The sequence below is a fragment of the Bufo gargarizans genome, chromosome 9, assembly GCF_014858855.1.
Source record: "Bufo gargarizans isolate SCDJY-AF-19 chromosome 9, ASM1485885v1, whole genome shotgun sequence".
NCBI classification, from domain to species: Eukaryota; Metazoa; Chordata; class Amphibia; order Anura; family Bufonidae; genus Bufo; species Bufo gargarizans.
In genome coordinates, this window is record NC_058088.1 from 17,889,669 (window position 1) to 18,113,126 (window position 223,458).

At 46.1% G+C, this 223,458-nt stretch overlaps 1 protein-coding gene and 1 long non-coding RNA gene across 2 annotated transcripts; one reads left to right on the forward strand and one right to left on the reverse strand.

Annotated features, from left to right (window-relative positions):
• Nucleotides 1-42,941: 42,941 nt before the first annotated feature.
• On the reverse strand, nucleotides 42,942-184,132 carry LOC122946787 (complement factor B-like). Its single transcript, XM_044306597.1, has 20 exons — nucleotides 183,984-184,132; nucleotides 170,199-170,402; nucleotides 168,959-169,162; nucleotides 167,718-167,921; nucleotides 148,211-148,396; nucleotides 146,259-146,432; nucleotides 144,550-144,645; nucleotides 141,839-141,972; nucleotides 115,132-115,270; nucleotides 114,030-114,161; nucleotides 113,477-113,569; nucleotides 87,014-87,151; nucleotides 86,586-86,686; nucleotides 58,123-58,240; nucleotides 57,826-57,970; nucleotides 55,234-55,313; nucleotides 53,354-53,457; nucleotides 52,170-52,302; nucleotides 51,838-51,887; nucleotides 42,942-43,200 (listed from the first exon to the last, which is right to left on the reverse strand). The coding sequence occupies exons 1-20, from the start codon at nucleotides 184,036-184,038 to the stop codon at nucleotides 43,045-43,047; spliced, it is 2,646 nt and encodes an 881-aa protein (XP_044162532.1). The 5' UTR covers nucleotides 184,039-184,132; the 3' UTR covers nucleotides 42,942-43,044.
• Nucleotides 43,213-44,507, forward strand: LOC122946790. The gene is made up of 3 exons (XR_006391263.1): nucleotides 43,213-43,840; nucleotides 43,923-43,988; nucleotides 44,071-44,507. It is a non-coding gene; the product is annotated as an uncharacterized LOC122946790 (long non-coding RNA).
• Nucleotides 184,133-223,458: the final 39,326 nt, after the last annotated feature.

Here is a 223,458-nt window from a genome sequence, read left to right on the forward strand (position 1 = left end):
ATAAATAGGGAATGTTAAATGACCACAATAGCAACACCTGGAGGTTAAGGGTGTGGCCAGTACCAGAAACAACACAGACGCCTATTGATCCACAAGGTAAACCTGTCAAATCAAACCACTTCTCAAAGATCTCCTACCACTCACTGTTTGGGGACATCCATATGTCTCAGTACGTACCTGACAGAACCCCCCCCCCACCTTCTACGAGTGACCTCTGGGCACCCAGGACCGACCTTATCTGGTTGAGACCTGTGAAAAGCTATCACCAAATGACTGGCATTCACGTCAGATGCCAGTACCCACATCCTCTCCTCAGGTCCACAACCCTTCCAGTGAACAAGATACCGAAGAGATCTACGGAGAGTTCGAGAGTCAATTATTTTGGTAATCTGGAATTCCAAACTACCATCCACCATGAGAGAAGCGGGTGGCAAGGAATACGGCTCCAAAGGTTCAACATATCTCTTCAAAGATTTATGAAACACATTATGTATTTTCAGAACCTGAGGAAGTTCAAGACAAAAAGCTACAGGATTAATAATGGCCATGATCTTATATGGACCAATAAACCTTGGACCCAACTTCCAAGAAGGTACCTTTAACTTAAAGGGGTAATCCAATTTCAAGTAAACCCCTGTGGTGATGTGTACAGTAAAAGTCCTGGAAGGGGTGTATATCTCACCCAGGTTCCTCAACTGGCTGAGATAAGTAAAACCTAGGAAGATGTTTGCTGAAGCTATTTTGTTTAAGTACAAGGTCTGGATTTTATTTAGACTGAGAAGGTAGGTTTGGTAGAGGGACCTTCCCAGTCCACCCCAATTCCACGGCACGTCTTTCCCCTAACCTAAGGTCATCAAAGGTGAGGCCTGATGTAATTAAAGAGGAATAAAACCAACCCTCTGTGTGTCAGTCTGGGAAGAGAAAACTTGGAAACAGAGGCCTACAGAGGCTCTGTGTGGTCTCAGCCAGGAGCACTGAGGGGCCATGAGGCTTTGTAAAGCCTGAACTTTGGGGGGCCCAGCGATGCCTACAGAAAGAGTGTCACACGGTCAGAGTCGGGAGAACTTCTGGACCATCTCCCCCCAAGGGTGCTGGTGTGGTCACAGCCTGGAGGCTGCTAGACCGTAGATGGCTGAGGAAGCCTGATCTCTTCCCGGTCTGGACTTGTGTCTGATGAGCAAACCTGCTAAAGCTTGGAGCCTGAGACCCTGTCTATAAGCTGTGCTTAGAGGTGAGTCAAGGAAAACTACTGTGTATTAGTTAGAGCCCAGACGGGCAGGTGTTTGTTTTGCCACTTTTTGTGTGCTGGTGCCAAAATAAATGACCATTTTGGACTTTAAATCCGCTGTCTGACGAGATGTCTGTTATTGTGACCCCCTGAGAGAGAGCGATCCCTTACACCCCCCCCCCATGTGCCAGGCCCGTCACCGGTACTATACTTACCCCGCTCCCCATGATATGGGGGCTACTGGCACATGATATGGGGGCTACTGGCACATGATATGGGGGCTACTGGCACATGATATGGGGGCTATTGGCACATGATATGGGGGCTATTGGCACATGATATGGGGGCTATTGGCACATGATATGAGGGCTATTGGCACATGATATGGGGGCTACTGGCACATGATAAGGGGCGGCTACTGGCACATAAGGAGGGTTACTGGCATATAAGGGGGCTATTGGCACATGATATGGGGGCTACTGGCACATGATATGGGGGTTACTGGCACATGATATGGGGGCTATTGGCACATGATATGGGGGCTATTGGCACATGATATGGGGGCTATTGGCACATGATATGGGGGCTATTGGCACATGATAAGGGGGCTATTGGCACATGAAATGGGGGCTATTGGCACATGATATGGGGGCTATTGGCACATGATGTGGGGGCTATTGGCACATGATATGGGGGCTATTGGCACATGATAAGGGGGCTATTGGCACATGATAAGGGGGCTATTGGCACATGATAAGGGGGCTATTGGCACATGATATGGGGGCTATTGGCACATGATATGGGGGCTATTGGCACATGATATGGGGGCTATTGGCACATGATATGGGGGCTATTGGCACATGATATGGGGACTACTGGCACATGATATGGGGACTACTGGCACATGATATGGGGGCTACTGGCACATGATATGGGGGCTACTGGCACATGATATGGGGGCTACTGGCACATGATATGAGAGCTATTGGCACATGATATGGGGGCTATTGGCACATGATATGGGGGCTACTGGCACATGATATGGGGGCTACTGGCACATGATATGGAGGCTACTGGCACATGATATGGGGGATACTGGCACATGATATGGGGCTACTGGCTCATGATATGGGGGCTACTGGCACATAATAAGGGGTGGCTACTGGCACAAAAGGGGGGTTACTGGCACATAAGGGGGCTACTGGCACATGAAATGGGGGCTACTGGCACATGATATGGGGGCTACTGGCACCTGATATGGGGGCTACTGGCACATGATATGGGAGCTACTGGCACATAATATGGTGCTACTGGCACATATGGGGGCTACTGGCACATGATATGGGGGCTACTGGCACATAATATGGGGGCTACTGGCACATGATATGGGGCTACTGGCACATGATATGGGGGCTACTGGCACATAATATGGGGGCTACTGGCACATAATATGGGGGCTACTTGCACATAATAAGGGGTGGCTACTAGCACATAAGAGGGGGTTACTGGCACATGATAGGGGGCTACTGGCACATGATATGGGGGCTACTGACACATAATATGGGGGCTATTGGCACATGATATGGGGCTACTGGCACATGATATGGGGGCTACTGGCACATGATATGGGGGCTACTGGCACATGATATGGGGGCTATTGGCACATGATAAGGGGGGTTTCTGGCACATAAGGGGCGGCTACTGGCACATAAGGGGGGTTACTGGCACATGATAAGGGGGCTATTGGCACATGATATGGGGACTACTGGCACATGATATGGGGCTACTGGCACATGATATGGGAGCTATTGGCACATGATATGGGGGCTATTGGCACATGATATGGGGGCTACTGGCACATAAGGGGGGCTACTGGCACATGATATGGGGGGGTTCTGGATGCTGGCACATGATGGTGGGGGGGCTCTTATTACTGGCACATAATTGGGGGGCATCTTACTGGCACATGATTGGGGGCATCTATGGGGACACATCTTACTGGCACATGATTGGGGGGCATCTATTGGGGCACATCTTACTGGCACATGATTGGGGGGCACTATAGGGGCATCTACTGAGGCTAAAAAGAAGGGGTATTTTATATGGGGGGCGCTGTATAGGGGCATTTTATACTGGGACATATTATGGTGGGGGGAAGGGGGGAGGAGCACTATGGGGTCATCTACGGGGGCACTGAGAAGGGGTATTTTATATTGGCACATTATGGGAACATTAGCTCAACTGGGGGCATTACAAAGGGGTATGTTTTGCACATTATAAGGAGAATTATTTCTACTGGTGGGGCATTATGGTGGGCTTTATTACTCCCCCATGGTATGACCCCCTAGTAGCAGCACCAGCCTCTCCCTGCTCTGCTATCCCTCTGCCCCTTCTCCAAATCCTTATTATGAAATCTTTCTCATTAGGATAAAACACAACATCAGCTCCGCCGAGCCCCCGGCCAAAGTGTTGAAGTGGTGTCCGAGATCCCCAAGGGCCAAGCCAAGTAACTGTAAGTTTTCATGTGAAATATGTTTATGTTTGTGGTTGATCTTTATTATCGATTTTACATTGCAGATTTTTATTTTTTTTGCAGCATATGGGTGAGATTTTATAAATATTTTTATTATTTGGTCGAGAGGCTCATTGGGGGGGGGGGATTGTAACAGGACTGCCGTAGAGTATATAAAATAGCTGGTCAAGTAAAATGTTGCATGCAACAATCATTAAATTGGTGGCCAACAAAAAAGGGGCGGGTCAAAGGGCGTGGTAAAACACTGTCTGAGCATGCTGAGAGTTGTAGTTTTGCAACAGTTGGAGGCATCCTGGTTGGGAAAACACTGTGATAATATGAACAATGGGGGTTCTACAAAAGAGCTATCGTGGGGCAAAGTTCATATTCGTGTTTACACACGTGTTTAAAAATGAACGCTTTCCCCTTTTATAAACAAGTAAATAATGACGCGATGCTGTGGGGCTGGTATGCAACTTTTTCCAGGGCTGGTTTTTATCCCCAGTCCGGCCCTGCATACTGTAGCTGTGGTATACCGCAATCTGATATCATCTGCTAATTGGTAATATTCTGCCCTTTTCATACCAGTAACCCCAGATATTGCTGTTGATAACAACTATTGATATTAATAAGTAATATCTATCCCTTAACATTATATTATATACATACACATACATAATGTAAAACTATATCCCCACTTAGCCATTCAGGGCCTATATATATATATATATATATATCTATACACACACAACCAGTGGCGTACCTACCATATAGGCAGACCACGCAGCGGCTATGGGGCCTGTGAGGAAGAGGGGCCCGCAGTGGAGGAGAATCCCCGCTCATCTTCCGAACAGTTTCCCGTCTACTAGCCCCGCCTCTTACCTCCTAGCTCCGCCTCCCGCCTGCTAGCTCCACCACGTCTGATTCCTCTGGACTTCCACAACCCCACCAGTAATGAAGTAAGTGACGACTTGTAGGTGAGGACAGTGCAGAGGTGTATGTGTGTGGAGGAAGGGGGTCACTCAGCTTTCCCAGGCTATTCCTCTGCACATAGGCCATTCAGAACAGGAGGAAAGCTGTAATGTGACTCCACTTTCCTGATGTCCTGCATGGCACAAGTGCAGAGGCATGAGAAGATATGGGGGTAGGTGGGAGTAGTGTTACTCAGCTTTCTCAGACTATTCTCATGTCTCTCCACATGTGCCATGCAGGACAGCAGAAAAGCTGGGTGCTATTACATCATGTGATGTCCCTCAGATTTCCTGCTATCCTGCAAGGCCTAAATGCAGATAATAAGAACATGGAAAGGCAGGGGGGAGGGGTTCACCCAGCTTTCCCAGAGACTCCTGTCTCTGCACATGTGTCATGTAGGATAGCGAGTAATGTCAGTGTCTCCCAGCTGTCCTGCATGACACAGAGGATGGGGGAGGGGGGCACTCGCTTCCTCACACTTTTCTCATGTCTGCGCATGTGCCATGCTGGACAGCAGGAAAGTTGGGTGTTATTACATCATGTAACGCCCCAGATTCTTGTCAAAATATGCTGAACACCGCCAGGACTTACCAGATCCCATTCACTATAATGGGTCTGTTGGGTTCCGGCATGAGTACTGCCAATTTGTAGAGCAAAGTACTGCTGCATGAGGTGGGCAGGGAAGAAGTTAGGGAGAGTAGTGAGAGGAGCCAGGGCGTATAGTGGGAGAGACTAGGAACGGGCATGGGGGCCCAATCTAAATTCTTGCTATGGGGCCCAATGATTTCTATGTACGCCCCTACACACAACAATGGGGCATAAATATATATATATATATATATATATATATATATATATACAGTACAGACCAAAAGTTTGGACACACCTTCTCATTCAAAGAGTTTTCTTTATTTTCATGACTATGAAAATTGTAGATTCACACTGAAGGTATCAAAACTATGAATTAACACATGTGGAATTATATACATAACAAAAAAAGTGTGAAACAACTGAAAATATGTCATATTCTAGGTTCTTCAAAGTAGCCACCTTTTGCTTTGATTACTGCTTTGCACACTCTTGGCATTCTCTTGATGAGCTTCAAAAGGTAGTCACCTGAAATGGTCTTCCTTTCACAGGTGTGCCCTGTCAGGTTTTATAAGTGGGATTTCTTGCCTTATAAATGGGGCTGGGACCATCAGTTGTGTTGTGGAGAAGTCAGGTGGATACACAGCTGATAGTCCTACTGAATAGACTGTTAGAATTTGAATTATGGCAAGAAAAAAGCAGCTAAGTAAAGAAAAACGAGTGGCCATCATTACTTTAAGAAATGAACGTCAGTCAGTCAGCCGAAAAATTGGGAAAACTTTGAAAGTAAGGGCTATTTGACCATGAAGGAGAGTGATGGGGTGCTGCGCCAGATGACCTGGCCTCCACAGTCACCGGACCTGAACCCAATCGAGATGGTTTGGGGTGAGCTGGACCGCAGAGTGAAGGCAAAAGGGCCAACAAGTGCTAAGCATCTCTGGGAACTCCTTCAAGACTGTTGGAAGACCATTTCAGGTGACTACCTCTTGAAGCTCATCAAGAGAATGCCAAGAGTGTGCAAAGCAGTAATCAAAGCAAAAGGTGGCTACTTTGAGGAACCTAGAATATGACATATTTTCAGTTGTTTCACACTTGTTTGTTATGTATATAATTCCACATGTGTTAATTCATAGTTTTGATGCCTTCATAGTCATTAAAATAAAGAAAACTCTTTGAATGAGAAGGTGTGTCCAAACTTTTGGTCTGTACTGTATATATATATATATATATATATATATATATATACACCTACCTGGCACTGATGAGTACTGTTTGTATAGCTGGGGCTAAGGTCAAGTGAATTCCTGTAGAAATAGTTCAATGTCACAACAGGTATTTGCAGAGAGGAGAGACAGACAAATCACTCAGTTCACCAAAAAATGGGGAAACTCATCCTAATTTACTGTGGAAATCTTTGAGATTTGCAGGTGGTGGGGAGTATCAGAACATTATTATGAATAGGACAACCATACATTATTAACACAACCTGCGTAGGTCCCACTCGTGCCACCAAAACAGCTCTGACTGATTGAGGCATGGACTGCAAAAGACCATACCGCCCAACTTCTGAAAATCACAAACAGGGACAACAGCAGAGTGGCAAATATCTGTATAATAAGCCACACCTTTAACTCTGCCCAATGCATAACTACACACACCCAATCCCACCTAGTCCCTTTAGTGCCCCCACATAGTAATTATTCCTCCTTTGTGCCGCCACACAGTAGTTATGCCCACATGTGCCCCACCATTGTAGCAATGCCCACATTGTTCCCATTCACCGTAGTAATGCCCACATTTGTTGCCACTCAGTGTATTTATACCCATATTGTGCCCCCTCACAGTACATATGACCACATTGTGCCCCCTTCACAGTAGTTATGCCCACATTGTGCCCCATCACAGTAGTAATGCCCACATTGTGCCTCCTTCATAGTAGTTATGCCCACATTGTGCCCCCTTCACCGTAGTTAGGTGCCCATAAGAGAATTATTACTATTGGTGTGACTTTTTGGAGCTCTCTGGGGACTATTTGTATGACACTGTTATTTTATAAGTATAGTATTTGGGGTAGTGGAGGGCACAGTATTGGGAGTGGCAGTAGGATCACAATGTTGGGGCATCAGGAGTAGGAAGATGATGGAAAAAGAGAGGGCTCTAAGCTGTGTGATGATGGAAAAATTTGCCATGGTGGTCTGGTCCGAATGGAGGAGATGAGGAAAGAGAATGTCTATATCAATGTCACGCTCTAGTGTGGGAGGGAAACCCCACACCGAACATAGGAGGGAAAGGGGGAAAGGAAATAAGGCCTGAAAACTAGGGAAGGAAGAAAAACTGGATGTTTTCATTTGTGTGCAGGTAAAAGCAGCAGCAGCGATGCAGGGACCAGGAGCGGCGCTGGAGGCGGGTTAAGAATATTACTGGTGAGGGGCCCGTCACATGTGGGGGGGGTTTCTTGAAATTGGATAGCCCCTTTACTGTTACTTTTGGACAGCCACACCAAATCACCCACTCTTAGGTCCAGACCCTTCATACGTTTCCTGTCAGCCACACGTTTATACTTGTTGCCCATATTCGTCAAGTTATTTTGAATTTTCCGCCATATAGATGATAATGATGCCGAAAAAAAATTCTCCTCAGGAATACCAGAAGTATCTGAACCAGAAAAAGTGCCAAACTGCGGGTAAAACCCATATGCCCAAAAAAATGGCGACTTACCAGTGGACTCCTGTCTACGATTACTTATGGCAAACTCTGCCAAAGACAAAAACAAGGACCACTCCTCCTGGTTCTCAGAGACAAAACATCTTAAGTGAGTCTCCAGACTCTGATTAGTTTGCTCCGTCTGTCCGTTCAACTGAGAATGAAAAGCCGAAAAAAAAGACAGTTGTACCCCCAGCTGAGTACAGAACGCCTTCCAGAATCTGGACACAAACTGAGTCCCACGATCTGAGACCACGTCAGAGGGAACGCCATGGAGTTTCACAATGTTATCAACAAACACTTGCATTAGGTAGGCCAGACAATGCTATAAAGTGCACCATTTTACCAAAACGATCAACCACCACCAAAATAACTGTCTTTTCTAACAAATTAGGTAGATCAGTGATAAAATCCATAGATAAATGAGTCCATGGTCTGGATGAGATAGGCAACGGAAGTAGGGATCCGGAAGGCCGAGTATGTGTCACCTTAGCGCGTGCAAAGACATTACAGGCCGACACAGTCCTCAACACACTTACGCAACCACAGCCACCAGAATCTACAAGAGATGAGGTTGGCAGTGGATCTGATCCCAGGGTGTCCCGTAAGAACCGTACAGTGATGTTCCTCAAACACCTTGTAACCCAATTCCGATAGCACAAACAATTTCCCAGAGGGGCAAAAATCCGGTGCATCTCCCTGGGCCTCTAACACCTTAATTTCTAGGTCAGGGTATAGGGCGGATATCACCACCCCTTCCGATAGAATAGACTCGGATTTTCAAAAAACACCACCTCTAGGAAAACTACGTGACAAGGCATCTACCTTGACGTTCTTAACCCCAGGACGATAAGTGACAGCGAAATTGAATCTGGTGAAAAACAAAGACCATCTGGCCTGCTTTGAATTCAGTTGTTTAGCCGACTCCAAGTAAGCCAGGTTTTTGTGATCTGTGAACACCGTGATCGGATGAATCGCCTCTTCCAACCAATGACGACATTCCCCGAAAGCCAACGTAATAGCCAGTAACTCTCCTACATCATAATTTTTCTCTTCGGAAGAGAGTTTTTTTTTTGAGAAAAAGGCACATGGACGCCATTTACCAGGTGACGGGCCCTGCGATAAAACTGCTCCTACTCTCACCTTGAACGTGTCCACTTCCACAATGAAAGGTTGTGATATATCCGGCTGCACCAATATAGGGGCAGAAGAGAAGCACTTTTTAACCGCAGAAAAAGCTCGCAACGCCGAATCGGACCACACTGAGACATCCGTCCTTGGCACCAACAATCTGGTTAAACAAATCAGGAATCAAAGGAAGGGGGTAAGGATCACGGACAGTAATCCGATTGAGTTCACGGAAATCCAGACATGGCTGAAAACTAGAGATGAGCACACTTCTAAAAAATTCGATTCGGCCGGTTCGCCGAATTTTCTGAAAAAATTTGGTTCAATCCAAATTTATTTGTGGCGACTCGCGTTAAAAAACTGCTATTTCCTGGCTGCAGAGAGCCTTTTATAGTGGTGTAGAACACTGTGCCTTGCAGTAACACGCATAGGGAGTCTGCTGTGATAGTGAAACAATACTGTGAGTCAGTATGACCTGCAGATGACAGGCGTCGCTCTTAGAATCACTGCATACTTCACTTATTTGGGTAGTTACGAGGACAAACTGACCAAATCAAATGCTAACTCAGCCTTACAGGTCAATGTTAGCGCCAGGTATAAAGAACCATGCAGAGGCCCAAGATCCTACTATAGCGCGAAAGAGCGCACTTCTTTTACACCAATTCACTGTCACTGATTCCACATACATTTCTACAGAACCTGTTCTATTAAACGCTTATACAAGTAGAGCCCCCGACAGAGTGGAGAGGGTGTCAGCAGTAAGTTTGTGTTGACGTCACTGATTATTCCCTTCCTCTGATCCGTCAGAATAATAACTCCCAAAAAACGGATCCTGTCTGTGGAGCATCCGCCTTCACTCGGTCAGCATTTGGTCAGTAATCCATCAGTATTGTGCAACAGAGGCTCTGTCCGCAAGGGGTCCCTTTAAGATGAGATAAGTATTTTGTGACGCCAGCTGCAACAACGGGACAGAGTCCCTTTAAGAAATGGTGTTGCTGGTACCCAGGTGTAGGAATGGCCTAGTGGTATAGGGTGGCCTATTGTATAAAGTTCACAAGAATGGAGGGCACTCAAATGACTGGGTATATATAAGGAATCGGATAATAGATATGGTATATAACTTATTATTTATTGTTTAAAATCACTCAATATGTCTATATTAATAGTGAGGGTCACAAGATGAATTGACAAGATGAGGTAACAAATTACCCTATATAATTGGCAAAATGAGCATACATCAGGTTAAATGATAAGCATATATTAAAAGAAGAAGTGACCTATTTGTGCAGGTGATCAGTCTGCATATAGGTCCTATATAAAATTCGGAGGTGTGCACAATGGAATAAAATCGAAAAAAATTCGGATAAAATTCGTACTAATGTTGATTCGATTATATCCTGGAGAAGCAGTCACTGTATAAAGAGAAGAGGAGAGGAACAGTCTTACCCCATATAACTGGATCCCAGAGAGCTGTTACAGAGGGGTGTTTGTGTGGAAGATAGTCCTATCCTGTATGGCGTTGGTGCGCACGTGGTCCTCGGCGTGTTCCTCTATAGCGGCTTCCGAATCTCTGCTGTCTTACTCGTATTACAGGAAATGACGATTTTGTATAGCCGGAAGTGACGATTTTTTCTGTTTGTTCCGATCAGTTGGCAGATTTCGGAGAGTTGCGATCTGTTTACTAAATATTCATCTGTAATTTCTGGTCTCTCTCGATTTCTTCAAAGTCCATGCACTATCCTTTATCGAACCAAACTCGTTTCGGTACACACTTGTACCTTCATCAGTGGTACAAGTGTGTACCGAAATGCGTTTGGTTCGATAGAGGAACACGCCGAGGACCACGTGCGCACCAACGCCATACAGGATCGGACTATCTTCCACACAAACACCCCTCTGTAACAGCTCTCTGGGATCCAGTTATATGGGGTAAGACTGTTCCTCTCCTCTTTTCTTTATACAGTGACTGCTTCTCCAGGATATAATCGAATCAACATTAGTACGAATTTTATCCGAATTTTATTCGATTTTATTCCATTGTGCACACCTCCGAATTTTATATAGGACCTATATGCAGACTGATCACCTGCACAAATAGGTCACTTCTTCTTTTAATATATGCTTATTATATATGCTTATCATTTAACCTGATGTATGCTCATTTTGCCAATTATATAGGGTAATTTGTTACCTCATCTTGTCAATTCATCTTGTGACCCTCACTATTAATATAGACATATTGAGTGATTTTAAACAATAAATAATAAGTTATATACCATATCTATTATCCGATTCCTTATATATACCCATTTATTTGAGTGCCCTCCATTCTTGTGAACTTTATACAATATACCCAATACTTTGGCATTAGGTACTGCCATATTGGAGAGAGCACCTATCCGTATTTTTGTTATCAGTAGAGCCTCTGTAATCCTTCTATAGGGTGGCCTATAATGTCCCTTAATATTTTGTGCATGTGTCACGGTGCTCCTACCTGGATAGGCTGGAACCCCAGGCGTTGGCTCTGAAGCAGTTGAATTGTGGGATGAAGAATAAATTGAGTCGAGATATTGTGATGAAGTATAAAAGCAGCTTTATTTTGGTAAACATTTCTCCAAACAGTTTACAGACTTTGTTTTGGTTCCCAGCAGGCTTTAGTACATCGGTTGATCTTTGGCTCTTCTGTACTGATAGGCTGGCTATATAACTCAGCTTTTGCTGTATGCTGCGCTTTCCTTCTGTAGTCTGTCTCTTAAAGGGGTATTCCCATCTTAGACAATGGGGGCATATCTCTAGGACCACCGCTGGGACCCGCACCTATATCGAGAACGGAGCGGGGAGCGCTGTGGCTGGAGGACCCCAGATTTCCCAGGGTCCATCCACCACCAAGCGCTAATCCCCACCTCTCCTATAGAAGTGAATGGGAGCATGCCGCTCATGTGCGGCCCATGCTCCCATTCATTTCTATAGAGCAGACAGCAATAGAAATGTCCCGTAGAAATGAATGGAGTGCGGCTGCACATGTGCAGTGTGCTCTCCTTCTTCACTTTCAAGGCTCCGTTCTTGATATAGGTGCGGGTCACATCGGTGGGACCCGCACCTGTAAGACAATGGGGGCATATCCTAGCGATATGCCCCCATTGTCTGAGATGAGAAAACTCCTTTAAGTTATACCAGGGAACTTTCTTCCTGGCTTATGAGGCTTCAAGCTTCTGCCTCCATGTTCAGCTGAGCATAGGGTGCTCTGGCTGGCTTGCTTTGGGCTTGGGTACGTCCTGAAGAGACGTGGCCCTGCACGCCTTCACCTAGCTTGGGGTAAGCTAGGACTGACCTCTAACTAGTCTCCACCCTTCCTTAGAGAGAGAGTTAGAATGGAAAGAAAGGTTCCATTCTTTCTAACTGTAGCTCTGCTATGCTTACTGCTACCTACTGGTGAGCCATGTACATTACATGAACATATACAGTTGCATAAAAATAGGAAATGCACAATGTGGAGGACATGGAATAAATGCATAGATTAAATTATATTATATGCATACACAGATAGAAGCAGGGCGTAGGAGTGGTAATGCCACTCGGGGGCGTTACATTCATCCTTACTTAAAACCAAGCCGTCCTCGGCTTGTGCTTAGGATGTGCTCTAAGGGCACCCAAGGAAGGTTACAGTGCTGCATGAGACTATTTTTCTATTACTAACTGATATAGCAACGGCTACCACTAGGTCTCTGCCCGTATGAGTAGGGTGTCTATACACAGTTTTCCCTCTCGGTATAAACCAAAGAACCAAAGAGTCTGCACCAAACGCTCATTTCTGGCTTCCTTTTGAGTATCGTGGCCACTAATACCAAAGAAAGCATGGGGGTGTCATCACTCTGTAATCCCACCACAATGCAATGTAAGCCCGCAAACAGAAGAGTGGCTTTATCCTGTATTCCCTAATAGCACCTTGATGTCTGAACTGGTAGCTTTTCACAAATTTTTCCTAAGACAGTGCACAGTACCTTAAGGCACCTAGAAATAGGAGGAGGAACCAGCCCACCTCCCATAGCTCCCATGAGGGCTAATCCCCTCTTAACTCACATTTTAGCAGCGGGGTTACCCTTTAAAGATGTTTAGACTGCTTGTGACTTTACCACATGGTCCTCCCTGTATAGGAACAGCACATGAACCCAAAGACACAGGACACACTGGCTCCTTCCCCTCCCAAGTCTGTGGAGAGAAAAAGGTTAAGGGCATATGCAAATCAGACAATATAATACCTAGGTTTTCTAAACTAATACAAGGCAAAATAGAACCATTAGTATTTTTAAGTCCTCAGAGGTAGTCCATATGAGCAAAGAAGCAAGGATGCTAACTATCTAGCTAACGGTATAAAGTCCATACAAAAAGTGCATAGATCACATTGAAGTACCTATATTAGAGTCCAGACAATGGGCTAAAGTGCTTAAACATTGCAGAACCCATAAAACTACAGCAAAAATAGTGAAAAAATATGACAATAGAAACCACAAAGAGCCCAGGTACACGTTTGAGTCCTTTCTTTGGGTGCAGACTTGTAACGTTGCAAAACTGGAACATATAATGCAAAACGAAAAAAAATGTAATATGTAATCCACAAGAGGTAGTACGCCAACGTGCGCCACCTGGAGATAGTTACTGGCTGATGGTTGGAGTCTATGAAGTCCAGGCATAAAATGGGTGGATGAAAAAAGCCAAAATATAACCACAAAACAGAGGGCAATGTTTCTCACCAGTCAAAATGTGTCCGTAGCTTGGCTCCTATAGTCTCTGTAGCGAAATATTAATAAAAAAAAAAATTCCCCATAACGGGCAGGTGGATTACCTTTGTTGGTCTGTTGGGATCTCTGCAAGGACAGTTCCGAGTCTCCGGGGCTGGAGGTAGAGTCCGGGACTTGCGACGGAGGATCAGCCGCCTGACTTGATTCTGTAGACGTAGTAATCCCAGCAACTGGCATCAAGACTCGGATTTGAGGCTGAAAAAAACACTGAAGGGGGTCAAGCATGGACGTCATCTCTGTTGGAGTCTCATTTTCTGAAGACAATGGCAGTTCGGGTGACTCATCCACTTCTCTTGACTGCTTCTGAACAGGTTCCTGCAGGCATTTCTTTCTCGCTGAGTACCTTTATCTTCTCTCTGGATCTCATAGACCTCCGATGAGGGAACAGCCACTACTGTATAAGGCTCGCGATCCCAGAGACTTTCCAGCTTGCTCACTGGGTGATTGTTTCTGAGCCGGACCTTGTCTCCTGGTTGTAAGGGTTCAGCATGTGCATGTAGATCAAAGTCCTGTTTTTGTTTTTGCTGGGCCTTCTCTATTTTGGAATCCACTATTTCTCTGGCATCCTCTAGGTGCTTCTGATGCTCTTTGACCCACTCAGATTGGAGAAGGAGTGGTTCAGAGTCTGGCACAGGGACATCAATGGCGGCCCTGTCTTCCAAACATGAGGTAGTATGGGGTGTACCCGGTGGAGCAATGAGTGGTGTTATTGTACACGTACACTAGTTCAGGAAAAAGCAAAGGCCACTCGGCCCTCTTGTGAGGCGACACAGACTTGAGCATATTGATCAGTGCCTGGTTCATCTTTTCGCACAGCCCATTCCTTTGAGGGTGATATGTGGTGGTCCTCAGTTTTTTGCAGTTGTACAGTGCACAAAGTTCATAGAACAACTAAGACTCAAATGCGGATTTTTGATCAGTGAGTGTCTTGTCAGGACACCCATAGAGCAAAATGAAGCTCTTTCACATGGCAGCTACTGTAGTTTTAGCAGTTAAGTCCTTTACAGGTACAGCCACAACGAATTCGGTGTAGTGGTCTACGATTGTCATAGCATAGGTGTATCCGGATCTGCTGGGTTTCAGTTTCACGTGGTCGATAGCCACGATTTCTAGAGGACTCCTACTCACTATTGGATGAAGGGGGGCTCGCTGATCATGTCTTTCTCCCCTGGCCACCGCACAGGTGGAACACTCCTGGCACCAGGTTTTAATATCACTTCTCATGCCAGTCCAGTAGAAACGCCGCCTGATGGTGGCTTCCATTTTTTGGGTTCCAAAATGACCAAACCTGTTATGGTACATGTCCATTACCATCTTAGCATCTCTTCGGGGCACTACTATCTGATGGAGGCGCTCATAGGTGACTGGATCGAGCGTTCTTCTGAGGAGCAGATCTCTTTGTAGGAAGAGTTGTTTTCGTTGTCGCCAGAGGCGAACCAGCTCCGAGTCGGCTTTTCGCTGCCGGATTCTCTCCGGTACGTGCCCACTGGACAAATAATCCAACAGTTCTCCAATGACCCTACTCTCTGTTTGTAGTTTGAGCCAGAGTTCTTTCTCAACTGGTGGTGAGGGACCACAGGGCTTTGGAGATCTAGTGGCTTTGGGGGCCTGATGCCTAGTGTGTAGTTTCCTGCCAGGCAAATCGCTAATAGAACATTTGCATTTCCACATTTTCCCACTGATCATCTTTAGAAATTACTTCCTTCTGGGCAGGTAGCCTGGACAAGGCGTCGGCATTGTCATTAGTTTTGCAAGTTCAGTACACAATGGTGAAGTCGAAATTCACCAGTTTAGAGGCCCATCTTTGCTCCAGAGCTCCCAGACATGCAGTGTTCAAGTGAGCCAGCGGGTTATTATCAGTGTAGACAGGTGTGACCGCTGGATAATCCTTAAACTTCTCAGTTACAGACCATACCAAGGCCAGGAATTCCAGTTTGAAAGAGCTATAATTCTGGTCATTCTGCTCCGGCTCTCGTAAAGACCTGCTGGCATAGGCGATGACTTTTTCAGTTCCGGCTTGTGTCTGAGATAGTACGGCTCCTAAACCTTTCTTACTGGCGTCAGTATAGAAGCAGAATGGCAGGCTATAGTCAGGGTAGCCCAGGACCGGTGGTTCTGTAAGTTTTTATTTTAACAGTTGGAAAGCGGTCTCTCGCTCTTCATTCCACTTTACTGGTAATTTAGCATCCTGACAGCCTTTAGGGTGACCTTTTAAAAACTCCTGGATAGGCTCCGCAATTTGATCGAAGTGTGGGATAAATCTCCGGTTGTAACTTGCAATTCCAAGAAAGCTCTTGACTTCTTTGACTGTATTAGGAGCTGGCCAGCTTTGTACTGCAGCTATCTTATCAGGGTCTGGTTTCACGCCCTCCGCACTCACATGTCCGAGGTATTTCACTTGGGGCTTCAATAAGTGGCACTTTGAAGGCTTTACTTTCAATCCATATTGGGCCAGAGTCTGGAACACCTCCGCCAAGTGCTGTAAATGCTCTTCATAGGTCTTGGAATAGACAATCACATCATCCAAGTACAGCAATACGGTTTCAAAGTTTTTGTGTCCAAGACATCTCTCCATGAGTCTCTGAAATGTCCCAGGGGCATTGCACAGCCCAAATGGCATGTAGTTGAACTCGAACAGACCCATTGGGGTAGTGAAAGCTGTTTTTTTGAAAGCTTATCGTCCGGTGCCATGGGGACTTGCCAATAACCACTGGTTAGATCTAGGGTTGAGAAATAAGCAGCAGATCCTAGGGCTGCTAGAGACTCCTTCGTGGCAGGGGATCCGCATCATTGTGCATAATGTTGTTGATCTTGCGGTAATCCACACAGAAACGGATGGTTCCATCCTTCTTTTTTACCAGGACCAGAGGGGCAGCCCAGGGACTGTGACTATCCTGGATGACATTAGCTGTCTTCATATCATGAACCATCATCTTCACCTGCTGGTATAGGGCTGGAGGCACTGGCCTATATCTCTCTTTGATCGGAGGATGAGTGTCGGTTGGAATAGTGTGCTTTATTAGGCTAGTTTGACCATAGTCCAGGGGGTGTTTACTGAAGACTTGGTGGTGTTCCTTGGCTAAGTCCAGCACACCTTTGATCTGTTTGGCAGAGGTTGGGGCATCTCCAATATGTAGTTCGGCCTACCAGGGCTGCTCAGGCGGGTCTTTGGCTGCATCCGCTGTTTGGAGTGATTGTTGGGCCGCAGCAGTAGGGGGATCCAAGATATACTGCTGACAGACGTGATATAGACCCGCCACTGTAAAGTACTTTTTAATTCTACTGCTTTGCCACTTAGATTAGCCAAGCGAATGGGTACATTTCCATGCGACACAGTGACCAAGCTCCTAGCGACTAGGACAAGGGGATGATCTTGTAGATGCAAGGGTTCCACGAGGGCCGGGTAATCCTTACCTTGGACACTGATGCAAGTCTTGCACCATATCAGGGTCTCTGCTCCAGGCTGGAGTCTAATAGGCTGAGCATCCTTGATGCAAACACAGCAGATTTCACCCTGTCGGTTGCTGAATTTTTGTTGGGCAGCTACTGTAGCACCTGGATGGTCTGGTTTATGACGCGTTGAGTTACACAGGGTGTAGTCAGTAGGGTTTTCTTCAAGGCTTCAAGCAATTCAGTGTAACAGTTGCCGAGTACATTCATCCCCAGGACCATAGGGCAATTGTCATCTTCCGGGACCTGGATCACGACTACCCCTTGGTTTATGAGTTTGGTATCTTCAATCTGTAAGGTAGGTTCCCAATAGCCTAATATACCTGTAGGTACTAGTTGGCCATTGGTAGCTATGATGTGGAGCCAGAATTCCAGGAGTTGTGTCAGCTGGGCTCCGTTCTGGCATCTTTCAAATAAGAATTGACGGATGGTAGTCACTTGAGATCCAGTATCAATCAAAGTAGAAAACATTACTCCGTTGATGCTAACTGCAACCACGGGGTGGGAGTCCACGGACCTAGGCATAAAGGCGGGATCTTTGGGACCTAGTATTCTTCCTCCCGAGGGGCGGTCCTTGGCCTCAGGGGATACCCGTTTAACTGCCAGCAGTTCTTTTCAGTGTGTCCACGCTTCTGACAATACTGGCATACATGCTTTCTGGTGTCTTGATACCCGGGGTCTGGCAACCTACCAGTCTGCCAGCGCTGATCTTCTCGCGGACCGGGTGTAGGATGGTCTCTTGGTGCAGAAGTCTCTTTCTCAGCCTTGGGCTGCTGTTCCAGTCAATCTAGCTGCTTCTTTTTCCTCTCCATATTCTCAGCTAGGAGGGAGACTTGAGCAGTCAGGGCTGCGACAACATCTGGCACGGGCGCCTGAGCCCCATGCTCAGCTATCCGGCCATGGACAGCAGGTTGCAAGATGGACCATGCCTTCTTGTCTTCCATGGGTTCAGAATTGGGACTTTCCCCCAGGATGCCGATAGCAAGCTCCTTAAAATCCAAGAAAGGGGTATCTGGGTGCTAAGCTGACAGCATCTTCAGCTGACGTTCACCTTCAATAAACTGCTCTCTGAGTGTCTGATCTTGTCCCTCAGCGTCCCTATGTGGATAACAGGCCTCAGGGCTTCTTGTAGGGGCATGGCAAAGTCTCTCAAAGTCTCCTTTGAGTGCTGTCTCTTCCCAAAGAAGCGCATCTTAAGCTCGGAGGTGGTCCTAGTTTCAAAGGTGGTACAGAGTCGGTCTAGGATCTGCTCGGACTTGACCTCCCAGAGCGCAGCTCCCTGTAACTGGTCACTGGTCAATCAGGATTTTAACTTTCTGGTCCTGAGATACTGGATATAGCTTAAAGGTAGCCAACATTTTATCACGGAATTCCCTGAGTGAATGGGGTTCTCCTGAATAACGTGGGAGCCAAGGTGCTCCAAAGTAGTACGGCATAGTAAGAGGCATGATGCAGGTGGATGGAGCTGCTGTTGGCGGATCACTGCCGTCCGAGTGGATGTTATCTTTGCTGTCAGACATGGCTTTTGATACCCTGTACCAAACTAGAGGGGTCAATGTAAGCTAAAATGCAATTTAAGTACACGTTGCTATGGGCAACGGCAGCAGAATTGGTGCATGGCTACAACTGCTTAATTTTGGGGAGTATGATGCTTTGGCAGGTAGATGATAGCCCCTAACAGTCTTTAGCAAGGTTATTTTGCCCAGCAGTACTCACTCAGACCTCTGGCCATTGATTCTCAGAATCCAGGGAAGAAGGAACTGCATTTTCCCTTTTCCAAGATGGCTTCCACTTCACTTCCTGTAAGGGTGCAGTCGATTTCTTTGTACTCCTGGGAACTTATACGGAGCACTTTAGTTCCTTCTGCAAGAATGGTTCCTCTGTGGAGGTGGGCTGTTTGGTTCCCTCCCCTTGCTGGGTGGATGTCTTCCTATCAACACACGATGCCCAGATCCAAGATGACCGATTAACCCCTGTTTTGCCACAGTGCTGTAACTGATGCAGATTCGCACTCTCCAGCAGTAAGTAGATGCTATAAAATCCTTTGTAGGGGGTTTTACAGATGGAGGGGGCCTTCCAGGCGCAAATGTAGATCCTCTTTTATACGCTTTGTGGTACAAGGACACATGCGTAAATCCTGTTCTAAGGATGCCAAATTCAACAGTGGCGCTGTCTGCAAGGGATCCCTTTAAGATGAGATAAGTGTTTTGTGATGCCAGTTGCAATGAAGCAACAACGGGACAGAGTCCCTTTAAGAAATGGTGTTGCTAGTACCCAGGTGTAGGAATAGCCGAGTGGTATATAGTGGCCTATAATGTCCCTTAATGATTTATGCATGTGTCACAGTGCTCCTACCTGGTTATGCTGGAACCCCAGGCGTTGGCTCTGAAGCAGACAAAGGGGGTAGTTGAATTGTGGGATGAAGAATAAATTGGGTCCAACTATTGTGATGAAGTTGAAAAGCAGCTTTACTTTGGTAAGTGTTTTCCCAAACAGTTTACAGACTTTGTCTTGGTTCCCAGCAGGCTTTAGCATGTAACTCTGGCAGGCAAACTCCTCTCTGCTACATCGGTTGCTCTCTGGGCCTGGTGTACTGACAGGCTGGCTATATAACTCAGCTTTTGCTGAATGCTGCACTTTCCTTCTGTAGTCTGCCTCTTAAGTTATACCAGGGAACTTTCTTCCTAGCTTCTGAGGCTTCAAGCTTCTGCCTCCATGTCCAGCTGAGCTTAGGGTGCTCTGGCTGGCTTACTTTGGGCTTGGGTACATCCCAAAGAGATGTGGCCCTGCACACCTTCACCTAGCATGGGGTAAGCTAGGCCTGACCTCTAACTAGTCTCCACCCTTCCTTAGAGAGACGGTTAAAATGGAAAGAAAGATTCCATTTTCTCTAACTGTAGCTCTGCCATGCTTGCTGCCACCAACTGGTGAACCAGGTACATTACATGAACATATAGTTACATAGAAATAAGAAACACACAATGTGGAGGACTTGGAATAAATGCATAGATGAAATGATATTAGCATACACAGATAGAAGCAGGATGTAGGAGTGGTAATGCCACTCGGGGGCGTGACACAATTGACACATGAATGGAATATTTGGCTACCAAATCATAAGCCAATTCTGATGCAAAATAGGGACCATGTCATGCTTAGTCCTTACAGCTGTTACATACAGGTGAAACTCAAAAAATTTTAATATCGTGCAAAGTTCATTTATTTCAGTAATGCAACTTAAAAGGTGAAACTAACATATGAGATAGAATCATTACATGCAAAGCGAGATATTTTAAGCCTTTATTTGTTATGATTTGGATGATTATGGCTTATAGCTTATAAAAACCCCAAAGTCACAATTTTGAGGTACCCTTTGCTCAGGGGATATGGATTGATTAGCTGACTAGAGTCTGATACTTTGAGCCTAGAATATTGAATCTTTTCACAAAATTCTAATTTTAAGCTCTATTAATGCAATTTCTTTTTAATTTGCATTACTGAAATAAATGGACTTTTGCATGATATTCTAATTTTCCGAGTTTCACCTGTAGACAGGATCCGTTGTGATTCTCAAGGTCAAATAAATGATGATGTCAGCTAGGCCGAAAGGCAAAATAGTGACCCAGTCATGAATTAGGGAGGGTGGGAACAGCATGAGAAGTCCACAGAGTGGCTCTATGACATAGTGGTAAGGTGGAAACAGCATGAGGAAACCACAGAGTGGCCCTATGACAGTGGTGAGGTGAGAGCAGTATGAGGAGACGACAGAGTGGCCAAATGATAGAGTCTGGAGGTGGCAGATGTAAGCCGTGTACCGGGGTGAGCTCCCCAGGATACAGTGAAGTCACGAACGAGGAAACGAGTTGGCAACCCCAACACCAGCTTTTGCCAAAACAGAATTTTACTTAAATGTGGCAATAAACACAACCACAAATGCTGGGAACATATGTAACATCCCAGAGTTATGTTACTAAACTCTTTTTCCCCGCTACTATTCGTTCAGTGGCGTAGCTAGAAATGACTGGGCCCCACAGAAAATTTTTAAATGGGCCCCCCTCTCCCAGTAATTTTTTTGCAACCCCTTCCTTTCATGCCGCCCCCATTCCTGTGGCTAGTAAAGATCGCTCTCAGACCAGGCCCGGCAGCTGTTCCATCCATTTTCTACACTGTCTATACTGCCACTGTATATATCATTGTGTAATACTGTTCAGGGGGCCCTGACAAAATCTTTTAGTCCTCCTCCTCCTGGATGGGCCCCTTCTGGGTCAGGGCCCCAAAGCAGTCGCTTCCCCCGCTTCCCCTATAGTTACGCCCCTGTATTCGTTGGTAACATGTGCCTTGTCATCTAATGTGATTTTATGTAATACTCCTCACAAATGTGCATTTTCTAAGCCTGTTATATATATTTGCTGTAATTTCCATGCACACCAGCAGCTAGCAGCAATGTGTTCAGCGGGTCTTAGTTTAGTTTAGCATATCTAAACTGGAATAGTGTATTCCAGTTTAGCTCCCCCCTCTTTGAGCAGAGTGGGCTCGTCCATGTCCTGTCTCATGGGGAGGAAAGGAAGTTACAGTTAGTGTGCCAGCCACCCCGTCTAAGGGAAGGCTGTGCTGGTAGGAGCTCCCAGTTCTAGGGATCCCAACCCAGGATCGAGTCTCGGCTGAGACCAAAGATCTTCATTCCCAGTCTGAGCCCTTCAGCCTCAACTTGTGACAAGCAAGCAGCCATCTCCAGAACTCCCTGTGAGCATAACTGTGAGTAACTATATAAAGACCAGGAGAAGCCAAATTCCTCCTCAGCTAGTCAGTTCCATACACAACAGAAGATAGACAGAGCAGAAGACAGATTCCTGCCATATTCTCCAGGCACATGATAGGAGCAGAAGAGATATTGATCCCTGCCATACATTGTCAATACCTGCTGGGACCCAAGACTATTGCTGTACCTCATATGGATTACTGCTGCACCAGAGTAAAGACAAGTTTGAATTATATTTCAAGTCTGGATCTCATTTATTGCTACCAAGTTCCTCAATTACTCCTGCTAGCAACACACTCATTTATTGCAAGTGAGCCAGGAGTCCAGCCATACCCAGGTAGGAGACACCGTTGACACTATACCTACTGCTATACAGAGACATTACACCACTCTGGCATTCCTAACCTGGTACGTGAGTTGCAACACCTTAAAGGGCCCTGAGACTGTACCCTGCGCACGCTGCAATTGGTGTCACAAACAAAAAACATAGACTATTGACACTGACATAGACTATTGACACTGACAAAAGTAAAGTTATGCACATGGGAAGGAATAATGCAAGTCACCCGTACTTATTAAATGGTAAAACACTCGGTAACACTGACATGGAAAAAGATCTAGGAATTTTAATAAACAGCAAACTAAGCTGTAGAAACCAGTGTCAAATAAGATAATGGGTTGCATCAAAAGGGGCATAGATGCCCGTGATGAGAACATAGTCCTACCACTTTACAAATCATTAGTCAGACCACACATGGAGTACTGTGTACAGTTCTGGGCTCCTGTGAACAAGGCAGACATAGCAGAGCTGGAGAGGGTCCAGAGGAGGGCAACTAAAGTAATAACTGGAATGGGGCAACTACAGTACCCTGAAAGATTATCAAAATTAGGGTTATTCACTTTAGAAAAAAGACGACTGAGAGGAGATCTAATTAATATGTATAAATATATCAGGGGTCAGTACAGAGATCTATCCCGTCATCTATTTATTCCCAGGACGGTGACTGTGACGAGGGGACATCCTCTGCGTCTGGAGGAAAGAAGGTTTGTACACAAACAAAGAAGAGGATTCTTTACGGTAAGAGCAGTGAGACTATGGAACTCTCTGCCTGAGGAGGTGGTGATGGTGAGTACAATAAAGGAATTCAAGAGGGGCCTGGATGTATTTCTGGAGCGTAATAATATTACAGGCTATAGCTACTAGAGAGATATCGTTGATCCAGGGATTTATTCTGATTGCCTGATTGGAGTCGGGAAGGAATTTTTATTCCCCTAAAGTGAGGAAAATTGGCTTCTACCTCACAGGGGTTTTTTGCCTTCCTCTGGATCAACTTGCAGGATGACAGGTCAAACTGGATGGACAAATGTCTTTTTTCGGCCTTATGTACTATGTTACTATGTTACTATGTTATTATAACCATATCCGGACCCACTGCATATTTTGGCGTCCGCCTAACCGTACCACGGTCCTGCTCATTGCACATACAATAAATTTACATACACCCAGCCTGAAGGCTGAGACCCTTGTGCTGCACAGCACAGCGCCCTCCGATGGATGAAGGAGGAAAGTGCAGAAATTTACCTACTGGCAGGCACAACTAAACTGCCACATTTTAAGAGTTATTACCCCAAAGACAAGAACTAATGTATGGGTGTGTGTTACGGGCTATCCTGCGGTGCAGCACAACAGCTTACAATCTAAGTTCTACAGTATTCCCCCTCCTATAACTTGTCCTGTAGCACGTGCCTGAGTATACTACCTGAGTAAAAACACCATCCTGGCTTGAGTTTGTGAGAATTTTATCAGCTCACCAATGTGAAATGTCACTTTAAGTTATGGTGTCCTTGCAATGAACAGTAGTAACACTTGTGGCCTGACACAAACAGAAACCCTAACTAACTAACTAGAGGCCTGGTCTCAGTCTCTAGGCGCCAACGCTGTAATGAGGTGCGTGCACAATTTTACCGACCCAGGTCTGCTTTGCATCCACTGGTGACTCTGAACAGAACAAATGTCTCTCCAACAAGCATGCGGTACCGCAGTGTATGTTGCTTTGTTCATCTGCTCTCATCAGCGTTCCTGACAGATATCCTCCTTCCTCTGGACAGGATCAGGGTCTTGGACACGATCAGCTTCACTTAGCTGCAGCTCTGGTCACTGAGGGATGCTCTCACACCTGGATCCCGTCAGATTCTCTGCTCACACAGTTCTTTAGTTTCACCTCCCTCTAAGATGGCTGCTCCCTACTTCTCTTCTCTCCAAACTCTGTGTAAACCCCACCTCTCTCATGAATATGGAGATGTATATGCAGTCTGTAGCTGTGTTTAGGAAACAGCAGCATCTTGTGGCCAAACAGCAGAATGTCAGTCCAGAACATTTAAAGGGAACCTGTCACCAGTTTTATGGTGTCTTAACTAAGGGCAACATAAATAAGTGACTGATTCTCTCAGCAAAATGCTGGGTCACTTTCTTTAATTGACCCAGTCAATCTGCCAACATCTTGTATTGAAAAGCTCCAGCTCATAATGATGAGTCCTGAATATTCATGAGCTCCTGACTCTCCCCGCCTACCTGCTGCTGATTGACAGTTATTTTCCATATTAATCAGCAGCAGGTGGGCAGGGGAGTGGCTATAGCTGTTAATTAAATAAACGCTGGACTCAATGACATCACGCTGGACTCCAATTAACTCATTAGCATACGGCATGTGGCAAGTTTGTATACATATTATGAAGTAACCATCTGTCAAACCAGTAAGTCAATACATCTAAAGTACTTTTTAGTAGTTAATGATTGTATATAATTAGTTAGATAATAATCAAATATCTACATGACAGGTTCCCTTTAATTTAATCTACACAAACAGTGTTCAGACAAGGAGAGCTGTTTCCCCATCTCACACAGCAGCATCAGGAGAAGGCCACAGAGTGGCACAATGACAGTGTGGAGGTGGCAGCAGCATCAGGAGGCCACAGAGTGGCACAATGACAGTGTGGAGGTGGCAGCAGCATCAGGAGGCCACAAAATGGCATAATGACAGATTGTGGAGGTGGTGGCAGCAGCAGCATCAGGAGGAGGCCACATGGTGGCACAATAACAGTGTGGAGGTGGCAGCAGCAGCATCAGGAGACATGAGTACTGAAACTTGTATATCTCATAAAGGAAACAGGTTCTTGTCAATAACCAAAGACATTTACCTTTCCCAACTGGTTCAGGACCCAACTAGAGGGACGGCCATACTGGATTTAGTATTAACCAATAGACCTGACAGAACAACAGATGTGCAGGTTCGGGGACACCTGGGAAATAGTGACCATAAAGTAATAACCTTCCAATCGTCATTCAAAAGAGTGTTTCTTCAGGGAGGAACAAAAATACCAAACTTCAAAATAGCTAAATTTAGCCAACTAAGACATGCCATAGGCCTAACTAACTGGGACAAAGTCCTCAAAAATTAAAATACAGCCACAAAATGGGATATTTTTTAAAAGCAACCTAAAATCTAATTGTGAGAGGTGCATACTACTGTGCATTTCCAAGTCTAATTCTGTCAGTAAATCCATACCGGTCACCCAGCGCCTAAATACTAGGCCTCAAATTTATATCCCGCTAAATCTGTCGTTACCGCTGTACTGTTGTGGCTGGGCAAGTTATTTAGTGTCCGTCAAAGCACATTTTTTGTTCTGGGTTGCAATACAATTCCCAATTTAGCAATTTCATAATTTAGTGGTTTCTGCTGTATCAGAGCTATTTGAAATCTATCCCTAAAAGGGTATATAATATTCAAGGTGCACATAGGGTCATTCAGAATAACTTCACACACACGCTACTGTGCATTTCCAATTTTAATTCTGTCAGTAAATCCATACCGGTCACCCAGCGCCTAAATACTAGGCCTCAAATTTATATCCCGCTAAATCTGTCGTTACCGCTGTACTGTTGTGGCTGGGCAAGTTATTTAGTGTCCGTCAAAGCACATTTTTTGTTCTGGGTTGAAATACAATTCCCAATTTAGCAATTTCATAATTTAGTGGTTTCTGCTGTATCAGAGCTATTTGAAATCTATCCCTAAAAGGGTATATAATATTCAAGGTGCACATAGGGTCATTCAGAATAACTTCACACACACGCTACTGTGCATTTCCAAGTCTAATTCTGTCAGTAAATCCATACCGGTCACCCAGCGCCTAAATACTAGGTCTCAAATTTATATCCCGCTAAATCTGTCGTTACCGCTGTACTGTTCTGGCTGGGCAAGTTATTTAGTGTCCGTCAAAGCACATTTTTTGTTCTGGGTTGAAATACAATTCCCAATTTAGCAATTTCATAATTTAGTGGTTTCTGCTATATCAGAGCTATTTGAAATCTATCCCTAAAAGGGTATATAATATTCAAGGTGCACATAGGGTCATTCAGAATAACTTCACAAACACGCTACTGTGCATTTCCAATTTTAATTCTGTCAGTAAATCCATACCGGTCACCCAGCGCCTAAATACTAGGCCTCAAATTTATATCCCGCTAAATCTGTCATTACCGCTGTACTGTTGTGGCTGGGCAAGTTATTTAGTGTCCGTCAAAGCACATTTTTTGTTCTGGGTTGAAATACAATTCCCAATTTAGCAATTTCATAATTTAGCGGTTTCTGCTATATCAGAGCTATTTGAAATCTATCCCTAAAAGGGTATATAATATTCAAGGTGCACATAGGGTCATTCAGAATAACTTCACACACACGCTACTGTGCATTTCCAAGTCTAATTCTGTCAGTAAATCTATACCGGTCACCCAGCGCCTAAATACTAGGCCTCAATTTTATATTCAGCTGAATTTGAATACAATACATTGGGCCAAATAATAATTTTGTTGTTGTGGTGAACGATAACAATGAGGAAAACATCTAGTAAGGGACGCGGACGTGGACATGGTCGTGGTGGTGTTAGTGGACCCTTTGGTGCTGGGAGAGGAAGTGGCCGTTCTGCCACATCCACACGTCCTAGTGTACCAACTACCTCAAGTCCCAGTAGCCGCCAGAATTTACAGCGATATATGGTGGGGCCCAATGCCGTTCTAAGGATGGTAAGGCCTGAGCAGGTACAGGCATTAGTCAATTGGGTGGCCGACAGTGGATCCAGCACGTTCACATTATCTCCCACCCAGTCTTCTGCAGAAAGCGCACAGATGGCGCCTGAAAACCAACCCCATCAGTCTGTCACATCACCCCCATGCATACCAGGGAAACTGTCTGAGCCTCAAGTTATGCAGCAGTCTCTTTTGCTGTTTGAAGACTCCGCTGGCAGGGTTTCCCAAGGGCATCCACCTAGCCCTTCCCCAGCGGTGAAAGACATAGAATGCACTGACGCACAACCACTTATGTTTCCTGATGATGAGGACATGGGAATACCACCTCAGCATGTCTCTGATGATGACGAAACACAGGTGCCAACTGCTGCGTCTTTCTGCAGTGTGCAGACTGAACAGGAGGTCAGGGATCAAGACTGGGTGGAAGACGATGCAGGGGATGATGAGGTCCTAGACCCCACATGGAATGAAGGTCGTGCCACTGACTTTGACAGTTCAGAGGAAGAGGCAGTGGTGAGACCGAGCCAACAGCGTAGCAAAAGAGGGAGTAGTGGGCAAAAGCAGAACACCCGCCGCCAAGAGACTCCGCCTGCTACTGACCGACGCCATCTTGGACCGAGCACCCCAAAGGCAGCTTCAAGGAGTTCCCTGGCATGGCACTTCTTCAAACAATGTGCTGACGACAAGACCCGAGTGGTTTGCACGCTGTGCCATCAGAGCCTGAAGCGAGGCATTAACGTTCTGAACCTTAGCACAACCTGCATGACCAGGCACCTGCATGCAAAGCATGAACTGCAGTGGAGTAAACACCTTAAAACCAAGGAAGTCACTCAGGCTCCCCCTGCTACCTCTTCTGCTGCTGCCGCCTCGGCCTCTTCTGCTGCTGCCGCCTCGGCCTCTTCTGCTGCTGCCGCCTCGGCCTCTTCCTCCGCCTCTGGAGGAACGTTGGCACCTGCCGCCCAGCAAACAGGGGATGTACCACCAACACCACCACCACCTCCGTCACCAAGCATCTCAACCATGTCACACGGCAGCGTTCAGCTCTCCATCTCACAAACATTTGAGAGAAAGCGTAAATTCCCACCTAGCCACCCTCGATCCCTGGCCCTGAATGCCAGCATTTCTAAACTACTGGCCTATGAAATGCTGTCATTTAGGCTGGTGGACACAGACAGCTTCAAACAGCTCATGTCGCTTGCTGTCCCACAGTATGTTGTTCCCAGCCGGCACTACTTCTCCAAGAGAGCCGTGCCTTCCCTGCACAACCAAGTATCCGATAAAATCAAGTGTGCACTGCGCAACGCCATCTGTGGCAAGGTTCACCTAACCACAGATACGTGGACCAGTAAGCACGGCCAGGGACGCTATATCTCCCTAACTGCACACTGGGTAAATGTAGTGGCAGCTGGGCCCCAGGCGGAGAGCTGTTTGGCGCACGTCCTTCCGCCGCCAAGGATCACAGGGCAACAGTCTTTGCCTCCTGTTGCCACCTCCTCCTACTCGACTTCCTCCTCCTCTTCTTCCACCTGCTCATCTAGTCAGCCACACACCTTCACCACCAACTTCAGCACAGCCCGGGGTAAACGTCAGCAGGCCATTCTGAAACTCATATGTTTGGGGGACAGGCCCCACACCGCACAGGAGTTGTGGCGGGGTATAGAACAACAGACCGACGAGTGGTTGCTGCCGGTGAGCCTCAAGCCCGGCCTGGTGGTGTGTGATAATGGGCGAAATCTCGTTGCAGCTCTGGGACTAGCCAATTTGACGCACATCCCTTGCTTGGCGCATGTGCTGAATTTGGTGGTGCAGAAGTTCATTCACAACTACCCCGACATGTCAGAGCTGCTGCATAAAGTGCGGGCCGTCTGTTCGCGCTTTCGGCGTTCACATCCTGCTGCTGCTCGCCTGTCTGCGCTACAGCGTAACTTCGGCCTTCCCGCTCACCGCCTCATATGCGACGTGCCCACCAGGTGGAACTCCACCTTGCACATGCTGGACAGACTGTGCGAGCAGCAGCAGGCCATAGTGGAGTTTCATCTGCAGCACGCACGGGTCAGTCGCACTACAGAACAGCACCACTTCACCACCAATGACTGGGCCTCCATGCGAGACCTGTGTGCCCTGTTGCGCTGTTTCGAGTACTCCACCAACATGGCCAGTGGCGATGACGCCGTTATCAGCGTTACAATACCACTTTTATGTCTCCTTGAGAAAACACTTAGGGCGATGATGGAAGAGGAGGTGGCCCAGGAGGAGGAGGAAGAGGGGTCATTTTTAGCACTTTCAGGCCAGTCTCTTCGAAGTGACTCAGAGGGAGGTTTTTGGCAACAGCAGAGGCCAGGTACAAATGTGGTCAGCCAGGGCCCACTACTGGAGGACGAGGAGGATGAGGTGGAGGAGGATGAGGATGAAGCATGGTCACAGCGGGGTGGCACCCAACGCAGCTCGGGTCCATCACTGGTGCGTGGCTGGGGGGAAAGGCAGGACGATGACGATACGCCTCCCACAGAGGACAGCTTGTCCTTACCCCTGGGCAGCCTGGCACACATGAGCGACTACATGCTGCAGTGCCTGCGCAACGACAGCAGAGTTGACCACATTTTAACGTGTGCGGACTACTGGGTTGCCACCCTGCTGGATCCACGCTACAAAGACAATGTGCCCACCTTACTTCCTGCACTGGAGCGTGATAGGAGGATGCGCGAGTACAAGCGCACGTTGGTAGACGCGCTACTGAGAGAATTCCCAAATGTCACAGGGGAACAAGTGGAAGCCCAAGGCCAAGGCAGAGGAGGAGCAAGAGGTCGCCAAGGCAGCTGTGTCACGGCCAGCTCCTCTGAGGGCAGGGTTAGCATGGCAGAGATGTGGAAACGTTTTGTCAACACGCCACAGCTAACTGCACCACCACCTGATACGCAACGTGTTAGCAGGAGGCAACATTTCACTAACATGGTGGAACAGTACGTGTGCACACCCCTCCACGTACTGACTGATGGTTCGGCCCCATTCAACTACTGGGTCTCTAAATTGTCCATGTGGCCAGAGCTAGCCTTTTATGCCTTGGAGGTGCTGGCCTGCCCGGCGGCCAGCGTTTTGTCTGAACGTGTATTCAGCACGGCAGGGGGTGTCATTACAGACAATCGCAGCCGCCTGTCTACAACCAATGTGGACAAGCTGACGTTCATAAAAATGAACCAGGCATGGATCCCACAGGACCTGTCCGTCCCTTGTCCAGATTAGACATTAACTACCTCCCCTTAACCATATATTATTGTACTCCAGGGCACTTCCTCATTCACTCCTATTTTTATTTTCATTTTACCATTATATTGCGAGGCTACCCAAATTTGAATGAATCTCTCCTCTGTCTGGGTGCCGGGGCCTAAATATATGCCAATGGACTGTTCCAATGTTGGGTGATGTGAAGCATGATTCTCTGCTATGACATGCAGACTGATTCTCTGCTAACGTGAAGCCTGATTGTCTGTTACGGGACCTCTCTCCTCTGCCTGGGTGCTGGGCCTAAATTTATGCCAATGGACTGTTGCAGTGGTGGCTGACGTGAAGCCTGATTCTCTGCTATGATATGAAGACTGATTCTCTGCTGACATGAAGCCAGATTGTCTGTTACGGGACCTCTCTCCTCTGCCTGGGTGCTGGGCCTAAATATCTGACAATGGACTGTTGCATTGGTGGCTGACGTGAAGCCTGATTCTCTGCTATGATATGAAGACTGATTCTCTGCTGACATGAAGCCAGATTGTCTGTTACGGGACCTCTCTCCTCTGCCTGTGTGCTGGGCCTAAATTTATGAAAATGGACTCTTACAGTGGTGGGTGACGTGAAGACTGATTCTCTGCTAGGATATGAAGACTGATTCTCTGCTGACATGAAGCCAGATTGTCTGTTACGGGACCTCTCTCCTCTGCCTGGGTGCTTGGCCTAAATTTATGACAATGGACTGTTGCAGTGGTGGCTGACGTGAAGCCTGATTCTCTGCTATGACATGAAGACTGATTTTCTGCTGACATGAAGCCAGATTGTCTGTTACGGGACCTCTCTCCTCTGCCTGGGTGCCGGGGCCTAAATATCTGAGAATGGACTGTTCCAGTGGTGGGTGACGTGAAGCCAGATTCTCTGCTATGGGACCTCTCTCCAATTGATTTTGGTTAATTTTTATTTATTTAATTTTTATTTTAATTCATTTCCCTATCCACATTTGTTTGCAGGGGATTTACCTACATGTTGCTGCCTTTTGCAGCCCTCTAGCCCTTTCCTGGGCTGTTTTACAGCCTTTTTAGTACCGAAAAGTTCGGGTCCCCATTGACTTCAATGGGGTTCGGGTTCGGGACGAAGTTCGGATCGGGTTTGGATCCCGAACCCGAACATTTCCGGGAAGTTCGGCCGAACTTCTCGAACCCGAACATCCAGGTGTTCGCTCAACTCTACCCACGACAGATGTTAAACTTACTGGCCTATAGTTCCCGGGCTCTGTTTTTGGACCCTTTTTGAATATTGGCACCCTTTACAGAGTAGTGTTGAGCACGAATATTCAAATAACTAATTTTAATCGTGACTATCGGCACTTCGAGAATTCGCGAATATTTTGAATATAGTGCTATATATTCGTAATGACGAATATTCGTCATTTTCTTTCCATCTGAACACATGATTCCTCCCTGCTTCTTGCTTGTGTGCCAATGACGTCATTGGCCCACAAGCAAGAAGCAGGGAGGAATCATGACTTCAGGTCGAAAAAAATGACGAATATTCTAAAACATGAATATACTGTATAGCACTATATTGAATATAGTGCTATATATTTGTTTTTTAGAATATTCATAATTTTTTTTTCCATCTGAAGACATGATTCATGACTTCAGATGGAAAAAAAATGATGACTATTCTAAAAAACGAATATATAGCACTATATCAATATAGTGCTTTTATAATCGGTTTTTATAATAGTAATATTCGTTTTTATAATGATTCCTCCCTGCTTAAGTTGCTTGTGGGCCAATGACTCTTTGGCCCACAAGCAAGTAGCAGGGAGTAATCATGTGTTCAGATGGAAAAAATGACGAATATTCTTAGGGTACTTTCACACTAGCGTTAAACTTTTCTGGCATTGAGTTCCGTCCTCGGGGCTTGATACCGGAAAAAAACGCTTCAGTTATATCCTAATGCATTATGAATGGAGAGAAATCCATTCAGTATGCATCCGGATATCTTCAGTTCAGTCACTGAACGGCGTTTTGGCCGGAGATAATACTGCAGCATGCTGCAGTATTATCTCCGTTCAAAATTCCGGAACACATGCTTTAATTTCTGTTACAATGCATTAGTGCCGGATCCGGCATTAAAAATACTGCAATCACGGATCCAGCATTCCGGTCTGTGCATGCGCAGACCTTTAAAAATGTGAAAAATAAATAAATACAGGATCCGTTGTGCCGGATAAAAACGGATCCGGTATTGCAATGCATTTTTCTGATCAGTCTGAAAAATGCCTGATCAGTCAGAAAAAATGACATGTGTTTGCATACAGTTTGCCTGATCAGGCAGGCAGTTCAGGCAACAGAACTGCCTGTCGGAATCAAACAACGCAAGTGTGAAAGTACACTAAAAACGAATATATAGCACTACATTCTATAGTGCTATATATTCGTTTTTGACCCACGCCTGTATTGAGCACGCAATATTCGCATATTGCGCGATCGTTACTTTGCCGATTTTCGCGTAAAAAAAAAGAATGTAGAATATAACGAATATGCAAATTTGCAAATATATGATGAATATTCTACAAAATATTCACAAAATATCACGAATTCGAATATGACCCCTGCCGCTCATCACTATTACAGAGTAATGAGGGGGAAGTTGCAGAGAGCTATGAGGAGAAAGCAAAGCTATTAAATATTTTTTTCTCCACTGTATTCACTAAGGAAAATAAACTGTCAGATGAAATGCAGAATGTAAAAGTAAATTCCCCATTACAAGTGCCCTGTCTGACCCAGGAAGAAGTGCAGCGGCATCCTAAAAAGATTAAAATAGACAAATCACCAGGACCAGATGGCATACACTCCCTTATCCTAAGAGAATTAAGTAATGTTATAGCCAGATCCTTTCTGATATTTAAGGACTCTATACTGACAGGGAGTGTTCCACAGGATTGGCGCATAGCAAATGTGGTGCCAATATTCAAAAAGGGTCCAAAAACAGAGCCCGGGAACTATAGGCCAGTAAGTTTAACATCTGTCATGGGTAAACTGTTTGAAGGTTTTCTAAGAGATGCTATCTTGGAGTACCTCAATGAAAATAAGCAAATAACTCCATATCAGCATGGCTTCATAAGGGATCGGTCATGTCAAACTAATTTAATCAGTTTCTATGAGGAGGTAAGTTCTAGACTTGACAGCGGCGAATCAATGGTTGTCGTATATCGGGACTTCTCCAAAGCATTTGGCACTGTACCACATGAAAGGTTAGTATATACAATGAGAATGCTCGGACTGGGATAAAATGTCTGTATGTGGGTAAGTAACTGGCTCAATGATAGAAAACAGAGGGTGGTTATTAACGGTACACACTCATATTGGGTCACTGTTACTTGTGGAGTACCACAGGGGGTCATATTGGGTCCTATTCTCTTCAATATATTTATTTATGATCTTGTAGAAGGCTTGCACAGTAAAATATAAATTTTTGCAGATGACACTAAACTGTGCAAAGTAATTAACACTGATGAGGACAGTATACTACTACAGAGGGATCTGGATAGACTGGAGGCTTGGGCAAAGAAGTGGCAGATGAGGTTTAACACTGACAAATGTTAGGTTATGCACATGGGAAGGAATACCGCAAGTCACCCGTACATACTAAATGGTAAAACACTGGGTAACACTGACATGGAAAAGGACCTAGGAATTTTGGTGATCAGCAAACTAAGCTGTAGAAACCAGTGCCAGGCAGCTGCTGCCAAGGCCAATAAGATAATGGGTTGCATCAAAAGGGGCATAGATGCAGGGCCGGACTGGGGATAAAAACCAGCCCTGGAAAAAGTTGCATACCAGCCCCACAGCATCGCGTCATTATTTACTTGTTTATAAAAGAGGAAAGCATTCATTTTAAAACGCGTGTGTAAACACGAATATGAACTTTGCCCCACGATAGCTCTTTTGTAGAACCCCCATTGTTCATATTATCACCGTAGACCAGCTTTTCCCTACCAGGATGCCTCCAGCTGTTGCAAAACTACAACTCTCAGCATGCCCAGACAGCGTTTGGCTGTCAGGGCATGCTGGGAAATGTAGTTTTGCAACAGCTGGATACATCCTGGTAGGGGAAACACTACAGTAGACCATTATCCCATCCAATTGGGTCAGAACTAAGAATAATCAAAGAACTTTACTTTAAAGTAGAGGTGGGACGAAACCAATTTTTTTCGAATCCGAATCCAAAAAGGTTCTCGAATCTCTCTAATCTTTTGAATCTCAAATCCTGTACATAAGGATTGTGTGAACGGTGTAAGAAACAAAGTGATCCAAACTCAATATTCTTTTAATATGAAAAAATAAAGAGTCCTTTTTTAACAAAGTATTCGGATTTGGATTCGAAAAAAATTGGAAATACAGGTTAAAGGGAACCTGTCACCAAAAAAATCGCTTATTAAGCTGTTAATAGTACCTTATATAGTGCTGCATAGTAGTGTCCTAATGCACTTTTTCATCGTTTAGCTGCATTTAGCCTCCTTGAGAAATCGATGTTTTATTCAGCCGCTGCCCCCTGCTTCAAGTCAGGTTTGAAGTCAAGGGGGCAGCGGCCTAGGCGTCTCCAATGCTGCTCTCCCCCCGCCTCCCGCCGCCTTTATTGACAAGCCGGATCTCAGTGCTGGGACCACGCTCCCAGCCCGCATGCGCAGTAAAGGGCTGTTGTAGCGCGATCCTGGCTCCGGCTCGTACACTCAGCTGGCTTCATTTTAGCTACTGCGCATGTGCCCGCCAGCCTTACATACTAGCGCAGTTACAGAAGATGCCGGGCGCATGCGCAGTAGCGAAACTGAAGCCGGCTGAGTGTACTAGCCAGAGCCGGAATCGCGCTACAGCAGCCCTTTACTGCGCATGCGGGCTGGGAGCGCGGTCCCGGCACTGAGATCCGGCTTGTCAATAAAGGCGGCGGGAGGCGGGGAGTCAGCATTGGAGACGCCTAGGCCGCTGTCCCCTTGACTTCAAACCTGACTTGAAGCCTGGGGCAGCGGCTGAATAAAACATTGATTTCTCAAGGAGGCTAGATGCGGCTAAACGATGAAAAAGTGCATTAGGACACTACTATGCAGCACTTTAAGGTACTATTTACAGCTTAGTAAGCGTTTTTTTGGTGACAGGTTTCCTTTAATACAGCGCACATACCTCTTACATCCAGTGACGTCTCTTTGATGTAGATGTTCTCTTTCCTCATCTTCTCCTTTCAGACCTTCAGACCAGACAACCATTTTTCAGCCATTTTTCGTCTCTGCAGTTTGACAAACAAAATCTTAGTTTACTACTTTTCCATCATCCTCCCATCTTCTGGACAAATCATCCTACCACCCCCAATACTGTGCCGCTGTGCTCCCCAATACTATACTGCAGAAACAGATAAACCCCCTGATAATACTAGTACCACACAGAGCCCCCCATAAAAAATACCCCTTCTTTGTGGTCTCAGTAGATGCCCCATAGTGCCTCCCAATAATGTGCCAGTAAAAAGGAACCCCCATAATGCCCCCCCAATGTGCCAGTATCAAGTGCCTCTCTCCTTCCCACCCACACCCCCATGTGCCAGTATCATAGTGTCAAACCCCCCCATGTGCCAGTATCAAGTGCCTCTCTCTTCCCCCCATGTCCCAGTATCATAGTGCCATCTCTCCCCCCAATGTGCCAGTATCAAGTGCCTCTCTCCTTCCCACCCTCACCCCATGTGCCAGTATCATAGTGCCAAACCCCCCCATGTGCCAGTATCAAGTGCCTCTCTCCTCCCCCCCATGTCCCAGTATCATAGTGCCATCTCCCCCCCAATGTGCCAGTATCATAGTGCCATCTCCCCCCTCCCAATGTGCCAGTATCATAGTGCCATCTCCCCCCTCCCAATGTGCCAGTCAAGTGCCTCTCTAGGCCAAGGAGCCTCCTTGCTGTCGGCACAGCCGGCCGTGCGGCAGTGAAGGCTACCGGCCTAACGAGAATTTTCCTGGTATCCCGGTAGGCCAGTCCGGCCCTGCATAGATGGCGGTGATGAGAACATAGTCCTACCACTTTACACATCGCTAGTCAGACCACACATGGAGTACTGTGTACAGTTCTGGGCTCCTGTGAACAAGGTAGACATAGCAGAGCTGGAGAGGGTTCAGAGGAGAGCAACTAAAGTAATAACTAGAATGGATGGACCCTGAAAGATTTTCAAAATTGGGGTTTTCACTTTAGAAAAAAGACGATTGAGATCTAATTACTATGTATAAATATATCAGGGGTCAGTACAGAGATCTCTCCCATCATCTATTTATCCCCAGGACTGTGACGAGGGGACATCCTCTCCGTCTGGAGGAAAGAAGGTTTGTACACAAACATAGAAGAGGATTCTTTACGGTAAGAGAAGTGAGACTATGGAGCTCTCTGCCTGAGGAGGTGGTGATGGTGAGTTCACTAAAAGAGTTCAAGAGGGGCCTGGATGTATTTCTGGGGCGTAATAATATTACAGGCTATAGCTACTAGAGAGGGGTCGTTAATCCAGGGAGTTATTCTGATGCCTGATTAGAGTCGAGAAGGAATAATTTTCCTCTTAAGTGGGGAAAATTGGCTTCTACCTCACAGTTTTCTTTTTGCCTTCTTCTAGATGAATTTGCAAGATAATAGGCTGAACTGGATGGACAGATGTCTTTTTTCGGCCTTATAAACTATGTGTAACAGGGAGCCGGACACGTGCTTCCTCCTTGCGGCGCCGCCGGCATCCTGAATCTGTGCAGGAGCGAGGGCGCGTCCTGCGTCCTCATCTCCAGGGGGGGGGGGGGGGGGGACCCGGCCGTGCATGCCTCCTCAGCTCAGCCGGCATCCTTCTAGCTGAAAGAGGTGCTGAGCGCCGATCACAATTTATCGGCGCTTAGATGGTTTGGGCTGAACTTGGGTCACATGACGCTGGCCACATCATTTGACCCACTTGTTCTGCTATTTAAACAGGCAACCTGCTGGCCACAGCAGGTTGCCTCGGCTCCGTTTTTGACCTCGACCTTGTGACCTCCCTGGTATTGACGTGACCTCTTGGCTTTTGACTCTGGAATGTGTTTTGACTTCGTTATCGGATTGCTCCCTGTGTACCTGCGTGACCTCCTGGCTTTGACTTGTCTGAATCTGTTACGGTACTTCTGTTATCTTCTTAGGCCCCTGCACATATCTAAGCAAGGGACTACCGCCAAGTTGTACGCCGTCGGTTAGGAAGGGCCGTGCAAGTAGGCAGGGAGACAGGTGGGGTGGAGTTTAGGGCTGCACTTATCCCTACCCTCTGTCATGACACTATGGTACTAAACTATGTAACTATGTTATCAGATGTGTGGCATCAGGCGGGTGGCAGCATCAGAATAGTAGCTGAGGCAGGCAGCCAGAAGAAACAGGTCTCTTTTGTCTAAGTGTTGGTGTGGCACTGTAGCGGTCTGGTGAGGTAGCAGTGGAATGACGTTGTTCATCCCGTAGTCCTGGTGGCTGACAAATAACGTGGCCTCCTCAAAGGGCCTGAGCAAACGGCAGGTGTCACGCATGAGCTGCCACTGGCTGACATCGAAGTTACACAGGGGAGTACTCCTATCCGCTTGGATAATCAAGAAATCGTTTATGTCCTTTCTCTGTTCGTATAGTCGGTCCAACATATGGACGGTGGAAAGCCAGGATTCGATTTCTTGATGAAGGACACAGAGCAGTTCCTCCCCTGTGTGACTCAGTTCACCCAGGTAAACGAGGTGCAGAACAGAGTGACACCACCGTGCCCTGCACATGTGGTATGCTGGAGGGGCACTGTGACTTGTCCCTGCAGTGAAGGCTGAGGACACGGTGGAGGACGAGGAGGCAGAGGCGGACATTGTCACAGGACCAACAGCATGAGAACGTGGAGGCAAAAGCGGCGTCATCTGGCCAATTTGCTGGTGTGGCTGTGCAGGAACCACGGTCACCCAGTAGGCCGTAAAGGACATGTATTGTCCCTGACGGTAGTTACAGCTCTACACGTCGGCGCTGCCGTGCACTTTGGCAGACACCGACAGGCTCAAGGACTGGCCCACCTTCTGTTCCACATATTCCACATACTTGTGCAGGCCTGGTACTGCCTTTTTGGCAAAGAAATGATGGCTTGGGACTCTCCACCTCGGCTCGGCACAAGCCATCAGTTCTCTGAAAGGTGCAGAATCCACCACTTGGAAAGGGAGGGACTGCAGCACTAGCAACTTGGCCAGGAGCACGTTCAGCTTCTGCACCGTTGGATGAGTGCACACATACTGTTGTCTCTTGCCAATCGCTTCGGTGATCGATTGCTGATGGAATGACTGATGAGGAGTAGGAGGAGGATCAAGAGCATTAGGACCAGCAGATAATGGTAAGGACAGACAGCTCCCTTCGACTGAGGTGGTGGAGCCTTGACTGCCTGAAACCAGGTGAATGCCACTGGGTGATGTAGCGGTTACTGCAGCAGGCTGGACCACCACATAAGAGCCAGGGTTCTACCAGGCCACTTTATGGTGACGCTGCATATGTTGACGCAGGGCCATGGAGTCAAAATTGGCACCCTGGCCACGCTTCACCTTCTGCCAACAGATTCTACAAATGGCCATGTTCACCTCCTCCGGCGGCTTAACAAAAAACTGCCACATCGCAAGTAGGTGATTTTACCCTCAACACTCCGCACTGACTGTCTGCTACCGCCGCTGCTTCTGTGAACCTGTGCACCACTACTTTCCAGGCAGGTAGGCTCCTGCAAAGCAGGTGGTCTACCCCGGGCACGTTTGGTTCCCAACCTCCCACTGCCGCCACCCTGCTGACTCCCGGCCACGTTAGCAACTTGCTGGCTCCGCCGTTGCCTCATGGGCAAGCTGCCACCCTCTTCTCCCGATGATGATGAAGCCCCTAAATTCACCCAGCTCCCAAGTGCGATCAGCTAAATTATCATCATCGAGTGCTGTCTGTACGTCACTTATGTCCTTCTCAACAGTCTCTGGGTCAGGAACCTGACCGCTCGCAACACCAGCTCCCACGCCACTCTCCTCATTACTACTTGGCCACCTACCGGAGGAAGCGGCGGATGTCTCCTCTACATCTTGACTGGCCAGTAGCTGCTGACTGTCCTCTAGTAGCTCGTCCTCACTGTATAGTGGAGCTGAGCCCACAGCATATAGTACTTCTCTGGCTGAGGGAAAAGGACAGAGGCAGGTTGAGGGCAGGTGAGGGCACAGGGCCTGCTCCCGGGCCATGCCAACTAAGGGTTGTGTCTGACGAACCCACCGACTCATGGCTGGGGGTGTCTGATGTCACTTGGGATAAAGTGGCTGACGAGTCAACCATTCAAGAACCGCTGAGTTGCTGGTCAAGACACGACCACTAGATGACACCGGGAGCTCAGGCCTCTCTCTGCAACTCCTGCTTCCACGGCCCCTTACTCTGCTGCAACCTGTGCCTGCGCCAGAAACATTTAGGCCTCTGCCACTCCCCTGTGCATGGCTTGGCACTTCTCTGTCTGACCTACTGTTAGATCAAATAAGTAAATAAAAAGGAAATTAAAACTCCCCAAAAAAGTCTGTAATTTTCTCACTTCACCACACAACAGCTAATAAGCCCTTTTTCCCACTAATACACACCAAAGAAGGCTTTAGAACATATAACTGCACCGCTGAACGGCAAATAATATATATTTTTTGCCACTAATACACGCTAAAAAGGGATATCATTTTCTCACTTCACCACACAACGGCTAATAAGCCCTTTTTTTCCCAACAAGCCCAAAAATGCTTTAGAACATATAACTGCACCGCACAAGGACAAATAAGACATATAAATATTTCCTTGTAATAAACCCTGTTAATGCCTGTATCACACAGCACTTGCCCCCCAATAACAAGAACGGTTTGCTGGAATTACAGAGCTGTATAATGGAAATTTGGATCCCCAGTCAGTGCAGCAAGGTATAATACGATTGTTCCTATTACCCAGGCTGTAATCTCCCCTACTGAACCCTGTTCTGCTTCAATACTGTGGAATGATTCATCCCTATCCATTCCCTGAACTTCTATACAGCAAAATAAAAGTTTTAAAGTCTTTCCTAGCACTGTCCCTAGTGCCTGCTGACGTCTCTCTCCCTGCACTAAGTACACTGGCAATTTATAGGGCTGTGACATCACAGGGCTGGCTGGCTTCTGATTGGCTGCATCTATGGCATTGTGAGTGATCCCTCATTCCCAGAGTTCCTTGCTCCAAGTCCTAACATGTGCAGCAGCCATTTTAGGGAAAAATGTGATTCGTTACCACGAAGCATATCTGTAAAGAATAAATCAAGGCAACTGGACTTACTGTAGATTTCTACAGTAAATAAATAAATACATGGGGAAGCTCCTCCATGTATTTATGGACTTCCCAAGATACATAAGGATGGGACCCCTCTCAGGCCAATTGTCAGCAGCATCAACTCTGTGACCTACAATGTGGAAAAATACTTAGCCAGAATCATAGCGCCCTTGGTTGGAAACACACAACATCACATACAGAACTCTCAGGATTTCACCACTAAAATCCAGAACTTGGTATTGGGCACAGAAGAAACAATGGTCTCCTATGATGTTACATCCCTCTTCACCTGCAAAGAGGAAAGGAAACAGTTGCTACTAGACAACACCTTAGGCTGCAGAACAGAACTTAGCCCAGACCAAGTGTGTGCCTTACTGGACCTTTGTCTGAGTACCACCTACTTTAAGTATAAGGACAAATTCTACAAGCAAAAACATGGCTGTGCTATGAGATCGCCAGTCTCACCTATTGTAGCGAACCTGTATATGGAGGAAGTAGAAAGGAAAGCCCTGACCACTTTCATGGGAATTACACTGAGTCATTGGTTCAGATATGTTGATGACTCTTGGGTTAAAATTCATAAACAAGAGTTACAGGCTTTCACCGATCACATCAACTTAGTGGATCATAACATCAATTTCACGCGGGAAGATATGCAGAACAACAAACTGGCGTTTCTGGACTGTCTTATAACAGTGGAAGAGGGAAGGAAGCTGGGAATAGAGGTCTATCAAAAACCAACACACACAGACCAGTACCTGCTATTTGATTCCCACCATCCTCTAGACCACAAACTGGGAGTCATCCAGACTCTACACCACTGGGCAGAGAAAATCCCCACCAGCACAGAGGCCAAGGCGAAGGAATTCAAACACCTCAGAGGGGCACTTAAAACTTGTGGGTATCCAGATTGGGCCTTTGTCAAAACAGAAGGAAGGAGAAGAAAGAGCACCAAGACTACCAGTGAGGGCGAGAAGCATGACAGACGCAAGAATATGGTTATCCCATATGTAGCTGGGGTGTCTGAGAAACTCAAAAGGATTTTTAATAAACATCACATCCCTTTGTGCTTTTAACCCAGCAACACACTGAGGCAACAACTGGTTCACCCAAAAGACCCAACGCCTAAACACAAGATGGACAACATTGTGTACGCAGTCCAGTGCAATGAGGAATGCTCAGAACTGTATATCGGTGAAACAAAACAACAACTACATCAGCGTATGGCTCAGCGTAGAAGAGCCAAAACCTCTGGTCAAGATTCAGCCGTCACACCTTTGAAGACAGATAGTCAACTACGTGTTTTGGATAAGGAGGCTGATTGGTACAAACGAGGTGTGAAGGAGGCCATCTACGTAAAAATGGAGAAGCCAAGCTTGAATAGAGGCGGAGGAAAGGGGGGTTAGACATCTATTGTCTGCCACATACAATGCTGTCTTGACACCTGTTTCTGGGAGGTCATTATCACCTACTGACTCCAATTAGGATAATGGAATTAACACCTTTGACCCCATGCTGGGTATAATGACCTCTGACCCCATGCTGGGTATAATTACCAGATGTTGATTCAGTTACATATTTATTCCCAGAGAATTCTTGTACAGTCACTCAGAATTGAGAAAGCTCGCTGGAAGAACGAGTGAAACGTTTTCAAGAAATCTACAGTAAGTCCAGTTGCCTTGATTTATTCTCTACAGATATATACCATGACCTGGATAAATGAGAACCTTCACAGACGTTACCATGAAGCGTGAGAAAATTCGGATTCGGTGTGAATCAAATTTTTCCTGAAATTCGGATCGACGTCTACTTCGTCATCTTCGATTCGCTCATCTCTAATTGGTGATTAAAATACATCTTTCAGGCAAAACTGAAGTTTTATTTATTTATTTTTTTGTCAGAAATGATCCTCTCTCAAGTAAATAACTGGGAAAAAACATTATTAATAAAAAAAAAACAGGTAATATAGGGCCTCTCTGATAAACATTAGTTCAGAGAATAAGCAGGGGTGTTACCGACAGGAGCCAATCAGATTACAGCTCTTGTATCAGAAGCAGGCAACATCGCCACCTACTGACTGCACTACTTATTATACAGGAGCCATAAATCTTACATATCATTAGGAAGTCAGAGGGTCAATAGAGTCAGAGGTAATTTCATATAATTTCAGTAGTACATTTATTGTATTTGTGCAGATGATTGTTCGTAACATTTCCGAAAGCTCTCTGAAGCACGGCGCCATCGCCTGGAAGCTTTATTCCAAGAAGTCCAACTCATACGCCTTTTCCTTTAGCCAATCCAACATGTGGAACAGGTCAGTATGGAAGTCCCGAGACAGAGACGGCACCGGACCTTTATTTCTTCTGGTTCCCGTACAGCTGTTGATCGTCCTCCAGCTAATAACACCCACCTAAACGGTGAAGAAGAAATGAAGTCAGTGCAAACAGAAAACCCCTAAACCTTACAAAAACTAACAAAAATACAAAGAGCGGATAGTGTAATATGTAATAAATAATAAGTGCTGCCTCTGGCACTCCAGCAGAGCATGGGGGTATTCCAATAAAACGTCTGTCATACACATGGTTAATCACAAATACGCATCCTCATGATATTTCATACGGCTCTGATACCATAAGTACCTATATGTTGGGGATCCGGAACCGTATCAAATATTCCTTAAACTGGGCTACTATGCTTTGATATGTATGTGAACTTCAAAACAAGTTATTTGGTTATACTTTTGAGCGGCTGTCCAGTGAAGATTAAGTACACTTAAATGAACGATGCAACGTCCGGAAGCGAGGTGTCCGGTTTCCTAGCAACGAATATAACAAACTAGGGACTCTCTGGGTGATAAACCGGATATGACGGCCACATGCGTTCCAAGGACCGGATATGACGCGCGCCTGCGGTCCAAGGACCGGAAGTGACTGTTTTGGCGTTCCACTAAGCGCCAATTTCAAACAGCTGGTAAGGGGGTATTTAGGGAAGTGAATAACATAGTGTGTGACCTTCTGGAGGAACAGGACGATACCAGAGCGCAAGGGAGCGTGAGTAAGGACCCTTTAACTGAACTTGGCAAGTTATAATTTTGGTCTGCATTGGAGCTTTATATACTATATGTCTTTACAGTTCTGGACACATTATTGGTCCCTATCTGAATGGGCTCCTGATACATATGACCGTGTCTGATGCTAAGTAAGTGCTATAAAAAGTAGGGGATATAACTATCATTAGGATTAAGTCTTTACCCTGATACATCTCTACCTTCCATCCACAGGTGGGATGTATGTGATTGGTCCCCTTGGGTCCTTGCACCTATCAGTATCTGCGCTATCTGGTCCTGTTTCCTCCACCTGTATCATAAGTGCTGCTACATTAGAGGACACTAGTATTACATATTCAGCATGGTAAGTAGGGGCCCTGTTACAGATTTTGCAATGGGGCCAATAAGTTGCTAGTTTGTAAGCCGGCCTCTCCGTTAGATGACATTCATGATGATGACACAGCCGTCTATCATTTCACCTTACTCTGCCGCCATGGGTCTCCACGTGTGCACCAGTAACCTAGTTCAGATATTGTCTCCACAGGTCCTTACTGCCAAAACGTCACTTCTTTTTGTGGAATCCTGACTACCCTTCTACACAAGATGCCCATTGTTTTGCAGAACACTCAGAGGATTTAGCCCTGCAGAACCCCAGTGTAAGGCTACATGCACATGACTGTTCAGTTTTTGCGGTCTGCAAACCACAGATCCGCAAAACACGGATTGCGTCCGTGTGTGTTCCGCAATTTGCGGAACGGCACGGACAGCCTTTAATATAACTGCCTATTCTTGTCCGCAAAGCGCGGCCAAGAATAGGACAGGTTATATTTTTTTTTGCGGGGCCACGGAACAGAGCAACGGATGTGGAAAGCACACGGAGTGCTGTCCACACCTTTTGCGGCCCCATTGAAGTGAATGCGAAATGCACACGGACGACATCCGTGTTTTGCAGATCCACGGTTTGCGGACCGCAAAAAAGGGAACAGTCGTGTGCATGTAGCCTTACTGCGGCTCGGATGCGGACCAAAACAACGGCCGTGTAATGTTATACTTTGTTTTGCACCCAGCATAACCATGGATGGATGGCACAGCCAGGGTAACAATCCTGGCTCAGTCCTTGTAGAATGGTAGCTGTTGGCTGGTCCTATCCCTAACTGTAAGTTAGTTCAGAGTTTTCAGAGGAAGTGATCAGTTGTGTTATGCCATCTCTGCGTGACTTACCAAGAAAGAGACCTTGACGTTGAGATACAGAGAGATAGGAAAAAAAATGAAAAAGTCGAAAACCTAGAGTCTGCATGGCTGAGCAATGGAGTAGTAAAGTAAGCTGCTAATAAAGCTGTTAATACTTTACTGCCTTGAAGTACATCGTTAGGGCGCTCTATGCACCTGGACACAACCTGGCCAGCTGTAACTCTAAAACCCTGTAAGTGAACATTACTGCCACCATTACAAGAGTACAATTGCCCACCATAGATTCTGCAGGAAGAAACTTGAGAAAGATAGAGACGCAAGAAGGCCATAACTCCCATCCATGCGTAAATCTGTACATTGTTGTCTGGGAAGAATTGCACCGTCTACAATTGGTACAGTGTTTTTTGCTATAATTGGATGCACTAAAACTCCCATTTTACACTAAAGTAAACAGAGATGATTGTTCTGCTACAAATGGCCTTGTTACTGACTCCTGCACCATATTCTGGCTATTGTTCTCTACGGACCTTGTCTTGCACCCCCTACAAACACTCAACATCACAGGCACTCCAGCTATTATCAGGCAGGAGCCCCAAAGCCAGGGTGTGCCCTCGTTCCACTGCATGGGTCCTAGGGAGCAACAGTATGAAAGCCGCCATGATTGACTGTAACAGCCTGAGCCAAAACTACTGCTATTTTCTGCTCCAGCTCCTCAGGGGCGTGCTACAACAGCAACTCTCTAATCTCTATCCTTTTTCCATTCCAGCTCTGGGCTGGGACACTCGCAGACCATTTTTAGGCTCGGACTATGCAATGACTTGTGGCCTTGTAACATTAAGATTGCAAAAGTCACGCTGAGGCTACAGTCAGGCGTCCGCAAATTGCAGATCCGCAAAACACAGAACGCACATGGACGGCACTCTCATAGAAAAAGCCTATTCTTGTCCGCAATTGCCGTCAAGAATAGGACATGTTCTATTTTTTTTGCGGAAGTGCGGAACGGAAGCGCGGATGCGAACAGCACATAGTGTGCTGTCCGCATCTTTTCCGGCCCCATTGAAAATCAAGTGGTTTGCACCGGTTCCAAAAAACAGATGCGGACCCATTCATGCGGACGTGAGAATGGACCCTTACCCTGGGTTCAGACCTGAGCGTTCTGAAACGAGCGCTCTGTATGCGCGATTGTACGGGCGTTTACAATCGCGCATACAGAGACAGGCGTGCACACATTGTCGCGCGTTCCCGAATATCTATGTGCGGGAACGCGCGACAAACGCCCCCAAAAATGCTCAAGAACTTGTTTGAGCGTCGGGCGTTTTACAGCGCGATCGTATGCGCTGTAAAACGCCCAGGTGAGAACCATTCTCATAGGGAAGCATTGGTTTCTCCTTGTTGAGCGTTTTACAGCGTGTAGGAACGCGCTGTAAAACGCTCAGGTGTGAACTTAGGGTTACAGTGAATGAGGTGGTGCAGAAATGAAGCAAAGGCTGTCCAGGCATGCTGGGAGTTGTAGTTTTGCAACAGCTGGAGGAACGCTGGTTGGGAAACACTGCTCTAAATGATTGTCTAAATACATTAAGGATAAGTTGGCAGGTCACAACCTCCCCACAACCCTTGATGACTTAATTTTCCTTGTTTCTAAAGTGGTCCTCCGTTTCTGAGAGAGGTTTTTTGAAAGGGAATAGATCTGTCGACATTCTACACTTGAGCCCATGCAATTGGGTTGATTTGTCCTAACTCCACAAGAAAGGAGCAATGAGCTAACCCCCCAGACTATTTCTGTATTGTAGAAAAGAACATCACCAGTGTTGCAACTGTCTTGTATGTCCAAAGATGTCAGAAAACTACTGGGACTAGGTGACCGTGGGGACATCATCTTATACCTGACTGCTACATGCTATGATGACAAATTTCTGGTGTCTGCCACTCAAAATAACAAGACCAATGTTCATTTTATGGCTTTACAAGATCCTGGATTCATCAATCTTAACCTGGTAAACATACTTCAAATTCTTCTGCTGTTACTTCAAAATCCTGTTTATTTAATTCCTATTGATAGATCTCCATTTTTCCTGGGCCATGTTGTCTACCATATGGGCCCAGTTCATAATCAAGTGGGTGCCCTTTATTCTGAAAATATTCCAGTACTCTAGGGTATGCCCTGGCTCAGGCGTCATTCACCATCTGTTGACTGGTTATTCACCCAGATCAATCACTCAAGTACCTTCTGCTTCCATTAATGCTTCCCAAGCTTAAGTCATCTTCATTCTCTTCCATTAGGATCTGTATCCACAATTCAAAATCCTTATCTGGATTTTTGTGATGTAGTTATGTATATTGATCTAAACAAAGGGTGAAGACTCTACTGAAACATCATCCCCTTGATTATCCCATTCCAATTTTCCTTGTGGCAGCGGCAGCCCGCTCTCCTCCAGCTCATAAAGGGCAAGTACACACTAGTCTTCAACCTTGGGGTACTTACAGGATCTTCCAGTGTAGGAAGGTTCCTGAGCATTAAGTTCCTAGTTCTCTAGTGTTCTGCTAGGTGTGCTGTCATACTTTGTCAGACGAGTACCAACTTCTGCCTGTTTTCCCGATTTCACCCTTCTCTGCCTGTTCTGACCCCTGCCCGATTCCTGTACTGACCCGGACTGCCTGCCCAGACCTTGAACTGTTTTTTGGATTGCACATACTCTGTCTCCCCTGATCTGGGCTTGTCCCCAACTATCACTTTCTATTGACTTCCCCATGGGTCAGCTGTCAACCTAACTGAGATTACTCCAAGAGATAGTGGCCTGGTTGTTCCCCTTAAGCAAAGTCCAGATCCTTGTATAGGGTTTAAAAGATGAAAACCAGGGAGGGGGGCAAGTGAAGGCTCTTAGGCGTAACCCCAAGTCAAATCTGTCCCATTGACACAGTGGTTCCACACCCTCTGTGTAACACTCCCTGGTCTTGAGCTTCCCAGAAGAAGGGTATATCCTCTGTCTCTGCCTAAAACCAAAGGCAATGTCACCTTATTTTAACGAAAGCCTAAAGAGAGCCTTCATCTGGAAAAGTTTCTTGCCTGCCAAAGCAGCATACCTCTTATTGAAGAAGGACGAATCTCTGAGACCCTGTATAAATTATCATGGTCTGAAAAAGGTCATGGAGAGACCAATAACCACCACCTCTTATCTCCAAGCTTTTTAACTTGATCCAAGGGGCTTAATTTTTTATCAGACTGGATCTTCGTGGAGCCTATGATCTGATCCAAATTAAGGAGGATGACAGGTGGAACCCATCTACTCAATGTTAACTCACTTTTATGAAGGTTACAGAAAAATCTTTATTCTTCTCCCACTTCCTAAAACTCAACATGGAGAAAACTGAATTCATTGTCTTTCCCCCATGTCACTCAGCCCCAATACTTGACCTGTCCATTACAGTTAATAGCACAACGCTTTCTCCACACTTGAGGGTCTGCTGTCTGGGAATAACATTTGATCCTGCCCTGTCCTTTAAGCCACACATCCAAACCCACCTCCACCTGCCGTTTCCAACTTAAGAATATCTCTTGTATTCGCTCCTTCCTCACCCCTGAGTCAACTAAAATACTAGTGCATGCTCTCGTCATCTCCCGTCTGGACTACTGCAACATCCTCCTGTGTGGCCTCCCATCCAGCACTCTCGCTCCTCTCCAATCTATTCTCGACTCCGCTGCCCAATTAATTCACCTATTCCCTCCTTTCTCCTCTGCCTCCCCCCTTTGCCAATCTCTTCACTGGCTCCCCACTGCCCAGAGAATACTAACAACTACATGTAAGGCTGTCCACAACCTGTCCCCTCTTCACAACCTCCTCCTCTGTTCTCCTCTTGTAGTGTACGGGAGAGTAATACCCCGTCACTACAGAAGGGTCACTTGGGTATTGTCGTTCCCCCTGTATTTATGGGGAGGTTGGTATAGAATATCTTATAATGTCATGCTATGTATTTTCCTGTTACTGTGAAACGTGCATATGCAGGCCGGCTAGGGTGTTATTCCAGCTCTGAGTCACTAGAGGGAGCTAGGGAGCCCTAGGTTATATAAGGCCCAGTCAGGAAGTAGTAGCAGGAGACAGACAGTGGGAGCAGAGGTCAGAAATGATCCTGTGTCTGAGTGAAGGCCAGGCTATGGGCCTGTGAGAGCAGAGCAGGCCTGAAGCCTGCCGACTAGGAGAGGGTAGTAAAGGCCCTGTAACCGGGTTCCGGATCCAAGGAAAAGGTTCCCCTCCTGAGTCATCATCCGTTTAGCTGAGACAGCATAAGCAAGCCATCAGCCAAGACACAGAATACCACAGAGGCCGATCAGATAAAGCAAGAGGTACTCAAGATAACAGAGGAGGTACTAGATAAGGACAGCTTCAAGGGTACGCCAGATAAAGGGCATTAGACCTTGGAGAGAACGTCACATGTGTCAGGACCAGTCAGGAATAGTGTGCAAGCCGCCTGTACTGCATCTCCTGCAATCAACACTCTGTATAAAACATTGCTGTGACCGGCCATTCTGTAATTCCAATAACCACCTGTATTCTTATGGAAAACCAACTGTCTTTCATGGAACGGCGCTTCCAACTGCGTCCATGTATTACTATTGCTGATATTCAGTAAAGTTCCAGTTTTTGTTGGCTACCATATGCTTGCTTCATTCTTCCACCATACCATACACGGCGTGTCACCGTTTAATTGACACTGGCGTCACGAACTTTTAATCATCTGCCTGTTCCAGTATCTGACCAAAATTGAAGACGACAGTGGATCCCAGGTTAGTGAGTCAAACTGCACTACAAAGCCCAGCATACACTACTGACCCCCTGGGATACTGCACTCTCATCTGTTTTTCACACAATCGACTACAAGCAGGGGCGTACATACAGGGGTCGCAGTTGCGACGGGGCCCGGCACTCCAGGGGGCCAGGCCGCCTACCCAGGGCCCGCCGCCCAGTGTTGCGTTTCTGCGTTGCAGTGCCAGGCCAGCCCTAACCTCCTTGAGTCTCCTCCCCCTGATTCTCCTCCCCGTGCGGGTGCGGCATGCCTCGTCATTTCCTGTTGGGCGGCCGCACCGGACATGACGTTTCCCTAGGCTGTGCAGGCGCACAACAACGCCTAGATGCAGCAGGGAGAAAGTGCCGGAAAATCTTTCGGGAGAGCGCGAAGAAGCCGGTGCCGGTCCGGAAGTGAAGATAAGATTTGTAAAAAAAAAAAGGTCTTCATAATTGCTCACCACATTTATGGTGAGTGAGTTCAGAGTAGGATCTGATGGGGGCTGGCTTTATAACTAGCTCTGATATATTTCTGTAGCCTGCAACCTCTGACTGCCCAGTTGGGCTGAAACTACTACACCCAACATGTTCTGGCAGTAATAGTAAATGGATATTGGTGCAATTCTGAGCTACTAGTCTATATAATACATTTGCATTATAGGTGCAGATCCGTCTGTGCAGATACCAGACGGGTCCGCACCTAACGCAGGTGTGAAAGTAGTCTTAGTTATAAAGCCATTGATAGGCCAATGAAGTATTTTACCATATGAAGGCAAAAGAAATGCATGACAAAACCAGCTCTGCTACATCATTTTTTTTCATTCTGCGTGCTTCTAATGACAAATAATGTACATACCTCCCAGCTCTTGCCCTTGGCGAATCGCACAGAGGTAGAGCTTGGCGGGACAGCAGGATTGCCATCCATGGTTCAGTTTTGCACCGGGGCCCCATGGATTGTGTGTACGCCACTGACTACAGGATTTCTCACATGCCTTTCCCCTACTCTGGAACCCTCTACCCAGCACATTAGGCTCTCCCCCAACATCCAAACCTTCAAGAGTAACCTGAAAACCCACCTTTTAAGGAAAGCCTACCATCTGCAATGAGCCTGCTGCCACCGCACAGCCACATGAGCAGCATTTACCCTCACCTACTGTGTTCTCCCCTTCCATTATAGAATGTAATCTCTTGCTGGCAGGGTCCTCTACCCCTTTGTACCTGCGTGTTAATAGTTTCTTCTTTATTATATTTTTATATTTGTGTAACCTTGTCTGGATATACAGCACTATGGAATTAATGGCGCTTTAAAATAAATAATAATCTGTGTCATCATTCATCAGAATAACTGGCCGACCGACTGTGTCAGTGGCGACTGTGTTACAGAATGGAGCTGTATGTTAACATTTATTCCTAGAGCAAACCGTGAAGTGGAACGTCTCTCCTGTTATTCCAATGTGAACACTGGTCGAGTGCAAAAGTATTTTATTTTAGTTGTGACTGTGTACTTTAAAGAATGTGGACTCTTTTCTTACTACAATTGCTGTACCTGGAGTTTAGTTGTGTGATTTTTTTTATTTTTTTTGAGGGATGGATAATATTATTATATTGGATCTATTAAGGTGCTTTATAAAAACTTTAAAATTTGGGTCAAGATTGTTCATAATTAGGAGTGGTGCTCACAGGACTTTTCACTGGTTTCTAGTTTACACCCACCTAATGACATGAGAAGAGAACATGGCATCTATTCCCTCACCCCTAGTGGAGTAGAGGGAAGCATGACCCTGGGGTTGGATGTTCCTTCCATGGTTTGCTGTGAAGAGAGGGAGCCATGTGGAACAGAAGGTGTGTCCAACTTGGGCCAATGCCTCCCTCTCCATAGACCATAGAGGCTGCCTCTAGGCATGCAGCGAACATTTGGTTTTCCCATTTGAAATCCTATTACAGTATGGTGGACAATAGACCCAACATGTAGCAAACCCAGCCCTAAAACCTGAAGGGCAAAGAGATGAGCTTCTATATGAAAGTCACTTACCTGAATGTAGCGTTGCTTGTATTGCACAATAACAGGACCTCCAGAGTCACCTTAAATAAGACAAAAATACATTTAACGCTGGTCTCATGGTTGTACTAGGCCTTTTCCAATAATGACCAAGTATTTCTCAATTGAGGGGTTCCAGCTGTCCCCAAGCTGCCATTCAGGAGTATGTAAATCCCTCCTCTTGGTGTTCCTTAATCCCATTCCCCCTAATGCCGTAGGGAGGTGATGGGGGATGCAGTTGGTAACCATAATACTAAATTACCGGTGGGTTGTGGTCATGAACACACCCAAAGGAAGTTCTGAAACAAAAGACTATGAATGTTTACCTTTGCAGGTTTGTGGATCCACCTGAGGTTCTATTCCCCCCGTACATAAGAAATTGTCAGTCACAGCGTCTCTAATGTCTGGAATATCCTTGAATTTATACATTTTTTTGGTATCATCTAGACAGGCTTGTCTCTGTGGAGGAGAAGAGAAGTTGCCATTGCAAAAAGGAAACTGTTTATTGTACAAAGCAAATTACATCCTTAACCAGCTCAAGACCGGGCCTTTTAACGTCTTCCTGACCGGGCACATTTTCCATTTTTTTAGTACATGCATCTTTGAAAGCCATAACTTTTTTTTCTATTCAGTTATGTAAATATTTTTTGTGCCTTTATTCAGTGATACATGGGGCTTTATTTTTATGTCATTTTTAGTATTTTTTGTCTATTTTTTTTATAAGATGGAAATATAAAATAAAGGGGGAAATAGTCTATTTTTCATATTTTTAAAATCTAATATTTTCTTTTATTATGTCACCTTTATATATTAGTCGCTTTGATATATGGGTTGTATGGATTATGGTCACTGGGAGGGAGGCCTAGAAGCTGCGGTATGGCATGTGGTGGTGTTTTTTGTCTTTGTGTTTAATTCACTGTACAGCCTCACTGGAGAGCTGATCTGGTTCTACTAAGACCCAGCAGCTCTGGCAGACTCCGGGGCCCCTGAAATCACATGACCGCTGGGAGCAGAGGAAGAAGCGGCATTGCTGTTTTCTGTTCTCTATACAGAATGCTCACTCAGCACTGTGTATACTCTGTGTCTGTGAAAAAAGTCCCTGCCTCCTCTATGCGGAGCCCTGCTGTCACTGACAGCCGTCTTCCTGCTTCTGCATTTTAGAAAGGCTGTGCAGAGATAGAAGATGACCGGCCGGACACGTAAAGTCAACGGACTGAATCTCCACCTTTTATAATAATAAAAAAAAATAACTAAAGGAAATGTTCACTTGATGATATATAAAGGCTGAAAAATAGGATGCTGTTTTCAAGAAAATTCAGCATGAGAAATGTTTTGTAGGTGTGTTGACCTGTTTTTGATGCACGGACTGATCAGTGCAGAATGCCGGCCAAGAGCTAATACTTCTAATCAGCAGCATAGAAATCAATAGAATGTTTTTTGAGAGCGTAATCCACACAAAACATCCAGTAAAAAATATGGTGTGAACATGTTCATTGCTCATTCTTCTTACCTTACTCCCTCGCTTTATCAACACATCCTTCCTTTCCAATTGATTCTTTCTTTCCTCTGCAACAAACATGGCCTTCACCGCTTCAGACGAGAGGATTTCCTTTTCTAGAAAATAAAAAACATTTATGGGTTCAGACTTTTTTTTTTCTTTCATTTTCATTGCTCAGATTACTATGTTTTCATTCTACTCAATGGCACTTTAGACTGTAGACCTAGTGATTTTGTCTGCTGACACCCACCACTAGGGGGAGCTGATTGAAGACATTTTAATACAACTCCCATTGAACTCAATAATAAATCTGTCTCCCCCTAGTGGTAGCTATAGACAGCCAGAATTGGCTGTGTGAGGGGAAGCAAATTATTTGGAACTTTGTATCATAAAAATGAACTCTGATTCCTTTACAGTGCCTTGAAAAGGTATTCATACCCCTTGAACGTTTCCAAATTTTTTTCATGTTACACCCACAAACTTAAATGTAGTTTTGGGGGATTTTATGCGATAGACCAACACAAAGTAGCAAGTATATGTGAAGTTAAAAAAAAATGATAGATGTTTTTTAAAATGTTTAACAAATAAAACATTGGAAAGTGTGGTGTGCATTTGTATTCAGCCCCCCTGAGTCAATACTTTGTAGGACCACCTTTTGCTGAAATTACAGCTGCAAGTCTTTTGGGGGATGTCTCTACCAGCTTTGAACATCCAGAGGCTGACATTTTTGCCTTCTTTTTCTTTACAAAATACAGTGGCTCGCGCTCAGTCAGAATGGATGGAGAGCATCTGTGAATGGTGTCAACTCTTTTGCAGACTCTACCAGGTTTTCCCCCGGGATTGCCCTGTATTTATCCATCTTCCAAACAACTCTGACCAGATTTCCTGTCTATGTTGAAGAAAAGCATCCCCGCAGCATGATGCTGCCATCACCATGTTTCACTGTGGGGATGATGCCTTCCGGATGGTGTGCAGGGTCAGTTTTCCACCACACATAGCGTTTTGCATTTAGACCAAAAACTTTGGTCTCATCTGACCAGAGCACCTTCTTCCATATCTTTGCTGTGAGCCCTACATGGCTTGTGGCAAACTGCAAATGGGACTTCCTATGGCTTGCTTTCAAAAATGACTTTCTTCTTACTACTCTTCCACAAAGGCCAGATTTGTGGAGTACACCACTAATAGTTGTCCTATGGACAGATTCTCTCACCTCAGCTGTGAATTTCTGCAGCTCATCCAGAGTGACCATGGGCCTCTTGGCTGCTTTTCTAATTAGTGCTCTCCTTGCTTGGGCTGTCAGTTTAGGTTGGTGGCCATATCTTGGTAGTTTTACAGTTGTGCCATTCTCCCCCATTTATGGATTATGGATTGAACAGTGCTCTGTGAGAAGTTCGGAGCTTGGGATATTTTTTTATAACCTAACCCTGCTTTACACTTATCCACAACTTTATCCCTGACCTGTCTGGTGTGTTCCTTGGTTTTCTGTTACATCACTAATGTTCACTAACAAACCTCTGAGGCCTTCACAGAGCAGCTACAGTTATACTGAGAATAAATTACAAACAGGTGGATTCTATTTACTAATTTGGTGACTTATAAAGGGAATTGGTCACTCTATTTTATTTAGGGGTATCAGAGTACAAGGGGCTGAATACAAATGCACGCCACACTTTTAAGATTTTTATTTATTACAAATTTTCACTTTTTTCACTTCACACATACTTGCGTAACGTGAAAAAAATGTGGAAATGTTCAAGGGGTATGAATACTTTTTCAAGGCACTGCAAATTTACTGTAAAATTAATCAGAACAGAATATTGAACCTAAACATGAAACCATGTCTATAGCTGGAAGCAAATCTATTGTGTTAAATTCTTCCTTCTGACACTCACCGTGATCACTGCATGTTACAGATTTCCCTAGTTTCCTCAAAGCCCAGGATGTCCCCGATGTGCATGGAAGGCAAATGGGTCTGCAGGAAAAGCAAGCAGAGTTATATTTGCTTTCTAAATAATTATATTCAATTCCACTCTATTTAAATAAGCTGTAAATCAAATTTATAGGACTTATCTAGTCCTATAGATGGCACTGTCTGCTCAATACAGACTTTCTCCAGCATGCCTGCAGTGGGTTTCCATCTCTCCAGTGTCTAAATGAAGCCATATAAATATTATTGGAAATGGCTACTTAACCCTTTAAGGACATTGCCATTGTTCGCCAAATTTTGGAAATCTGACATGTGTCACTTTATGTGGCAATAACTTTGGAACACTTTTACTTATCCAAGCCATTCTGAGATTGTTTTCTCATGATACTATGTACTTCATGATAATGGTAAATTTGAGTCAATATAAATCACCTTTATTTTTATTTATTTTTTAAATCCTAAATTTAGAGAAAATTTCGAATATTAGAAGCAGTTCTTAATTATTTTTTTTTAAAGTTCCAAAACCCACTTTTTTAAGGACAAGTTCAGTTATGAAGTCACTTTGTGGTGCTTACATAACAGAAACCACCCATAAATTACCCCAATTTAGAAACTACACCAAACAAGTTATTAAAAACTGATTTTACATTTTTTTTTTTTAACCCTTTAGGTGTTCCACAAGAATTAAAGGAAAATGGAGATACAATTTAAAAATTTCACTTTTTCCATTTTAATCCATTTTTTTTCTCTAACACATCAAGGGTTAACAGCCAAAGAAAACTCTAAATCTATTACCCTGATTCTGCAGTTTACACAAACACCCTATAAGTGGCCATAAATTGCTGTACAGGCACACGGCAGGGCGCAGAAGGAAAGGAGTGCCATATAGTTTTTGGAGGGCAGGTTTTGCTCTACAGTTTTTTAGACATAATGCCTCATTTCTAGCCCCCCTCATTCACCCTGCGGTAGAAACAATCAAAAAGTGACCCGCATTTTGGAAACTACGGGATGAGGTGACAGTTTTGATACTATTTTGGGGTACATATGAATTTTGATTGCTTTATATTACACTTTTTGCGAGGCATGGTTACCACAAATGGCTATTCTGGCATAGTTTTAATTTTTTTTAAATGTTCACCTGACAGGTTAGATCAGGTGAAATTTTTATACAGCAGGTTGTTACGGACGTGACAATATCAAACATGTCTACTTTTTGTTTGTTTGTTTGTTTCAGTTTTACCCAATAAAGCATTTTTGAAAAAAAAATCATGTTTCTGTGTCTCCATTTTCTGAAAGACATATTTTTTCTATTTTTCTGCCGATTGTCTTGTGTAGAGGCTCATTTTTTTGTGGGAAGAATTAACATTTTTATTGGTATCGATTTTGGGTACATAAGATTTTTTTGATCTTTCAATATTACACTTTATGGGGCAAGTAGACCAAAAAATTGGTTGTTTTGGCACAGCTTTTATTTAATTTTTTATACATATAGAACCAGGCAAAGAGCTTGCCCATATAATCGTGCAAACCACAGTTCCTGATGGTCACCTTAACATTGCTATAATGTTTTATTGCTAAGTTACATGTTCTGATTTGTTATATTTGTGTACCTAATAGCATTTTTTGGACATTAATGGTTAAAACCTTGCCTCACTGACTTAGGTTTCCAGGAGATGAACTGGGTCCCCCCCCCTGGTTATTCAGTGCAGTCTGTTCTCTAACTGTGCTACAGTGAGGACCTACATGTGCATGCTCCTCAGAGCTAGGCCCAAGTTCAGAGAATCCTCATCTCAGAGACTTCTACAGCTGAAGAAGCAACTTTAACATCAGAGTGCTCCAGAGAGAATAAATTAGAAGATCTAGGATCCTGAAGGCCGTGCATTGGAGTCAGACAGCAACGTATTGTGCATGGTTATGGTCTAGAAACTTTGCCTCTGTGAGAGGGAACATTGCTGAAACATCCTTTGAAACTCAGAGATAATTTGGCCAACCATATCTGAAATCTGAACCCCCTCAGCCCAGGAACTGCCAAAACATTTAACAAGAACCTCATTGCCTGTCTATGGTTCTGTTGAGAGACTTTAGAAAGAGATAGAGAGACATGGAGAAGGAGTTCTAAACCCTCAAACATTGCTGCCGTCCATACATTGCTATTAGGGAAGGATTGCGCTGTGTTATGTGTTATTGCTGGATGTACTACTACTCCCAACCTGCACTTTAGTAAAGAGAGAGACGTATTTATTGGCATCAACTGTCCTTGTAAATGACTCCACCATTTGCTGGCCACTTTACCTACTCTCCTGCCTTGCGCCTAGACCAATATAACAGGCACCCCAACTACCATCAGGCAGAAGCCTCAACTTTAGAAAGTGCCCCGAGGGAAGAAAGGGTGTGCCCTCCACTCACTGCACGACCCTGGGGAACCATAATCACTACTCCTATCCTCCAATAACTCCTCCTGGCCACTGCACATCCAGCCACAGTGCTCATAATCACAATGCCTCCACACTCAGTCCCTGCACCCTATAAGTTAGTCATGGTGCTCCATGACTTTTACCTGCGATTTGAGGAAAATTCAATCTTCGTTTTCAGTTCAATGAGAGCCAAATCATAATCAAAGGATTTCTCCACTTTCTTGTCCTGTTTGCCAGCTGGGTTGTACTTATTATGACGGTGGAGGTTCTTCACTTTGTATTGCCTACCTACAATAAATGGAAGAAAATAGGGTAACATGCGCAGTCCTGTGCGCCTCACACTTTGAAATGGCCCCCAATCTGCTCATATCTCTGCCAGAACACGGAGGTTGTAGATGGACAACAGCTGGAGATTGAATGAAATCCATGGGAGCACTTACCTCCGACTTCTACACTAATAGCATGGAGTTCTTCATCTAGATTAAAGCAGTGAGCAGCAGTCAAGATAAAATCTCTGCTTATGATAGAGCCTTTACATGTTTCTTGAGAACCAGGGCGCTATAATAAAAAAAGGGAATATTTTTTATTAGCAGTTCCAATGAATACCTGTATGTGATGTTTGCTGTCTTCTGGCACCAGAACACGTTTTCTCCAGCTACAGCTGACGTCCATCCACCTTAGTTCATTAGAACTCAGTTTTTCACAATCTTGCTCATGTTCTCTCTCTTCAATCAGTTTAGATCACTACTGTATTTGAAGAATGTGAAATGTCAGAATAAAAACAAGACACGAGGATTTACTTAAAGGGGTTGTTTCACTTCAGCAAATTGCATTTATTATGTACAGGAAGTTAATACAAGGCACATACTAATGTATTGTGATTGTCCATATTGCTTCCTTTGCTGGCTTCATTCATTTTTCCATCACATTATACACAGCTCATTGCCAAGATTACGACCAACCTGCAATTCACCAGCGGTGGTCGTGCTTGCACACGATAGGAAAAAGCAGTGGCCTGTGTGCACTCCAGAGAGGCCAGTAGCTGGCCAGCTAAGACTTGTCTTAGGTTGCTAGTATAGCTTATATGTGTATACAGCTAGACCTGCCAATAGCCTTAATACAGTTCCTATGTTTATGTGTTAAAGACAAAAGCAGAGTTATTTACTGTGACATCATGTTTTGGATGTCATATACCTGTTATATATTTTGTGTTCACGGAAGCAGAAAAAGATAATATGCCTTTAAGATTCATTTTGTAATGAAAGGTAAGCTCAGTGACACAGCAAAAACAGAAAGTATAGTGTTAATCTGTTGTTGCTGGGCAGAAGTCTTGACCAATCACAGGAAGCGTCTCACACAGCAAGAGTTTTCACCAATCACAACCAGCCTCACACACAGCCTGTCTGGGAATTCCCCCTGCTCCTGCTGCTAGAATCATTATTCACCAGACACAGGAGCTGAAGAGACATTCACTCCACTGAGAGCTGAGTTTTATGGGAACAAGAGGCCAAAATAGGTAGTTAAAACAGTTATATAATGTTCATATTTCTAGTATTGTGTTTAGAACTGTATACTGAACTAGATTTATATGTGTTTACTTACAGTTTCACCAATTCCAAATCAATTGCAACCATACAAATTGCAAGCATACAATTGCAAGCATTCAGATTCCATATTGCAATCCAAATTGCATTCAACCATACCAGATAATACTCAACCAATCTGCAAATAGTTAATGCAAACTGCAACTCCAGTTTAGCCAGTAGAACTGTTAAATCTCAGATATACCTCTCAGAGAGATCATAAAGTGCTTAAATAACTTTAAGTGACAGTACAGATAGTGAAGAGAGAAATATATCCACCATTTTATGTTGAATGACAAGATTGAACAGTTGAACCACCATCTTATGCATACCGCCATTTTGTGATATCTTTTCAACACGTGTTATGTACATAGACTATCTGCTGCGGAGGTGGCAGGGTTATATGAAGAAAAGTTAAAGTTAATAAAAAAGTTATTTTAAGCATTTGGTGTGCTCTTTAAACCTAGTGTTTCCATAGAACGGTGCTAGAGGAATTACAGAGTAATAGACAGTCTGGTTAGACTAAAAGTCAGAGATATCAAAATTCTTCTAATGCCACAGCGCAAAAAGCACTTCATAGTGCTGTTCCTGCCACAGTGGAACTATTTTGCAACTTGCACAGTAAAGAGCGCATTAGAGCAGCGGAGTGCCAGCATATACCGCCACGCAGCAACTGTTTTCTGAGTGAGCAAACAAAGACATCTCATAAAGGCCATATAATGTGTGCATTTGTCAAACTGCAGCCGACTCCTAAAGTGGCAGAATGGCAAAGGCAAAATAGTCAGAGAAAGAGTGCCAACCCTCCTGCGATCCCGAGAGAGAAAGACGCATGGTGGGAGGCCAAAATCCAGTGCCTGAACCGCTATCCACGGAGAGACCATGTACTGCAGCCAGCTAGTTTCCCGCCACTAGGCCCAAAAACTGCAGCAGCGTATCCAAGCCAGCACATTGCAAGTCAGCACAAAGCATTGCAAGTCTGCACAGAGCATCGCAAGTCATCACAGAGCATCGCAAGTCAGCAAAGAGCATCAAATCACATAAATAAGACAAGAGACAAGTCTCCTTTAAGACAGACATTTGTTGCCGAAACCTTCAGATTGCAGTATCCTGCTCTTCAGAATAAGGTCAAAGCTTTCCTTTTATTACTTATCATTGCATATAGGCTTTGGCATAAAGAGACATTTTTGTGTTCAGATGAAGACTTTAAAGTAAAACAAAGGACAGTTTGTATTACACAGACTCTATTGCATTTAAAGTGAAAGTCATTTATTGCCTGCATTTATTGCTGTTGTATTTAAAGTGACAGTAATTTATTTCTGCATTTGTCAGTATTGCATTTAAGGTGAAAGGACTCTTAAAGGGAACCTGTCACCTGGATTTTGTGTATACAGCTGAGGACATGGGTTGCTAGATCACCGCTAGCACATCCGCAATACCCAGCCCCCATAGCTCTGTGTGCTTTTATTGTGTATAAAAAACAATTTGATACATATGCAAATTAACCTGAGATGAGTCAGAGCTTGGAAATATGACTCTTCTCTGGTCACACAAATAAGATATGACTCTTTTATGTTAATTTGCATATGTATTAAATCGGTTTTTTTACACAATAAGAGCACACAGAGCTATGGGGACTGGGTATTGCGGATGTGCTAGCGGCGATCTAGCAACCCATGTCCTCAGCTCTATACACAAAATCCAGGTGACAGGTTCTCTTTAATATTCGTATTGATTGTCAGTACTGCATTTAAAGTAAAATGTCTGAGCCTAGTATTACCATGCCACTGTTAGAGGAAGCAAAGATAGATAGAGTAGAAGTTGAAGAGCAAGGGAACCTGTCTGAGGTAGAAGAGTCTGATATAGCATTAGTCTTGCCTCAAACAAATATAGCCCAAGCAGATGAACTATGACGTTTATCACGTGCCAGAAAACTGACCCCAAAGATGCTGGAAAATTTGGAGCAAGAAGCAACACTGAAAGGAAAAAAGTTAGCCAGAATGTATGATAAATGGAAATTATACATTAAAGACATTTGTAAAAAGCTAAATCAAGAAAGTATAAAAGGGAACTTGAGTGATATGGTAGAGACAGTAGAAGAATCTGAATCAGAGCTTATGGCAGCATATGTCAACCTGCGGTCATTTACAACATCTTCCCAGGATATTGTAAGGAACATGGACAAATGTACTGTGGTCACTAAAGATTTGGTAAAGCTCATGAGAGAACTATCATCTGCAGAAAACTATGATGAAGTTAAAGCAAGAAGTAGAATGAATGAGCTTTTTATGAGAGACTATGCTAGATCCTTAGGTGGTACCACAATCTCAAGTGTGACTTCCTTCGCTAGCAGAAGTGCCACCCATATATCAGAGTCCTCAAATACTTCAGCCAAAAGAAAGGAATTAGCTGAATAACTTGCTGTCAAGAGAGCAGAAATTGAAATGAAGCTGCCATCGAGGCGTAGCGCCAACTGATGGCTGAAAAGAAAGCTGAAAAGGATGCAAAATGCCATCAGATGGAAGCTGAAATCGAGGCACAGCGCCAACAGATGAAAAGTCTGAAAAGGCAGAAAGAAGTTAAGATCATAGAAGCCAGACTCAGAGTACATGAGGAGGATATGAGTCAGAGTAGTCTCAGGTTAAAATCTGTACTAAGTGAAGAAACAGGCTCCGTCTTTATGCCCAGGAGAATGGAAGGACATCTCAATCATGAAGTGAAGAAATAAGTTATTATCCTTCCATCCCTGCTCATAAAAACAAAGAGAGGCCTAGTCCAGTGTTAGGAAAAAGGTGTGTGAATTTACCTTCTATCTCAACCGGAAAAGATGAAGAAAAGGACTCACCTAATTTAGAAGTAAGTGAGAAAATAGAACCGGATGATTCTATTCCTAGATGCCATGGGAATGCTCAGGAGAGTATTAGAACCATTGTCACAGCAAGACCACAGAGAACAGTCCTAGCTAGACATCCTGTTCTGGAACCCACTGTATTTTCAGGAGACGTACTGAAGTTCATAGAGTGGAAGGCAAGTTTTGAAATAATCATTGAGCATCATTGCTTCAGTCCAGTTGACAAGTTATTCTACCTTCAGAGATATGTTGGTGGAGAAGCCAAGGAAGTTCTTGAAGGTAACTTCTATAGAAAAGATGAAGAAGCCTACAAGCAAGCTTCGGAAAAATTGAATGCAAGATATTGTCATCCTTTCTTAGTACAAAGAGCCTTTAGAGAGAAACTGAATAACAGGCCTAAAATAGGTCCTAAGGAACACTTCAGAATCCAAAAGTATGGTGACTTCCTGCAAGCATGCAGCAATGCCATCCCACATGTTCAAGGACTGGAAGTACTGAACGACTATCTAGAAAACCACAGGATGCTGACTAAGCTACCTGAAAAAGTGGCTTCTAGATGGAATCGCTATGTGACTAAATAGTTAGATCTAGGTAAGAACTTCACAAGTTTTCAAAAATTCTCTTAGTTTGTCAATGAGAAAGCACGGATAGTATGTAATTCAGTAACATCATCCTACGTCTTAAAATCCTTAGAAGAAAGGCCTGCAAGAGAGATAAGATGTGCAAGAGCAACTAGCTTTGCAACCAACACAGCAGCTAAAGGTCAAGATACTTACGAGAACAAGTTCAAAGTCACTACTGGGATCAGCAGAGAGATAGAACCGACAAATCTTCAGACTACCTTCAAGTGTATGTTCTGTGGAGAGAACCACTCCATACATGTGCCAACAATTGAAGGAGAAGTCCCCAGATGAAAAGAAAAAAAATTGTGCTGGATAACCAACTGTGTTTCAGATACCTAAGAAAAGGCCATGTTACTAAGCAGTGGAAGAAAAAGGCCACATGCAGCATTTGCAAAGGACGCCATCCTACACCACTACATGAAGAACGCCCAAAGAAAGATAAATCCTCAATACCTAAAGATACTGAGGAAGGAAAGAAAATATCTGTATTCTCTTGCAGAGAGAGAGAGAAAGAGAAAGCAATGGCACATCAATGGTTGCACCAGTATGCATAATTAATCCTAAAAAGAGGAAGAAGAAGGTATACGCCTATGCGCTACTGGATGCCAAGGATGATGTCACCTTCATTGATCAAGAAATCTGCAAGAAATTACAAATGGCTACAGAACCAGTGACGCTCAAACTCGCCACAATGATGGGAAGAGACACATTAGTGAACAGTCAAAGGGTTAAAGGACTGAGAGTTAGAGGACTTCATTCAAACTACACATTAGATCTACCTCCAGCTTATACAAAAGATGATATACCTCTAGATCGAGATCGCATTCCTACCTGTGAAACAGCCAATGAATGGGAGCACCTATCTATCATATCTCATGAAATGTCCCCGCTGAAAGAGTTTGGTGTTGGACTGTTGATAGGCTACGATTGTCCCGGAGCCTTGGTACCAAGAAAGGTAATCACAGGAGGAAAGGGTGAACCCTACGCTTTTTAAACTGATCTAGGATGGGGTGTTGTTGGAGGAAAACAGCAGATCGCAAACTCAATACAGGTGACAGGATTGTGTCATCGAATAAGAGTTACCAACTGTAAGTCCAGCAAAAGTAATCAAGATCCTTAAATCCAACTTTGCAGACATAAGTTCTAAAGAAAAGAGTGTATCTCATAAAGTTTGTACACACTCTAGAAGAAAGTATTCAGCAGAATCAACAAGGTCATCTTGAAATGCCCTTACCCTTTAGAGAACTACCTCGTCTACCAAATAACATAAATCTTGGCCTAGCAAGATTGAAATGTTTGAAGAAAAGGTTGGGAAGAGATCCCAAACTCAAGAATGATTTTTTTTTTTAATTCATGGAAGGCATCCTTGAAGAAGGACATGCAGAGAAAGTTAATAACCAACCTAAAGAAGAAGTGTGGTACATACCACATCAAGGTGTTTACCACTCAAAGAAACCAGAAAAGATTAGAGTAGTATTTGATTGCTCAGCAAAGTACAATGGTGTTGCATTGAATGATTATCTACTAAAAGGACCAGATCTTACAAACGCTCTGCCTGAAATACTCTGTAGATTCAGAAAGTATCCCATAGCGGTCATGTGTGACATTGAAAAGATGTTCAACCAGTTTCATGTGAAGAATGAAGATAGAGACTTCCTGAGGTTTCCATGGTGGGAGGATGGAGATACAGATACAGAGCCAGCAGAATACAGAATGAAAGTACACTTGTTTGGAGCAGTATCATCTCCAGGTTTGCGCCAATTATGGTAAGAAGTACCCGGCCAATTAGAATAAAAAAGGATTGCCCATCAGCAGCAAATTTTGCGAAGAAAAACTTTTATGTAGATGATGGTCTCATAAGTCTAGAGTCCACAGAATCATCAAACTACTGAAAGAAAGCCACGAGTTATGCGCAAGAGGAAACCTGCGCCTTCACAAATTCATCTCAAACAATAGAGAGGTACTGGAATCCTTCAGTGACTCTGAAAGTGCAGCAACAATGAGGAATGTACATCTCAATTATGATCATCTTCCAGTTCAGAACGTACTTGGATTGGGATGGAATGTAGAGAACGACAAGTTCTTCTTTGAAGTATCTATTGAAAAGAAAGTTGCAACTAGACGAACCATTCTTTCCGCAGTGGCTTCTATATTTGATACATTGGGATTCTTGGCACCAGTAATCCTAAGAGCAAAAGGAATACTGCAAGAATTATGCAGACAGAAGTTTGGAAGGGATGAGCCCATACCTGAAAATTTAAGGCCAATGTGGGAGAGTTGGATAAGAGACTTGCAAAACTTGAGAAGTTCGGATACCGTAGATGTTTTGTACCTGATGATTTAGGAAAGTGCAAGAAAATAGAATTTTCTCATTTTTCAGATGCCAGTAGTTATGGTTATAGTCAGTGCTCCTACATGAGAGTAATAGGAGAAGAAAAGATACACTGTGCCCTTGTTATAGGGAAGGCCAGAGTTGCACCTACCAGTATTCAGACAATACCAAGACTTGAACTGACAGCAGCCGTAGTTTCAGCATCAGTAAGCAGGTTTCTGAGAGAAAAATTGGAATTGAAAATAGATGAAGAATATTTTTGGACAGACTTACAAGTTGTCATAGGATACATAAAGAACGAAGCTCGAAGATTCCATATGTTTGTCGCCAACAGAGTTGAGAAATTTCAGGAAATAACAAATACAGAACATTGGCATCAAATTGACACAAAGCATAACCCAGCAGTTCATGCTTCAAGAGGCCCGAATGTAACAGATTTGAAAAATTCTAACTGGTTCACCGGTCCAGAGTTCCTTTGGGAAAAGGAAATCACGCCCAGTAAAGGTTACACAGAATTGTCTATGGGTGATCCAGAAGTAAAAGTTGTACAAACATTGAGCACTGCTGCCAAGTGTCTAAATGACATACTTGAAAGACTAGCCAGATGTTCAAAATGCAATACAGTCATAAACATAGTAGCTCGAATTCAACGTTTGGCAAAGGGAATCAGAAAGAAGGAATTGTTGAATGTAGAAAAAAGACTCATTCAACTGAGATTCTACAGTGAAGAGTTGAAGAGACTTAGTCAAGAACCTAAAAGGCTTCCAAACAACCACCAATTGTACAAGCTTAATCTTGTTCAGCAGGGTGGTATACTGAAGGTGGGAGGGAGATTGGAAAGTGCATTGTTACCTAGCAGAGTGAAGCATCCAGCAATTCTACCCAAAAACTCTACCTTCACAAGATTGATTATTGATGACTACCACAACATATCCTTGCATCAAAGAATAAGCTTTACCCAAAGCTGTTTGAGAGAAGGTGGATACTGGATTGTGAAAGGAAGCAAAGTTATAGCAAAGTGTGTAGGCTGCAGAAAGGCACAAAGACCTACAGAAGAACAAAGAATGGCAGATTTACCGGCAGATCGTGTAAACCCATCACCACCATTTCTTTATAGCAGAATGGATTGCTTTAGCCCATTCATCACCAAGCAAAACTGCAAGAAGTACAAGCGATATGGACTAATATTTACATGTCTAAGTTCCAGAGCGATTCACCTAGAAATGTTAGAAGATATGTCAACTCATTCATCAACGCCTTGAGATGTTTCATAGCCATTAGAGGTACTGTCAGAGAGCTTAGATCTGACCAAGGATCAAATTTTGTCGGAGCAAAGAATGAATTGAAGAAAGCTCTAAAAGAGATTGATAAAAAAAAAGTAACTGAGTATTTGTTAGAGAAACAGTGTGATTTTGATTTGAATGCTCCACATGCAAGCCATACAGGAGGAGTTTGGGAAAGACAAATCAGAACTGTAAGAAATCTGTTAGGTTCAGTGTTGAAAAAGAACGCCGGAAAAATAGATGATGCTTCACTTAGGACCCTATTCTATGAAGTAATGTCTATTGTTAACAGTCGTCCACTTACAGTTGATAACATCAACGACCCAACAAGTTTGGACCCTATAACTCCCAACCATCTACTTTACCTTAAGCCTGATTACATACAGCCACCACCTGGCAAGTTCACCAAAGAGGATTTATATGCCAGAAGGAGATGGTGAAAAGTTCAATATCTATCAGAACAGTTTTGGAATAGATGGAGGAAGGAGTACTTACCATTTACTTCTTAGCATAAGATTGGCTAAGTGGCAGAGCAATGTCTAGGATTGATTTAGCATTTACTAATGAGAGCAACCTGAGAAATATCCGGAAGATACGATATGGAGTAAGAACAGTTTCGGACCACTCACCCGTACTAATTGAGGTTCGCACCGGGGAGAACAAGGACAATAGGGGGCTGGGATTCAAGTTGAACCCATATTGGCTCACTATTATGGACAACCATCAGTCTATTAAATTATTGATATCCTCCTTTTGGGAGGTAAATCTCCCCTCTGCTAACATCAATATAGTATGGGATGCCCTGAAAGCATATTTGAGGGGGGTCTTTATAAGCGAGATTGCTGCAGCAAAGAGAACATTTAAGAAAACAGAGGAGGAATTGGCCAGAACTGTTGTACTTACAACTGAGCGATTTACTAGTCAACCCACCGAATATAATAGGGAAGAGATGCAGAGGGCTAGCTGCTCTTTGGAGAAATACGTTATTGAGAAAGCAAACCATAGAGTTTTTTTTAAGGGCTTAAAGTATTTCTCGGAGTCTGGACGCCCTGGCAAGCTTTTAGCCAGAATAATTACACAACAAGACAAGATAAATAAATCTATTCTCTCGATTCGCAATGCAGAAGGGGAAACTATAACAGATTTAGAAGGAATTAGGGATACCTTTTTACAATATTTTGCTCAGACATATAGATCCTCTCTTGGCTTGTCATCTGACCTGGCGATGCGATTCTTGGAGAAAATTCCACTTTCGATCCTAAATGAAGCTCAAATAGAATATCTGGAAGAGGAGCTGTCTCTCTCGGAGCTGCAGGAGGCTCTGGGGTCCATCTCGGGGAACTCATCGCCAGGGTTAGATGGCTTGCCATATGAATTTTACCGCAAGTACAGCGAGGTGATTCTTCCTCAGATGTTAGAGGTTTTTTCTCAAGCAATACAGGGAGGGGGCTTACCATGCTCTATGATGGAGGCTCTTATTGTCTTAATTCCTAAAAAGGATAAAGACCCAGTAGAATTGAGCTCCTATAGACCAATTTCTTTATTAAACACTGATGTTAAGTTACTATCAAAAGTTTTGGCTAGGAGGCTTTCTCGGGTTATATCTACCATCATTCACCCAGATCAAAATGGCTTTATGCCAAAAAGGGGCACTCATCACAATCTGCATAGACTTTTCATGAATATTCAGTCCCCTGGGTGCGGCGCCCGCTCCATCCTGTCGTTAGACGCTACTAAAGCCTTCGACAGGGTGGAGTGGACCTTTCTCTGGGAGGTAATGAAAAAAATGGGCTTTGGCCCAAGATTTATGGCGATGGTTCAGTTATTATACAACTCTCCAGTTGCCAGGATTAGGATTAATGACATGATGACTGAGAGTTTTATTTTAGGAAGAGGCACCCGTCAAGGCTGTCCTCTTTCCCCCCTTTTATTTAATATTTATATTGAACCCTTAGCAGCTAGTATAAGGCAGGACTCAAAGGTGGTCGGTTTTGGCATAATGGGGAAGCACGACCGTGTATCCCTCTATGCAGATGACATTTTGTTTTTTATCCAGCAAACAGAAACCACTCTTCCTCGCATAATGGACCTGGTTGGTCTTTTTTCCGAGCCGTCTGGTTTGGAGATCAACTGGGAGAAGACTGTTCTCCTTCCTATAGACGAGTTGCGGGGTGATTGGGACAACCAGTTAACGATCTCTGATTCAATAAAGTACCTGGGCATAACAGTTTCTGCCAAACCTCAGGAATATCTACAACGCAATCTGATTCCCTTGCTGAATAAGTTGAGGGCTAAAACTAAGATATGGCAAAAAATTCTGCCTGCAAGAGCGGACAGAATTTCATTAATAAAAATGGTAGTGCTGCCCCAGGTCCTCTACGTCCTGCGCAACTCGCCTGTATGGATCGCAGACAAGTACTTTAGATTGATAGAGCGGATGCTTAACGATTTATTATGGGGGAGGAAGCGCGTGAGATTGAAGTTACTCTACTTCTCTATGCCCTACAATCGGGGAGGTCTTAACCTCCCCTATTTTAGGTGCTACTTTGTGACCTCCCAACTCTGCCTTTTTAACGACTGGGAAAATAGCCACTTCTGCAGTAGAGTGGTGAAAGACTCAGGTTTTTCGGACTTTTTTACCGTACTGGAGTCTGACTATTTATTAAACACACAGATCGGCTATACTCTTTTCTGCAGAATGGTTACAAAGACTTGGTTGGCCATAAGGAGTTGGTGCGGAGTTAAGGCATCACTCATCTGCACCCCATTATGGCATAACTCAAAGCTTTTGAATTTACATGACTTAAGTTGTCGCCAGTATTGGAGGACCAAAAATGTTCAGTACCTACATCAAGTGGTCAGTGGTGGACAAATTTTTTCCCCTCATGGAGTTAAAGCAAAGGGCAAATTTGGGTGAGGTGGCTTGGTATGCATATCTTCAATTGAGGTCAGCACTTTTTAGCACTTCTAATAGTAAATTTCTTAATATAGATACTCCTGAATTTCTACATGATTTAATTTGTAAGAAAATTGCCACGAGAGTTAAAGTATCACATTGTTATAGACACTTAATGCAAAAATTCTTCCTGGAAATTCTCTCTCCAGGACAGAGATCCTGGTCTTCTTCACTTTCAGAGGTGGGCTCTCCAGATTGGGAGAATATAGGGGAAAGCTTAAAGTTTGTTTCACATAATTTCAATCACACTGTCGTACAATTTAAGATTTTGCACAAAATCTATGTGACACCTATTTGGCTATATAGGAGGGGACTTAGAGCCTCCTCTGACTGCCCACGCTGTGGTGATCCCGAGGCAGATCATTTACATCTGTTTTGGGGCTGCCCAGGGGTGAGCAGGTATTGGAGATTGGTCCAAACTAATCTGGCTCGTAAACTTAACATTGACGTTCCTTTGTCCCCCAGGATATGGGTCCTGGGAGACTTATCGGAGGCCAATTATCAGCCTACAAAACGCCGACTGCTGATTAAGGTGATGTTTCTAGCTAGGCTTCTTATCTCTAGATCATGGTTTTGCTCCTCTGCTCCAGATTGCAATAATTGGCTGGGCTTGGTTGAGAAAGTGAAAAGCTATGAGAAGATATTGTACAAACAAAGAGGATCCTACTCAAAGTGGGGCAAACTGTTTTGGGACACTGTTAAATAAACAGGACTCTCGGTGGGGTGGGATGAGGAAGATCTTCGTAGTCCGGTATTTTCTATATGAATTGTAATTGTTGAAGATTGTGAAGTTTTACCCGAGCACTGGAGTATCTCTAGGAATGCTGGAGGAGGGCAGGACCTACCGGCATTAAATAACGGTTAAAGTGCTGATCTGTTTATAATACTGTGCGGTTTATGCCCTATAAAAAACGCACACCAGTTCTGGGTTTGCTTTTCACAAGAAGCATTGCCTGATGTGAATGATGCCTCACACAAAAGAGCTCTCAGAAGACCTACGATTAAGAATTGTTGACTTGCATAAAGCTGTAAAGGGTTATAAAAGTATCTCCAAAAGCCCTGCTGTTCATCATTCGACGGTAAGACAAATTGTCTATAAATGGAGAAAGTTCAGCACTGCTGCTACTCTCCCTGAAAGTGGCCATCCTGTAAAGATGACTGCAAGAGCACAGCGCAGAATGCTCAATGAGGTGAAGAAGAATCCTAGAGTGTCAGCTAAAGACTTACAAAAGTCTCTGTCATATGCTAACATCCCTGTTAGCGAATCTACGATACATAAAACACTAAACAAGAATGCATTTCATGGGAGGATACAACAGAGGAAGCCACTGCTGTCCAAAAACAACATTGCTGCACGTTTACAGTTTGCACAAGAGCACCTGGATGTTCCACAGCAGCACTGGCTAAATATTCTGTGGACAGATGAAACCAAAGTTGAGTTGTTTGGAAAAAACACACAGCACTATATGTGGAGAAAAAGAGGCACAGCACACCAACATCAAAACCTCATCCCAACTGTGGAGTATGGTGGTAGGGGCATCATGGTTTAGGGCTGCTTTCCTGCGTCAGGGCCTGGACGGATTGCCATCATCGAAGGAAAAATGAATTCCCAAGTTTATCAAGACATTTTGCAGGAGAACTTAAGGCCATCTGTCCACCAGCTGAAGCTCAACAGAAGATGGGTGTTGCAACAGGACAACAACCCAAAGCATAGAAGTAAATCAACAACAGAATGGGAGCAACGGAGCTAGGCGCAGCCTTAGCATAGTGCTGTGTGACTTGGGGGGAAGTTAGGCAGTTTAGGGTTAAGGTTTACGGTGCTCGGGGGAAGAAGGAGAAAGTTTTTCCTCGTGTCTGGCGAGCTATGTGAGTTTAATGGCGGCTTTGGAGGAGTTATTGGGGGCAGTGAGGACGGCGGCGGAGAGACATGGGGCCGACTGGTTGCAGCAGAGTCTGCAGGCTGTTTTGGCGGGTCCGGTTCCCACACCGGCCGCCCCTGTTGCGAGGCCCAGGGCTAGGAGGTCTGTACCCCCTGAGAGACTGAGCCCTGAGGCTACCCCACGGGTGCGGCGGCGCTTAAGGAGCCCCAGCAAGGACCCTCCGGTGAGGGCAGTGAGTCCGGTTCCTTGCCGCCACAGCGGGAGGAATCCTGGTCGGCGCCGGGCATCATTGGGAGAGGACCGGGTTACCCCCGTTGCCTTGTCCTATTTGCGGCGTGGGGGGAGGTATGGCGGAGAGGCGCCTCCCCTGGAGGCCTCGTCTGAGGGGGAGCGAGCCAGGCGTCGTCCCTTACCTGTGGAGCGGGCGGAGAGTCGGCCGAGGTTGGGGGATGTGCGTGCGGCCCCACAGTCTGGCGGTGGGGGCCTGGATCTTGGACTGTCGCCAGCGGTGGAGCGGGTTGCGCTGCGGCCCCTGTCTCGGGGCCGGCGGCATTCTTCTGTGAGACAGCGGGGGAGCGGGCGGAGCACAGCAGCGACACTGGTGGCTGTTCCTGGTACTGCAGGCGGGTCGGTGCAGGAGGATGATCTGGCTGTGGGAGATGGATCCGGAGGCTCTGCAGTACAGGACGACGCCAGGGAAGGATCTATTTGTGTGGCGGCTGCCGGTGAGCCTGGACGGAGCCGGGTGGCGTCGGTTGCCGGGGGCGACGAGGTGCAGCGGCCGCCTAGCCGTGGGCCTGGACGGCTGGCGGATGTGGAGGTGGAGGACGGCAAAGTAAGTCAGAACGACTGGGAAGCGGACGACGGGCGGATGGACGAGGATGGAGCCGGTCCGGTGGCGGCGTCGCTGAGCGGACCATCGATGGCAGGAGCATCTGGGCGGACCGCAGCTGCTGGGTGGATACCTCAGGGCCGTTCAGGTGAGGGACCTTCGGGTCAGCAACGGGCTCCTGTTGAGCAAGTGGTGGGGGGTGGTGTTTTGCAGGGACAGGGGTTGGCGCAGGAGTTGCTGGAGGGGATGGTGTCGCTTTTATCTAGATTGGGGTCGGGTGTTCGGGAGTCGTCGACGGCGGTGTGGGCTCCGGTAACGTCCGGCGGTGTGGGGTGTCAGTCTGGCGGGGCCGGCTCGAGTAACGTTGGGGCGGATTTGGTGGTTCCGGTGGCTGGGAAAGTGTCGGTCGGTGTTGGTGGGAAAGGTAAGGTTGTGGACGAGGTGCGGTTGGCGGACGCGGCTAGGGGTGAGGTTTACGTCTGCTTTGAGGGGCCGCTGGGGGCTCATTTGAAGGCGGAGGTTAGGGAGAAGATTTGGAGGGACGAGTACGTGGAGATATTCTCGTTGCTCCAGTTGGAAAAGTTTAATTTGGATAGGGATAGTAAGGATTTTAGAGAGGGTAAGATTCTTGAGTTTGCTGGTCCACAGAAAGATAAAAATACGAACGAGAGTGAAACAGAACTATCCTCCTCTGAATACAAAATGGACCCTGAACCCGGGTCTGGCTCAAACCAAAATAGACGCGGTAGAGGAAGAGGCAGAGGTAGGGGTAGAGGTAGAGGCGGCAGGGGCCGTGACGGCAGTGAGAGAGGACATCGAGGAGGTTTTTTAGGGACACCTTTGGGATCCCTGGAACCGACCCAATTCACAAGCGATTACTCACTCAGAAACAGAAGAGGCAAAGTAAGAGGTGCGAACTAGTGGACACTTCACAAATTATTAACCTTTCTAAACGGACTCTGACTGTCGCGGAAATGACAGTCTTAAGTAAAGGTTTATCCTTTGTACCTGAGTGTAAATTTAATCCTTTTACATGGGTGAAAGACATTAATTTATTTATCAGAAAACTGAAATGGAAAAAGTTTTTTTGCACCCATGATAAGGAAGAGTGTGAGAAGTTGGGTATAGATCAAGACGATCTTCCTGATGTTAGATTACTTGCTGATCTTCTAATGGAAAGCGAGAGGAATTCAGGGGAAGGACCATTTACTGACCTTAAACCCATTTCAAAAAAGTTTCCTCCGCTACCCAACAATTCACCTCTAGATGTCTTTCTCACTGTCGTCACTGAACGTTTAAGATCATTACACGTTCAGAATCCATATCCTAAAAATCTGTCAGAGCAAGAGCAGCTGGCATTAATGCAACTACAACAAGATACCACCGTTATCATTAAGCCCTCAGATAAGGGGGGCAATGTAGTTGTTCTTGATGTCAGCTGTTATGTTCAGATGTGTAAGAGGATTCTTGATGATAAAACCTGCTATGCCAAGTTGGATCACAATCCCCTTGAGGCCTTTAAAAGAGAACTAGGCCAGATTCTCAGTAGGGCGAAATGGCGCAAGCTAATACGTGCAAAGGAGTTGGCATATCTTTTGCTTGCCTACCCGACACTACCGGCCTTCTATAGTCTACCTAAAATACATAAGGGGACTAACCCTCTAAAAGGGAGGCCGGTAGTGTCGGGTATAGGTAGCCTTACTGAAAGAATAAGTGTTTATGTCGATAAGATTTTGAGACCCTTTGTGTCTAGTCTACCGTCCTTTGTGAGGGACTCGATGGACGTCCTCAGAAGATTGAATGACATCAGATGTGAGAAAGATACCCTACTCGCCAGTTTGGATGTTGAAGCATTATATAGCTCCATCCCACACAAGCAAGGCTGTGATGCAGCGAATGCTTTTCTACTGGAAAGGGGATCACAATTTTGTGAGCACAATGAATTTGTGATCACATTGTTGAATTTAATTTTGCATCACAACATTTTCTTGTTTGACCGTTCCCTCTACCGCCAGCTCAGGGGGGTGGCAATGGGGAGCCCGTGTGCTCCGACCTTTGCTAACCTTTACCTGGGCTGGTGGGAGAGGGAGGTTGTCTTTAACGAGGAAATGGAGCAATGGACCTCATCCATACTATTATGGATGAGGTTCATTGATGATGTTTTCATTTTGTGGAGAGGCACGAAGGAGGGGTTTGTGAATTTTGTTTCAAGACTGAACAGCAACTCTTTGGGTCTGTTTTTTACATCAGATATTGATGAAAAACGACTCACCTTTCTGGACCTTACGATTGAGATTGACCCTTCGGGTCATATTGCAACAAAGGTGTTCCGTAAACCGACGGCCACGAATGCCCTCTTGAGATAGGAGAGTGGACACCCTTACCCGCTCAAGAGGGGCATTCCAAAGGGACAATATCTCAGGATGAGACGTAATTGTTCCCAATGGTCCGACTTCAAGGCCTCGGCTGATGACCTTAAAGTACGGTTTACAGATAAAGGTTATCCTAAACCTATTTTGAAGGAAGCATATCAACATGCAGCAGCATGTAATAGAGAAGAACTGTTGCATCCTAGGAATAGAACATCTGAAGAGGCACAGATACGAATTATCGGTACTTTCGACACAGCAAGTAGCGAGATACGCAGGCTACTCACTGAAAATTGGGACATTCTGAAAACTGACCCGGATGTTGGTCATTTGGTAGGCAGTAGCCCCATGATTACATATAGTCGAGGGGGCAACATCAGGGACAAACTGGTTCACAGTGCCTTTGTTAGCCCCAGGGATGCCACATGGGAACCAACAAACCCAATGGCACCTATCAGTGTGGGAGCTGCGTTGCTTGCAGAGCTATCTTGAAAAGTACTAAATTCAGGAGCTCCATCACAGGACATGAATATTCTATCAAGTCCTTCATTAATTGTAGAACAGTTGGAGTGGTGTATTTAGCTACCTGTATCTGTGGCATTCAATATACAGGCAAAACGAAATGTGAATTTAGGAGGCGTGTTGGTGAGCATCTCCTAAAAATCAAAAATTCTGGAGACACCCCCGTGGCACAACATGTGGCCACTTGCCATCCTGGCAATTTGGACTGTTTTAAATTCCAAGGTATAGAACATGTTAGGCCACCACCGAGGGGAGGTGACATAGACGCGCTGCTGCTTAAGAAAGAGGCACAGTGGACATTCGTTCTTAATACTGTGAAACCTAATGGCCTTAATGACGCAATTTCTTTTGCCTGTTTTATTGAATAACCTCTAGTTGCGGACATCACTCTCCATATTGCCGTGAAATCATCTTTACGATATGACATCTGTGGAGTAGTGATATATTGACCTTTTTTTGGGATCCACTATATCCGATATACATACTGGATGTGCTAAACTGGATAATTCTGGTGTTTATTCTTATACATCTCTTTTCCAGTATTGCTGTCACCTTATTGTAATTTAGTATGGGAGGTATGGGATCATCCTCCTTGAATAATTATAATAATGAATGGGTTCATATTGCTGGCTATGCATCCTGTTATTATTAATGCCCTCTGAATATGTGAAACTCTAGCAATCATTGCAGAATTGATATATTTCCTCCTTTCTGCTTTAACAACCAATGCAGTAAAGAGAGAAGACATCCGTCATCGGTTCCTCCCCTCCCCTATGGATGACGCGGAGGGGTGGGTGGAGCGATAGCTCTCCCAGTCCCTTACTGATGACGAGATGGGATGCGCGTCATCCGGTTGCGACGGGACAAATGATGCGCAGCCGGATGACGTGCCCTGCTCCGGATTGGGCATCTGGTGAGGTGGCCTCAGAAATGGGAGGTGTTTCCTCCATTTAAACAAGTCCGTGCTACGCGCAGGTCACGGCCACATTGCCGAAGGCTCTCTGCTGCACGCACGTCATCAGTGGCGTTCAGCACATTGTATGTGAAAATACTGAGTTCGCTGTTAACCGCTATCCCCAGTGTAAGGGGATGATATCGAAACGGTGACAGTGAGCCTGGTGTGTAATACAGGGCTACATGCAATATACCAACTGCATGTAGTTCCTATTCAGTCAGATAATCTCTAAAGCTTCTTGCTGCTCTGTAATGCACCCGGTGTGAGGGGGTGACATGCGGTGACAACAGAGGCTTTAGTTACTTGCTCCTGATGAACCAACAAACAAGTTGGACAAGAGAAACGCGTCGAGCAAATTATTTCTGTGGAAACAGCTACAGACTGACTTGCTGACTGTAGAAGCCTAACGGCCTGTTCCTACATTTCATCATCGATTGGGGATTGGACCATCCTAGTAGTGCTACCTGACACTGTGTGGTGTGCGGAGTCTCTCCTATAAGAGACCTGTCACATTCACCCACTGTTTCAATCAGGTGCCTATGTATGGATGCTACAAGTATACCCCAGACAAATAGAGGACACGCCACATATCATTGACTCCTTGTATTTTGGAGTTTTAGTGGTAGGGATGATTGTAGGGATCAGCATCATCAGTCTGAGATATCCCCTCTCACCCTACCAAGCCTAACGTGTTGCAGATAATTTTAATAATTAATATAATAAAAATAATTTTAACGTACTTTATTTAGGCAGTAAAAAGATACACATTGAGTTAGTACGTAAACGCTATTGTGAATCACCAGTTAATTGGATAGGGTTAAGCCTGATGAGTCTAAAAAAGAAGAGGAAGAGAAGCGTTGATACCGTGGACGTATTTGAATTGGCTGCAGGCTTTTGCCATTCTGGCAGAGAAAGCGCCGGAACACTGTTCTGCTCTTTTCTGCTACATGGATGCCATTGGTGAGGCCTACAGGACTTATGGGAGTGTGGCATGGCTGAGGTACGGCGAACAATTTCGTCAGCGAAAGGTGGTCCGGGCGAGTATTCGTTGGGATCATAAAGATATCTGTCTTTGGATGCGGCTTATGGCCGCTCTAAAGGTGGGTCATCAGTCCTTTCGTGGGGCGGCCGGGGCTTCCTCGGCGTCCGAGCCTGGTAGCGGGCAGAAAAAGGGTTGCTGCTGGCAGTTCAATGAGGGTTATTGCAGATACCTCGCTGACTGCCGGTTCAAGCATGAATGTTCCGGATGTGGTGGGGCTCACAGTCTGTCACGGTGTTTCAAGCGTGGGCGAGGTAAAGGAGTTGATGGGGTGCAGAAGAGGGGTGACACCGGTGAAGGCGGAAGAGATGGTGCCGTGGTTAGAGAGGTACCCAGATAGGGCTGCAGCAGCATTGTTGTTTGTTGGTTTCAGGGATGGTTTTCGGATCCCGTGTTTTTCGGTTAGTCCGGTGGTGGCTCCCCGTAACTTGGCGTCGGCTTTGCATAGGCCGGACGTGGTAGCGGAGAAGATTGGAAGGAGATCGCGGCTGGGCGGGTCGCTGGCCCGTTTGCGGAATCCCCGTTGTCGCGTTTGTGGGTGTCACCTTTGGGTTTGGTTCCTAAAAAGGAGGCGGGCAAGTTTAGGCTCATACACCACTTGTCGTTTCCTGAGGGTAGTTCTGTTAATGATAGTATTGCTGAGGAGCTTTGTTCGGTTTCGTATACTTCGTTTGATTAGGCGGTTTGGTGGGTGCGTCGTTTTGGAAAGGGGGCTTTGTTGGCGAAAACATATATAGAGGCTGCCTTTCGTTTGTTACCCATTCATCCGGATAGTTGTCATTTGTTGGGGTTTAAGTGGGAGGGCAGTTTTTATGTTGATTGTTGTTTGCCGATGGGTTGTGCAATTTCATGTTCTTTGTTTAAGAAGTTTGCTTCTTTCTTGGAGTGGGTGGTGAAGCAGGAGGCGGGTTGGACTTCCGTTTTACATTATCTTGATGATTTTTTGTTTATGGGACCTGCTGGGTCGCGAGTTTGTTCGGTGTTATTGCACACAATGGAGAGCATAGCTGGTCGTTTGGGGGTCCCTTTGGCGCCGGAAAAGACGGAGGGTCCAGCGACTTCTGTAAAATTTTTGGGTATAGTGATTGATAGTGTGGCCATGGAGTGTCGGTTGCCGGATGAAAAGGCGGCGGATTTGCGCGCCGATATTAATTTTTTGAGGAAGGCGAGAAAGGTGCAGTTGCGATGGGTGCAGTCTGTTTTAGGGAAGTTGAATTTTGCGTGTAGAATTCTGCCAATGGGTCGGGTTTTCTGCCATGGCGACAGCAGGGGTGCAGAGGCCTTTCCATTTTTTGAGATTATCGTCTGAGGTCCGGGAGGACTTGCTGGTGTGGGAGTGTTTTTTGGGGGAATTTAATGGGCGTTCGGTGTGGATGGGGGCGCCTGTTGGCAGTGTTGACTTGGAGCTGTGTACGGATGCATCGGGGTCTTGTGGTTACGGGGCCTTTTGTGGGGGACAGTGGAGTGCAGGTGCCTGGCCAGATGTTTGGGTGGAAGCGGGGTTTTTGAGGAATTTGGTTTTGTTGGAATTGTTTCCAATTGTTTTGTCTGTTGAGTTGTGGGGGGATGTGCTCAGGAATAAAAGAGTGAGATTTTGCTGTGACAACATGGGGGTGGTTCAGGCGATTAACAGTTAGTCTGCTAATTCGCCCCCGGTGTTGCGCTTGCTTCGCCATTTAGTTCTTAGCGGTTTGCGGTTGAATTCTTGTTTTGTGGCTGTGCATGTCCCGGGTGTCGATAATGACATTGTTGATTCACTCTCTCGTTTTCAGTGGGATCGTTTTCGCGGGCTGGTGCCGGATGCGGACGAGTTGGGTCTACCATGTCCTCAGTGGCTCTGGAACGTGGCCTTGGGGTCTCCTCTGAGTTGATTCGCCGGTCCGTGAGTAGGAGTACATGGTTGGCGTATTCTTCAGTGTGGTCCCAGTGGGAGCAGTTGCTGGATCAGGTGGGGGGTTGTGAGGTAGTGGAGGATTTTCAGATGTTGTTAGTGTATTTTATCGGTTTGTCTTATAGTTCGGGGGTGTCTGTTTCGGTGGTTTCCAAGCGGGTGGCGGCTGGCCCCTTTTGGTTGCGGTTGCGGGGGCTTGTGGATGTGTCTAAATGTTTTCTGGTACGGCAGGCTTTGAAGGGTTATAGTTGAAGTGCCGCTCGGCCAGACACTCGTAGGCCAGTTTCGTGGGCAGTGTTGCAGTCGTTGTGGGAGACGGTTTGTGTAGTGTGTTTGACGCCTTATGAGGTTTGTTTGTTTGTAGGGCTGCTTTTTCCCTGGCCTTTTTTGGGGCCTTGAGGGTGTCTGAATTGGTGTCGGGAAGTCGGTCGTGTGGGGGCTGTTTGTTGCGGCAGGATGTGTTTTTCTGGGGGAGATTTGCGTTGCGTATTGCGCAGGTCTAAAACGGATCAGGAGGGCAAAGGGGCGGTTATTATACTGCGCCCGTTGCTTGGGTTGGTTTTGTGTCCGGTCAGGAGTGTGGAGGAGCTGTTGGCGGTTAGGCCGGATGTAGTGGGTTCATTGTTGATGCATGTGGATGGGTCGGCATTGTCACGGTATCAATTTGTTGCGGTTTTGCGGAAGTGTTTGGTTGCAGCGGGTTATCCGGCGCAAGACTTTGCGTCTCATTCCTTTAGGATTGGGGCGGCAATGGAGGCGGCCAGATGGGGCCTGGGGGAGGAGGTCATTAAGTGGATCGGCCGGTGGGAATCTAGGTGTTATCAATCGTATGGTTTTGTGTCCGGTCAGGAGTGTGGAGGAGCTGTTGGCGGTTAGGCCGGATGTAGTGGGTTCATTGTTGATGCATGTGGATGGGTCGGCATTGTCACGGTATCAATTTGTTGCGGTTTTGCGGAAGTGTTTGGTTGCAGCGAGTTATCCGGCGCAAGACTTTGCGTCTCATTCCTTTAGGATTGGGGCGGCAATGGAGGCGGCCAGATGGGGCCTGGGGGAGGAGGTCATTAAGTGGATCGGCCGGTGGGAATCTAGGTGTTATCAATCGTATGTTCGTCCTCATATGTTGTGAGTGCCAGGGGGAACAAAGTTCAGTTGTTTATACAGAATTTTTGTTAAGCTGATTGGTGAGTTGGGTTTTTGATTTTATGTGTTTACAGGGTCGGCTTGTATGGCATGGATCTTCGGACACTCCTACGTGTACTGGGGAGCATTGCGTGCGGACGTGCGGAGGAACGGACGGCAATTGGGGTTTGACCCGGCTGACATGCAAGTGCGCTGGATTGGCATACGGGGCCTTTTGTGGGGTAGGGTGCTTCCGAAATTTCATTCTTCAGTCTCGTTGGACAGGTCACCTGATATTGTTGTATTGCATGTTGGGGGAAATGATCTGGGGGTTCGCAGTACTAGGGAGGTGATTCGGGATATGAAGTTGGACCTACTGTGTTTGTGGTCTGATGTTCCGGGTATGTTGGTGGTTTGGTCCAAGGTGGTGACTCGGAGGGTGTGGCGTTTTGCGAGGTTGGTGGACCGTCTTAACAAGGCCCGGGCTAAGCTTAATAGGGAGGTTGGGCGTTTTGTGAGATGCCATGGTGGAATTGTGGTGCGGCACTGGGAGCTGGAGGCGGCATCGCCTCAGTTCCTTAGGTCTGATGGTGTTCACCTGAACGAGGTGGGAATTGATATGTGGGCCTTAGGGATTCAGGAGGGTCTGGAGACGGCTCTTCGGGTGTGGCGGGACTCCCATAGGTGAGGTGTCTCCTATGGTCATTCGTGGCGTGGTAATGGAGGGTCCTGGAAGGCAATGATAAGTTTAATAGGTGCATGCCAAGGTGGAGTGTGCATCTCAGGAGGTTCGGTAACCTTGTGCATGGGGCTCCTGTTGGGCAGATGGGCCTACAGGGGAGATCAATTACAGTATGGAGGATTCGGTGCTCTCGGGTCGGTGACCGCGGCCGAGGGTAAGGCGGTATGACAAGTGGAGGTGAATGGTGGAGAGCACAGCTTACCTGTTGCCTTCTAGGATCCTATGCAATGGTTCATATGTTATGGTAATTGATATGTTATGCGTGTTATTACGTATTTCTGTTAAGTGATAATTAATGTTGTGTTATAAAATGGCCGAGAAGGCTCTTTTCCCAAGAAGATGTCTCTGTTTGTTAATTGTGGGATAGGTGGGTGCAGTAAGGTAAGGGCAGGTTTATGGGCCAAAGTATCTTCCATCCCATAAGTCATGGCTTAAACAGAAGAAAATACGCCTTCTGGAGTGGCCCAGTCAGAGTCCTGACCTCACCCTGATTGAGATGCTGTGGCATGACCTCAAGGAAGCGATTCACACCAGACATCCCAAGAATATTGCTGAACCGAAACAGTTCTGTAAAGAGGAATGGTCAAGAATTACTCCTGACCGTTGTGCACGTCTGATCTGCAACTGCAGGAAATGTTTGGTTGAAGTTATTACTGCCAAAAGGGGTTCAACCAGTTATTAAATCCAAGGGTTCACATACTTTTTCCACCTGCACTGTGAATGTTTACATGGTGTGTTTAATAAAAACATGGTAACATTTAATTCTGTGTGTGTTATTAGTTTAAGCAGACTGCAATTGTCTATTGTGGTGACTTAGATGAAGATCAGATCACATTTTATGACCAATTTGTACAGAAATCCATATCATTCCAAAGGGTTCACATACTTTTTCTTGCAACTGTATATGTGTTTACTTACAGTTCCACCAATTCCAAATCAACTGCAACCATACAAATTGCAAGGTTCAAATTGCAAGCATATATTTGCAAGCATTTAGATTCCATATTGCAATCCAAATTGCATACAACCATACCAGATAATACTTAACCAATCTGCAAATAGTTACTGCAAACTGCAAACCCAGTTTAGCCAGTAGAACTGTTAAATCTCAGATATACCTCTCAGAGAGATCATAAAATGCTTAAATAACCTAAAGTGAGTGTACAGATACTCAAGAGAGAAATACTGTATATCCACCATTTTATGTTGAATGACAAAGATTAAACAGTTGAACCACCATCTTATGCATACCGCCATTTTGTGATATCTTTTCAACACATGTTATGTACATAGACTATCTGCTGTGGAGGCGGCAGTCTTATATGAAGAAAAGTTGAAGTTAATAAAAAAGTTATTTCAAGCTTTTGGTGTGCTCTTTAAGCCTAGTGTTTCCATAGAACGGCGCTAGAGGAATTACAGAGTAATAGACAGTCTGGTTAGACTAAAAGTCAGAGATATCAAAATTCTTCTAATGCCACAGCGCATAAAGCACTTCATAGTGCTGTTCCTGCCACAAGGCCAGCACTTTTTCCTACACTGTACAAGCACGACCACCACTAATGGATTGCAGGGTGGTCGTAACCATGGATACGAGCAGTGTATAATGTGATGGAAAAATTAATCAAGCCAGCAAAGGAGGCAATATGTAGAATAACAATACATTAGTAAATGCCTTGTATTAACTTTCTCTAAACGATAAATGCTATTTGCTGAAGAGAGACAACCCCTTTAACTTTCCAAGTGGCTCAGAAGTTTACATACACGTGGTTAGTATTTGGTTGCGTTACCTGTAAATCACCTAACACGGGTCAGATGTTCTGGGTTCTGTTCCACAAGCTTCTCACATTAAATAGCTGGAATTGTGGCCCATTCCTCCTGACAGATTTGGTGCCACTGTGGTCAGGTTTGTAGGCCTTATTGACAGTAGACGCTTTAACAGTTCTGCCCATAAATGTTCCTTGGGATTGAAGTCAGGGCTTTGTGAATGCCATTACCTTCACTTCGATGTCCTTATGCCATTTTGCCACAACTTTGGAAGTTTGCTTGTGGTCATTGTTCCAAGCTTTGTTTTTCATGCTGATTTCTTGAGATACTGCTTTAATATCTCCATATACAGTACTTTGCCTTCCTCATAATACCATCTATTTAGTGAAGTGTGCCAGTCACAACATGATGCGGCCTCCCCTGTACTTCATGTTGTGACAGTGTTTTTGTCTCGCAAGCCTTCCTTTTTTTTCCTCCATACAAAACGATGGAGGAAAAAGTTTCATTTTCTTTTTCATCAGATGAGAAGACATTTCTCCAAAAAGTAAGATCTTTTTGTCTGTGAAGTTGAAATCAGCAGCCTGGCTTTTTTGTGGTAGTCTTAGAGCAGTGGCTTCTTCTTTGCTGAGTGGCTTCTCATGTCCTTTCGATAGAAGACATGTTTTACTGTTGACAGAGATACTTTTGGACCTTTTCCTCCAGCATCTTCATGAGTTCGTTTGCTGTTGTTCATGGATTGATTTGTATTTTTTTTTACAAAGTACATTCATCTCTAGGAATATAGAGTGTGCGCTTCTTTAAGGGTACGATGTTTGGTGGCTCCATGGTGTTTAAATTTCCTTACTAATGTTTGAACAGGTCAACATGGTACCTTCTAATGTTCAGAAATTGCTCCCAAGGATGTTCCAGACTTGTGGAGGTCCGCCATTAATTTCCTAATATCTTGGCTTATTTCTTATGATTTTTCCAACAATGTCAAACAAAGTAGCAATCTTATGGAAAGCTTCTCAATCCATGACATTGTTTTCTAGAAGTTTCCAAGCTATTTAAAGGCACAGTCAACCTCTGAGCCACTGGAAATTTGATAAGAGAAATAAAAGCTGAAATAAATACAAACCGGATTCCAAAAAGTTGGGACACTAAACAAATTGTGAATAAAAACTGAATGCAATGATGTAGAGATGGCAAATGTCAATATTTTATTTGTAATAGAACGTAGATGACAGATCAAACGTTTAATCCGAGTAAATGTATCATTTTAAAGGAAAAATACGTTGATTCAAATTTTCACGGTGTCAACAAATCCCAAAAAGTTGGGACAAGTAGCAATAAGAGGCTGGAAAAAGTAAATTTGAGCATAACGAAGAGCTGGAAGACCAATTAACACTAATTAGGTCAATTGGCAACATGATTGGGTATAAAAAGAGCTTCTCAGAGTGGCAGTGTCTCTCAGAAGCCAAGATGGGTAGAGGATCACCAATTCCCACAATGTTGCGCAGAAAGATAGTGGAGCAATATCAGAAAGGTGTTACCCAGCGAAAAATTGCAAAGACTTTGCATCTATCATCATCAACTGTGCATAACATCCTCCGAAGATTCAGAGAATCTGGAACAATCTCTGTACGTGAGGGTCAAGGCCGTAAAACCATACTGGATGCCCGTGATCTCCGGGCCCTTAAACAACACTGCACCACAAACAGGAATGCTACTGTAAAGGAAATCCCAGAATGGGCTCAAGAATACTTCCAGAAACCATTGTCAGTGAACACAATCCACCACGCCATCCGCCGTTGCCAGCTGAAACTCTACAGTGCAAAGAAGAAGCCATTTCTAAGCAAGATCCACAAGCTCAGGCGTTTTTACTGGGCCAGCGATCATTTAAAATGGAGTGTGGCAAAATGGAAGACTGTTCTGTGGTCAGACGAGTCACGATTCGAAGTTCTTTTTGGAAATCTGGGACGCCATGTCATCCGGACCAAAGAGGACAAGGACAACCCAAGTTGTTATAAACGCTCAGTTCAGAAGCCTGCATCTCTGATGGTATGGGGTTGCATGAGTGCGTGTGGCATGGGCAGCTTGCATGTCTGGAAAGGCACCATCAATGCAGAAAAATATATTCAGGTTCTAGAACAACATCTGCTCCCATCCAGACGTCATCTCTTTCAGGGAAGACCCTGCATTTTTCAACAAGATAATGCCAGACCACATTATGCATCAATCACAACATCATGGCTGTGTAGGAGAAGGATCCGGGTACTGAAATGGCCAGTCTGCAGTCCAGATCTTTCACCTATAGAGAACATTTGGCGCATCATAAAGAGGAAGGTGCAACAAAGAAGGCCCAAGACGATTGAACAGTTAGAGGCCTGTATTAGACAAGAATGGGAGAGCATTCCTATTTCTAAACTTGAGAAACTGGTCTCCTCGGTCCCAAGACGTCTGTTCAGTGTTGTAAGAAGAAGGGGAGATGCCACACAGTGGTGAAAATGGCCTTGTCCCAACTTTTTGGGGATTTGTTGACACCATGAAATTCTGATTCAACATATTTTTCCCTTAAAATGGTACATTTTCTCAGTTTAAACTTTTGTTCCATGATTTATGTTCTATTCTGAAGTTGGCATCTCCACATCATTGCATTCAGTTTTTATTCACGATTTGTATAGTGTCCCAACTTTTTGGGAATCCGGTTTGTACTTGTCTGTATTATTCTCGAAATATAGTAGTCAACTGAAGAGAAGGAATGTGTGCTAGGATGATATATCAAGAATTATGAAAAACTGAGTTTTAATGAATGTGGCTAATTGGACTGAAATGTTAGTATATGGATGTTCAGTATATGGATTTCTGGCAACTTATTGTCACTTTATGTGCTGCTGCCTGGCATTAGAAGACTATGGCATGCTGATACTGTTAATATACAGTTTTCTGATTCTAGGTGACTTTCCGACAGTTCGCGGATGCAGTTCAACCTGTTTTTTTGCGCTAGATGGTTATAGCTTGCTGACAACTTTAGTCTGCCGCTTTTTGGCATTTGAGGCTTTCTGACAACTTACTGAAACTGTTTATTTACAGTTTTATGATGGTTGGGGACTTTCTAAAACCATTTAATTCAGCCAACAGCTTCATGTTGCCTATTACATTATACGTAAGGGATTGAGTTAGTGAATTTCATAGCTCACTCTTAGTGGTGGATGGTCAGAGAGATGAGTGCTTGAGGTCCGTATATAGCCTTCTGCTGTCTGTGGCTTCCAGTGACGAGGCCATCTACCATTACCGATTATAATTTTAGAGAATCACTTACACTCCATGAAGGAACTCCAGGGGTTCTGAAAAACCTAGTTTGAGACACTTCACTAGATAATTGTGGCTCTCTGACAATTTACTGCCACCAGACAGAGGTTTCCTTGTTTTCTGTTCATCTATGTTTTTTTTAAATAATGTGGTTCTGCATCTTTTGGACTGTGTACATTTATGCCATTCTTACCGATCTATCACTTCATGACACTACCTCTCTTCTTGTGTTGTATGTCTATAGTCTGCCATACACATTCAATAGCTATGGGTAGCTGCATAGCTGTTTCTAATCAGCTTCTGCTATATATGCTGTACTGTTTCATTCTCTGCCTGAGCAATAAAGTAGCTTACTAAGGTGTTTGTTTCTGTTGTCTGCCTGTGTACTGACCTCTGCCTGCTTACCGGATTCTGATCCACTATATGACCCAACCTTTGCCTGTTTACCATAGTGACCCTCTGCTGCCAGCCCTGACCTTGGTCTTGTTTCACGTATTAGCACATACTCTGCCTGCACTAATCTTGGTCTGTTACTGACTACAAGTTTGGCCTGATCCCTTGGTGCTCTGCACTAGTGTCTCTGATCCCTGTGGGTTAGCTTTCAACCACATCAGGACTACTCCAGTAGGCAGAGACATAGTGGTTCCCCCGCAGCAAAGTCCAGATCTGTATAGGGGTAGAAATGTGAATACCAAGGTACTGCCAGCATGAAGCCCTTAGATTTAGCCCAAAGTCAAACTGGTTGATGGACACAGTGGTTCCACATCTACTGATCATAACTGTATGGTTTTGACACACGTAGAAGAAATGCACTTAAGTTATGAAGTACAAAATGGTGCATTTACTTCTTAAGAGATAGGTGATGGCCACTTACAGTGATGGTAATTTTAGCAATCCAGGGATACTTCACGTCCACTTTTTCATCTTTAGATGGTTCTTTGGCAAGTCCACACATATGAAGAGTTCCTGCACTGTCTAAAAGTAAAGTGCAAGAAGAGACATACTTTATAACAAAACCATTCTACCCACGAGACTCAAACCCCACTAAAGTATATTTATATATCCCCACAGGCATATAAAGGAGAGGTACATGCCTGTGGCCATCGCCATTGATGTTTACATGGCACCCCCCAAATAGCCATCACTATAGTGTTGTCTTTCCCACATCGGCATACAGAGGTGCAGATCACAGGCCCATTCCAGACCACAGACATGTAGCCCGGGCTTCCTGCAGCTCGACACAAGCCGGAGCAAGGCATCACATCGCAACAATAGGCAAGGAATAAATCTAAGTTTACCTACCTATCATTTCATCAAAGGCTTTCTTCATATCGTCTACTGTTTCCATACTGAAGACATGCTTCTGACTACTTTTCTTGGATGCAATATCATTGATTTTATTATGGCTTATCTCTTTACCCATACCAAAGACATAGATATCTGTAAGTGGCAGAAAAGAGCTTGAATGTGGGATCATGTAAAATGTCGTGGAACACTGAGAACATATATTTTATTAATGTAACATTATATATATATCGTTAAGTAATAAAAGTTCTAGTCAGAGATCCGTCAGGATTGGTAAAAACCTGTTTCAGCTGTATTGAAGATGCCTAAGAGACTCCGCAATAGCCTATGCATTTCAAGTGTTGACCACCCTTAATTATAGCCTGACTGCTGTGCAACAGTGTAACAATAAAACAATGTACAGAGAATATATATATATTACAGAGAACAGTATAATATATATATATATATATATATATATATACACACACACACACACATACCGTATTTTTCGCACTATAAGACGCACCTCTGTTTATTAAAATTTAAGGAAAGAGTTACTTTGTAACAATTTACTCAATTATCTAATAAATCAATGTTTAAACCTCATACAATGCCATTGGTTAGGGTTAGGCTATATTAAGCTAATTATCAACCTTAATCAGTTTAAACAAACTCCCTTTCCCTTATTAACCCTTTAATTCTACCCATACTATTTTATTCTATTAGCTTTTAATAAATCTTATTCAATTTATTCTATGTACACATTTGCTTTGTTAACCATTCTATGCTTTTATAATCTTTTCTCACTTATTCGTTTCCCGCTATCATTATTATGCTACCTTACTTTATTTTTACAGTTATTACCTTATCTATCATTAATAACTTTTATTATAAATATTATCTTACCTATCATTAATAATTTTTGTATGGATGCTATGTTATTTTTAAAATAACAATAAATCATTACCTATAACATACAGACAATAATTCAAAAGCTGTATGCCAAAAGCCAGGTGTGCAAGCCAACAACCTATCCATAAGACAGGTATAGCCAGCATACCTTCCAATGGCAGCCTTGTGCACTATGAAGCATGCAAGATTGGCTCTCTATCCAAAAGGACCCGAGAGCCAGTGAGTAGTGATGGACGAACATCTGCCGGGACGATCAAATGTTCACGAACCGCAAGTTCGCGGCGGGACCCTTTCATTTTAATGGCAGGCGAACCTGAAAAACCTTCAGCTCCTATTTGCAGCCAGGAAATAATTACTAGAAGTACACAAATAGTCCCACAACATGGACAGTGACATACCAGATGTATCATTTGAATTTGCAATCTCCGTTCATTATTTTTTTCAATGCAAAATATCGGCAATATAATTTTCGCGTACGCGCATGCGCAAATGCACTATAACTATACAGTACCCAAATGCACTATAAAGAAAGTATATTGCTATATAACAGCCCGCTTCAATCAGTTTTTTTGGGGAGTGACTGGTATATCACACCAGTAGAAATTATTTGTTCCAATAACGCTTGTCCCCCTATATACCTGTGGTATCGCAGCAGAACCGCACACAACTGCCGCACAATACAAATGCACTATAATATACTAACATAGAAAGTATATTATAACATTGTAAAAGGAAGGCAATCCATTAGAATATACATAAAGGTAAAACGTAACCTTTAATAATGTTACTATGAGAGTCCATTCACACGTCCGTAAGTGTTTTGCGGATCCGCAAAACACCGACACCAGCAATGAGCATTCCGCAATTTGCGGCACTATAATAGAAAATGCCTAATCTTGTCTGCAATTGCGGACAAGAATAGGACATGTTCTATTTTTTTGCGGAAATGGAAGCACGAATGCGGAAGTGCGGATCCGCAAATGCAGATGTGAATCCGCGGATGCGGACAACACATTCCGGCCCCATTGAAAATGAATGGGTCTGCACCCGTTTCGCAAAATTGCGGAACAGATGCGGACCCATTTTGCGGACGTGTGAATGGAAAAGATATCCCTCCAAATGAAAATAAATTAAATTATTAAAGTTAAGCAAAAAGCATAGCTGTGGTCGGCAATAACAAGTGCTCGGCGGCTCTAAATCAGGAGCTCGGCGGCACCAAATCAGAAACCATATGTCCTACCGCACTCCGGGGGGTTCCAGTGCACATCCATGAATCCCGGAGGGAAAGCAAAAAACATCTATCCCTGGGCTAGATGATGATGTGGTATTGAAGGACAGGGTGGGCAAAGAACTGTCCCTGATATTGCCCTACAAGGGGGTATTATTCTGGCCCTGATAGCCTAACCCCAGACCACCCGCCCTGATAAGAGCGACCCCGTCCGGAACCTTACCCTATATAAAAATGGCGCTAGTAATCCCCTAGGCCCCTGACTTGCAGGTGATCACTATATAGATCAATGTGTTTTTGGCTCATTATAAAAGTATATTATAAGTATATCGCACCCCTCTGTGTATCACACCTATCGATAGCACACCTATACTAGTCCTAAAAAAGACTTTTGTGGCCCTATTAGCTAGTGTTTGGTGTCCCTAACAGCCTGTCCCTGTGCCACACAGCAACCTCTCCCTACACTGGCAAAACACTGAATGTAACATGGCGGCCAGATCAGGTTTATTTATAAGGTAGGGGGTATGTCCATGTGCTGAAACGTCTCAATTGGCTGTCCTGTACCACCTGATGGATGTGTCATGGGTCAAAGTTCTTCACAATGTAAAAGAATATGGCGGGCGCTAATATCTCCCTATGTTCACATGTTTGGGGAATCGCGAACACGCAAAGTTTGCCGCGAAACGACCGCTGGGCGAACCGCAAGGCCATCTCTACCAGTGAGCCTCAAAGTTGTTTGATTTGAGTTGGATGGCTTGGGGGAGCTGTGCGCCCTTCTCATTATCATTAGGGTGCCAAAAATTGAAAACTCATTTTTGTATGCCAGCTAACTCTTCTCTCACTGCCCAGGAGGGCTGCCGAAAATTTTTCAGTTTTCTAATTGTCCTAACATATTCAATATCCTCTCTATACTGTTTTGTCATGTAAACTAATTTGCATAAACTTGGGCATATAGGAAAGACATGCAAATTAGTGTTTCAGCTGAAAACTAGGGTGATTCTGCCAATTTGCATGTCTTTCCCATATGCCCGAGTTTATGCAAATGAGTTTACATGACAAAACAGTATAGAGAGGTTATTGAATATAATGTTAGAACAATTAGAAAACTGAAAATTTTTCTGCAGCCCTCCTGGGCAGTGAGAGAAGAGTTAGGCTACTTTCACACTAGCATTTTTGCTGGATCCAGGGCTTCCATTACTGATAATATAACCATCTGCATCCGTTTGAACGGATCCGGTTGTATTATCTTTAGCATATTTTTAACATTGCCAAAACTGATCCGTCATTAAATTAATTGAAAGTTAATGGGGGATGGATCCGTTTTCTATTGTGGCAGATTTTTGAGCATTCCGTTCTGGTCAGTTCAGTTTTGTCCCCATTGACGATCAATGGGGACAAAACAAGCATTTTTTTTTCTAGTATTGACCCCTATGATGGAACTCAACACCCGAAAACTTTAACGCTAGTGTGAAAGTACCCTTAGCTGGCATCTAAAAAAGAGTTTTCAATTTTTGTCACCCTAATGATAATGAGCAGGGTGTGCAGGTCCCCCAAGCCTCCAACTCAAATCAAACAACATAGAACCTACACAGAGAATTGCCAGACCGCTTATACTATTCAAATTCTTTATTACAAAAAATTACAATTATTTGCATGATTAGACATAAAAACAATAAAGTGCAGGAGATAAAAACGACATCACTGGAGGAGATCTACAGCGGATCTAAGTCCCCCAGACGAAGGTACGCCGAAACGCGCGTTGGGGTTGGCGCCATCCTGGAGGAGAAACAGCATGGGTAAATGTCCAAAGACTTACTAAATATTTACTATACATTTATTTGTCATTCTGCTGCACATGCACTTTAAAAAGTGAAAATCATGTCGAATACATATGGACTTAGATCCGCTGTAGATCTCCTCCAGTGATGTCGTTTTTATCTCCTGCACTTTATTGTTTTTATGTCTAATCATGCAAATAATTGTAATTTTTTGTAATAAAGAATTTGAATAGTATAAGCGGTCTGGCAATTCTCTGTGTAGGTTCTATATATATATATATGATAGCTGCCATAGGCTTAATCAATTACTTGGATAAAGTAATCATCCCTCGGTTGAGGTGGATATCGGATGTTGTTTCAAATCAAACAACATTGAGGCTCACTGGCTCTCAGGTACTTCTGGATAGAGTGGATTGGCTGCACAAGGCTGCCATTGTAAGGCGTGCTGACTATACCTGTCTTGTGGATAGGTTGTCGGCTTGCACACCTGGCTTTTGGCATGCAGCTTTTGTGTTATTGTCTGTATGTTATAGGTCATGATTTATTGTTATTTAAAAAATAATATAGCATCCATACAAAATGATTAATGATAGGAAAGATAATATTTAGAATAAAAGTTATTAATGATAGATAAGGTAATAACTGTAAAAACAAAGTATGGATGATTGGTAGCATAATAATTATAGGGGGGAACTAATAAGTGAGAAAAGATTGCAAAAGCAGAGAATGGTTAACAAAGTAAATATTTACATAGAAAAAATTGAATAAGATTTATTAAAAGCGAATAGAATAAAATAGTAAGGGTAGAATAAAAGGGTTAATAAGGGAAAGGGAGTTTGTTTAAACAGATTAAGGTTGATAATTAGCTGAATATAGCCTAACCCTAACCAATGGCATTGTAGGAAGTTTAAACATAGATTTATTAGATAATTGAGTTATTTGTTACAAAGTAACTCTTTGCTTGAATTTTAATAAACAGAGGTGCGGGTGAAAAATACGGGTATATACATATAAATATATATATACTATAGAGGAAAGTATACTGTATATATATCCTACAGAGGACAGTATACTATAGATATATATATATACTACAGAGGATGGTATAGTGTATGTATATATATATATATATACTACAGAGGACAGTATACTGTATATATATACTACAGGGGACAGTATAATGTACATATCAACTACAGAGGACAGTATACTGTATATATACTACAGAGGACAGTATACTGTATATAAATACAAACCGGATTCCCAAAAAGTTGGGACACTAAACAAATTGTGAATAAAAACTGAATGCAATGATGTGGAGATGGCAAATGTCAATATTTTATTCGTAATAGAACGTAGATGACAGATCAAACGTTTAATCCGAGTAAATGTATCATTTTAAAGGAAAAATACGTTGATTAAAATTTTCACGGTGACAACAAATCCCAAAAAAGTTAGGACAAGTAGCAATAAGAGGCTGGAAAAAGTAAATTTGAGCATAACGAAGAGCTGGAAGACCAATTAACACTAATTAGGTCAATTGGCAACATGATTGGGTATAAAAAGAGCTTCTCAGAGTGGCAGTGTCTCTCAGAAGCCAAGATGGGTAGAGGATCACCAATTCCCACAATGTTGCACAGAAAGATAGCGGAGCAATATCAGAAAGGTGTTACCCAGCGAAAAATTGCAAAGACTTTGCATCTATCATCATCAACTGTGCATAACATCATCCGAAGATTCAGAGAATCTGGAACAATCTCTGTGCGTAAGGGTCAAGGTCGTAAAACCATACTGGATGTCCGTGATCTCCGGGCCCTTAAACGACACTGCACCACAAACAGGAATGCTACTGTAAAGGAAATCACAGAATGGGCTCAGGAATACTTCCAGAAACCATTGTCAGTGAACACAATCCACCGTGCCATCCGCCGCTGCCAGCTGAAACTCTACAGTGCAAAGAAGAAGCCATTTCTAAGCAAGATCCACAAGCTCAAGCGTTTTCACTGGGCCAGGGATCATTTAAAATGGAGTGTGGCAAAATGGAAGACTGTTCTGTGGTCAGACGAGTCACGATTCAAAGTTCTTTTTGGAAATCTGGGACGCCATGTCATCCGGACCAAAGAGGACAAGGACAACCCAAGTTGTTATCAACGCTCAGTTCAGAAGCCTGCATCTCTGATGGTATGGGGTTGCATGAGTGCGTGTGGCATGAGCAGCTTGCATGTCTGGAAAGGCACAATCAATGCAGAAAAATATATTCAGGTTCTAGAACAACATCTGCTCCCATCCAGACGTCATCTCTTTCAGGGAAGACCCTGCATTTTTCAACAAGATAATGCCAGACCACATTCTGCATCAATCACAACATCATGGCTGCGTAGGAGAAGGATCCGGGTACTGAAATGGCCAGTCTGCAGTCCAGATCTTTCACCTATAGAGAACATTTGGCGCATCATAAAGAGGAAGGTGCAACAAAGAAGGCCCAAGACGATTGAACAGTTAGAGGCCTGTATTAGACAAGAATGGGAGAGCATTCCTATTTCTAAACTTGAGAAACTGGTCTCCTCGGTCCCCAGACGTCTGTTGAGTGTTGTAAGAAGAAGGGGAGATGCCACACAGTCGTGAAAATGGCCTTGTCTCAACTTTTTGGGGATTTGTTGACACCATGAAATTCTGATTCAACATATTTTTCCCTTAAAATGGTACATTTTCTCAGTTTAAACTTTTGTTCTGTGATTTATGTTCTATTCTGAATAAAATATTAGAAGTTGGCACCTCCACATCATTGCATTCAGTTTTTATTCACAATTTGTATAGTGTCCCAACTTTTTTGGAATCCGGTTTGTATATACTACAGAGGACAGAATACTGTGTATATATATATATATATATATATATATATATATTGGTAAGGCTGATTAGTCAGCCTGCATTTGTGGGAGGGGCGGAGGCTCTTCATATACGAGCCACAGCCTCACTCACAGGCGTGTGTTCTCAGGTGCACAGCTGCCGCTAGGTGTCATTAGCAAACTAGCTTCTCTGGTGGTAGGAGTCTTTCTTTGCAGCATGGAGCTCGTTATTTTGCTCTCTGCTACTGTAGCATGCACGCGCCATATTACGTAAGCAGGTTGGGCCAGGGCCGTCTCCTGGCCGGTCGGAACCGACTTTGCTAGCGAACGGGAGGCTTCGCCTCAGAATCTGCTACCTCAGGTTTGCTCGTTGGGGCTTATAAGGCAATTCGTCTCTTCATCAGGCATCCCAATACTTCTATTTTTTTTTCAACTTTGTTCGTTGGTAATAGGAGTTAGTTCCTATAAGGCCTCATGCACACGACCGTTGTGTGCATCCGTTGCCATTGTGCCGTTTTCAGGTTTTTTTTTGCGGACCCATTGACTTTCAATGGGTCCGTGGAAAAAACGGAAAATGCACCGTTTTGCAGCCGAGACCGTGATCCGTGTATCCTGTCCGTCCCAAAAATATGACCTGTCCTATTTTTTTGACGGACAACGGTTCACGGACCCATTCAAGTCAATGGGTCCGTGAAAGAACACGGATGCACACAAGATTGGCATCCGTGTCCGTGATCCGTGTCCGTAGGTTGTTTTCATACAGACGGATCCGAAGATCCGTCGGCATAAAAGCTTTTTCAGAGCTTCGTGAAAACTCAGATCCGACAGTATATTCTAACACAGAGGCGTTCCCATAGTGATGGGGACGCTTCTAGTTAGAATATACAATGAACTGTGCACATGACTGTCCCCTGCTGCCTGGCAGCACCCGATCTCTTACAGGGGGCTGTGATCCATACAATTAACCCCTCAGGTGCTGCACCTGAAGGGGTTAATTGTGCGTATCATAGCCCCCTGTAAGAGATCCGGGGCTGCCAGGCAGCAGGGGGCAGACCCCCCTCCCTCCCCAGTTTAAATTTCATTGGTGGCCAGTGCGGCCCCCCCTCCCTCCCTCTATTGTAATAATAACATTGGTGGCACAGTGTGCGGCCTCCCCCGGCCCCCCCCTCCCTCCCTCTATTGCATTAATAACATTGGTGGCAGTGTGCGGAGGAGAAGGGAGGCCCCACACTGCCACCAATGTTATTAATGCAATAGAGGGAGGGAGGGGAGGCCGGGGAAGGCCGCACACTGTGCCACCAACGTATTAATACAATAGAGGGAGGAAGGGGGGGCCGGGGGGGCACACACTGTGCCACCAATGTTATTATTACAATAGAGGGAGGGAGGGGGGGCCGCACTGGCCACCAATGAAATTTAAACTGGGGAGGGAGGGGGGTCTGCCCCCTGCTGCCTGGCAGCCCGGATGTCTTACAGGGGGCTATGATATGCACAATTAACCCCTTCAGGTGCGGCACCTGAGGGGTTAATTGTGCTGATCACGGACCCCTGTAAGAGATTGGGTGCTGCCAGGCAGCAGGGGGCAGTCATGTACACAGTTTGTAGTATATTCTAACTAGAAGCGTCCCCATCACCATGGGAACGCCTCTGTGTTAGAATATACTGTCGGATATGAGTTTTCACGATGTAACTCATATCCGACAGTATATTCTAACATAGAGGCGTTCCCATGGTGATGGGGACGCTTCAAGTTAATATATACCATCGGATTGGAGAAAACTCCGATCCGATGGTATAAAAGAGACTCCAGACTTTACATTGAAAGTCAATGGGGACGGATCCGTTTGCAATTGCACCATATTGTGTCAACGTCAAACGGATCCGTCCTCATTGACTTGCATTGTAATTCAGGACGGATCCGTTTGGCTCCGCACGGCCAGGCGGACACCAAAACAACTTTTTTTTCATGTCCGTGGATCCTCCAAAAATCAAGGAAGACCCACGGACGAAAAAACGGTCACGGACCTACGGACCCCGTTTTTGCGGACCTGTAAAAAAAACGGTTGTTTGCATGAGGCCTAAATCTTACAAGTTTTACTTCGCTTTGCTCATCTCGTATGAAAACTTCAGCTGTAAAGGAAGAGTTACCCGGGCTGCACGTGACGTCATGTTTGGAGATCGGACGCAGCGTTTATTGTTTAGGCCTCTTGCTGTAGCTGTTCCTTGCCACGTGTCTCCCCCCCTCCCCCCACTACCACCATCTTTAGAATTCATGTATTTCACTGCTCCATGTACTTAAAAACCCTGCCGCACTTTTATGCTCTGCGGTTATCCTGTGCGGCATTTAAGCTTTCGGCTTTTATTTCATGTCTTATGCTGCACACGCACGTCCTTACTGTCCTGCACTTTCCTACTCTTGGTTCGTATTCACTCAGATTGGTCTCACATTCAAGCTGTGGTCACCTGTTGGCTGTTACATCTCATTCCGTACACAGCTGGATCCGCATTACACGCCTGTTATTACATGTATACTCGGCTTACAGCCATAGCTGCTACTGTTACTCCATTTTTATTCTCTGGACACACCACCCTGGTGTTCACACCTTGCTCCACTCACAACCATGTCACAACATGTTCATACTAGGCTTGTTTCAGAGCTGCATTCACATTCACTGTTACATCATGTTTATGCTCCACTCACATTTAGAGCTGCTATTCTACCAATTTCATTCTCGGTAACACCCAGAGGTGCATTGATGTAATTGCGGCCGTGCTGTGTGTTGTGGGGCAGGGGAGGGAAAGGAGTGTCCCTCCCCTGCACTAATGCCTGCAGCCTATCAGAGGCCGGCTCAGGCAGCGCGATGACGTCATTATCATTGCGACGTCTGAGCCGGGCAGCACACAGCAGGGACACAGGCCGGAAGAGGCTTGCATCGCTGCTGATGGAGGTAAGTATTAGTTTTTTGTTTTTTTTCTTCTTTGCGGGAGGCTGGCACTATGGGGGGGGGGGATCTGGCACTATGGGGTCTTGCACTATAGGGGGATCTGGCACTATAGGGGGGGCTGGCACTATGGGGGGGGGCTGGCACTATAAGGGGGATGGCACTATAAGGGGGGGGGCACTATAAGGGGGGGCTGGCACTATGGGGGGGCTGGCACTATGGGGGGAGCTGGTACTATGAGGGGAGCTGGCACTATGGGGGGAGCTGGCACTATGGGGGGAGCTGGCACTATGGGGGGAGTTGGCACTATGGGGGGGAGCTGGCACTATGGGGGGGCTGACACTATGGGGGCATTTCTTACTGGCACATTATGGGGGAGCACTATGGGGGTATCTGGGGGCTCTAAAGGGGCTTTTTTTTAATTATTGGCACATTCTGGGGGGCACTATAGGGGAGAGCAGCACTATGGGGCATCTGGTGTTACTATAGGGGCATTATTTGGGGGCACTATGGGGAAGTGGGGGCTCTAAAGGGGCCTTTTGTATTGGAACATTATGGGGGGCAGTATGGCATTTGGTGGCACTAAGGGGGCATTTTTTACTGGCACATTATGGGAGGCACTATAGGGGAGAGCGGCACTATGGGGCATTATTTGGGGGCACTATGGGGGAGTGGAGCACTATTGGGGCATATGGTGGCACTAAGAAGGGGCATTTTTTTACTGGCACATTGTAGGGGGGAGAGGAGCACTATAGGGGCATCTGCTGGGGGCACTAAGGGGAATTTTTTTACTGGCATATTATGGGGGACACTATGGGGAAGGGGGAGAGGAGCAGTATGAGGGCATTTACTGGGGCACTATATAGGGGTATTTTTTTTTACTGGCATACATTATGGGGACATTAGCTCAACTGCGGGCACTAAGCGGGGGTATTTCATGTACTGTCATATTATAGGGAAAATTAGTACTACTAGGGGGTATTATGGGGAGCTTTACTACTACTGGGGGGCTATGAGGAACATGATTACTAGGGCACTATTACTACTAAGTGTGCTCTGGCAGAGAATTATTTCTATTGGTGGGATTTTGGGGAGCACTGCTACTTTGGGGGCACCCTGGCATAGTATCAGCTTAGCACAATTATTTTTGGGGGACATTATCTTTATACTATTAGTGTCTGGGCGCAGTTATTAGGGTTAGGGTTAGGGTTAGGGTTATCTGTGTGGTAGTAGTATTTCCAGGGGGACTGTTTCTGCAGTATAGTATTGGGGGCACAGCGGGCACAGTATTGGGGCACTATCTGTGTGTTAGTAGTATTTCCAGGGGGACTGTTTCTGCAGTATAGTATTGGGGGTGGCAGGAAACTAATGTCTGTTTCTCAATCTCTGCAGAGATGGGAGATGGCAGAAAAATCATCATGGTGGCCTGGTCTGAATGGAGAAGATGAGGAAAGAGAACGTCTACATCAAAGGTGACATCACTGGATGTAAGAGGTATGTGGTGATATGTAGGAGAGGAGATGCTCCAGCTCCTCCTCCTGCCATTTGCAGAAGGAGGATTCAGAGCTGGGTGAGGACGACGAAAGGGGGCAGCAGGCCACGGGCGGGTGGCAGATGGTGGGGGGGGGGAACCACAGGCCTTGAGCAGGATCAGGGGAGGGAGGAGAGCGGAGGAGCTTCCTGGCTGTAGCTTGTTGTATAAGCAGGCAGTGCAGCCAGGACAGACCCCCCCCCCCCTCTCCGTATGATATGTAGACAGGCCTCAACTATAGAATGTCAGCTGTACAGTGTGTGTTGGGAGTGGCCTATTATATGTAGGAGGGGCTTTTAATAATGGGCGGGGCTAAAAATGGGCCACTTGACTGGATTTGCCCCCCAGGATCAAGGCTGCCAGCCCTCCCCTGGCTCCTCCCATAAAAGACTTGCACAAGTGGCTGTTCGCTTATAGGACCTCACGACTGGCATCGTCATTCGTAGTTTGCACGGCCATCTGATACTTTTTCCGCCATAAGGGACTCGCACGCATGGCTCCCACCATATGGGACTCGCACGCATGGCTCCCGCCATAAGGGACTCGCACGCATGGCTCCCGCCATAAGGGACTCACTGGAATGGCTCTTGGCTTAGAGGATTTCACAATTGTCATCGACATTGGTAGGTCATACGGCCATCTGATTCTATTTTCCATGGCACACCTTTCAGAAGTTTTCTTTTTTTCATTTATATTTTACAGATTAGTACTTGCGGTTCATTTCAGCCTTATTTCATTAAGAAGCTTTACCCCATGTCATTGTCTTTCTAGGTTATCGAGTCCCGGTTGATTACTAAACCCGTCGGGTTAAGCCCCAATCTTTTCCCCAGCCGTCCTTAATTCTAAGGTTTGCATCCCGGTGGCTGCCCGGCCCCATGGGCCCCTGGTGGTTGCTTTGGCCCCATGGCTTCAGGGGTCCGACCAATGGTTGTCTGTCCACCTGTGCAGCTATGCTTTTGGTTTTGAATGAGTCACATCTTTGCCTGCTTGCCAGCTTACGTTATTTAGGTTTCATTTTAGTTAATGTCCGTTATTATCTCAATTTTTCTGTCACGTTTCCCTTCGTCTTTTCAGGTTATGCAGTTGAATTCATGTTGGGGGTCACCTTCCACGTCGGTCAGGTCTCGTTCCTAACGATATTTCGCCTTGCATGTTATTCAGGCCACGTAGTTTATCTTAGGTATCGCCTGCCACATCGGTCAGGCTCATGGTTTAATTTCACCTGCACCTTATTCAGGTCACTTATTATAGTTATAATTTCTTGATTAAAAAAATAATAATAATAACTCTGCCCGATGACAGCTTCGGCCCCATGGCTTCGGGGGCCCGATGACAGCTTCGGCCCCATGGCTTCGGGGGCCCGATGACAGCTTCGGCCCCATGGCTTCGGGGGCCCAATGACAGCTTCGGCCCCATGGCTTCGGGGGCCCAATGACAGCTTCGGCCCCATGGCTTCGGGGGCCCGATGACAGCTTCGGCCCCATGGCTTCGGGGGCCCGATGACAGCTTCGGCCCCATGGCTTCGGGGGCCCGATGACAGCTTCGGCCCCATGGCTTCGGGGGCCCGATGACTGTTTTCAGTCCTGCTGGGCTGAATGCCTGGTTGGTTGTGCATCTGGGCTGATTTGGCCCGTATATATCACATACATACCTGCTTCCCTAATTTCCTAATAATCCATGTTGATCGCTCACTTTGTTTTGACCGCAAACTGGTCCGCTTCGCCCTACAGCATCATTGTCATGTCTTACGCAGATATTTCGTCTTGCTTTAATTGTTCATGCTTTTGTTCAGGTCCTGACAGAGGAGGAACAAGTAGGGTAATTCCCTCTAGCATTTCAGTCTCTGATCGTAGTCGATCATATCTTGTCAACCAGGTCCCCGCGCAAAGTCTTTGCCTTTTTACCACGACCAGGAATTCATTTTTGCCGGTAGCTTCATTGCAATTGCATTCCCTCACTCATTGGAGGGCTTAGACAGAATCTTGTATATTATGGCTTCGTAGCTTCTTGGCGCACTAACTCAGACTCCCTACAACCACGTTGAATCTGGTTTTGGACAAGCATTTCCTCACGGTAGAAGATTCAGATAGTAGGTCGGTCTTCACGTCTCAAGCGTTAAAACAATTCTCAGGGGCACACAGTAGAACAACGGGCGGACCATGGCTAGCAGATAGCTGTTGTCTGGGGAATTATTCAAGGATTCTCTTCCTATCTACATAGTTCTTTTTGGCCCTCATTCCTGCCTAGTCTAGGCAGTTAGGTTTCGGTCCCACGGATCTCCTAAAGCTAGGTCATTGCCAGTACTCACACTAGAACCAAAACTTTACAAGGTTCAGTTGGTTTTCATGATCCATTTCACAACGTTTTCCAGGTCCTCCATTCCGCTTTGGGGCGGTATCCGCAATATTGAGCATCATGTCTCTGGCCTTGTCATCCAAAGATGGTCTTGCCTCATACACCCCGAATTTTCGCTCTAGATCCCTGACGCCTTGCAGTTGGCTTGGGGATTAGTTTGCACATGCCATTCGAGTTCCTTTTCTACCCTACTTGGCTTGGTTATTGCCCACTTATAGGCCTACCCACGATCATGGCTTAGGGCACACAACAAGCCATTTAGTCAGGTCAGCTAAGACACGCCTAGCTGGGTTCCCGTTGTTTCTCTCCCTAAGGTTCTTCGGATATCTCTTGGCCGTAGCCATGACCACAAATATATATACTACAGAGGACAGTATACTGTATATATACTACAGAGGACAGTAAACTGTAATATACACTACAGAGGACAGTATAATGTGTGTGTGTGGGTGTGTATATATATATATATATATATATATATATTTTACTACAGAGGACAGTATAATACATATACTAGAGGACAGTATACTGTACATATACTACAGTATACTGTGTGTGTGTATATATATATATATATATATATATATATTTCCCCAGTCGTCTCCATGACAGCACAAACTGAGATTGCCTTCCTCTGATAGGACAGGAAAAAGCACACAGAGAGGTTAACCCCCCACCCCTCATCGCCAGTGTTTTTTCCTGTCCTGTCAAGGAAGGAATGCCAGAGAGGTGCTGGGAGCCCTTCTGGGTTCCTTAGTTTTTTCATCTGATTTTTTACCTTTTTCTTCTCACCCTGCTACGGCGGGGTATCATCTGTTAGACCGGAGGTTGGTTCCGGGGTCCGGCTCTCCCTCCTCCAGGCGCGGTCTATGCCCGGGTCACCCTCATTCATGGTGATGCCGGCGAAGTTCCCTCTGCGGCGGCACAGGCGGGCTTAAAGCAGTGAGGTAGGGCGACCGTAAGAAGGGCTTTCCAGTGGACAAATCCAAGTCCAGGAGACAGTTTTTTCGGAGGCCCCAGCAGGATCCCAGGGCCGATAGGAGGAGCCGCGAGGGTCACGGATTTACGAGAGGCGGGAGAGGAAAAGGTTTTTTCCTTAATCCCAACAGGGGAGATCCCTCTCCCTCTTCATCAAAACAATGACATCATCCCGGTCGGAGGAAGGCTCAGCTCCTTTCTAGGGGTTTGGGAACAAACTATCACGGATCCGTATATATTAGGCATCGTAGAACATGGCTACACTATAGAACTGGATTCCTTTCCTCCGCAGAGGTTCGTCCTGACCAAGCTCACCAGGGGCCTCGAGTCTCCCTTATCCGAGGGCGCAAGAAACTTATTACGCCTGGGGGCAGTAGAAAAGGTACCTGCCAGAGATTTGGGGAGGGGTCACTATTCCCCCTTATTCCTGGTCCGGAAATCGAATGGCAATTTGCGGACCATCATAAATTTAAAAACCCTGAACAAACACATCATTTACCACAAGTTCAGGATGAAGCTCATCAAAAGAGGGTCTATGATGGCTACAATAAACCTCTCCGACGCATACTTCCATATCCCAATACAGGTCCGTTCTAGAAGATATCTGAGGTTCGCGGTGGAGCAAGGCGGGACAGTTTGCCACTATCAGTTCAAGTGCCTCCCGTTCGGCATATCATCGGCACCCCGCATATTCACCAAGGTGATGGCGGAGGTCATAGCCTCCCTAAGCAAGGAGGGGATAATAATCGTCCCTTACCTAAACGACCTGCTAATAGTAGCAGAAACCTCAGATCTCCTTCACAGACACATCCAAGTGGTTCTCTCGCGCCTCCAGAACTTGGGCTGGTTGATCAACCGGGAGAAGTCCGACATGTTCCCAGACCATCGGAAGGTATTCCTGGGTATTCTCTTGGATTCAGCTCTTCAAAAATCTTTTCTCCCTCCGCTAAAGGTACAGAAGCTGAGGTCAAGGGTCCTCCACTTCACCAAGCAGTCCCATTGCTCAATAAGGCAGGGCATGGAAATGCTGGGCCATCTCACCTCCTGCATCCCCGCGGTAGCCTGGGCCCAATTCCATACGAGACCTTTACAGAAGCTGGTTCTAAAACAATGGAACAGGTATCAATCATCCCTGGACCAGGAGTTGTCAGTGTCCCGGGAGGTAAAGGCTTCACTGGGCTGGTGGCTCAAGACCAAGAACCTGGAATCGGGAGTTCCATGGAGGCAGGAAAGTGTGTTTTCTTGTGGCTGGGGGGCCCTCACGGCTTCAGAGACTTTTCAAGGGATTTGGTCCGAGGACCAGAGAAGGATGTCCTCCAACTACAGAGAACTCTGTGCGGTGTGGGAAGGCCTCAGGTCCATCCAAATACAGGCCAAAAATCGCCACGTCCTGGTCCATTCGGACAATTCCACAGCAGTGGCATTTATCTAGCACCAAGGAGGAACAAGACACGGTCATCTCCAGAGGCTCTCAGACCAAATCTTCCTTTGGGCAGAGAAGAATCTACAATCCCTTGCGGCAGTACATCTAAAGGGATCCCTGAATCTCCAGGCGGATTACCTCAGTCAGCAAAGTCTGGATCCAGGCGAGTGGTCTTTGTCCCAGACCGCTTTCCAACAGATTCGGGATCGTTGGGGGAATCCCATCCTAGACCTGTTCGTATCAGCAAAGAATCGCAAGGTTCAGAATTTCTTCTCCCTCAATCGAATAGACCCATGTGTGGCAATAGACGCTTTTACCCAGAGCTGGACGACGGGCGATACCAGTAATCCCAAGAGTGCTCCAAAAGTTTCAGTCTGAAAGGTGCAGACTGATTCTGGTGGTACCATTCTGGCCCAGGAGAAGCTGGTTCGGATTCCTCAGGTCCCTCAGCCCGGAAGATCCCATTTGTTTCCTGCCGGAGGAGAGTCTTCTAACCCAGGGTCCCATACCGCACCCCAATACCAACCTCCTCAAGCTGTCCGCTTGGATTCTGAGCAATCCCTCTTGCTAGGGCTAGGGCTCTCTGAAAGAGTAGTTAAGACCCTCTTACTCAGTAGGAAGTCAAACACCTCCAAAGCGTACCTCAAGGTTTGGAGGAAGTTCGCCTCCTGGGGCGGAGTCAGGTTCAACCAGTCCACCCCTAATATCCCTCTTATCCTGGAATTCCTCCAGGATGGGCTGGATTTGGGTCTTGCTCCTAACACATTGCGAGTTCAGGTGTCTGCCTTGGGGGCCCTCTATAATACCAGCCTTTATGAGGTCCCCTGGGTAGCAAGATTCCTGAAAGCGTAAGATCGACTAAATCCCAGAGTCAGGAATATGGTCGCACCATGGAACCTCAACACCGTCCTTTTAGGGCTGTCAGATCTTCCGTTTGAGCCTCTGCTCACCCTATCTATTAAGTGACCTTGAAGAAAATGAGGAAGCAGCACACTGTATAAACGAGGGGTGCATGTCCGGCCAGTGTGGACCAGCACCTAGGTCCAATGAACTGGAAGTAGAAAAACAGCCAGCAGCACTCCAGATTAGCAAAGAAAGCGTGTAGTTTATTGACCCAAAGTCAAGTGACGTTTCAACAGCTTGTTGCTGTCTTTATCAAGCTGTTGAAACTTTATCAAGCAACAAGCTGTTGAAACGTCGCTTGACTTTGGGTCAATAAACTACACGCTTTCTTTGCTAATCTGGAGTGCTGCTGGCTGTTTTTCTACTTCCCTATCTATTAAGTGGCTCACTCTGAAAACCATCCTCCGCAAGGAGGGTTTGCGAGCTCCAGGCTCTGTCCATACAGGAACCCTTCCTCAAGGTGCTAGACGACAAGCTCGTTTTCAAATTAGACCCCTGTTTTCTCCCCATGGTGGTCTCCTCCTTTCAAAGGTCGCAAGATATAGTTATCCCGTCTTTTTTTTTTTCCTAACACTAAAGACGAGCAGGAATCTAGATTCCACAATTTAGATGTTAGGCGTTCAGTTCTTCATTATTTACACGCCACAGAGGAGTGACGTATCGACAAGAATTTATTTAACCAGTTTGCAGGTCCAAATAAGGGTAGGAAGGCAGCTAAGAGCTCTATATCCCGCTGGATTAGATGCACCATTTCCGAGGCCTATAAAGCCTCCGGTAGGGAGGCTCCTCCATCCCTTAGAGCCCACTCAGTTAGATCGGTCTCCACTTCTTGGGCTGAAAGAGCCTCTGCTTCGTTAGAACAGATCTGCAGGGCAGCTACCTGGAAGAGGGCCCACACCTTCACCAAGCATTATAGGGTGGATGTGTTTGCTGTCGAAGACTTGGCCTTTGGACGTAAAGTCCTAGGTGCTGTAGTCCCCCCCTAAGTTACTTTGTTAGCTCTCAGTTTGTGCTGTCATGAAGACGACTGGGGAAATGAGTATTACACTCACCGGTAATCCGGTTTCCTGGAAGTCTCCATGACAGCACAACTTTGTACAGCCCTTGTTTTTCTTTGTCAATAGACTATTTGGCTAGTTTTACGTTCTACCCCTTGTCCTAGTCCTGTTATAATACACTGGCGATGAGGGGTGGGGGTGGGGTTTTTAACCTCTCTGTGTGCTTTTTCCTGTCCTATCAGAGGAAGGCAATCTCAGTTCATATATATATACACATACACACACTACATAGGACAGTATACTGTACATATACTACAGAGAAGAGAATAATGTGTGTGTGTGTGTGTGTGTGTGTGTGTGTGTATAAATATATATATATAAGTAGAAAAAAGAAAATTCGGCGGCACCAGTAAACTGGCTCAGGTGCAACGTCCAAGGGAATGAGCTTCACCCTTAATATATACCAGAAATAGGACAGCACTCCAAGACTTGAAAAAACGGTGTCTTTATTCACCCATGTGAAGCAGTAGCGACGTTTCAGCTCACAACTGATCCTTTCTCAAGCAAAGAAATACAAGCTTGTGCCTACCTTAAATAGCACTCAGATAATCAGGTGACCAATGAACATACAGATCAAAAACATGTGGCCATTTACCATGTGAAGACCATTTACCTAATTGAGTCATGTGAACAATTACATATGCAAAATATCCTGACATTTGATACATAAAATTGCACATATTTGTGTTACATCCAAACACTTTACATTTAATGGTGCATTTATCAAAGTGCGTATATACGTAAACACAGTGAATTTAATCGATGTGAAATTAATAAATAGTATATAAATCATTAAAATCATCCACCACGCAGACTGGGAGAAAAGAGCGTTTGACTATGTCCGACAATATCGCGCGTCCATGTGAATACTGGCCAAAAATAGCATTTTTAACTAATACTGCAGGTACCACATAGTGTCAAAGACAAACCTCTAACGCAAATATGCGCACGCAGCTCAGCTCCACTACATCCCCAGTAGCCCGGCTCCGTTGTATTCCTATGTGAGAGCCAGCGCATGCGCATAATGCGGCATTGACTTAGAAGTGTCATCTTTGTTTCTGGAAGGGTACCAGTATTACCAATGTGTCAACCTAACTATCCGGGCCAATCGGAGAAGGATCCAACCTCCCGGATGGATCAACCCCTCCAAAGTTGTGGTCAGGTAAGGGGGACACCCCACGTGAATGTGGTGTACCCCGAACCATCTCACCGAGTATCCTATTCTTTTATGTCCAGGCACAGAATGGTCATGGTAACGATGTACACATTCGGCAAGTGAACACGTGCAGACATTGCAAACCCACAACCAAATAAACAAGCACATATTAATCCTCTATTGATACCACGGTCACTTTTTCTGGGGACAAATTCCATACAGAATTACACACTAAGCCCACTGACAAAAACACCATATTACGGTATGATAGTAATCATCCAAGAAATATGGTTAGACATCTACCGTACTCACAATTTTTGCGGGTACGAAGGATAACTTCAGAGGACAGCAATTTGACGGAGCCCCTTGATAAAATGTCAAAGAAATTTGAGGACAGGGGCTATCCGCCAAAGTTGCTGTACAAAAATAAATAGAGGGCTTATAACATGGATAGAGCAGAAACCCTAGCGGGTAAGAATATTGATAATCCCCCACGTCGGATACCTTTTATCTCTATACATACGGAGGAAAGTGCTGCTATTGTGGAATGTGAATTAAAATGCTGGATTGTAGATCATGTACCTCCCCCCAGGAGATGGGGTAACAGACTCAAAATATTGAAAAATAAAGAAATGTGGTGGATATACACCCTAGACAGCTTAAAACCTAAAGGATTAAATGTTGAATATAACCCTGGATGTGTTTAGATGGCTGCTTGCCTGATATTCCATGATTGATGCTTTCAAATACAATCCCTGTAGTAGAGGTGGAATATAGATTTACAAGCATATGAGTAACTCTCTCTTTTCTCTTTTCCTTTTTAGACACCATGTAGACTGATGCGAAGATGGCGAATATAGAAGTTTGAACATATGTGACAGTTCGCGGTGCTCCATGCGTATAGAATCAACTGGATGGATTTTCCTGCGTTACTGTATCCACTCTGTGTCAAATCAATCTCTGCTACCAAGCGATATATATGGGAGATCCCCATTAGACTATCTATGGACCATAATGGTGAGATGGGTCGGGGTACACCACATTCACGTGGGGTGTCCCCCTTACCTGACCACAACTGTGGAGGGGTTGATCCATCCGGGAGGTTGGATCCTTCTCCGATTGGCCCGGATAGTTAGGTTGACACATTGGTAATACTGGTACCCTTCCAGAAACAAAGATGACACTTCTAAGTCAATGCCGCATTATGCGCATGCGCTGGCTCTCACATAGGAATACAACGGAGCCGGGCTACTGGGGATGTAGTGGAGCTGAGCTGCGTGCGCATATTTGCGTTAGAGGTTTGTCTTTGACACTATGTGGTATCTGCAGTATTAGTTAAAAATGCTATTTCTGGCCAGTATTCACATGGACGCGCGATATTGTCGGACATAGTCAAACGCTCTTTTCTCCCAGTCTGCGTGGTGGATGATTTTAATGATTTATATACTATTTATTAATTTCACATCGATTAAATTCACTGTGTTTACGTATATACGCACTTTGATAAATGCACCATTAAATGTAAAGTGTTTGGATGTAACACAAATATGTGCAATTTTATGTATCAAATGTCAGGATATTTTGCATATGTAATTGTTCACATGACTCAATTAGGTAAATGGTCTTCACATGGTAAATGGTCACATGTTTTTGATCTGTATGTTCATTGGTCACCTGATTATCTGAGTGCTATTTAAGGTAGGCACAAGCTTGTATTTCTTTGCTTGAGAAAGGATCAGTTGTGAGCTGAAACGTCGCTACTGCTTCACATGGGTGAATAAAGACACCGTTTTTTCAAGTCTTGGAGTGCTGTCCTATTTCTGGTACATATATATATATATATATATATATATATACAGTACAGACCAAAAGTGTGGACACATCTTCTTATTAAAAGAGTTTTCTTTATTTTCATGACTATGAAAATTGTAGATTCACACTGAAGGCATCAAAACTATGAATTAACACATGTGGAATTATATACATAACAAAAAAAGTGTGAAACAACTGAAAATATGTCATATTCTAGGTCAGTGATGGTGAACCTTTTAGAGACCGAGTGCCCAAACTGCAACCCTACCACCCACTTATTTATCGCAAAGTGCCAACACTGCAATGGCAATGAATACCAATATAGTATGTCTTCCATGTAATTTATCTATAATAACCTGCCTACATTCAATGCGCTGACTGTGCCATTCATAGTGCGCCCTGCGCTGATGAATGGCAGAAAAAGTCTAAGGCATATTGGTACACCATAGACTTTTCCCAGGGCGCAGGTGCCCACAGAGAAGGCTCTGAGTGCCGTCTCTGGCACCCGTGCCATAGGTTCGCCACCACTGTTCTAGGTTCTTCAAAGTAGCCACCTTTTGCTTTGATTACTGCTTTGCACACTCTTGGCATTCTCTTGATGAGCTTCAAGAGGTAGTCACCTGAAATGGTCTTCCAACAGTCTTGAAGGAGTTCCCAGAGATGCTTAGCACTTGTTGGGCCTTTTGCCTTCACTCTGCGATCCAGCTCACCCCAAACCATCTCGATTGGGCTCAGGTCCGGTGACTGTGGAGGCCAGGTCATCTGGTGCAGCACCCCATCACTCTCCTTCATGGTCAAATAGCCCTTACTTTCAAAGTTTTCCCAATTTTTCGGACTGACTGACCTTCATTTCTTAAAGTAATGATGGCCACTCGTTTTTCTTTACTTAGCTGCTTTTTTCTTGCCATAATACCAATTCTAACAGTCTATTCAGTAGGACTATCAGCTGTGTATCCACCTGACTTCTCCTCAATGCAACTGATGGTCCCAACCCCATTTATAAGGCAAGAAATCCCACTTATTAAACCTGACAGGGCACACCTGTGAAGTGAAAACCATTTCAGGTGACTACCTCTTCAAGCTCATCAAGAGAAAACCAAGAGTGTGCAAAGCAGTAATCAAAGCAAAAGGTGGCTACTTTGAAGAACCTAGAATATGACATATTTTCAGTTGTTTCACACTTTTTTGTTATGTATATAATTCCACATGTGTTAATTCATAGTTTTGATGCCTTCAGTGTGAATCTACAATTTTCAAAGTCATGAAAATAAAGAAAACGCTTTGAATGAAAAGGTGTGTCCAAACTTTTGGTCTGTACTGTATACAGTATATATATATATATATATATATGTATATATATATATATATATATATGTGTATATATATATATATATATATATATATATACAGTACAGACCAAAAGTTTGGACACACCTTCTCATTCAAAGAGTTTTCTTTATTTTCATGACTATGAAGGCATCAAAACTATGAATTAACACATGTGGAATTATATACATAACAAACAAGTGTGAAACAACTGAGAATATGTCATATTCTAGGTTCTTCAAAGTAGCCACCTTTTGCTTTGATTACTGCTTTCCACACTCTTGGCATTTTCTTGATGTGCTTCAAGAGGTAGTCCCCTGAAATGGTCTTCCAACAGTCTTGAAGGAGTTTCCAGAGATGCTTAGCACTTGTCGGCCCTTTTGCCTTCACTCTGCGGTCCAGCTCACCCCAAACCATCTCGATTGGGCTCAGGTCCGGTGACTGTGGAGGCCAGGTCATCTGGCGCAGCACCCCATCACTCTCCTTCATGGTCAAATAGCCCTTACTTTCAAAGTTTTCCCAATTTTTCGGCTGACTGACTGACCTTCATTTCTTAAAGTAATGATGGCCACTCGTTTTTCTTTACTTAGCTGCTTTTTTCTTGCCATAATACAAATTCTAACAGTCTATTCAGTAGGACTATCAGCTGTGTATCCACCTGACTTCTCCTCAACGCCACTGATGGTCCCAACCCCATCTATAAGGCAAGAAATCCCACTTATTAAACCTGACAGGGCACACCTGTGAAGTGAAAACCATTTCAGGGGACTACCTCTTGAAGCTCATCAAGAGAATGCCAAGAGTGTGGAAAGCAGTAATCAAAGCAAAAGGTGGCTACTTTGAAGAACCTAGAATATGACATATTTTCAATTGTTTCACACTTGTTTGTTATGTATATAATTCCACACGTGTTAATTCGTAGTTTTGATTCCTTCAGTGTGAATCTACAATTTTCATAGTCATAAAAATAAAGAAAACTCTTTGAATGAGAAGGTGTGTCCAAACTTTTGGTCTGTACTGTATATACAGGGTGGGCCATTTATATGGATACACCTTAATAAAATGGGAATGGTTGGTGATATTAACTTCCTGTTTGTGGCACATTAGTATATGTGAGGGGGGAAACTTTTCAAGATGGGTGGTGACCATGGCGGCCATTTTGAAGTCGGCCATTTTGAATCCAACTTTTGTTTTTTCAATAGGAAGAGGGTCATGTGACACATCAAACCTATTGGGAATTTCACAAGAAAAACAATGGTGTGCTTGGTTTTAACGTAACTTTATTCTTTCATGAGTTATTTACAAGTTTCTCTTTGTTTACAGCCATTGACATGTCGCCGAGGTTAACACGTGAGGAGCGGATAGAAATTGTGTTGATGTCTGGTGAACGCAGTAACCGGGTCATTGCAGCAGATTTCAATGCAAGACAGCCTACGAGACCACCCATCTCCCATGCTACAGTTAGCAAACTGCTTGCTAAGTTTCGTGAAACTGGTTCAGTGTTGGATTTGCCAAAATGTGGACGCATGAAATCTGTCACTAATGAAGAAACATCAGTGGCTGTCCTAGCTTCATTCAGCAAGAGCCCACAGCGTAGCACTCGCCGCATGTCACTGGAGAGTGGCATTAGTCGAACATCCCTTCGGCGGATATTAGCTACTCACAAATGGCACCCTTACAAACTCCAGCTACTGCAGCATCTCAACGAGGATGACCCAGATCGGCGCACTGAATTTGCAGAATGGGCAAAACAAAAATTGGAACAGGACCCTCAGTTTACGCAGAAGATTTTGTTCAGTGATGAGGCAAACTTTTATGTGAATGGTGAAGTTAACAAACAAAACCACCGCTATTGGTCTGACACTAACCCACATTGGATAGATCCCTCCAAGACTGTTGGAACCAAAAAATTGATGGTATGGTGTGGTATATGGGGTACAAAGATAGTGGGGCCATTCTTCATCAATGGAAACCTCAAGGCCACTGGATATGCGAAATTGCTACATGATGATGTGTTTCCCTCTTTATGCACTGAAGCTGGCACGTTCCCTGAGTTTTTCCAGCAAGATGGTGCACCACCACATTATGGGTGTCAGGTCCGAGCATTCCTAGATGAACAGTTTCCTGGAAAGTGGATTGGTCGTCGTGGGCCAGTTGAATGGCCCCCAAGGTCTCCCGATCTGACCCCCTTAGACTTTTATCTTTGGGGTCATCTGAAGGCAATTGTCTATGCTGTGAAGATACGAGATGTGCAGCACCTGAAACTACGGATACTGGAAGCCTGTGCTAGCATTTCTCCTGCGGTGTTGCTATCAGTGTGTGAAGAGTGGGAGAAGAGGGTTGCATTGACAATCCAACACAATGGGCAGCACATTGAACACATTTTATAAGTGGTCAGAAACTTGTAAATAACTCATGAAAGAATAAAGTTACGTTAAAACCAAGCACACCATTGTTTTTCTTGTGAAATTCCCAATAAGTTTGATGTGTCACATGACCCTCTTCCTATTGAAAAAACAAAAGTTGGATTCAAAATGGCCGACTTCAAAATGGCCGCCATGGTCACCACCCATCTTGAAAAGTTTCCCCCCTCACATATACTAATGTGCCACAAACAGGAAGTAAATATCACCAACCATTCCCATTTTATTAATGTGTATCCATATAAATGGCCCACCCTGTATATATATATATATATATATATATATAGTATATTAATTCAGGCAGCACTCACTTTCACAGTCACTCCGGTGCACGCGTCTCACCCTTGACATCAGGCAGGTATATCCATGAAAAATCAACGCAGCACTCTTCTTGTAAAAAAACGCGGTGTCTTTATTCACACATGTGACATAAAATAGGCAACGTTTCAATCCCCTTCCGGGATTGAGAAGGATCCCGGAAGGGGATTGAAACGTTGCCTATTTTATGTCACATGTGTGAATAAAGACACCGCGTTTTTTTACAAGAAGAGTGCTGCGTTGATTCTTCATGGATATATATATATATATATATATATATATATATATATATACACTTGTTTTCCCTTTATTTCAGCTACTCTACATCTTAGAAAAGTGGAAGTAAACTACACAAGGTAAACCTGAATCTGGCCATAGACATGTAATAACTCTCATTTGGCCGACAGATCTCCCCCTATCCTCTTGTACACATGCATGTGTAGTACCCCAGACTTGGGGTTATTACTATTGTGTACTTTGGTAACTACATTTTATATATTTCATATGCAGTTCTGTGTGATGGTATACACTGTATGTCTATTTTACTTTGCCATCTTGTCCAATGGCAATGGCTGGCTGTAGCAGTGCTTAACTAACCTGTTCCACCCCTCCTGGGACAGTGGACTCATTCAGCTTCCAGCCAGGAGGAGGAAGCCTAGATTTAGTTCAGTCTATAGTAAGAGGTAGGCGGAGAGGGGAAGAGAGGGGTCCTGTCCTGAAAAGGGAGGAGAGTAGGTAAGCAGCTCATAGAGCACCCACACTGAGGGACCACTTCTGAGAATCAGGATCCAGATAATCCTTTCCTGCCCAAGAGTGAGAGCTCCTTAAGACCCCACTCTCAAGAATTGAAGAAAGGACTCAGGTGAAATCTTGGGATCCCAGACAGCAGAGTGTCTGTATGTATTTTCAAGTTCTACGTTGCACTTAGTAAAAAGGACTTTGCTATGTTCAACTTTGTCCTCATTCTTTAGTGCTACAACTTTTACTGCAACTAACTCCAGGGAGCAATTGCCTGAGGTAGGACACCATGATGCTACAACACTACATCAGGGTCACTACCACTCCCATGCTCTACACCGGCTCCCAAGGGAGCATGCTGCACATTGTTTATGTAATGAATGGAAGAGGGAAGAAAGCCACTACCAGCTTCCTCTTATCTACCTGCTCACAAAAGGCTCAGGTATTGAAATCCAACATGCCCCATACTTATCTCTCCTGACATCAGCCATCAGGGTTAAGTCGGAAGGCCTCTTACACATTAGATGGACAGCAGAACCCAATGAAAAAGGCAAGTTCATCCAATACTTATCAAATGAACAGGGCAAGCTTTAGGGTGTTTCTACTTCTAGTAGGCGTAATAAAGGAATGGCAGAACATAGAGTCATAAGAATGGATGATCCAGAATTGTTATTACATGGGGAATGCAAGTAGTTGATAACAGACATTTCAGGAGAGGGGACACATATATACCACATATATTCCATACCTAGATAATCTTCCCGTTCACTGTCCTTGATGTCCAGAATTTCTCTGATCCTCTTCACCTCCACTGTAGGGTCTCCACCCATATTATGATTTCCTAAGTGGGTGAAAGGCAAATGCTGTCAGGGCAAGGATAAAAAACTCGCTGCAAATTAGAGGAGGAAGATGAGAAAAGTATTGGACTACGTTTTTTGGGTCCTCAGAAAACATGATTTTGAGGGCCCACCTTCATACCTTCTGTCCATCTTGCTAACACTACACATACACAGGAAACATCATCAATAAGATCCAAAGTTATATGTGAATTATCCCAAAGAAGTAGACCCTATTGGCAACTGATTGGATCCAACAGCTCGAAATGAAGCTGTCTTCTGCTGGAAATTTAGGACCTATCATATTGTCAGAGCCAGACTTGCCCACCAGAGGATCTGACAATATGAGAATCTGATGGGGCACTGGCTATGAAATGAAGAGTAAACAAGGCTGAGATGATATTTGTGAGAGCAAGGAAGATTTTGAGGAGTAATCTGAAGGAGCAGCTATGATTTGATACTTGCCATCTGTGATCAGAAGGATAACATTTTTAGTTTTCAGGAAATTTTCTGGATCGCTCACATTTTGCAGAGACAGCATTGTGTAAACTTTAGCCAGAGCTCCTCGAGTATTCGTTCCCTGTTTATTTCCATGTTCTGCAAAAAATAATAATAATAGTAAACTGAATGTTGAGGAAAGATAGAGGTACCATAGACTGTCTTCAGGTGTTTCCATAATATATGGGTCATCTAAATGTTTCAAGGCTTCAGCAGTGGAACGGCTGTTAAAAATACCAGAGTGGCAATTAAAGAGGTTATCTGCTTTAGACAATCCCTACTTAAGGTGGATTTAGACAAACCAATAATCATCCAGATTACCAGGAATGACCAGTCCTACGAACGCATGTTCCGGATAATCTAACCAATGAAATGTGACACCGATCTCCCTATCCTGTCGTTTTTGGCAGGCGCCACCAATCATCTTTTCTGGGCAGCAGATTGCAGTCTAAACAGCCATCTGCTGCCTAGAAACAATGAATCTGTATGAGGATGAGTGATTGCTATACTGTATATACATACTGTGAAGGAGATCGCTCCATGTATATGCAGTGGTCTCCTTCACTGAGTGAGCAGCCAACTGTCAGGAAGAAACACTTCCTTGTCGACAATAGGCCTCTCCATAGGCCCGTGTAAACCCTCTTTTAGAAGGATACTTTTCAAATAAGATTACAAAGTGTCCTCCTGATAGAACCCTCAGCGATCAGCTGTGTTTTGTGGGAAAGCCTAGCAGTCAGTGTTTAGTTTCCCTATAGTGCCACCGCTGGAGAAAATGAGCATCACACCATGTCCATTCACATTAATTAGTTTCAGTAGAGGGTAAGACAGGCTAGGTCCTCCAGAGCAGGAGACACCTTATGTATCTGCTCTTCACTCTAGTCAAGAGAAGAGAGTAAAGAGACGAGCATCCTGAACAGAGGACCCCCCAAAATTCCCTAATAGGTTATATAAAAAGGGTTTTTTAAACTAGAGAAACTTTTTAACCTCAAGGACTTGTAGTCTTGTAGTGGTTAGCTGTGCCATTATATCATTAATAAAAATATGGGGAAAGCCACATGAACTACATTACCTGAATACTCAAATTCTTTCAACTTGTCAATGACCTTGTAAGCCTCTGTACTGTCATCGTCAGAGAGATCAATGATGGTTTTTGCCTCTGTGGCAAACGAGATGATAGAATAGCGAGGGAAAAAATCGAAGCTGCTCATCTGTGGAGATAATTATATCCATGTAGTATCCATCATACCAGCTCAAATAAAGCAAATGCAAAGAAGAACAAGAAGGTTACCCACAATGTCTAGTTTGCAGCCATCAACTATCAAAAGCAAGTTGGAACATGACGGAAATGACCTGATAGGTTGCTATAGGCAACAGCTCCATTGTTTAATAAGTGCCCCCTTATTAAACAATGGAGCTGTTGCCTATAGCATGGCTACTTCAATAAAATGGCCGGAGGGCAGAAGAACTCATCATGGACGACTCATCAGAGCAGTGCACTCCTGATGTAGGCTTCCAGAGGGCCCACAACCATCTAAACTGTCCAAGGACTTCATGCAAATTGTGGTTTTACCACAGTTTTTCTCGAGAATTATGTGAAAAAACACAACAGAACTGATTTGTGGCATGTTCTGCAGATACCTCTGAAGGTCCTCAATCCAAACGGGACAGAGAATAGCAAGAAAGCAAAGGGTGAGTTGCTGTAGAGGTGAATGGGGTCTGGTCTGGGGACAGTATTAGTTGAGGGGGTCTGTATGTATTTATTAGCCTCTGTTTAAGGGATCTGGTTTGGGGGAGGTCTAATCTGGTTTGGGGGATGTCTAATCTGTTTCTGTACTTAGAGGGTCTTGTTTCGGAGCCTGCATTTATTTAGGAGGTCCAGCTCTAAGGGTACATCCACATGGGGTGTATAAGCTGTGAATTTTGCGCTGAAGCATTGCACAGTAGCAGGATAAGAAATTTAAACAAATTCACACTTTATGTAAAAAAAATCCATGCGAAAATTGACATGCAGATCTTACATTTATACCTCAGATTTCTATAGATTTAACCGTTTGAACTGTATAGGATGAAATTTGCTGCAAATCCATAGCAACATCTGCATCAAAATCCATATGTAGCTCCTCGGATTCATTCAGATTTTGAACGAATACCACACGAATTCTGTTGCAGATTCAAGCAGAATTTGCAGCCGATTTTTCGGCTACTTTTTAATGTCCTACGTGACTGCTCCCTGCAGGTACTTTTTTTGTTGTTATGGATTTGCTACAGAATGTAGTCATTGCAAGGAGTAAAATCTACAGAGAAAATCCACAGTATAATTGACATGCTGCAGATTTATAATCCACTCTGCATTTCACGTACACTGTATGAATTTTCAGCACAGCATGTGAATGAGGCGCTGAGATAGTCTTATCCACTTTGCTGCTACTGTAAATGCAGATATTCCAACCAGAAAATCCAGATGGATTCCCGCAGCACATCTCCCCCGGTAGAAATACCCTAATAGTTGAGGGCACTGGACTCTGTATTTGTTTAGGGTTGTTTGTATTTATTCCCGGTCTGTCTTTATTTAAGGAAATCTGCTCAGCCGTCTGAATTTATTTGCATTGCTATCATAGCTGGAGAGGTGGGACAAAGACATCGGGAGAAATCATCATAGTGGTCTGGGTTGTATGGAAAAGAAAATGAAAAAGGAAACGCCATCTGGACTTATGGAGAAGTTGTCACCTCTTCTGACATGTCTGTTTTAGTAAATACTTTTATTCCACAAAAAGTATACAAGACTCTGTGTAGCGAACGGCAAATGGGTGTTATTGTTCTTTTTGTCAACAGTTTGTACCCCTACACAGTCTGATACGGGGAATTGGTTTTCCTCAGTGTCAGCATTCCCCATATTTCAGCTTGTTAAAGGGGTTGTCTCACTTCAGCAAATGGTGTAGTGAAAGTTAATATAAGGCACTTACTAATGTGTTGTGATTGTCCATATTGCCTCCTTTCCTGGCTTGAGTTAATTTTCCATCGCATTATACACTGCTTGTTTCCAGTGGTTAGGACCACCCTACAATCCAGCAGCGGTGGTCGTGCTTGCACACTATAGTAAATTATAGGAAAATGTGCTGGCCTCTCTGGTGGCCGGTACCGTGGGAGCTCACATAGGATGGCGCTTTTTCCTACAGTGTGCAAGCACAATCTCTGCTGCTGGATTGCAGGGTGGTCGTAACCATGGAAATAAGTGTATAATGTGATGGAAAAATGAATCCAGAGAGCAAAGGAGGCAATATGGACAATCACCATACATTAGTAAGTGCCTTGTATTAACTTTCTGTACATAATAAATGCCATTAACCACCCCTTTAAGTAAAGTTGATACCAATGTTACAGCTGGATTCTTAAAGGTCTTATATCATACACTTCTTTTTACTTATCTGAAGGACTTTCTTTCTTTTCTGTGGGTGGGCAGCAGCTCATCAAGACCTGCATCTCCCAGGATGCATAGCAATTAGCTATTGATAACCCCTTCCTCCCCTGTCTAGAGAATAGCCCCTCACATATGGCCCCAGAGATACATGATATGAAAAGCCCCCCACAATTTTCTTCTCCGCTGTCTAGAGAGAGATATAGCTGTATAAAGGTCTGTGGATTTAGAATGAATGAAAGGTGTCCGGACCACTATGAGGTCACTACCAGCACTGGAGGAGGAAGGGAGCAGGGGACTACTGGGCACGTTAGTCCATCTGAATGCTGGAGAAGGTGGACCAGAAGGATAAACAGCCTAATAATACTCTTACTGGATGTATATTGCAATTATACTTCATCTGAAATCCCCTATGAATTCCATAGTATTATTAATATTTTTGGATAACCCCTTTAACCCCTTAAGGACATAGGGCGTACAGGTACGCCCTTGTGCCCTGGTACTTAAGGACACAGGGCGTACATGTACGCCCTGTGTATTTCCGATCACTGCCGTGCGGCTGGCAGTGATCGAAACCCGGTGCCTGCTCAAATCATTGAGCAGGCACCTAGGCTAAATGCGCGGGGGGGTCCCGTGACCCCCCCATGTCGGCGATCGCGGCAAACCGCAGGTCAATTCAGACCTGCGGTTTGCTGAGATTTCTGCAGTTTCTGATCCCCGCGGTCAGAAACTTTAGTATTCCTAAAACATATCTGTATCCCCCCCCCCCTGCACCCCTGAGTGATTTTTGCCCGGTGGGAGGTGCAGGGGGAGGGTTGCGGGCGGTGCAGGAGGCGGGCAGTGCGCCAGGCGGGATCGCGATCCCCGCCTGCCTCCCATTGAATAATCATTGGTGGCCAGTGGTGTAACGGACCGTTTCAGCAGACAAGGGGTTAAAATCCGTTTAGGCGATATGCCCCTTTCCGAGGAGACAGGCACAGCTACTGCAGAACACCAACCTCCCGAACTGGATACAAAATAGCACTCCAAACTGGAACCTCGCAAATAGCTGTCAGCAGACGAACAGGAAAAGCGTACAGTCAGCTTACACTCCTGGCAATCAGTCTCCAACAGCATACAGGGAATCCCCCCAATAACGAGACAAGGCTCCGTCTTGAGGGTCAGCAGTGGTCTGACGTGCTGGCACACCCAGCCTGGTTTTTATTACAGTTTTGCAAATACAGAACAGATACAACACATCCCCACAATGCATCATGGTTTCCTCCTCTCTGCCTGGGAGACAACCAAGGGCAATCCAATTATCTCTCAGGACAAAGGGGAGATCGCCAATACACATGTGGAGACAACAGGACAGACATCACCATTTAAACACACAATGGGACAATAGAAACACACCCACACAAAATCCTCCCCTCTGCCGATGATGATTATTGAACACAAGGGCGAATATAATTATCAAAGGCAGAGAAATACAGTTTTATAAAACATATCACAGGAACCCCAAAACATGCAATAACCCCATAACCAATATATCCTCGGAACCGGGGGATCTGGGTGAACCACATGTCCAAAATTCACCCACATCCGTTCAGTAGTTTGGAAGATACAGTTACACTGAAAATATACAAGTTATACCGAAAATAGTCACTAATAAATGTGTCCCCTGTTTGGTAGTTTCAAACTACTGAATGATGTCTCTGTGCACCAAATACAGGCAAGATAGCACCGTGTTGAAAAGTCAGAACAGTGTCTGTGAGCTAAAATGGCCGCTATCTATTGTTCTCACCATGTGCTTCATCCAAGCAAGTAAGGATGCAATCCAGGGACAGAGGGCTCCGTCCCAAGTGCCTTAAGACCCAATAACTTAAGGGACCATAATCCCAGGGCAGGAGGCTGGTAAACAGCCCCCTCCAAAACACCGTGGCGAGGTTGGTTTCGCCACACATATCCCCCCCCCAGGGAAGACTAACCAGATACCTGACCTCCCGCCGGTCGGTACCTGAGTTAGTCTGGCAGCCCACCCACAACCCAATACTGGACCTGTTGAATCTTAGGGCCTGGCTCTGTTCCGTAGGTCCCCAGCTGTTGAGTGGGCATCTGCTACTTCTTGCTTTGTGGTTCTCCAGCTTGGAGCTGTAGGTACTTGGTGGGCAGAGGCCGACTGTGCTCTGCCCAGATGCCAGCTCTTCCGCTGGGGTGAGGGGGGTACAAGCCAGTCCTGTAACAAGGGGGTTGGTGGAGCAGAGGCTAGTGGCTCTCTGCCCTGATGCCAGCTCTTCCGCTGGGAAGGGATCAGTGGGTATTGCAGGCTCATCCCCTGCCCCCAGAACTCGGTTGGGAAGTAGCTGGGAAGGGGAGGGCTCGCTTACCTCCTCCTCCTGGTATCCCTGCGGAGATGGCTGGGGATCTGGTTGTTTGAGGGGGAGACCGACTGTCTCCTCTTTGGCTAAACAGCCCTGTTGCTGGGGGACAGGACCGACTGTCCCTACCCCCTGTGCTGTGAGTGCAGAGACCACGGTCCCATCTGCACAGTTGTGGGGCTTACTGTCTCCCCCTGGTGCGTTAAGCTGCCGCTGGGGAATGGAGACTAGGCTCCCAGTTCCCAACAAATCCTGCTGCTGGGGGACAGGACCGACTGTCTCTGCCCCCTGTAACTCTGCCTGCCGCTGGGGAATGGAGACTCGGCTCCAAATTCCCTGTACATCACACGGCCGCTGGGGAATGGAGACTAGGCTCCCAATTCCCAAAAAATCATGCTGCTGCTGGGGGACAGGACTGACTGTCTCTGCCCCCTGTAACTCTGCCTGCCGCTGGGGAGGGAGGCCGCTGCTCTCCCCTCCCTGCACTTCACACTGCCTCTGGGGAATGGAGACTAGGCTCCCAATTCCCCAAAAATCATGCTGCTGCTGGGGGGCAGGAACAACTACCTCTGCCCCCTGTAACTCAGCCTGCCGCTGGGGAGGGAGGCCGTTGCTCTCCTCTCCCTGCATTTCACACTGCCTTCCCGGCATATCACTCTGCTGCTGGGGGGCAGGAACAACTACCTCTGCCCCCTGTAACTCAGCCTGCCGCTGGGGAGGGAGGCCGCTGCTCTCCTCTCCCTGCACTTCACACTGCCGCTGGGGAATGGAGACTGGGCTCCCACTGTCCCGCAACCGTAACTTCCGATGGAGGTCCACCCAACGTGGCAGCTGACCGTCACCTTCTGCCCAGTATAGTAGGGTCTTAGACACTAGACTCCTCACGAACTTCACGTATTTCTCAGCTGGATTGGGTCCGAAGAAGTTCAGCCGCAACCACATCATACGGTCAAATTCCTCAACAGAGTATCTGTACTCCACTGCTGGTTCCATCCTGTACTGAGACATGCGTTGCCCTTAAATTGTAGAATCCACAGAAATGGTGTCTCCTGTAGCTGTCCTTCTGGTTGTAGGAACGATCCCGCTGCTTGCCACCAATGTAACGGACCGTTTCAGCAGACAAGGGGTTAAAATCCGTTTAGGCGATATGCCCCTTTTCTGAGAGACAGGCACAGCTACTGCAGAACACCAACCTCCCGAACTGGATACAAAATAGCACTCCAAACTGGAACCTCGCAAATAGCTGTCAGCAGACGAACAGGAAAAGCGTACAGTCAGCTTACACTCCTGGCAATCAGTCTCCAACAGCATACAGGGAATCCCCCCAATAACGAGACACGGCTCCGTGTTGAGGGTCAAGCAGTGCTCTGACGTGCTGGCACACCCAGCCTGGTTTTTATTACAGTTTTGCAAATACAGAACAGACATACAACACATCCCCACAATGCATCATGGTTTCCTCCTCTCTGCCTGGGAGACAACCGAGGGCAATTCAATTATCTCTCAGGACAAAGGGGAGATCGCCAATACACATGTGGAGACAACAGGACAGACATCACCATTTAAACAGACAATGGGACAATGGGACAATAGAAACACACCCACACAAAATCCTCCCCTCTGCCGATGATGATTATTGAACACAAGGGTGAATATAATTATCAAAGGCAGAGAAATACAGTTTTTTAAAACATATCACAGGAACCCCAAAACATGCAATAACCCCATAACCAATATATCCTCGGAAACGGGGGATCTGGGTGAACCACATGTCCAAAATTCACCCACATCCGTTCAGTAGTTTGGAAGATACAGTTACACTGAAAATATACAAGTTATACCGAAAATAGTCACTAATAAATGTGTCCCCTGTTTGGTAGTTTCAAACTACTGAATGATGTCTCTGTGCACCAAATACAGGCAAGATAGCACCGTGTTGAAAAGTCAGAACATTGTCTGTGAGCTAAAATGGCCACTATCTATTGTTCTCACCATGTGCTTCATCCAAGCAAGTAAGGCAAAGGATGCAATCCAGGGACAGAGGGCTCCGTCCCAAGTGCCTTAAGACCCAATAACTTAAGGGACCATAATCCCAGGGCAGGAGGCTGGTAAACAGCCCCCTCCAAAACACCGTGGCGAGGTTGGTTTCGCCACAAGTGGGTATACCAGGGTGCCAGCACATTGCTGGCACCCTGGTATAAACGGCTGACATCTGTGCTGCGATGTCAGCCGTTTAACCCTTTCCATACCGCGGTCCGTATGGACCGCTGTATGGAAAAGGTTAACAGCGCAGGGAGCTCCCTCCCTCTCCCTTCGGGGGGCTGCTGTGCATTTGCAGCCCCCCGAATGGAGAGGGAGAGAGCTCCCAGGCAGCCCCCCGAAGCCCCGTCCTTACCCTTCCCCGTCTGCGCAGTTCTGACCACTACTGAGCAGACGGGGAAGATTCCCATGGCAACAGGACGCCTTCTCAGGCGTCCTGCTGTCCATGGTGCTGAACAGATCTGTGCTAAAAGGCATAGATCTGTTCAGACAAAGTGTAAAATACAGTACAGTACAATATATATTGTTCTGTACTGTATTATACAGACATCAGACCCACTGGATCTTCAAGAACCAAGTGGGTCTGGGTCAAAAATAAAGTAAAAATAAAAAAATAAAAAATTATGATGAAATTGAAATTTTGCCCACCTTACTTCCCAAAAAAGGTAATAAAAGTGATCAAAAAAGTTGTATGTACGCCAAAATTGTAACAATCAAACCGTCATCTCATCCCGCAAAAATCATACCCTACCCAAGATAATCGCCCCAAAACTGAAAAAACTATGGCTCTTAGACTATGGAAACACTAAAACATGATTTTTTTTGTTTAAAAAATGAAATCATTGTGTAAAACTTACATAAATAAAAAAAAGTATACATATTAGGTATCGCCGCGTCCGTATCGACCGGCTCTATAAAAATATCACATGACCTAACCCCTCAGGTGACGACCGTAAAAAAAAAAAAAACGGTGTAAAAAAATAAATTTTTTGTCATCTTACGTCACAAAAAGTGTAATAGCAAGCGATCAAAAAGTCATATGCACCCCAAAATAGTGCCAATAAAACTGTAATCTCATCCCACAAAAAATGAGACCCTACTTAAGATAATCGCCCAAAAACTGAAAAAACTATGGCTCTTAGACTATGGAGACACTAAAACTTTTTTTTGTTTTAAAAATGTATTCATTGAGTAAAATTTACATAAATAAAAAAAATTGGGTATACATATTGGGTATCGCCGCGTCCGTGACAACCTGCTCTATAAAATTACCACATGATCTAACCTGTCAGATGAATGTTGTAAATAACAAAAAAAATACGGTGCCAAAAAAGCAATTTCTTGTTACCTTGCCGCACAAAAAGTGTAATATAGAGCAACCAAAAATCATATGTACCCTAAACTAGTACCAACAAAACTGCCACCGTATCCCGTAGTTTCTAAAATGGGGTCGCTTTTTTGGAGTTTCTACTCTAGGGGCGCATCAGGGGGGCTTCAAATGGGACATGGTGTAAAAAAAAACAGTCCAGCAAAATCTGCCTTCCAAAAACCGTATGGCATTCCTTTCCTTCTGCGCCCTGCCGTGTGCCCGTACAGCAGTTTACGACCACATATGGGATGTTTCTGTAAACTACAGAATCAGTGCCATAAATAATGAGTTTTGTTTGGCTGTTAACCCTTGCTTTGTAACTGGAAAAAAAATATTAAAATGGAAAATCTGCCCAAAAAGTGAAATTTTGAAATTGTATCTCTATTTTCCATTAAATCTTGTGCAACACCTAAAGGGTTAACAAAGTTTGTAAAATCAGTTTTGAATACCTTGAGGGGTGTAGTTTCTTAGATGGGGTCACTTTTATGGAGTTTCTACTCTAGGGGTGCATCAGGGGGTCTTCAAATGGGACATGGTGTAAAAAAAAAACAGTCCAGCAAAATCTGCCTTCCAAAAACCGTATGGCATTCCTTTCCTTCTGCGCCCTGTCGTGTGCCCGTACAGCAGTTTACGACCACATATGGGGTGTTTCTGAAAACTACAGAATCAGGGCCATAAATAATGAGTTTTGTTTGGCTGTTAACCCTTGCTTTGTAACTGGAAAAAAAATATTAAAATGGAAAATCTGCCAAAAAAGTGAAATTTTGAAAATGTATCTCTATTTTCCATTAAATATTGTGCAACACCTAAAGGGTTAACAAACTTTGTAAAATCAGTTTTGAATACCTTGAGGGGTGTAGTTTCTTAGATGGGGTCACTTTTATGGAGTTTCTACTCTAGGGTTGCATCAGGGGGGCTTCAAATGGGACATGGTGTCAAAAAACCAGTCCAGGAAAACCTGCCTTCCAAAAACCATACGGCGCACCTTTCACTCTACGCCCCGCTGTGTGGCCGTACAGTAGTTTACGGCCACATATGGGGTGTTTCTGTAAACGGCAGAGTCAGGGCATTAAAGATACAGTCTTGTTTGGCTGTTAACCCTTGCTTTGTTAGTGGAAAAAATGGGTTAAAATGGAAAATTAGGCAAAAAAATGAAATTCTCAAATTTCATCCCCATTTGCCAATAACTCTTGTGCAACACCTAAAGGGTTAACGAAGTTTGTAAAATCAGTTTTGAATACCTTGAGGGGTGTAGTTTATAGAATGGGGTCATTTTTGGGTGGTTTCTATTATGTAAGCCTCGCAAAGTGACTTCAGAGCTGTAGTGGTCCCTAAAAATTGGGTTTTTGTAAATTTCTGAAAAATTTCAAGATTTGCTTCTAAACTTCTAAGCCTTGTAACATCCCCAAAAAATTAAATATCATTCCCAAAATAATTCAAACATGAAGTAGACATATGGGCAATGTAAAGTCATCACAATTTTTAGGGGTATTACTATGAATTACAGAAGTAGAGAAACTGAAACTTTGAAATTTGCAAATTTTTCTAAATTTCTTTTACTTATTTTACCAGTGTCATGAAGTACAATATGTGACGAAAAAACAATCTCAGAACGGACTGGATAAGTCAAAGCGTTTTAAAGTTATCAGCACTTAAAGTGACACTGGTCAGATTTGCAAAAAATGGCCTGGTCCTAAGGTGTAATAAGGCTGTGTCCTTAAGGGGTTAAAGGGGTTGTCCGGGTTCAGAGCTGAACCTGGACATACCTCCATTTTCACCCAGGCAGCCCCCCTGACAAGAGCATTTTCAGGAGTTCCGGTGACGAACTGGCCTCTCCATGGGGCTACCAGGAAGCCTGGTGATGTCACCAGCACTGATGGGTGAGCTTTAGCGCTGCCCTAGCCAGTAAAATGGCTAGGGCAGCTCTAAAGCACGCCCATCAGAGCCGGTGACATCACCGTCAGCGAAGCTTCCGCCCGGCAGTGTGTTATTGTAAACAAAAGAGCCCATGTCCTGCGCGATGCTAGCATCAGGGGAGCTGCCTGGGTGAAAATATGGGTATGTCCGGTTTCAGCTCTGAACCTGGACAGCCCCTTTAACCGCCTCCGGACCGCCTAACGCAGGATCGCGTTCCGGAGGCGGCAGCGCTGCGCAGAGTCACGCATATACGCGTCATCTCGCGAGACGCGAGATGACACGCTTAGCCGGCCCGCGCATGCGCATCGTGGGCCGGCAAAAGTTAGAGGGGGGTCACGTCACCAGCCTGCCAGCCAATGATCGTTGCTGGCAGGTTGGTGATTTTTAAAAAAACTAATCACAAGCCATCTAACACATCATATTAGTAAATTAAATGGCTGCTGTGCTCCTCTGCTGGTCCTTTTCGTCGGTTGGATCCAGCAGAGGAGCAGGCTTCACAGTGAGTAGCACCAAACACTACACTTAGCTCCCAGATCACCCCCCCCCCCTGCACCCCAATTAACCCCTTGATCACCCCTTCTTGCCCCTGTCAATAACTAGTGAAAGTAAAAAAAGTGATCAGTGTAAACTGTCACTTTTTTTTTTCACTGGTATTGACTGTTAGGTTTTAGGGATAGTTTAGGCCCCTTGGTTAGGTAGTTTAGGGATCGGTTAGCGCCCAGCCCACCGCACCGCAGTCACTTATTCGCTGATTAGCGTATCGCTAATCAGCTTTTGTACTTTTATAGTATCTGTAAGTGATCAAAACTGATCACAGTCAGATCTATAATTGTATTAGTGTCACCTTAGCTCACCCTCCACCCAAAACGCAGTGTTTGCCCAATCAGGCCTGATCGGTCGCCCACACGTGCGTTCACCCACGCCCGCCCCGCCGCAGTGACAAAAAATATATTTTTTTTTAACACTGCACAATCACTTTACACGCGCTGCGACGATAAAAAAATCTGTTTTGATATTTTTTATCAACCGCAGCGGCCTCCGGTACTTCGCTAGCCTCCCATTTGTAAGACAGGCTTGCTTTTTTTCCTGGGTAGTCTCAGGGAATACCCCTAAATTTAGTTGCCCAAATGTCAAACAGGGGGTATTCTTTTGAAGAGGCCTACAGGCTTCTGACCCAGTCGGATGAGGAATGGGAACCCTCATCTGATGAATCTAGCGGGTCAGAATATGAACCTGTAGAAAGCAGTGGCAGTCTGACCCAAAGTTCGGACAAGGAGGTTGAGGTCCCTGATAGCACCAGGCGTACCCGGCCCCGTGTCGCTAGACCACAGGTTGCGTAGGATCCGCTTCAAGGGCAGCAGAGTGGGGCTGGTGCTGTCGGATTAAGTGGTGAGGCATACACCAGCAGCGCAGCCCTCCCTGGTCCTAGTACCAGCACTGCCGTACAACATGGTGAAGTGGTGAGCACCAGAAGGGCAGTTGAAGCTGGTGCGGTGGCTGCGACGGGGTAACTAATGCACGTGCCACCGTACCAGCTTCAACTGCCCTGTGCATTAGTTACCCCGTCGCAGCCACCGCACAGATGGGCCCGTAGACCCCCTAGAATCTCTGAGGTGCTGGCAAATCCTGATTGGCAGCCCCCAACTTCAGCCACACCTGTAGTTCCCCCTTTCACCGCCCAGTCTGGAGTTCGGGTTGAGACAGCTCAGATCGGTTCGGCCCTGGGATTTTTTGAGCTGTTATGCCACGGTATACAGCGGTATGCCACTCAATTTATATCCGCCAACCCGGGAAGCTATTATGCCCAGCCTTTCCAGTGGAAACCAGTCCAAGTTTCCGAAATTAAAAAATTTCTGGGCCTTCTCCTCAACATGGGTCTAACCAAAAAGCATGAATTGCGGTCATATTGGTCCACGAACCCAATTCATCACATGCCCATGTTCTGCTGCTATTTCCAGGGCACGATTTGAGGCCATCCTGCGTTTCCTGCACTTTAGCGACAACACCACCTCCCATCCCAGAGGCCACCCAGCTTTTGACCGGCTCCACAAAATTCGGCCCCTCATAGACCACTTCAACCAGAAATTAGAATTTTTTATTTTTTGTCAGAAGTTAGCGGAAAATGATGATTTATTTTTATTTTTTTTCTTGCAAAGTCTCATAATCCACTAACTTGCGACAAAAAATAAAAAATTCTATGAACTCGCCATGCCCCTCACGGAGTACCTTGGGGTGTCTTCTTTCCAAAATGGGGTCACTTGTGGGGTAGTTATACTGCCCTGGCATTTTAGGGGCCCATATGCGTGAGAAGTAGTTTGCAATCAAAATGTGTAAAAAATGGCCTGTGAAATCCGAAAGGTGCTCTTTGGAATGTGTGCCCCTTTGCCCACCTTGGCTGCAAAAATGTGTCACACATGTGGTATCGCCGTACTCAGGAGAAGTTGGGGAATGTGTTTTGGGGTGTCATTTTACATATACCCATGCTGGGTGAGAGAAATATCTTGGCAAAAGACAACATTTCCCATTTTTTTATACAAAGTTGGCATGGGTATATGTAAAATGACACCCCAAAACACATTCTCCAACTTCTCCTGAGTACGGCGATACCAGATGTGTGACACTTTTGCAGCCTAGGTGGGCAAAGGGGCACACATTCCAAAGAGCACCTTTCGGATTTCACCGGTCATTTTTTACAGATTTTGATTGCAAACTACTTCTCACGCATCTGGGCCCCTAAAATGCCAGGGCAGTATAACTACCCCACAAGTGACCCCATTTTGGAAAGAAGACACCCCATGGTATTACGTGAGGGGCATAGTGAGTTCATGGAAGTTTTTATTTTTTGTCACAAGTTAGTGGAATATGAGACTTTGTAAGAAAAAAAAAATCATCATTTTCCGCTAACTTGTGACAAAAAATAAAAAGTTCTATGAACTCACTATGCCCATCAGTGAATACCTTAGGGTGTCTACTTTCCTAAATGGGGTCATTTGTGGGGTGTTTCTACTGTCTGGGCATTGTAGAACCTCAGGAAACATGACAGGTGCTCAGAAAGTCAGAGCTGCTTCAAAAAGCGGAAATTCACATTTTTGTACCATAGTTTGTAAACGCTATAACTTTTACCCAAACCAATTTTTTTTTTACCCAAACATTTTTTTTATCAAAGACATGTAGAACAATAAATTTAGTGAAAAATTTATATATGGATGTCTTTTTTTTTTTTGCAAAATTTTACAACTGAAAGTGAAAAATGTCATTTTTTTGCAAAAAAATCGCTAAATTTAAATTAATAACAAAAAAAGTAAAAATGTCAGCAGCAATGAAATACCACCAAATGAAAGCTCTATTAGTGAGAAGAAAAGGAGCTAAAATTCATTTGGGTGGTAAGTTGCATGACCGAGCAATAAATGGTGAAAATAGTGTAGTGCAGAAGTGTAAAAAGTGGCCTGGTCATTAAGGGTGTTTCAGCTAGGGGGGTTGAAGTGGTTAAGGAACATTTTGTCATCTGTTTCCCACTCACTGTATGGTGTATAGAGCTATTTACTATGTTACTTAGGCACTATACGGTATATTACTTTTGCAGTGTACAGGAATGGCAGCACTGCATGACACTGTTATTTAGACAGTTGTATGGAAGTATTATATGGTATAATGTATGGCATTGTTATTTCAGCGCCATCCTGGATGATGCTAATACCCGGGTCTCCAACCTGATTTTTTCTGGACAACTTATAAAAATAAAAAAAACACAAAGTGGAATTTTTATATATGGAAGTAATATATGCACAGAATACTAATATGAACCCATCCATAGGATCATGGACGCATCCTTTTTGTTCACAGGCAGAGGATAAAGTCGCCTATTGACCAGCAAAGTATTGTTGGTTAGCAACCCGATTATCTGTATAATGTATGATAGCACCAGGGTTGCACCGCCAATGAGGCGATGTGAGGCGATTGCCTCAGGCAGCACCAGGTAGGGGCAAGAGGGAGGCAGCGGAAGGGCCATGGGCAATGAGCGCTTACATTGTGGAAACGCTAATCTCTACATATTCAACTGCATCTCTGTACTCAGGACAGCAATATACTTGAATGCCGTGACGGGGCACGAGAGCGATGTCTCCCCGGCCCACCGTTTCCTCTAATAGGCTTCAGTCCTAGTTCCTGTAGCCTATCAGAGGCCGGTGTCATCATTATCGCGCTGCCTGAGCCGGGCTACATAGAGCTCAGGGCACCGACTAGAAGAGGTCCGTGTCTCGCACTGCATCGCTGACTGCAGAGTGGAGGTAAGTATTTGAGTTTATTATTTTTTTTGCAGCATGGTGTTCAGCCACAACGGGGTGGGGGGTGGTGGGGGTCTTTATTTTGTAACTGGAGAAAGCACTATGGGTACATTGTGGCTGTAAAAAGTAGCATTTTTGTACGGGCACACATGATAAAGGGGTGTCACAACCATGTTTATGGCCGTGACTCCTTGGAAACCGCATACAGTTGCCCGCGGTTTGGGTTGTTGTGTCAAATGCAGCTGGAGGCATTTTGCTGTTTGCCTCAGGTGCGGTTGCCGCGGACAACAGGTATGTGTGCGGCTTCCTTGGAGTTGTGTGCGTGTATGTATGCACTGTTGTATGTCTGGTGTGCACTCTGTTTTATGTGTGGTGTGCACTGACATCTTCCCTTCACTGTGGTTGCCCGTGGCAACGTTTGGTTGTATTGTGTACATGTGGTGGCAGTGTCCCGCCCTTCGGGCTGACTCCCAGGACATGGTTGCCACCCATGTCGTTGCCTGCGGCAACAGCCACAGTGTGTTCTTGGATTGGACACTTCCCGTTTAAGTTTGTGTTTCCCTTCCCTGGTGCTGGAAGGGTTAACTCCCTTCCCAGTGTGTGTGTGAGTCACTGGGTGTGTCTGACTGTTGGGTGTGGCCTCTTAGGCCTATAAAGCCTCTGTGTTTGGCATGGCTCAGTGGGTTGCTTCAGCCATGCTTAGCTGGAGCAGCCTCCTGTGAATACCATCTGCCACTGAGGGCCACCCTTGTGGTCATAAAGATTTATGTCACAAAAAGATTTATGTCACATAAAGTTTATGTCATGTTTATGTGTGATGTCTATGTGATGTTCAGTTGGGATTTTCCTTTTGTTGTTTGGTGCAGCTTATGGATCTGGATTCCTGTGTGCACAGGGATCCAGTCAGCAAGGCTGTGGCAGGTAGGTGGAACTAGTTCAGTTCACCTGCCATATCCGTAAGACTGTAAGTGTTCCCCTTTTCCCTGCAGCTTGGCCAGTGAGACCCCTGTTCCTCCGTGTCCAGAAGGAACAGGCCATCTTACCCTGACTCCTAGTCCAGGGACCGGCAGAGAGTGAGTTAGGGATCCGAGGTTCCTGAGCATGGGTCCTCCTACCTTAAAGGTCGGCCCATGTAGCTAGGAGTTAGGGTCAGGTTAGGGACGCTTTAGGAGGTGACCTGCTCCCTAATCCTGTCGTCCTGGCTGAGCAGCTTAACATCATCTGGCATTGCACGGCTGAGGATTTTCCCCATCCTCAGCCGTGACAAGGGGCCACTATGGGGACATCCGTTCTACTGGGGCACTGAAAGGGAGTAGTTTTTTGTAGTGACACATTATAAGGGAATTTTTTTTGTACTGGCACATAAGGAGTAGAGTTGAGCGAACACCTGGATGTTCGGGTTCGAGAAGTTCGGCCGAACTTCCCGGAAATGTTCGGGTTCGGGATCCGAACCCGATCCGAACTTCGTCCCGAACCCGAACCCCATTGAAGTCAATGGGGACCCGAACTTTTCGGCACTAAAACGGCTGTAAAACAGCCCAGGAAAGGGCTAGAGGGCTGCAAAAGGCAGCAACATGTAGGTAAATCCCCTGCAAACAAATGTGGATAGGCAAATGAATTAAAATAAAAATTAAATAAATAAAAATTAACCAAAATCAATTGGAGAGAGGTCCCATAGCAGAGAATCTGGCTTCCCGTCACCCACCACTGGAACAGTCCATTCTCAGATATTTAGGCCCCGGCACCCAGGCAGAGGAGAGAGGTCCCGTAACAGAGAATCTGGCTTCATGTCAGCAGAGAATCAGTCTTCATATCATAGCAGAGAATCAGGCTTCACGTCACCCACCACTGCAACAGTCCATTTTCATAAATTTAGGCCCAGCACCCAGGCAGAGGAGAGAGGTCCCGTAACAGAGGATCTGGCTTCATGTCAGCAGAGAATCAGTCTGCATGTCATAGCAGAGAATCAGGCTTCACGTCAGCCACCACTGCAACAGTCCATTGGCATATATTTAGGCCCAGCACCCAGGCAGAGGAGAGAGGTCCCGTAACAGACAATCTGGCTTCATGTCAGCAGAGAATCAGTCTGCATGTCATAGCAGAGAATGAGGCTTCACGTCACCCACCACTGCAACAGTCCATTTTCATAAATTTAGGCCCAGCACCCAGGCAGAGGAGAGAGGTCCCGTAACAGACAATCTGGCTTCATGTCAGCAGAGAATCAGTCTGCATGTCATAGCAGAGAATGAGGCTTCACGTCACCCACCACTGCAACAGTCCATTTTCATAAATTTAGGCCCAGCACCCATGCAGAGGAGAGAGGTCCCGTAACAGAGGATCTGGCTTCATGTCAGCAGAGAATTAGTCTGCATGTCATAGCAGAAAATCAGGCTTCACGTCAGCCACCACTGCAACAGTCCATTGTCAGATATTTAGGCCCAGCACCCAGGCAGAGGAGAGAGGTCCCGTAACAGAGGATCTGGCTTCATGTCAGCAGAGAATTAGTCTGCATGTCATAGCAGAGAATGAGGCTTCACGTCAGCCACCACTGCAACAGTCCATTGGCATATATTTAGGCCCTGACACCCAGACAGAGGAGAGGTTCATTCAACTTTGGGTAGCCTCGCAATATAATGGTAAAATGAAAATAAAAATAGGATTGAATGAGGAAGTGCCCTGGAGTCCAATAATATATGGTTAAGGGGAGGTAGTTAATGTCTAATCTGGACAAGGGACGGACAGGTCCTGTGGGATCCATGCCTGGTTCATTTTTATGAACGTCAGCTTGTCCACATTGGCTGTAGACAGGCGGCTGCGTTTGTCTGTAATGACGCCCCCTGCCGTGCTGAATACACGTTCAGACAAAACGCTGGCCTGCCGGGCAGGCCAGCACCTCCAAGGCATAAAAGGCTAGCTCTGGCCACGTGGACAATTTAGAGACCCAGAAGTTGAATGGGGCCGAACCATCAGTCAGTACGTGGAGGGGTGTGCACACGTACTGTTCCACCATGTTAGTGAAATGTTGCCTCCTGCTAACACGTTGCGTATCAGGTGGTGGTGCAGTTAGCTGTGGCGTGTTGACAAAAGTTTTCCACATCTCTGCCATGCTAACCCTGCCCTCAGAGGAGCTGGCCGTGACACAGCTGCCTTGGCGACCTCTTGCTCCTCCTCTGCCTTGGCCTTGGGCTTCCACTTGTTCCCCTGTGACATTTGGGAATGCTCTCAGTAGCGCGTCTACCAACGTGCGCTTGTACTCGCGCATCTTCCTATCACGCTCCAGTGCAGGAAGTAAGGTGGGCACATTGTCTTTGTAGCGTGGATCCAGCAGGGTGGCAACCCAGTAGTCCGCACAGGTTAAAATGTGGGCAACTCTGCTGTCGTTGCGCAGGCACTGCAGCATGTAGTCGCTCATGTGTGCCAGGCTGCCCAGGGGTAAGGACAAGCTGTCCTCTGTGGGAGGCGTATCGTCATTGTCCTGCCTTTCCCCCCAGCCACGCACCAGTGATGGACCCGAGCTGCGTTGGGTGCCACCCCGCTGTGACCATGCTTCATCCTCATCCTCCTCCACCTCCTCCTCATCCTCGTCCTCCTCGTCCTCCAGTAGTGGGCCCTGGCTGGCCACATTTGTACCTGGCCTCTGCTGTTGCCAAAAACCTCCCTCTGAGTCACTTCGAAGAGACTGGCCTGAAAGTGCTAAAAATGACCCCTCTTCCTCCTCCTCCTCCTCCTCCTCCTGGGCCACCTCCTCTTCCATCATCGCCCTAAGTGTTTTCTCAAGGAGACATAGAAGTGGTATTGTAACGCTGATAACGGTGTCATCGCCACTGGCCATGTTGGTGGAGTACTCGAAACAGCGCAACAGGGCACACAGGTCTCGCATGGAGGCCCAGTCATTGGTGGTGAAGTGGTGCTGTTCTGTAGTGCGACTGACCCGTGCGTGCTGCAGCTGAAACTCCACTATGGCCTGCTGCTGCTCGCACAGTCTGTCCAGCATGTGCAAGGTGGAGTTCCACCTGGTGGGCACGTCGCATATGAGGCGGTGAGCGGGAAGGCCGAAGTTACGCTGTAGCGCAGACAGGCGAGCAGCAGCAGGATGTGAACGCCGGAAGCGCGAACAGACGGCCCGCACTTTATGCAGCAGCTCTGACATGTCGGGGTAGTTGTGAATGAACTTCTGCACCACCAAATTCAGCACATGCGCCAAGCAAGGGATGTGCGTCAAATTGGCTAGTCCCAGAGCTGCAACGAGATTTCGCCCATTATCACACACCACCAGGCCGGGCTTGAGGCTCACCGGCAGCAACCACTCGTCGGTCTGTTGTTCAATACCCCGCCACAACTCCTGTGCGGTGTGGGGCCTGTCCCCCAAACATATGAGTTTCAGAATGGCCTGCTGACGTTTACCCCGGGCTGTGCTGAAGTTGGTGGTGAAGGTGTGTGGCTGACTGGATGAGCAGGTGGAAGAAGAGGAGGAGGAAGCACAGTAGCGTGTGTGTGAAGTTATTCTGAATGACCCTATGTGCACCTTGAATATTATATACCCTTTTAGGGATAGATTTCAAATAGCTCTGATATAGCAGGAACCACTAAATTATGAAATTGCTAAATTGGGAATTGTACTTCAACCCAGAACAAAAAATGTGCTTTGACGGACACTAAATAACTTTCCCAGCCACAACAGTACAGCGGTAACGAGAGATTTAGCGGGATATAAATTTGAGGCCTAGTATTTAGGTGCTGGGTGACCGGTATGGATTTAGCGACAGAATTAGACTTGGAAATGCACAGTAGCGTGTGTGTGAAGTTATTCTGAATGACCCTATGTGCACCTGGAATATTATATACCCTTTTAGGGATAGATTTCAAATAGCTCTGATATAGCAGGAACCACTAAATTATGAAATTGCTAAATTGGGAATTGTACTTCAACCCAGAACAAAAAATGTGCTTTGACGGACACTAAATAACTTTCCCAGCCACAGCAGGACAGCGGTAACGAGAGATTTAGCGGGATATAAATTTGAGGCCTAGTATTTAGGCGCTGGGTGACCGGTATGGATTTAGTGACAGAATTAGACTTGGAAATGCACAGTAGCGTGTGTGTGAAGTTATTCTGAATGACCCTATGTGCACCTTGAATATTATATACCCTTTTAGGGATAGATTTCAAATAGCTCTGATATAGCAGGAACCACTAAATTATGAAATTGCTAAATTGGGAATTGTACTTCAACCCAGAACAAAAAATGTGCTTTGACGGACACTAAATAACTTTCCCAGCCACAACAGGACAGCGGTAACGAGAGATTTAGCGGGATATAAATTTGAGGCCTAGTATTTAGGCGCTGGGTGACCGGTATGGATTTAGTGACAGAATTAGACTTGGAAATGCACAGTAGCGTGTGTGTGAAGTTATTCTGAATGACCCTATGTGCACCTTGAATATTATATACCCTTTTAGGGATAGATTTCAAATAGCTCTGATATAGCAGAAATCACTAAATTATGAAATTGCTAAATTGGGAATTGTACTTCAACCCAGAACAAAAAATGTGCTTTGACGGACACTAAATAACTTTCCCAGCCACAACAGGACAGCGGTAACGAGAGATTCAGCGGGATATAAATTTGAGGCCTAGTATTTAGGCGCTGGGTGACCGGTATGGATTTAGTGACAGAATTAGACTTGGAAATGCACAGTAGCGTGTGTGTGAAGTTATTCTGAATGACCCTATGTGCACCTTGAATATTATATACCCTTTTAGGGATAGATTTCAAATAGCTCTGATATAGCAGGAACCACTAAATTATGAAATTGCTAAATTGGGAATTGTACTTCAACCCAGAACAAAAAATGTGCTTTGACGGACACTAAATAACTTTCCCAGCCACAACAGGACAGCGGTAACGAGAGATTTAGCGGGATATAAATTTGAGGCCTAGTATTTAGGCGCTGGGTGACCGGTATGGATTTAGTGACAGAATTAGACTGGGATATGGCCAAAAAATAACCACACTATTGCTGGTTAAATGCACTTGGTGACGGGCGCAGCTTGCCCCTGATGTAGTATATGGCCAAAAAATGAACAGACTATTGCTGGTTAAATGCACTTGGTGTCACAGCTTGACGAACCACACTACTGAGGGTTAAATGCACTTGGTGACGGGCGCAGCTTGCCCCTGATGTAGTATATGGCCAAAAAATGAACAGACTATTGCTGGTTAAATGCACTTGGTGACGGGCGCAGCTTGCCCCTGATTTAGTATATGGCCAAAAAATGAACAGACTATTGCTGGTTAAATGCACTTGGTGTGATAGCTTGACCAACCACACTACTGAGGGTTAAATGCACTTGGTGACGGGCGCAGCTTGCCCCTGATGTAGTATATGGCCAAAAAATGAACAGACTATTGCTGGTTAAATGCACTTGGTGTCACAGCTTGACGAACCACACTACTGAGGGTTAAATGCACTTGGTGACGGGCGCAGCTTGCCCCTGATGTAGTATATGGCCAAAAAATAAACAGACTATTGCTGGTTAAATGCACTTGGTGTGACAGCTTCACCCTGATGTAGGCTTTAGCCAAAAAACAACCACACCATTGAGGGTTAAATGCACTTGGTGACAGGCGCAGCTTGCCCCTGATTTAGTATATGGCCAAAAAATGAACAGACTATTGCTGGTTAAATGCACTTGGTGTGACAGCTTCACCCTGATGTAGGCTTTAGCCAAAAAACAACCACACCATTGAGGGTTAAATGCACTTGGTCGCAGCTTGGATGCACTTGGTCGCAGCACCGCACAAGACACAAAATGGCCGCCGATCACCCCAGAAAAAAGTGACTGACAACGGTCTGGGCAGCCTAAAAACAGTGAGTGAGCATTTGAATTTCAGCAGCTCAATGATGCACAGCTGCAGATCGATCGATTAATCAAGTGAAGTCCTTTGGAGGAGTTAATCTGCCTAATCTCGCCCTACTGTCGCATCCGCAACCTCTCCCTACGCTAATCAGAGCAGAGTGACGGGCGGCGCTATGTGACTCCAGCTTAAATAGAGGCTGGGTCACATGGTGCTCTGGCCAATCACAGCCATGCCAATAGTAGGCATGGCTGTGACGGCCTCTTGGGGCAAGTAGTATGACGCTTGTTGATTGGCTGCTTTGCAGCCTTTCAAAAAGCGCCAAGAAAGCGTCACAAAAGCGCCAAGAAAGCGACGAACACCGAACCCGAACCCGGACTTTTACGAAAATGTCCGGGTTCGGGTCCGTGTCACGGACACCCCAAAATTCGGTACGAACCCGAACTATACAGTTCGAGTTCGCTCATCCCTAATAAGGAGGCATTTTTTGTACTTGGCGCACACTATAAGGGAGCATTTTTGTACTGGCACACATTATAAGGTGACCACTATGGGGACATTTGTTCTACAGCGGCACTGAAAGATTTTTTTTTTTTTTACTGGCACACGTTATAAGAGAGCATTTTTTGTATTGGCACACATAAAGGGGTATTTTTGTACTGGGAAGGGGGAATTATTTTACTGGCAAACATTATAAGGGGTCATTTGTTGTACAGGCACACATTATAGGGTGAATTAATACAACTGGGGGCATTATTACTATTGAGTACACCGTTACCACATGGTGCACTCTGGCAGAGAATTATTACTATTGGTGGGACTTTTGGGGGGACTGTTACATTGGGAGGCACCCTGGCACCGTATCAGCTTAGCACAATTATTTTTGGAGGACACTATGTTTACGGCACTATAAGTTTCAGGGACACTATTTGCTGGGCACCGTTATTTTTTAGGGCACTGTGTGCAATAATTATTGAAGAGGATCTATCTTTGGGGCACTAGAATTTTCTGTAGGATTATCTGTTTCGGCAGGATAGTATTGGGAAGCACTGTGGGCACAGTATTGGGGGTGGCAAGATGGGAGAAGGATGGAAAAGTAGGAAACTAAGATGTCTGTTTGTCAAACTCTGCAGAAACAAGAGATGGCTGAAAGAAATCATCATGGCGGACCTGTCTGAATGGAGAAGATGAGGAAAGAGAATATCTACATCAGAGGAGACGTCACTGGATGTAAGAGGTATGTTTTCCAGGTATGTCTTTAACAGTAGGGCTGGAGGGAAGGGGTTAGGTTAAGAAATTGGCATGATTGAAGCGTTTTAGCAGAAAGGCTAGGTGAACCCCTGGATCTCACAACATGGGTTGGGGTCCAAAGCCGGCCACATACATTTAAGGGTTTTTGGCCGAGCTCCTGACTTGTCATCGCCAGTTCTGTGAGAAGATCTGGCAGATGTTCTTCTCTAGCTCTTGTATGATGTTCTTTGTTTTGGTTTCACTTTCTCATCTCCTTTCCTTCTGCCAGGTGTCACTTATTTCGACTAATCGTCTTCCTTTATAATCAATCCCATACTGCCTCACTTTGCGGTTTATACTACTTCCTGGATGAGGTGTTCACTGCTGGAGGCTGCTTCTGCTGTTTGTTCAGATAAGTCATTTACTTTATTGTGTTTCCTTGCTGGCTTGATTCTAGGTGACCCAGACTCCGTCCGTATTAAGTGCAGGGAGCCGGTGGCCGTGTCCCCTCACTATTATAGGGTTTTCAGGTGTCACACAGTATTAGGTACGCAGGCATGCAATTGTCTACATACAGACCCTTGCATGTGCATAGCAGTCAGGGAGAGCTCTTAGGGTTTTATAGGGCTCACCTATAAGCTCCTTAGTTTGGGATCAAGCCAGTTGCTCGTTTATTTATATGTTCCATAACCGTGTTCCATAACCGTCTTAAGCATGGATCCGGTTTCAGCCTTGATTGACCGCATGCAAGGTCTTTCGCTGGAGGTAGCAGATCTCCGTAAAACTGTGTCTTAGTTTCAGGTGACCGGTTCTGCTGGCATTCATAGAGTTTGTTCCGAGCCTAAAATCTCGCTCCCGGATACGTTCTCCGGGGGTAGTGAGAATTTTGTTCGCTTTAGAGAGGCTTGCAAACTCCATTTTCGCCTACTTCCCCATTCCTCTGGTGATGAGGAGCAGAGGGTGGGGATCATCATCTCGCTGCTCAGGGATAACGCTCAGTCTTTGGCCTTTTCGCTGCCGGTGGGGGCATGGCCCCTCCAATCGGTGGATGATTTTTTTTGTAGCCCTGGGGCAGATGTATGATGACCCGGATCACATTGCTCTGGCTGAATCTAAACTGTGTCTTTTATGCCAGGGTAAACAGTCCGCAGAGATATATTGTTCTGAATTTCGGAGATGGGCAGCTGATACTGGTTGGAATGATGCTGCACTCCGAAGTAAATTTTGCCATGGTCTTTCGGAAAGATTGAAAGATGCATTAGCTTTTCATGAGAGACCAGCGTCGTTAGAGTCAGCCATGTCTCTAGCTGTTCGTATTGACAGGCGTCTTAGAGAGAGACTACTCTTTCCTGTCATATTCAGCCCAAGGACAGTGGGGCTGTCTCATTCAGTGCGCAGGGTTCTCAGTCTGTCTCAATCCCCTCAGAGAAGGCGGCCATGCAGCTGGGTCTGCTTGCCTCTGATAGTAGAGGATTCAGCTCTCAGAGGAGGGTTTGTTTCTGTTGTGGGGGTATAAATCATTTGGCTAATGTTTGCCCCTCTAAGAGATTCATGGCGTTTTCTGAGGGTAATAAAAAAAAAAAATAATTAAAAACTTTCCATTTGCTACTATTGGCAAGGTTGATGCTGAAATTGAAGGTTTGCCATTTACTTGCAGTTCCCGTTTTCTCCTACCTGCCAGGGTGGCGCTAGACAGCAAGAACATTGTGAGATTTTTGTAGATAGTGGAGCAGCTGTCAATCTCATTGATAATCAATTTGCTATAACTCATGGTTTCCAGGTATGCACTTTGGAAAAGGATATACCTATTTTTGCTATCGATTCTGCTCCACCTTCTCAAAGATCGTTAAAGGGCATAGTTCACAATATCCGTTTGATTGTGGGTGACGCTCATGTTGAGGATATGTCATGTTTCGTCCTAAGCGGATTACCTACTCCTCTAGTGTTGGGGCTACCCTGGCTCACTAAACATAACCCCACCATTGATTGGCAAGCAAGGCAAATAAATTGTTGGAGTAAGTTTTGCAGAGAGAATTGCCTCACGGCGTCTCTTTCAGAGGTTTCTACCAAGACTGTGCCATCTTTTCTCTCTGAATTTTCGGATGTGTTTTCCGAGAGTGGTGTCCAGGGGTTGCCCCCTCACCGGGAGTATGACTGCCCTATTAATCCCATCCCAGGCGCCAAGCTGCCAAAATCACGACTATACAATCTCTCCTAACCTGAAAGAGTTGCTATGCGTACTTATATTTCTGAGAGCCTGAGAAAGGGACACATCCGATCCTCGAAGTCACCTGTTGCCGCTGTTTTTTTTTTTGTTAAGAAAAAAGATGCTTCTTTAAGACCTTGTCTGGATTTCAGGGAGCTGAACCGTATCACGATTCGTGACCCATATCCGCTTCCTCTGATCCCGGACCTGTTTAACCAGATTGTTGGGGCTAAAGTTTTTTCTAAGTTGGATTTCAGAGGGGCATACAACCTAGTCAGGGTCAGAGAAGAGGACGAAAGGAAGAAGGCCTTCAATACCCCTGAGGGTCATTTCGAGAATTTGGTTATGCCCTTTGGTTTGATGAATGCTCCGGCCGTCTTCCAACATTTTTTATCATTTAATGGGGAAATTTGTACTGGTGTATCTAGATGACATTTTGATTTTTTCTCCTGATTTCAAGACTCATCAGGACCACCTATGTAAGGTCTTGCTGATTCAGCGGGAGAATAAATTGTACGCTAAACTGGAAAAATGTGTGTTTGCGGTTCCGGAGATTCAATTTCTTGGTTTTCTTCTCTCCGCTTCTGGTTTTCGGATGGACCCTGAGAAGGTCCGCACTGTGCTTGATTGGGAGCTTCCTGAGAATCAGAAGGCACTGATGCAGTTTTGGGGTTTTGCCAATTATTACAGAAAGTTCATTTTAAATTATTCCTCTGTTGTTAAGCCACTCACTGATATGACTAAAAAGGGGGTAGATTTTTCTTCGTGGTCGGTAGATGAGCTTAAAGCCTTTTCTAGTATTAAAGAGAGTTTTGCTTCCGCTCCCATTTTGGTACAACCTGATGTCTCTCTACCTTTTATTGTTGATGTGGACGCTTCTGAGGTGGGTGTGGGTGCGGTCTTATCTCAGTGTCCCTCTCCTGCCAAATGGCGACCGTGTGCCTTTTTCTCAAGGAAACTCTCCTCTGCAGAGAGAAATTACGATGTGGGAGATAGGGAGTTGTTGGCCATCAAATTAGCTTTTGAGGAATGGCACCATTGGTTAGAGGGAGCCAGACACCCTATTACCGTGTTTACCGACCATAAGAATCTGGCCTACTTGGAATCGGCCAAGCGTCTGAACCCGAGACAGGCCAGATGGTCTTTGTTCTTTTCTAGATTTAATTTTGTTGTTACGTTCCGCCCTGGGGTTAAAAATGTGAAGGCGGATGCCCTGTCACGTTGTTTTCCGGGAGGGAGGAACTTTGAAGACCCGGGTCCCATTTTGGCTGAAGGGGTGGTCGTCTGTGCTCTTTATCCTGATTTGGAGGCAGAGGTTCAGGCAGCCAAGGCAGAGGCTCCTGATCTTTGTCCTCCTGGGAGGTTGTTTGTGCCTCTCGTTTTACGACACAAGGCTTTTAGCAAAATGGCACATTTCATTCCCTTTCCTGGGTTACCCAATGCTAAGATGCTGGTGCAAGCGTTTGTTGATCATATTGTTAAATTGCATGGCGTTCATTCAGACATCGTTTCTGATAGGGGCACGCAATTTGTTTCCAGATTCTGTAAGGCCTTCTGTTCTCGCTTGGGGGTTCGGTTGTCGTTCTCTTCTGCTTTTCACCCGCAGTCGAATGGTCAGACCAAACGCGTCAATCAGAATCTGGAGACATATCTGCGCTGTTTTGTGGCGGAGAATCAGGAGGATAGCAGTCAGGGAGAGCTCTTAGGGTTTTATAGGGCTCACCTATAAGCTCCTTAGTTGGGGATCAAGCCAGTCGCTCGTTTACTTATATGTTCCAGCTATCTGCTAACTTCATCCGTGACATGACTACTCCATGCACATACACATTTGGTTCTGCATTGTCAATGCCACTGCTAGAAACTCCTGGTGTTGGCTTAATTCCTGGGAGAACAAAAGGCGAAAATATTCAGCCAGTCCTATCCATCTGCTGAGGGAGAGTTTTAAGCTCCCCATACACATTTGACTATCTTGCCGAAACCACTTTTCTTGTGTTAGAACATGCATGGGGGTCTTAAGAGAAGATCTATTATAAGGCAATTCCTGCATGGAGTAGTCTAAGGACAGAGGCCATAACATTGTTTATGTTCTCCATACCTTCTCTATGAACACTTCACTTGCTTCTTTAGCGATATCAAAGTTGTCTTTTCCTAAACTTCCAGAGGCATCGAGAACAATGAAGATGTTCATGAAATATCCCGTCCTCCCTCTTATTGGATGTTGAGTCCACTCTGTGTATAGAATGAGAGAAAATTTACCAGGGAAAGCATCAGGATCTGTACATCTGACCTAATGTGATGGCGGTAGAGGCCCCTGTGTTAAAACAGTGCTCAGACTGTTCCCTCACCAGAACATGACTGACCAGTGACCTTTGTGCCATCAGAACCAGTAAATGTAATCCATGGGTATCAGTCGTAGTAGTTCCTAAAATGTCATCTTGTAGACTGGTACAAAGCGCTATTATTTCTATTTTCAGGAACCTCCCAAAACTGAAAGCAATGACTATTTTAATGCAAACCTTTGAGGAACATTCCCTGGACAGTCCTGCATGAAAATCAGAACTGTTGGTGCTGCCTACCACTCATTTTCATGAAGGAACTTTCTTTGCCTTCACAATGTCTTAAAGTTGTTGCCAAACTCGGCTTCATTCTGGCTCCTTTTACTGGTCTTCAAGTCTCTGTCCTGTACATTTCTGGATGGACGGGGTCACGGGGACGGGGATGCAGCCAATGACTGGCCTCAGCGGTGTCCCCAGTAGTGATGTCACCTGACACTGGTAAAACAAGTCACTGGCTGCAGCGGTTCACTGTGACCCTGTCTGTCCTGAGGTTTTTAGGATGGAGACAGAAAGACGAGTAAAGGAAACTAGGGAGCCAGAACGGAGCGTCAGGAGCAGGCGAGTATGTACAGCTGGCAAATTTTTAAAAGTTGTAAAAACCCTGTTTGAGGAAGAAAGAAGCCATGTTTTCCTAATAATGGACAACTACCTTTATTCTGTATTCCAAATACTGGCACTTCTCAGGAAATCTCATCTACTCCTCTTATGACCTCATTTATCGAGAGGGAATTATTCAGTGCAAACATCAACACTTTTTTCTTAGGAAGCCCAACTACGAAATATAAGTGGACACTGAACCCCGCTCTGTTTGTTCTGCTTATTTGACTCGTTTGTCTGATCCTGATCCTGAGAATTTCATTGTGAAATGTTTTGTTTGCTCGCGGTCTCCTTCCTGCCTGCCATGTATATAATGCACCCAAAGAGTAGAATAATATATTCATTTATATATATAGTATTTATGCCATACTATGAAAGGCAATGTCACCGGTGGCCTGTGGGATAACACCCATATACTCTCAAACAGGATGGCATGGGCGCTACAGATGTGTGCATAGTACCGCACTGTGAATTCTGTGATACCTCACCGCAGGGGCGTAGCTAGAAATGACTGGGCCCCATAGCAAAAAAAATTATGGGCCCCCCTCCCGGATCTCCCACCCTCACATACCTCTCAGACCTCCCACCCCTTCCAGATCTCCCACCCAAACACCCCTCCAGTACCTCCTACCCCAGCATCCCCACACTCCTCCAAGACATCCCACCCCCACACCCATCCTAAATCTCCCACCACCCATCCCCAGATATAATGGTCCAGACATCAAGTGTCCTGCTCCCCCCCACAATTTAATGGTTTAGACCTTGGAGATCCTGCGGCTCCCCCCTCAATAAATTGGTCTAGACCTCCAGGGTCCTGCTCCCTCCTAAATATAATGGTCCAGACCTCCAGGGTCCTGCTCCACCCCCTCTCCAGATATAATGGTCCAGTGTCGTGTTCCCCCCTATATAATGGTCCAGACCATACCTCCAGGTCCTGCTCCCCCTTCTCCTTAAATATACTGGTCCAGACCTCCAGGGTCCTGCTCCCCCCTCCTCCCTAGATATAATGGTCCAGGACTCCAGAGTAAATTTTTACCAGTCCCAGAGTCAGCCAGCCACTTGAACGTCTGCGCGCCCACACTCCAGCAGTGCTGCCAGGCCCAGCAGCACGCAGCTTCGCTGTACGCTCCACCTCTTCCACTTCCGGCCAGTAGGACTGCCGCCCAGACTGGGAGCGGGACCACTCCATCTCCTCATTGCAGGTACGCCTCTCTGCCTCCAGCCACCTCCTATCGCACCGCCCACAGCCTGCAGATAGTGCTTTCTCTGTCTGTCCTGGAGGGGCCTGCGACCCCTGTAGCTATACCACATGAATTTAAAAATGTATAATAATCCACAGCAGGCAGCCCGGGCCCCCAGTGGCATAGGGCCCCATAGCCATTGCTATGGCTGCTATGGTGATCCCTACGCCCATGCCTCACCGTAAATAGGTGTCATGCCTCTGTAAGTAAAGGGTTAAAGGAGCTGTGCTGTTGGCTGCTCCGCCGTGCTCCCAGGATGTTGCCTTCCATTTTGATGCTCCTGCAGTGGTGACCTGCATCCCTTGCGTCATGTCAAATGGTCACATGACACACCAGCAATTGGCTGCAGAGGCGTCAAAATGGAAGTTTACATCTTGGGAGCACAGTGGAGAAGCCGATGCCTGTGAGAGAAGGAGTGGGGAGCCAGAGTTGGGAAGCAGGTAAGTAGGCGTCCCTTCAAGGGTATGTGCAAGAGGGGAAGTTTGCCAAAACCCCCTCCCCAAAGTTGCACAACCCCTTTAACTGGCCATGCAAGGTCAGCTTATCCACACACTATGTGGTTCCTCCCGCCATCAGTCCTGGGTAACGTCTGTCCACCCTTACAGAGGTGATATGATATAATGCTCTCCTACCGTCTGCTTTATTCAGGTTCGAAGATTCAGCCGTTTCATAAAGAGAAGAAGCAAAATTCTCCGCCACTTCCTTTGGAGAATCAAACATATACCAATCTATGAAAGACAGAGACTCATCAGTCATCTTCAAAATCAGCCGGGACATCTCACTACTGTAGGTAAATGGATTTTATAAGATTAGAAGGCTAGGTTAAAGGGGTTATCCGAAACTATAAACTGCCCCCCCATGTGTCGGGCCCCTCACACGGAATATACTTACCCCGCTTCCCGCTCCGCTCCTGGTCCCTGCACCGCTGCTGCTGCTTCTTCCCGTGCACCGATGAAAACATCCGGTGTCAGGAGGGAGCAGTCAATGGCAGGCGGGGACCAGTAGCGTCGCAAGGAGTGGGGTAAGTACATTCTGTGTGAGGCGCCTGGCACATGGGTGGGGGGGAGTTTATAGTTTTGGATAACCCGTTTAAGGCCACTTTACAAAGGCCGAGAATCTTAAAGATAATCGCTAACGAGCATTCATAGGAAAGCTCGTTAGCAATCGTATGGCGGAGTTTAGGTCCCTTTTACACGGGACGTTATTACAGCAGATTGTCGGGAAGGAACGCTTCCTTCCAACAATCTGCTGCTCTGTCGTCCCGTGTAAAGAGACCTTTAGACTCTTATCTATTGGCCATGTCTAGTATTGCAGCTCAGAGGCTGTGCTTTCTCATGAAGATTTATTTCAGCCCTAATCTGTGGAAACATCTGCAGATTACGGCGAAAACAATTCTTTCATGACAAAGCAGATCCGACATCACAAACGGAGGCGGAACAAGAATGGTCAACAAAAAGGACAACGAAAGATTGGACCCCACAACCTGGACATAACCAAAATCAGGAAGAATACGTGGACTGCTTCTAAAAAATAAATATAAATAAAAAAAGTTAAATCTGATACTTTGGAAAAACAACACAAAGTAACAGAATCTCAGCGTAGAAGATAAAAAAGCAATAAAATCATTGAAATCCAATAAAGATATCCTCAAACCACCGGATAATGGTGGCACTGTAGTGATTATGAACAAGAAGAGCACAAGCAATGCTCAGACAAAATATCACACCCAACTTAAGGAGCACCTACACAGAGGAACTTACACATATTATAAAGGACTTCAACCATCCTCCTGGACCTTATACCAGAAAATCCTATAATGGGGACCTTTTACATGTTACCAAAAATACCTAAAAAATGGAATCCTGGTAGACCAATACCTCCCTTTCACACATACGTCATGTTCTGGCAGAGAACCGCCTGCAGGAGTTCTTTGCATCTGGCACACACCGGAACACATTGACTATAATGGGGGGCGTCAGGGAACAGGTCGCTCCCCAGCTAATATGCCTAGATTCGACCAGACAAAAACATTGCATGCAGTAATTTGTGTCCAGACAAATTCCAATATAGTCAATGGCGTTCGGGGGGGCCACAGCACTATCCGGTTATACCAGATCCAGAAAACTTTGGCAGGATGTTTTCTGCTGGGACAGCCTACCAGATTTCTTTGATGCATGGGTGAAAGTAGCCTAATACATGTCTAAAGAATCAGACTACACACAGGGCTTGCTTGTAGTCTGTAACCATGGAGAAAGAAATGCATAAGAAATCTTTAAGAGTGTTTGACGACCTACACAATGGTGCCATACATGGACATACTGAATACAGTAAAGCATCTTACATCTGCAGGACGGTTCCGCTCCGGACCAGCGCTTGCTCTCCATACATACTCTCTCCTTCGAGCCGAACATCTGCAGCCCCTTGTCACATTCGTACTTCACTTTATTTTCAATCATGTAGGAAGTACCTGTTTTTGTGGCCCCAGGAGGAATCCCTGGGTTTGGACAGTCGCCCTCTGTGTGGGGGTAGGGAAAACAAAAGGGTTGGAAATAGTCAGGAGAGATCCATAGAGAAGAAAAGAGAGAACAAGGGTGTAATATTATAATCCATTTCCATCATACAGAACATGACCACAACAGATAATACACCCAATAAATCACGTTTTGTGCAATTGCTCCTGTAAACTGCACAGCAGAGCTGGGATCAGGGGTAAATGAGGGATGGAGTCCACATTTTAATTTTGCTTCATTTTTGCCAAAAATCACAATACATGTGAAATGTGCAATGGTACAGAATGTGCAGGTTTTGTTATTACAGAAGGACCTGCATGGGTCATATGTGTGAAGGTCCTCAAGTCACTCAGTAGAGGCACAAAGCCCTAGAAAAGAGTGTTAGCTGTCCTGTGTAAGTGTCTGGAGTCTGTATTTAGGGGGAGGGAGGTCTGTATTTATATAGGGGGTCTGTAGTTATTTTGGGTGGGTTTATTCATTTTGAGGACTAGTCTGGGTCAGTATTTATTCTGGAATATGTGTTTAATCAGGGGTCTGTATTCTGGGTGTAATCTGGGGTTTGCATTGATTCAGGGGTGCACATATATTTAAGTGGTCTGGTCTGGGGTCTATATTTGTTCTATTTGTCTGGTCATTGTGGTTATCTGCTTAGGGCAGGGGAGCACCAACAATGAGTTCAGGTGAGGAGATCGCCTCAGGCAGCACCAGGTAGGGGCAAGAGGGGGCAGCTTAACGGCCATAGGCAATGAGCGATTTCATTGTGGCAAAGGGGTTAAGTTAAGAAACTGGCATGGGGGGGAGGGCGCTGTTTTCGGCTCAGGCAGCAGAAAGGCGAGGTGCACCCCTGGCTTAGGGCACCAAAATACCTTGTCCCAGACCTTGAATTTAGGGGGCCAAAATCCCATAGAGAATTGTCACACAGCTATAGCGTTTACCTACAATAACCACTGGGCAACTGCACTACCTACAACATTTTACAGCTTCCATTGAGTTCAATACTAGCTGTATGAACCATAAGAATATGAACAGGCATAAGCATTTTACAATTTGCATTTGGCTCCCCCTAGTGGTGGTTGTAGGCAGCCACAATTTTATTATTTGACTTTGAAAACAGGAAGCAGAATATCTGAGCCCTTTACAGATTAGAAAATCATGGCTGCTTTCTTTCAGAAACAGCGGCACACTGGGTTGTGTTTGGTATTGCAGTTGAAGGAAAGACCACGGCACTCTCTTTTTTTGCTGTTACATCAAAATGCTTAATTTTATTGCCTTATTGTTACCTTAAAAAATAAATTGGAGCCACTGGCCAACGTTTCGGTCAATAGACCTTGATCACGGCTGTAGTAATGGTGCTAAGTGGAGTCATCCCTTTCCAGGGGTTGCCCCATCTCAACATTTATGGCATATTGCTAGGGTATGCCACAAATGTCAGATAGGAGCAGGTCCCAGGGATGATATCTGCACCTTTCTCCAGAACGGGGCACCAAAAGTGAAGGGAAAGCAACCATGCTTGCATGGCCACACTTCATTCAGCACTATAGGTGTCCTGAGAATAGCTTGCGAGGCCTGCTCTCCATTCACTGCTATGGGACTTCTGAAAATGACTGAATACGCTCATTGCCTATTTTCGTAAGTCCCATAGCAATGAATGAAGAGGTGGCCATGTAGGTGCAGTGTGGTCTCCTTCACTGCTGGTGTATTGTACATTGTACATTATATTACTGTATTATGTATTTAAGCTTATCTTACATATAACATTTTTAGACATTTTATGTATTTTTACCTTTATCGTCACATTTCACATCAATTCCACTCCATTTGCCATTTGCCTGACAAGTGCGGTTTTCAGTTCCAAACATTTCAAATCCTCCCCAGCACTCAAAGTTCACGACGTCTCCGACAAAATGTTTTGTTTTCCTGGGATAGACCTCTCCGCTATCAATCCTGTCTAGTCTGGGGCACTGCACGCCTGTGGGGGGAACACATACAAATAAATGCTCAATATGGAAGCCATACTTCCCAACATAACAGAAGGTGACTTAGGGACCCTTCCCTGGAAACGCCCCCCAAACAGCAGAGGACTACCCATTGTGGGCAGGGTACACGTAAGCCACACCGATTATCGGCATGGGAAAGCCCAAATTTGTAGGGGCTGTTTCTAATGAGTAGAAATAATCGGTCGGCACTCTGGAAGAAGGTGGTGGTGCTTGTATCCCGGGTTGCAGGCTCATACATCCAAGTAGAAGATGTGGATAAGCCCGGGATAAGTGCTTCTGTTCAGGGATGCCTGGAAACCCTCAGAAAGCCAGTAGTTCAATAGAGAAAATGAATATCCCACGGCGCAAGAACCACCCAGTAGTTGGAATAGAATGAGGGTTCTTTTTTATTAAGAAAGCGGTACAACGCGTTTCGGGGATATACCCCTTCTTCAGGTACAAATGACTTGCATACATAAAAGCAAATGACATACATTTAAAGGGAGTCTTTCACGCCGATTGACCCTATTAACCTATTAACACACTTATGTCCACGGCATCCCCCCTATTAAAACTGTTCTTACCGTTAGTTCCCTGCTAGCATCATTCGTCCAAAAAACACTTTTATTCCGTATGCAAATGAGGCTGTGAAGGTGCTGTCACCACCAGACATCTGAGAAGCTCTGACAGATGTCTTTCAGAACCTCCTCCTTGAGCTTCCTTTTGTTTTGCTTTCATTTTCTCATCTCGTTAGCCTCTCTCAGCTGTCATGTAGTTGCACTGATTGCATCCCTTTAAATTCCTTCCCAGACTGCTTCACTTTGCGGTTTATATTACTTCCTGGAGTGTGTGCATGCTGATCCTACTTCTGAGTCTTCTACAGATAAGTTTTGTTCATTCATTTGTGTTTTTCTGTTTGCTGGATCCCAGGTGACCCTGACTCCCTCCGTATCAAGTGTAGGGAGCCGGTGGCCGTGTCCCCTCACTATTATAGGGTGTTCAGGTGTTATACAGTCGAGGTACGAGGATATGCGATCATCTACCATTGGGATTTTCGCATAGGCTGAGCAGTCAGGGAGAGAGCCAGGTCTGATGCAGGGCTCTCCCTTTTGTTCCTTAGTTTTGGATCCAGTGAGTCGGATATTCATTTTGTGTCTTCTAGTTTCCTGTACACCTTCCGTGACATTATAAACCGCCAAAACCATCTCAAGTATGGATCTGGTTTCACTATTGACTGAACGCATGCAGGGTCTTTCATTGGAGGTAGCAGATCTCCGTAAGACTCTTTCTCAGTTTCAGGTGACCGGTTCATGGAGTTTGTTCTGAGCCTAAGATCTCGCTCCCGGATACGTTCTCCGGGGGTAGTGAGAATTTTGTTCGTTTTAGAGAGGCTTGCAAACTCCATTTTCGCCTACTTCCCCATTCCTCTGGTGATGAGGAACGGAGGGTGGGGATCATCATCTCGCTGCCCAGGGATAACGCTCAGTCCTGGGCCTTTTCGCTGCCGGTGGGGGCACGGCCCCTCCGTTCAGTGGATGAATTCTTTTTAGCCCTGGGTCAGATATATGATGATCCGGATCGTATTGCTCTGGCTGAGTCTAGACTACGTCTTTTATGTCAGGGTAAACAATCCGCAGAGATATACTGCTCAGAATTTCGGAGATGGGCAGCTGATACTGGTTGGAATGATGCTGCACTCCGAAGTCAATTTTGCCATGGTCTTTCAGAGGGATTGAAAGATGCATTTGCCTTTCATGAGAGACCTACCTCCTTGGACTCTGCCATGTCTCGGGCCGTTCGTATTGACAGGTGTCTTAGAGAGAGAGGAGAAATCACTCCTTCCTGTCATACTCAGTCCCAGGACAGTGCGGCGATCTCATTCACTGCACAGGGGTCTCAGTCGCTCTCAATCCCTTCTGAGCAGGAGCCCATGCAGCTCGGTTTGATTGCCTCTGACAGTGGAAGATTCAGTCCTCATAGGAAGGTTTGTTTCTGTTGTGGGGGTATAAATAATTTGGCAAATGTTTGTCCCTCTAGGTGATTCAGACAGTCTTTTGAGAGTAATAAAGAAACTAAAAGAAAAAAATCCTTTAAAAATGTTCCATCAGTTACCATTGGCAAGGTTGATGCAGAAATTGAAGCTTTTCCGTTTGCTTGTAATTCCCGTTTTGTCCTACCTGCCAGGGTGGCGCTAGAGAGCAAGAACATTTTTTGTGAGATTTTTGTAGATAGTGGAGCAGCTGTCAATCTTATTGATAATCAATTTGCTATAACTCATGGTTTCCAGGTATGCACTTTGGGAAAGGATATACCTGTTTTTGCTATTGATTCCGCTCCACTTTCTCAGAAATCGTTAAAGGGCATAGTTCACAATATCCATTTGATTGTGAGTGATGCTCATGTTGAGGATGTGTCATGTTTCGTCCTTAGCGGGTTGCCTACTCCTCTTGTGTTGGGGCTACCCTGGCTCACTAAACATAACCCCACCATTGATTGGCAAGCGAGGCAAATAAATGGTTGGAGTGACTTTTGCAGAGAGAATTGCCTCACGACATCTGTTTCTGAGGTTTCTACTAAGACTGTACCATCTTTTCTCTCTGAATTTTCGGATGTCTTCTCTGAGAGTGGTGTTCAGGACTTGCCCCCGCACAGGGAGTACGATTGCCCTATTAATCTCACCCCAGGCGCCAAGCTGCCTAAATCTCGTTTATACAATCTCTCCCAACCTGAAAGGGTCGCTATGCGTGCTTATATCTCTTAGAGTCTGAGAAAGGTACACATACAACCCTCGAAGTCACCTGTTGCCGCTGGTTTTTTCTTTGTTAAGAAAAAAGATGGTTCCTTAAGACCATGTCTGGATTTCAGGGAGCTGAACAGTATCACAATTCGTGACCCTTATCCGCTTCCTTTGATCCCGGACCTGTTTAACCAGATTGTTGGGGCTAAAGTTTTTTCCAAGTTGGATCTAAGAGGGGCATACAACCTGGTCAGGGTCAGAGAAGGAGACGAATGGAAGACGGCCTTCAACCTTCAATACCCCTGAGGGCCATTTTGAGAATTTGGTTATGCCTTTTGGTTTGATGAATGCTCCAGCTGTCTTTCAGCATTTTGTGAACAGCATTTTTTATCATTTAATGGGGAAATTTGTATTAGTGTATCTAGATGACATTTTGATTTTTTCTCCTGATTTCAAAACTCATAAGGACCACCTACATCAGGTCTTGCTTATCCTGCGGGAGAATAAATTGTACGCGAAACTGGAAAAATGTGTGTTTGCGGTTCCAGAAATTCAATTTATGGGGTTTCTTCTCTCCGCTTCTGGTTTTCGCATGGACCCCGAGAAGGTCCGCGCTGTGCTTGAGTGGGAGCTTCCTGAGAATCAGAAGGCGCTGATGCGTTTTTTGGGCTTTGCCAATTATTACAGGAAGTTTATTTTGAATTATTCCTCTGTTGTTAAACCACTCACTGATATGACTAGAAAGGGGGTAGATTTTTCCTCCTGGTCGGTAGAGGCGCGTAAGGCCTTTTCTAATATCAAGGAGAGTTTTGCTTCCGCTCCCATCTTGGTACAACTTGAAATTTCTCTACCCTTCATAGTTGAGGCTGATGCTTCTGAGGTGGGTGTGGGTGCGGTCTTGTCTCAGGGTCCCTCTCCTGCCAAATGGCGACCGTGTGCCTTTTTCTCGAAGAAACTCTCCTCCGCAGAGAGAAATTATGATGTGGGAGATAGGGAGTTGTTGGCCATCAAGTTGTCTTTTGAGGAATGGCGCCATTGGCTAGAGGGAGCCAGACACCCTATTACCGTGTTTACTGACCATAAGAATCTGGCCTACTTGGAGTCAGCCAAGCGTCTGAACCCGAGACAGGCCCGATGGTCTTTGTTCTTTTCCAGGTTTAATTTTGTTGTCACGTTCCGCCCTGGGGTTAAGAATGTGAAGGCGGATGCCCTGTCACGTTGTTTTCCGGGAGGTGGGAATTTTGAAGACCCGGGTCCCATTTTGGCTGAAGGTGTGGTGGTCTCTGCTCTTTATCCTGAATTGGAGGCAGAGGTTCAGGTAGCTCAGTCAGAGGCTCCTGATCTTTGTCCTCCTGGGAGGTTGTTTGTGCCTCTCGCTTTAAGACACAATATTTTTAAGGAACACCACGATACTGTCCTTGCTGGGCACCCGGGGGCAAGAGCCACAGTGGCTCTCATCGCTCGGAGATTCTGGTGGCCGGCGCTTCGTAAGTCGGTTGAGGGTTTTGTGGCAGCCTGCGAGACCTGCGCTCGTGCCAAAGTCCCTCATTCACGGCCATCAGGTCCTCTCCTTCCCTTACCCATTCCTTCCCGTCCTTGGACACATCTGTCCATGGACTTCATTACGGACCTGCCTCGTTCCTCGGGGAAGACTGATTCTGGTGGTGGTGGACCGTTTTAGCAAAATGGTGCATTTCATCCCTTTTCCTGGCTTGCCCAATGCTAAGACGCTGGCGCAGGCATTTATTGATCACATTGTCAAATTGCATGGTATTCCTTCAGACATAGTCTCTGATAGGGGCACGCAGTTTGTTTCCAGATTCTGGAAGGCTTTCTGTTCTAGCTTGGGGGTTCGGTTGTCATTCTCTTCTGCTTTCCACCCACAGTCGAATGGCCAGACAGAGCGCTTCAATCAGAATCTGGAGACATATCTGCGCTGTTTTGTGGCGGAGAATCAGGAGGATTGGTGTTCTTTTTTGTCCCTTGCTGAGTTTGCTTTAAATAACCGTCGTCAGGAGTCCTCTGATAAGTCACCATTTTTTGGTGCATATGGGTTTCATTCGCAGTTTGGGACATTCTCTGGAGAGGGGTCTTCTGGTTTACCTGATGAGGACAGATTCTCCTCGTCTTTGTCATCTATTTGGCAAAAGATTCAGGATAATCTAAAGAGCATGAGTGAGAGATATAAGCGTGTGGCGGATAAGAGACGTGTGCCTGGTCCGGACCTGAATGTTGGTGATCTGGTGTGGTTGTCTACTAAGAATATCAAATTGAAGGTTCCCTCCTGGAAGTTGGGTCCTAAGTTTATTGGGCCTTACAAAATCTTGTCCGTCATCAATCCTGTTGCCTACCGTCTTGGTCTTCCTCAGACTTGGAAGATCCATAATGTTTTTCATAAGTCCTTATTAAAACCTTATGTCCAACCCATTGTACCCTCGTCTTTGCCTCCTCCTCCGATTATGGTTGATGGTAATCTTGAATTTCAGGTCTCTAGGATTGTGGATTCTCGTGTTGTCCGCGGTTCTCTCCAGTACCTCGTTCATTGGGAGGGTTATGGTCCTGAGGAGAGGATGTGGGTCCCAGTGACGGACATTAAGGCCACTCGTCTCATCAGGGCTTTCCATAGGTCCCATCCTGAGAAGGTGGGCTCTGAGTGTCCGGAGTCCACTCGTAGAAGGAGGGGTACTGTCACCACCAGACATCTGAGAAGCTCTGACAGATGTCTTTCAGAACCTCCTCCTTGAGCTTCCTTCTTTCATTTTCTCATCTCGTTAGCCTCAGCTCAGCTGTCATGTAGTTGCACTGATTGCATCCCTTTAAATTCCTTCCCAGACTGCTTCACTTTGCGGTTTATATTCCTTCCTGGAGTGTGTGCATGCTGATCCTACTTCTGAGTCTTCTACAGATAAGTTTTGTTCATTCATTTGTGTTTTTCTGTTTGCTGGATCCCAGGTGACCCTGACTCCCTCCGTATCAAGTGTAGGGAGCCGGTGGCCGTGTCCCCTCACTATTATAGGGTGTTCAGGTGTTATACAGTCGAGGTAAGAGGATATGCGATCATCTACCATTGGGATTTTCGCATAGGCTGAACAGTCAGGGAGAGAGCCAGTGTCACGAGGGTATCGAGAACCACGCCTGACTCCGTTATACCCGGGGTCAGGAAGTCGCAGCGGTTGGCTGCACGCTCTATTTAAGATAGGGCTGTTTTCCTTATGGTAGCTTTCTGGGTTTGCTTTGCAAACCCTTTTGGCTCACTCAGGGATCCGTAGCTCCTTCTCCTCAGCTGTTCCTTGTCCAGCACTCCCAAACCTCCTTATATTCCCCTCTCACACTTCTCTGGTTGCCAGAGATAGAGCTTCCTGCCTGGACATCTAGCCTGACCCACTGGAGCTGTGTTGCTGCGTTCTCTGACTGTTGATTCAGAACGCTACCCTCCGGATCCCTGTTGGACCTTTGTGGACTGCTGTGGTCGTCCACCTGGGTGTTTGTGTTTGTCTGTATTTGTCTGTCCTCTCCCTGGTGTTTCCCTCTTAGTGCAGTGGTGCGGACTAGCGATCCCACCGGCCCGTTCACTATCTAGGGCTCATTTCAGGGAAAGCCAGGGTTTAGGCACGTGATCGCCGCACGGGTGAGGAACCCGTCTAGGGACGTCAGGGCAGTCAGGTGCCAGCCGCAAGGTGAGTTAGGGGTCACCACCTTTCCCTCTCCCTTGGGCAGGGCTTTCCCTGTTTTCCTCCCTGTGCGTGACACCGGTCACTACATTTTCTCTGGCCCTTATATTTTTTTTTTTACCTACTTAGAATCCAGTATGGATCAAATTGCTGCTCTGTCCAAACAATTTCATGGCCTGTCTTTGGAGGTGGTAGGATTGAAGGCGTCGGTCCTCCAGCAACAGCAGCAATTACAACTGACCGCAAGCCCAGCGGTTGCTACTGGTAACCAGGTTGTTGCGGAAGCCAAGGTCCCTCTCCCTGACAGGTTTTCTGGGGGAAGGGACAAGTTTTTGACATTCCGTGAGGCCTGTAAGTTATATTTTAAACTGCGCCCTTACTCCTCTGGTAATGAAGATCAGCGGGTGGGGGTTGTTATTTCCCTGCTGCAGGGGGACCCGCAGTCCTGGGCGTTCTCTTTACCTACTGATTCCCAGGCTCTTCGGTCAGTGGACGAGTTTTTCGGGGCCTTGGGTCTCATATATGACGACCCTGACCGAGTAGCACTGGCTGAATCAAGATTACGGAGACTCTTACAAAGAGAACGGCCGGTAGAGGAGTATTGCTCTGAATTCCGTAGGTGGGCTACGGATACCCAATGGAACAACCCGGCTCTCAGGAGTCAGTTCTGCTCTGGGTTATCCGAAAGGGTTAAGGATGCGCTTGCATTATATGAGACCCCCTTTTCCCTTGATGCAGTTATGTCCCTTTCTATCCGTATAGAGAGACGCCTTAGGGACAGGTTGAAAGAACCAGAGAAATTGGTAACTCCTCCCAAGCAGCAGTTAGTCTGTACGGACTTAGACGAGCCTATGCAGCTAGGAGGAACTACTCGTCAGGTCCGTCCTCCTGAGGCTCACCGTAGGCGTGGGGTTTGATTTTTTGTGGGGAGAGGGGTCATTTCATTAATGTCTGTCCTTCTTTCCTCAGAAACAAAAGACCGTCGGAAAAACTACTAACCCCAGGCTGTGTGGAGGATGTCAGCCGGGGGGTATACGTCACCTCCATACGTACATCGCAATTTGTGTTGCCAGCGGTTATTATTTTTGGTGATAAGACGGAGACTATTTCTTTCTTTTTAGACAGTGGAGCAGGGGTAAATTTGATAGATGCCCATTTTGCCCGCACTTTGGGTTTGTCTCTCTGTACGTTACAGAGACCCATTCCCATATTCGCTATTGATTCTGCTCCCCTGTCTCAGAGAAACCTCACCCACATTGTTCATAATTTACACCTTCGGGTAGGGGACCACCATAACGAGATGCTTTCAGGTTATGTTCTGGAAGGGCTTCCCACTCCGGTGGTGCTGGGTCTTCCCTGGTTGGTAGCGCACAATCCAGTAGTGGATTGGCAGGCCAGGGAGATATTGGAGTGGAGTGAGCAGTGCAGAGAAAATTGCTTAAATAGCAATTGCTTAGTCGCCTCCATAACTATCCTACCTACATTTATTTCGGATTTTGAGGATGTTTTTTCTGAAAAGGGTTGTCAGAAGTTACCACCTCATCGTCCTTATGATTGCCCGGTTAACCTTATTCCCGGCGCAAAATTACCCAAGACCAGGTTATATAATCTTTCGGGTCCAGAGAGACAAGCCATGAAAGATTATATCTCCGAGAGCTTGGCTAAGGGACACATCAGGCCCTCTTCTTCACCCGTGGCTGCAGGGTTTTTCTTCGTTAAAAAGAAAGATGGGGGTCTGCGTCCTTGCTTGGATTTTCGCGAATTAAATCGGATAACCATCCGAGACCCATACCCTCTTCCTCTCATTCCTGACCTGTTTAATCAGATTGCGGGTGCTAGGTGGTTCTCCAAACTTGATCTTAGGGGGGCCTACAATCTGATTCGTATTAAGGAGGGGGATGAGTGGAAGACAGCGTTTAACACCCCTGAGGGGCATTATGAAAATCTAGTTATGCCTTTCGGTCTGACCAATGCTCCTGCCGTCTTTCAACATTTCGTTAATGACATTTTTAGTCATCTAATCGGCAGGTTTGTGGTAATATACCTAGATGATATTTTAATTTATTCGTCTGATCTGAAAACACATGAGGTGCATGTCAGACAAGTACTGCAGGTCCTACGGACGAATGAATTATATGCTAAGATTGAAAAATGTGTCTTCGCCGTTCAGGAAATACAATTCCTGGGTTATTTTTTATCTGCTTCAGGTTTCCGTATGGATCCTAGGAAGGTCCAGGCAATTTTAGATTGGGATCTTCCTGAGAACCTCAAAGCACTACAACGGTTCTTGGGCTTCGCGAATTTCTATAGGAAATTCATTAAAAATTATTCACTTATTGTAAAACCGCTTACTGACATGACTAGGAAGGGGTCTGATTTTTCTAAATGGTCTGACGCCGCTAAAGTTGCTTTTTCCTCTCTAAAAGAGAGGTTTACCTCAGCACCTGTACTAGTCCAACCTGATGTCTCTCAGCCTTTTATTGTTGAAGTCGATGCGTCAGAGGTGGGAGTGGGGGCGGTGCTGTCTCAGGGTCCGTCTCCTGGCAAATGGCGTCCTTGTGCTTTCTTTTCGAAAAAACTATCTGCAGCAGAAAAGAACTACGATATTGGCAATAGGGAACTATTAGCTATTAAACTTGCGTTTGAGGAGTGGCGTCACTTCTTAGAGGGGGCAGTCCACCCCGTCACTGTGATTACGGACCACAAAAATCTCCTGTACCTCGAATCAGCTAAGCGTCTCACCCCTAGACAGGCTAGGTGGTCGCTATTTTTTACCAGGTTTAACTTTGTGATTACCTATCGTCCTGGGGCAAAGAACACCAAGGCTGATGCACTCTCTCGTTGTTTCCCTGGAGGGGGTAATGTGAGTGATCCGGTGCCTATTCTTCAAAGAGGAGTGGTTGTCTCTGCGGTACACTCTGCTCTGGAGGGGAAGGTGTTAGAGGCCCAGGGGGACGCCCCGGTCTCTTGCCCCTCAGAGAAATTGTTTGTACCGTTGAACCTACGTTTCAAATTATTAAAGGAACATCATAATTCGGCACTTGCTGGGCACCCGGGTAGTAAAGCAACCTTGGAGCTATTGTCTCGTCGTTTTTGGTGGCCAAGGTTGCGTCAGGATGTATTGGATTTTGTGTCTTCTTGCTCTACCTGTGCGCGCGCAAAAGTTTCACATACACGTCCTGCAGGGTCTCTATTACCACTCGTCATTCCCAATAGACCGTGGACACATCTGTCAATGGATTTTATCACTGACTTACCTTTGTCTGCGGGTAAAACTGTTATTTTGGTAGTAGTGGACAGGTTTAGCAAAATGGTACACTTCATTGCGTTACCCGCACTACTTAATGCTAAGACTCTTGCTCAGGTATTCGTCAGTGAAATCTGATCGGGGTACCCAGTTTATTTCTAAATTTTGGAAAGCTTTTTGTTCCCGTTTGGGGGTACACTTGTCCTTTTCCTCAGCTTTCCATCCTCAGTCGAATGGACAGACTGAGCGTACCAACCAAAACCTTGAGACATATCTAAGATGTTTTGTGTCTGAAAACCAAGAGTTGTGGTCATCATATTTACCGTTAGCTGAGTTTGCCATAAATAATCGTCGTCAGGAATCCACTGGCAAGTCACCATTTCTTGGTGCATATGGTTTTCATCCCCAATTCTGTACTTTCAAAGAGGGGTTTCTTCTGGGGTTCCCGAAGAGGAAGTTTTTCGTCATCTCTTTCATCGGTATGGCAGAAGGTGCAAGCTAACTTGAAAAATATGGGAGGTAAATACAAATGCATGGCTGATAAGAGACGGTCGCCAGGTCCGGACCTAGGAGTGAATGACTATGTGTGGTTGTCTACTAGGAATATTAAATTGAAGGTTCCCTCTTGGAAACTGGGTCCTAGGTTTATTGGCCCTTACAAAATTGTAGCCATCATCAACCCCGTGGCTTTTCGCCTGGAGTTACCTCAGACTTTTAAAATTCATAATGTTTTTCATAAGTCGTTACTCAAAAAATATGTTCCACCTCTAGAACCATCACCGCTGCCACCCCCTCCTGTTGTCGTGGATGGTAATCTAGAATTTCAGATATCCAAAATTGTTAATTCTCGTCGGGTCCGCCGCTCTCTTCAATATCTGGTGCATTGGAGAGGTTACGGTCCCGAGGAAAAGAATGTGGGTTCCTGCGTCTGAGGTAAACGCAGACAGGTTAGTTCGGGTTTTTCATGCCTCTCATCCTGAGAGACCTGGTCCTGAGTGTCCGGAGGCCCCTCGTAGAGAGGGGGGTACTGTCACGAGGGTATCGAGAACCACGCCTGACTCCGTTATACCCGGGGTCAGGAAGTCGCAGCGGTTGGCTGCACGCTCTATTTAAGATAGGGCTGTTTTCCTTATGGTAGCTTTCTGGGTTTGCTTTGCAAACCCTTTTGGCTCACTCAGGGATCCGTAGCTCCTTCTCCTCAGCTGTTCCTTGTCCAGCACTCCCAAACCTCCTTATATTCCCCTCTCACACTTCTCTGGTTGCCAGAGATAGAGCTTCCTGCCTGGACATCTAGCCTGACCCACTGGAGCTGTGTTGCTGCGTTCTCTGACTGTTGATTCAGAACGCTACCCTCCGGATCCCTGTTGGACCTTTGTGGACTGCTGTGGTCGTCCACCTGGGTGTTTGTGTTTGTCTGTATTTGTCTGTCCTCTCCCTGGTGTTTCCCTCTTAGTGCAGTGGTGCGGACTAGCGATCCCACCGGCCCGTTCACTATCTAGGGCTCATTTCAGGGAAAGCCAGGGTTTAGGCACGTGATCGCCGCACGGGTGAGGAACCCGTCTAGGGACGTCAGGGCAGTCAGGTGCCAGCCGCAAGGTGAGTTAGGGGTCACCACCTTTCCCTCTCCCTTGGGCAGGGCTTTCCCTGTTTTCCTCCCTGTGCGTGACACCGGTCACTACAGCCAGGTGCCCAGGGGCGGCCTTACAACGGCCGGTGCCCAGGCCCCTGGGTCATTTTCATACCAATTCACTCCCCCTCCTCCGCGTCTGCCCGCCCATGGTCTCTTCTCTATCTTTCATCCTACTGTCCGTAATCCCGCGCATGCGCCGATGATCGCGATATCGGCGCGTGCGCATTGAATGACCACAGTCTGGCCGGGGCATCACAGTTTACTGTGCGCATGCGCCGGCACCGGCCTAACTTACGTTCTTGCCGTGATCACAGCATCACGGCAAGAACGTAAATTAGGCCCAGGCCGGCGCATGCGCACAGTAAACTGTGATGCCCCGGCCAGACTGTGGTCATTCAATGCGCACGCGCCGATATCGCGGTCATCGGCGCATGCGCGGGATTACGGACAGTAGGAGGAAAGATAGAGAAGAGACCATGGGCGGGCAGACGCGGCGGATGGGCGGGCAGACGCGGAGGAGGGGGAGTGAATTGGTATGAAAATGACCCAGGGGCCTGGGCACCGGCTGTTGTAAGGCCGCCTCTGGGCACCTTCACAGCCTCATTTGCATACGGAATAAAAGTGTTTTTTGGACGAATGATGCTAGCAGGGAACTAACTAAGTGTGTAAATAGGTTAATAGGGTCAATCGGCGTGAAAGACTCCCTTTAAATACATTGTAAAAAACCGCCAAAGACAAAGGGGGCAGGAAAGGGGCGGGTCAATGGGTAGTGCTAGGAAAGCTCTCAAAGCTTGGCAAATGGAAAGAGTAAAATGTTTAAATACCTGGATAATTTATTTAAATCGGTTTTCTTAGGATCTATGGTCAAAAGATCGACCCTCACAAGCACAGTGCGGCCGCATCAGGAGACAGCTGGTCACATGAACTATCGGCCGGTCACATGATCCGGCAGCCGGTGTTCTGCCAAATCTCTATAGCTTGCCGAAAGTCTATAGCGGAAGTGACGTGGTGCGCTGCGCAAGCGCACAAGCGTACTTCAGCGAAGCATTCCTGCAGCCTCCACTGCAGTAGTTCGCACACCGCGCGTGCGCAGACTTAAGGGTATAGATTTCTTAAAGTGACAGTCATCTCCATTAAAATACAGCTACATTAATCTACATTAATTTGTACCCTCGCGGGCTCGCTTCGCTCGCCACGCATCGGGCTCGGCCTCGCTGCGCTCGGCATTTAGTAAAACTAACTCTATGCCGCCATTGATAGTAAAGAAGGAAATGGATGGTAAAGAAAGAGATGGATAGTCTCTTTCTTTACCATCCATTTCCTTCTTTACTATCAATGGCGGCATAGAGCTAGTTTTACTAAATGCCGAGCGCAGCGAGGCCGAGCCCGATGCGTGGCGAGCGAAGCGAGCCCGCGAGGGTACAAATTAATGTAGATTAATGTAGCTGTATTTTACTGGAGGTGACTGTCACTTTAAGACAATGATGCTGATGATTTGTGGAAGTGCGCTTGTGCGCTTGCGCAGCGCACCACTGTCACTTCCGCTATAGACTTTCGGCAGAACACCGGCAGCTGCACACATCACTCCCCGTCTCCTGGCAACCAGAAGCTAATGCCACGTCAGAGAAGGGGAGTGTGAGGCTGGCTGGGAGGAGGGAGGTTTGTCTTCCTATCATGCTGATAGAGCAGTTTACAAGGAGCTCAGGGTGCATTTCAGTGATTGTAATGATGTTGTTGAATGAAATACAATCGGTAGAAACTAGTGCTAGTATTTAACTATTTCAGGGAATACAATAATCCCTGACATAATGAAAGATATTTTGGGTACCAGTACCAGTACTGGTGAATAGCACTAGTATTTGACTACTTCAGGGAATACAGCAATCCCTGATCTAATGAGAAATATTCTGGGTACAATAAGTTAGATGTAATACATAAATGCAGAAATTAATACTGATATATATACAGTAATGCTTATATATAGTGAAAGGTATTGTGGCTACAAATAAATTGGATGTAATATATTGTAGCAATAAAACGTTGGGTAAAATATATATATAATATGGTACACTAAAAATGAAATAAATACCAATAAGAGACTCTAAAAGGATGTAATGGGAATGTTTAAAAAATATACATGTGGAATATGGGGAAAAACGCGGCTAAGACGTCACTAATGTATAGTAGTCCACTTGGTACCGGGTGGATGTAAAATATGTGTGAAATACAGTCATGTGAAAAAATTAGGACACCCTTTGAAAGCATGTGGTTTTTTGTAACATTTTTAATAAAAGGTTATTTCATCTCCGTTTCAACAATACAGAGAGATTAAAGTAATCCAACTAAACAAAGAAAACTGAAGAAAAGTCTTTTCAAGATCTTCTGTAAATGTCATTCTACAAAAATGCCTATTCTAACTGAGGAAAAAGATAGGACACCCTCACATGTATTCCCTCTTAAATTGGCTCAGATCTCACACAGGTATATCACACCAGGTGCACATAATTAGTAGATCGTTACTCTGCATGTTGAATGAGGCTTGCCCTATTTAAACCTCAGACATTTAGTTTGGTGTGCTCCTGACTGTTGAAGTGAGAGTGAGCACCATGGTGAGAGCAAAAGAGCTGTCAGAGGACTTCAGAAAAAAGATTGTAGCAGCCTATGAGTCTGGGAAGGGATTTAAAAAGATCTCAAAAGATTTTGAAATCAGCCATTCCACTGTCCGGAAGATAGTCTACAAGTGGAGGGCTTTCAAAACAACTGCCAACATGCCCAGGACTGGTCGCCCCAGCAAGTTCACCCCAAGAGCAGACCGCAAGATGCTAAAAGAGGTCTCCAAAAACCCTAAAGTGTCATCTCGAGAACTACAGCAGGCTCTGGCTACTGTTGATGTAGAAGTACATGCCTCTACAATCAGAAAGAGACTGTACAAGTTTAACTTGCATGGGAGGTGTGCAAGGAGGAAACCTTTGCTTTCCAAGAGAAACATCGAGGCCAGACTGACATTTGCCAGAGATAAAGTTGACAAAGACCAGGACTTCTGGAATAATGTTCTTTGGACAGATGAGTCCAAAATTGAATTATTTGGACACAACAGCAGAGGACATGTTTGGCGTAAACCAAACACAGCATTCCAAGAAAAGAACCTCATACCAACTGTGAAGCATGGAGGTGGAAGTGTCATGGTTTGGGGCTGCTTTGCTGCAGCAGGACCTGGTCAGCTCACCATCATAGAATCCACGATGAATTCTACTGTGTATCAGAAGGTGCTTGAAGAACATGTGAGACCATCAGTTAGAAAATTAAAGCTGAAGCGGAACTGGACCATGCAACATGACAATGACCCAAAACATACTAGTAAATCAACCAAAGATTGGCTGAAAAAGAAGAAATGGAGAGTCCTGGAATGGCCAAGTCAAAGTCCAGATTTGAATCCCATTGAGATGCTGTGGGGTGACTTGAAAAGGGCTGTACGTGCAAGAAACCCCTCAAACATCTCACAGCTGAAAAAGTTCTGCATTGAGGAGTGGGGTAAAATTTCCTCAGACCGATGTCGAAGACTGGTAGATGGCTACAAGAACCGTCTCACTGCAGTTATTTCAGCCAAAGGAGGTAACACTCGCTATTAGGGGCAAGGGTGTCCTATCTTTTTCCTCAGTTAGAATAGGCATTTTTGTAGAATGACATTTACAGAAGATCTTGAAAAGACTTTTCTTCAGTTTTCTTTGTTTAGTCGGATTACTTTAATCTCTCTGTATTGTTGAAACGGAGATGAAATAACCTTTTATTAAAAATGTTACAAAAAACCACATGCTTTCAAAGGGTGTCCTAATTTTTTCACATGACTGTAGCTGAACTGGAAAATCAATAGATCCTTGTGTGAGTATCTTGGGGCGGGCAAGTTGGAAAGAAGGTATATGGAATGTCATATGTACTGAATGGGGATATTATAAAAGGAGGGAATGGGGGCATACAGGAAGGGAGGGACTAATTATTGGGGCAGGGTTATTCATAAATTAATTTCAAAGGCTTCGTTTAGGCCATATGGATTAAGGCAATTCAATTTGTATATCCAGAACATCTCGCGTTTCCTCAGAGTCTGGATAACGTTATATCCGTTTGATCGGACTTGTTCAATCGGAGTAACCGTAAACCCGAAAAAGGAGCCTTGGTGGCGGATAGTGGCATGTCTAGAGACGCTGTGTTGGAGGAACTTCTTCTTAACATTGGATCTATGCTTGTTGAGCCGATTGCGCAAGGTTTGTATAGTGCGCCCTACATAGCGGAGGTTACATGGGCATGTGATAAGATAAATGATGTTCGATGATCCGCAGTCCAAATCATCCTTAATTACAAAAGATTCGTCATTCCAGCCCAAAAAAGATGTAGTGATGTTTAGGGATCTGCAGCATAAGCATCTCGGTTGATTACACCTATAGCTCCCCGGTGTCCTGGAGCTGACTGGTCTGACTACTTGATCCCGTCTACTTTTCAGTTTACTTGGCGCTAACATATTTTTCAGTGATCTTGCTCTTCTAAAAATTAGAAAAGGTTGTTTGGTTACCGTATTTTTCGCCGTATAAGACGCACCGGCGTATAAGACGCACCTAGGTTTTTGGGGAGGAAAATAAGAAAAAAAATATTTTTAACCAAAAGGTGTGCTGTGGGTTTGGAACTAGGTGGTCTGTGGATGGCACTATTACTGGGGATCTGTGGATGACGGACACTGTTATGGGGGGATCTGTGGATGACGGACACTGTTATGGGGGCAACTGTGGATGACGGACACTGTTATGGGGGCAACTGTGGATGACGGACACTGTTATGGGGGAACTGTGGATGACAGACACTGTTATGGGGGGATCTGTGGCTGGCACTGTTACAGGGGGGGCGATCTGTGGATGGCACTGTTATACATGTGTCATTCACAGACCCTCCCAGCCCATAACTGTGCCATCCACAGATCCCCCGCCGCTCCAGTATACTAATATAATATGTCTGATTTAATTAATGGTTATTAAATATGCATCTTTATTCCTAATAGTACCTTAAATCCTAAGCGCTTCAGTACAATGCCGGCAGGCCGGGCAGCCGGCGCGGCGCGTCACTCACTGACGTCACTTGCCTGCGCCGCCTGCTTCATTCATAAAGTAGGCGGCGCAGGCACGTGACATCAGGGAGTTACGCTGCCGCCCGCCCGGCCTGCATTGTACGGATGCGCTTAGGATTTAAGGTACTATTAGGCATAAAGCGGCATATTTAATAACCATTAATTGAATATGACATATTTTATTAGTACACCGGAGCGGCGGGGTGGGCCTTTAGTACAGTGACTGCACCGCCCCGCCGCTATTGCTGGCCCCAGCTCCTCCTCCCAGTCCCTCCCATAGTCCCCGCTCGCTTTACATCGCTGCCAGCGATGTAAAACTGACTGCATTCGCCGCATAAGACGCAGGGGCATTTTCCCCCCATTTTGGGGGAAGAAAAAGTGCGTCTTATACGGCGAAAAATACGGTAATTCTATATTCAGAAAGGGGTCCTTTTTCAGAATATACCAGTGTCTGGACAGGACTCTCCGGATATCCACATGGTTACTGTTATAGGTAGTTAGGAAATTAGTGTTACTGCGTTTCGTGTCGTTTTGTTTCTTGGTTCCTACCAGACATTCTGATTGTGTGAATGATTTCGCTTTATTGAAGGCTGCATCTATAATGTCTGTTGGGTAGCCCTTTTTTAGGAACCTAGATCGAATTACCCTGCTTTGTGTGATGAAGTCATCATCTCTAGAGCAGCTGCGTCTAATTCGATTGAATTGGCTAAACGGGATGTTTTTCTTCCATTTTTTAAAATGTTCGCTTGAATATTCCAGGTAACTGTTGCAGTCAACTTTTTTGAAAAATGTTCGTGTGTTGACTGTTCCATTGTTTGCTCTTAGGTGTAGGTCGAGATATTCTGCTGTAGACTTATCGCTTGTGCTTGAAAAAGTTAGGCCCCAGTTGGTGGAATTAAGGTGTTCAATAAAACTGTTTATAAACAGAAAACGCGAGATGTTCTGGATATACAAATTGAATTGCCTTAATCCATATGGCCTAAACGAAGCCTTTGAAATTAATTTATGAATAACCCTCCTCCTTTAACCCTGCCCCAATAATTAGTCCCTCCCTTCCTGTATGCCCCCATTCCCTCTTTATATAATATCCCCATTCAGTACATATGACATTCCATATACCTTCTTTCCAACTTGCCCGCCCCAAGATACTCACACAAGGATCTATTGATTTTCCAGTTCAGCTATTTCACACAAATTTTACATCCACCCGGTACTAAGTGGACTACTATACATTAGCGACGTCTTAGCCGCGTTTTTCCCCATATTCCACATGTATATTTTTTTAAACATTCCCATTACATCCTTTAAGAGTCTCTTATTGGTATTTATTTCATTTTTAGTGTAACACATTATATATATTTTACCCACGTTTTATTGCTACAATATATTACATCCAATTTATTTGTAGCCACAATACCTTTCACTATATATAAGCATTACTGTATATATATCAGTATTATTTTCTGCATTTATGTATTACATCTAACTTATTGTACCCAGAATATTTCTCATTAGATCAGGGATTGCTGTATTCCCTGAAGTAGTCAAATACTAGTGCTATTCACCAGTACTGGTACTGGTACCCAAAATATCTTTCATTATGTCAGGGATTATTGTATTCCCTGAAATAGTTAAATACTAGCACTAGTTTCTACTGATTGTATTTCATTCAACAACATCATTACAATCACTGAAATGCACCCTGAGCTCCTTGTAAACTGCTCTATCAGCATGATAGGAAGACAAACCTCCCTCCTCCCAGCCAGCCTCACACTCCCCTTCTCTGACGTGGCATTAGCTTCTGGTTGCCAGGAGACGGGCCGGATCATGTGACCGGCCGATAGTTCATGTGACCAGCTGTCTCCTGATGCGGCCGCACTGTGCTTGCTACATTTAGCTGAAGGAGGTCACATGTTGCAAAATAGGTCATGTGATCAGATCACATGACTCTCCTAGGTCCTGCGCCCACACAGACTAGTACCCTAATTAATAAATCATGAACTAGAGATCGCACCATTTGTGAGGGTCGATCTTTTGACCATAGATCCTAAGAAAACCGATTTAAATAAATTATCCAGGTGTTTAAACATTTTACTCTTTCCATTTGCCAAGCTTTGAGAGCTTTCATGGCACTGCCCATTGACCCGCCCCTTTCCCGCCCCTTTCCCGCCCCCTTTGTCTTTGGCGGTTTTTTACAATGTATTTAAATGTATGTAATTTGCTTTTATGTATGCAAGTCATTTGTACCTGAAGAAGGGGTATATCCCCGAAACGCGTTGTACCTCTTGCTTAATAAAAAAGAACCCTCATTCTATTCCAACCACTGGGTGGTTCTTGCGCCGTGGGATATTCATTTTCTCTAATAAACAAAGTATAGGCAGATATGACACGTTTCGGCTAAACAACCAAAGGCTGTTTAGCCGAAACGCGTCACATCTGCCTGTATTTTAATCAAGTGATGATTTATTAGAGTCGAAAAAGTGATCGCTGATTACACTTCTACTTATCGCTAAAAATTAGGGACAGTCCCTGCAAATTCGGGACTGTTGACAACTATGGGATGCCAAACTGGTTGCCTCAACCTCATATGAAGGGATGGAATCGGGGGTAAATGTAACAGTAATGGGCCCCAAAGACAACCTTATATGAAGCCTCTGGGAGGCCAAAACCCAACACTGCAAGTGTCACCTACGTTATAGTGTTTAATACCAGAAGTATAACTTGAAGCTCCTAGGCCCAAATGTAAAGTCTCTACATCCCACCTACCAGGTGCCATTTATGATGCTGGTGTCACCTTATGTGGCAAAGGAGCCTTTAGGCCCTCACAGGCACCAAGGCCCAGGTGCTACTGCTACCTCTGCACCCCCTATAGCTATGCCCCTGATAATGGCGTCAGTCAGCAGATACATGGTCACTTACGTCTACACTGGGACTTCTCTTTCGCATTCGACCATTGACCATTGAAGAGACACTCTCGTGAGGGAAACGGGTGCGGGTACTGTCCTTCAGGGCAGGTGTACACCACCTTACTGCCAACATTAGCACCATCGGTCAGATTATATTCACCGCCAGCAATGGCTATTTTACTAAGATCACACTGATTGGTGGGGGCGGCGATGGACACTAAAAACAAAGAGACATGGCGATGATGAAGAACGCACATTCCAAGAGCAGAAAAAGAAATCAGTTCATATGGACAGAGATTTGTAGAATTGTGCCCATTTTTGCTAACACATCTCAACCCTAAATTACACTCTGTATTATAATCCAGAGCTGCATTTACAGTTCTGCACTCTTCACAGCGGAAATCGCCCAGAAGTATTTAAACATTTTACTCTTTCCATTTGCCAAGCTTTGAGAGCTTTCCTAGCACTGCCCATTGACCCGCCCCTTCCCCGCCCCTTTCCTGCCCCCTTTGTCTTTGGCGTTTTTTTACAATGTATTTAAATGTATGTAATTTGCTTTTATGTATGCAAGTCATTTGTACCTGAAGAAGGGGTATATCCCCGAAACGCGTTGTACCTCTTGCTTAATAAAAAAGAACCCTCATTCTATTCCAACCACTGGGTGGTTCTTGCGCCGTGGGATATTCATTTTCTCTAATAAACAAAGTATAGGCAGATCTGACACGTTTCGGCTAAACAACCAAAGGCTGTTTAGCCGAAACGCGTCACATCTGCCTGTATTTTAATCAAGTGATGATTTATTAGAGTCGAAAAAGTGATCGCTGATTACACTTCTACTTATCGCTAAAAATTAGGGACAGTCCCTGCAAATTCGGGACTGTTGACAACTATGGGATGCCATACTGGTTGCCTCAACCTCATATGAAGGGATGGAATCGGGGGTAAATGTAACAGTAATGGGCCCCAAAGACAACCTTATATGAAGCCTCTGGGAGGCCAAAACCCAACACTGCAAGTGTCACCTACGTTATAGTGTTTAATACCAGAAGTATAACTTGAAGCTCCTAGGCCCAAATGTAAAGTCTCTACATCCCACCTACCAGGTGCCATTTATGATGCTGGTGTCACCTTATGTGGCAAAGGAGCCTTTAGGCCCTCACAGGCACCAAGGCCCAGGTGCTACTGCCTACCTCTGCACCCCCTATAGCTATGCCCCTGATAATGGCGTCAGTCAGCAGATACATGGTCACTTACGTCTACACTGGGACTTCTCTTTCGCATTCGACCATTGACCATTGAAGAGACACTCTCGTGAGGGAAACGGGTGCGGGTACTGTCCTTCAGGGCAGGTGTACACCACCTTACTGCCAACATTAGCACCATCGGTCAGATTATATTCACCGCCAGCAATGGCTATTTTACTAAGATCACACTGATTGGTGGGGGCGGCGATGGACACTAAAAACAAAGAGACATGGCGATGATGAAGAACGCACATTCCAAGAGCAGAAAAAGAAATCAGTTCATATGGACAGAGATTTGTAGAATTGTGCCCATTTTTGCTAACACATCTCAACCCTAAATTACACCCTGTATTATAATCCAGAGCTGCATTTACAGTTCTGCACTCTTCACAGCGGAAATCGCCCAGAAGTATTTAAACATTTTACTCTTTCCATTTGCCAAGCTTTGAGAGCTTTCCTAGCACTGCCCATTGACCCGCCCCTTCCCCGCCCCTTTCCTGCCCCCTTTGTCTTTGGCGTTTTTTTACAATGTATTTAAATGTATGTAATTTGCTTTTATGTATGCAAGTCATTTGTACCTGAAGAAGGGGTATATCCCCGAAACGCGTTGTACCTCTTGCTTAATAAAAAAGAACCCTCATTCTATTCCAACCACTGGGTGGTTCTTGCGCCGTGGGATATTCATTTTCTCTAATAAACAAAGTATAGGCAGATCTGACACGTTTCGGCTAAACAACCAAAGGCTGTTTAGCCGAAACGCGTCACATCTGCCTGTATTTTAATCAAGTGATGATTTATTAGAGTCGAAAAAGTGATCGCTGATTACACTTCTACTTATCGCTAAAAATTAGGGACAGTCCCTGCAAATTCGGGACTGTTGACAACTATGGGATGCCATACTGGTTGCCTCAACCTCATATGAAGGGATGGAATCGGGGGTAAATGTAACAGTAATGGGCCCCAAAGACAACCTTATATGAAGCCTCTGGGAGGCCAAAACCCAACACTGCAAGTGTCACCTACGTTATAGTGTTTAATACCAGAAGTATAACTTGAAGCTCCTAGGCCTAAATGTAAAGTCTCTACATCCCACCTACCAGGTGTCATTTATGATGCTGGTGTCACCTTATGTGGCAAAGGAGCCTTCAGGCCCTCACAGGCACCAAGGCCCAGGTGCTACTCCTACCTCTGCACCCCCTATAGCTATGCCCCTGATAATGGCGTCAGTCAGCAGATACATGGTCACTTACGTCTACACTGGGACTTCTCTTTCGCATTCGACCATTGACCATTGAAGAGACACTCTCGTGAGGGAAACGGGTGCGGGTACTGTCCTTCAGGGCAGGTGTACACCACCTTACTGCCAATATTAGCACCATCGGTCAGATTATATTCACCGCCAGCAATGGCTATTTTACTAAGATCACACTGATTGGTGGGGGCGGCGATGGACACTAAAAACAAAGAGACATGGCGGTGATGAAGAACGCACATTCCAAGAGCAGAAAAAGAAATCAGTTCATATGGACAGAGATTTATAGAATTGTGCCCATTTTTGCTAACACATCTCAACCCTAAATTACACTCTGTATTATAATCCAGAGCTGCATTTACAGTTCTGCACTCTTCACAGCGGAAATCGCCCAGAAGTCCTTGTCGGTTGTTTCTTTAGAGCAGGCCAGAAGTAAATTAACTGCATCACCAGGTCACCTAGGGTGTTAAGGCGGCGTCTGACAACAAACCTGTCGACGGTTTCCTTTATCCGCCAGCAGAATTGTGAATGCAGCTCTGGAGACGAGTAATGCAATGTATATACAAAGTTATTTCATTTTTATATAGATTTTAAAGTGCTCTCCAGCTAGTAGCTCACACATTCCATTTAGCTCTCCTGTTGTTGGGAGCATCTGCATTTTACATAAGAAAATGGATGGCGTATGACTGTGTATACATCCTGATACCCGGTATTGCGGGTGGTTTGGGTTAGTGCAGTGGTTAGTGGAGGTGGAGTAGGACAGGAAAATGTCGCTATAATTTATTGCTATTTAATCTAAATGATTCCAAAATTCCTTCTTCGGGTCAGAGCTCGGTGTGGTGACGCATGGCTCCAAATCCCAGGTTCCCGTTTACATAGCGATAAATGGTGGTCACATGGTAAAATACTCTGGTGCAGAGCTCCCTGTATAGGATGTATACAGCGCCCCCTGAACTAAATAAATCCATATGCATGCAGAATTTGAAGAATTTTAATCCAAGCAAATAGAAACTGAGCTGCAGTACCCGGCATGGCCACTAGATGATGGATGGAGCCTTGTGCTTCTGGCTCAATCCACTGGGATGGGACCCCGCTGTCTGACATTGATAACCTATTGGGAGGATAGGTCTTCACTATCTAAAAGGTGGAAAACCCCTTGGTTTCTCATGCACAGCTCAAATATTAGTTCCCTACGATGCTCACACAAGACAGCCATTCAGTGCCTAAAAAATACCACCATGTAATGCTTAAATAATAATGCTATATAGTAGCAAAATAATGTCCACCTAAAGTTATTTCCCACACTATACTGCCACTCATTTTCCAAATAGAAATAATTCTATATCATGCCTATGTAATACTGCCAAATAGTTCCCACATAATACTGCCATATAGAATGTGCATAAACCTTTCATATATATTCTATACAATACTGCCACTCACTGCTCATCTAAAAATGTCTCAATTTTTTTTAAAATAATACCATCATGTAATTTCTAAATACTGCATAAGGCCTCATGCACACGACCGTTGTGTGCATCCGTGGCCGTTGTGCCGTTTTCCTAAGGTAAGTATGATGCTTCTACTCCGCTGCCACCAATGATCGGGGGGGGGGGAGAGGGGAGGCCGCACACTGCCACCAATGTATTAAAACAATAGAGGGAGGAGGGGGGGGGGGGCGGGGGGGCGCACACTGCCACCAATGTATTAAAACAATAGAGGGAGGAAGGGGCGGGGGGGCGCACACTGCCACCACTGTTAATGCAATAGAGGAAGGGGGGGCGCACACTGTGCTACTAATGCTATTATTACAATAGAGGGAGGGAGGGGGGGCGGGGCCGCACTGGCCACCAATGATATTCAAACTGTGGAGGGGGGTCTGCCCCCTGCTGCCTGGCAGCCCCGGATCTCTTACAGGGGGCTATGATACGCACAATTAACCCCTTCAGGTGCAGCGCCTGAGGGGTTAATTGTACGGATCACGGCCCCCTGTAAGAGATCAGGTGCTGCCAGGCAGCAGGGGGCAGTCATGTACACATTTTGTAGTATATTCTAACTAGAAGCGTCCCCATCACCATGGGAACGCCTCTGTGTTAGAATATACTGTCGGATATGAGTTTTCACGATGTAACTCATATCCGACAGTATATTCTAACATAGAGGCTGTAACGGACCGTTTCAGCAGACAAGGGGTTAAAATCCGTTTAGGCGATATGCCCCTTTCCTGAGAGACAGGCACAGCTACTGCAGAACACCAACCTCCCGAACTGGATACAAAATAGCACTCCAAACTGGAACCTCGCAAATAGCTGCTAGCAGACGAACAGGAAAAGCATACAATCGGCTTACACTCCTGGCAATCAGTCTCTAACAGCATACAGGGAATCCCCCCAATAACGAGACAAGGCTCTGTGTTGAGGGTCAGCAGTGGTCTGACTGTACTTCAGATACAGCCTCTTTTATTCATAAAAAACAATCATAGTACTGCCCACAGGGTTTTGAAATCCAACCAATCAATACCTTACAACACACACAATGCAAGTACAGCAACCAATCGTTCCCGCCCCCTAGAGGACCAGAAGGGAGACTGCAACACAGAACAGATACAACACATCCCCACAATGCATCATGGTTTCCTCCTCTCTGTCCCAGAGACAACCGAGGGCAATCCAATTATCTCTCAGGACAAAGGGGAGATCGCCAATACACATGTGGAGACAACAGGACAGACATCACCATTTAAACACACAATGGGACAATGGGACCACACCCAGCATATTCCTCCCAAGCTGACAAGTTACACTTATTATAAATGGTTCCAATATTGTGAGGTTACATTGTCCATACATATAACTTACATCAATTTAAACAGTATAACTTGGGGGACAAACCTATCCAAAATTCACTTGAATAGGTTCAGGGGTTCAAAAGTTAGCATGGGCCATAATCCTGAGGCAAGAGGCCTTCAAACAGCCCCCTCCAAAACACAGTGGCGAGGTTGGTTTCGCCACACAGAGGCGTTCCCATGGTGATGGGGACGCTTCAAGTTAAAATATACCATTGGATTGGAGAAAACTCCGATCAGATGGTATAAAGGGACTCCAGACTTTACATTGAAAGTCAATGGGGACGGATTCGTTTGCAATTGCACCATATTGTGTCAACGTCAAACGGATCTGTCCCCATTGACTTGCATTGTAATTCAGGACGGATCCGTTTGGCTCCGCACGGCCAGGCGGACACCAAAACGACTTTTTTTTCATGTCCGTGGATCCTCCAAAAATCAAGGAAGACCCACGGACGAAAAAACGGTCACGGATCACGGACCAACGGAACCCCGTTTTGCGGACAGTGAAAAAATACTGTCGTGTGCATGAGGCCTAAGTCATATATTTCCCACACAATACTGCCACCCACTAAGTAAGCCAAAAGCATTCAGAGATTACTGCTATATAATGCCTAACGTGGATAGTGTCCACATAACATTGCCATATGTTTCCCACACAACACTGCCAGTCACTGTTCAAATAAAAATGCCCCAAAACAAGTGTTCACATAATACCGCCATACAATGTTTTTACGTGTGAATCCAAAAACTGAAAATAAAATTGAAATATCATTTTTTCCTTTTTATTCTTTTTTTACATTTGTGACAAACACATCTCCTGGCTATATTATTAACACATTATGGTATGGCGGTTATTTCAATGATTTTGCAATATGTGAATACGCTCTTAGGGTGCATTCACACGACCGTAAGTGCATATTGCAGACCGCACATGGACAACGCTACATAGAAAATGCCTATTCTTGTCCGAATAAGAATAGGACATTCTCTATATTGTTTGCGGGACCGCGGAACGTAACAAAGGATGTGGACAGCACACGGTGTTCTGTCCACATCTTTTGCGGCCCCTATGTAATGAATGGGTCCGCACCCGTTGCGCAGAACGGATGCGAACGCTGAATTACGGTCGTGTGATTACACCCTTAGGCCTCGTGTGCCGCCTGTTCCGACCATTGGGGACCACAATTTGCCATCCCAATGCATGGGCACCATCCGTGCAGTTACCGCAGACAGATCCAGACCCATTAAACTTGAAGAGGTTCGTGATCCGTCCGCACCACGGAAAAAAAATAGAACAATAGAATGGGTCCACATCCGTGATATGGTGTTCACACCGCCAGTGCCCGTATATTGCGGACCCTCTGTGTGTGCGGCCGGGCAACGGCCTTAGTATATTCAGGACATTTCAAATGGATAAAATACAACAGGCAAACGACAAAGCCTCACATTCCTAATGTCCAGGTCTATTTCCTATCATGTACTGTAAAGGCCTTTTCATTTTTGTCACTTTTCTTACCTCTAGACCAGAGGTAGGCAACCTACGGCACTCCAGGTGTTGTGTAACTACAACTCCCAGCATGCATACTTACTCTGTTCTTCTCCGAACCCCCATAGAAATGAATGGAGCATGCTGGGAATTGTAGTTTCACAGCAGCTGGAGTGCCGAAGGTTGCTGACCGCTGGTCTAGACCAGTGGTCGGCAAAGTGCGGCTCGCGAGCCACATGCGGCTCTTTAGATCCTTCAATGCGGCTCTTTGGTGCGGGCTGGTGGGTGGGCGGCCGCGCAGCCATATCGCGCCGCTCAAACTGCTTGCAAAATGTCTGTCATGCGCCTCCTGCCCCGTCTGTCTGCTCCTTCCACTTTATGAATGAAACAGGCAGGAGGCGCATGACGGAGGGAGAGATGTCACGCTACGCACAGCAGCAGAAGGGCGGGCAGCGGCGCTCTAGTTCAGCTGCCCACTGCCGGCCATGTGACGAGTGGTGGAGTGGTGAAGAGGCCGCCGCTCAGGAGACTTGGAGCGAAATGTCCTGCAGCAGAAAGGTAGGAGCTGCCCCCGGTGTGTGCACAGCGCCGGGCACTGCACCGGCCCCACCGCAAGTGTCCCTGCCTCCTCCCTTCCCCCCACTAATACATTACTTTACTTACTAGAAGGCATTTATGGGGGATATCTGTGGAGGGCACTTATGGGGGATATCTGTGGATGATGCACTTATGGGGGATATCTGTGGATGACGCACTTATGGGGGATATCTGTGGATGACGCTCTTATGGGGGATATCTGTGGATGACGCACTTATGGGGGATATCTGTGGATGACGCACTTATGGGGGATATCTGTGGATGACGCTCTTATGGGGGATATCTGTGGATGACGCACTTATGGGGGATATCTGTGGATGACGCATTTATGGGGGATATCTGTGGATGACGCACTTATGGGGGAAATCTGTGGATGACGCACTTATGGAGGATATCTGTGGAGGGCACTTATGGGGGATATCTGTGGAGGGCACTTATGGAGAATCTTATGCTATATATGTGTCATCCACAGATATCCCCCATAAGTGTGTCATCCACAGATATCCCCCATAAGTGCGTCATCCACAGATATCCCCCATAAGTGCGTCATCCACAGATATCCCCCATAAGAGCGTCATCCACAGATATCCCCCATAAGTGCGTCATCCACAGATATCCCCCATAAGTGCATCATCCACAGATATCCCCCATAAATGCGTCATCCACAGATATCCCCCATAAGTGCGTTATCCACAGATATCCCCCATAAGTGCGTCATCCACAGATATCCCCCATAAGAGCGTCATCCACAGATATCCCCCATAAGTGCGTCATCCACAGATATCCCCCATAAGTGCGTCATCCACAGATATCCCCCATAAGAGCGGATAAGTTTGTTCAGGAGCAGCAACACAGACGGCTTGTGAAGAGCAGCAAAATGGTGAACACGCAACAGCTGGGCAGGGGATCGCAGATCCAAAGCGGTCCAATGGCATGTAGAAAAAAATGGAGGGCCACAGCAGCGTCTCGCCAATAATCTTCTTTATTCAGGATCACACCTCACAACAAGGCATACAAAATATTTTGCGGCAACGTTTCGGCTAGAGATAGCCTTTGTCAAGCATGTTAGCAATTAAAATCACAGCCTATAAAAAGCACATGATAAACCCACCCACACCGCTAAGCAACCAATGGAGTTTCAGTATATGTGTAACACACCTGTATGAAGAATCAATGAGCACTGACATGATGAGACAAATGGGCCAGCTGCAATAAATCGCAATCCTACCTGTGTGGGGTCATCATGCACAGACCTCCTCCGTCCATCCAGCGTCCCATAGTCGGCAATGCGCATGTCCGCATACGTCATCGCATACGTCACCACACGGCGACATGCGTATGACGTGCCCAACTGGATCCCGATGCATAGTCTGCGCCGGACTACTTGCGTCATCAGGCGGCGGCCGGCGGACGTCACAAGGCCACTCCCACCTGGCGCTCCAGGCTGACGTATGCATGAGGATTCAATGGGACTGTCAATAGAGGGCGATCGCACCACCGTCAAACTTGAACAGTGTGCAGAGCGCTCACTAATGAAATCATAATTAGACATTAGAGGTGCATTGCACAGACTATTAGCGCAAGGAAAGGCCAAGGGAACATAAAAGAATATGGACACCACACAGGCACAGCAGGCATGATAAAAAAAATCAAAAATCACTATGTGTTAACAACAGATAACACTCTCATTAGGCACAAATTCTCATTGATAAATCATATACCATATCAAGGTGTTTGTGGAAAAAACCACATATTCATCGTGGTGCTATAAAGCGGTGTGATTGAGGCAAATAATTAAAAAACATAGCAAAATTACTGTAACAGAAGAGAAATATATGAAAACAGCCCAGTGTCTCTTCACCACCCCACACCAACAGCCATGTTAAAAATTTGATCAAATCCAGAATTAGCTGATACCAGCCACATTAAACTCTAGATTTAAACCAAATGGCTGTAAAGATGCCTGCTGTGCCTGTGTGGTGTCCATATTCTTTTATGTTCCCTTGGCCTTTCCTTGCGCTAATAGTCTGTGCAATGCACCTCTAATGTCTAATTATGATTTCATTAGTGAGCGCTCTGCACACTGTTCAAGTTTGACGGTGGTGCGATCGCCCTCTATTGACAGTCCCATTGAATCCTCATGCATACGTCAGCCTGGAGCGCCAGGTGGGAGTGGCCTTGTGACGTCCGCCGGCCGCCGCCTGATGACGCAAGTAGTCCGGCGCAGACTATGCATCGGGATCCAGTTGGGCACGTCATACGCATGTCGCCGTGTGGTGACGTATGCGATGACGTATGCGGACATGCGCATTGCCGACTATGGGACGCTGGATGGACGGAGGAGGTCTGTGCATGATGACCCCACACAGGTAGGATTGCGATTTATTGCAGCTGGCCCATTTGTCTCATCATGTCAGTGCTCATTGATTCTTCATACAGGTGTGTTACACATATACTGAAACTCCATTGGTTGCTTAGCGGTGTGGGTGGGTTTATCATGTGCTTTTTATAGGCTGTGATTTTAATTGCTAACATGCTTGACAAAGGCTATCTCTAGCCGAAACGTTGCCGCAAAATATTTTGTATGCCTTGTTGTGAGGTGTGATCCTGAATAAAGAAGATTATTGGCGAGACGCTGCTGTGGCCCTCCATTTTTTTCTACATGCCATTGGACCGCTTTGGATCTGCGATCCCCTGCCCAGCTGTTGCGTGTTCACCATTTTGCTGCTCTTCACAAGCCGTCTGTGTTGCTGCTCCTGAACAAACTTATCCTCTCTATAACTTGATCCGGGGAGCGTGCACCGGGGGAGTATTCCTGCTGTCTACACTTCTATGTGAATATGGATGTACCCCCAGGCCCGGGTAAGAGCATGGACACACCAAACACCATGACATATATGTATACAGAAGAAGAAATATTGAAATTAATTGGATCTGAATCCAGTGATGTCTCCTTCTTAAGCACTCCCTCCATTGATCTGCTCAAGCGCAAATGTGAACAGGAGTCAAAAAGACTGACCACGATGGAGTTACACCTGAGCACTCTGAGAGAGTATTATAGGAACCGCCGGATCCCGAGAGGTCTGCGGTCTCACTTACGACCCAACCTCTTTCCTAATGACACAGATTTCTGCATGAAATTCGAGGCGGTGAGTAATAAATACTCCTTTGAATTGATTTTGCTCAATATTGACTTTCTGTGTAAGGAGGTGGAGAAAATTAAGGGTATGATTGTCGAGCTTAATGCGCAAATCCAGGCTTTGATCAGTGTGGATGAATATACGGCACACACTGATAAAATAGCACAGCAAGCCCTACGCCACAGAAGTGAAACCGAACGTGTTAAAAGAGAAAAGTGGCACCGTGATCTGGAAGATTACCAGTCCGGAAAAGTGTACAATTGGCGTAATCAACAGCCACAAGGAAAGCCTAGGAGAAGGCGCAACAAAAGGTTTGACCACAACCATTTTGGTTTCTCCACCGTCTCTGATTCCACGGATGAACCCTCCACGTCAGCCCCTTTTTTAGGTCAACCAGGCGACGGGGATGTCGCCGGGGTGGAAGAAAACACCATCGGTCACGTAAAAGGGAAACCACCTCAGAATCAAGTGATGTCTGCGAGATCAACCAGACGCAATCCGCGGAGATAACACAATTAGTCATAAATATTTCCTCAGTGCCACTCACCCCTATACAGACACGTGTATTGAGTCGTGGACTAAGCTTTTCTCCTACTGTTGATAGAGACTGGTTTTCTCTAGAGTTGGATTTACAACGTTTCTTTAGAAACTTACGTTTAAAGTGTTTTTTTGCATCTAAGAATGTTGATGGCAATAAAATACCTGTGATTGGCAATAATAATACTGCGTTACTCACATGTAAAGAATTACAACTCAGGAAACCCAGTGTCTTTTCACCACCTCATACCAACCATGTGGTTGAATCATATATTCACATAGTGCATAAGCAGATCGAATCTTTAAGTCCCACTAGTGGTGGTAGGAATAACCTCTCGATGCCGGAACGACAGGCTATCATGGCATTGGAACGAGACACCCGCATTACCATCAAGCCTGCTGATAAGGGTGGGGCGGTGGTCGTCATGGACACTGCGATGTACGTTGGAGAGATAGACAGACAGTTGAGTGATCTTGAGGTATATAAACAACTACCCGGGGACCCCAAATGGGATATCATGCGTGACATCGGGGTGATATTGGAGGAGGCACTACAGAGTTCAATTATAGATGATGGTTTGTACCAATACCTCATGGTGCCCCACCCTATCACCCCGATGTTATACATACTCCCCAAGATTCACAAGAGATTGATTGATCCACCGGGTCGACCGATTGTTTCTGGTAGGGGCTCGGTCTTCAATCCATTGTCTGTCTTTCTGGACAAGTTATTGCAGGTCCGGGCGACCTCCGCCCCATCCTATATCAAGGATACTGGGCACTTTCTTTCCAAATTACAGGATTTACAACTGCCCGCCCAATTTCTGTTAGTTAGTTTCGATGTAGTATCTTTGTACACATCGATTGACCATACATATGGGCTGGGTGTCGTCGATGTGGCCCTGGCCGACATGGGGCTCTCCCCGGGGGTGTGCCGATTTGTCCTCCGCCTCTTGGAGGTGGTCCTGAAGAGGAGTTACTTCCTCTTCGGGGACACCTTCTATCAGCAGCAGCGGGGTGTGGCCATGGGGTCTAACGTGGCCCCCACCTACGCTAACATCTTTATGGCTGAGGTGGAGGACAAACTCGTGTATCACTCCCCTTTTTCTGGGAGAGTCCTATGTTGGTGGCGCTACATCGACGACATCTTTATGATCTGGACAGGCACTATGGATGAACTTGAAACATTTCATCTACATTTGAATGCGGGGGTCCCGGGTCTGCAATTCACTGTAACTGTTTCTTCCAGTGAGTTGCAGTTCCTTGATGTGCGTGTCTACGTGATGGAGGGTCTTTTGGCTACGGACCTCTATCGGAAGCCTACTGACCGCAATACTTTACTCATGCATGATAGCTATCACCCATATAGAATGCTTGACTCCCTCCCATGGAGTCAGCTCTTAAGGGTAAAGAGAATAGTCTCCAATGAAGAAATATGTGCACAGAGGATTGACACTATGTGCACGCGTTTCTTGGAACGAGGTTACCCGAAACCCCTACTTGTTCGAACCAAACAGAGGGTGAGGCTGGTTGACAGGTGTACTGCACTACGGAAATCAACAAAAGCAAGCTCTGAGGCTAGGGTTCCGTTTGTGTCCATCTTCGGCCGGGACAGTGGCGACATTGCCCATATCCTTAGAAAGGAATGGCATATACTCCAAAGGGGTTTGCCAGATATAGAAGAATTCAAGTCCCCACCGATGATGGCGTACAGGCGGAACCCTAGCCTCCGTGATAGACTGGTTAAATCCGACATAGGCGGCCAGTCATCCACACAAAAACTCCTTGCACCGCGCAAAAACGGGACTTATCCATGTTTATCTTGTTGTAATTGTGGTAACGTTCTCAAAGGTGAATATTTCTCCCACCCTTATAGTGGGAAAAAATATAAAATCAAGGGCTATTACACCTGCATGTCACGGGATGTGATTTATGCCATCCAGTGCCCTTGCAGCCTTATTTATGTGGGAGAGACCACCATGGAAGTTAGAGAACGTATTAACAAACATAAGAGTACCATACGCAAGATGAACATGGATAAGCCCGTTGCGAAACATTTCGTGGAGGCGGGGCATTCTGTTAACCAACTTCGCTTTAGAGTTATTGACAGTGTGGGCCCGTTACGGAGAGGGGGTGACAAGGACGCAATATTAAGGAAGAAGGAGCTCAAATGGATCTACACATTGAAATCTTTACAGCCATTTGGTTTAAATCTAGAGTTTAATGTGGCTGGTATCAGCTAATTCTGGATTTGATCAAATTTTTAACATGGCTGTTGGTGTGGGGTGGTGAAGAGACACTGGGCTGTTTTCATATATTTCTCTTCTGTTACAGTAATTTTGCTATGTTTTTTAATTATTTGCCTCAATCACACCGCTTTATAGCACCATGATGAATATGTGGTTTTTTCCACAAACACCTTGATATGGTATATGATTTATCAATGAGAATTTGTGCCTAATGAGAGTGTTATCTGTTGTTAACACATAGTGATTTTTGATTTTTTTTATCATGCCTGCTGTGCCTGTGTGGTGTCCATATTCTTTTATGTTCCCTTGGCCTTTCCTTGCGCTAATAGTCTGTGCAATGCACCTCTAATGTCTAATTATGATTTCATTAGTGAGCGCTCTGCACACTGTTCAAGTTTGACGGTGGTGCGATCGCCCTCTATTGACAGTCCCATTGAATCCTCATGCATACGTCAGCCTGGAGCGCCAGGTGGGAGTGGCCTTGTGACGTCCGCCGGCCGCCGCCTGATGACGCAAGTAGTCCGGCGCAGACTATGCATCGGGATCCAGTTGGGCACGTCATACGCATGTCGCCGTGTGGTGACGTATGCGATGACGTATGCGGACATGCGCATTGCCGACTATGGGACGCTGGATGGACGGAGGAGGTCTGTGCATGATGACCCCACACAGGTAGGATTGCGATTTATTGCAGCTGGCCCATTTGTCTCATCATGTCAGTGCTCATTGATTCTTCATACAGGTGTGTTACACATATACTGAAACTCCATTGGTTGCTTAGCGGTGTGGGTGGGTTTATCATGTGCTTTTTATAGGCTGTGATTTTAATTGCTAACATGCTTGACAAAGGCTATCTCTAGCCGAAACGTTGCCGCAAAATATTTTGTATGCCTTGTTGTGAGGTGTGATCCTGAATAAAGAAGATTATTGGCGAGACGCTGCTGTGGCCCTCCATTTTTTTCTATCCCCCATAAGAGCGTCATCCACAGATATCCCCCATAAGTGCGTCATCCACAGATATCCCCCATAAGTGCATCATCCACAGATATCCCCCATAAATGCGTCATCCACAGATATCCCCCATAAGTGCGTCATCCACAGATATCCCCCATAAGTGCGTCATCCACAGATATCCCCCATAAGAGCGTCATCCACAGATATCCCCCATAAGTGCGTCATCCACAGATATCCCCCATAAGTGCGTCATCCACAGATATCCCCCATAAGAGCGTCATCCACAGATATCCCCCATAAGTGCGTCATCCACAGATATCCCCCATAAGTGCGTCATCCACAGATATCCCCCATAAATGCGTTATCCACAGATATCCCCCATAAGTGCGTCATCCACAGATATCCCCCATAAGTGCGTCATCCACAGATATCCCCCATAAGAGCGTCATCCACAGATATCCCCCATAAGTGCGTCATCCACAGATATCCCCCATCAGTGCGTCATCCACAGATATCCCCCATAAGTGCGTCATCCACAGATATCCCCCATAAGAGCGTCATCCACAGATATCCCCCATAAGTGCGTCATCCACAGATATCCCCCATAAGTGCGTCATCCACAGATATCCCCCATAAGAGCGTCATCCACAGATATCCCCCATAAGTGCGTCATCCACAGATATCCCCCATAAGTGCATCATCCACAGATATCCCCCATAAATGCGTTATCCACAGATATCCCCCATAAGTGCGTCATCCACAGATATCCCCCATAAGTGCGTCATCCACAGATATCTCCCATAAGTGCGTCATCCACAGATATCCCCCATAAGTGCGTCATCCACAGATATCCCCCATAAGTGCGTCATCCACAGATATCCCCCATAAGTGCGTCATCCACATTACATCCACATCTGCAGACAAGTTTAATAAAAGTAAAAAATGATAAAGATAAAATAAAATAATAATCAAGATCCAAATAAAAGAAAGTACATATAAAAGTATTCAAAAACACACTCTGGGCTCATGCCCACGAATGTAAGGGCGCCGTGCCTGTGCTGCGGACCGCAAATAGTAGCGGTCCGCAATGCACGGACACAGACCATGGGGCAGCTGCATGAGGATCGTGGACCCATTCACTTGAATGGGGTTCGCGATCCGCATCCGACTGCCCGCACCGCAAAAAAGTTGCACAGGCTGAAGTGAATGGGTCCATGATGCATCATGGACCCATTCACTTCAATGGGTCCAGGATCCGGGATATGAGTGCTACAGTGTGCTTCCGTGGTGCTTCTGGCTGTGCCTCCGCACCGCTAAAAAGTAGTGCAAGCGCTACTTTTTTGCGGTGCGGAGGCACAGCCCGAAGCACCACGGAAGCACTCTGTAGCACTCATATCCCGGATCCTGGACCCATTGAAGTGAATGGGTCCTTAAAGCGGACTGCACACAGCCAGTGCCCGTGTATTGCGGACCCGCCGTATGCGGCCTTCAATATGGCAACGGCGGGCACACGGTCGTGTGCATGAGCCCTAATAGTCCTCACTGGTACTGTTGACGCAATATTTTAGGTTTTAAAAATGTGGCTCTCGAAAGAAATTTCAATCGTGGTTTTGGCGATATTTGGCTCAGTTGACAAAAAAGTTTGCCCACCACTGGTCTAGACTATCAAATATTCTGAATTACCGGATGGTTACTGATGGTTACTGAAAACAATATCTTGCAGGGGTAGATAATCATTAAGAAAGAAAGCTGAATATATTTCCAATTATATATATATTTTTTAATTCTGTGCTGGGTTATCAAATGCCAGATTAAAGAAAACTCACTATAGGTTTAATGGAGATCTGCAGATGGAGCGTTCCCTTTTGTCAGATAAAACTCTGCCCTTGCTATAAGGCATTTCTTGCTGCCATAAAGCCTGCTCCATCTGTAAACCCCCATCCTTCTCCTGCTGGGATCTCCTGGTACTTACGTGCCATTTGGCTGAGGAGAATCAGAGGTAACATCTTGTAGCGGTTGTCTCCCATACACGTCCTTCTGCTTCCCTCTCCTCCTGTGATCTGAGCCTCGCTGAGGGATCGTTGCTGTGTATATAGCTGGGGCTGAGGACAAGTGAATTCCTGTAAATGAGAGAATAAACATTTGGGCTTCACAATAGGTATTTGCAGAGAGGAGGAGGCGGCCATGTTACCCAATTCCACAGAAAATGGGGAAGTTCCTCCTAATTTACTTTGAAATTCTCAGAGATTTGCAGGCGAGGGGTTATCAAAACAGTATAATGAATATATATTCTTTTCATATAAATTTATTTATTTTTATATCATTAAAACTACCTGCCTAAAATTGAGTACTGTAGGTCCCCCTCGCTCCATTGAAACAGCTCTGACTAGTGATTAGTCGATCGCTTCGTTCTGAACCGACGAGCGCCTTTCCCCGCCGGTGAAGACGCTACTCTTGCCGCTTGACACAACATTTTAGCTGCGACAATCTCATGCCTGCGCCTGGGTAGCAGCGCAAGCACAGAGGCTCTGCTTCTGCTTTCAGAGCAGCGACCCAAAAGTATAGCGGCACATGCACAGTCACTGCTCCAGTAGCGTAAGCAGAGCCCCTAGTGTTCTACAGTTAGGTAACAGTGCTCAGAAGAGGGGAATACTATTGAAGGGGCCAGACTATTGAGTGACCAGAAGAAGACACTGAGACAGGGATACTCTGCCACAGACCCTGGATCACCAGCCTTTGACTAGGATACTGGCCTTCCGAAGACAGAAAGGTACAGCTAGATCCGGCCTTTGCTCAGCATCAAACCCTTCTTCTGCCGGTAGGAGACAGGAGAATCCAGCCCAATGCCTCGCCTGTATTGTTTGGCACCTAAATACCTCTAGTAAAGAGGCATTCTGGTCAACTTCAGGCCCTGACCCATTGGGGTGTACCTCGCCTTACCATCCCTTCCAGAGAGCAGCAACACGTGGTGACACCTCAACGGTGTCTGGGGGACCCAGCATAGCATTGGAGCCACCCCAAACCCAGCCACTGCACCATATAGAGGAATACCCCTTTAAGTCCGATAAATTGCTTGGTGAGGCCAAGGATCAGACTTGTGCTTCCAGCACATTTTACAGATGCTCAATTGGATTAAGATCTAGGAAATTTGGAGAGAAAGTCAACCCTTTGAACTTTTTGTCATGTTCCTCAGACCATTCCAGTGTGGCTGGGGTATTATCTTGCTGATAGAGACCACTGCCATAAAGGGGAGAACTTGCCTGTACAATGTTCAGGTAGGTGGTACTTCCATATGGTGGTACAGGTGGTACATCCATATGGTGCCAGGACCCAAGGTTTTCCAGAAGAACCTTGCCCAGAGAATCACACTGCCTCTGCCAGCTAATCTTCTTCCTATAGTGCGCCCTGGTGCCATCTCTTCTCCGGGTGCACATGCGCCCAACACATCATCTAAGCTGATCCATCAGACCAGGACATCTTCTTCCCATAGTCTACCTGGTGCCATCTCTTCCTCAAATGGGCCAGTTGTCCAGTTCAGATGCCAACACATCCATTGTAGATGCTTTAGGTGGTGTACAGACGTCAACATGGGCACTATGGTCTGCAGCTGCAAAGCCCCTTCTTCCACAATCGGCTATATAGTCTCTCTTCTGTAGGATCGGACCAGGCAGGTGCCATTGTAATGAGAAAGTCAATGCTATTTATGTCACTATTCAGTACTTCTAATGTTCTGGCTGCTCACAATCACAATATGTACTTATATTGTTTGTATAAATATCTAGTTAACACATAGAAAAAGCCTTTGAGTTTTGCCTGCCCAGTCCACTCATAGAGAAAGTCTGTGAGTTCTGCTGTCTCTGCACAGAGAAAGCCTAAGTCCTGCTCCCCCTGCACATACACAGAGAAAGTCTGTGAGTCCTGCTTGCCCAATCCACTCATAAAATCTATGAGTGCTTCTTCCCTACTGATAAAGCCTGTGAGTGCTGCTTCCTCTGAACAGAGAGAAAGCCTAAGTCTTGCAAGGGGCACATACATGGAGAAAGCCTGTGGGTCCTGCCTCCTCTGCACACACACAGAGAAAGCCTGTGGGTCTTGCCTCCACTGCACACACATGGTGAAAGCCTGTTAGAGAAAGCTCTCTACACAGACATTAATAGATGGCTCATACAAACTCTGTGCAAACTCTTCCAACTGAGCTATCCAGCCTTCTGGACAGCTCCTGTGCTGAACCGAAGCCTACAGTTTCCTGTGCCTCTAGTTTTAGTTTCCCGCCTCCCTGTTTGCTCCACCCTGTTCCTTGATTGGACTTCCTATTTAAATCCAGCCTTGCACTTCCTGCCTTGCGAGATTATTGTGCTTTTAGCCTGTTTTCAAGCTACTCTCTCCTGCGCTGCTATGAATCCTGATGCTTATCCTGTGCATCGACCACTGGCTTCCTCCTGACTACAGTATTTGCCTACTCCTCTAATACTGACGCTCATCCTGTGCATCGACCACTGGCTTCCTACTGACTACATTACCGGCCTTGCAATTACCCCAAGTAGTCGCAATAAAAGACTCCGAACCAGATCCAGACCGTTACAGAATAATCTTGTCATGGAACCATGAACCAGACGTACAACAAGAGATAAGTGGAAATAAGAAGGCTTTATTGACAATCAAGCTGTAAGGCAAAAGTCCAAACGGATGGCTAAACCGAAGCAGGGTCTTGCGAAGCCAGAGGTCAGGAACCAGAAGGGTAGTCAGACGAAGCCTGGATCAGGAACCAGCAGGGTAGTCAGACGAAGCCTGGATCAGGAACCAGCAGGGTAGTCAGACGAAGCCAGGATCAGGAACCAGAAGCAGCAGCAGTCTTAGAAGCATGTGAACACAGGAGGACCAAGCAAGGAACTGAAGCCACAGACCTCCTATATATATGAGCTAGGCATCCAGCTCCTCCCAGTGGGAAGGAGAAGCCGCAGGGTGGGAGGCTACAAGAAACCCAGAAACCAAGATGGCCGCCAGCACATGTCAAACGAAGGAGAACAGCAAGAAGGTAAGACCATGACAGTACCTCCCCCTCAAGGGCCCCTCCTCCGCGGAGTAAAGAACGGTTTCTGAGGGAAGCGTGCGTGGAAGGCTCGGAGCAAGGCAGGAGCATGGACATCTGCGGAGGGAACCCAGGAACGCTCCTCTGGACCATAACCACGCCAATGGACCAAAAACTGCACCCGACCGCGGACCAGGCGTGAGTCCAGGATATTGCTCACCTCATACTCCTCACGATTGCCCACTTGAACCGGACGAGGCCGAGGAACCGAGGAAGTGAAACGATTACACACCAGTGGCTTCAACAGGGAGACATGAAACACGTTGGAGATCCGCATGCCAGGAGGAAGCGCAAGGGCATAGGCTACCGGGTTTACCCTGCGAAGCACTCGGAAGGGACCAACAAAGCGAGGCGCCAGCTTGGGAGTGGGCACTCGAAGGTTGAGGTTGCGGGTGGACAACCATACGCGGTCTCCGACCTGGTAGGAAGGAGCGGGCGCTCGTCTGCGATCAGCCTGGAGTCTCTGGCGCTGCGCAGAGACCTCAAGGGACCTCTGGATCTGTACCCAAGAAGCACGTAGGACGGAAAGGTGATCCTCCACAGCCGGAATATCCTGGGGAGAGAATACCTCCGGTGACACGGCAGGTTGGAACCCATAATTGGCCATGAAGGGAGACGTCCCAGAAGAAGAGTTCACCGCCGTGTTCCTGGCAAACTCAGCCCAAGGCAGGAGGTCAACCCAATTGTCTTGGTGATCGGAGACATAGCAACGAAGGAATTGCTCCAAGGCCTGATTGGATCGTTCTGCGGCCCCATTGGACTGAGGGTGGTAGGCCGAGGAGAAAGAGAGATGAATCCCCAACTGGGAGCAAAAGGCGCGCCAGAACCTGGACACAAACTGACTCCCCCGATCCGACACAATCTCCTTGGGCAAACCGTGCAACCGGAAGACCTCCCTGGCAAAAATCGAGGCCAACTCTTGTGCAGAGGGTAACTTCTTGAGAGGAACACAGTGGCACATTTTGGAAAACCGATCCACAATCATGAGAATGACCGTATGGCCTCGGGATGCAGGGAGGTCCACAATGAAATCCATCCCCAGGTGTGACCATGGACGCTCCCCGGTGGCTATGGGTTGCAAAAGGCCCAACGGAAGGTGCCGAGGGGACTTACTCTGGGCACAAACGGAGCATGCCGCTACATATGCGGCGATGTCGGAACGTAGAGAAGGCCACCAGAACAGACGTGAAACAGCCCAGGACAGCTGATTCTTTCCAGGATGCCCCGCGGCCTTGGAGTTATGGTAGGTTCGCAACAACCGAGTGCGCAACTCCTCAGGCACAAAACATCTGCCGTTGGGTCTCCCAGAGGGAGCACCAGATTGAGCCGCCAAAATCTGCTCACCCAGGGGAGAGGTCAGGCTGGTGCGAATGGCGGCCAGGATCTGATTCGGAGGTATGACCGAAGTCGGAATCGACTCCTCCCCGGACAGCTCGGAGTACTGCCGTGATAAGGCATCCGCTCTGATGTTCTTGGAACCGGGTAGGTAGGAGACCACGTAATTAAAACGTGACAAGAACAGAGCCCATCTGGCCTGACGTGGTGTCAATCTCTTGGCCTCAGAGAGGTAGGTCAGATTCTTGTGGTCCGTCAGGATGAGAACCGGAACCACCGAGCCCTCGAGCAAGTGCCTCCATTCTTTTAGGGCCTGCACGATGGCCAATAACTCCCTGTCACCAATCTGATAGTTGCACTCCGCGGAAGACAGTTTCCGGGAGTAAAACCCACAAGGAAGCAGAGGACCCTCTGGTGTTCTACGCTGAGACAGAAGGGCGCCTACTCCCGTCTCAGACGCGTCCACCTCGAGGACAAAAGGCAACCCAGGGTTGGGATGCGACAGAATCGGAGCCGACACAAAGGCGGACTTTAGAGCCTCAAAAGCTCGGATGGCCTAGAGCGGCCAGACCTGGGGATTACTGCCCTTCCTGGTCAGATCCGTGAGAGGCTTGGCTAACATGGAAAAGTCCCTGATGAACTTCCGATAATAATTGGCGAAGCCCAAAAAGCGCTGCAGGGCACGAAGACCACTGGGCTGGGGCCACTGTAAGACAGCCGAAACCTTCTCAGGATCCATGGAGAACCCCTCAGCGGAAATGATGTAACCTAAGAAGGTTACCTGGGATCGGTGAAATTCGCATTTCTCAAGCTTACCGAACAGCTTGTTCTCTCGTAACCGTTGCAACACTCGTCTGACATCCAGAATGTGGGCCTCCATGGATTCAGAATATACCAAGATGTCATCCAAATAGACCACCACACACTGCTGCAACAGGTCACGGAAAACATCGTTGATGAATTCCTGGAAGACTGCGGGCGCATTGCACAACCCAAAGGGCATAACCAAGGATTCATAATGACCGGTCCTGGTGTTAAACGCGGTCTTCCACTCATCGCCCGCCTTGATCCTTACCAGGTTATATGCCGCCCTCAGGTCGAGTTTGGTAAAGACCGTGGCCCCTTTGAGGCGATCGAACAGCTCGGAAATCAAGGGTATCGGGTAAGCGTTCTTGATCGTGATGCGATTGAGACCCCTGTAATCGATGCAAGGCCTCAACTCACCGCCCTTCTTTTTCACAAAGAAAAATCCAGCCCCTGCCGGGGACGAGGATTTGCGAATGTGTCCGCGTGAAAGCGCCTCCCTCACGTACTCCTCCATGGCCTCATTCTCCGCTACCGACAGTGGATAGACTTTGCCACGAGGAGGAACGGCACCAGATTGTAACTCTATGGCACAATCGTATGGGCGGTGCGGAGGTAGGGCAACCGCACGCACCTTATCGAATACATCCCGGTACTCCTCGTATTCAGGAGGCAACAGAGAGTCCGAGGAAGTACACAGCAACTTGACAGGCCCATGGATGCAACTAGCCCCACACTGCGGTGACCACGAGAGGATCTCGGCCGATCTCCAATCGAAAGTCGGATTATGCTTCTGGAGCCAGGGGTACCCCAAGAGCACCGAGTAGTGTGGAGACAAAATAACCTGGAGACAGACCGACTCTCTGTGAACGGCACCAATGGCCATCCCCACTGGAAGGGTCTCCTGAGTCACGTGTGGCGGCAGAAGGGGTCTGCCGTCTATCGCCTCAAGAGCCAGTGGGGAACCTCGAGGCTGCAGAGGAATGGAATTGGCGGCAGCGAACACACTATCAATGAACAAACCACCAGCACCAGAGTCCACCAACGCCTGGGTCGTCACCGAGCCCCCGACCCAGGAGAGGACAACAGTAATCAGTGGTTTGTCAACACGGGAAACCGGGGACGAGGAGACTCCACCCAAGATCTGCCCCCGACAGGATCTCAGGTGCGAGCGTTTCCCGGACGGTTCGGGCATGCCAACCGAAAATGCCCACCGAGACCACAGTACATGCATCGGCCCTCGCGTCTCCGGAGTACCCTCTCCCCCTCGGACAGGCGAGCAAACCCCAGCTGCATGGGTTCACCCCCAGACAAGTCATCCCCAGGAGGCGTGGGAGGAGAGGGAGGCACGGGTGGGACAGCAAACGTAGGCGCCAATCTGTTAGAAGACCTTCGCAGGCTCTCCTTAAAGGAAGGTCTCTCCCTGAGTCTGGTGTCAATCAAAATCAGGAAAGAAATAAGAGACTCGAGCTCCACTGGTAGGTCCTTAGCTGCAACCTCATCCTTCAAGGCATCCGAGAGACCATGAGAGAAAGCAGCGACCAGAGCCTCATTATTCCAGCCCACCTCTGCTGCCAGGGTACGAAACTCAATGGCGTATTCAGCTACGGATCGTGAACCCTGTCTGATGGACATAAGGAGCTTCGCAGCAGAGGCAGCAAGAGCCGGTACATCGAATACCTTCCGAAGAGAAGCAACAAAACCGGAAAACTCGGCAACCACCGGATTGTTGTTCTCCCATAAAGGGCTGGCCCAGGCCAAGGCCTTGTCCGAGAGCAGCGAGATCAAGAAGCCCACCTTTGATCTCTCAGTAGGAAAGGCATGCGGCAGCAACTCAAAATAAATGCCCATCTGGTTAAGGAAACCTCGGCACTGAGTTGGCTCTCCCCCAAAGCGCTGTGGAAGGGGGGCAGAACCGGTCATACCCCGAAACACCGCAGGCGCAGCAACAGGTGTCGGGGTAGACTCTGGCGCAATAACCGGAGCGGCAGTAGGAGCGGGCCCAGGAGCGACAACCGACCCATCGGCAATGGAAGCTAAATGAGCCGTGCGTTCAAGCAGGGTTTGCAACGCCACAGCGAACCGACCCAACAGGTGATCCTGCTGATCAAGTCTGGCAACCAGCGTAGGTAGCGAGGATGGCCCTGTACCGTCAGAATTCATGGCTTGGTCCTAGTGTCATGGAACCATGAACCAGACGTACAACAAGAGATAAGTGGAAATAAGAAGGCTTTATTGAAAATCAAGCTGTAAGGCAAAAGTCCAAACGGATGGCTAAACCGAAGCAGGGTCTTGCGAAGCCAGAGGTCAGGAACCAGCAGGGTAGTCAGACGAAGCCTGGATCAGGAACCAGCAGGGTAGTCAGACGAAGCCAGGATCAGGAACCAGAAGCAGCAGCAGTCTTAGAAGCATGTGAACACAGGAGGACCAAGCAAGGAACTGAAGCCACAGACCTCCTATATATATGAGCTAGGCATCCAGCTCCTCCCAGTGGGAAGGAGAAGCCGCAGGGTGGGAGGCTACAAGAAACCCAGAAACCAAGATGGCCGCCAGCACATGTCAAACGAAGGAGAACAGCAAGAAGGTAAGACCATGACAAATCTCGCTCAAACATGGAGTTTGTTGTGACCACCTTGAGGCAACAAGTTGCTGAGCTTCAAGAATTTGTTTCAACTTACGAAGAAAAAATTTCTACGTTTAAAACCCTGGTACTAAATCAGCAACAAGAAATAATTGAACTGCAAAAACAACTTTTGGATATGTGCAACTCAGGCTCAGATTTAAATACTCATATGCCTCTGCATCAAAGTTCAGTGGGGATAGTCACCATTACAGAGGATTCCTTAATCAATGCCGCATATATTTCCAAATGCAACCTGCTCCTTTCACTAGTGACAGGAGAAAAGTGCTATTTATCAATCTTCTGACAGATGAAGCTCTTGCATGGGCCTCCCCTTATGTGGAAAAGAACTGTGACCTTCTCAATGATTTAGATACCTTTATCACTGCTATGGATCAAGTTTTTGATGACCCTAATCGTTGTGCCACAGCTGAGACCGAATTGCATAAACTTCGACAAGGACGTCGCTCAGTTGTTGAATACACAGCGGAATTTCATCATTGGATAGTTGATACCACATGGAACCTAGCAGCCCAAAGGAGTCAATTTCGACGAGGGTTATCAGAGTTAGTAAAGGATGAGCTTACTAGAGTTGAGGCTCCTGATAATTTGGAAGATTTCATACAACTGTGTATCCGAATTGATCAGAGACTTACTGAACGTAGAAAAGAGAGACTACGGATATTCGGAAGCAAACCTACCTACTCCTTCAGTCAATCAGCATTAAATTCACAGCAAAAGACTGAATCCTTACCAGAACCTATGCAGATTGATGTCATCCGAAAACCTCTTAGTGCGGTGGAGAAAGAGAGGCACCGTACAGAAAATCTGTGTCTCTATTGTGGTGGCTCAGGACATTATGCCATTAACTGTCCCAACAAGTTTCAAAGGTCTATAGCCTGTAATAGTGCTAAGGCAGATAGCAATCTTGAATTTTCTGAGCTGCCGGATTCAGTTATGCAGACCATCTCAACTGTAACCCAAAACAAAAACAAAATATATTCATCATCTTCTCATCTTGTCATTCCGATACAGGTCATAGTTGGGAGCCATAAACTACTATGAGCAATTTGCGCTTAGTAATAACATTGTGCATAGAACAAAATCCATGCCAATTGATATGGAAACTATTGATGGATCACCTTTATCATCTGGATCTGTAACTCACGAGACAATAGAATTGGACTCTGTATTGAACCTAATCATCATGAAACTAATCGTTTTCATCTGATTACTTCTCCCAAGTTTCCAGTTATTTTAGGAATTCCGTGGTTTGCTATCCATAATCCTTCTATCAACTGGGAATAAGGACTGTTACATTTCCTTCTGAATACTGCAAGGATAATTGTAATATAAGTTTATCGATTCAAAAACAAATAAAAGTTTCCAAAAGTTCTCATCAGAGTTATGATAAATTGCCACCTCAATATCAACAGTTTAGTGATGTCAAGAAAAAAAGCTGTTCAACTACCTCCTCATCGTCCCTACAATTGTCCCATCGAGTTGCTTCCTGGAGCTACTATTCCTTTTGGCAGAATATAAAACCTTTGAACCAGAATTAAAAGTGCTCAGAGAATACTTGGATGAAAATTTAAAGAAAGGCTTCATTCGACCCTCCTCATCGCCAGCTGGTGCACCTTTGTTCTTTGTAGAAAAGACTCAACCTTGAGACCATGTATTGACTACAGAGAACTAAATAAGATTACTATTAAATATCGTTACCCTCTTCCTCTAATTCCTAAGTTATTGGATAGACTCCGCTCTGCTAATATTTTTACCAAACTAGATTTAAGAGGGGACTATAATCTCATTCGCGTTCGTCCAGAGGATGAGTGGAAGACCGCCTTTAGAACTAGAGATACGGACATTTTGAATATCTGGTTATGCCGTTTGGGCTCTGTAACACCCCTGCAACTGCAACCTTTCAACATTTTGTTAATGAAGTGTTTTCGAGACTGCTTAGACCAATTTGTTGTGGTGTACCTTGATGACATCCTTATATTTTTAGACACCTTGGAGGAACATGGCAGACATGTTCAGTTAGTCTTGGAACGTCTTCAGGAGAATAATCTTTATATCAAACTGGAAAAATGTGAATTTGGACAAACAAAAAGGTCTGAGTATGGATTCTAGTAAAATAAAAGCTGTAATGGATTGGCCCACTCCAAGAAATCTTAAAGACGTTCAGCGATTTATAAGGTTTGCAAATTTCTACAGGAGATTCATAAAAGACTTTTAAAAAATCATCTTGCCAATCACTTTACTCACAAAGAAAAATCAAGTATTTTCATATTTTCTCCAGAGGCACAAGTTGCTTTTTACCAACTAAAGACTCTCTTTACTTCTGCGCCCATACTGCTCCATCCGTCTCCTGAATTGCCTTTTGTTGTTGAAGTAGACGCCTCAGACTCGGAACTGTTGGTCATTAAAGTTGCTATCTCTGAATGGAGACATTTTTTAGAAGGAGCTAATCATCCAGTGACTGTCCTTACTGACCACAAAAATGTTGAGTTCATTCGTACAGCCAAGAGACTGTCTGCAAGACAAGCAAGATGGCCCTTGTTTTTCTCTAGATTTAATTTAATTATTTCTTATCGGCCAGGTTCAAGAAATCGCAAGGCTGATGCTTTGTCTAGGAATCTAGCTGAACCACAGGAGGGGCCTAAAACGGAGTCTACTATTTTATCATCCAAAAATGTTGTAGGAATACTGGACTCCAAAGAACTTTTAACCATGCTCAGAGAGGGATACCAGAATGACTCTTTTCTCAACCATCATTCTAAAAATGTGGACCTTTTTTTAAAGAGGGGCTTTGGAAGCAGGAACACAGAATATATGTCCCTAAATCTGCCTGACTGGAAGTCCTCAAACTGGTCCACGATTCTAAACTTGCAGGGCATCTTGGAGTCATGAAAACCTACGACCTACTGCTTTGTTCATTTTGGGGGCCTAATTGTAAGAACGATCTTAAAAAATATGTTCTCTCCTGTTTAACATCTGCACGAAATAAGACACCGCGATCTCCTCCTCTAGGTCTTCTTCAACCACTTCCAGTTCCATCTAGGCCTTGGGGGTCAATTTCTATGGATTTTATTGTGGACCTTCCCCCTTTTAAAGAAATGACCACCATCCTTGCTGTTGTGGACCGACTTACTAAGATGGCCCATTTCATTCCAATTAGAGGGATCCCTACTGCAGAATTAATGGTTAAGGAGATATTTAGGTTGCATGGAATTCCTGACAATGTAATTTAAGATAGAGGTGTTCAATTCACATCAAGATTTTGGAAGAACTTTTGTACAGCTTTAGGAGTTCTGCTTTTTATCCTCAGTCCAATGGCCAGACGGAATGGACAATCCAAACCCTTGAGCAATACCTCCGCTGTTTTATTTCTTACCTTCAAGATTATTGGGTGGATTATTTACCAACAGCACAACAACTCCAAACACAGTGCTACATCTCAAAGTCCATTTTTTGCTCATTTTTATATCCAGTATTTATTCCTAACCTCCTTCTTACTCACAGACTAACGAAATTGCAAGAAACCCAGAGGAAACTAATAGAAATGCTTCAAGAAGCCCAAGAAGACTATATGAAGGAAGCTGATAAACATTGTAAAGTTCCTCCTACCTTTAAAGTTGGTGATAAGGTTTGGCTACTAGAAATCTGAAGACACATGTTCCATCTTCAAAATTGGGTCAAAAATTCATAGGACCTTTCCAGATTCCCCGTCACCCAGATTGCTCCTGATGCCCGCACAGCCGCCACTGCCTCCCTCCCATCACACAGATAAAAACATCCAGCGACGTGGGGGGCAGTCAATAGTAGGCCACGATGGGAACGAGCCTCCCTAGCATCGCGGGTGACGCTAGGGAGGCTCATTTCCGACGCAGCCTGCTATTGGCTTCACCCCCCATTTGGCATAAGTATTATCTGTATGCGGTGCCTGGCCATTTTGGGGGGCATAATAGGGGTTAGATAGCCCCTTTAACCCTTAGGATACCGGAGGACTTTTCGTTTTTGCAGTTTCTTTTTTCTTCCCTATCTTCCTTGAGCCATAACTTTTAAATTTTTCCATTCAAATAGACGTATGAGGGCTTATTTTTTGCGGGAGAAGTTGTACTTTAATATGGCATACAATGTAGTGTGAAGCTGGCAAAAAAAAATCCAAATAGGGTGGAATTTGAAAAACACCACAATTTTTCCACCATTTGACGGCTTTTGTTCGTACAGCATTCCCTTTGCAGCAAAACTGACCTGTGCCCTTCATTCTCTGGGTCAGTACGATTACAATGATACCACATATATATAGTTTTTTTATGTCTAAATAGTGTAAAAATAAATTACACGATTTTTTTACATCACCATATTCTGACCCCCATAACTTTCTGAGCTGTGTGGGGGCTAATTTTTTGCGGAATAAACTGCAGTTTTTATTGATACCATTTTGGAGTGTGTGTGACTTTTTGATCACATTTTATTACATTTTTGGGGGTAAGAGAAGTGATGAAAAAAATGGTGCTGGTAGCAAAGGGTTTCGGATGTGGGGGATGGGCTATGTCAGGCTTTAGCACAGTGGACACAGGCAGGAGGAGCAATATGTACACGGACTCCTGCCCTGCACTCGTTCAGCTGTGCTCGTATACATAACACACCCTGTGTCCACTGTCCTGTGCCCACTCTGATAAAGCCTGACATAGTGTCAAGGTCACGTACACGCACACACAGGAGGAAGGATAGTGACCTGTCATGGAACCATGAACCAGACGTACAACAGAGATAGGTGGAATAAGAAGGCTTTATTGAAAATCAAGCCGTAGCTAAAGTCCAAACGGATGGCTAAACCGAAGCAGGGTCTTGCGTAGACGGAGGTCAGGAACCAGGAGGGTAGTCAGACGTAGCCAGGATCAGGAACCAACGGGGTAGTCAGACGAAGCCAGGATCGGGAACCAACGGGGTAGTCAGACGAGGCCAGGATCAGGAACCAGAAGCAGCAGCAGTCTTTGAAGCATGTGCACACAGGAGGACCAAGCAAGGAACTGAAGCCACAGACCTTCTATATATATGAGCTAGGCATCCAGCTCCTCCCAGTGGGAAGGAGGAGCCGCAGGGTGGGAGGCTACAAGAAACCCAGAAACCAAGATGGCCGCCAGCACATGTCAAACGAAGGAGAACAGTGAGAAGGTAAGACCATGACAGTACCTCCCCCTCAAGGGCCCCTCCTCCGCGGAGTAAGGAACGGTTTCAGAGGGAAGCGTGCGTGGAAGGCTCGGAGCAACGCAGGAGCATGGACATCTGTGGAGGGAACCCAGGAACGCTCCTCTGGACCATAACCACGCCAATGGACCAAAAACTGCAACCGACCGCGGACCAGGCGTGAGTCCAGGATATTGCTCACCTCATATTCCTCACGATTGCCCACTTGGACCGGACGGGGCCGAGGAACCGAGGAAGTGAAACGATTACACACCAATGGCTTCAACAGGGAGACATGAAACACGTTGGAGATCCGCATGCCAGGAGGAAGCGCAAGGGCATAGGCTACCGGGTTTACCCTGTGAAGCACTCGGAAGGGACCAACAAAGCGAGGCGCCAGCTTGGGAGTGGGCACTCGAAGGTTGAGGTTGCGGGTTGACAACCATACACGGTCTCCGACCTGGTAGGAAGGAGCGGGCGCTCGTCTGCGATTAGCCTGGAGTCTCTGGCGTTGCGCAGAGACCTCAAGGGACCTCTGGATCTGTACCCAAGAAGTACGTAGGACGGAAAGGTGATCCTCCACAGCCGGAGTATCCTGGGGAGAGAATACCTCCGGTAACACGGCAGGTTGGAACCCATAATTGGCCATGAAGGGAGACGTCCCAGAGGAAGAGTTCACCGCCGTGTTCCTGGCAAACTCAGCCCAAGGCAGGAGGTCAACCCAATTGTCTTGGTGATCGGAGACATAGCAACGAAGGAATTGCTCCAAGGCCTGATTGGATCGTTCTGCGGCCCCATTGGACTGAGGGTGGTAGGCCGAGGAGAAAGAGAGATGAATCCCCAACTGGGAGCAAAAGGCGCGCCAGAACCTGGACACAAACTGACTACCCCGATCCGACACAATCTCCTTGGGCAAACCGTGCAACCGGAAGACCTCCCTGGCAAAAATCGAGGCCAACTCTTGTGCAGAGGGTAACTTCTTGAGAGGAACACAGTGGCACATTTTGGAAAACCGATCCACAATCATGAGAATGACCGTATGGCCTCGGGATGCAGGAAGGTCCACAATGAAATCCATCCCCAGGTGTGACCATGGACGCTCCCCGGTGGCTATGGGTTGCAAAAGGCCCAACGGAAGGTGCCGAGGGGACTTACTCTGGGCACAAACAGAGCATGCCGCTACATATGCGGCGATGTCGGAACGTAGAGAAGGCCACCAGAACAGACGTGAAACCGCCCAGGACAGCTGATTCTTTCCAGGGTGCCCCGCGGCCTTGGAGTTATGGTAGGTTCGCAACAACCGAGTGCGCAACTCCTCAGGCACAAAACATCTGCCGTTGGGTCTCCCAGAGGGAGCACCAGATTGAGCCGCCAAAATCTGCTCACCCAGAGGAGAGGTCAGGCTGGTGCGAATAGCAGCCAGGATCTGATTCGGGGGTATGACCGTAGTCGGAATCGACTCCTCCCCGGACAGCTCGGAGTACTGCCGTGATAAGGCATCCGCTCTGATGTTCTTGGAGCCGGGTAGGTAGGAGACCACGTAATTAAAACGTGACAAGAACAGAGCCCATCTGGCCTGACGTGGTGTCAATCTCTTGGCCTCAGAGAGGTAGGTCAGATTCTTGTGGTCCGTCAGGATGAGAACCGGGACCACCGAGCCCTCGAGCAAGTGCCTCCATTCTTTAAGGGCCTGCACGATGGCCAATAACTCCCTGTCACCAATCTGATAGTTGCACTCCGCGGAAGACAGTTTCCGGGAGTAAAACCCACAAGGAAGCAGAGGACCCTCTGGTGTTCTACGCTGAGACAGGAGGGCGCCTACTCCCGTCTCAGACGCGTCCACCTCGAGGACAAAAGGCAACCCAGGGTTGGGATGCGACAGAATCGGAGCCGACACAAAGGCGGACTTTAGAGCCTCAAAAGCTCGGATGGCCTCGAGCGGCCAGACCTGAGGATTACTGCCCTTCCTGGTCAGATCCGTGAGAGGCCTGGCTAGCATGGAAAAGTCCCTGATGAACTTCCGATAATAATTGGCGAAGCCCAAAAAGCGCTGCAGGGCACGAAGCCCACTGGGCTGGGGCCACTGTAAGACAGCCGAAACCTTCTCAGGATCCATGGAGAACCCCTTAGCGGAAATGATGTAACCTAAGAAGGTTACCTGGGATCGGTGAAATTCGCATTTCTCAAGCTTACCGAACAGCTTGTTCTCTCGTAAGCGTTGCAACACTCGTCTGACATCCAGAATGTGGGCCTCCATGGATGCAGAATATACCAAGATGTCATCCAAATAGACCACCACACACTGCTGCAACAGGTCACGGAAAACATCGTTGATGAATTCCTGGAAGACTGCGGGCGCATTGCACAACCCAAAGGGCATAACCAAGGATTCATAATGACCGGTCCTGGTGTTAAACGCGGTCTTCCACTCATCGCCCGCCTTGATCCTTACCAGGTTATATACCGCCATCAGGTCGAGTTTGGTAAAGACCGTGGCCCCTTTGAGGCGATCGAACAGCTCGGAAATCAAGGGTATCGGGTAAGCGTTCTTGATCGTGATGCGATTGAGACCCCTGTAGTCGATGCAAGGCCTCAACTCACCGCCCTTCTTTTTCACAAAGAAAAATCCAGCCCCTGCCGGGGACGAGGATTTGCGAATGTGTCCGCGTGAAAGCGCCTCCCTCACGTACTCCTCCATGGCCTCATTCTCCGCTACCGACAGTGGATAGACTTTGCCACGAGGAGGAACGGCACCAGATTGTAACTCTATGGCACAATCGTATGGGCGGTGCGGAGGTAGGGCAACCGCACGCACCTTATCGAATACATCCCGGTACTCCTCGTATTCAGGAGGCAACAGAGAGTCAGAGGAAGTACACAGCAACTTGACAGGCCCATGGATGCAACTAGCCCCACACTGCGGTGACCACGAGAGGATCTCGGCCGATCTCCAATCGAAAGTCGGATTATGCTTCTGGAGCCAGGGGTACCCCAAGACCACCGAGTAGTGTGGAGACGAAATAACCTGGAGACAGACCGACTCTCTGTGAACGGCACCAATGGCCATCCCCACTGGAAGGGTCTCCTGAGTCACGTGTGGCGGCAGAAGGGGTCTGCCGTCTATCGCCTCAAGAGCCAGTGGGGAACCTCGAGGCTGCAGAGGAATGGAATTGGCGGCGGCGAACACACTATCAATGAACAAGCCACCAGCACCAGAGTCCACCAACGCCTGGGTCGTTACCGAGCCCCCGACCCAGGAGAGGACAACAGTAATCAGTGGTTTGTCAACACGGGAAACCGGGGACGAGGAGACTCCACCCAAGATCTGCCCCCGACAGGATCTCAGGTGCGAGCGTTTCCCGGACGGTTCGGACATGCCAACCGAAAATGCCCACCGAGACCACAGTACATGCATCGGCCCTCGCGTCTCCGGAGTACCCTCTCCCCCTCGGACAGGCGAGCAACCCCCAGCTGCATGGGTTGACCCCCAGACCAGTCATCCCCAGGAGGCGTGGGAGGAGAGGGAGGCACGGGTGGGACAGCAAACGTAGGCGCCAATCTGTTAGAAGGCCTCCGCAGGCTCTCCTTAAAGGAAGGTCTCTCCCTGAGTCTGGTGTCAATCAAAATCAGGAAAGAAATAAGGGACTCGAGCTCCACTGGTAGGTCCTTGGCTGCAATCTCATCCTTCAAGGCATCCGAGAGACCATGAGAGAAAGCAGCGACCAGAGCCTCATTATTCCAGCCCACCTCTGCTGCCAGGGTACGAAACTCAATGGCGTATTCAGCTACGGATCGTGAACCCTGTCTGATGGACATAAGGAGCTTCGCAGCAGAGGCAGCACGAGCCGGCACATCGAATACCTTCCGAAGAGAAGCAACAAAACCGGAAAACTCGGCAACCACCGGATTGTTGTTCTCCCATAAAGGGCTGGCCCAGGCCAAGGCCTTGTCCGAGAGCAGCGAGATCAAGAAGCCCACCTTTGATCTCTCAGTAGGAAAGGCATGTGGCAGCAACTCGAAATAAATGGCCACCTGGTTAAGGAAACCTCGGCACTGAGTTGGCTCTCCCCCAAAGCGCTGTGGAAGGGGGGCAGAACCGGTCATACCCCGAAACACCGCAGGTGCAGCAACAGGTGTCGGGGTAGACTCTGGCGCAACAACCGGAGCGGCAGTAGGAGCGGGCCCAGGAGCGACAACCGACCCATCGGCAACGAAAGCTAAATGAGCCGTGCGTTCAAGCAGGGTTTGTAACGCCACAGCGAACCGACCCAACAGGTGATCCTGCTGATCAAGTCTGGCAACCAGCGTAGGTAGCGAGGATGGCCCTGTACCGTCAGAATTCATGGCTTGGTCCTAATGTCATGGAACCATGAACCAGACGTACAACAGAGATAGGTGGAATAAGAAGGCTTTATTGAAAATCAAGCCGTAGCTAAAGTCCAAACGGATGGCTAAACCGAAGCAGGGTCTTGCGTAGACGGAGGTCAGGAACCAGGAGGGTAGTCAGACGTAGCCAGGATCAGGAACCAACGGGGTAGTCAGACGAAGCCAGGATCGGGAACCAACGGGGTAGTCAGACGAGGCCAGGATCAGGAACCAGAAGCAGCAGCAGTCTTTGAAGCATGTGCACACAGGAGGACCAAGCAAGGAACTGAAGCCACAGACCTTCTATATATATGAGCTAGGCATCCAGCTCCTCCCAGTGGGAAGGAGGAGCCGCAGGGTGGGAGGCTACAAGAAACCCAGAAACCAAGATGGCCGCCAGCACATGTCAAACGAAGGAGAACAGTGAGAAGGTAAGACCATGACATGACCACTGCGCTCCACCCTCACCCCTGTCCCTGCCTACTTGCCTTGCAAGTCCTGATGACAGGGGATAACTGGACGGCAGTCCCTAGCTTAGATACATGCTGGGAGGACAGACAAGACAAACACCGGATAGTGAACGGACCGAGTCAAAACCGAGAGAGCGGCGAAGTACAAATGGAGAAAGCAACGAATAGTCAGGGGAAGCCGGGGTCAAATACCAGGAGAGCTAATAAGTACCACAGGAATGAACCAGAACAGGTCAGGTCACAAGCCGAAGGTCAAGCCAAGAGGTCACGTCAGGAACAAAAGAGCAAGCAGTAACGGGTCAAAAACAGGCACGAGTCAAAATCCAAATAGCACAGGGTTCACAGTAACAAATTGCCTAGGACAATTAATCACAGGCAACCTGTGGCTAGCAGGTTGCCTGTTTATATAGTGAAGAGCAGATTTCATGTGACGTGGCCAGCGCCACATGACCTTCCGCCTGTCTGTAGCCAAGCGCCGAGTGCCCAGCTCGGCGCTCAGCCTCCTTGAGTGTAACTATGGGAACAGGGAACGCCAGCTGCACAGAGAGAAAGCGCGCGGCCGGGTGCGCTCCGCCCCCGTTACCCCGGGCAACCAAGACGCCGAGAGGCTCCCCGCTCGGCACTACAGAAAGACACGGCGAGCGTGTCTGCCGCCGTGTCATCCCAGGGTTATAAGTGAAAATAATCACATGAATAGGGCTGCGTGAAAATCACAAGCATCCACAAGCAAGTGCGGATGCGGTGCGATTTTCACGCATGGTTGCTAGGTGACAATCGGGATGGGGACCCGATCTTTATTATTTTCCCTTATAACATAATTATAAGCGAAAATAATAGCATTCTTAATACAGAATGCTAAGTAAATTAGGGATGGAGGGTTTAAAACAAAAAAATAATAATTAAACTCACCTCATCCACTTGTTCGCGCAGCCCGGCTCTTCTTCTTTGAGGACCTGGGAGGAAAAGGACCTTTGGTGACGTCACTGCGGTCATCACATGGTCCATCACCCGGTGCTCCCGGACTCTATCTCCACCCCCGGAGACTCTGAACTGTCCTTGCGGAAATCCCAACAGACCAACAAAAGTAATCCACCTGCCCATTATGGGGAATTTTTTTAAATTAATATTTAGCTACAGAGACTATAGGAGCCAAGCCATAGGCAAATTTTGACTGGTGAGAAACATTGGGCAATGTTTCTCACCATTTTAATTTTTAACCATTTTATTTAATTTCTAAAAATTCCCCATAATGGGCAGGTGGATTACCTTTGTTGGTCTGTTGGGATCTCCGCAAGGACAGTTCAGAGTCTCCGGGGGTGGAGGTAGAGTCCGGTACTTGTGAAGGAGGATCAGCCGCCTGACTTGATTCTGTAGACGTAGTAATCCCAGCAACTGGCATCAAGACTCTGATTTGAGGCTGAAAAAAAAACACTGAAGGGGGTCAATCATGGACGGCAACTCTGTTGGAGTCTCATTTTTTTAAGACAATAGCAGTTCGGGTGACTCATCCACTTCTCTTGACTGCTCCTGAACTGGTTCCTGCAGGCAATTCTTGAGCCGGTCGCAGTGTACTCGCTGAGTACCTTTATCTTCTCTCGGATCTCATAGACCTCCGATGAGGGGACAGCCACTACTGTATATGGCTCGCGATCCCAGTGACTATCCAGCTTGCTCACTGGGTGATTGTTTCTGAGCCAGACCTTGTCTCCTGGTTGTATAGGTTCAGCATGTGCATGTAGATCAAAGTCCTGTTTTTGTTTTTGCTGGGCCTTCTCTATTTTGGAATCCACTATTTCTCTGGCATCCTCTAGGTGCTTCTGATACTCTTTGACCCACTCAGATTGGGGAAGGAGTGGTTCAGAGTCTGGCTCAGGGACATCAAGGGCAAGGTCTGCAGGTAAACGGCCTTGTCTTATAAACATGAAGTAATATAGGGGTGTACCCGGTGAAGCAATGAGTGGTGTTATTGTACAGGTACACTAATTCAGGGAGAAGCAAAGGCCACTCGGCCCTCTTGTGAAGCGGCACGGCCTTGAGCATATTGATAAGTGCCTGGTTCATCTTTTCGCACAGCCCATTCCCTTGAGGGTGATATGCGGTAGTCCTCAGTTTTTTGTAGTTGTACAGTGCACAAAGTTCATAGAACAACTGAGACTCAAATGCGGATCCTTGATCAGTGAATATCTTGTCAGGACACCCATACAGCAAAATGAAGCTCTTTCACATGGCAGCTGCTGTAGTTTTAGCAGTTAAGTCCTTTGCAGGTACAGCCACAACAAACTTGGTGTAGTGGTCTATGATTGTCATAGCATAGGTGTATCTGGATCTGCTGGGTTTCAGTTTCACGTGGTCGATAGCCACGATTTCTAGAGGACACCTACTCACTATTGGATGAAGGGGGGCTCGCTGATCATGTCTTTCTCCCCTGGCCACAGCACAGGTGGGACACTCCCGTCACCAGGTTTCAATATCACTTCTCATGCCAGTCCAGTAGAAACGTCGCCTGATGGTGGCTTCCGTTTTTTGGGTTCCAAAATGATCAGACCTGTTATGGTACATGTCCATTACCATCTTAGCATCTCTTCAGGGCACTACTATCTGATGGAGGCGCTCACAGGTGACTGGATTGAGCGTTCTTCTGAGAAGAAGATCTCTTTGTAAGATGAGTTGGTTTTGATGTCGCCAGAGGCGAACCAGCTCTGAGTCGGCTCTCCGCTGCCGGATTCTCTCCGGTACGCGCCCACTGGACAAATAATCCAACAGTTCTCCAATGACTCTACTCTCTGCTTGTAGTTTGAGCCAGAGTTCTTTCTCAACTAGTGGTGAGGGACCACAGGGCTTTGGAGAACTAGTGGCTTTGGGGGCCTGATGCCTAGTGTGTAGAGTTTCCTGCCAAGCAAATCGGGAGTAGAACATTTGCCTTTCCACATCTTCCCACTGATCATCTTTAGAAATGAGTTCCTTCTAGGCAGGTAGCCTGGACAAGGCGTCGGCATTGTCATTAGTTTTGCCAGTCCACTACTTAATGGTGAAGTTGAAGTTCGCAAGCCTAGAGGCCCATCTTTGCTCCAGAGCTCCCAGACACGCAGTGTTCAAGTGAGCCAGCGGGTTATTATCAGTGTAGACAGTGAAAGGCGTGACCACTAGATAATCCTTAAACTTCTCAGTTACAGACCATACCAAGGCCAGGAATTCCAGTTTGAAAGAGCTATAATTCTGGTCATTCCGCTCCGGCTCTCGTAAAGACCTGCTGGCATAGGCGATGACTCTTTCAGTTCCCACTTGTGTCTGAGATAGTACGGCTCCTAAACCTTTCTTACTGGCATAAGTATAGAGGTAGAATGGCAGGCTATAGTCAGGGTAGCCCAGTTGTAAGTTTTTCTTTTAACAGTTGGAAAGCGGTCTCTCGCTCTTCGCTCCACTTTACTGGTATCTTAGCATTCTGACAGCCTTTAGGATGACCTTTTAAAAGCTTCTGGATAGGCTCCGCAATTTGAGCGAAGTGTGGGAAAAATCTCCGGTAGTAACTTGCAAATCCAAGAAAGCTCTTGACTTCTTTGACTGTCTTAGGAGCTGGCCAGCTTTGTACTGCAGCTATCTTATCGTGGTACGGTTTCATGCCCTCCGCACTCACAACATGTCAGAGGTATTTCACTTGGGGCTTCAGTAAGTGGCACTTTGAAGGCTTTACTTTCAATCCATATTGGGCCAGTCTGGAACACCTCCGCCAAGTGCTGTAAATGCTCTTCATAGGTCTTGGAGTAGACAATCACATCATCCAAGTACAGCAATACGGTTTCAAGGTTTTTGTGTCCAAGACATCTCTCCATGAGTCTCTGAAATGTCCCAGGAGCATTGCACAGCCCCACAGGGTGTTTACTGAAGACTTGGTGGTGTTCCTTAGCTAAGTCCAGCACACCTTTGATCTGTTTGGCAGAGGTTGTGGCATCTCCAATATGTAGTTCGGCCCACCAGGGCTGCTCAGGCGGGTCTTTGGCTGTGTGGAGCGATTGTTGGGCCGCAGCAGTAGGGGGATCCAAGATATCCTGCTGACAGACGTGATATAGACTGGCCACTGGATAGTACTTTTTAATTCAACTGCTTTGCCATTTAGATTAACCAAGTGAATGGGTACATTTCCATGCGACACAGTGACCAAGCGACTAGCGACTAGGAGAAGGGGATGATCTTGTAGATGCAGGGGTTCCACGGGGGTCGGGTAATCCTTACCTCGGACACTGATGCAAGCCTTGCACCATATCAGGGTCTCTGCTCCAGACTGGAGTCTAATAGGCTGAGCATCCTTGATGCGAACATGGCAGATTTCATCCTGTCGGTTGCTGAATTTTTGTTGTGCAGCTAGCACCTGGATGGTCTGGTTTATTATGCGTTGAGTTACACGGGGTGCAGTCAGTAGGGTTTTCTTCAAGGCTTCCAGCCCTTCAGTGTAACAGTTGCCGAGTACATTCATCCCCAGGACCACAGGGCAAATGTCATCTTCTGGGACCTGGATCACGACTACCCCTTGGTGTATGAGTTTGGTATCTTCAATCTGTAAGGTAGGTTCCCAATAGCCTAATACCTGTAGGCACTGGTTGGCCATTGGTACCTATGATGTAGAGCCAGGATTCCGGGAGTTGTGTCAGCTGGGCTCCATTCCGGCATCTTTCGAATGGGAATTGGCGGATGGTAGACACTTGAGATCCAGTATCAATCAAAGTAGAAAACATTACTCCGTTAATGCTAACTTCAACCACGGGGTGGGCGCCTACATACCTAGGCATAAAGGCGGGTTCTTTGGGACCTAGTATTCTTCCTTCAGAGGGGTGGACCTTGGCCTCAGGGGATACCCGTTTAACTGCCAGAAGTTCTTTTCAGTGTGTCCATGCTTCTGACAATGCTGGCATACATGCTTTCTGGTGTCTCGATACCTGGGGTCTGGCAACCTACCAGTCTGCCGGCACTGATCTTCTTGTGAACTGGGTGTAGGATGGTCTCTTGGTGCAGAAGACTCTTTCTCAGCCTTGGGCTGCTGTTCCAGTCGCTCTAGCTGTTTCTTTTTCCTCTCCATATTCTCAGCTAGGAGGGAGACTTGAGCAGTCAGGGCTAGTAACAACAAGGACAGGTGCACTCTGCGATCTTCCAAAGCCCTCAAACTGATGTTAAAATTGAGAGATTAGCAAACATGTCCCATCAGGAGGACATGTCTGAGCCCGAGCACCACGCCAAGGTTTCTCAAGTAGCTTGGGTCCTAACACTCACCCACCTGAGCCGTATGGGCAATACCAGGGGCTAGTGGGCAAATTACAGGAGTATGAGGACCGACTCACAGACAGCTCGGGCTACTTGAGAAACCTTGGCGCGGTGCTCGGGCTCAGACATGTCCTCCTGATGGAACATGTTTGCTAATCTCTCAATTTTAACATCAGTTTGAGGGCGTAAGAAGATCGCAGAGTGCATCTGTCCTTGTTGTAACTAGACTGTTATATTGGTTCTCACATCCACATAATTGCTACCTTGTGTAGGATGTTTATTGTGGTACTTGTGGTCTGCTACGGGCATCCTCCACTGTATGCATTTTTTCTGGGGATTGCCATTAGCAACGGGCCACAAGTGCAGGATTTGCTCCCCTTTATATATATATATATATTGTAGGGAATTAGCTCTTTTTCGGGGGTCATTCTCACAGATATCTTCAGGACACCAAGTTTAAGGTCCAAACAATGGGCTTTATTACGGCACATCCGCGTAAACAAACAATAATACAAAATAATAAACACTCGCCCGGCTGGGCTCTAACTAAACAAACAGATCCCTGACTCACCTAAGTCCCCGTTCACACCCTGTGAACACATGCGGCTTTCTGAGCCAATATCCCACAGCCTCCTGGCTGTACAAAGCACAGTACGCCCACTGTCTCCAGTCCAGTGTCTCTTGGGGAATCGTGGTCTCTCAGCCCTCCTGGCTTGGACCACACTGACAGAGCCTCCAGGCCTCTGTCCACAGGTAACACACTCCCCCCTTGCTGACACCCTGGGAGGTGCTATATGCCAGGCTGAGTACTTCCAGCTGGTCTCACCTGTGGTGGAATAGGGGTGTGGACCGCACTATCCATCCCTTCCTTGCCTCTAACCTTTGTGAGACCTGTCGCTGTCTCACATACCCCCCCCCCCCCCTGTGTTAAAGCCCGTGAGGGTGAACACCTGCATAACCACGGGAGGCTGGTGAGAGGGCATCCACCTGGTCTGGACGTGGGGAACAGCCACCCACCCTGCTCTTTGGCTGCTCCCAATAAGAACCGGCCCAGATTGGCTTTACAGCCACACTAAATAACACAGTGTCAGCGAGCACTAGCTGCCGCAAACACAGAAAATTACCGGTTCTTATTTCACCAAGGCCAGGAACCTCAGTGACACGTACCTTCCCTTTGTTCTGCCAGACCCACGCCAGCAGAGCTTGGTTTATCACCAAAACTAACATCTTGCCCAATCTAAACTGACTAAAGGCCTCATGTGCCCATCTCATGGCCAGGTACTCTTTTTCTACTCTTTCGCGGGTGATAATGATGCGCTCTCGCACTCTTTGATCTCTCTCTTTTTAGACCCTCTGGCTCCCGCACATGCGCCTCGTGTCCTTTCTTGGACTGCTGCAGCTTTTGACTGAACTGTTCCTAGTCATGGTCATGTCCCGACACTTTCTCCTTTGCTTTGAAGGTCTTTTTCAGCAGAGCATGCTTGCCCCTGCTCGCTTCTTTTACGTGCATCTGGGTCACTTCTTCCTTCTTTCCAGCCGTAGTTACCCCAGCTACGGTGGCAGTTTCAGAGACCTCTGCTTCTTTAGTGGCTTTTTCCACTTCGGCTGCCGAGCATATCGAGCAGAGATGCATTTCTCTTCAGCCAGGAGCCAGTCAAACTTCTTGTTTCTTCGTTAGGTTAGACATAATTTGCTTCTGGTGGTCCAGGTCCACCATTAGATCATCCAATTCTCGCTGAAGTTTGGTCTTGGTTTTCTCTAACTTTTCTTTGATCTCTCTCTTTTTAGACCCTCTGGCTCCCGCACATGCGCCTCGTGTCCTTTCTTGGACTGCTGCAGCTTTTGACTGAACTGTTCCTAGTCATGGTCATGTCCCGAAACTTTCTCCTTTGCTTTGCAGGGCTCCTTCAGCAGAGCATGCTTGCCCCTGCTCGCTTCTTTTACGTGCATCTGGGTCACTTCTTCCTTCTTTCCAGCCGTAGTTACCCCAGCTACTGGTGGCAGTTTCAGAGACCTCTGCTTCTTTAGTGGCTTTTTCCACTTCGGCTGCCGCTCCCTTTGTCTTTACTTTGGTCTCTGCAGCACCTGGGGACTTCACAGCAACCAACGCATCGGCCTTAACTTCTTCAGCCTTTGTCTTCTCGGAGTCTCCAGTCTCTTTGAGAGCCTTTTCAGACATGGCACCATACGCTTGCCCTCTTAACTCCTCCCCCTCTTTCTCATCGAGGCAGGAGGCAGCGGGGTCTTCAGCATACTCCTCGTCTTCTGGCATTTTCTCCAGAGGCTCACCCAGGACACTGGTCTCCTTTTGGGGAGGAGTCAGGAAAGACAGCCCATCGTAATAGCCCGGATCCAAAAACTGATCGTTCACCTCCTCATACTTCTTCCCCAGCAGGCTGCTGGCTATTTGGAAGGCCTTGTAGGCAGAGGGAACGTCTTTCAGGCCTGGGCTACACTCTACCATGGGTCTGTGGTCTTCGGCATCCACATCAGCCCCATCAACTGGTTCAGCAGAAGCATCTTCCATCTTCTCTGCCACAGCCAGCACCGCAGTGCCACCATCTCCAAACCAATTCTTAATAGGCTCTAACTTAGACTTCTCCAACTCATAGACGTTCTTCCCGACGTCATCCTTTGAGCTCACAAGATCATCTATCTCTGCTCTGAGTTGCTTGTTCAGCCTCTCAAATTCAGCATGCTCCTCAAGAGCTTCTTCAAGGGCTCTAGCCAAGGAGAGGGCCTTGGTCTCCTTTTCCCAAGCATATCGAGCAGAGATGCATTTCTCTTCAGCCAGGAGCCAGTCAAACTTCTTGTTTCTTCGTTAGGTTAGACATAATTTGCTTCTGGTGGTCCAGGTCCACCAGTAGATCATCCAATTCTCGCTGAAGTTTGGTCTTGGTTTTCTCTAACTTTTCGTATGTCACACCCTTTTTCTCCAGGCGCTGAACCATCAACTCCATGTTTTTCAACAGTTTCTTTTCAGCTTTTTGCACAAGCTTGTGGGAAGTGCCCCACTTTTGGGCCTCCGGTTCCAGCTGCTCCTCGCCCGGCTCTGCTGCAGCAGATGTAGGAGTATCACCATTCTCTTTCTGGCTCTCCTCCTTTGCCCTTCCTGAAGCCTTCTTCAGTTGCTCTTTGAAGACAGCTAGTCCCTTCTCTAACGTTTCTAGGGAGCGTGAGGAGAGAGAGAGAGAGAGATCTTCCTCCTGTTTGCAGCTGTACTGTCGTGTCAGGTCATCTACAACTGCCTGGACATGGGCATCAGACACTAGGCTGACGTCACCCGACTTAATTCTCATCTCGTCAGATATCACTGTCTGGTCGCTATTAGTAACCACCTTTGTTTTGCAGGACCTTGACATGGTAGCCTCACTCTTTGAGTTGCTATCGGTAACAGCACATACGTCCCCTACACCGCTCGTGTCATTGTTAACTCTGGCTTCTAGGGGCACCGATGAGCTAATCCCCATTTGGGACACTTCCTTAGTAACCAAAAAACATTGCGGAGACTGCATATCCACCTCTGGTACGTGCGGTACACCCTCTAGCCCTATCATATTTTCTTGCACCTTCAAACACTGAGCTGGAGCTGTGCTTTGCTCCACACTCCACAGCAGTCATCTTCCTTCTCCGGGATGTTGGGAACCTCCAGCCCTTGGTTCCTGGTCACCTGAACACACACAGGCTCCTCAGTGCAGTCATTGCCATCGGAAACACCTCGACTCCCGACTCCTTCCAGACGGTCACTCCAGCCGCACACTTTAGGACACTGTACCCACTGGTAGGGAATACTAGAACTCCTGAAAGTCGCACCACTCTCCATCTCGCTTTCTTCCCGTCGGTTGCCCTTGGCAAGGGCATACATTTTTTTCTCGAGCACTCCACTCTCAGGCAAGTTTAGAGAAGCCTCTCCAAGCGCAGCACTCGGCTTCCTCAACAAGGAATTTGTTTCCTGTACCAGCTGCTTCATTACTTTCTTGGTGGCCTCGGTTTTCCGCCAAACCGGGCCACTTTCCCCAAAGGACATCACCTCCGGTATGGGAACTTTCCACCACACCGGACCATCTTTCATCCAGGTCGCCATTTTGACCCAAAAAAAACTTCCACAGGTCAGTCTCTCTCACTGGCTTCTGGCCCATTAAATCCTGCACAGTTTGCACCACAGAAAAAAAATCCAGATTAACACCAGCAGTTTTCCAGCAGTCGCTGCTCCTGCAAACTAGCAGGCTTCTGTCACGGAAGGTGTACAGGAAACAAGACAACACAAAATGAATATACGACTCACTGGATCCAAAACTAAGGGACAAAAAGGGAGACCCCTGCATCAGACCTGGCACTCTCCCTGACTGCTCAGCCTATGCGAAAATCCCAATGGTAGATGATCGCATATCCTCGTAACTCGACTGTATAACACCTGAACACCCTATAATAGTGAGGGGACACGACCACCGGCTCCCTACACTAGATACGGAGGGAGTCAGCAAACAGAAAAACACAACTGAATGCACAACACTTATCTTGTAGAAGACTGGGAAGTAGGATCAGCATGCACACACACTCCAGGAAGAAATATAAACCGCACACTAATGCACTATGGGGAGGAATTTAAAGGGATGCAATCAGTACAACTACATGACAGCTGAGAGAGGCTAACGAGATGAGGAACTGAACGCAAAACAAAGGAAGCTCAAGGAGGAGGTTCTGAAAGGCATCTGTCAGAGCTTCTCAGATGTCTGGTGGTGACAGTACCCCTCCTTCTACGAGTGGACTCCGGACACTCAGAGCCCACCTTCTCAGGATGGGATCTATGGAAAGCCCTGATGAGACGAGTGGCCTTAATGTTCGTCACTGGGACCCACATCCTCTCCTCAGGACCATAACCCTCCCAATAAACGAGGTACTGGAGAGAACCGTGGACAACACGAGAATCCACAATCCTAGAGACCTGAAATTCAAGATTACCATCAACCATAATCGGAGGAGGAGGCAAAGACGAGGGTACAATGGGTTGGACATAAGGTTTTAATAAGGACTTATGAAAAATATTATGGATCTTCCAAGTCTGAGGAAGATCAAGACGGTAGGCAACAGGATTGATGACAGACAAGATTTTGTAAGGCCCAATAAACTTAGGACCCAACTTCCAGGAGGGAACCTTCAATTTGATATTCTTAGTAGACAACCACACGAGATCAGCAACATTCAGGTCCGGACCAGGCACACGTCTCTTGTCTGCCACACGCTTATATCTCTCACTCATGCTCTTTAGATTATCCTGAATCTTTTGCCAAATAGATGACAAAGACGAGGAGAATCTGTCCTCATCAGGTAAACCAGAAGACCCCTCTCCAGAGAATGTCCCAAACTGCGGATGAAACCCATATGCACCAAAAAATGGTGACTTATCAGAGGACTCCTGACGACGGTTATTTAAAGCAAACTCCGCAAGGGACAAAAAAGAACACCAATCCTCCTGATTCTCCGCCACAAAACAGCGCAGATATGTCTCCAGATTCTGATTGACGCGCTCTGTCTGGCCATTCGACTGCAGGTGGAAAGCAGAAGAGAATGACAACCGAACCCCCAAGCGAGAACAGAAAGCCTTCCAGAATCTGGAAACAAACTGCGTGCCCCTATCAGAGACTATGTCCGAAGGAATACCATGCAATTTGACAATGTGATCAATAAATGCCTGCGCCAGCGTCTTAGCATTGGGCAAGCCAGGAAAAGGGATGAAATGCACCATTTTGCTAAAACGGTCCACCACCACCAGAATCACAGTCTTCCCCGAGGAACGAGGCAGGTCCGTTATGAAGTCCATGGACAGATGTGTCCATGGACGGGAAGGAATGGGTAAGGGAAGGAGAGGACCTGATGGCCGTGAATGAGGGACTTTGGCACGAGCGCAGGTCTCGCAGGCTGCCACAAAACCCTCAACCGACTTACGAAGCGCCGGCCACCAGAATCTCAGAGCGATGAGATCCACTGTGGCTCTTGCCCCCGGGTGCCCAGCAAGGACCGTATCGTGGTGTTCCTTAAAAATCTTTTGTCTTAAAGCGAGAGGCTCAAACAACCTCCCAGGAGGTCAAAGATCAGGAGCCTCTGACTGGGCTACCTGCACCTCTGCCTCCAATTCAGGAAAAAGAGCAGAGACCACCACACCTTCAGCCAAAATGGGACCCGGGTCTTCAAAATTCCCACCTCCCGGAAAAAAATGTGACAGGGCATCTGCCTTAACATTCTTAACCCCAGGGCGGAACGTGACAACAAAATTAAACCTTGAAAAGAACAAAGACCATCTGGCCTGTCTCGGGTTCAGACGCTTGGCTGACTCCAAGTAGGCCAGATTTTTATGGTCAGTAAACACAGTAATAGGGTGTCTGGCTCCCTCTAGCCAATGGCGCCATTCCTCAAAAGCCAACTTGATGGCCAACAACTCCCTATCTCCCACATCGTAATTTCTCTCTGCGGAGGAGAGTTTCTTCGAGAAAAAGGCACACGGTCGTCATTTGGCAGGAGAGGAACCCTGAGACAAGACCGCACCCACACCCACCTCAGAAGCATCAACCTCAACTATGAAGGGTAGAGAAATATCAGGTTGTACCAAGATGGGAGCAGAAGCAAAACTCTCCTTGATATTTGAAAAGGCCTTACGCGCCTCTACCGACCAGGAAGAAAAATCTACCCCCTTTCTGGTCATATCAGTGAGTGGTTTAACAACAGAGGAATAATTCAAAATAAACTTCCTGTAATAATTGGCAAAGCCCAAAAAACGCATCAGCGCCTTCTGATTCTCAGGAAGCTCCCACTCAAGCACAGCGCGGACCTTCTCGGGGTCCATGCGAAAACCAGAAGCGGAGAGAAGAAACCGCAGAAATTGAATTTCTGGAACCGCAAACACACATTTTTCCAGTTTCACGTATTATTTATTCTCCCGCAGGATGAGCAAGACCTGACGTATGTGTTCCTTATGAGTTTTGAAATCAGGAGAAAAAATCAAAATGTCATCCAAATATACTAATACAAATTTCCCCATTAAATGATAAAAAATGCTGTTCACGAAATGCTGAAAAACGGCTGGAGCATTCATCAAACCAAAAGGCATAACCAAATTCTCAAAATGGCCCTCAGGGGTATTGAAGGCCATCTTCCATTCGTCTCCTTCTCTGACCCTGACCAGGTTGTATGCCCCTCTTAGATCTAATTTGGAAAAAAACTTTAGCCCCAACAATCTGGTTAAACAGGTCCGGGATCAGAGGAAGCGGATAAGGGTCACGAATTGTGATACTGTTCAGCTCCCTGAAATCCAGACAAGGTCTTAACAAAGAAAAAACCAGCGGCAACAGGTGACTTTGAGGGTCGTATGTGTCCTTTTCTCAGACTTTCAGAGATATAAGCACGCATAGTGACCCTTTCAGGTTGGGAGAGATTGTATAAACGAGATTTAGGCAGCTTGGCGCCTGGGATGAGATTAATAGGGCAATCGTACTCCCTGTGTGGGGGCAAATCCTGAACTTCACTCTCAGAGAAGACATCCGAAAATTCAGAGAGAAAAGATGGTACAGTCTTAGTAGAAACCTCAGAAACAGATGTCGTGAGGCAATTCTCTCTGCAAAAGTCACTCCAACCATTTATTTGCCTCGCTTGCCAATCAATGGTGGGGTTATGTTTAGTGCCCCAACACTAGAGGAGTAGGCAACCCGCTAAGGACGAAACATAACACATCCTCAACATGAGCATCACTCACAATTAAACGGATATTGTGAACTATGCCCTTTAATGATTTCTGAGAAAGTGGAGCGGAATCAATAGCAAAAACAGGAATATCCTTTCCCAAAGTGCATACCTGGAAACCATGATTTATCGCAAATTGATTATCAATGAGATTGACAGCTGCTCCACTATCTACAAAAATCTCAGAAAAAATGTTCTTGCTCTCTAGCGCCACCCTGGCAGGCAGGACAAAATGGGAACTACAAGCAAACGGAAAACCTTCAATTTCCGCCTCAACCCTGCCAATGTTAACAGATGGAACATTTTTAAAAGATTTTTTCCTGTTTGTTTCTTTATTACTCCCAGAAAACTGCCTGAATCTCCTAGAGGGACAAACATTTGCCAAATGATTTATACCTCCACAACAAAAACAAACCTTCGCATGCGGGCTGAATCTTCTATTGTCAGAGGCAATCAACCCCAGCTGCATGGGCTCCTGCTCAGAAGGGGTTGACAGCGACTGAGACCCCTGCGCACAGAATGAGACCGCTGCACTGTCCTGAGATTGAGTATGACAGGAAGGAGTGATCTCTCCTCTCTCTCTAAGATGCCTGTCAATACGAACGGCCCGAGACATGGCAGAGTCCAAGGAGGTAGGCCTCTCATGAAAGGCAAATGCATCTTTCAATCCCTCTGAAAGACCATGGCAAAAATTGACTTCGGAGTGCAGCATCATTCCAACCAGTATCAGCTGCCCATCTCCGAAATTCTGAGCAGTATATATCTGCGGATTGTTTACCCTGGCATAACAGACGTAGTCTAGACTCAGCCAAAGCAATACGATCCGGATCATCATATATCTGACCCATGGCTAAAAAGAATTCATCCACTGAACAGAGGGGCCGTGCCCCCACCGGCAGCGAAAAGGCCCAGGACTGAGCGTTATCCCTGAGCAGCGATATAATGATCCCCACCCTCCGTTCCTCATCACCAGAGGAATGGGGAAGAAGGCAAAAAAGGAGTTTGCAAGCCTCTCTAAAACGCACAAAATTCTCACTACCCCCGGAGAACGTATCCGGGAGCGAGATCTTAGGCTCAGAACAAACTCCATGAACGCAAGCTGAACCGGTCACTTGAAACTGAGAAAGAGTCTTACGGAGATCTGCTACCTCCAATGAAAGACCCTGGAAGTGTTCAGTCAAAAGTGAAACCGGATCCATGCTTGAGACGGTTTTGGCGGTTTATAATGTCACATAAGGTGTACAGGAAACAAGACAACACAAAATGAATATACGACTCACTGGATCCAAAACTAAGGAACAAAAAGGGAGACCCCTGCATCAGACCTGGCACTCTCCCTGACTGCTCAGCCTATGCGAAAATCCCAATGGTAGATGATCGCATATCCTCGTACCTCGACTGTATAACACCTGAACACCCTATAATAGTGAGGGGACACGACCACCGGCTCCCTACACTAGATACGGAGGGAGTCAGGGTCACCTGGGATCCAGCAAACAGAAAAACACAAATGAATGCACAACACTTATCTTGTAGAAGACTGGGAAGTAGGATCAGCATGCACACACACTCCAGGAAGTAATATAAACCGCAAACTGATGCACTATGGGGAGGAATTTAAAGGGATGCAATCAGTACAACTACATGACAGCTGAGAGAGGCTAACGAGATGAGGAACTGAAAGCAAAACAAAGGAAGCTCAAGGAGGAGGTTCTGAAAGGCATCTGTCAGAGCTTCTCAGATGTCTGGTGGTGACAGTTGGTGGGAGTCCACACAGTCATACCCATTGGACCAGTTCAGGAACCATGTGGTGGGCTGGTATAGTTTCATTGACGACATTGTCTTTTTCTGGCAGGGATCAAGACAGGAATGTGAGCATTTCATTAGTCACCTCAATGAGAATCCGTTGAATATATTTTTAACATACAAAATTTCGGACTCAGAGGTTGAATTCTTGGATCTCCGAATCAGATTGAAGAACTCTAGCATTGTGACATCTCTGTTTTCGGAAAAGTACTGCAACTAACAATCTACTCCAGTATGTAAGCTTCCATCCGACGCACCTTAAGAAAGGTATACCCAGGGGCCAGTTCCTACGCCTACGACGCAATTGTACTGAATTGAGCGATTTCAGGGAGGCTTCACAAAATTTGTCATCAAGACTGCATGAGAGGGGTTACCCCAAAAAGGTTATATCTCGGGCGTTTAAAAGGGCTAAGGAGTCCAAGCGTGAGGATTTATTTGTACCCAGGATTAAATCACGGGACAATAAAATATGTTTAATCACTAGGTATAACAACCAGTGGTCGGACCTTTATCGAATTTTGAATACTCACTGGTTCCTACTTCGATCAGATGGCAAACTTGCTTCGCATGTTGATGATGAACCAAGGATCATAGCACGGAGGGCCCCCAATTTAAAAGACACTCTAGTACGCAGTCACTTCCAACGCCCGGTATCCCTGTGGGGACTGCAATACTTGCTAATTCATGTTGAATTTGGACAGCTTCTCCTATGGAGAGACTTGTAGGGTGGATCTAAAATACTATGTTAATTTTCGCTCCAGGAATGTAGTATATGCCCTTTTGTGCCCCTGTAATAGGATATATGTGGGCCAGACTATGCAGGGGCTAAGGAAGAGGGTACAACAGCACACATCGAATATTCGGTTGGCGGCACGAGATAGAAGCAAGGGGGAAAAACCTCGGTGGCGACCCACTTCTTGGATTGCCATGAAGGTAGATATGACGACCTACGGGTTGTGGGGTTGGATATTGCTCAGGGCAATATTAGGGGTACACATATCTCTAAGAGGTTGCTCCATTCTGAATCAAGGTGGATTTTTAACCTTGGTTCACAGGCTCCAGTGGGTCTAAACGAGGAACTCGCTTTCACTGGTTTTTACACATAGGTCCTTCTTAGTTTGAATAGACCTATGTGCTATATACAGGTCCTTCTAAAAAAAATTAGCATATTGTGATAAAGTTCATTATTTTCTGTAATGTACTGATAAACATTAGACTTTCATATATTTTAGATTCATTACACACCAACTGAAGTAGTTCAAGCCTTTTATTGTTTTAATATTGATGATTTTGGCATACAGCTCATGAAAACCCAAATTTCCTATCTAAAAAAATTAGCATATTTCATCCGACCAATAAAAGAATAGTGTTTTTAATACAAAAAAAGTCAACCTTCAAATAATTATGTTCAGTTCTGCACTCAATACTTGGTCGGGAATCCTTTTGCAGAAATGACTGCTTCAATGCGGCGTGGCATGGAGGCAATCAGCCTGTGGCATTGCTGAGGTGTTATGGAGGCCCAGGATAGCGGCCTTAAGCTCATCCAGAGTGTTGGGTCTTGCGTCTCTCAACTTTCTCTTCCCAATATCCCACAGATTCTCTATGGTGTTCAGGTCAGGAGAGTTGGCAGGCCAATTGGGCACAGTAATACCATGGTCAGTAAACCATTTACCAGTGGTTTTGGCACTGTGAGCAGGTGCCAGGTCGTGCTGAAAAATTACATCTTCATCTCCATAAAGCTTTTCAGCAGATGGAAGCATGAAGTGCTCCAAAATCTCCTGATAGCTAGCTGCATTGACCCTGCCCTTGATAAAACACAGTGGACCAACACCAGCAGCTGACATGGCACCCCAGACCATCACTGACTGTGGGTACTTGACACTGGACTTTAGGCATTTTGGCATTTCCCTCTTCCCAGTCTTCCTCCAGACTCTGGCACCTTGATTTCCGAATGACATGCAAAATTTGCTTTCATCCGAAAAAAGTACTTTGGACCACTGAGCAACAGTCCAGTGCTGCTTCTCTGTAGCCCAGGTCAGGCACTTCTGCCGCTGTTTCTGGTTCAAAAGTGGCTTGACCTGGGGAATGCGGCACCTGTAGCCCATTTCCTGCACACGCCTGTACACGGTGGCTCTGGATGTTTCTACTCCAGACTCAGTCCACTGCTTCCGCAGGTCCCCCAAGGTCTGGAATCGGTCCTTCTCCACAATCTTCCTCAGGGTCCGGTCACCTCTTCTCGTTGTGCAGCGTTTTCTGTCACACTTTTTCCTTCCCACAGACTTCCCACTGAGGTGCCTTGATACAGCACTCTGGGAACAGCCTATTCGTTCAGAAATTTCTTTCTGTGTCTTACCCTCTTGCTTGAGGGTGTCAATGATGGCCTTCTGGACAGCAGTCAGGTCGGCAGTCTTACCCATGATTGCGGTTTGGAGTAATGAACCAGGCTGGGAGTTTTTAAAAGCCTCAGGAATCTTTTGCAGGTGTTTAGAGTTAATTAGTTGATTCAGATGATTAGGTTAATAGCTCGTTTAGAGAACCTTTTCATGATATGCAAATTTTTTGAGATAGGAAATTTGGGTTTTCATGAGCTGTATGCCAAAATCATCAATATTAAAACAATAAAAGGCTTGAACTACTTCAGTTGGTGTGTAATGAATCTAAATATATATGAAAGTCTAATGTTTATCAGTACATTACAGAAAATAATGAACTTTATCACAATATGCAAATTTTTTGAGAAGGACCTGTATTTTGCACTTTTTACTCTTGTTTGTTTCTTCACCTTTTAGGTCCAAAGGCCTGACGACACACGAATGCAGGACTTACTGAGCTGTGGATTTCTTCCTCCTGTTTCCTCTCATGACTGTTTGCGTATATACAAACTGTAGGAAGGTGCAAGGGTCCGTCATTGACGGAAGGTACGTGTCACCGAGGTTCCTGGCCTCGGTGAGATAAGAACCGGTTATTTTATGTGTCAGCAGCAGCTAGTGCTCGCTGACACTGTTTATTCTTAGTGTGGCTGAAAAGCCGATCCGGGCCGGTTCTTATTGGGAGCAGCCAAAGAGCAGGGTGGGTGGCTGTTCCCCGCGTCCAGGCCAGGTTTTGGGCTGGGGTTTAAAAACCCAGCCAGCAGCTCAGCTGGGTGTGGTATGTTCCTCCAGGTAAAAGTGGTGCTGTGAAGGCTCTGTGTTTTTGGGGAGCTGCATGAGAGCCACCAGCCGGAAGCCAGGCACCCTAAAAGCCGGCTGTGGACATTCAGGTGACGTGTTCGTCTTGAGTTCTGTGGACTTTGGCCATGTGAAGTAACATGGGGATTTTCTGTGGTGTGCATTAACACCAGGACTCTGCCAAGTGTTTATGTTATTTTTTCCTTGTTGTGTGAATAAACACTGACTTTTCCGTTACTACCGTGTTCTTGCCTCTGTACTGCGTTCGCTTACCCTGCCTACCAGAGCGAATCCCCACAATTGGTGGAGGATGCGGGCAAGCGCAGTGAGGCTGGCGTGGAAGCCGAATTTTTTTTTCTCTCTCCCACGGTTGTATGTCATTTATCAAGCCGGCTAGATTTAAACCGGTGTCAAGAGACAAAATGGAGGCTGTTATGAAGGCCCTCGTGGAAGCTAACCTGCAGCAACGCGAGGCTAATAAGCAGCAGCAGGAGACCAACCAGTTGCTGCTACAACATGTAATGGCATTACAGTCAGCAGGAGCAACCCCAAGCGTACATGATGTCCGGAAAGCAGTACGTGCAGCGATCCCTAAAATGACCCCTGCAGACGACGTCGAGACCTACCTGGCGATGTATGAAAAAGTGGCCACCAGGGAAAAGCTGCCCCAAGACCAGTGGGCTGAGGTCGTCGCTCCGTTTCTGACGTCAGAGTCCCAGCGGGTGTTTTTTGACTTGCCTGACGATCAAGCAGCCGACTACCCAAAGGTAAAGGGGGAGATCTTGGCAAGACTGGGGGTGAATGTACTGGTCCGGGCCCAGCGGGTGCATCAGTGGGGGTTCAACCCGGCGGAGCCCGTGAGACCCCAGTATTATGACTTGCTTAACCTGTTACAAAAGTGGCTACAACCTGACGTGTTGAGCCCCACTGCTATGTTGGACCGGTTATTAGCAGACAGGTTCTGGAGGGCTCTGCCACCCCCTCTCCAGCAATGGATTGGCCAGGTCTCCCCAGGGAATGCGCTGGAGATGGTCGACCTGGTGGAGCGCTATGAGGCTACCCGAAACTTACAGGGGGGTTCTGTTGGGAGGGGGGCAGTCAGATCCCGTAACTCTCCACCCCGGACCCAACAACCGGTGCCCATCAAACCTGCCCGAGATATAACCCCTGTGGACCCCGCTCCAATAATCTGCTGGCGGTGTCGGGAGCCAGGTCATGTTCGAGCGGACTGTCCACGTCAGGGGGAACCCATGGACACAAACTGTGGCTTCCGTCAATCGTTATATGCCAGGAAACTGTGTGCAGTGGGTGCTTCGGAGCCTCTGAACCACCTGTGCCAGGTTGAGGTGGGAGACACTCCAGCGGAGGCTCTGTTGGACTCAGGAAGTCTGGTGACCCTGGTAAGGGCTTCCCTGGTACGCTCCGCTGAGTACACCGGCCGTAAGGTTGGAGTCATGTGCATCCATGGGGACTTAAAAGACTATCCTACTGCTATGGTGTCTCTGTCTACGGTTTCCGGCCGGTGGATCCACGAGGTGGCTGTTGCAACCCACCTCCACTATGAACTTATAGTAGGGAGAGACTTCCCGGGTTTCACGGCACTGTGGCCGGTTCCGAGAGTGACTGATATGCATGATACAGGGGTAACCCTAGCAGAATGGCCTGGCTCAGGGGGGAGACCAGAACCCTGGGAACCTGAGTCTAAAGGTCCCGCGGTAGGGGTGACCGCCACTTCGGTGGAAGAGGAGGAGACATCCCCTCTGAGTGTAATGGTGGGAGACCTGGAGGACTTGCCGCCGGGGCCTGAGCTGGCAGACCTCAATGTCTCTGGGGGTAATTTTGGTACCGCGCAACACCGGGATCCAACCTTATCCCGGGCCTGGGAAAATGTGCTAATAATAGATGGTGAACCACAACAACCAGGGGCAGAGTCGATGTTCCCCCGTTTTGTGGTCCATCAGGATATGTTGTATCGGGTAAACCAGCTGCGAGGTGAATCCATTGAACAGTTAGTGGTGCCTCAGGCTTATCGCAAACTCGTGTTAGAGTTAGCACACCAGCATGTTCTCGGGGGTCATCTGGGAGTGCAGAAAACCCAGGACCGGATATTACAACGGTTTTACTGGCCCAGTGTGTTTAAAGAGGTGGATGAGTTCTGTAAGTCTTGCCCGACCTGCCAGGCAACTAGCCCCCAGCACCTTTTTCGCAGTCCCTTGGTACCCCTCCCGATCATTGAGGTACCGTTTGAGCGAATCGCTATGGACCTGGTAGGTCCTGTACCAAAGTCCGCCCGGGGACACCAGCACATCTTGGTTGTCCTGGATTACGCTACTCGGTACCCGGAGGCAGTGCCACTGCGACATACTTCTGCGAAACTTATAGCTAAAGAGCTAATGGAGATGTTCTCCCGAGTGGGGCTACCTAAAGAGGTCCTGACTGACCAGGGGACCCCTTTTATGTCCAAGGTCATGAGGGAACTCTGCAAGTTGCTGCGTATAAAACAGTTACGGACGTCCGTGTACCATCCACAAACGGATGGACTGGTGGAAAGGTTTAATAAAACTCTAAAAACCATGTTAAAAAGGGTGGTGACCAAAGATGGGAAGGATTGGGACCTTCTTCTGCCCTATCTCATGTTCGCAGTGCGAGAGGTGCCCCAGGCCTCTACTGGGTTCTCGCCCTTCGAATTGCTATATGGCAGACATCCTCGTGGCTTGTTGGACGTAGCCAAGGAGGCATGGGAACAACAACCCACTCCACATAAAAGCGTCCTGGAATATGTTACCAAGATGCAACAGCGGATAGAGACCGTTTTGCCTCTTGTCAGGGAACATATGGAGGCCGCTCAGCGAGCCCAGAGTCGGATCTATAATCGGCAGGCTCGGGTCCGGAACTTTAACCCGGGTGATCGGGTTTTGGTTCTCGTGCCGACAGTGGACAGTAAGTTCCTAGCCAGGTGGCAGGGGCCCTACGAGGTGCGTGAAAAAATAGGAGAGGTAAATTACAAGGTACACCAGCCGGGGAGGCGAAAGCCGGAGCAGGTTTACCATGTTAATTTGCTAAAACCTTGGAAGGATAGGGAAACCTGTACGGAAGACAGCCCGCGACCGGGTTTTCTTGGACAAGAGGTTCCGGCTCCTAAGTCTGATGCAAGGGAAGCGGTTGCCACAGTAAAAATTGCTGACAGCCTCTCCTCTAAACAGGCTCAGGAAACCAGGGAGTTTGTTAGTCGGAACACGGATGTGTTCTCAGACCTCCCTGGACGTACTTCCGTAATCCAACATGACATTGTCACCGAGCCTCAGGCAAAAGTCCGGTTAAAAGCATATCGAGTACCCGAGGCTCGGCGAAAAGCCATCTCGGAGGAAGTGCAACTTATGTTGCGGCTGGATGTCATTGAGGAGTCTAAAAGTGAGTGGGCCAGTCCGATAGTGTTAATACCCAAGCCAGATGGGACACTGAGGTTCTGTAATGACTTCCGCAAGCTTAATGAGGTATCCAAATTTGACGCGTATCCCATGCCCCGAGTGGATGAGCTTATTGAAAGGTTGGGCCAAGCCCGGTATTTTTCTGTGTTAGACCTCACCAAAGGGTACTGGCAGGTACCC

What these genes read in the sequence shown, in the direction of transcription:
- LOC122946787 (XM_044306597.1), bottom strand. Translation starts at nt 184,038, where the DNA reads ATGGGAGACAACCGCTACAAGATGTTACCTCTGATTCTCCTCAGCCAA. An exon ending in GAATTTTCCTCAAATCGCAG is followed by an intron (nt 55,314 to 57,825) that starts GTAAAAGTCATG and finishes CTTTTCCTGCAG; the next exon opens with ACCCATTTGCCTTCCATGCA. An exon ending in ACAAGCAACGCTACATTCAG is followed by an intron (nt 43,201 to 51,837) that starts GTAAGTGACTTT and finishes TTCACCGTTTAG; the next exon opens with GTGGGTGTTATTAGCTGGAG.